Here is a 288,358-nt window from a genome sequence, read left to right as displayed (position 1 = left end):
TAATTGGCTATTCATGAGGCAATGCTCATGCAAATATGCATTCGCTTTCGCATGCCAACTTATGTAGGGCCAAAAACCAATGCCGCAAAGCGATCGCCCTGCGGGAATTAGTTCATGCTGTAATAATAGCACTATTCAGGAGCGCCACGGGGAGGCTTCCCAATGCCCCCATACAACCGGGGGAACGCGGGGTCCCAGGCGCTCTCACTGCCTGGGAACCACAGCAGCACCCCGGAGGGGGAGGCTGGGTGGCGCAGGCACCCCCCCCCCCCCCCCCAAGCGTGGCCAGCGCTGGAGAGAGCCGCCCGCACCCACCTCCCAATATTTAAAAACAGGCACTTACCTTAACGTCCATTGCGTTCTGCTACTGAGCATAGCTTGGGTGCAACACATTTGAAAAGGGAAGGAATGAAGCATGGGTCGCACCGAGCTTTGGAGCTCAGGGCTAGCTCACACACAGCACTCCAAGGGGGGGGGGGAGGACAGGCACAGATAGCCCACTCCAGGGCTCACACCACCTGGAATGAGCCATCCTCCACCCGCCTCCAAAGGGGGGATACAAAATGAACCACTACACAAAGAATTGAATGTGTGCATTAACCTCCCTGGCGGTAAGCCCGAGCTGAGCTCGGGCTATGCCACGCAGGAGGATTTCTTAGGCTCTGTTGGGGCGATTCGCCCCATTCAAAGTGCTGTGCGTGCAGCCAGCACTTTGCTAGCCGCGCGCACAGCTCGATCGCCGCCGCTCTGCGGCGATCGCCCGCACGCAGCGGCGGAAGAGGGCCCCCCCCCGCCAGAGCCCTGCGCTGCCTGGACCAATGAGTTCCGGGTAGCGCTATGGGCTGGATCGAGTGTGCCTGACGTCAGGACGTCGGCTGACGTCCATGATGTCATGCCGATCGTCGCCATGGCGGCAGGAGAAGCCAAACAGGGGAACGCGTTATATACGCACTCCCCTGTTTGCTATTGATGCCGGCGGCGATTGCACTAGAGGGCCACATGCGCCCTCTAGTGGTGTTTCATGTAGCTACCAATCTGGTAGCTTTACATGAGACAAAAAAAAAAAAAAAGGATTTTTACCCATTTGTCAAAATAAATTAACCGCCAGGGAGGTTAAACACCAAGTGAACACCTGACATATATGGCTAAGCAAATTTGGCCTAATTGGCTATCCATGAGGCAATGCTCATGCAAATATGCATTCGCTTTCGCATGCCAACTTATGTAGGGTCAAAAACCAATGCCGCAAAGGGGTCGCTCTGCGGGAATTAGTTCATGCTGCAATAGCACTATCCAGGAGCGCCACGGGGAGGCTTCCCAATGCCCCCATACAACCAGGGGGCCGCGGGGTCCCAGGCGCACTCACTGCCTGGGAACCACAGCAGCACCCCGAAAGGGGGAGGCTGGGTGGCGCAGGCGGCCCCCCCAAGCGTGGACAGCACCTGGGAGAGCCGCCCGCACCCACCTCCCAATATTTAAAAACAGGCACTTACCTTAACGTCCATTGCGTTCTGCTACTGAGCATAGCTTGGGTGCAACACATTTGAAAAGGAAAGGAATGAAGCATGGGTCGCATGAAGCATGGGCATTGGGAAGCCTCCTCGTGGCGCTCCTGGATAGTGCTATTGTAGCATGAACTAATTCCCGCAGGGCAACCGCTTTGCGGCATTGGTTTTGGACCCTGCATAATTTGGCATGCGAAAGCGAATGCATATTTGCATGAGCATTGCCTCATGAATAGCCAATTAGGCAAAATTTGCTTAGCCAGTTTTGTCAGGTGTTCACTTGGTGTTTAATGCACACATTCAATTCTCTGTGTAGTGATGAGAGTTCAACTTCAGCGAGGCAGCGAAGCAGCGATCCCACGAGGAGGAGAGAACAGCCAGATACCAGGTCAGATAATAATCTCTTCAGAGGCTCAGTCTCGCTACCTACTGCATGTGTATACTGCTCTGGTTGTGCTTTGTTCCTGAGCCTTTCACTGTAAATGGGAAGGAGTTACACTTTCCGATCTCCCTGTCAGTGCTGTTTAACTTAAAGAGGAACTCCAGTGAAAATAATGTAATAAAAAAGTGCTTCATTTTTACAATAATTATGTATAAATGATTTAGTCAGTGTTTGCCCATTGTAAAATATTTTAAATCCCTTATTTACATTCTGACATTTATCACATGGTGACATTTTTACTGTTGGCAGGTGATGTAGCTGCTGCATGCTTTTTTGGCAGTTGGAAACAGCTGTAAACAGCTATTTCCCACAATGCAACAAGGTTCACAGACAGGAAACTTCCAGGAGTACCACGGTCCTCAGAGTTTCTTGTGGGAGGGGTTTCACCACAATATCAGTCATACAGCACCCCCTGATGGTCTGTTTGTGAAAAGGAATAGATTTCCCATTTAAAAGGGGGGTATCAGCTACTGATTGGGATAAAGTTCAGTTCTTGGTCTGAGTTTCTCTTTAACCACTTAAGGACTGCAGTCATAAAACCCCTTAAGGACCAGAGCCTTTTTTTTCCATTCAGACCACTGCAGCTTTAACGGTTTATTGCTCGGTCATACAACCGACTATCTAAATGAATTTTACCTCCTTTTCTTGTCCCTAATACAGCTTTCTTTTGGTGCTATTTGATTGCTGCTGCGATTCTTAGTTTTTATTATGTAGAGAAACCGAGAGCCCAATATAGTGTAGTATGTTAAGCATAAATAAAGTAAAGGTTATCGTGAGAAAATTATACTCACAAACGTGGGTTACCACAGAGGCAACCACTGTATAGGCAGGTGAGGATATTAGACCTGTCCTCATTCAGGGATAAGAAGGCGCTACACCTGCTATAACTGAAATTCTGTCTTGTCCCCATGTTTATTGCCTGATGAAGCGGGCTGGGCCTGCGAAACGCGTTGCACTGTTTTGGGGTACTAATTAATAAATGTGACTACTATTCAGACAGTCTTTCGTGTCTGCTTTATGGAGGTAAGTCCACCGCTTCCTCCCAGCAAATTTTAAAGTTTTTATCCACTTTTATCCTGCTGGCGCCTCTGTTCTCCTACTGCTTAGTTTTTATTATATTCATCAAAAAAGACATGAATTTTGTCAAAAAAATGATTTTTTTTTAACTTTCTGTGATAAATTTTGTCAAATAAAGTAAAATTTCTTATACATTTTTGTCCAAATTTTTTGTGCTACATGTCTTTGATAAAAAAAAAAACCATTCAGTGTATATTTATTGGTTTGGGTAAAAGTTATAGCGTTTACAAACTATGGTGCAAAAAGTGAATTTTCCCATTTTTAAGCATCTCTGACTTTTCTGAGCACCTGTCAGGTTTCATGAGGTGCTAAATTTCCAGGATAGTATAAATACCCCCCCAAATGACCCCATTTTAGAAAGAAGACATCCCAAAGTATTCACTAAGAGGCATGGTAAGTTCATAGAAGATTTTATTTTTTGTCACAAGTTAGCGGAAAATGACACTTTGTGACAAATAAAAAAATAAAAAAAGGTTTCCATTTCTGCTAACTTGTGACAAAAAAAATGAAATCTGCCACGGACTCACCATGCCCCTCTCTGAATACTTTGGGATGTCTACTTTCCAAAATGGGGTCATTTGTGGGGTGTTTGCTGTCCTGGCATTTTGGGGGGTGCTAAATTGTAAGCACCCCTGTAAAGCCTAAAGGTAGTCATAGGACTTTGGGCCCCTTAGCGTACCTAGGCTGCAAAAAAGTGTCACACATGTGGTATCGCTGTACTCAGGAGAAATAGTATAATGTGTTTTGGGGTGTATTTTTACACATACCCATGCTGGGTGGGAGAAATATCTCTGTAAATGAGATTTTTTTGATTTTTTTTACACACAATTGTCCATTTACAGAGAAATTTCTCCCACCCAGCATGGGTATGTGTAAAAATTCACCCCAAAACACATTATACTACTTCTCCTGAGTATGGCGGTACCACATGTGTGGCACTTTTTTGCACCCTAACGGCGCTAAGGGGCCCAAAGTTCAATGAGTACCTTTAGGATTTCACAGGTCATTTTGAGAAATTTGGTTTCAAGACTACTCCTCACGGTTTAGGGCCCCTAAAATGCCAGGGCAGTATAGGAACCCCACAAATGACCCCATTTTAGAAAGAAGATACCCCAAGGTATTCAGTTAGGAGTATGGTGAGTTCATAGAAGATTTTATTTTTTGTCACAAGTTAGCGGAAAATGACACTTTGTGAAAAAAAAACAATAAAAATCAATTTCCGCTAACTTGTGACAAAAAATAAAATCTTCTATGAACTCACCATACTCCTAACGGAATACCTTGGGGTGTCTTCTGTCTATAATGGGGTCATTTGTGGGGTTCCTATACTGCCCTGGCATTTTAGGGGCCCTAAACCGGGAGGAGTAGTCTTGAAACCAAATGTCGCGAAATGACCTGTGAAATCCTAAAGGTACTCATTGGACTTTGGGCCCCTTAGCGCAGTTAGGGTGCAAAAAAGTGTCACACGTGGTACCGCCGTACTCAGGAGACGTAGTATAATGTGTTTTGGGGTGTATTTTTACATATACCCATGTTGGGTGGGAGAAATATCTCTGTAAATGACAATTTTTTGATTTTTTTACACACAATTGTCCATTTACAGAGATATTTCTCCCACCCAGCATAGGTATGTGTAAAAATTCACCCCAAAACACATTATACTACTTCTCCTGAGTATGGCGATACCACATGTGTGTCACTTTTTTGCACCCTAACTGCGCTAAGGGGCCCAAAGTCCAATGAGTACCTTTATGATTTCACAGGTCATTTTGAGAAATTTGGTTTCAAGACTATTTCTCACGGTTTAGGGCCCCTAAAATGCCAGGGCAGTATAGAAACCCCACAAATGACCCCATTTTAGAAAGAAGATACCCCAGGGTATTCAGTTAGGAGTATGGTGAGTTCATAGAAGATTTTATTTTTTGTCACAAGTTAGCGGAAAATGACACATTGTGAAAAAAAACAATAAAAATCAATTTCCGCTAACTTGTGACAAAAAAATTAAATCTTCTATGAACTTACCATACTCCTAACAGAATACCTTGGGGTGTCTTCTTTCTTAAATGGGGTCATTTGTGGGGTTCCTATACTGCCCTGGCATTTTAGGAGCCCTAAACCGTGAGGAGTAGTCTTGAAACCAAATGTCTCAAAATGACCTGTGAAATCCTAAAGGTATACATTGGACGTTGGGCCCCTTAGCGCAGTTAGGCTGCAAAAAAGTGTCACACATGTGGTATCGCCGTACTCAGGAGAAATAGTATAATGTGTTTTGGGGTGTATTTTTACACATTCCCATGCTGGGTGGGAGAAATATCTCTGTAAATAAACAATTGTGTGTAAAAGAAATAAATAAAAAAAATCTCATTTACAGAGATATTTCTCCCACCCAACATGGGTATGTGTAAAAATACACCCCAAAACACATTATACTACTTCTCCTGAGTACGGCAATACCACATGTGTGACACTTTTTTTGCAGCCTAGGTGCGCTAAGGGGCCCAACGTCCTATTCACAGGTCATTTTCAGGCATTTGGTTTCTACACTACTCCTTAGTTACATAGTTATTTTGGTTGAAAAAAGACATACGTCCATCGAGTTCAACCAGTATAAAGTACAACACCAGCCTGCTCCCTCACATATCCCTGTTGATCCAGAGGAAGGCGAAAAAACCCTTACAAGGCATGGTCCAATTAGCCCCTTGTAACGATCGGTGGGCGCAGAGAGTATCTGATTACCGGTGATCTGCAGTATCGCCGGAAATACAGATATATACCAGATTATAAGTGATCTGCAGTCTCACCGATAATCCGATATACAAACTAACCTCTGTTCGCCTGAGTAGAGTGTAGTGTTTTGGTGTAACAGTAACACTAGGAGGCCTAGGCCTCAGTGCAGCAAGGAGGACTGCACGTATTCCTTCCGCAGACCTGAGCTCTCCAAGACGGGAGGAGTCAGACTGACAGTAGGAAGGAAAGTCCGAGAGTGACACTCAGGAAGAAGTGTCACTAACAGGACTGGGAACCGCCTCCAATCGTGAGGTCGGTTCTCGAGGTCAGACAAGCCAGGTCGTACACACACGGACAGATAAAGTACAAATACAGTAGGCAAAGGCGGAGTCAAAGTACAGGCAGGGTTCGGCAACGGGGTATCAGATATATCGGGGTACAAAATCAGGAGGCAGAAACAGAGTCTTGGAACGAGCCGAGGTTCGGCAACAGAGTATCAGAAATATCGAGGTACAAGGTCAGAGTTCAGGAGGATAGTCGAGGCAGGCAAAAGTCATAACATATAATCACAATCAAACTAGTACTTTAGCTATCAAATATCTAGCTAAGTGTAGGATTACAGCTCCAGCTGGTCCCGGCACACTTCAGGATCTGACTACGGATCTGGGTGCTCCCACGTATGTGATCGCACGCCAGACAAAGAGCAAGTGAACAACCAGCAGTATATATACTCTAGGACCTTTCCAGGACCTCCCTAATTGCTGGTCCAATGAGAGCAGTGGAATTTGTCAGCTGACCCAGCTGGTCAGCCGACACCCTTCTAACTGCTATTTAAACTCTGCCTTTCTGCTCGCGCGCGTGTAAGTCTGAATCTTGGTGGACTATCAGTCCCAGCCACACCAGTACTGTCATGCAATGTATCTAGTGCGGGGGCCGCCTCTGATGCGGATTCCGCCGTTCCCAATGCGGATTCCGCCGCACTGCCTATGCGGCATGCAGCGTTTTTTCCGCGTTGTGACGCCATGCTGGACGCGGAAACAGCCGCCTCACCTTGAGAGACGGCGGCATTTCCGCGTTTCCTTACAGTACCCCCTCCCCGAGGAGTGGACTCCGGACAACTCCTACCAGGTTTCTCGGGATGTAAGGCATGAAACTCCCTCCTTAACTCGTCTGCATGCATGCGTGAACCCGGTACCCACTGTCTCTCCTCAATGCCGTACCCTTTCCAATGTACGAGGTACTGTACCGAATTCTGTACCATGCGTGAATCCAATATCTTTTCTACCTCGTACTCAGGTTGGTCGTCCACCACCACAGGAGGAGGAGGAGTGGGACCCACATGGACTGCTGGTTTAAGCAGGGATACGTGGAAGGACTTTACCCCACGCATGCTGGCGGGAAGATCAACGGAATACGTAACGTTGTTGATCTTCTTGGCCACTGAAAATGGACCCACAAACCTGGGGCCCAGTTTATCTGAGGGCTGTCTCAGGGTTAAGTGACGTGTGGACACCCAGACCAAGTCTCCTGGCTGGAACTTCCACTCCAATGAGCGTCTTTTGTCAGCCTGACCCTTTTGACTCTGGAATGCCCTTTCCAGATTACTCTTCACCTTCCCCCAGATGACTTTAAATGCCCTGTGCCAGGCTTCCAGGGTTGGAAACGGAGAGGAGGCAACTGGCAAGGGGGAAAACTTGGGCGATCTCCCCGTTACCACCTGAAAAGGCGAAAATCCGGAGGAGGAATTTCTCAAGTTATTTTGAGCAAATTCTGCGAAGGGCAAAAATCTGACCCAGTCGTCTTGTGCCTCCGCAACATAACATCTCAAAAATTGTTCTAGAGACTGATTTATCCTTTCAGTCTGGCCATTAGTCTGTGGGTGGTAGCCGGACGAGAAAGACAGCTTCATGCCCATTTGGTGGCAAAATGCCCTCCAGAATCTAGAAATGAATTGGACTCCCCTATCCGACACTATGTTTTCCGGAATGCCATGCAGCCGGAAAATGTGGATGATGAACAGGTCGGCCAATTCCTGAGCCGAGGGGAGTCCTTTCAAGGGCACGAAATGGGCCATCTTGCTGAAGCGGTCGACTACCACCCAAATAACCGACATGCCTTCAGACCTGGGGAGCTCACCCACGAAATCCATGGACAAGTGGGTCCATGGCTCACTCGGGGCGGGCAAAGGCTGTAAGGTACCGACAGGTGCCAGCCGGGAGGGTTTACTCTTAGCACATACTGCGCATTCCCTAACAAATTCCCTGCAATCAACAGACAGGGAAGGCCACCAGGCACACCTGGCTACAAGATCCTGTGTTCTGGCAACTCCAGGATGTCCAGCATTTTTATGTGCGTGGAACATTTCAAGGATCTGAAGACGAAAGGGCAAGGGAATAAACATGACCCCTTCAGGCTTCCCTTCCGGGATGTCCTGCTGGAAGGGGCTCAATGTCTCCTTCCAGTCTTCCCAAGTATCAATTGCAGCCAGCACCAATTTTCGCGGAACAATCGTCTCAGGGACGGAGGCCTGTGCTGTTTCTGGCTCAAAGCACCTGGATAGCGCATCTGCCTTAGTATTCTTACTGCCCGGGGTGTACGTAATCACGAATGTGAACCTTGAAAAAAACAGGGACCATCGAGCCTGACGAGGGCTTAACCTCTTAGCCCCCTCGATGTATTCCAGATTCTTGTGGTCGGTAAAAACCGTGATAGTATGCTCCGCTCCTTCTAACCAATGACGCCATTCTTCAAAGGCTAGTTTAATGGCTAAGAGTTCCCTGTTGCCTATATCGTAGTTTCTCTCTGCTGGAGAGAATCTCCGAGAAAAATAGGCACATGGGTGCAATCTACCCTGTAAGCCTGAACGTTGAGACAGCACAGCCCCCACCCCGACTTCTGAGGCGTCTACCTCAACAATAAAAGGGAAGGAAGTGTCTACGTGTCTTAGTATGGGTGCTGTGCAGAACAGCTCCTTCAAGGTCGAAAATGCCTGTAGGGCCTCAGGCGACCAGTGAGTAGTATCCGCCCCTTTCCTAGTGAGACTGGTGAGAGGTGCAATAACGGTGGAGTACCCCTTTATGAACCTCCTATAATAGTTTGCAAAACCCAGAAAACGTTGCAACGACTTTAACCCCACCGGCTGAGGCCACTCCAGAACAGCGGATACCTTGGCAGGGTCCATAGACAGGCCCGAGGTGGAGATTATGTACCCCAGAAAGGCGACAGATGTAACTTCAAAAATACATTTTTCCAACTTGGCGTACAGCAGATTTTGTCTCAACTTGTTTAGCACAAATCTGACATGGACCCTGTGCTCGGAGAGGTTGTTGGAGTAAATTAGTATATCGTCAAGGTATACAAGCACAAACCTACCCAACACCTCCCTGAATACCTCGTTAATCAATTCCTGGAAGACGGCTGGCGCATTGCACAACCCGAAGGGCATCACTAAGTACTCGTAATGCCCATCGGGTGTGTTGAAGGCCGTCTTCCATTCATCGCCCTCTCTAATGCGGATCAGGTTGTATGCACCCCTCAGATCCAATTTTGAAAAGATCTTAGCGTCTGTGACCTGCGTAAATAAATCGTCTATTAATGGCAACGGATAACGATTCTTCACCGTGATTTTATTTAGGCCCCGATAATCGATGCAAGGTCGAAGACCTCCGTCTTTTTTCTTAACAAAAAAGAAACCGGCCCCTGCAGGCGAGCGGGAGGGGCGAATGAACCCCTTGGCCAGATTGTCACGGATGTACTCCTGCATAGCCACCTTCTCTGGTCCAGACAAATTATACAGGTGACCCCTAGGGGGCATACAACCAGCACGGAGATCGATGGGGCAATCGAAAGGGCGATGAGGAGGTAACCTATCAGCAGCCCTGGGACAGAATACATCCGAGAACTCGGAGTATTGCTCGGGAACACCCTCCACATGTACCTTGGTCTGACCTAATACCACTTTTCCTAGGCACTGTTGGGAACAGAAGTCTGACCAACTGGTTAATTGTCCTGTCGCCCAATTGATCTGTGGCGAATGAAGCTGCAGCCAAGGCATACCTAGGACAATGGTGGAGGTGGTCATATGTAACACAAAAAAACGTAAACTCTCCCTATGCAGTACCCCAGTAATGACTTCCACCTCTGGTGTCTGGGACAGCGGACGGTCCCTTTGTAACGGGGAGTCGTCCACGGCAGTAACCTGGATAGGTGGTTTTACTGGGGTGAGAGGAATGTCCAACTTCTCTGCAAATTCGGAACTCATGAAGTTAGCCGCGGAGCCTGAATCAATAAAGGCCTCTGTGGCTTCAGATTTGTCCCCCCATGTAATCGTACAGGGGAGGAGCAATCGTCTTTCTTTCAGGGGTGCGAGCTGGGCGCCTAGGGTGTCACCCCTTATCACTCCTAGGCGGTAGCGTTTCCCGGCTTATCCTTATTAGGCTTAATGAGACAGTCTCGTACCTTATGCCCCCCTTCACCACAGTATAAACATAGTTGTTCCGACAATCTCCGTCTTCTCTCCACTTGGGTCAATTTAGACCGACCGATCTGCATCGGCTCAGGTGGAGGCAAGACCGGAGATGATGAGACAGAAGGAGACGGAGTTACTAGGGGTGCAGCGGGAGGCACTGTGTAAGAGGTCGGCCTAAGCCGATGACTGCCCCTAGTCTGTCTCTGATGGCGTAGCCTACGGTCGATTCGAATGGCCGATGAGATGGCCTCGTCGACTGTTTTGGGTTCGGGTTGGCTTAACATTAGGTCGGAGACCTCATCTGACAACCCAGACAGGAAGTAATCTAACAGGGCATAAGTGCCAAACCTGGCCGTAACTGACCACCTACGAAATTCGGCCGCATAATCCTCGACTGGACCCCTGCCTTGCCGTAAAAGTTTGAGCTTCCGCTCAGAGGATGCAGCAAGGTCAGGGTCGTCGTAGATTACGGCCATGGCCTTAAAAAATTCCTCTACCGAGGTCAGAGCAGTATCGGTAGAAGGCAGGTTGTATGCCCATGACTGGGAGTCACCAGACAGCAAAGTTTTAATAAAGGTGACCCGTTGGGTCTCAGTCCCCGAGGATCGGGGTCTCAACTCGAAATACGATAACACTCTACTCCTGAAATTCCGGAAGTCAGACTTGTGGCCGGAAAATTTATCAGGTACAGGCATACGTATGTCAGTACTAGGAGAGGATCGCACTGAATCAACTGACGTCTGGAGGGTTTGCACAGAGCCTGACAGGACATCAATCATAGTCTTGTGGCTACCCAGCACTTGGTTGATGTTTTCCACCGAAGTGGCAAGTGCGCCCAGACGGTCAGTATGTGCGTCCATTTGCATTTTTTGGGTCTGGCGTTCTGTAACGATCGGTGGGCGCAGAGAGTATCTGATTACCGGTGATCTGCAGTATCGCCGGAAATACAGATATATACCAGATTATAAGTGATCTGCAGTCTCACCGATAATCCGATATACAAACTAACCTCTGTTCGCCTGAGTAGAGTGTAGTGTTTTGGTGTAACAGTAACACTAGGAGGCCTAGGCCTCAGTGCAGCAAGGAGGACTGCACGTATTCCTTCCGCAGACCTGAGCTCTCCAAGACGGGAGGAGTCAGACTGACAGTAGGAAGGAAAGTCCGAGAGTGACACTCAGGAAGAAGTGTCACTAACAGGACTGGGAACCGCCTCCAATCGTGAGGTCGGTTCTCGAGGTCAGACAAGCCAGGTCGTACACACACGGACAGATAAAGTACAAATACAGTAGGCAAAGGCGGAGTCAAAGTACAGGCAGGGTTCGGCAACGGGGTATCAGATATATCGGGGTACAAAATCAGGAGGCAGAAACAGAGTCTTGGAACGAGCCGAGGTTCGGCAACAGAGTATCAGAAATATCGAGGTACAAGGTCAGAGTTCAGGAGGATAGTCGAGGCAGGCAAAAGTCATAACATATAATCACAATCAAACTAGTACTTTAGCTATCAAATATCTAGCTAAGTGTAGGATTACAGCTCCAGCTGGTCCCGGCACACTTCAGGATCTGACTACGGATCTGGGTGCTCCCACGTATGTGATCGCACGCCAGACAAAGAGCAAGTGAACAACCAGCAGTATATATACTCTAGGACCTTTCCAGGACCTCCCTAATTGCTGGTCCAATGAGAGCAGTGGAATTTGTCAGCTGACCCAGCTGGTCAGCCGACACCCTTCTAACTGCTATTTAAACTCTGCCTTTCTGCTCGCGCGCGTGTAAGTCTGAATCTTGGTGGACTATCAGTCCCAGCCACACCAGTACTGTCATGCAATGTATCTAGTGCGGGGGCCGCCTCTGATGCGGATTCCGCCGTTCCCAATGCGGATTCCGCCGCACTGCCTATGCGGCATGCAGCGTTTTTTCCGCGTTGTGACGCCATGCTGGACGCGGAAACAGCCGCCTCACCTTGAGAGACGGCGGCATTTCCGCGTTTCCTTACACCCCTAAAGGGAAAAATTCCTTCCCGACTCCAGATGGCAATCAGATAAAATCCCTGGATCAACATCATTAGGCATTACCTAGTAATTGTAGCCATGGATGTCTTTCAACGCAAGGAAAGCATCTAAGCCCCCTTTAAATGCAGGTATAGAGTTTGCCATAACGACTTCCTGTGGCAATGCATTCCACATCTTAATCACTCTAACTGTAAAGAACCCTTTCCTAAATAAATGGCTAAAACGTTTTTCCTCCATGCGCAGATCATGTCCTCTAGTCCTTTGAGAAGTCCTAGGGACAAAAAGCTCATCCGCCAAGGTATTATATTGCCCTCTGATGTATTTATACATGTTAATTAGATCCCCTCTAAGGCGTCTTTTCTCTAGACTAAATAAACCCAGTTTATCTAACCTTTCTCGATAAGTGAAACCAGGGCCGGATTTACCATAAGGCACACTAGGCACGTGCCTACAGGCGCCTGATTGGCCAAGGGGCGGGTTTAAATCATGTCCCTTTAAGAAGGGAAGCCACACTAATGCCAGCGCCGCCCGCCTCCTTCTCTTTGTATCACGCGGCAGCAACTACAGTGAGGGGCGGGCGGCTAGTGACACACACACAGGCTCATTCCTTACACGCTGCTCTCCCCGCCCACCGGCCGCCGTATTTACGCCTGCACGCAGCACTGCAACTTGACAGCAGCTGCTGCGTCTATAGGCGGCGGGGGGCGGCGCGATTGTGCTGCCCGCTGGAGTCCTCTCTGAGGCTCTGCTGCTCTGCTCTGATAAACCATGTGGCGAGGCGGGTTATAACTAATCCGGCGAAATTAGCCTGCCTGCGCCGGTCTGATGGAAGGGGACAGAGAGGAGGACCCGTGCAGCACAGGTAGGAAGAAGCTCCGCCCCGCCGTCTCCTCTCCTGTCCATTAAAGTAGTGGCAGCCGATCAGTATGTGTTTTGAAGTGACAGGCGGGGAGGGGGCGGAGGAAACAACCCTGGCTGTAGGTAGGACTCAGGAGATAGCCCTGCACTGTCTGTATAGTTACAACTCCGCCCCGCCCCACCCCCTGTGTATACTATTGGGGTCTTGAAGCTGTCTGCACACGTGTGTGTGACAGACAGAGACAGCGGTTTGTGTGTGACACAGTGCCCTGCCCCTGGTGGTCCCTGGAGTGGAGAGTGAGACCAACTTGCTGTAATACTCAGGCGAAGACACAGACCAGAGAGACAGAGAGAGGTAGAAATCCACAAAGTCAAGCTACATACACACGTCAGATTTTTGCGAACGACCCGTCGTTTGGATGTCAAATCGGGCGTGTGTACAGTCTGTCGTTCAGCTAATAAGACTGGACTTCAGCAATCCGCTTGGCGGCTCGCTCAAGTCCAGTCTTATCAGCTGAACGACAGACTGTACACACGCACGATTTGACGTACAAACGACGGGTCGTTTGCAAAAATAAAATCCAACATGTGTACGAGCCTTAAGTGACACTGTTCTTTAGCATGCATGCCATGCCATAATTGGTAAGACTGTTTCACACTAGAGCCCTTTTTAGGCGTTTCAACGCAAAGTTGAAACTTTGCGTTGACCAAGGTAAAATGAAAGTCCATAGACTTTCATTTTACCTTTCTCACCCGACGCTGCGTTTTGATTAGTTGCGGTATGACACACCAGGGAGCAGTTTTCCCGTCGGGTTAATTAATTACTATCGCCGCTACTCAGCGTCGCACCGCAGATACCCGACGACACGCTGCAGCGTATTCAACGCGTGCAGGAACCGGCTCCTGCACACGCATTGTCTAATATGAAAGAGCGCGTAGTCTCCTCAGATATGATTGCTCATAATGGCTGTACCATGATGGCCTGGCCATCAAATTACATGCGCGCTGCCTACAGACAGTACAGACAGCCATTATGAGCCATTAAATTAAAAAACAAAGAGCTTCACTTACCTGGGGACAGCCATCCGGTCCTGCGCTGGTCCTCCACGGTCCACCATTCTCCCGCCGCCAGCTAATTTCGGTTCAGTCGACTTGTAAGTTGATGGACTACTGCGACTGCGCGCCCCTGCCACGCGTAGCCTTGTTCGCCTCCCCGTCCGCAATAGCAGCCTGAGCCTTTGCAGGACACTATTGCAGACAGGAACGCGAGCAAAGATATGCGTGGCCAGAGCTGCGCAGGTGCAGTGGCCTGTTGGGGACACTGAAACTAGCTGGCAGTGGGGGAACGGAGGATTGTTGAGGGGCTGGCAGGAGCCCCAGGCAAGTGGGGCTTTTTTATCTTCAGTTCTGCTTTAAATCTGGAGACACTATCAGTACCAAAATGGTCAGTGAGATGCCTACGGTCCCACCACAATTCTGTAATATTGTACAATATTACAATGATTTCCAATATGCCTACACACCATGTATAGCCAGATGAGCTATCAAATCTTGCTGACCATCTGATAGCGTCCCCAGACGTGATGGCTCATGGCTACTACTGCTGCACTGTCTGCAGGCATGCAATTTGATTGTAAGCTCTTCAACAGGCATAAGGAAAAATGGGCGGGAGTTGTGGGTGTGGCCTTGGTTGAGGGGCGGAGCTTAGGGCGCCAGAACCCCTGTGCCTACAGGCTCCTGAGTTGTAAATCCGGCCCTGAGTGAAACCTTCCATCCCACGCATCAATTTTGTTGCTCGTCTCTGCACCTGCTCTAAAACTGCAATATCTTTTTTGTAATGTGGTGCCCAGAACTGAATTCCATATTCCAGATGTGGCCTTACTAGAGAGTTAAACAGGGGCAATATTATGCTAGCATCTCGAGTTTTTATTTCCCTTTTAATGCATCCCAAAATTTTGTTAGCTTTAGCTGCAGCTGCTTGGCATTGAGTACGATTATTTAACTTGTTGTCAATGAGTACTCCTAAGTCCTTCTCCAAGTTTGATGTCCCCAACTGTATCCCATTTATTTTGTATGGTGCTAGACCATTAGTACGTCCAAAATGCATGACCTTACATTTGTCAACATTGAATTTCATCTGCCATGTATGTGCCCATATAGCCATCCTATCCAGATCCTGTTGCAATATGACACTATCTTCCTGAGAGTTGATGATTCTGCATAATTTTGTATCATCTGCAAAAATAGCAACATTGCTCACTACTGCATCTACTAGGTCATTAATAAATAAATTGAAGAGCACTGGACCCAGAACAGACCCCTGTGGGACCCCACTGCTAACAGTCTCCCATTTTAAATACGATCCATTGACCACAACTCTTTGTTTTCTGTCCATTAGCCAGTTCCCTATCCATGAACACAGACTCTTCCCCAGTCCTTGCATCCTCAACTTTTGCACCAGACGGTTTAGGGCCCCTAAAATGCCAGGGTAGTATAGGAACCCCACAAGTGACCCAATTTTAGAAAGAAGACACCCCAAGGTATTCCGTTAGGTGTATGGTGAGTTCATAGAAGATTTTATTTTTTGTCACAAGTTTGTGAAAAAAAATAATAAAAATCAAAGTGTCATTTTCCACTAAGTGTCATTTACCACTAACTTGTGAGAAAAATAAAATCTTCTATGAACGCACCATACACCTAACGGAATACCTTGGGAAGTCTTCTTTCTAAAATGGGGTCACCTGTGGGGTTCCTATACGGCCCTGGCATTTTAGGGGCCCAAAACAGTGAGGAGTAGTCTAGAAACCAAATGCCTCAAAATGACTGTTCAGGGGTATAAGCATCTTCAAATTTTGATGACAGGTGGTCTATGAGGGGCCGAATTTTGTAGAACCAGTCATAAGCAGGGTGGCCTCTTAGATGACAGGTTGTATTGGCACTGAAGTGCAGGAGGCACAGGATGTTCTCAAATCGTGACCTGAACATGGCAGCAGAGAACATGTGGTGTATTGGGTGCGTAGACCAATAAGACCGAAATACATTCTTTTTGACTAGACCCACGTTAAGGAGAAGGCCCAAAAAAATGTTGTGTTCGGAATCTTGGAGTAGCTTCCACCGAAAAGGCTGGGCATAGTAGCTTCTTGGATTGGCGGTTGCGTATTGTGTGGCATAACGGTTGGTCTCGCCACAATTAAGTCGTACCAGCAGTGATCAGAAAAAAAAATTCTGTCACTGCGGTGGGCGGGTGAGGGTTTGTTCGGGTGATCAGAAGTCCGCAGGGGGGCAGATTCGGGCCTGATCTGATGGATAGGAGTGCTAGGGGGTGACAGGTGGTGACAGAAGGTGATTGATGGGTGTCTCAGTGGGTGATCAGAGGGGAGAATAGATGCAATCAATGCACTGGGGAGGTGATCGGAAGGGGGTCTGAGGGGGATCTGAGGGTTTGGCCGAGTGATCAGGAGCCCACACGGGGCAAATTAGGGCCTGATTTGATGGGTAGGTGTGCTAGGCGGTGACAGGAGGTGATTGATGGGTGTCTCAGGGTGTGAATAGAGGTGGGAATAGATGCAAGCAATGCACTGGGGAGGGGATCGGGGGTATCTAAGGGCGATCTGATGGTGTGGGCCGGTCATTGGGTGCCCGCAAGGGGCAGATTAGAGTCTAATCTGATGGGTAGCAGTGACAGGTGGTGAAAGGGGGTGATTGATGGGTGATTAGAGGGGAGAACAGATGTAAATAATGCACTGGGGAGGTGATCAGAGGGGTCTGGGGGGTATCTCAGGGTGTGGGCGGGTGATTGGGTGCCCACAAGGGGCAGATTAGGGTCTGTTCTGATGGGTAGCAGTGACAGGGGGTGACGGGGTGATTGATAGGTGATCAGTTGGTGATTACAAGGGAGAATATATGAAAGCAATGCACTGGCGAGTTGATCAGAGGGAGTCTGGGGGGCTATCTGAGGGTGTGGGCGGTTGATTGGGTACCCACAAGGGGCAGATTAGGGTCTAATCTGATGGGTAGCAGTGACGGGTGGTGACGGGGTGATTGATAGGTGATCAGTTGGTGAATACAAGGGAGAATATATGAAAGCAATGCACTGGCGAGTTGATCAGAGCGGGTCTGGGGGGCTATCTGAGGGTGTGGGCGGGTGATTGGTTGCCCGCAAGGGGCAGATTAGGGTCTGATCTGATGGGTAGCAGTGACAGAGGGTGACGGGGTGATTGATAGGTGATCAGTTGGTGAATACAAGGGAGAATATATGAAAGCAATGCACTGGCAAGTTGATCAGAGCGGGTCTGGGGGACAATCTGAGGGTGTGGGCGGGTGATTGGTTGCCCGCAAGGGGCAGATTAGGGTCTGATCTGATGGGTAGCAGAGACAGGGGGTGACGGGGTGTGATTGATGGGTAATTAGTGGGTGTTTAGAGGAGAGAACAGATGTAAACAATGCACTTGGGAGGTGATCTGACGGCGGTTCTGCGGGCGATCTGAGGGTGTGGGTGGGTGATCAGACGCCCGCAAGGGGCAGGTTAGGGTCTGATCTGATGTGTAGCTGTGACAGGGGGTGATTGACAGGTGATTATAGAGGAGGATAGATGTATACAGTACACAGGGGGGGGGGGGGGTCTGGGGAGGATCTGAGGGTGTGGGGTGATCAGGAGCCCCCAGGGGGCAGTTAAGGGCTTAATCTAAAAAATAGCGTTGACAGATAGTGACAGGGAGTGATTGATGGGGGATTAAGGGGGTGATTGGGTGCAAACAGGTGTCTAAAGGGGGTGGGCAGGGGGGGGGGGGGGTCTGAGGAGTGCTGTGGGCGATCAGAGGGCAGGGGGGGGGGGGGCAGATCAGTGTGTTTGGGTGCAGACTAGGGTGGCTGCAGCCTGCCCTGGTGGTCCCTCTGACACTGGGACCACCAGGGCAGGAGGCAGCCTGTATAATACGCTTTGTATACATTACAAAGCGTATAATACGCTTTCATTGCGGCAGATCGGGAGTTGACGTCGCAGGTGGGCGGAGCCTATTGCCGGCGGATGCGCGCGCATCACTGCATGCGATCCCCGGCCCGGAAGAGACCCAGGACCCGACGCCAATGTGCGTTACGTGGTCCTGGGCATGCCACTTTGCCGCTGCCAATATACAGTGGGCGGTCGGCAAGTGGTTAAATTGGCATGGGGAGTGGGGTACAATGAGTTGTGAGTGTGTGGGGAGAGGACTGTCTGCCAGGAACTGTCCTTACTTTTAAGTCTTTCTCCTCCTGGATTTGTTTCCCTACATTCACTGTCCAGTCTGTGAGACTCTGTGTCTGGTCTGCCAAGAGAATCCGCTAAATACAGACAGAAATAATTGGGGAAGGGAGCCTTCTTATGGGCAGAGATACTCTATCTGACCAACCATGATGGGGTTGGGGGGTAGGGTCAGCTTAGTTAGGCATCTCCCCTCCTGCCACTTGTCTTTCTCTTCTTCATTTCTATTAACCCTAAAGGAATGTACCTGCGGTAAGATGGATCAGGGAACGCTCATTCGTCGGGTCGGATCGCTGTGGGTTCCCTGATCTATCTTCCGTAGAGTATGTAGCTTTAGGTTTCCCTTAACTAGTGCCTGCTGAGACGACACACATGCAAGCATATATACTTACCTGGGGCTTTCTCCAGCCCCCTGTAAGCCTCCTCCTGTGTTCTTCTGAGCCGCTACGTTCTACAGCTGTCAGCTCCAGTAGTCGGGTACTACAGCACATGCATGGCCCTGGCCATGCGCCTCCTTGGTCACATTCTTGTGTCCAGTTGCGTTTTCATTTCATTTTTGTAAATATTGTAATACATATTTGCACGCTTTAGTGAATGAAGCCCTATGTGTCTTATGTTCAGTGTTGGTAAAGTGTTAGCACGCCATTGAAAAGCCACTATGCACGTACTAACATGCTTTGCATGTGCTAACTAGGATGCTAACATGCTTTGCACATGCAAACTACTTAGTATCCTAGTTTGCATGTGCAAAGCTTTTAGGCGTGATAACTGAGTTATGATGCTTTTGTGAATCAAGCCCATTGATACAATGTAAAATAGTCACTGGCAGGTTTGCAAAATTAGTTAGGGAGTTATTTACAATGCTACACAAGCTGTACACGGACTATTTCACTCATGTCTACATGCAGGGCATGTTCTACATTATAGAACTCCCACCTCCATGTAGCTAGGCAGAGAGCCCCCCTGTAGGTAGCCCAAGAGCCCTTGTTTAGGTAGCCAGACAACCCTTCGTGTAGGTAGCCAGGCAGAGAGTCTCCCTGTAAGTAGCCAGAAAGCCCCCTGTTTAGGTAGCTAGTGAGAAGTGGAGCTGGCCTATACAGAACGCATCTCAGGAGTGGTTAAGCTAATTCACCTCTGTGGGATCTTCGTGCGCAACATCTCCTTCCTGGTCCTAGGCCTGGTAACACTGGTAACAGTGCCCCCTGTGACATATTCTCAGGGGGTGCTGTTGCCACTATGACTGGATGCCTAGGACCAGTAAGAAGATGCAGTGCATGAGGAACCCTGAGAGTTTAGTTATCTTAATCATTCCCACTGCGCAGTCTGCATGCACCCTCCTTCTGCTGCACCCTCCTGTTGGGTTATCAACCTCTTTATCATATAAGACTAGCACCTCCTTATCAGACCAAGCCTCACCATAAGTGCCAGGATGTGGTGCTGTCCTAGACCTAGCAGCCACGGCACACAGGAACTCCCGACAGTTGTCTGTCTGATGTCCTCTAGCTAGTTTTTCTCTTCGTTTTTCTTAGTTTTTCTAGTGTTTCTAGTGTTTTTAGTTGTTTAGTTTGTAGTTGTTTAGTTATTAGTATTAATCATTAGTGTAGCATTTTAGTGCACAGTTCAAGTGCCGGCTCCTACCCCTTTGAGTCGCCGCATACGTCCTCTGCAGGCACCCGAGACTGCCAGGATCCAGGCCTCATCAGCAGTGCATCTCTGGATATCCACTGCCACACCTCTCGCAGCGGCTCCCGCCGCCTGGGTTCTGTCAGTGGCCACCGTACCACCGCCGCAGCCAAGTCCCGCCACCGTACCACCACCGCAGCCAAGTCCCGCTGTCTCCGGGCAGGTCTCTCTCGCCGCTGTCGCAAAGGGCCACCTGCCCGGCTGGCTTTTTCTGTGCAAGACCACTGCTGCAGCCGGCAGACGGAGGTTCTCCTGGGGCCATCACTGGCGGGCAACCCTTACCGCTACGTCGGCCGCAGCCCACATGGTCCCCACGTGCTCCCTCCACCGCCGCTGGGCCCTCCACGGACATCCGTACAAGACATCGCCCCCATCATCGCTTCAGCCTGCAGCTCTCCTCCGCTGCAGCCCTCCTGGTCCCCACGTGCTTCCTCCGTCGCCGCTGTGCCCTCCAAGGACATCTGCATGGGACATTGACCACACCACCGCTCAGCCCACCATTGCCGCGGTCCCCACGTGCTCCCTCTGCCGCTGCTGTGCCCTCCACAGTCTTTCGCATGGACATCGCCCCCACCACCGCCTCAGCCTGCTGCTCTCCACCGCCAGGGGACCCAACACACTGCTGCAGGGGTTCCAACACAGGCCACATGGCCCACTCATGCTGCTGCAACCTCCTCGAACGGTCTGCCCTCACCACCAGCACACAGAGCCCCAGGTACAGCCCCACCAGGTGAGCACTACTGCTGATCCCCCCCTTTCCCACTGCCTCCCTGCTCCAAACTTGAAGGACTGTGTTGCATTGCTCAGGTGATGGACTGTTTGCCCATGTGATGGACTGTGTAGCATTGCTCGGGCGATGGTCTGTGTTGCCTAGCTCATGTGATGGACTGTGTTGTATAGCTCATGTGACGGACTGTGTTGCATTGCCCAGATGATGGACTGTGTTGCATTACAGAGCCACTACCTATGTAGATGAAATGGGTACTCCTATACTATTACCCCCAGCTCCTGCACATTCCACATCACCTAACACCCCTGTCATCACATTCAGCAAGTCTCAGCTTATCGCCTGGGAAGCACATTCTGCCTTAGACCCCAAGGACTGGCACCTGTAAAACTCTGTGTGGAGCCATGCTCTAATGATCGCAGGCTCTACCCACAGCCCTGGAGTAAGACAGCTAGTGTTGGGCGAACAGTGTTCGCCACTGTTCGGGTTCTGCAGAACATCACCCTGTTCGGGTGATGTTCGAGTTCGGCCGAACACCTAATGGTGTTCGGCCTTTTAAGTTCGGGTTCGCCCCGAACTACTAATTGGCCGCCGAACAGGGCCCTGTTCGGCCGAATACTGCCCCCCTATGGGGTCGCAGGCATAAGGATGGAGCATGCCCCGATCGCGGGGGGGGGGGGGGTCAGAAATTCCCCCCACCCCCTCCACTAGCGCTCCCCCCTCTGCCCGCTTCCCCATACAAAAGTTTCAGGAAGTACCGGTCCGGTGGTAGTGGGTGGCTGGCAGTGGGCGGCACTGTGAAGTGAGTGACTGAGGAGGAGGAGTCCGGAGAGTGACGCGTTGAGGGAGGCCGGGCAGCGGGCGGTTCAGCAGTAGTACGGTACTACTGCTGAACCGCCCGCTGCCCGGCCTCCCTCAACGCGTCACTCTCCGGACTCCTCCTCCTCAGTCACTCACTTCACAGTGCCGCCCACTGCCAGCCACCCACTACCACCGGACCGGTACTTCCTGAAACTTTTGTATGGGGAAGCGGGCAGAGGGGGGAGCGCTAGCGGAGGGGGTGGGGGGAATTTCCGACCCCCCCTGCGATCGGGGCATGCTCCCCCCTTATGCCTGCGACCCCATAGGGCCCCCAAAAGCGGGATGTTCGGGGAGTTCGGCCCGAACATGCCGAACATTGCGGCCATGTTCGGCGAACTTTCCCGAACCCGAACATCCAGGTGTTCGCCCAACACTAAAGACAGCGCAGGAGAGGCTGTCGAGCAGGAGCTCGAGTCAGACTTCAAAGGAAAGGTCTGAGGTCATCCATCCCCTCAGTCCTCCTCACGAATGTCCACTCTCTCCCAAACAAGCTAGACGAACTCAGTCTTCTCAGCGACAAAAGGGGGCTCAGCAGTCACACACTAATCCTCTGCTTCACGGAAACGTGTCTGCACGACAGCATCCCGGACAATGCCCTCCAACTTCCAGGCTTCAATCTTATCCGGGCTGACCGCGACACCGCCCTCTCTGGAAAAAAGAAGGGAGGTGGCATCTGCTTTTACATCAGCTCACTATGGTGTCCCTCCAGTTCTGTGCTCGCCAGGATATGCTCGCCAAATATCGAACTTCGGTTGGTCAACTGTAGACCCTCATACTCACCTAGGGAGTTCTCCTCCCTCGTCCTTGCAGGGGCATATATACCACCAGACGCTGACATCAAACAAGCTCTGAGCGACCTCAGCGACACCATCACACAATGGGAAGTGCCCTTCCCAGATGCGCTGTTCATTGTCATGGGGGATTTCAACAAGGCCAACCTCCGCCAAGAGCTCCCGTGCTATCATCAGCATGTTGACTGCCCTACTAGGAATCTGAACACCCTGGACCACTGCTACACAGTCCTGAAAAACGCATACAAAGCAGTTCCGCTCGCAGCACTTGGCTCCTCGGACCACAGCCTCATCCTCCTGATTCCAACCTACAAACGGAAACTAGAGACAGCGAAACCAGTCCGGAGATCAACTAAAGTGTGGTCAAGCGAGGCGAAGCTCCAACTTCAGGCCTGCTTCGACAGCACCGACTGGAGGGCTCTGGAAGCACCAGACCTGGATGAGTGGGCCGACAACGTCGCCTCATATATTGCATTCTGTGAGGACTCCTGCATTCCATCCAAGAATTTCAAGGCCTACCCGAACAATAAACCATGGTTCTCAAACAAACTGCGGCAACTGTGGAGACGCAAAGAAACAGCGCACAAGTCAGGCAACCTGGGCGAGCATACAGCAGCGAGGAACAACCTTAACAGGAAACTCAGGGCAGCCAAGAAAGAATACTCGTAGAAGCTGAGGCACAATCTTAGCTCAAATGATCCACGAGCCGTTTGGAAGGGGCTCAAGTCTGCCACCAATTATAAGTCCCCCCCCCCTCAGCACGCCACACCCAGCATCAAGCTAGCCGAAGAGCTCAGTGCCTTCTACTGCAGGTTCGAGAACCAACCAGAACCAGCAGGGTCCCCAACACCTTACGCCCCCCGCAGATGCTGAGTCAGAATCGAGCCCACCTCTGCCGAGGGCAAGTGAGGCCGAGGTCAGGCGTCTTCTGGCCTCACTCAACCCTAGAAAAGCCCCTGGCCCGGATGGTGTGTCACCAGCATGCCTAAAATCTTGCTCACAGAAGTTAGCCCCGTCCTCTCCTCCATCTATGCCAAGTCCCTACAGGGGGGCAGAGTCCCCAATTGCTTCAAAAGGTCCACAATCATCCCTGTCCCCAAAAAGCAGGGCATATCTGACCTAAATAACTACAGGCCTGTGGACCACACCTCGGTCATCATGAAGACCTTAGAAAAGGCAGTCCTGTCCGAACTCAAGAACTCCACGCTACCCCGACTAGACCCGTTCCAGTTCGCGTACAGAGCAAACAGGTCCACAGACAATGCCATCAACATCTGCCTAGAGCTCATCAGTGATCACCTGGATAAACCTGACTCATACGCCAGAATTCTCCTACTCGACTTCAGCTCGGCATTTAATACAATTTGCCCTCGCATTTTACAAGTTTTTGAAGAAGTGGCCCTTTATCACAAAGCCTAGAGGCAGAGACTGGCAGGATGACAGGCTGGAACAAGACAGGGTCAGCCTGGATGCCAGACAAGGTCTTGGCAGGGTCAAACTGGATGATGGCAGGCAATAACTCATTAGGGGTAAACAGGATGGCAGAGAGGTTTCAGTAGACACAGAGTAAAGAGGAACTTTAAAGTGAATGGGAATTGAAATTGTAATAAAAAAGTCAGATACTCACCAAAGGAGAGGGAGGCTCTGGGTCCCATAGAGCATTCCCTCTCCTCTCCCGGTCCCCGCTGTTGTGCTGGCTCCCCATAGCGGTATTCGACCGTTTCGGTCAAATACCGCTGTTTCCCCGCCGAAGGGAGGCTTAAGAAATGCTGTGGGAGCCCGAGTGCTCCCAAAGATGGCCCGCTCTACACTGCACACGGGCGAGCGCCCTCTATGACGCACTCGCACGTGCGCAGTATGGAGCCGCCAGTCTTCGGGAGGACTTGGCTCCCGAAGACTTCCAAAGTCCCCGCGGCAGGGGGATTTGAACAGGGGAGCCAGCGCAGCACCGAAGGCACCGGGAGAGGAGAGAGAAGGCTCATTAGGACCCGAGCCTTTACTCTACTTAGGTGAGTATCTGACTTTTTTATTTAGTTATGGATTCCCATTAGCTTTAACCCAGGATTGAACTTCATCCCAAATTCCCAATCAGTAGCTGATATCACCTGCCCTATGAGAAATCTTTACCGTTTTTCGAATAGATCATCAGGGGAGTCTGTGTGGCCGACATTGTGGTGAAATCCGTCCCACAGTGTGATGTCAGGGCCATGGTCTCTTGTTTCTGTACCCCATTGCATTGTGGGAAATAATGGCTGTTTCCAACTGCCAACAAACAATATCTCCCTCTCTGCATATATACATATATATATATATATATATATATATATATATATATATATATATATATATATATATATATATATATATATTGTAACGATTGGTGTCAGCACACAGAGAGAATCTGATTATTGATGATCTGCAGAATCATCAATAATACAGATGTATACTTGATTATGGATGATCTGCAGAATCACCAATAATACAAGTATGTCTAACCTCTGGACACCTAATGAAGTGTGAAGTTTTAAATCAGGATGATACCATTTATTGGCTACTCAAACAGCAAGCGCACCATCACGCTGGCACTGCTGATTGAAGTACTGGACGCACTGGAGGTATATTGCCGCAGTGAACACGAAAGTCGTCTGTTTCAACGGGCTTTTGCATTAGCCTGCCATGGAGCTCTAAGGTTGGGGGAGCGGGTAGGCCCCAATAGAAGTAGAGGGGGGGTTACAGCGGGAGGATATCTCGCTGTCTCTTTTATATGGCCTGAGAGAGGCTCTCGAGGCAGCGCTCTGCGTGTGGGCGGGCATTCGTCCTTGAGAGGGCAAGGACGAATGCTGTGGTGGGTCCTTGACAATGCCGTATCTTTGGACATCGAGAAAGTATTCCCCACCGAGCTGGCATAACCAATTAATGCGCCGAATGAGGATCCCATAATGGAATAGATATGATAATGATAATGGATAATGGCAATAATGGATAATGCAATAATGTATAATGTGATAATGTAAGCCGAAGGCTGGTGGCCGGCACGGGAGGACATTGTCAAAGGACCTGCAGAGCGCTCAAGCGCCCCGCCATCTGTTAATAGAAATATGTTTGTGATTGTAATATGTTTTTGTTTCCCCCCCCCCTTTTTTATTTCAGTGTTTCTTGTCACAGCTCATTTAATGTTTAATGTCAATACTGTAATAAAGCTGTGGCCTTATAACTCCAATTGGGTGTCAGCTGTTATTACGGTAATTAATAAGGTCGGCTCAAATAGGGCCCTACCCTGGTCAAGTAACCTGAGAGCTGGGCGAAGCTAGGGCGAGAAGGGGCGTGACCGGGTGGGCTCTGAGCTGGACTGTCCAAGAACAATAGGGTCGCCAGGTGTGAAAGAAAGGTGGAGTGTCCTGGCCAGGGCCAGGATACTATAAGACCAGGGGGCTGGCCAGGCAGCCTTCCTTTTGGGATCGTGTGGATACAGCAAACTTCTTCCACCCACCCTCCCGCTGCCGCTTGCTCGTTGGTAGCAAGCGACAAAATGGGTGTTGGAAGCACCCCATAACAATGCAAACTTGTTGTATCCCTACAGACTTCGTCACAGCTGAAGGCGGGTCCTTGACAATGCCGTATCTTTGGACATCGAGAAAGTATTCCCCACCGAGCTGGCATAACTAATGAAGTGTAAGTGTTTGGTGTAACTGTAGGCTATCTCCCGTGAGGCGGGAGACACAGGCAGCTCGGCCAGGAACCACCTGAGGGGCAGGTGGCCCTCGGCTGTGCAGGGACTATCTCCTAGAGAGAAGGAATAGAGAGAACCTGGCAACCAGTGATACTTGGTGATCAGATAATAGACTGTACTGCAGCCAGGGGACTCCAAAGGAGTAGAGGCTGCTAGCAGGCCGGACTCTCTGAGGAGCAGGAGTCCTAACAGCTAACTGACACTTGGAGGAATAGTGTCACAGCTAGTACAGATAGACTGAGCACTCAAGGGATGAGTGACAGCCTGGAGGGTCAGGCAGGCCAGGTCGGCAACACACGAGCAGATAAGGTACAGAGACAGAAGGCTGATTCGGTAACTGGGTACAGGCAGGGTTTGGCAACAGGTAGGCAGATATGCAGAGGTTCCAAATCAGAAAGCAAGAGAGAGGTCGACAGAGCAAATAGTCATAACAGATATAAAGCACAGTCCTAGTCTGAGGTGTGAGGTCCTTGGTCTCGACACCCAGGAACTAGTCTAGAGAATAACTCAGCAATGACACAGCAATCCTAAGCTTGGGTGTGAGGTCCTTGGTCTCAACACCCCGGAACTGGTCTAAAGTATAACACAGCAATGACACAGTGATCCTAAGCTTGGGTGTGAGGTCCTTGGTCTCAACACCCCGGCACTGGTCTAAAGTATAACTCAGCAGTAATCTGGCTAAGTGTGAATTCCCAGGTCCACCTGGTTCTAACACACTGTGGGATCTGACTGAGGTCTGACTGCTCACACGTAAGTATTCGCAACGGCAGACAACCAGAGACTGACCAGCAAGATCTATATATACTGCAGCGCTCCTCCGCGCCACTGGCATAAAGGGCTTGCCTTCTAGCGCGCGTGCGCGTAGCTCTCCATCTGTGTGCACTAGAAGGCCCAGGCAAACCAGACGCATGCTGCCATGCGGAAACCGCCGGTCTGAACGCGGAGACAGCCGCCCCGCTGCCAGACCACGTGGCGGCATCTCCGCAATCCACTACATATATATATATATATATATATATATATATATATATATATATATATATATACATATACATTTTTTTTCATGTCTGCTGGTAGTAAAGATGATGATGTGCAAGGTCAGGGTGGAGCTCATGTTGCCCCCTCTACCACGCTGTGTTTCTACTATTTAAACTGTAGGCTGATTCTGCTGTTTGGCATGTTTCAGAGCCTCACACTGTAGCTACTCATTATATATTCCAGTAAATTTGATGTATTTTCATATGCACTTTGATGTTGCATTAAGGATTCTCTGTATACAAGTTAAATCTCAGGATTGCATGTGTTACATTATGTATGAGCACTGCTATTGCTATATTGTGAAACATTACATGACCATTTGCATAATTTTGTATCAGTATGATCAGTTTGTCAACCATCTTTGGTATAATGCACTACTTTTTTGCATCCAATGGATGCTCAAGACCCCACAGTGAGCACTCTGGGTATAATTCCCCTGTCCCACACATCATCATGCCTACTCACCAAGCATGGGCAGGGAGGGTTAAGAAAACACATGCAAGTACAGGAGGCAGTGATTCTAATTTAAAGCTGAGTATTGAGAAGTCCTCGTTCATACCAATAGGAGCCTTGACCACCAAATTGTATCCAATGACCTTCATTTCTGAGTAAGGTGGTGGTAATGTCGCCACCATGTAGTGAGAGCGAGGTGTACCTTAACAACACCAAACATTTTCCAATCCGATACTTTGGAGTCTTGTGCAAATAGGGTATAGGCTGCAATGAGTGGTAATAGGATAATGGGGAAAGAGGCCCCCAGGAGTGATAAAATACATTAAAAACAAATAAAATGAAAAAAGTGAGGTGGCTTACCTTAGTGAAGACAAATTCACGTATGAATAGAATTTTATTGCACTGGCAATGCGTTTTGTGGGTGCATACCCACTTCCTCAGGCCAAATAGCAGTGCCTAATAGTACTTGTAGCCCCAAATGAGGTGCCTTATTTGTGGCTACAAGCACTATTAGGCACTGCTATTTGGCCTGAGGAAGTGGGTATGCACCCACCAAACGCATTGCCAGTGCAATAAAATTCTATCAATACGTGAATTTGTCTTCATTGAGGTAAGCCACTTCACTTTTTTTTTCATTTTCTTTGTTATTAACACATTTTATCACTCCTGGGCACCTCTTTCCCCTTTATCCTGTGCCTTCACCCTCCTTTTGGAGGGGGATCATCCCTCTTTGACCAATTTAGGTCATTTGAGGTTTGCTTTTTATCAAGCATGCAACCATTACCAGCTCCATCTGGTCACCCAAGTGGAGTCGGGGTTATATATCTCCCCCTGCTTCTAGTGGTCGGTTGCCCTTCTGCAACCCACCTTTGTGAGTATAATCCATTTGCATATTTTATATACTTCTGGTACTGTGACATACTGCACCATTTGGGCTCCTGTTGTCTCTCTGTTTTCTTTTTGCAGGGTGCAATTTTTATTATCCCTACTTTTTGTCCATAAGGAGTGGTAATGTTTTTCCAGCCAGATAATCCCTTTGGGCCAGTTTAATTGTTGACAGATTTTTATGTATCTTCACTCTAAGTTCATTACGTGTCTCTCCAGGGTACTGTTTTTCATATAGGCATTCAGTCAAATAAATTACTGTGCTAGTTCTGCCAGTTTATAAAGTCAGTAATCTGGTATTCCCTGGTTTTGCTGGAGTTTTGGATTGAAGTTGTGGGTTTCATAAGTAGACATATGCTACATCTCCCAAAGGGGAAACTCCTAGAGTTGAGCCGAAATTTTCGTAATTTCGCATTACTATAATTACGCATGCGAAATTTGCGATTACGATGCAAAATTACGGTAGCGTAAGTGCCATTAAAATCGTAATTGAAAATACCGTAAGCGTAATTTTCAACGCGTAATTTCGCGTTTCGTTCATGCCGTAATTTCGCATTAAACACTACCGTAATTTCGCGTTAAACCGTAACGCTCCGTATAATGTAAAAAACCCGCCGACTTTAAGGGTTAATAGCAAAGCCCCCTTAAATGCCAAGAGCCTCAAATTTGGAGAATATATTAAGGAGATCAGGAGGAATAAGAGGAAAATTTTTTTTTTCAAAAAGACCTTATAGTTTTTGAGAAAATCGATGTTAAAGTTTCAAAGTAAAAATGTATACATTTAAAAACCCGCCGACTTTAACGGTTAATAGCAAAGCCTGCTTAAAGTTTAGGAACACCAAATTCCCAGGGTATATTAAGGGGATCAGTGGGAATAAGAGAAAACATTTTTTTTTCAAAAAGACCTTATAGTTTTTGAGAAAATCGATTTTTAAGTTTAAAGGGCAAAAATGTCTTTTAAATGCGGAAAATGTCAGTTTTTTTTGCACAGGTAACAATAGTGTATTATTTTCATAGATTCCCCCAAGTGGGAAGAGTTTTACTTACTTCGTTCTGAGTGTGGGAAATATAAAAAAAAACGACGTGGGGTCCCCCCTCCCGGACCTCTTTAACCCCTTGTCCCCCATGCAGGCTGGGATAGCCAGAATGCGGAGCACCGGCCGCGTGGGGCTCCGCAGACTGACTATACCAGCCCACATGGTCCATGGATTGGGGGGTCTCGGAAGGGGAGGGGCAGCCAAGCTTTCCCCTCCCCCTCCGAGCCCTTGTCCAATCCAAGGACAAGGGGCTCTTCTCCACCTCCGATGGGCGGTGGAGGTGGAGGCCGTGATTTCCTGGGGGGGGGTTCATGGTGGAATCTGGGAGTCCCCTTTAAAGGGGTCCCCCAGATGCCCACCCCCCCTCCCAGGAGAAATGAGTATAGAGGTACTTGTACCCCTTACCCATTTCCTTTAAGAGTTAAAAGTAAATAAACACACAAACACTTAGAAAAAGTATTTTAATTGAACAAAAAACATAACCACGAAAAAAGTCCTCTAATATTCTTAATTAACCATTAATACTTACCTGTCCCTTTAAATAAATGATCCCTCGAAATAGCCTCGGAAATGTTCTATCAGTTACAATGTAACAAAGTTATTACAATGTAACAACTTTGTTACATTGTAACTACGCCGCACCCGACGTCACTCGCCGCTCAGCCGCCGCATACGCGTCTGCGCTGCACAGACCCGACAGAGCTCTGAGCTATATAGCTCAGAGCTCTCTAAGCATCTTTGAATTTGGGCTCCAAGGAGCCCCATTGGTCCTTAGCAGACCAATGGGGTTCCTTCAAATCAGAAGGAACCCCATTGGTCTGCTAAGGACCAATGGGGCTCTTTGGAGCCCAAATTCAAAGATGCTTAGAGAGCTCTGAGCTATATAGCTCAGAGCTCTGTCGGGTCTGTGCAGCGCAGACGCGTATGCGGCGGCTGAGCGGCGAGTGACGTCGGGTGCGGCATAGTTACAATGTAACAAAGTTGTTACATTGTAATAACTTTATTACATTGTAACTGATAGAACATTTCCGAGGCTATTTCGAGGGATCATTTATTTAAAGGGACAGGTAAGTATTAATGGTTAATTAAGAATATTAAAGGACTTTTTTTGTGGTTATGTTTTTTGTTCAATTAAAATACTTTTTCTAAGTGTTTGTGTGTTTATTTACTTTTAACTCTTAAAGGAAATGGGTAAGGGGTACAAGTACCTCTATACTCATTTCTCCTGGGAGGGGGGGTGGGCATCTGGGGGACCCCTTTTTAAAGGGGACTCCCAGATTCCACCATGAACCCCCCCCAGGAAATCGCGGCCTCCACCTCCACCGCCCATCGGAGGTGGAGAAGAGCCCCTTGTCCTTGGATTGGACAAGGGCTTGGAGGGGGAGGGGAAAGCTTGGCTGCCCCTCCCCTTCCGAGACCCCCCAATCCATGGACCATGCGGGCTGGTATAGTCAGGGTGCGGAGCCCCACGCGGCCGGTGCTCCGCATTCTGGCTATCCCAGCCTGCATGGGGGACAAGGTGTTAAAGAGGTCTGGGAGGGGGGACCCCACGTCGTTTTTTTTATATTTCCCACACTCAGAACGAAGTAAGTAAAACTCTTCCCACTTGGGGGAATCTATGAAAATAATACACTATTGTTACCTGTGCAAAAAAAACCTGACATTTTCCGCACTTAAAAGACATTTTTGCCCTTTAAACTTAAAAATCGATTTTCTCAAAAACTATAAGGTATTTTTGAAAAAATTTTTTTCCTCTTATTCCCACTGATCCCCTTAATATACCCTAGGAATTTGGTGTTCCTAAACTTTAAGCAGGCTTTGCTATTAACCGTTAAAGTCGGCAGGTTTTTAAATGTATACATTTTTACTTTGAAACTTTAACATCGATTTTCTCAAAAACTATAAGGTCTTTTTGAAAAAAATTTTTTCCTCTTATTCCTTCTGATCTCCTTAATATATTCTCCAAATTTGAGGCTCTTAGCATTTAAGGGGGCTTTGCTATTAACCCTTAAAGTCGGCAGCTTTTTTATATTATACGGAGCGTTACGGTTTAACGCGAAATTACGGTAGTGTTTAATGCGAAATTACGGCACGAACAAATACCCATTGTAATGCGAAAATTACTCGAAAATTATGCTTACGCGAAAATTCGCGAAATCCTTCTTTGCGATTATGTACTTACGGCCATAATCGTAATTACACTAATTACGCGAAATTTCGCGAAATCGTAATTACGTCATTACGCTCATATCTAGAAACTCCCCTTATATGTATTATTACTTTGGCCTAGATACGAAAAGTGGCTGGAACCAACCCTGATGTGGATTGTTGAAGCTCTTCTGGCCTTTTTGCCCATATTCAAAAGAAAATACAGTATTTTTTAACTATTTAGAGCATAACCCTTTATTGTAAATATCCAAAGTAAAAGAGTATTTTCTCCCTTTTGAAACATCCAAGGTAAAAGAGTAGCCATCACACCAAAGTCAAAGTATCGATAAGAAAAAAGAACAATAATAAATATAAATGTAAACTAACCACAGATTATAGTGAAGCAACAGAACAACAGAGCACATCAATATGCAATACCTCAGCCAATCAGAAAATGAAAATAATGTCGTAATTACAACATTTCATGACCAAAAAGCACAGTTGTAGTTGTGAAATATCACCAATAATGCTGTCAAACAGTAAAATAAAAAAATATATACTGTACAATAAAAACTGTGTACCTCTAAACAGATACTGCCATTGTGCGAAGCCATGGGGAACTCAAACTAGTGACTGAGCAGTGAGTAGTGGTAATGTCCACGAGTATGCAAAAACCAACCAATGCCCAGCTGGATGTAACCTAATTAGAATTAAATACAAGTTTCACTTTGCTGTGCTGGCTGCAATATAACTTTGACTACAAGGGGGGGAAGGTTCCATTATCCTTAAAGGACTTACGAGGCCAAAATCTGCCCCCAAAACGTAAAAAAAGTTAACTACCTGCATGACTTTGTAAGGCACGGAGGACGCCGTCCGCGCCCTCTGTGCCGTTCCGCCTGGTCCCCTCTGCTCAATAGCCCCCCGAAAGGCTGCGACCCCACGGTCCGGGTCGGTATCTGCAGCCTGCATAAAGATGGCCACTGGAGCTGGCCACGGCTGCGCAGTCCGCATAGCCGCTACTGTGGCTGCGCAGCTCTAGGCCCAACCCTCCGATCCACGCTGCCTGTTACGTGGATCGGGGGGTTGGCCCTAGAGCTACGCAGCCGCAGTAGCGGCTATCCGGACTGCGCAGCCGTGGCCAGCTCCGGCGGCCATCTTTATGCAGGCTGAAGATACCGACCCGGACCGTGAGGTTGCAGCCTTTTGGGGGGCTATTGAGCAGAGGGGACCAGGCGGAACGGCACGGAGGGCACGGACGGCGTCCTCCGTGCCTTACAAAGTCATGCAGGTAGTTAACTTTTTTTACATTTTGGGGCAGATTTTGGCCTCGTAAGTCCTTTAAGCTGCATACCCAAATACTCTAGAAGGCATGCAATGTCACAACCCCTTATTTCATACTTTATTGTAAATAGGTAAAAAAAAGTACATCTTTTAGCTATTTACCTGGAAGATGCTTTATTGTGGGGTAGTTATCTTCACCTCCTTTAGGGTAGCAGAAGTGGAGGTATGCACATTGTCCATGCTATTGGTATTGCTCTACAAAGGAAGAGAGGCTATGTGGCACTCCTTTCTAATAGCACCTCCTAAAGTTATAGATCATTTGGGCTTTATTTATTTTTAATTTTTATGTTTACAGTTATGTTCACCTTTCCTGTGTCACAAAATGCATCTGCTGGCGAATTTCCTGAACTATTGATGAACTTCCTCCATTTCGCCAGCAGATGTCATCTGTGTCCTCAGAGTTTGAAACTGCTGGAAGTATCCTCTGCCACCAGCAGAGGTCTCACTCACAAGAACTGTTATTGCAGATTTAATGAGGGCAGCTCTGTGATCACCTGGACTCTGTCATCTGACTTTTTTGGACACTATTTAAGCTGCCTTTACAGACCACTCTGTGCTAGCTCATCAAAGTCAGTTCCTGATCCTGAGTCCTAGCCTTCCTTTCTTGCTCAGCTTTGTATCTGTAATTATCGTGTTTGACCTGTTTTCTGTATTTGACTAACCCTTTGCCTAGCGATTTTATCTTGTTTGTATCTCTGGTTTGACCCTGCATGTATGACGTTCCGTTGCCTGCCGATTATAATTCTGATGCTCTGCCTTTGTATATAATGTATATGATTCTCATGTGTATATAGTAGTCAGGTCTGGGGTTCAGTGTGCACACTATTGTTATGCTTGGATACCTTTGCATATTATCCTATATGCAGGGGGTCCATAGCATTAGTGATGGGCGAACACCTGGATGTTCGGGTTCGGGAAAGTTCGCCGAACATGGCCGAGATGTTCGGCATGTTCGGGCCGAACCCCGAACTTTCCGAACATCCAGCTTTTGGGGGCCATATGGGGTCGCAGGCATAAGGGGGGAGCATGCCCCGATCGCGGGGGGGGTCGGAAATTCCCCCCACCCCCTCCGCTAGCGCTCCCCCCTCTGCCCGCTTCCCCATACAAAAGTTTAAGCAAAGTACCTGTAGTGGATGGCCTGGCAGTGGGCGGCACTGTGGAGTGAGGAGGAGGAGTCCGGAGAGTGACGAGTTGAGGGAGGCCAGGCAGCGGGCGGTTCAGCGGAAGTACCCTTGTGGTACTTCCGCCCTCTCTCTGACCTCACGCCCGCTGCCCGGCCTCCCTCAACTCGTCACTCTCCGGACTCCTCCTCCTCACTCCACAGTGCCGCCCACTGCCAGGCCATCCACTACAGGTACTTTGCTTAAACTTTTGTATGGGGAAGCGGGCAGAGGGGGGAGCGCTAGCGGAGGGGGTGGGGGGAATTTCCGACCCCCCCCCCCGCGATCGGGGCATGCTCCCCCCTTATGCCTGCGACCCCATAGGGGGGCAGTATTCGGCCGAACAGGGCCCTGTTCGGCCGAACAGGGGCCCTGTTCGGCCCTGTTCGGCGGCCATTAGAAGTTCGGGGTGAACCCGAACTTAAAAGGCCGAACACCATCAGGTGTTCGGCCGAACGCGAACATCACCCGAACAGGGTGATGTTCTGCAGAACCCGAACAGTGGCGAACACTGTTCGCCCAACACTACATAGCATCTGCAATACCTGATAGATTCTGCTTATGTGTTAGATTCCAGTTGCACCATTGCTTATATTACTTGCCTGACGTCTGCATGATTCTCTGCATAAACTGAATACTAATTGTTTATGCATCCTGATAGAGTAATTCTCTGCATAAACTCAATGCTAATTGTGCACGCATTCTGATGGTCAGATTCTCTGCATAAACTTATCTTGTTTATGCGTCCTGTTTGTTTGATTCTCTGCATGATCTTAATGCTGATTGTTTGTTTGTAAGCTGTGTAACTGTTTTGTTGCATAACTCTGTGCATGAACTTAATGTGCAACATTTATGCTGATTACAATAAATCTTTATGTTTATTTCTTTAATTCCAGTCTCAGTGTTTCTTGCATACTGACAGAGCAATCTTCCTTGTGATTCCCTTGCATTGCACACCAATGCAACAGAATCATGACATCCTGCCTGTCAGTCTAGTGCACATAAAGAGGAGCTGTCAGCCATACTATCTCAGAAAAAAAACACATATATAAGTAGATAAATACTTGCTCTACTTACATAATATATGTATTGCACTGTCCACATTTTGATTTTAGTGATTTTTCTACAGTAAAAAAAGAAAAAATACTTCTTAGCATTCCCCATTTTAAGTGTGGCTATTTTGAAGCCAATTCTGAGGTCATTTCCTGCCCTACTCTCCTGCCTGATTTGCCCGCCCTTCACTATGGAAAGTGCATTGTCTCAGCATTAGAAATTTTGGCCAATCAGAGAGGAACAGAGGTGTGGGAGGGGAAAACAGGAGGGAAAGAGGCTTCAGCCAATCAGGCTGCATTAGTTAAGTCTCAGGGGAAATAGAGAAGCAAAAAAGGACAACCCAGCATGCCCTGCAACTTCCTTTTTGTGTACCAAATTTTGTGTGTACCAAATACGAGTCAGGTAAACCGTGGAATGATCATTTATCAACAAGAAAATTAATAGTGATTTTTAACTTTTGGATTGCCCATTTATCATCCTTATTACTTGTTTACCAGATAGAAATAAAGAATTGATTTTATGCCCGACAGTTACACTTTAAAGGCAGTCAAATAAAGGGTGTCCAGCTTGTTTTGTGCCATTGTAAAGCATACTTTTTTTAGCCCCTGCTTCATTTCCCCAAAACATCATTTGAGCATTTCTTGCACATAATTTTGTACATCACACAGGATGATGTCAATATGTGCACACTCTGGGTGGAATAGGCCTCATGTGTATTTAGTACTGGTGGGATAACTGTATATTATATGTATTGACAGAGTTTTGCACATTCTTGCCCACATGGAAATGTGCCATTCCTTTCTGGTGGAAGACGGCAAGCAAATAAAAAAAATAAAGACCAAGGGTTGTAGCACACTGGCTATGTTTTCTCTATGTTTCTGGACATATACTGTATTTTTTGGACCATAACTTTAAGACGCTCCTGATCATAAGACACACCTAAGTTTAGAGGACAAAAACTAGGTAAAAATATATTTACTAAACATGGTGCATTCTTGGTGCAGCGGCATCTTGTGCAGCTTTTCCCCTCAAGCTATCTCCATCTAAGCTACTCTGCCCGTGCCCAATTGAAGCCACCCCTGTTGCTTTCCCAGCTACAGTAATCATTATTGCTCTCCAGCTATACTAATTGCCCCTGCCCCCAGCTACAGTAACCCCCACTTACACTGATCCCCACTGCTCCTAAGCTACAGTAGTGCCCACCTACACTAATCCCTACTGCCCCACAGCTACACTAATCCGCACTGCCCTCAGCTACACTAGCCCCCACTGCACCCCCAGCACTTTATATTGCTGGGCTGCACAGATCTCTCTTCCTACCATAGATGGGAAGTTGAGTATAGACACCATAGTTAGGATGGCAGAGGGGATACTTATGGCCTAGTAAAGGCTGTAGGGATTTGCCTGCATGTGCCCTGCCTGAATCCAGGCTCCAGGACTCAGTTTTAGTAGCAATTTTCAGATCTTAAAGCCTTGTAAGCCCAGCTAAACTATGGCCTAAATTGGCAGCCAGGGCCCATGGATGGAGCATGGGCAGCATGGTGCTCCAGCTGAACGGGCAAACTTGGCTGCAAAGGGGCCCAGGGAGTTCCACTGGGTCCGGAAAAGCTACAGCAGGTGGGGGTGGGGTTGGCAAACATGCGAGAGTGGCACAAAATGCTTTCTTCGATCCTACCTTATCCCCCAATTGACAGGAGAGGGGCAAAACGTCCAGTGCAGTTCACAGACCTTGGAGCGTCAGATGGGTCTTCACTCTTCAGCTGGTGAGCAGTAACAGTGTGTAGTAGCAGGGTCAACAGAAGGGGTGTTTTGCAGGTGCTCGTCCATGGGGAGTGAGGAGCTATGTCATCACGTGTCCATAGTTAGCTCTACCCCCATTTGTGTTATTCAAACCATAGGATGCACTGAATTTTCTTCCCTACTTTTGAGGGAAAAAAAGGTTCATCCTATGGTCTGAAAAATACGGTACATAAGTGAGACACAAGACAAAATGTTTTATAAATTAAATTTATGGATTGAGTTTTTGGTTAGATTTATGGCTTAATCTCTGCACAGGAAAATAAATTCACTTGGGCATTTCAAAGCAAATTCTCCAAACCCCGGCAAGAGAGTATTTGCTAAACCTAAAAATGGCCATGTTTCTTGCATGCACATGGCTCATAATGTCTGGTGGATTCACTAACAAATCAAAAAACAAAACTCAGTACATGCACTTACAGTACATAAAAGATGCTTGTGAGCAGATAAAATAACCTTCCAGTGCCGACCATGCAACCACATCTTTGTCAGGTTTAACCACTTCAGCCGCGGGTGTTTTTAGCTCTAGGACAGAAGTAATTTTACCTGGTCAGCCGCGTGCTTGCGGCTATTAGCGCACAACCGCAGCAACACTGCTGGGCGGATATATTCATCCAGATTGCCTTTGAGAGGTGAATTTTGGACAAATATATCTGTCCAGATTGGCTTAAGTAGTTAATGAGGACGTGATGTCGAATGCAATGTGAATGCATCAGCACATGTATTGGGTATGGGGTGTGCATGCATGAAAAAAGGCGCCTAGAAAAAAGGGCAAGGGGATTGCCGGTAGTAGAATATTGCTACAATTAGAGATATTTTACTGCTGAATTCCGATAGTGAAATATCAGTAATGATTACCAATATTTTACTATGGCTAAACCTAATCCAACTCTCATGCAGAACCCTCCTCTGGTGGTGCCTAACCCACAGCACCCCCCTGGTGATGCCTAGCCCCAAGACCCCCTGGTAGCGCCTAACCCTAAGACCCCCCTAGTGATGCCTAACCCTAAAACTTCCCCTGGTGGTGCTAAACCCTAAGACACCCCTGGTAGTACCTAACCACCACCCATGTTGGTGTCTAACCCTAAGAATCTCCCTGGTGGTGCCTATCCCAAGGGACCCCCCCCACTGCCTAACTCTCACCCCGTGAACCCCTAAACCTTTCCCCACCCCCCTAAACCCAACTCACCCTCTGCTGCAAAATTGCGATACGTGGCTGGTAGGTAAATCTCAGTGACAGAGGTCACTGATTACCGGAAGACATACTAAAGGAGTTTGCAAAAATGCGAAATGCTCCATGTGTAGGGGCGTGTACCCAGTACATGTGCTGGTGGGTTAATAAAGCCTTGCTTCTCTCAGCCAGATAATTCAGCTAGAGACTCCCTGTGCCACTGGCCAGGAATCTGAAGAGATTGCATGATCGTCAGCACACCTCCTTCTTAGGTGATTATGGAAGCACTAAGTGGGAGGGTTTGAAATGTGCTATCTGTAGGTTCAGGAATACTCTCTCTCAATGCTCTCTCTCAATACTCTTTTTGGTTGAAGGAGTTGCTTTAGAAAATTCTTTATGTCCTTGTTGCGAAAACTGTAGACTAAAAGGCTTAACAGTGGTGTCAAAAAAGAATGATGGATCGCAGTAGCAAAGTCATATTCAGGAGAGTAGCTTCTTTGGAGCTGTATGTACATCAATGCAGCACTTCCATAGAAAACAACAGATATAATGAGACTGGATGCACAAGTAGACAAGGCCTTTTTCCGGTCCTCCGATATCTTCATTTTTAGTATTCTTACCAAAATACTGGCGTATGTTGCAGTGATGGAAACAGAGGTAAGTATAATTGTGAAGGAACTAATGATTAAATCTATGAGGACAGTTACATCATTTGTAGTACAAGCCAGATCCAAAAGTGGAGATGAGTCACAAAATAAATGTTGAATTTCATTTGGCCCACAAAAAGGTAAATTATAACCTAAAATTACCCAGGTTAATGGAGTAATAAAACCAATAATCCAGCATAAATAAATGAGAGTCTTACTTAAATGTAATGTCATTATACTGTGATAATGTAGCGCTTTGCATATAGCTATATAACGATCATAAGCCATTATATTCAGAAGATAATTCTCAGTTATGATAAGAGAGTGGAAAATATACATTTGTAAAAAACAACAGTTAAAAGAAACATGTGCTTTTCCATTTAAAACAATCGGAAATATTGTTGGATAGACTGTTATGACAATACCCATTTCAGATATACAAAGTGCACAGATAAAAAAGTACATAGGAATATGAAAACGGGAGTTGAAAAGGATCACAAGCACTATAATTATATTACCAGCAATGATGATAAAATAGAGTAAAAACAAAAGAGTGAAAAATAGATATTGTTGTTTGGTCATGATCCTAAATCCAACTATTATAAATTCACTGACAGTCTGATTATAATGTATCATCTCTACTTTCTGTGCCAACAATAATTACAGTTAATATTAGTTCTAACAAAGCTTTTAAAGCTCTACATAAGTCTTAGTTAGACTAAATGCAAATTAATTACAATAGAACAACAATTGTTCTAAATGCAAAAGAAAAAAAATGTAAAATAGAATATGAATTCATCCTGTTTAAAAGCATGATAGGTCCATCTTGTTACAGAATAGCTTAAAGTCAGAATTTTTAAGGGTTGGCGCATAATGTAAGACCATAAAACTTTAGTTGAAAACAGTAATACATTTCTTTTACATTAATGTCCTATAATAAATGAATAAAATAAAATGTATTACATAACATTAACATAAAGTGTATGTACAGCTGCCCAAGGTTTTTCCACCTCCCCAGTCCTCAAAACAAAATAAAAATAGCATATATAAGAAAAAATAACCGAAAGCAGTATTTTATTAGTATTTTATTTAAACCATAAATCATATATGTGACCTCAACAGGGCCTTGCAAACCTTCTGTCTAGAGTGGTCTTCCAGTTGTTCCAGACTGCCACCCCCTCCCCTTTTGGCATGGAGCGGTCTATAAGAGGTTACAAAAAAAAACCACAGAAAGAACAGGAGCCCAAATAGTGCAATACATCACAAGTTCAATGGCAAATGTACAAAAAGGTTGTGCAGGTTGCAACCAACCACTGAAGGCAGGTGTAGATTTAAAAACCCGACTCCACTTGGGTGACTAGCTGGAACTGGAACTGGTCGCACTCTTGGCAAAACAACAAAGGACCTATCAGTGGCAGAGCCACTGGGTACCAGAGTACTCACCTCCAAAGGAGAGTGAAAAGCACAAAAGGAGGGAAGAGGCACCCTGTGTTCAAAACAGATAAAATAATAAAGGGATTACCTTACTTGGCTTACCTCAATAATTACACATTTATACACATATGAAGTTTAATCATGCACAGGTAATGTGTTTTGTGGGTCTAACGCCCACTTTCTTAGGCCATTAAATATATAGTGCCTAAAGCATCAATTTATAAGGAGCTCAATCAGGGCCGGCCCTAGAATTTTTGCCTAACAGGGGGAGTAGGGAAAGGAGGAGGACAGACACTCTATATTAATCCCAATTTCCACTTAGGTTTTTTAACCCAACCGCTACAATTGTAAACCAATTAGGAAGTCAAGACCTGGTTGTTGTGAAAAAAGTGACAAATAATTTATTGTTTGTGACTCATCAAGCTTAAAATGGTGTACAGGACACAATTAAAAACCAACAGCGCTGTTGTACACACCTGCATCGGGGCGCCCACCAGACTCACCACATAGTATGACACCACACACACTAACCACCTCCGGGCATACAGAAGGGGTCATCAGCATTTAAATTCTCCTAGGTAGAATTACATTGAACTCAGCGTGCCAAAATAATGTCAGCAGTATGCATTGCATCAGGTTTCATAACTTGCAGAAAGGCTTTAAGATAGCACAGCGATGATATAGGCAAGCACATGCAAAGCAGTCCCACCTCTAAGCTGCAGTCAAAAAATCTTGTTGCATACTCACGACTCCACAATAAGCATCAAGTTCCTGGAGATAGTGATGTCCCGTCCTTGTATATGCACACAACAGGGGCCCCTGTGTAGTCCACACACTTAGTCTCCTCTCTTCATAGACAAACCTCCCAGCATTTTGGATTCCTATCCATGCGGCACCTCACACTACCGGCTGTTATGATTATCCAGATTTGTCCGGGCTTCCCGGGCACAGGAGTATCACCGCACCTGTACATCCACCACCTATGCAGGTTTACAGCCTCGCTACAGGCTTGTAGATTGGACAGGCAGGAGGACTTGTTCACTTCCGGAACACGGGACGGCATGTGTCTTAGATGTCCAGCTGGTATCCAGCTCTTTCTCGGTCCAGACACTGGGAGACACGGAGAGGGACTCGTGGCAGGTCCGATGAGCGGCAGGACGCAGCAAGGCCGACTAGTTTCGACCGGTACTTCCGGTCTTCATCGGGGCGTGGCTTACTTGCGGGGGGCTGGAGATAAATATCCCTCTAGCTCCTCCCGCTGCACGCTTGTTGGTTAAGGTGTTGCTGACAAGTTTGTCCGTGCTGGAAACCTCGGACACACTTTCTGTTCCGCCGCAGCAATATTGTCAGAAGGCATAGCTGGCTCACCAATACAGACAGGCACTAGAACGGGGCAGACATCAGCGGAGAACACCAGTCCGCCACTACACGTGTCCCCTCCAGGGGCAGAAGACAAACAAAGGTATGCACCAGTTCTGTTACTTCATTGAGGGGCATGAAGAATGTGAGAGAGGGGAGGGGGGGGGAAAGCGGGCGGGGGACTGGGAGGGGGGGAGATGAAGGAGAAGGGAAAGAGGGGGGGAGGGGGGGGGGAAGAGAGAAGAAGGAGAATAAGAGGGAGGGAGGGGGGGGGGAAGGGGAACAATTTTTATAACAGGGAATGGGGGTATATTATACATCTTTTAGTTTTTGAGTAGTACATTTAGATTACAATCATATCACTACTGGACTCATCACCATAGCACTACCGCATTCATTACTCCAAAGGATGCACATCCTCACTTGCAGGCATCACTTTCATTGAGAGACCACATAGGTAGAGGGCCATGAGGATAAAGCCCCCCCCCCTCTTTCCACAGGAGTCTATAAATAGCTCCTAAGCGAGAAGTCCACATTCAGGCCTTGTGGATGTCTCAATCTCAGTTGGTACATCCACATTGCCTCCCGCTGCAAAAGCATTGCTTCTGTTCGCTCTTTCCGTGTTGAGACTTCCAGAGTATCTATGCACATTGCTCTTATTCCAGCAATTGAGCCATTATGTACTTCCTGGAAATGTTCAGCAATTGGTGACTTTTTCTCCCCACTAGTGATGTTGCCGAGGTGCTCAAGAAGTCTAGCCTTGAATGCTCGTGTTGTCATTCCCACGTAATACTTGTTACATGGACAAATGATTAGGTATATAATCCAAGTTGAGTTACAATTAAGAAATTTCTTCAATTTATATTCTTTTAGTTGGTCTTGAGATCTGAACGTATTAGTTCTCATAACAAAGGGGCAGGCCCTACATGACCCACACCTGAACATCCCAACAGGAGGAGGGACTCGATTGAGCCAAGTCCCCACTTCTTTCCTTGGTAGTTCTGATTGAACCAGAATATCCCGTAGATTTCTGGCCCGCCGTGCAGTAATCAAAGGTCTTGGACCCACAATCTCCCTTATCTTAGGGTCTAGCTGTAACACCCTCCAGCAACCCTTGAGGGCTTCGTTCAAATTACCCCAGTGTGAATTGAACTGAGTGACCACTCTAGTATACCCTTTACTAACACCACCAGGTGTGGAACGAGCACGGGGGCGGAGCAGGGACTCTCGGTCCGTATGGAGCACGCGGTTGTGACTCCGTCGCAGAGTTCTCTCTGAGTATCCCCTTTCGCGGAATCGTTTGTGCATTTCCTTTGCCTCACGCTTAAACTCTTCTATATCCGAGCAATTACGCCGAATTCTTAAGAACTGTCCCGTGGGGATCCCCCTGATCACAGACACTGGATGATGGCTCGCCGCGTGGAGTAATGTATTACCTGCCGTCGGTTTCCGGAATGTTTTCGTTGTCAGCCTATTTCCCACTCGTATTATTTCAAGATACAAAAAAGTGATTCTCTCTGGATCTGTTACAAAAGTCAGGCGTATATTTCGCCTATTGCGGTTTAAGGCTGACACGAAATTTACAAATTCGTCCGCGGTACCCTTCCACACGACGAGCATATCATCAATGTACCGCAACCTAGAATTTTTGCCGCCTGAGGCAAATTTAGAAAAGGAGGGGTAGCGGGCAGGACGGGGGTATTGGGCCTAGCGGTGGGGAGGGGGGTCGGACCCCCCCTCCCTCGCCTGGGTCCCCCGATCTGCGCTCCCCTCCAGCTTTAAATAGTTAATAAGCAGCCGATAGTAAGAGGCACGGGTGGGGATCATTCACCTCTTCCACGTTCCAGCGTGCGCTCCACTGACGTCACTTCCTGCAATGCCGCCCACTGTATTGTAAGTGGGCAGCGTTGCAGGAAGTGACGTCAGTGGAGCGCATGCTGGAACACGGAAGAGGTGAGTCCTCCCTGCCCGTGCCTCTTACTATCGGCTGCTTCTTAACTATTTAAAGCTGGAGGGAAGCGCAGATCGGGGGACCCAGGCGAGGGAGGGGGGGACCCTGGCAAGGGAGGGGGGGTCCGACCCCCCCTCCCCACCGCTAGGCCCAATATCCCCGTCCTGCCCGCTACCCCTCCAGCTCGGCGGTCACCCCCCCCACCCACGGACGGGCGGGTGCCGCCCCTAAAAGTGTGCCGCCTGAGGCAAAAGTTTCACCCCGCCTCATGAGCGGGGGTTGGCCCCGAGCTCAGTACTTGAGTACATAGGTACATATACATCCATTAATACATATAAGTATATAAAAATACATAAAAAAGGCAAATATGATTAAAATGCTAGCATATGTGTACATATTTATTTATATTTAGCTTCTAGCATTTTTGTCATATTTGTATTCTGTATGTATTTTTTATATACTTATATGTATTTATGGATGTATATGTATACAAAAGGGAGGAAGTGGGCGTTAGACCCACGAAACGCATTGCCTGTGCCACCTCTAACTTTATTAGTTTAGCTGGTTTTAACACCGTTTTATCTATCATTGGGCGCCTCTTCCCCCTTTGAGCAGCAAGAGGTATAGGACATTCCCTGCACTGGTGCCTAACCCTTTCTTTCCTTTGGGGAAGAAAAGTAGGAGTACCTTGCAGGGATAAACAGCAGTGTGCGTCAGTTAGAGCAGTCAGCCCCCTACAGGCCATATCTCAAGAATGGGATCAAGGAAGACTGGTGTTATATAATCATGCTTACTTTGATATAGATCATGGTCATAAGGAAGAGGAAATGAGGTGGGAGTTCATTACTCAGCATGGGATAAAGAAAATAACAAGGACCAGCAGACTGATGGGCTGAGGAAGAATTAAGAAAATGTTGCATAGTTAAACTACATAGAGCAGGGTGCTCCAAAACTTTGGGGTCCCAATCCTTATGCAGTGGCCTTTATTTAAAGAGGAATTGTAACCAATGATTGAACTCCATCCCAATCAGTAGCTGATACCCCCTTTCCCACGAGAAATATTTTCCTTTTCTCAAATGGATCATCAGGGGCATCTGTATGGCTGATGTTGTGGTGAAACCCTCCCATGGTGTGATGCCAGCAACTAGGTACTGACATCACACTGAGGGAGCCCTGTTGCATTGTGGGAAAAAAACAGCTATTTCCAAATGCCACAAATGCAGCATCTCCTTACTCAGACATCACCTGCCAGCAGTAAAGATGTCACCATGTGATAAATGTCAGAATGTAAATCAGGAAGAGGAAAGATTTTACAATGGGCAAACACTGACTAAATCATTTATAAATAATTATTCTGAAAATAAATCATTTTTTTCATTATGTTATTTTCACTGTTCCTCTTTAAGATTGGCATTAGGTAATTACCATGTGTTAGAAGAAGGGTAAGTAGTTTCCAGCAAGCACTCCAACCACATCTTTGATCAATCCACAGATTTGCAGTTGCATGATAAAAATAGATCGAATATTTTGGGACCACAAAGGATGCCTTTATCAAAGCAATTTTATAATACATATATCAGCCCTGCGGAGGGCAGAAAAAATAGAACATACATAAGACAATTGGCAGAAAAAAGTATTGCAATGTGACTAAAACTGTTATGTTGCATAATTTAGAAATACATTGACACAATGAACCCAACAGAAAAAAAAGCAAAACAGCGGTCCAGCACAAGTCAGATACAAGATTTCATTACTTAAATTATATGCCTTGTTCAAAAGTAAAGGATTAATTGTTCCAAAACCACAAAAACTAAGTTTAATAAAGTGTAGTCTTTCATTTACTTTCTGTTCACAAAAAAACAACAACAAAACAAAAACAAACAAAAAAGGACAAGTATACTTTAGTGGCTAAAAGTATGGAATGCCAATTTGGAACTGAAAATCAGCACCCTTGGAAAATGACAAGAGAGTTTAGCCAAAAATAGGATTTTTCACTCCCCCTTTCGATGTACTTAAAGAGACACTAAAGCGAAAAAAAATTATGATATAATGATTTGTATGTGTACCACAGCTAAGAAATAAAACATTAGGAGCAGAGACATAAGTCTACTATTGTTTCCAGTGCAGGAAGAGTTAAGAAACTCCAGCTGTTATCTATGCAAAAAAGCCATTGAGCTCTACAACTTTGCAGGTCGCAGAGAGCTCATCTTCTGAAGTTTGTTATCTCAACTGTCAGTCACTCTAGTTGCTTTTTCTCTGACCGAGGACAGGTCAAAAGTTTGCTTGGCTGCTCTTTAAAATAATTTAGAATGCTGAGTAGTGTATAAACTGCAAATATTACAGAATGATGCAATGTTATAAAAAGCACTATATAATTGAAATATCCGTACTACACAACCAATTCATTATATCATAATTTTTTTCCCTTCTTATTCTTATCAGTGAAGGTCACACTGTAGTCACTTCCTGTCTGAGTCAGGACTGAGTCAGCCACTTACATACCTGATATTTACCTCTTTCAGGCAGAGAAAGAAAAAAAGGAACACAGCATAGTTATTTGTGTGCTAGGCACTGTACATACCCATGTCTATCTCATTATGCCACATGTCAGTTGTGGTATCCTTTAAACAATTTGAGTTTGAAAGACTTTTGCTTAAACTTTGCCAATGGCCTCTCTGCAATTTTGTTTTGTTTTTTATGTGTCAAGTGAAGACATGACTGTAAGGGCTGGTTCAGACGGACGTTCGGAGGCGTTGCGTTCGTTGGCGTCGCAGTGGTGATGCGTTTGGGCTTTCAGCAGCGTTCGCATTGCGTTCGGATACGGTCACATTTTTTCTTCCCCTAGGGGGACATTACCCGTCGCGGTTAACCGCCCCTGGAAGCTACATGTAGCTTCCAGGGGCTCCTTGAACGCCAGGGAAAATCGTAAACGCGTGTGAAAGCTTGGTACAAACGCTCCCATTCACATGAATGGGAGCGTTTTAACGCCAAGCCTCGAACGCTCACGGTAAATGCTGCACAAGCGTCCGTCTGAACCAGCCCTAAAAAGCAAAATACAACTTGACCACGCCTTCTTGTAATATTATCTGAACTAAATATATGTTGACCCAAATAAATAAAATAAATAAATGAATACATAAATCTACGTTTGGCCGACGTAGTGTTATAGCTTTGAGAAAGGTTCTATATTTAAACTTTAAAGATTTTGTGAAGGCGTTGACAAAAAGCAATTAAACACATTAGTTTATTTGAAATTACTGTTTGCTATATGGGTTAATGCAGGAAGATAGTTGTTTACCTGGAATATGGTTTACCTTTACTGCCTTCGATGGACTGTTATAATTACTGGATCTAAATGCTACATAATGATGTCCTCTGTCTCTCTTTGTGAAAGGAGTCAATAGGTTTCACATGTCCTTATGATCAATTATATATAGTAAGTTCAGTATCCTCTGGGAAAAGCTAAGAAAACAAATATTCATGTCAGTTCTCTAGGGGGGTTGTCAGGTGTCAACTAGAGAACATATTTAATATATGTAATGAGTGCAGTAACATAATAAATACATTTAATACATATTACATTGCTTTTTGATATCAGTTACAAAATAAAAGATCAATTACAGAGGTTTTTTTTTTTAGTTAAAAGTTATTAAAAACTGAGTTATCAAAATGAATGATCAATATATGCAGTAACTGTCAGAGGATTTCTGCAGAAAATCACTTAAACAATTAATAATATTGTATCCTTTATGCCATGTGTTTGAATTTGAAGTAAATAAACTTTTTCAGTAAATACAAATGAGAGAATTGTGTATAGGGATGCTCATTCGGATATTGCGACACTGAAATTTCCGCATTTCCTATTGGAACTTGGAAATCAGAAATTGGAATCGGATTTCCGGGGAAATACCACGTTCCCACAACTCGGTAATTTTAGTCCATTCACAGAACTCAGAAGCATTGGACCAATCAGAGAACGCAGAGTCAGATTTAAAGAATTTGGCCAATCAGGGGGTGCAAAAAAATAACAAAAAAAGACTCCTTGGAAATCAATTACCGCAACTCGGTAATTTTAGCCCAATCGCCAGTTTTGGACTGGGAGGTGGAAAAACTAAAGAAATCCACCTGCTGGCCAAGCAGCAGTAACCCTGTGTTATCACTCCCAATAGAAACCTGCAGCAAGTTTTCACTGTGAGCAGCAACACCTTATTACTGCTGCTTGTCCAACAAGGGGATTTCCTCAGCTTTTCCAGCTCCTAGTCCAACGCTGCCAATCACAGAACTTGGAAGCATTGTGCCAATTAGAGAATGTAAAGTCATCTTTGGAGTAATTGTCCGGAAATCGAAAATCTGTGAAATGGGTAATCTGCATTGGTGGAAATATGCATTTTCAGCTATCCCTAATTATGTTTAGTTCATTTGCAATAAAAATGGAGCTCATGTCTAGTCACTAGTGATGGGCCGAATACAGCTATAAGCTATAAGCTGAGAGCGCGTCCTATGCGGACACTTTGCTGCCAGCTCCCGCTGTCCTCCCCGCCCCCAACGCCAGTCACCCCCACCCATGCTAACACCTAGTGCACCCATGGGTGCACTAGGTGCCGGCCTGGGTGAGGGGGATAAATGTGGGCAGGTTGAGAGGAGCTGGCGGTAAAGCATCCGCATAGGATGCGCTTTCAGCTACACTCATAGCTTAGAGCAAAAGCATCTTGAAATTTCCCTCCAAGGCTCCCCATTGGTTCCTTAACCAACCAATGGGAATCCTCCTGATCCCCATTGGTCTGTTAAGAAACCAATGGTGAGCCTTGGAGGGAAATTTAAAGGACAATGACCCAAAGCATAGAAGTAAATCAACAACAGAATGGCCTAACCTCTTGAGGACCGTGGTGTTAAACCCCCCTAGTGACCAGGCCATTTTTTAAAAAATAGGCCACTGCAGCTTTAAGTCCAAGCTGTAGGGCCGCACAACACAGCACACACAGAGCTCTCTGTTGGTGGGGTCTGATCGCTCCCCCTGTGTTTATTTTTTTTTTGTCAATATTTTTTTTATAATAAATATTACTATTTTTTGTTTTATTTTTCCTCCCTCCCCGCAGCTGGCCAATCATGGCGATCGGCTGTCATTGGCTCCTGCCTATGAGAGCCTATTGCTCTGTAGTGTCCCAGGTGGACAGCCGTGTCACACGGCTGTCCCCAGTACAGCGCTGCTGCAGATTTCAGCACTGTACAATGTAGTTAGACTGCAGTTTCACCATCTAACAGTCTCCCGAGCGGTGATTGTGTTTGGCAAGCAGTTAAACAGAAGAAAATATGCCTTCTGGAGTGGCTCAGTCAGAGTCCTGACCTCAACCCGATTTGAGATGTTGTGGCATGACCTCAAGAAAGCAATTTACACCAGACATCCCAACAGTTCTGTGAAGAGGGATGGTCAAAAATTACTCCTGACCATTGTGCACATCTGATCTGCAAATACAGCAAAACATTTGGTTGAAGTTATGGCTGCCAAAGAAGGTCCAACCAGTCATTAAATCCATCTGCACTGTGAATGTTTGCATGGTGTGTTCAATAAAACATGGAAACATTTAATTATTTGTGTGATGCGCGGCGCATTTCCGCATGAATGACAGAGCTCCACTCCGCCATCAGTCTCCCAGTAGCGATCGCCGCTAGTAAACTTTTAGAGGGCAAATCCCCCATCTATTTACTCTGTACAACGCTGCATTTTATGCCAGTGCTGTACTTGGGACAGCCATGTGACACGACTGTCCCCCTGAGAGGCACAGGAAGTGATCGGCTCTCATAGGCTGATGTCTACCTATCGCTAGTCTAACGATAAAAACACAATTTTTTCCTAGTGCTGCTAGTCATAAAATGGTATACACATTTCTCTCAAACAGACATCAAACAAATGACAGCGCTCATAGGCTGCAACTGAATTGTAGACCAAGGCATGTATTTAGCCCTGTGGGGCTCTGCATGCCTCTGTTGGTCTACAATTCAGTTGCAGCCTATGAGCGCTGTCATTTGTTTGATGTCTGTTTGAGAGAAATGTGTATACCATTTTATGACTAGCAGCACTAGGAAAAAAATCGTGTTTTTATTGTTAGACTAGCGGTAGGTAGGTCTTCCCCGAGAGGACCCGTCACCGGCGCCGTGGGGAAGTCTAGTAGGGAATAATTTGTGCACATATTATTTATACTAAAGCTAACGTCCTCCTTTGCTGTACCTGTTTTGAATGCATGTTGTGTATTTTAGTCCACAATTGTGGAGCTCTGCACATCTATTGCAGGTAGTCAATTTGTGTGCAGCCTCTGTTTGGAAGCGCTGCCAATGTCTCCTGCTGTACAAAATTGTGTTGAACTAAAGTAGACAGTGGGTCAAAAATAAAACCAAGTCTTAGACCAAGTCGAGGGCCATCATTGATACTGATTGAAAAAATGGTTTAGATTGCAGATTTTTTTTTACCTTACTAACATTCAAGCATAGCTTGCAAAGCAATACGATGTTAGTAGACCATGTACCCTTGCCCTAAATAAGAAAACTGGAAACTGTGCAACAGCTGGTCTAATTCACAATTAGAATATTAAAATTACTTTCTAGTTCAAGCTTTTATAGAGAGTTAACTTTCTCCCCTACAATCCCATGGTTGCTCTCCCCAGCTCCACACACTTCTAGTTCAGATCCCAGGCTACCTTCAGTTTCAGTTTGTGTGGGAGGGTGGGAGTAGCTGGGCAGGCAGCCTGTTGTAAGTTGAGGTCCCTCTGCTTGCAGGAGACTGTATATGATGAGGGGGCAGGATAAACTCTGTGGTGAAGGCTGCAAGAGGTGGCAGATTAAGGCTGTGTTTCCCTGCTGGTGCAGGTGAAGGAGGTCTGTACAGTGGTTATAAAGTCTGGGGAGGTACAGTCTAGGCTCTTTAAGGCGCAGAGGGTTCCCAGGCCGTGTGGAATACGTGGCACTTGGGAGTTGGCCCATGCACCAGAGTTTGGCATGTATGGTTTAAGGGTATGACATTTTTCAAGAAGGGGAAGTTTAAAAAAAAAAAAATCAGTTTTACTTTAAATGTCATCTTGCTCCACCTCCTGTCTGTTGAAGCTATATATCTTTCCTTCAAGCCTGGTGTGACAGACCCAACTCCAACTATAAATGCCTGCTTACGTGAACTACAGAAATGGATGAATGACAACTGGCTGAAACTAAATGCAGACAAAACTGAAGTCTTTCTGATTGGAGGGCAGCGCATGACAACAAAACAACTTAACTTGCAGTCTTCACCACTGGGAATAGGAGGCACGGATCTACGTGGCTCTAATCATGTGCGTAGCCTGGGAGTTCTAGTTGATGGGGATTTAAACTTCAGAACTCACATCTCTGCTGTGGTGAAATCATCCTATTTTCACCTTAGGAACATCGCAAAAATCAAGCACCTCATACCCCCAGAAGATCTACCAACCTTAGTTCATGCCTTCATTACCTCCCGACTGGACTACTGCAATGCTCTCTACACTAGCCTTCCAAAAAACCTGCACTCAATTTGAAACCGATTCCTGCTGCATCCATCTGCTGTGTATGTTTCATCTCTAATCTGACCTGCACTCAATTTGAAACCGATTCCTGCTGCATCCATCTGCTGTGTATGTTTCATCTGTAATATATTACATGTGGCTCATTTCTGCTGTCCTGCTCTGCTTTTCATATTAGTAGCGCCTAAGTAACATATTTACATTGTAATTTACTACTTGCTATTGAAATTCTGGCTTTTGTTTCACACTGCTGGCCTATCTGTAATTTCAAACAAAGTTGTAACACCTACAAGCTTGTTTGATTTGAAGGAGACTATAGTGGCCCTCCCCCCTGCTTAATTGCAAATCGTCTGCCAGACCATCCTGATTACTCATTTGCTCTGATGCTGTGTGTATATCAGGAGGTCTGGTAGTCGGGCCGGCCGACTTCGGGTCGTCTTCTAAGGGTGGAAATTAACCAGAATTTACCAGAATTCAACAGCAATTCAGCAGAAATCAGCATTACACCAAGGTAACTTCCTCAATCTTTTAGCCTCACCTGCATTCCTGATCACTATCCAAACCTCACTCACATTGCTTCCTCTCTCCTACTCCATGCATCCATCTACCTCTGTCCAAACCACTGCCAGCCTCCTCTCCACACAACGTAATGCACCCCTTCCCCCCATTCCTTTCTCTGGCTCACCCACACTTCACCCACCATATTCCTACCAACCCTTTGCCACCCCTCCACCACTACCACATGCTATTCCTCCACCTGCTTCTCCAGCTGGTCCCAGTGCTTTCTCCCTCCATCCTCAACCCACCCATTCCTAGACCCCCACTGGTCCCCAAACTCTCAGCCAACTACCTTCCAGCCCCTCCACACTCCTCTTGCATCCGCAGACCACACCATAATAATCTCATTCCCATCCATACAACCCCCAGGCACTCTCTCCCTCTGTTTTGTGGTCTATGGAATGCCAGATCTGTCCGCAACAAGCTCACATCCATCCATGAGCTCTTCCTCTCCAAATCCCTCACCTTCCTCGCCCTCACAGAGACATGGCTCACCCCATCTGACTGTACCGCAGCCGCTGCTCTCTCCTATGGGGGACTGCATCTCAGTCACACCCCCAGACCTGACAACAGGTCTGGAGGAGGAGTGGGTCTGCTTCTCTCCGCACCCTGCACCTTCCGGGTCCTATCACCGCCCCCTTCCCTGCACTTCTCATCCTTCGAGGCCCATGTAATCCGCCTGTACCAACCTCTCCCAGCCATCATTGCGGTCCTATATCACCCCCCATCTGCTCCAACTTCACTCTTCCTGGACAACCTGGCCTCCTGGCTCCCCCACATCCTGTCATCTGACCTCCCCACCATCATACTCGGGGATTTCAACTTACCTATCGATGAGCCTATCTCCACTGCTGCCAAGCAGCTATTCTCCCTCACCAAATCCCTTGGTCTCTCTCAGCACACAAATTCCACCACCCACCGCGCTGGTCATACTCTTGACCTCATATTCTCAAAGTCCACCTCCCTCAGCAACCTGGACATCGCACCTTTCCCTATCTCTGACCATCACCTCCTCACCTTCACTATCTCCCCACCAACAACTTCTCTCCCCACCCCTCAGCCTGGTCGATGGCAGAGAGACCTACGTAATCTCAGCCCAAATGTCCTAGCAAGTCCCCTTCTCTCCCTCTCCTCCCACCTACCCACCCTAACATGCCCCAATGAAGCGGCTGCACAATATAACCTTGCCCTCTCATCTGCTTTAGATCAAGCTTCCCCCTCAATCTTCCGCCCTATCAAGCCCCCCAACCCCCAACCCTGGCACAACACCCACACACGTAACCTCAGGAAAGAAACTCGAGCAGCCGAACGGAAATGGAGGAAATCACATCTCAATGCTGACTTCCTAGATTACAAGGCCAAACTGTTACTCTTCCACACTGCCCTCTTTGAGGCTAAACAAAGGTACTTTGCAGCACTGATTGTAACCCAAGCTTCCAACCCTCGACAGCTTTTTGCTACCTTCAATTCCCTCCTCAACCCCACTCCTCCCCCTCCCAGCTCCTCCCTCTCAGCCAATGACCTTGCCAACCACTTCACCACTAAAATTGCAACAATACGCAATGAAATTTCCCTCCTCCATCCCTCCCTTACCAATGCGTCTCAGGTTGTCCCCTTGCCTTCCCTCCCAGCGGCTCCCTTGTCTCATCCACCCCTCGCCTCTTTTGCTCCTGCCACCATTGATGAAGTCAGCCTGCTGCTAGTGGCTTCCCCCCCCCACATCCTCTCCCTGTGATCCGGTACCCGCGAATACTCTTCGTCCCCACTTCCCTGACCTGGCCCCAGTCCTCACCTCCTTGTTCAATCTCTCCCTTTCCACAGGCATCTTCCCCAAAGCATTCAAACAGGCCACTGTGCTTCCCCTGCTGAAAAAACCCTCACTCGACCCATCCCTACCCTCAAATTACCGCCCAATCTTCCTCCTTCCCTATGCTTCTAAACTCCTCGAACGCCTAGTCCACCAGCGCATTACCCAATACATCAACACCAATACCCTACTTGACCCCCTACAGTCTGGATTCCGACCTGCGCACTCAACTGAAACAGCCCTCGCCAAGGTGGTCAACGACCTTACCCTTGCCAAGGCCAAAGGCAGTTATTCCATCCTGCTCCTCCTTGACCTCTCTGCAGCATTTGACACTGTTGACCACTCCCTCCTCCTCCAATCACTACAGTCCATGGGCATCCATGGGCTTGCCTTGGCCTGGATCTCCTCCTACCTATCCAATCGCTCCTTCACCACTTCCTTCAATGGCTCCTCCTCAACTCCTGCCCCCCTTTCAGTTGGGGTCCCCCAGGGCTCTGTTCTAGGCCCCCTTCTTTTCTCCATATACACTTCCTCAATTGGCAAGCTTATCTCCTCCCTGGGCTTCAATTACCACCTTTATGCAGATGACACTCAGATTTACCTCCATACCCCCGATCTCTCAGCCACCACCATAAACAAGGTCTCCTCGTGTCTCTCAGCAATTTCCTCCTGGATGTCAGCTAGGTTCCTAAAGCTTAACCTAGACAAAACTGAGCTCCTGATCTTTCCACCCCATGCTGCTGCACCCATCCCAGGTTTCCACCTCACAATCGACAACACAACCATTCTCCCTACCTCCCAGGCCCGCTGCCTGGGTGTCACCTTGGACTCTGACCTCTCCTTCATCCCACACATCCAAAACATCACAAGAGCCTGCAATTTCCACCTCCGTAATATCTCCAAGATCGGCCCATTCTTAACCCCGGACACGACCAAACTGCTCATCCATGCCCTCATCATCTCCCGCCTTGATTACTGTAACTCACTCCTTTCTGGCCTCCCCCTGAAACGCACTGCCCCCCTTCAATCAGTGATGAACGCGGCTGCAAGACTCATCCATTCTTCGCACCGCTCTGCATCCACATCTCCCCTTTGTGAATCCCTGCACTGGCTCCCTATCCGTCTCAGGATAAGTTTCAAGATTCTATGCCTGGCGTATAAATCTGTGCACAAAACATGCCCTACCTACATCTCGGAGCTTGTTCACAAGTATACACCAGGTCGCCCACTCCGTTCCTCCAACGACCTTCGCCTCACCACCCCGCGCATTTCACACTCCCATGCCCGCCTGCAGGATTTCTCAAGAGCTGCCCCCACCCTCTGGAATGCCCTTCCACCACCCATCAGACTTGCTCCCTCTTTCAACACATTCAAGCAAGCCCTCAAAACCCACCTCTTTATGATGGCCTACCCACCTCCTACCACACAGTAACTCTCTAAGGAATATTTAACAGCCCCCCCTAGTGTTTCCACCCCTCCCTTTAGATTGTAAGCCTCTGGCAGGGTCCTCCACTCCCTAGTGTAATCTACAGGATCATGTGCTCCTGTCCTATGACAGCCTGTACTTGTATTACTGGGCCTACCTAACCAGCCCATATTGCATGATCATGTATTTTGTACAATTTGTATGTATAACTTTGTTCTATGTGTATAACCCTATGTATGTCATCCTTGTATCATTGTATATATTGTTCAGCGCTGCGTAATATGTTGGCACTTTATAAATACAATAAATAATAATAATAATAATAAAAAAGGACCTGTACCGCCTACAGCTGAAACAGAACACTGCTGCCAGACTGCTAACCAACCAACCCCGTCACTGCCACATAAAGCCAGTCCTGCACTCCCTTCACTGGCTACCTATAGAATGGAGGGTTCTATTCAAGATCGGCCAACTGACATTTAAATCACTGAATAATCTGGGCCCTGGATACATGAAAGAAATGTTGCAGCTGCGTAGCAATCCCCGCATTCTCAGATCCACAGGCTCTAATAATCTAGTCATACCCAGAGTCCACTTGTAAACTGTTGGTCCCAGAGCCTTCTGTCATGCTGCCCCTACGTTTTGGAACTCCTTTCCTCAACAGATCAGGACAGCTCCATCTCTAGAGGTGTTTAAATCTAGACTGAAAACCCACCTGTTCAGTTTGGCATTTGCAGAAATATAACTTTTGTTGTGTGAATACTTCGGGCGCTTTGAGTCCTATTGGAGAAAAGCGCTATAGAAATGTTATTGTATTGTATTATTGTATTATATAGCAATCCCCTCGATTCTTTAGGAATCAAGAATGTGTACTATTCTGAACGATGGAACAGGGTCATTATGGCCTCGTAATTACGAACTGGTCGTAATTTTGACAGAAATTTGCATTTTCAGCCTCGCAATCATTTGTGATTGGCTGCAATCACAAAAGGTTGATTTCGGTTGCACTCGTAATTGTATTCGGATCCGTCTAATAATTTCAAATTACGAGTTGTGATTTCGATTGCACTCATAACCAAGAAAATTATGTTTTGTATATGTTACAGGCAAAGTACGAAATTCAGGCATTCTATAGAATGCCTGACCATTTTAGGCAAAGTACTAAATGTCTGTTTCTGTTACGTACTTTGCCTAGGCATTCTGTGGAATGCCTAGGCATCCTATAGAATGCCTAAGACAGGTTCGGCAAAGTGCGAAATGTCTGTTTTATGTTACGTACTTTGTCTCTCTCCTCTCCTGTTTTGTCTGCAGCTCTCTCTTTCTCTTCCTTACTTTAGTTTTTTTCAGTAGTGCTCTCTTGTCTGTGCCTCTGCTTTGCTTTGCCAGTCTCACCAATGGCTATTCTCTTCTTTAGTCTCTGCCTCTATTTTCTCACAAAAAAAATCATGCTCATTCCTTGCTGCAAGTAGAGGATTGTATCATAACTTTTGCTGCATCATGGCTTTTCAGGCTCCTCCCCCTCACTAGCCTTCAACTGCCAAAACCCAATGGCCATTCCCCCCCCCCCCTGCACATAATGTCCAGCTTTTCTCTCCTCTTTCCTGCTCATGGGCTCCCCCCTGGCAATACCTGAAGGCTCCTCCACAAACGGTAAATATCAGCATGCATGCAACCATCATCATCACTAGCCTCCTCACTGACAGCATAGGTATTCCAGCTGTTACAGTCAAAGGGCCTGATTCACAAAGCGGTGCTAACAGTTAGCACCCTGGTGAAAAGCCTTTTATCATGCCTAAACTCAGTTTAGGCATGATAAGTTTAGGTGTGATAAGTTTAGGTGTGATAAGTTTAGGCATGATAAGTTTAGGTGTGATAAGTTTAGGCATGATAAGTTTAAGCGCCAACTGCGTTAGCACCGCAGTGCACAGCTGATCAAAAGTTTTGCGCTAGCAAAGATTGGTGCACTTCGTATAAAGTTTAATGGCGCTGCTTCGCGTGCGGGACTTTGCAAGCGATCTAAACTTATCTAAACTTAGCATGCCTAAACTTATCACACCTAAACTTATCATGCCTAAACTTATCACACCTAAACTGGCTTTTCACCAGAGTGGTGCAATGGTTATCATGCCTAAAGTCTCTAACTGGGTTAGCACCGCTTTGTGAATCGAGCCCTAAGTGTGAAAAAAAGCAGGCATTCTATAGAGAAAACCAGGTATTCTACACTTTGCCTGAACAACTTCAGGTATTCTATAGAATGTCTAGGCAAAGTACGTAATGAAACAGACATTTCGTACTTTGCCTAATCGCTTCAGGCATTCTATATAATGCCTGATTCCGTACTTTGTCTGTAACATATATAAATGCATTTGTTTTTTTATGTTCAGAGTGTGGTAAATAAACAGTCCCCCTCCCGAGCCTCTTGTCCCCATGCAGGCTGGGATAGCCAGAATGTGGAGCCACTGCCTCGTGAGGCTTTAGTTTTCACCCTGAGCTTTACCAGCCTGCATGCAGGGCCGGTTCAAGTAACAATTAGGCCCTAGAGCAAAATTAGCCTGGGGGCCCCCAAACAGACACCCCCGACCAAAAAGCGTCATTAGAGGCCCTTTGTTGCAGCCAAAATTCCCTCCTGGGCCCCTGAGCTGGCTGCTCTCCCTCCCCCAATCACCTCCCAACTGAACAGACTCTGTAGAGTCCCTGGGGAGAAACAGCTAATATAGGGAGGGACACCTCGGGGGCCCCTACAGGCTCTGGGGCCCTGGGGCAATTGCCCATTTTTTCCTATGGTAGCTCTGGCCCTGCCTGCATGGTCCATGGTATGGGGGGCTCTGGAGGAGAGGTGCGGACAATCATCTGTCTCTCCCCCAGAGCCCTTGTCCAATCGATGGTGGGAGGTTCATGGTGGCATCTGGGAGTCCCCAGGAGAAAAGAGTATCGGGTTAAATGAAATAAAAACACAAAAAATGAGAAAAATATTTTATAATTCACCATGAATACTTATCTTAAAAAAAACCTTTCCCACGCTAATATCCTCAGAAATGCTTTCACGTCAATCTTTAAACCTTGTTTGACGATATCGTCTGGTCGCCGCCACACACCATCACCTCCCCGCGCAGCTCTAGCTATACTAAGTATAGCTAGAACTTAAGCATATTTAAATTTGGATCCAAAACTCCCTATTGGTCTATTAGCCTCCCTGGTGGTAAGGATGAGGCTGACTCCTTATTAAAAAAAAACTTGCTACAAATGGTATAGACGAGTTAGCTTCGTCCAAGCTGAAAATTGGCCTGGAAAGCGTTATAATGGTGTTTGTGCACCACCTACTGGCAGTAGGCACCTATTACAGCATTACAGAAATTCAAGTTCTGGAATCTAATACCATACTGTATATTGTACAGAGAATGACACTTATTGCCACACTGTTCTGAACTCAGCCGTGACGGACTATAATGACCACTATGGCTAAGAGTTGTGCAGCAGACCAGAGTGTGTGCAGCAGCCCAATGATGATCCCTAAAGATCTGGCATGTCGGACCTTTTGCTATGCCTAAGCATGACCCAACGACATTGTTCTTTGCACCTCCCCAACCGCTGGAAGCCGCTAAGTCAGATGTGCTTGTTGTCCCTTCGCCCCCTGCACATTGCAACAGAGGCATCATCAGCCAAAAGCGGCAGTGCACTAACAACACTGTACAGAAGAGTCATCAGCCTTTGCACACTTTTTTTTTAGTCTTTTGATATGCAGGGGGGAGCGAGAAATGATGAGCGTGTGTAATGGAGAAGTTTCTGATGGTGGGAGCAGCGAGAACAATGCTATTGTGCTGTGCTCGGGCATTGCTAAAAATCTAACATGCCGGATCTTCATGCAATCGTTGTGCGCCTGATGTAGTCACGCTGATCTGACCATAATTACCACCCCCGCCATGGCAGTCGTTATGGTGCACCACTCAGGCTAGATTCACAGTGGGACGTTGCGTTTTGATGCCACGTTAAAGTCGCACCGCAAGCTTACAACGCAACGCGCCCAAAAAGTGGCAACGCAGCGTTACCGTCGCATACAGCAGATACAGTAAAAAATACAGGAAATGAAAAGTATGCTTCCAAGTCATTACTGAGCATGTGCAAACAGTCCAACGCAGCTAATAACGTGTATAACACACTGCATGCAGTACTTTTACTTAACGTGCAGCGTTAGGCACCAACGCAACGTGTGCACTGTGAACAGGGCATTGATTTTTAATTGCAGTGAGTTATTCTGCGTTAAATGCTGTTTTAACGCGCACTTTAACGTCCCACTGTGAACTTAGCCTCAGAGCTCAGACCAGCATGTGTATGGACCTTTAGGGCTGGTTCAGGCAGATGTCTCAATCACCTACCCAGAGTCTCTTTTCTGTAAAAGCAGGGGACACAGGAGTGCGGCGCTAATGAACAACCAAACCCTGCTGCTTACAGACAAAAATAAAGAACAAAATGCTTCTTTTGCATAAACTTTTGCATCTGTACATGTATTTCATCCATACTTGAGGAGGACTTTTCTATTTGTGATTAAAAAGTTTATTTTAGAGATTTAGTTTTTTGACGTGATTTTGTTTTGAAACTTTTAGTATACTCAAAATGGATACTAGACCCTTGCTTGAGGTATTTTAGTAAGTTGCAAATAAAAATTTCACAAAAATTAATTGAATCACTTTTTGCACAGAAATCCTGCAGAAATTGAATGCTAGGGAGGTTAATAGACCAATGGAAATAAATGCGGTGGGCACCTATTCCCATTGGTGCAGGAGAGCGGCGGTGTGTGGCGGTGGCCAGCGGAGATCTTCAATCAAGGTCGCTGCGGCCTAGTGTTGGGCAAACAGTGTTCGCCACTGTTCGGGTTCTGCAGAACATCACCCTGTTCGGGTGATGTTCGAGTTCGGCCGAACACCTGATGGTGTTCGGCCAAACCGTTCGGCCACATGGCCGAACTAAGAGCGCATGGCCGAACGTTCGCCGAACGTTCGGCTAGCGCTGTGATTGGCCGAACGGGTCACGTGGTTCGGACCCGAACGCGCTCTGATTGGCCGAACTGTCACGTGGTTCGGGTAAATAAATACCCGAACCACGTCATATCTCCGCCATTTGTCTGTGGGTTTAGCTTTGGGTAGGCAGGCAGGGTAGTTCGCGCTCCAGCCACGCTAGCCAGGGTCCCCCCAGTCATTGTGTCGCTGCTGGGAATAGTAGTACACCGCTCGCTCAGCCACACTATATAGCATTCTGTTTACTGCCACTCTGTGTACCTCGCTCAGCCACACTATATAGCATTCTGTTTACTGCCACTCTGTGTCTGCTGGGAATAGTAGTATACCGCTCGCTCAGCCACACTATATAGCATTCTGTTTACTGCCACTCTGTGTACCTCGCTCAGCCACACTATATAGCATTCTGTTTACTGCCACTCTGTGTCTGCTGGGAATAGTAGTACACCGCTCACCCGCCACTGTATAGCATTGTGCTCTGTGTCGCTGCTGGGAATAGTGGTACACCGCTTACCTGCCACTGTATAGCATTGTGCTCTGTGTCGCTGCTGGGAATAGTGGTACACCGCTCAGCCACACTATATAGCATTCTGTTTACTGTTCTGTGTCTGCTGGGAATAGTAGTACACCGCTCGCTCAGCCACACTATATAGCATTCTGTTTACTGCCACTCTGTGTCTGCTGGGAATAGTAGTACACCGCTCGCTCAGCCACACTATATAGCATTGTGTTTACTGTCACTCTGTGTACCTCGCTCAGCCACACTATATAGCATTGTGTTTACTGCCACTCTGTGTCTGCTGGGAACAGTACTACACCGCTCGCTCAGCCACACTATATAGCATTGTGTTTACTGCCACTCTGTGTACCTCGCTCAGCCACACTATATAGCATTGTGTTTACTGCCACTCTGTGTCTGCTGGGAACAGTAGTACACCGCTCGCTCAGCCACACTATATAGCATTGTGTTAACTGCCACTCTGAGTGAGCGGCAGTGTACTACTGTTCCCAGCAGACACAGAGTGGCAGTAAACACAATGCTATATAGTGTGGCTGAGCGAGCGGTGTACTACTGTTCCCAGCAGACACAGTCACCCCATTACTATATAGCATTGCTGGGATCTGTAGTACTCTGCTCACCCAACCATACCATTGTACTGCCAGTCACTGTGTATATTGCTGGGATCTGTAGTACTTCACTCACCGTCAACCACTATATAGCATTGCGTACTCTGCCAGTCAGTGTGTATATTGCTGGGATCAGTAATACTCCACTCAACGTCAACCACTATATGAGCTCACCATGAGTTCCTCAGAGACCTCCGCTGTGAGCAGCACTCCCAACAACAGCAACAGCCAACGCCCCATGCAAGCTATAACATCCACCCCAGCAGCCAGTGGTCAGCAGCAGCCCTCCCCGGAGGAGAACGTTGTGTCCATCGGTCCGGCGCCAGAGCGATTATTGAGGGCTGCCATTGAGGAGATGATGGGGCCTGATGTGGAGGAGGAGGTCGGGCTCAGGCCAGCATCCCAAGTTAATGTTGAGGACGATGAGGGGTCTGTGTCTGGGGATGTTGGGGTGGCAGAGGTGGTGGGTGGGTCAGACTCAGGAGAAGAGTTGTATGATGAGGATGATGATCGGGACCATCTGTATGTGCCTCAGAGTCCGACCCCGGAAAACATGTTGTATCGTGTGTTTAGGTACTAAAATCTGCGTTCCCACTTCCCAGTACTGCCCGGGTCCACGGATCCATATAATTTTTTGGGCAGCACTATCAAACTGTGGTACTATGAGTGAGTTGCCATGGTCCTTCTGTGCTGTCACACTCACCGTCTGTCTGCAGATGGATTGTTCAACACAGCTACGCCATCTGACATGTAGTCCTTGACCATCTTCTCCAGGCGATTGGTGTTGGAGGACGTGGAACTGCCCGATTGCTGTTCTGTGGGCTGCTGCATGGGTGTCAGAAAATGTTCCCACTCCAAGGACACTGCCAATACCATTCCCTTTTGGGCACTAGCAGCAGCTTGTGTTCTTTGCTGCCCTCCTGGTCCTCCTGGGTTTGCTGAAGTCAGTCTGTCGGCGTACAACTGGCTAGAGAAGGAGGAGGATGTCAATCTCCTCTCTAAAGTCTCCATCCTCAAGGGCCTGCTGGAATTGTTCCATTTTTGACCTGTCTGACACTTTCTTCAATCAGTTTTTTAACATTGTGTTTGTATAAACTGGGTATAAACCCAGTAATTGGTGTTGTCCAGAATAATGAATAATAATCAATAGTGAATAATGCGCGGGCCGCGTTCAATGCAGTCTAGCATGAATTGAGCCATGTGTGCCAGAGAATCCTGCCAGACTCCTCTGTCTTCATGTTCTTGTGAGCGTTGTGATTGTTGTGATGCACCATATTCGTCACCAGCATCACTTTCTTCCTCTTCTGCTGTCCATTCCCACTAAATTGTGGAAGTCCAACGTGCACCGCTCTGTCCCTCGGCAGTGGGGGCATCCAATTCCTGCTCCAACTCCAGCTGTTCCTCGTCCTGTTCTTTGTCATAGCTGGGACCAGCGTTTCCTGAGGCAGGTTGCCTGATGTTGGTATCATCACGCTGATCGTTTTCATCTTCAGATTCCCCCACTTGCATCATGCCAGCGGTTTCCATCTTCAACATTGATTTCTTCAGTAAACACAGCAGTGGTATTGTAATGCTGACTGTAGAATTGTCACTGCTCAGTCACAAGCAACGTGGATTGCTCAAAATTTTGGAGGACTTGGCAGAGATCCAACATGGTGGCCCAATCAGATCCACAGAAGCTTGGTAGCTAGCTGCTGGAATGCGCCTCGGCACTGCGCAAAAGCGTGCTAGCATGTGCAGCGTAGAATTCCAGCGTGTAGGGAGTGACATCACCCAGCGAGCGATGGTGCGCTAGATTGAAGCGCTCCTGCATCTCTTGGTGAGTCCTTCAGAAGCGGTACTGGACTTTAAAAAAATTTTTTTTTTTCCTTCAACAGAAGATCTGCCACGTTGGAGTGAGGAGGACGCCACCGACCCCGACACCAAGCTGAACCCCGGCGAACTCCAAGCAGAGGATCTTCAGGAACCCTCAAGGCTTTGAGCAAGCTGAGGAGGATCAGCAGTCCCGACGAGACCTCTCCTCATATGTGACTGTGTGCAGTGGAGTAGAGCTCCCCAGAACAACCTCTCACTTGTCACTTTGTCACTGGTCACTTTGTCACTTTGTCATTTTGTCATTTTGTCACTTTGTCACTTGTCACTTTGTCACTTGTCACTTTGTCATTTTGTCACTTTGTCATTTTGTCACTTTGTCAGTCACTTTGTCACTTTGTCACTTTGTCACTGGTCACTGTCACTTTTCACTTTGTCACTTGTCACTTGGTCACTTGTCACTTGGTCACTTGTCCAGATGATCTCGGTACACCTCCTGCGATTCAAATTCCTGCACACATTGCTCTGGGATTTGGGTGTGATGAATGATGCATCTAACTGGCCACCGGAGGCAATTAAGGCCTTCAAAACATTGAAAGCAGCTTTCTGTTCCGCCCCCATTTTGCGTCATGTTAATTGTTGACGTCATGTTCATCCTCGGCCTCGCCTTGCATTTCAGTGCGAGGTGCATTTTCCACAGAAAAAGGTTGTGAATCCGGGCACAACATTTGTGGCTGTTCCATTGACCTTTCACAGGTAGAAGATTGTGGGGCTGGGAATAGCTCCTCCGAATAGCCCATTGTGTCCTGAAAACTACTCATTGCATTGCTTTGCGCACGCATTTTTTTGTCCTCATGCAAGGCCTGAGTTGCGCCTGAAAGCGTGGCCTTCTCCTCCTGCGCCTCCTCCTGTTCCATCACGTCTGCTGCTGCTGGGTTAGCGTTGCCGCCCGGTCCCTGTTTATTGAACCTCTTATCTTTATTACATTTATGACTGCATGGCGGTACAAAGCATGCTATCCGCACGCTTCTTGTCCTCATTCAAGGCCTGGGTTGTTGTGTCTCAAAGAGTGGCCTTCTCCTCCTGCGCCTCCTCCTGTTCCATCACGTGTGCTGCTGCTGGGTTAGCGTTGCCGATCCCTGTTTATGGAACCTCTCATCTTTATTACATTTATGACTGCATGGCGGTAAAAAGCATGCTATCCGCACGCTTCTTGTCCTCATGCAAGGCCTGGGTTGTTGTGTCTCAAAAAGCGTGGCCTTCTCCTCCTGCGCCTCCTCCTCCTGTTCCATCACGTGTGCTGCTGCTGGTGCTGGGTTAGCGTTACCGGTCCCTTTTCCTGGAACCTCTTCTCTGTATTACATTTATGACTGCATGGCGACAAAAAGCATGTTACCTGTGCAAAGAAACATGACATTTTCCACATTTAAAAGACAGTTTTTCCTTTGAAACTTTACAATCAATTTTCTCATAAACTATAAGCTCTTTTTCAAATATTTTTCCTCTTGTACCCACTCCCAAGGTGCACATACCCTGCAAATTTGGGGTATGTAGCATGTAAGGAAGCTTTACAAAGCACGAAAGTTCGGGTCCCCATTGACTTCCATTATGTTCGGAGTTCGGCGATGTTCGGCGAACGTTCGCGAACCCGAACATCTAGGTGTTCGCCCAACACTACTGCGGCCCTGCATTCTGGCTATCTTAGCCTGCATGGGGGACAAGGGGTTAAAGAGACTGCCGTAGGCCACATCCCCCACGTCATTTTTTTTTTAAATTTCCCACACTCATACATAAAAAAAATACATTTATATACATGTTGATACATTATCTGTCATTTTACTGCATTTAAATACACTTTTTTTCCACCAACTTTATCAAGTTTAACATCAATCTTCTCAAAAACATTGAGATCTTTTTGAAAATACAATTTTCCTCTTGTTTCCCCGACCTCCTTAACATACCCTGCAAATGTGGTGTTTGCAATTAATCGCTAAATATATATATATATATATATATATATATATATATATATATACTAGTAGACCTAAGCCCATTTAAAATCTGGCTCTAGATCTGTCTAGGTCTGTCTCCCGCCGCCGCCACCGCCGCTCCTGTCCGCCGCGCACACGCCCGCCCAGCTCCCTGGCCCAGTCCTCCTGTCCCAATGGCTGTCCGTGCTGTGCATATAGGTAGCCAGGTAGACAGGAAAGTGATTCTCCTGGTAATGGCACTTATACAGGAAGTAAGTACTTCCTGTATAAACACTGCTATAGGAGCCACTCTCCTGCTGCCTCATCACAGCGGAACTACGGGTCACCCAGATCTGAGGTATATCTAAGGACCGGTACCTCTCTAGAGGAGGCAGCCACCAACTCAGTCACAAGGTAATGGGTAGAGGTGGTGGGGAGGGAGGGGGGTAGCAGGCTGGCTACCTTCTAAGGGCACCTACCTGGCTAACCTACCTATACTGGGCAGGCTTGCTCTCCAGGACTCCCGAATGCGAATTTACCCGAATTATTCGGTCAATTTCAGCGTTCCGGTCGAAGCCGAAGCCGAATGCGCCAGACCCGAAGCCGAAGGCGGGCGAATGTACGCATTTGAATTCGGCTGAATGACGCATTGGGTTCGGCTTCGGGATTCGGGAATGACGCGGGCCAATCAGAATTCCTCCAGCCGAGTCCCTGGCAACGCTAGCAACCAATCAGAGGAGGGGAGTCTGGCCCTCCCCTCCTCTATATAAGGCGGTGGCCATTTTGCGGAGCTACGCACTTGTGTGACTGAGCTGGTACTGAGAGCATCTCCAGTGCTGTGCTGCGTGTCTGCTCAAGTGTATTCTGTGCTAAACCTAGTGTTTTGCTTCCTAAACACCTCCTAAACACATTCATTGTACTGTTATATAGATAGATAGTAATTTGATTGTTTGTAGTCAGCTAGTGTGTACTGTATACTGTGCTAGGCTAGTGTTAGTCTGTGTGCAGGCTAGGCCTGCTAGCCTAGGGCAGCCTTAGCCTACTACTAGCTTAGGTAGGTTAGGGATTCTAGTTAGTTGTGTACTATAGTAGTTTAGTTAAATTGTACTGCTGCTGTTTGCTGTAGTCTGTTAGTTTATAGCTTCAGTACTGTTAGTTAACACTAGTTAGTTACTGATTGACTGTGTACAGGCCAGCATCCCTTGTTGTCACCTGCACACAGACTGTCATCTGCCGGCGCACCCTATTGATTGCGTCTGACCGTGTGTGACCGACCGACTGCAATTTGTCACCCACTGTCTGGCAGTTAGTTATATTGTTTACTGTTTAGTACAGCAGCAGGAGTTTAATAGTTACTACCTGCGTGTACAACCGTACTACTACTAGGTAGGTGGTAGTCTCTCTTCCACTACTACTACTACCCACCCACCCCTTCATTTAATTTTTTTCATTTGTTACTGTGTGATTTATTACCTTTCTGTAGTAAATTGTTACATTCGCAGGCCTGCATCCCTTGTTGTCTCCTGCTGTGACTGTCATTTGCCGGCGCACCGTAATTGTCACCCACTGTCATACGAGTTAGTACTGTAGAGACTCACTGTTAGTAGTAGTACTACTACTACTACTACTACTACTACTACTACTACTACTACTACTACTACTACTACTACTTCTTCTACTACTACTACTACTACTACTACTACTAAAAAAATAATAATAATTTTTTGTTGACACTTACCACCAGTCAGTCACCACCACCACCACCAACCCAGACTTTATTAAAGTTTACACCCTTTCCCGCCGTTTTCTACACATTTGGTTTTTTTTTACTGTATTCGTATATAAGTGCAAAATGACTGGCAGAGGTAAAGGACGAGGCACCACCAGGAGAGGCTGCGCCATTGCAGCAGCCACTGCCAGCAGCAGCAGGTCTGGGACTGGTCCGCCGCCAGCCACTGACCGCAGGGAGGAGGGAGCAGAGGCGCAACAGCAGCGTGTTGCGCCCATCTTTGAGACGGGTCATCGCCCACGGCCGGGATTAGGATGGCGGGGCAGGAAGCCACCGTTTCCAGCCAGGCCTCCAGCACCAGCGAGACCAGTGCCACCACCACCAGCACTCCGGTCCACAGCAGGCCTCCACCACTGCTTGAGGTCATGGTGACCCCATTGACTAGCCTGCCCTCACTGAGCTCGGTCTTCAACCTAGTGACTGCAGCCGTGTACAGGGATATTGTGGAGAAGTTTGAGCAGGAGATAATGGGGACATCATCATGCAAGGAGGAGGAGGAGGAGTTTGAGGAGGAGCAGTTTGTTGTTGGCGCTGATGAGGAGGGGCGTGATGCAGGGGATTTTGGGCTACTGGATGTAGTTGAGGCGGGCTCAGAGGACATTTTTGGGGATGATGATGACATGCTGGATCCTTCCTATGTGCCACCACCAGAACCACCAGCACACTTGCTTGAAGGCAGCTCGTCATCGGAGGAGGAGGTGTCTCTGGAGCAGAGGCATGGCAGCAGCAAGGCGGCAAGCACAGGGCGTGGAAGGCAGGAGCCACAGCCTGCTGCTTCAGCCACTCCCACCACCCGCAGCAAACCTCCAACCAAACCAAAAAAGGCACAAGCCTCCAAGGGCACCAAAAAACCCCAGCCCTCAAGCTCAAAGAGCAGGTTGAAGTCCCCAGTCTGGCGGTTCTTCACTAAGTGCACAGAGGACCCGACCCGTGCAATTTGCAACAGTTGCAAGGTCAGTCTCAGCAGAGGTCGAGATCTCCTCAAGCTGAGTACCTCGTGCCTGTCGACCCACTTAGAGACCAGGCATTTTGAGGATTTTTGTGAGTATGAGAAGCTGATGCAAAGTGGCACAGGCCAGGCATTTTGAGGATTTTTGTGAGTATGAGAAGCTGATGCAAAGTGGCACAGGCAGTGGTCAGAGCCAGAGAGCCACTGCACAGATTTCAGCAGCAGCAGCATCCCACCCAGCAGCAGGAGCACAGCAGCAGCAACTCACTCCTCCCCCCCCGGGCAGCCAGTCCTCAGTTGCCTCATCAGCTCCCTCCACAGTGGCCTCCTCATCCTCCCGCACAGGCAAACGCCACCAGACCCTGCTCAGCGAGTCCTTTTCCGGTGTGACCAAGGTGTTGCCTCCCGCTCACAGGCGCATCCGGGTTCTGAACGGGTTGCTTGCCTGGGCCATGTTCACCCAGCTCCTGCCATATTCCTTCGTGCAGGAGGGGAGTGACATGAGAGCGCTGCTGCATTTTGAGATCCCGGAGTGGCAAGTCCCCAGCCGCAACTACTTCTCCCGCACGGCGATCCCAGCACTGCACCGGTTTGCCATGGTGAACGTGGGCCGCACACTCGATCACGCTGTGAGTGCACGGATCCACATAACCATGGATTCATGGAGCTGCCGTTTTGGGACAGAATGCTATTTGTCCTTTACAGCACACTGAGTCAGCCTGGTGGAAAGCCCGGGCGAGGAAGCAGCAGCAGGTCCACCCTCGGGCACATCAGCAGCAGCAGCGGCACCAGTCGCCCACTATGTGGTGCCACCACGCGGGGTCAGGGGAGAAGCAGCAGCTCCCGCCGCCAAGCGACAACGCAACAGCAGCGTGAAGGCCCGCCACTGCCAAGCTCTGCTGGAGATGATGAGCCTGGGGAAGAACAGTCTGACAGCAGCCAACGTGCTCTGCTACCTGAGGGAGCAGGAGAAGTCGTGGCTGACCCCCAGAGGCCTTCGAGTCGGATTGGTGGTGTCCAACAATGCTGCCAACCTGCTGGCTGCCATCAGCAGGGGACACTTATCCCACATCCCCTGCTTGGCCCACATCCTGAACCTGGTGGTGCAGAAGTTCCTGCACACCTACCAGGGGATGGAGGAGCAGTTGGAAGCGGGGCGGAAAATTGTGCGCACTTTCCGCCGCTCAGCTGCTGCTGCATCAAAGCTGGCAGAGATCCAGCAGCATGAGGGCCTGCCACCACGATGTGCCGACTCGCTGGAACTTTACCCTGGCGATGTTGGAGCGGCTGGTTGAGCAGAGGAGGGATGTCAACCGGTACATTGTGGATGGCACTCTCGGAGGCACCACCAAACTCCAGCTCCTCACCAACGCACAGTGGGGGCAGATGCAGCAGGTCTGCTTGGTGTTGGCTCCCTTCCTGCAGGGAACCAACCTGGTGAGCCAGGAGCGGGCATCCCTCTGCCAATGGGTGCCCTTTGTTTGTCTGCTGGACAGGGCACTTGGCGATTTGGCGGATTTAAGGGAGGAGGCCCTGAAGCAGCTGGAACAGCAGCCGCCTGCGCAGTCCACTGCTGTGCAGGAATTTTAATCCCTGGAGGAGGATGAGGAGGAGTTGGAGGTGCTGGACGTCGCTGCTGAGGGGGAACAGCGGAGCGCAGCAGCAGTGGTGCGAGGGTGGAGAGAGGAGGAAGAGGCTCAGGAGCAAGAGGGGGACGCTGACCCTGATGTCTCTGTGTCACGGACCACCCTGTTCCCCATGGCAGCGCACATGCTGCGTTGCCTGCGCACAGACCCCAGGGTGAAGCAGATGCAAGTGAGGGAGGACACCTGCATCAGCATGATCCTGGATCCACGGCTGAGGGGGAAGTGGGCTCAGTTTCTTCCTGTTAGAGGACGTGATCAGCGCACAAGCGAGTTGCAGCAGCTCCTTGTTCGGCGGCTGGAGGAAGCCTTCCCCCAGGCTTCCACCTCCTCTGTCCCTGTCCAGCCAGCACAGCAGCCGGTGCCTGCAGCCAGCAGCAGCGTCAGGCGCCCAGGAGACCTGCTGTCATTGACGCAGGCGCTCTACATGACGGTAGAGCAGCCGAGAGAGGAGGTGCGTGCAGCAGCCACCTCCTCTGAAAGCCTCAGCCAGCGCATGACCCAGATGGTGGCAGAGTACATGGGGTCCTTCAGTGGGCTTGACACCGGCAGCGTGGACCCCATGGAATACTGGGTGGAGCTGTTGCACATCTGGAGTGAGCTGGCGCAGTACGCCCTGGAAGTCCTGTCTTGCCCCCCTTCCAGCGTGCTGTCCGAGAGGTGCTTCAGTGCGGCCAGTGGCGTGGTCACAGAGAAGCGCTCTCGTCTGTCCACAGAGGGAGTAGACAGACTGACATTTTTGAAGATCAACCAGGCCTGATTGAAGGCACGTTCCTGGCACCTACTGTCGGCGAGAGGAGGACATGAGGTGCATGGGAATCATTCTTTGACAACATTAACCTTCATTCCCGGGGTCCTGATAATTTGGCCTGGTAGTAGCGCTAGCTACCATGGCCCATGACATGCCTGCTGCTGCCACACGTCACTCCTCTTCCTGCTGCTGTTGCTGATGTATTTATATATTTATGAATTTATTGATTTATTTATGAATTTATTTATTTGTGTATTTATTTATTTATTGTATTTATACAGCGCCAACATATTACAAAGCGCTGATTTTCATCCTCCTGCTGTTCACCACACAATGCATGCCTGCTGCTGCCACACGTCACTCCTCTTCCTGCTGCTGTAGTTATCCTGCTGTCTGTGCTCCCACCGCCAGGGTCCACAGAATACATTGCCTGCTGCCATTCGCCACTCCTCCTCCTGCTGATTTTATCCTCCTGCCTGTCTGTGTTCCCACCGCCAGGGTCCACAGAATTATGCGCTGCTGCCATGCGCCACTAGCTATTACGCCACTACAATAGGTATACTGTTGTAAAAAAAAAAATTCTGAGGTGTCTGGGTTGAAAACTGTGCTTTCCCAGTTGTGCATTGGGCACAATGTGGGCTGCACGACTGCTGTCCGGAACCTCCTCCTGCTCCTTGGTGTTTATTTTCAGGCATGGTACCAACGCTAGGTACCATTGGCCTGTGACATTGCCTGCTGCCATTCGCCACTCCTCCTCCTGCTGAGTTTATCCTCCTGCCTGTCTGTGTTCCCACTGCCAGGGTCCACAGAATTATGCGCTGCTGCCATGCGCCACTAGCTATTACGCCACTACAATAGCTATGTTGGTGTTGAAGATAATATTTTACAACAGTAGAGTTCTGTAAGGGAAAAACAAAGAATGTTGGTGGTGGACGGTGAAGAAGAAGAAGAATAACCATGTGAAGAAGAAGAGCAAGAAGAACCAGGTGAAGAAGAAGAACCAGATGATGAAGAAGAAGTAGAACCAGGTGAAGAAGAAAAAAAAGAAGAACCAGGTGAAGAAGAAGAAGAAGAAGAACCAGGTGAAGAAGAAGAAGAAGAACCAGTTGAAGAAGAAGAAGAACCAGGTGAAGAAGAAGAAGAGAAGAACCAGGTGAAGAAGAAGAAGAAGAGAAGAACCAGGTGAAGATGAAGAAGAGAAGAACCAGGTGAAGATTAGGAAGAGAAGAACCAGGTGATGAAGAAGAAGAGAAGAACCAGGTGAAGAAGAAGAGAAGAAGAACCAGGTGAAGAAGAACCAGATGATGATTAAGAATGAGAATAAGAAGACGAAGAAGAACCAGGTGAATAAGAAGATGAAAAAACTGTAAAGATCGGTGTCAGCACACAGAGAGAATCTGAATATTGGTGACCTGCAGAATCACCAAGAATACAGATGTATACCTGATTATTTATGACCTGCAGAATCACCAATAATACAGATATGACTAACCTTTGGACACCTATATAGTGTGAGTGTTTGGTGCAACAGTAATGACTTTGAGTAGGACCACCCGAGGAGCAGGCGGCCCTTGGCAGTATGAGGAATACCTCCCTCTGGGAAGTATGAAGACCTTCCAGCAGCCTGAGACTTCCAAGGGGATGGAGCCCTAGGCTGAATAGCAGGGAGGCCTTATGGCTAACTGACCCCTGGAAGGTGGGTGTCACAGGTAGCAGTGAAGGCTAATCTCTCTAGAGAGAGTGATAGCTTGCAAGGTCGGGCAGGCTAGGTCGGTAACACACGGGCAGATAAAGTACAGAGACAGTAGACTGATTCAGTAACCGGGGACAGGCAGAGCTTGGCAATAGGAAGGCACATATGCTGAGGTACCGAATCAGAAAGCAAGACCAAGGTCAACAGAGCAAATGGTCATAACAGGTAACAAATAAGGCCTAGTCTTGGGTGTGAGGTCCGTGGTCTCGACACCCTGGAACTAGTCTGAAGTATAACACAATAGTAACACAGTGTCCCTAGTCTTGGGTGTGAGGTCCGTGGTCTCAACATCCTGTAACTAGTCTGAAGTATAACACAATAGTAACACAGTAGTAATCTGGCTCAGTGTGAATTCCCAGGTCCTCCTTGTTCTAACACACTGTGGGATCTGACTATGGTCTGAGTGCTTTCACGTAATTGTTCACAACGGCAGACAACTTGAGACTGACCAGCAATAACTATATATAGAGCGGCGCTTCCTGGCGCCACCCAGTGCTGATCAACCAATAGCCGCCCGCTCTGAGATCAGCTGACCAAACTGGTCAGCTGATCCCTCTCCGTTTGTCATAAAGGTTCCGCCTCTCCGCGCGCGCGTATTCCTCAATCTGTGTGCACTAGAAGGCCCAGCCACATCAGACGCATGCCGCCACGTGTCAACCGCTGAGCTGAATGCGGAACCAGCCGCCTCGCTGCCAGTCCACGCGGCGGCTTTTCAGCAATCTATTACAAAAACAATTGAAGATGAACCAGGTGAAGAAGAAGAAGAACTTAAAGAACCAGGTGCCAGTGAAGAAGAAGATGATGAAGATGATAGTAATGAATGATTGATGACGAGAAACAAAAAGAGGGCAAAACAGAAAAAAGAAGATGGTGAAGAAAAAGATGGAGAGAAAAAAAAAAGAAGACGGTGACGATGAATAAACAAGAAATGCTGAAAAAAAGTTTTTCATCACTTTTTTTTTAAATTTTTTTTATATTAGTCCTATTTACATGTGATTTCCCTTTAACCACTTGAGGCCCACAGTCTTTCTACCCCTTAAGGACCAGAGCCTTTTTCTCCATTCAGACCACTGCAGCTTTCACGGTTTATTGCTCGGTCATACAACCTACCACCTAAATGAATTTTACCTCCTTTCTTGTCACTAATTCAGCTTTCTTTTGGTGCTATTTGATTGGTGCTGCGAGTTTTAGTTTTGATTATATTCATCAAAAAAGACTTGAATTTTGTAAAAAAATGACTTTTTTAACTTTCTGTGCTGACATTTTTCAAATAAAGTAAAATTTCCTATACATTTGAGCGCAAAAGTTATTCAGCTACATGTCTTTGATAAAAAAAAAAACATTCAGTGTATATTTATTGGATTGGGTAAAAGTTATAGCGTTTACAAACTATGGTGCCAAAAGTGAATTTTCCCATTTTGAAGTATCTCTGACTTTTCTGACCACCTGTCATGTTTCATAAGGTGCTAAAATTCCAGGATAGTATAAATACCCCCCAAATGACCCCATTTTGGAAAGAAGACATCCCAAAGTATTCACTTGTGACAAAAAATAAACTTTGTGAAAAAACAATAAAAATCAATTTCCGCTAACTTTTGACAAAAAATTAAATTTTATATGAACTCGTCATACACCTAACAGAACACCTTGGGGTGTCTTTTTTCTAAAAAGGGGTCACTTGTGGGGTTCCTATACTGCCCTGGCATTTTACGGGCCCAAAACCGTGAGTAGTCTGGAAACCAAATGTCTCAAAATGGGTGGGGTTTATATATTCCCCCACCAAGTTTTAACAGTTTTTAATGTTTGTAATTTCAATAAAGGATGATATTCTATATTTTGATAATTGCTGTTCTGGTGCGGTTATTTTGAGGTCATTGCTTTTGTTTTTGGTATGACAGGTTGTATTGGGCCTGATCTGATGGATAGGAGTGCTAGGGGGGGTGACAGGAGGTGATTGACGGGTGTCTCAGGGGGTGGTTAGAGGGGAAAATAGATGCAATCAATGCACTAGGGAGGTGATCGGAAGGGGGTCTGAGGGGGATCTGAGGGTTTGGCCGAGTGATCAGGAGCCCACACGGGGCAAATTAGGGCCTGATCTGATGGGTAGGTGGTGACAGGACGTGATTAATGGGTGTCTCAAGGTGTGATTAGTGGGGGGAATAGATGCAAGCCATGCACTGGCGAGGTGATCAGGGCTGGGGTCTGAGGGTGTGGGCGGGTGATTGGGTGCCCTAGGGGCAGATTGGGGTCTAATCTGATGGGTAGCAGTGACAGGTGGTGTCAGGGGGTGATTGATGGGTAATTAGTGGGTGTTTAGAGGAGAGATGTAAATGGGTGTTTAGAGAACAGATGTAAACCATACACTTGGGAGGTTATCTGACGGCGGGTTTGCGGGTGATCTAATGGTGTGGGTGGGTGATCAGATTGCCCGCAAGGGGCAGGTTAGGGGCTGATTGATGGGTGGCAGTGACAGGGGGTGACAGGGGGTGATTGATGGGTGATTGGCAGGTGATTGACAGGTGATCAGTGGATTATTACAGGGAAGAACAGATGTAATTAATGCACTGGCGAATTGATAAGGGGGGGGGGTCTGAGGGCAATCTGAGCGTGTGGGCGGGTGATTGGGTGCCCGCAAGGGGCAGATTAGGGTCTGATCTGATAGGTAACAGTGACAGGTGGTGATAGGGGGTGATTGATGGGTGATTGATGGGTAATTAGTTGGTGTTTAGAGAAGAGAACAGATGTAAACAATACACTTGGGAGGTGATCTGACGGCGGGTTTGCGGGCGATCTAATGGTGTGGGTGGGTGATCAGATTGCCCGCAAGGGGCAGGTTAGGGGCTGATTGATGGGTGGCAGTGACGGGGTGACAGGGGGTGATTGATGGGTGATAGGTGATTGGCAGGTGATTGACAGGTGATCAGTGGGTTATTACAGGGAAGAACAGATGTAATGAATGCACTGGTGAATTGATAAGGGGGGGTCTGAGGGCAATCTGAGCGTGTGGGCCGGTGATTGGGTGCCCGCAAGGGGCAGATTAGGGTCTGATCTGATAGGTAACAGTGACAGGTGGTGATAGGGGGTGATTGATGGGTGATTGATGGGTAATTAGTGGGTGTTTAGAGAAGAGAACAGATGTAAACAATACACTTGGGAGGTGATCTGACGGCGGGTTTGTGGGCGATCTAATGGTATGGGTGGGTGATCAGATTACCCGCAAGGGGCAGGTTAGGGGCTAATTGTTGGGTGGCAGTGACAGGGGGTGATTGATGGGTGATTGACAGGTGATTGACAGGTGATCAGGGGGGATAAATGCATACAGTACACGGGGGGGGGGGGGTCAGATCAGTGTGTTTGGGTGCAGACTAGGGTGGCTGCAGCCTGCCCTGGTGGTCCCTTGGACACTGGGACCACCAGGGCAGAAGGAAGCCTGTATAATACACTTTGTATACATTACAAAGTGTATTATACACTTTGTAGCGGCGATCGCGGGGTTAACAACCCGCCGGCGCTTCCGAACGGCTGGCGGGTTGTCGCCGCTGGTGGGCGGAGCCAGTTGCCGGGGAAGCGCGCGTCATCAATGATGCGATCGCTCCCCCGGCATGCTGAAAGGACGCAACGCCCTTGGGCGTGTTGCGGTCCTTTCGGCGTCCACTTTGGTTAAAAAAAAAAAACATCCGAATTCACGAACACTAATTGAATTTTTTTACACAACCCGAACTGAATTCGAATCCGAACCGAATTCGGTGATCGCATCCGAATCCAATTTTTCCACGGGCCAGAAATTGAATGTACCCGAATCGAATTTTGGTACATTCGAGCAACCCTGATACTGGGGGCACCTACCTGGCTAACCTACCTATACTGGGGCAACCATACTGGCTAATCTATACTGGAGGCAACTATACTGGCTACCTACTGGGGCTGGGGGCACATACCTAGCTAACCAATACTACTGAGTACCTATACTGTGGGCAACTATATTGGATACCTATACTGGAGGCAATTATACTGGCTGCCTATACTGAGGCAACTATACTGGTTGCCTATATGGGAGGATCGTATACTGAATGCCTATACTGGGGGAAACTATACTGGCTAATAACTAATACCCATCTCTGCTGCCTGATGCCCACATTAACCCAGCATTACTGCTAAAAGGGCACCTACATTGAGAACAATACTTACCAGAAGCCATTTCCAGAGACCTGAGAGACCGTTGAATATCAATGGAAGTTTTCCATGCAGCAGTTGTTCGATTTGTCGATACATGACTCCAATGAAAGAAGTGGTAAGCACTGCTAATCGAAGAAAATATGTGATCTATGACTTTATCAACTGCAAAACGGCAGCAGTTATTTATATGTTGCAGTGTCCCTGCCAAAAACAGTACATTGGTCAGACAAAAAATCTTTTAAAAATTAGGTTGCAAAAACATGTCTCCACGATCAAACTTGCAAAGAGAGACTTTGAGGACGGGAAACGGTTAACACCAGTGGCAGCACATGCCCTACATAGTCATAATGCCTCTTTGAGTGGCTGGAGGTTCATAGGCTTCCAGCAAGTCAGACTAGGAATAAGGGGAGAAGATCTGGTCACGAGATTGTTGAGATGTGAATTGAGATGGATACATGACATGGGGACTTTAAGTCCCCATGGTTTAAATGAGGAATTTTCCTTTGGCTGTTTTTTTAGGACAATAGGTGTGGAGAGTGGACCCCAAGTCATTTGATCTGGTAGTATTGGGGTTTTGTTTTAGAACAGATCTATAATAGTTTGATTCTTCAATTTCCAGATTGGTTTTTCCCTTTCGATACTTCTCTGTTTGTGTACTTCTTATCATCAATTGGTTTACACTACCTGGGTTATCTTACTATGATATGATACATATTTATGAAGATTATTTGTTTTATGTTTATATTTCCTATTTCAAATAAAGTAAAATTTCCTATACATTTGAGCGCAAAAGTTATTCTGCTACATGTCTTTGATAAAAAAAAAACATTCAGTGTATATTTATTGGATTGGGTAAAAGTTATAGCGTTTACAAACTATGGTGCCAAAAGTGAATTTTCCCATTTTGAAGTATCTCTGACTTTTCTGACCACCTGTCATGTTTCATGAGGTGCTAAAATTCCAGGATAGTATAAATACCCCCCAAATGACCCCATTTTGGAAAGAAGACATCCCAAAGTATTCACTTGTGACAAAAAATAAACTTTGTGAAAAAACAATAAAAATCAATTTCCGCTAACTTTTGACAAAAAATTAAACCTTATATGAACTCGTCATACACCTAACAGAACACCTTGGGGTGTCTTTTTTCTAAAAAGGGGTCACTTGTGGGGTTCCTATACTGCCCTGGCATTTTACGGGCCCAAAACCGTGAGTAGTCTGGAAACCAAATGTCTCAAAATGGGTGGGGTTTATATATTCCCCCACCAAGTTTTAACAGTTTTTAATGTTTGTAATTTCAATAAAGGATGATATTCTATATTTTGATAATTGCTGTTCTGGTGCGGTTATTTTGAGGTCATTGCTTTTGTTTTTGGTATGACAGGTTGTATTGGGCCTGATCTGATGGATAGGAGTGCTAGGGGGGGTGACAGGAGGTGATTGACGGGTGTCTCAGGGGGTGGTTAGAGGGGAAAATAGATGCAATCAATGCACTAGGGAGGTGATCGGAAGGGGGTCTGAGGGGGATCTGAGGGTTTGGCCGAGTGATCAGGAGCCCACACGGGGCAAATTAGGGCCTGATCTGATGGGTAGGTGGTGACAGGACGTGATTAATGGGTGTCTCAAGGTGTGATTAGTGGGGGGAATAGATGCAAGCCATGCACTGGCGAGGTGATCAGGGCTGGGGTCTGAGGGTGTGGGCGGGTGATTGGGTGCCCTAGGGGCAGATTGGGGTCTAATCTGATGGGTAGCAGTGACAGGTGGTGTCAGGGGGTGATTGATGGGTAATTAGTGGGTGTTTAGAGGAGAGATGTAAATGGGTGTTTAGAGAACAGATGTAAACCATACACTTGGGAGGTTATCTGACGGCGGGTTTGCGGGTGATCTAATGGTGTGGGTGGGTGATCAGATTGCCCGCAAGGGGCAGGTTAGGGGCTGATTGATGGGTGGCAGTGACAGGGGGTGACAGGGGGTGATTGATGGGTGATTGGCAGGTGATTGACAGGTGATCAGTGGATTATTACAGGGAAGAACAGATGTAATTAATGCACTGGCGAATTGATAAGGGGGGGGGGGGGGTGTCTGAGGGCAATCTGAGCGTGTGGGCGGGTGATTGGGTGCCCGCAAGGGGCAGATTAGGGTCTGATCTGATAGGTAACAGTGACAGGTGGTGATAGGGGGTGATTGATGGGTGATTGATGGGTAATTAGTTGGTGTTTAGAGAAGAGAACAGATGTAAACAATACACTTGGGAGGTGATCTGACGGCGGGTTTGCGGGCGATCTAATGGTGTGGGTGGGTGATCAGATTGCCCGCAAGGGGCAGGTTAGGGGCTGATTGATGGGTGGCAGTGACGGGGTGACAGGGGGTGATTGATGGGTGATAGGTGATTGGCAGGTGATTGACAGGTGATCAGTGGGTTATTACAGGGAAGAACAGATGTAATGAATGCACTGGCGAATTGATAAGGGGGGGTCTGAGGGCAATCTGAGCGTGTGGGCCGGTGATTGGGTGCCCGCAAGGGGCAGATTAGGGTCTGATCTGATAGGTAACAGTGACAGGTGGTGATAGGGGGTGATTGATGGGTGATTGATGGGTAATTAGTGGGTGTTTAGAGAAGAGAACAGATGTAAACAATACACTTGGGAGGTGATCTGACGGCGGGTTTGTGGGCGATCTAATGGTATGGGTGGGTGATCAGATTACCCGCAAGGGGCAGGTTAGGGGCTAATTGTTGGGTGGCAGTGACAGGGGGTGATTGATGGGTGATTGACAGGTGATTGACAGGTGATCAGGGGGGATAAATGCATACAGTACACGGGGGGGGGGTCAGATCAGTGTGTTTGGGTGCAGACTAGGGTGGCTGCAGCCTGCCCTGGTGGTCCCTTGGACACTGGGACCACCAGGGCAGAAGGAAGCCTGTATAATACACTTTGTATACATTACAAAGTGTATTATACACTTTGTAGCGGCGATCACGGGGTTAACAACCCGCCGGCGCTTCCGAACGGCTGGCGGGTTGTCGCCGCTGGTGGGCGGAGCCAGTTGCCGGGGAAGCGCGCGTCATCAATGATGCGATCGCTCCCCCGGCATGCTGAAAGGACGCAACGCCCTTGGGCGTGTTGCGGTCCTTTCGGCGTCCACTTTGGTTAAAAAAAAAAAACATCCGAATTCACGAACACTAATTGAATTTTTTTACACAACCCGAACTGAATTCGAATCCGAACCGAATTCGGTGATCGCATCCGAATCCAATTTTTCCACGGGCCAGAAATTGAATGTACCCGAATCGAATTTTGGTACATTCGAGCAACCCTGATACTGGGGGCACCTACCTGGCTAACCTACCTATACTGGGGCAACCATACTGGCTAATCTATACTGGAGGCAACTATACTGGCTACCTACTGGGGCTGGGGGCACATACCTAGCTAACCAATACTACTGAGTACCTATACTGTGGGCAACTATATTGGATACCTATACTGGAGGCAATTATACTGGCTGCCTATACTGAGGCAACTATACTGGTTGCCTATATGGGAGGATCGTATACTGAATGCCTATACTGGGGGAAACTATACTGGCTAATAACTAATACCCATCTCTGCTGCCTGATGCCCACATTAACCCAGCATTACTGCTAAAAGGGCACCTACATTGAGAACAATACTTACCAGAAGCCATTTCCAGAGACCTGAGAGACCGTTGAATATCAAAGGAAGTTTTCCATGCAGCAGTTGTTCGATTTGTCGATACATGACTCCAATGAAAGAAGTGGTAAGCACTGCTAATCGAAGAAAATATGTGATCTATGACTTTATCAACTGCAAAACGGCAGCAGTTATTTATATGTTGCAGTGTCCCTACCAAAAACAGTACATTGGTCAGACAAAAAATCTTTTAAAAATTAGGTTGCAAAAACATGTCTCCACGATCAAACTTGCAAAGAGAGACTTTGAGGACGGGAAACGGTTAACACCAGTGGCAGCACATGCCCTACATAGTCATAATGCCTCTTTGAGTGGCTGGAGGTTCATAGGCTTCCAGCAAGTCAGACTAGGAATAAGGGGAGAAGATCTGGTCACGAGATTGTTGAGATGTGAATTGAGATGGATACATGACATGGGGACTTTAAGTCCCCATGGTTTAAATGAGGAATTTTCCTTTGGCTGGTTTTTTAGGACAATAGGTGTGGAGAGTGGACCCCAAGTCATTTGATCTGGTAGTATTGGGGTTTTGTTTTAGAACAGATCTATAATAGTTTGATTCTTCAATTTCCAGATTGGTTTTTCCCTTTCGATACTTCTCTGTTTGTGTACTTCTTATCATCAATTGGTTTACACTACCTGGGTTATCTTACTATGATATGATACATATTTATGAAGATTATTTGTTTTATGTTTATATTTCCTATTTCAAATAAAGTAAAATTTCCTATACATTTGAGCGCAAAAGTTATTCTGCTACATGTCTTTGATAAAAAAAAAAACATTCAGTGTATATTTATTGGATTGGGTAAAAGTTATAGCGTTTACAAACTATGGTGCCAAAAGTGAATTTTCCCATTTTGAAGTATCTCTGACTTTTCTGACCACCTGTCATGTTTCATGAGGTGCTAAAATTCCAGGATAGTATAAATACCCCCCAAATGACCCCATTTTGGAAAGAAGACATCCCAAAGTATTCACTTGTGACAAAAAATAAACTTTGTGAAAAAACAATAAAAATCAATTTCCGCTAACTTTTGACAAAAAATTAAACCTTATATGAACTCGTCATACACCTAACAGAACACCTTGGGGTGTCTTTTTTCTAAAAAGGGGTCACTTGTGGGGTTCCTATACTGCCCTGGCATTTTACGGGCCCAAAACCGTGAGTAGTCTGGAAACCAAATGTCTCAAAATGGGTGGGGTTTTTATATTCCCCCACCAAGTTTTAACAGTTTTTAATGTTTGTAATTTCAATAAAGGATGATATTCTATATTTGGATAATTGCTGTTCTGGTGCGGTTATTTTGAGGTCATTGCTTTTGTTTTTGGTATGACAGGTTGTATTGGGCCTGATCTGATGGATAGGAGTGCTAGGGGGGGTGACAGGAGGTGATTGACGGGTGTCTCAGGGGGTGGTTAGAGGGGAAAATAGATGCAATCAATGCACTAGGGAGGTGATCGGAAGGGGGTCTGAGGGGGATCTGAGGGTTTGGCCGAGTGATCAGGAGCCCACATGGGGCAAATTAGGGCCTGATCTGATGGGTAGGTGGTGACAGGACGTGATTAATGGGTGTCTCAAGGTGTGATTAGTGGGGGGAATAGATGCAAGCCATGCACTGGCGAGGTGATCAGGGCTGGGGTCTGAGGGTGTGGGCGGGTGATTGGGTGCCCTAGGGGCAGATTGGGGTCTAATCTGATGGGTAGCAGTGACAGGTGGTGTCAGGGGGTGATTGATGGGTAATTAGTGGGTGTTTAGAGGAGAGATGTAAATGGGTGTTTAGAGAACAGATGTAAACCATACACTTGGGAGGTTATCTGACGGCGGGTTTGCGGGTGATCTAATGGTGTGGGTGGGTGATCAGATTGCCCGCAAGGGGCAGGTTAGGGGCTGATTGATGGGTGGCAGTGACAGGGGGTGACAGGGGGTGATTGATGGGTGATTGGCAGGTGATTGACAGGTGATCAGTGGATTATTACAGGGAAGAACAGATGTAATTAATGCACTGGCGAATTGATAAGGGGGGGGGGGGGGTCTGAGGGCAATCTGAGCGTGTGGGCGGGTGATTGGGTGCCCGCAAGGGGCAGATTAGGGTCTGATCTGATAGGTAACAGTGACAGGTGGTGATAGGGGGTGATTGATGGGTGATTGATGGGTAATTAGTTGGTGTTTAGAGAAGAGAACAGATGTAAACAATACACTTGGGAGGTGATCTGACGGCGGGTTTGCGGGCGATCTAATGGTGTGGGTGGGTGATCAGATTGCCCGCAAGGGGCAGGTTAGGGGCTGATTGATGGGTGGCAGTGACGGGGTGACAGGGGGTGATTGATGGGTGATAGGTGATTGGCAGGTGATTGACAGGTGATCAGTGGGTTATTACAGGGAAGAACAGATGTAATGAATGCACTGGCGAATTGATAAGGGGGGGTCTGAGGGCAATCTGAGCGTGTGGGCCGGTGATTGGGTGCCCGCAAGGGGCAGATTAGGGTCTGATCTGATAGGTAACAGTGACAGGTGGTGATAGGGGGTGATTGATGGGTGATTGATGGGTAATTAGTGGGTGTTTAGAGAAGAGAACAGATGTAAACAATACACTTGGGAGGTGATCTGACGGCGGGTTTGTGGGCGATCTAATGGTATGGGTGGGTGATCAGATTACCCGCAAGGGGCAGGTTAGGGGCTAATTGTTGGGTGGCAGTGACAGGGGGTGATTGATGGGTGATTGACAGGTGATTGACAGGTGATCAGGGGGGATAAATGCATACAGTACACGGGGGGGGGGGTCAGATCAGTGTGTTTGGGTGCAGACTAGGGTGGCTGCAGCCTGCCCTGGTGGTCCCTTGGACACTGGGACCACCAGGGCAGAAGGAAGCCTGTATAATACACTTTGTATACATTACAAAGTGTATTATACACTTTGTAGCGGCGATCACGGGGTTAACAACCCGCCGGCGCTTCCGAACGGCTGGCGGGTTGTCGCCGCTGGTGGGCGGAGCCAGTTGCCGGGGAAGCGCGCGTCATCAATGATGCGATCGCTCCCCCGGCATGCTGAAAGGACGCAACGCCCTTGGGCGTGTTGCGGTCCTTTCGGCGTCCACTTTGGTTAAAAAAAAAAAACATCCGAATTCACGAACACTAATTGAATTTTTTTACACAACCCGAACTGAATTCGAATCCGAACCGAATTCGGTGATCGCATCCGAATCCAATTTTTCCACGGGCCAGAAATTGAATGTACCCGAATCGAATTTTGGTACATTCGAGCAACCCTGATACTGGGGGCACCTACCTGGCTAACCTACCTATACTGGGGCAACCATACTGGCTAATCTATACTGGAGGCAACTATACTGGCTACCTACTGGGGCTGGGGGCACATACCTAGCTAACCAATACTACTGAGTACCTATACTGTGGGCAACTATATTGGATACCTATACTGGAGGCAATTATACTGGCTGCCTATACTGAGGCAACTATACTGGTTGCCTATATGGGAGGATCGTATACTGAATGCCTATACTGGGGGAAACTATACTGGCTAATAACTAATACCCATCTCTGCTGCCTGATGCCCACATTAACCCAGCATTACTGCTAAAAGGGCACCTACATTGAGAACAATACTTACCAGAAGCCATTTCCAGAGACCTGAGAGACCGTTGAATATCAAAGGAAGTTTTCCATGCAGCAGTTGTTCGATTTGTCGATACATGACTCCAATGAAAGAAGTGGTAAGCACTGCTAATCGAAGAAAATATGTGATCTATGACTTTATCAACTGCAAAACGGCAGCAGTTATTTATATGTTGCAGTGTCCCTGCCAAAAACAGTACATTGGTCAGACAAAAAATCTTTTAAAAATTAGGTTGCAAAAACATGTCTCCACGATCAAACTTGCAAAGAGAGACTTTGAGGACGGGAAACGGTTAACACCAGTGGCAGCACATGCCCTACATAGTCATAATGCCTCTTTGAGTGGCTGGAGGTTCATAGGCTTCCAGCAAGTCAGACTAGGAATAAGGGGAGAAGATCTGGTCACGAGATTGTTGAGATGTGAATTGAGATGGATACATGACATGGGGACTTTAAGTCCCCATGGTTTAAATGAGGAATTTTCCTTTGGCTGTTTTTTTAGGACAATAGGTGTGGAGAGTGGACCCCAAGTCATTTGATCTGGTAGTATTGGGGTTTTGTTTTAGAACAGATCTATAATAGTTTGATTCTTCAATTTCCAGATTGGTTTTTCCCTTTCGATACTTCTCTGTTTGTGTACTTCTTATCATCAATTGGTTTACACTACCTGGGTTATCTTACTATGATATGATACATATTTATGAAGATTATTTGTTTTATGTTTATATTTCCTATTTCAAATAAAGTAAAATTTCCTATACATTTGAGCGCAAAAGTTATTCTGCTACATGTCTTTGATAAAAAAAAAAACATTCAGTGTATATTTATTGGATTGGGTAAAAGTTATAGCGTTTACAAACTATGGTGCCAAAAGTGAATTTTCCCATTTTGAAGTATCTCTGACTTTTCTGACCACCTGTCATGTTTCATGAGGTGCTAAAATTCCAGGATAGTATAAATACCCCCCAAATGACCCCATTTTGGAAAGAAGACATCCCAAAGTATTCACTTGTGACAAAAAATAAACTTTGTGAAAAAACAATAAAAATCAATTTCCGCTAACTTTTGACAAAAAATTAAACCTTATATGAACTCGTCATACACCTAACAGAACACCTTGGGGTGTCTTTTTTCTAAAAAGGGGTCACTTGTGGGGTTCCTATACTGCCCTGGCATTTTACGGGCCCAAAACCGTGAGTAGTCTGGAAACCAAATGTCTCAAAATGGGTGGGGTTTTTATATTCCCCCACCAAGTTTTAACAGTTTTTAATGTTTGTAATTTCAATAAAGGATGATATTCTATATTTGGATAATTGCTGTTCTGGTGCGGTTATTTTGAGGTCATTGCTTTTGTTTTTGGTATGACAGGTTGTATTGGGCCTGATCTGATGGATAGGAGTGCTAGGGGGGGTGACAGGAGGTGATTGACGGGTGTCTCAGGGGGTGGTTAGAGGGGAAAATAGATGCAATCAATGCACTAGGGAGGTGATCGGAAGGGGGTCTGAGGGGGATCTGAGGGTTTGGCCGAGTGATCAGGAGCCCACATGGGGCAAATTAGGGCCTGATCTGATGGGTAGGTGGTGACAGGACGTGATTAATGGGTGTCTCAAGGTGTGATTAGTGGGGGGAATAGATGCAAGCCATGCACTGGCGAGGTGATCAGGGCTGGGGTCTGAGGGTGTGGGCGGGTGATTGGGTGCCCTAGGGGCAGATTGGGGTCTAATCTGATGGGTAGCAGTGACAGGTGGTGTCAGGGGGTGATTGATGGGTAATTAGTGGGTGTTTAGAGGAGAGATGTAAATGGGTGTTTAGAGAACAGATGTAAACCATACACTTGGGAGGTTATCTGACGGCGGGTTTGCGGGTGATCTAATGGTGTGGGTGGGTGATCAGATTGCCCGCAAGGGGCAGGTTAGGGGCTGATTGATGGGTGGCAGTGACAGGGGGTGACAGGGGGTGATTGATGGGTGATTGGCAGGTGATTGACAGGTGATCAGTGGATTATTACAGGGAAGAACAGATGTAATTAATGCACTGGCGAATTGATAAGGGGGGGGGGGGGTCTGAGGGCAATCTGAGCGTGTGGGCGGGTGATTGGGTGCCCGCAAGGGGCAGATTAGGGTCTGATCTGATAGGTAACAGTGACAGGTGGTGATAGGGGGTGATTGATGGGTGATTGATGGGTAATTAGTTGGTGTTTAGAGAAGAGAACAGATGTAAACAATACACTTGGGAGGTGATCTGACGGCGGGTTTGCGGGCGATCTAATGGTGTGGGTGGGTGATCAGATTGCCCGCAAGGGGCAGGTTAGGGGCTGATTGATGGGTGGCAGTGACGGGGTGACAGGGGGTGATTGATGGGTGATAGGTGATTGGCAGGTGATTGACAGGTGATCAGTGGGTTATTACAGGGAAGAACAGATGTAATGAATGCACTGGCGAATTGATAAGGGGGGGTCTGAGGGCAATCTGAGCGTGTGGGCCGGTGATTGGGTGCCCGCAAGGGGCAGATTAGGGTCTGATCTGATAGGTAACAGTGACAGGTGGTGATAGGGGGTGATTGATGGGTGATTGATGGGTAATTAGTGGGTGTTTAGAGAAGAGAACAGATGTAAACAATACACTTGGGAGGTGATCTGACGGCGGGTTTGTGGGCGATCTAATGGTATGGGTGGGTGATCAGATTACCCGCAAGGGGCAGGTTAGGGGCTAATTGTTGGGTGGCAGTGACAGGGGGTGATTGATGGGTGATTGACAGGTGATTGACAGGTGATCAGGGGGGATAAATGCATACAGTACACGGGGGGGGGTCAGATCAGTGTTTTTGGGTGCAGACTAGGGTGGCTGCAGCCTGCCCTGGTGGTCCCTTGGACACTGGGACCACCAGGGCAGAAGGAAGCCTGTATAATACACTTTGTATACATTACAAAGTGTATTATACACTTTGTAGCGGCGATCACGGGGTTAACAACCCGCCGGCGCTTCCGAACGGCTGGCGGGTTGTCGCCGCTGGTGGGCGGAGCCAGTTGCCGGGGAAGCGCGCGTCATCAATGATGCGATCGCTCCCCCGGCATGCTGAAAGGACGCAACGCCCTTGGGCGTGTTGCGGTCCTTTCGGCGTCCACTTTGGTTAAAAAAAAAAAACATCCGAATTCACGAACACTAATTGAATTTTTTTACACAACCCGAACTGAATTCGAATCCGAACCGAATTCGGTGATCGCATCCGAATCCAATTTTTCCACGGGCCAGAAATTGAATGTACCCGAATCGAATTTTGGTACATTCGAGCAACCCTGATACTGGGGGCACCTACCTGGCTAACCTACCTATACTGGGGCAACCATACTGGCTAATCTATACTGGAGGCAACTATACTGGCTACCTACTGGGGCTGGGGGCACATACCTAGCTAACCAATACTACTGAGTACCTATACTGTGGGCAACTATATTGGATACCTATACTGGAGGCAATTATACTGGCTGCCTATACTGAGGCAACTATACTGGTTGCCTATATGGGAGGATCGTATACTGAATGCCTATACTGGGGGAAACTATACTGGCTAATAACTAATACCCATCTCTGCTGCCTGATGCCCACATTAACCCAGCATTACTGCTAAAAGGGCACCTACATTGAGAACAATACTTACCAGAAGCCATTTCCAGAGACCTGAGAGACCGTTGAATATCAAAGGAAGTTTTCCATGCAGCAGTTGTTCGATTTGTCGATACATGACTCCAATGAAAGAAGTGGTAAGCACTGCTAATCGAAGAAAATATGTGATCTATGACTTTATCAACTGCAAAACGGCAGCAGTTATTTATATGTTGCAGTGTCCCTACCAAAAACAGTACATTGGTCAGACAAAAAATCTTTTAAAAATTAGGTTGCAAAAACATGTCTCCACGATCAAACTTGCAAAGAGAGACTTTGAGGACGGGAAACGGTTAACACCAGTGGCAGCACATGCCCTACATAGTCATAATGCCTCTTTGAGTGGCTGGAGGTTCATAGGCTTCCAGCAAGTCAGACTAGGAATAAGGGGAGAAGATCTGGTCACGAGATTGTTGAGATGTGAATTGAGATGGATACATGACATGGGGACTTTAAGTCCCCATGGTTTAAATGAGGAATTTTCCTTTGGCTGTTTTTTTAGGACAATAGGTGTGGAGAGTGGACCCCAAGTCATTTGATCTGGTAGTATTGGGGTTTTGTTTTAGAACAGATCTATAATAGTTTGATTCTTCAATTTCCAGATTGGTTTTTCCCTTTCGATACTTCTCTGTTTGTGTACTTCTTATCATCAATTGGTTTACACTACCTGGGTTATCTTACTATGATATGATACATATTTATGAAGATTATTTGTTTTATGTTTATATTTCCTATTTAGATCACAAAGGCCTTTACAGGGTTAGAATTATGTCATGTAGTCACTCCATTGCTATATGGTGAGTATGATACACATTACTGTGTTGCACTTTATCACTTTTAATATGCACTATGCACTTTGCATGTTTATTTGAATGTGATGGGTCCATGGTGAGTGGGCTCACACATTCGGTACAGATGCGTGTTTGCACAGTTTTTCACTTGCTTTTTTGCACCAAGCACTTTGGTATTGTCACTTTGCTGTTTTTGGTCTCATGTGAGGAGACCAATTTGCAGTATACTTATATATACACTAGGTGATTTTCACGTGCCAATTATGTGAACTGAGTGAGTACAGTTCCATAGTAGGGTAGCTTGTGTATTCGGGTGTGTTTCACACTATTTATTAATTTATGTTTTTTAGTACATTTTGCATTCTAAATGTTATGATTCATTGGGAGTTCACCACCATTTTCATTATTCATTTTATTTTATCTAGCGTTCTCATGGATTTTTCTTAGGCACCTTAAGCACAAGCACTTTGTTCACGCAAGAATTGGAAGAAATTCCTCATATTAATTATTTGTGACATATAAAATATTTTTTCTATAACAATTTTTTTTTTTTTATATTTATACGTAGATTTGTATATATATATATATATATATATATATATATATATATATATATATATATATATATATATATATATATGTGTGTGTGTGTGTGTGTGTGTGCATAGTATATTTATTATCACGATATTCAGTTTGTTCCAAGATGTTTGATTCGTTTCAAATCACTCACATGAGATGCACTGTGTATTATAATGCAGCATTATTGTATTTTATACATCAACCACTAGATGGAGTGTTTATGTTTACATGTGGTTCGTTATTCAAAAAACTTTAATCTATGTTCAAGATATATCCCTTTTGTACTGTATTCAATTATTTATTATTAATTGTATGGAATTATATGTTTTAATATGGTTATTGGTCAATACCATCAGCGCTTCTGTGCTGCACCACCTCTACTTTCCGTTTTGGGTTTAGTTATATATGCGCAGGCGTGCCGCTCGCTCTGACAGAGACGAGCGACGTCACGGTGCACATGCGTGGCCACGTATGAGGCATAGGAAGCAATTGCAGAGGGTGACGTACGGCGGCACTACTTAGATGCGCACTTTGCACCTCACATGCACCTCTTGAAAAAGCGGCAGGAGCCGCGATACACGTGGAGGGGACCCTGGGGATTGCGTCTATTACTACATCACGGGCAGGTATTGATTTTCTTCACTTCCATTCACTGTCTTACTGGAAGCGCTGACTGGCTGTTGCTTTATGTATCATGTTTTATCATCCATGTTGTGCGAGGGGTCAGAACTTTTGTGCATAGTGCTAGTCACCATTGGTGTGCTGACCAGTGAGTTTTTCAGCCATTTATGCTGTTGAGTTTGTTTATATATACAGACCGAGGTTCAGTGATATGGAGCAAATGTGATTATTTTTATTTTTATTACTGCCTTATATCACGATTTTTGTGATTTATATTTTCTTTCATTGCAATCCATTACAGTACATGGTTTGTATCTTATGTGCTGATTCCCCAGGGTCCATGACCCATATTTTAAGTGTTTTTATTGTTAAGTGTCTGGTCTTAGTGTTTAAATAAAGATATTGTTTTGAAGCTATAATTGGTATTGTGGACATTTATTTGTTCTTCATGCAGATGATCTTTTCATTTTGGTTGTGCCCGCCATTCGCCTGGTGTCATGGGCGGACCGCCCCTGGTCCTATCCATGCAGAAGTACAGCCACATTGAGTAGGTGCACTTAAGGCCTGTGTGCATGCACAGTAGCTCTGAGCCAGTGGTTCATGGAGGAAAAAAATGTGCACAAGGGACTCTATGTTACTGCTCAGGCATAGGCCCTCTTGCGGATGCAAAGTGTGACTGTGCCCATACAAGGATGGGAGCATGGCTGTGCAATAATATTCAGCAAGCCTAAGTCAAATATGTTTAGAGGGCCCAGCCCTGGGCAAGCTCGAGGGGAATTATCCGGAGACTTCCCTCTACTGTGATGTCAAACGCACACCACATGCTATATGCAGCAGCCTCGTGGGATGCAAATGCAGAAGAAGAAGAAGCAGCTGGACACTACCGGCAGCCAGATCAACCCAGATATTGTAACTGATAGAGACGGGGTTAGCGGCAACATCACAGGACAGATTCCTAAAAATGTCCCTCTCTAATCAAGCATGCTCACCTTTACCCCTCTATGACAATGCCCTCAATTCTGGTAACTATGTGCAGTAAAAAAAAATTTGTCTGTAAAATACCTCACGTGGTATTTTCATAATTTTTTTTAACAATTGTGAAAGATTTTTCTGTATTTCCGAACATGCGGTAAAACGTGCGGAAAATGCATAAAGTGCAGTATTTCAGCGGTAAGCATGTGGTAAATAAATCATAGTAGTTTTTAATTGACTTCCATATGTTAGGATAGTCTTTGGAGGATGTTTTTCTTTGGGGGGGGGGGGGGGGGGGTGAAGGTGTATTTGATTATGTAGCAACTTATGAAAAGTAACTTTATTTGCATCCCCTATACAAAAAGTCAGTAAATATTTGGAGTTTGATTTCTACTATTCTTTTCTATTACACAGACCAGGGCCATGTAGAGGGTCCTAAAGTGGGGGGGTGCTCAAATGTAAAAAAGGGGCCTCACAACGCTCCCCCCTACTCATTTCTGGCTAGGGGGGGGGGGGCGTTGGTTGTCATGTGGGTGTAAAATGCAGATTCTGGGTGTCATGTGGGGTCTGGGAGTGAGTACAGAGTGCCATGTGGGTTCTGGCTATGGGTGGGTATCGAGTGTCATGCAGGTGTTGATTGCAAGTACTTATTGCCGTGTGAGATCTGGGTGCATGTACTAGATGTCATGTGGGCTGGTTGCAGGTACTGGGTGTGACATGGGTGTGAATACTTGGCACCATGCTTGTACTGGGTGCTGGCTATGGGTGGGCTTTGGGCATCACATGGGTTTTGAATGCAGATATCTTGGGTGCGGATACTGGTTAAGTGGGTGCTTGGTGCAAATAGTGTTGGCCATGTGGAGGCTGTGTGCAGGTGTAAGTACTGGGTGCAATGTCAGGCCTGGGTGCAGGTACTTGAGGTCATGTGAGTGTGAGTACTGGCTGCTAGCTATGGGGGAAGGGGTGGATGGTGGATTTTGGGAGAAGTAGAGGTGAATATGATTGCTGCAGGAAGGGGAAGTCATTGGGGGTGCTGGGGGAGGGAGAGGTCAGTTTAGGTGCTGGAGGAGGTCAGGAAGTGTGCTGCTGGGGACAGGAAGTGTACTGCTGGGGTAGGGAAAAGTCAATGTAGGTGCTGGGGAGGAAGGGGTCAGTGTGGGTGCTGGAGGAAACAGGATCACTGCAGTGCTAATGCTGGAGAGGGAGAGGTCAGTATGGGTCCTAGGTGAAAGAAGAGGTCCCTGTGGGTGCAAGGTTGAGGGAGAGGTCACTGCTGTCAGAGAGACACTATCATACCTGCTCCCACACAGCTGTGGGGATGGTTACACTAGGATCCCTGTAAAGCACCTCTTTACACCATAGTGTCCCAGATGGGGAGGAGCTTCCTGTGGGTGTGGGTGGGAAGGGGGCAGAGGTTATCACATCCAGAGGTGGAGCTTCATTTTTAAAGCCAAAGGGCTTTTTTGGGGGGAATTTAAAGGGGCAGGGCTTCCTGGGCACCCAGAACCCCCGCATAAGCCTGACACAGACTGAATAGGAACTCCACTAAAACAGCAATAGAAACTCCACTAAAAACTGCAAAATGCGTACAAATTGACTTTATTACCGCCAGCTGCAGGCAGGTCTTAAACTGATCAGTAAATCATGTTCTAACATGTCCCCTACTTTTCAAGAGAATAGCGATTTTCTGGTCAAATTAATGCAAATTACCGCACAAATTACTGCATGTGGTAATTCATGACTAAAATTTACCGTATGCAGTAAAACATGACTAAAAACTACCAGAATTGATAAATGTCATTGCCGCATGCAACCCTAAAAGAATTGAGGCCAATAAGTCCACAAGTATGCCCTATCCCAAAAAGTGAGCCGCTCTGCAAATTGGTTTGGCAACCGTGCTCTGTCTACAGAAAATAAATGCCCTAAAGTTATCTCATTATCAATAATGTGAATAACATTACATTTCTGTTGCATCAAAGAAGTGCTTTATCCTTTTGCTTGACAGATAAAAAGAAAACAAATATTTATATACAGTATGTTTGTATATTCTTTACCGACATACACTGGGTATGCTGGAAATAGAGAATTGAGCACCCAATTCACAATACAGCTTGGGAAAATAACAGCTTATAAGGACAGACTGGTAAGCATGCATTTCTACAGCAGTGGGATAGCTTGCCTCGGAACATAACCCTGCATATTTCAATCAGAACAGCGACTTCATGAAATCACGTGTACTATGATAGATGACATCATGAAAACATCACGTACATTTGTCATCATTTCATTCTTAAATGCTCTAACTGCAATTATTTGCTCCAGACAGGAACATACATGTGACCTTGAGACCATAGACAGTAATTTACCTGTCAGCTACTCAAGAGAAGGAGACTTCAGTATAGGTGGCATTCTACAAATTCTAATAGCAAATGGACAACATTCAACAGACTTTTCAGAGCGTCCTGAAGTTGATCCTTGTTTTGGGTAAGAATGACTATTATGAAATCCGAATACATGACCAGGTGATAGAAGCAGTTTTTAATTTGTCTATCTCATCTGTCTCAATATATTATCCTGTTTAAATTCTAATGATGCAGCTGTACAGAGGTTACATTGCCATACATCTATCGATTTTGTGGCCCGATTGACCATCCAATTAGATAATCGGTGCCGCAACAACAAGCATGCCCGATCAAAGATTTTACCCATTTTGGGCTAAAATCAGACAAATAGTATCAATTAAGCATGCTAGAAAATATCGAGCCGACATGATTGATGTTATCGCTATGGGAGGGTGACAGTAACGGCGTTCGATATTGGGATGGCGACAAATGCGATAGACCTCAAATGTGCCCCCCCCCCTCCCCCGGTGCCTGTGCATTTAAATCTCACCTGCTCCAGTTGCCGTGACTGTCCAGCTGCTCCCAGTCTTATTCATTGCTTCTAAGGTGTCACACATATGCCATATGCTATACACGGCAACCACATGGGGGCGCTAATAGGGGTAGAAGTGGATGATACCGGGAGCAGCTGGACAGTCACAGCAGCTGTAACCGGGGGCTTTTTAACAGTTACATAGTTTTTATTTTGGTTGAATGAGTCGATTAATACATTATTTGGCATTAGAACAAGTAAAAGGCTGCTTTGTGTCTGGGAACAACCTTATACTCCTTTGTAAGCAGCATGAGTCTTACATCACATTTCAGCAACTAGCTATAAAGCATAAAGGGCAAGGCTTGAGCACCCCCGTTTGTAAAAATTACAAGGAGATAAAAATGTAGCTTGCAGACTTCCCCGATGCTAGAGAAATAAATTAGGCTCATGTCAGCCAGCAGCTGCTGACCGGTTAGCTGGCCAATAAAAAACTTTGATTGGCTCAGAGAAAGTCCATCCCTGTGTCAGCTGAGATTTTCATTCTATCAGGATATTTTTTGCACTTCACTAGTTAGTATGTTCACATGGATGTGTCAGTAGTGCAGTAGTCAGTAGTGAGTAATGCAATGCATATAGTGTGACGTGTAATGTGCACATTAACAAATGCAGTACTCTATATATGTACTATTATTCTTCACTTTATGTGTTGCACTGCACACATAATGGGTGATGTGACTTTTCCTGTGTTGCGTTTGCAGGATGTGCAGCATAATGCCTCAGTGTAAGCCTCAGCTTCAGTGTTGCCATAGATATGCATTGATGTGAATATTTTGAAAAAAAAATGCTGTCCGTACATGTTGCTGCAGTCATTGGTTTTCTTTCTTTCTTTCTTTCTTTCTTTCTTTCTTTCTTTCTTTCTTTCTTTCTTTCTTTCTTTCTTTCTTTCTTTCTTTCTTTCTTTCTTTCCTCCCTCCTCATCTTTCCTTTGTTGTTCCTTCCTTCCTTCCTTCCTTCCTTCCTTCCTTCCTTCCTTCCGTCCTTCCTTCCTTCCTTCCTTCCCTGCAGTGCAGCTCTACACTGTGGCATGCTGGGGCACGCCCCGCTGGGAATCACTGTGCTCCCCTGAGTGGCACAGTGAGAGGGGGGCCTCTTAGTAACACACATTTAACTGTTTCCAGGCTCCATAAGTGTGCACTGAACCGAATAGTGTCTGTAAAAAACTCTCCATGTCAGTAGGGGTTTACTAAACAAAAGTTCTTATCTATCTGACTGCCACAAATACCTCAGAAACAGCTAGCCAGTTCCCTTTTAATTAATTGATCTGGATGACACTTATATTTGCAAAAAATCACTCTGCCTCCTTCTGTGTATTCAATGGGCTTGATTCACAAAGCGGTGCTAACCCAGTTAGAGACTTTAGGCATGATAACCATTGCACCACGCTGGTGAAAAGCCAGTTTAGGCGTGATAAGTTTAGGTGTGATAAGTTTAGGTGTGATAAGTTTAGGCGTGATAAGTTTAGATAAGTGTAGATAGCGTGCAAAGTCCCGCACGCAAAGCAGCGTCATTAAACTCTATGCGAAGTGCACCAGACTTTGCTAGCGCAAAACTTTTGATCAGCTGTGCACTGCGGTGCTAACGCAGTTGGTGCTTAAACTTATCATGCCTAAACTTATCACACCTAAACTTATCATGCCTAAACTTATCACACCTAAACTTATCATGCCTAAACTTATCACACCTAAACTTATCATGCCTAAACTGAGTTTAGGCGTCATAAAGGGCTTTTCACCAGGGTGCTAACTGTTAGCACCGCTTTGTGAATCAGGCCCAATGTATGTAAACGGTGTGGTCTGGCATTATACGTCTACAGGAATAGACTTATTAGACAAAAGCTTACTGTTTTTATTTTAAGTCAGGCAATAAATTGCATCATCCTGATTCAAAACTTCCTGGCCCATACGTAATTACTTTGTTCTCCTGAGTTTTCTCCTAGGACATCATTTTTCATCTTGTATTTAAAATAACTTTTCAGTATTTGACAACAAAAAAAGGTAGTTGATAAACTACTACCAAAATTATTTTGAGTACTTTCTTGCTTGTTGGGAATTTAAAAGGCATTATATTTACACGTTGTGAAAATATCACCTAGGAATAAACTCAGGAGAAAAAGTTAATCGCATATGGGCCCATATGCCCATAAGCTTTCTGTCTCCCTGAAGCTGTGGACACTGTATACAACCCCCCCCCCCCTGTAAAAGTGTGCCCCACCAGCCAACCATTGTGCCCCCCCCCCCCCGTGCCCCCTCCCCTCAAAGATTTAAAGCTGGAGTCGCTACTGCTTTCTTCCTTCCTTTCGTTACTTCTTTCTTTCTTTCCACACTATATACATTGCTGTGCTTTGTGTTGCTGGATGTAAACGCAATGACCATACAATCAGATGAGCATGATGACATGGTCTGTAAAGTATCACGTTATAACATAACAAAGAGTGCATGCTGCTGCCCATATTATAGTGTAGGCATTAACTATACACATAGCGTGAACTTAGCCTGTTTTTCTGTCTTTTGTTATTTATTTTTTTATTCTTCATTCACTTGATAAAGGGAGAATACACAGAATCCAGGCTCATCTTCCAGATGAGGACATTGAAAGAGGAACTCCACTCCAGCCTAAACAAACATACTGTCATTAACCACTTTACCCCCGTGCGTACGTATTTCTCCGCCCCTTTTTCCATCCTTTAACAACCAGGGACGGAGAAATACGTACTTTCCGCGTTCCCGACGCTGTCCGCGCTCCCGCTCGTAAACACGCCGCCCGCCGCTAGTAAACACGCCGCCGCCCGCTCGCCCAGAGATCAATGAACGGGAAAATCCATTCCCGTTCGTTGATCTAAGCCCCGCAATGATCCGCTGCTCTCCTATGGGCAGCGCGATCATTGTGAGAAAAAACTCACGTGTCCAGCCTCCTTATACTTCCTCCAAGCTTCCGGAAGGAAGCTTGGAGGTCGCATTAAAACAAAAAGTTACTGTGGCCATCTTGTGGCCAAATAGCAAACTACACCCTACACATTTTTCACATACAAATAAATGACTTTTACACATAAAATTAACTCATTACCTCCCACACTCCCCATTTTTTTTTTTTTTGTAATTAAAAAAAAATTAAAAAAATTACAATTAAAAAAAATACATAAATAGTTACCTTAGGGACTGAACTTTTTAAATATTTATGTCAAGAGGGTAGAACACTGTTACTTTATAAACTATGGGCTTGTAATTAGGGATGGATGCAAAAATGAAAAAAATGCACCTTTATTTCCAAATAAAATATTGGCGCCAAACATTGTGATAGGGACATAATTTAAATGGTTTTATAACCGGGACAAAAGGGCAAATACATTTCATGGGTTTTAATTACAGTAGCATGCATTATTTAAAAACTATAATGGCCGAAAACTGAAAAATAATTATTTTTTCCCCACATTTTTCCTATTTTCCCATTAAAACACATTTAGAAAAAAATAATTCTTGACATAATGTCCCACCTAAAGAAAGCCTAATTGGTGGCGGAAAAAACAAGATATAGTTCATTTCATTGCGATAAGTAATGATAAAGTTATAGACGAATGAATGGAAGGAGCGCTGAAAGGTGAAAATTGCTCTGGTGCTCAGGGGGTAAAACCCCTCAGTGGTGAAGTGGTTAAGTTACATTAGTTATGTTAATTAAAATAGATAGGTAATATAATCTCTTACCCACACTATTTTAAAAGAACAGGCAAATGTTTGATTTCATGATGGCAGCCATATTTTTGGTTAAAAGGAGGTGACAGGGAGCATGAGACACAGTTCCAACTGTCCTGTGTCCTGATCACCCCTCCCAGTTGCTAGGCAACGTGAATAACAACATAGGAAATCCCATCATGCTCTGCACAGCATCAGGGAAAAAAAGCCCGGGCTTTTTTTCTTTGATGGGTGGAGCTTAGGTAAAAATGCAGCTAAAAATTATGCTTTGGTAAGAAATACAAAGTTCTGATGCTGCGAAACTGTTAAAGAAACACCAAGCTTTTTCGGTTCTGCTGAGTAGATTTTTAGTCCAGAGGTTCACTTTAAGTTATATAAATTAGCGGTGCTAAAGTGAGTGTGTGAACCATGTGCACACTCTCATGCGAATACTCATTACAGACCAGCCACACTATCCCTGTAGCTGATTAAAAGGCGGGAGTTTTCATTTGCAAAAAAAAAAAAATATATATATATATATATATATATATATATATATATATATATACTACATTATTTTGCAAATTTCACTTGCACCATGTAGAGGTCAGTATGTGTACTCTTCTGGCCCTATAATATACATAATGCAGCATGCAAAGCATACAGTGCACCTACTTAATAAAGGATTAGGAGCACATATCCAAATGTTCCTCTCCTGGGGCAGATAGTGCATTAGAATGAACCTCCCAAAGGCACTACAGTATACTTCCACTCACCCCATATGCACAACAGCAAGAGCTGTGTAAATGTTCAGTGGTTGCAGGACTGAGACAGCAAGAGAACTTACTGTAATTTAACCCTGTCCACAAGTAAAAGAAAGTCTCTGAATAGGGTACATTCAAAAGAGGCGCTGCAAAAAATGGCACAGGGTGATGACGGTAATTGCATTTTGATACTAAAGTTATTTAACGTTTCAGAAATGTCCTACAACGTTAAATAACAAAAGTTTGCTTTCCTAAAACAGAAAGAATTTGCGATAATTCAGGTTGGAGTGAGCTCGAGATGTCTCCCAGAGCAACACTGCTGAATATATGCAAATTAACCATTGTACCCTTAGAAGCTAAACACACCTCCAGAACCGCTGGAATGCAATGATGTGTCAGCTTGTTAATTTGTACAGAGCCATAATAATCCAACATGCATACAGACTGTTTCGGATTGTTTGATCCTCATCAGTGCATGGCATGGATTAATTTGGCTCTATGGAGTAGGGCTTGTGAATCCGAGAGGCACAGACTAACCAGCAAGCTCATGGTGACCCAGAACTCATTGGAGTGTGTAAGGGACTACAATGGTCCTAAAAGTCCCCTTACTAAGATGTTAAGAAAAACAAAAGTTTGCTTTCCTTAAACAGAAAGAATTTGCGATAATTCAGGTTGGAGTGAGCTTGAGAGGTCTCCCAGAGCAACACTGCTAAATATATGCAAATTAACCAACGTTAAATAACATTAGTAATAAGATGTCATTAGCGGCATCTGTCATACATTACCTGGTCTTGGGTGAGCATGTCTCCTTCACTTCCTGTTAGTTTGCAGGAGTCCTACAGCCAGCAAATCACCATGTGGGGACTGAAGCCGCATTGGTGATTGGTTGGCTGTCGGACTGCTGCAAACTAATAAGGAGGAGATGCAATCGTCTGGGCCCAGGTAATGTATACTAAAGCTCCTCCCTACTCTAACACTGAACCCTCCCTCTACCTCTGCTAAACCTAACAGCTCCACCCCCGCTGCCAAACCCTGGACTACTCCACCCCCGCTGCATAACACTAACCCCCCGGCCTCTACCTACTCTCTGCTGCCATAGGCGACAATAGTACAATCCACGATTAGCTGCAAGGAGATTAAATTATAGTTCCCGATAAATAGTTGGCGCTAAATGCCCGCTATTTATCAAGCGCCATCATTTAACCTTCTTGCTGCTAATCATGGCTTGGACTATTGACGCTATTGGTGCCATTTTTATAGGCACTTTTTTATCTGCTCCCCTCTGAATAAGCAGGGGAATGGCCTATTATGATGATTTATTTTTCTTTATTGCCCTAAATTTCTTAGCATATACTGATGTCTTTCTCTGGTCTGTCCATCGTTATCGCTTATGTACTGTAGAATGCTTTTGATGCAAGTTGAATAAGTATTATTATTATTTTCTGTCCAAGAAATTCTTTCTAATCTGTATCACCTATGTTTCATAAGTCATCAGTGCAGTTAGGGTTTTTATATACACTTACAAAAATTTAGATACTATTACCAGAGCAGCCAGTAGGCACTGTACAAGTCACATGATCAGATCACTGCAAGCAGGAGAGACACAGATACTGTTCTGGGTGTGTTCTCGCCTCAGTAATTTGCAGTATGAAGCAAATACGCACTGTTGGCAAAAAAGGTGTGCCTGGGGCCTCTTGCACACTACATGCGATTCTGAATTTTCAAACGATATGATTTTTCATTCCCCCCCAAAAAAGTACTGCATGCTGCTAAGTTTTTAAACTGGAATAAAAAATTGGATCAGCCTCAAGGGCAGCAGAGTGGTGCTAGTGCTGGTCTGAGATTTCATGGTGGGGCAGGCACCAGCAGCACAGCATCTCCTGGACTTAGCACCAGTGCTTCCTTATACCCTGGTGAAGTGGCGAGCACCAGTATGGAAGTTGAAACTGGTTCGGTGGCACGTGCAGTAAGATCCCGGTCGCAGCCACCAAGAAGACAGGCGCATACTACCCCTAGTTTACCAGAGGTGCTGGCAAATCCCAATTGGCAATCCCCTGATTCTGCCGCACCCGTACTGCCCCCTTTCACCGCCCAGTCTGGAGTCCAGGTGGAGACAGAAAAAGTCTAGGGCCGATCCTAGATTATCTATCTGTTCATCACCCAGGATCTCTTCGACTTAGTCATGGCAGAGACCAACCGTAAGGCCACACAATTTATAACCGCCAATCCGAATAACTTCCTTGCCCAGCCTTTTCGGTAGAAACCAGTCCAAGTTTCCAAAATTAATTTTTTTTGGGGCCTTCTCCTTCACATGGGACTAGTTAAACTGAATGTGTTGCGGTCTTATTGGTCTACGGACCCAGCATATCACGTTCCCTTGTACTCTGCTGCCATGTCCAGGACACGATTTGAGAACATCCTGCGCTTCCTGCACTTCAATAACAACGAAACCTGTCATCAAAGTGACCACCCTGCTTATGACCGGCTCCACAAAATTCGGCCCCTCATAGACCACCTGTCATCCAGATTTGCAGAAGCTTATACCCCTGAACAGGACATCTGCGTAGACGAGTCCATCGTACGTTTTACTGGGCGCCTTTGCATCAAACAGTACATCCCAAGCAAGCGCGCCTGGTATGGGGTGAAACTGTATAAGCTATGTGAAAGGGCCACAGGCTATACATCTTATTTTAGGGTCTATGAGGGGAAAGACTCAAAATTGGAGCCGGTCAGATGCCCTGACTACCTGGGGAGCAGTGGAAAGGTTGTGTGGGACTTGGTGTCACCCTTGTTCCAGAAGGGGTACCATCTTTTTGTGGACAATTATTACACAAGTGTGGCCCTCTTTCGGCACTTAAAAATATAAGGAATCTGATGCTGTGGCACCGCGCGGCCTAGTTGCTGGGGCTCCCCCCAACGGCTCATTACCACCAGACTTTAAAGGTGGCAGAGGGCCACCTTGTGTGCTGACGACCTGCTCCCGGTGAAATGGAAGGACAAGAGGGACGTTTACTTTCTGTCCACCATTAACACAGACACGACAGTCGAAATTCAACGGCGAACTGAGGTCATTGAAAAAACCCTTGTCGTCCACGACTATAATACTAACATGGGAGGGGTGGACTTCAATGACCAGAGGTTTGCGCTCTATTTAATTTCCCGTAAAACAAGACGCTGGTATAAAAAAGTGTCTTTTTACCTTATTCAATTGGCAATTTACAACAGCTTTGTTCTCTACAGTAAGGCTGGGAGAACTGGATCTTTTATTCAATTTCAAAAAGAGATCGTTATGGAACTCTTGTATCCAGGAGGTGCCGTGGCCCAACCCCCAGATGCAACTAGCCGACTGCATGGAAGGCATTACGCCTATCCAATTCCGAGTACCCCAGATCACCGCATCCGGAGAAAACGTTGTCGTGTCTGCAGCAGGGCTGGAATAAGGCGTGACACCACTGTTTACTGTCCCACCTGTCCTGACCAGCCTAGCCTATGCCTAGGGGTGTGTTTTGAGAGGTACCACGAGCAGGTACACTATTAGAGAGTAGGGAACTCCAGAAACAGCAGTAGGCACACAAGGGTCTCTCAGTGCTATTTCACACTGCTGTGATGCGTTAGGGCAAATTGCCTAGCGAAAGTCACACTTTGCGGTCCCCCCCTACCCCGGAAGTGCTTGACTTAACGCTAGTGCATGCCTACGTTACTGCATGGCTTCTGCGGCAATTTAGGTCTATGGCGACGCAGTTCATTACTAGGCCGAATGCTACTCTTGTGGTATTCCCTTAAGGTCTGTTTTGGGCGCTACAGTGCGGTGGGCTCGGACTACCGGATATGCCAATATGCAGTGTGAAACCAAACATCTGGTTTCGAGAGACCCTAATACACAGGGCTGCCAGAAACCTCTCCTTTCACTTGGGACAAAATGTGTAATGTACTTCGCCACTACTTCACACATTGTCCCATGGGGGAGGAGAGGTTTGTCCTCAGAAGGTAAGTAAGAAAAAAAAACAAAAAACAGGTAAGCAAAAAAGTGAATGTTTGGTTCACAATGTTAAGGTTTTGTTTGAAAAAGTTTATAAATGTTAATGAAGTTATTGCTTTGCTGCTTGCTTGTTGTTTTTTTTTCCATCCATTACCCTTCCAGGTGGACCGAGCGACCAACCAACCAGCTGCAGCACTGATGGTGCTCACTGACAGAAGCATTGCACGTCTGTCAGGTTACACAAAATTGGTGCATGCAGCGCTGCAGGACGAGATTTCTCCTCTGCAGTGAAAAACATACGTTTGCCGAGGCATATGAGCTGAGGGGCGGTGGTGGAGTTCCTATGCTTTGGCAAGCACTTTGTATCAAAAAAGAACTCTGGCAATGATTTGTTCATCCACATCGATCGGTGTGAATGGATAAATCGGGTTTGCCAGGGCATACAAACTGAGTGGGTGGACGTTTTTGGGCTGCAGCTCCTATGTCCTGGCAGACACCTTCCCCTCTTTTTTACACATTTTTTTGGCAGATATTTTTCATCCACATTGATTAATTGATTGTTTGACTGTCATTTTTCCTTTCAGCACAGAAAAAAATGTTTTTTAATTTTTTTTTTTACACACATTTTTCTCCCACCCAGCATGAGTATATGTAAAAATACACCCCAAAACACATTATACTACTTCTCCCGAGTAGAGCAATACCACATGTGTGACACTTTTTTGCAGCCTAACTGCGCTAAGGGGCCCAAAGTTCAATGAGTACCTTTAGGATTTCACAGGTCATTTTGAGACATTTGGTTTCAAGACTACTCCTCACGGTTTAGGGCCCCTAAAATGGGGAGTCTTCTTTCGATAATGGGGTCATTTGTGGTGTTCCTATACTGCCCTGGCATTTTAGGGGCCCAAAACCGTGAGGAGTAGTCTTGAAACCAAATGTCTCAAAATGACCTGTGAAATCCTAAAGGTACTCATTGGACTTTGGGCCCCTTAGCGCAGTTAGGGTGCAAAAAAGTGCCACACATGTGGTATCGCCGTACTCAGGAGAAGTAGTATAATGTGTTTTGTGGTGTATTTTTACACATACCCATGCTGAGTAGGAGAAATATCTCTGTAAATGGACAATTGTGTGTAAAAAAAAATCAAAAAATTGTCATTACAGAGATATTTCTCCCACCCAGCATGGGTATGTGTAAAAATACACCGCAAAACACATTATACTACTTCTCCTGAATACCACATGTGTGGCACTTTTTTGCAGCCTAACTGTGCTAAGGGGCCCAAAGTCCAATGAGCACCGTTAGACTTTACAGGGGTGCTTACAATTAGGCACCCCCCAAAATGCCAGGACAGTAAAAACACCCCACAAATGACCACATTTTGGAAAGAAGACACTTCAAGGTATTCAGAGAGGAGCATGGTGAGTCCGTGGCAGATTTCATTTTTTTTTGTCGCAAGTTAGCAGAAATAGAAGATTTTATTTTTTTGTCACAAGTTAGTGGAAAATGACACTTTGTGACAAAAAAAAAAGTTTCCATGAACTCACCATGCCTCTCAGTGAATACTTTGGGATATCTTCTTTCCAAAATGGGGTCATTCGGGGGGTATTTATACTATCCTGGAATTCTAGCACCTCATGAAACCTGACAGGTGCTCAGAAAAGTCAGAGTTGCTTCAAAATGGGAAAATTCACTTTTGCCACCATAGTTTGTAAACGCTATAACTTTTACCCACACCAATAAACATACACTGAATGTTTTTTTTAATCAAAGACATGTAGCACAATAAATTTGGACAAAAATGTATACAGAAATTTTACTTTAGTTGACAAATTTTATCACAGAAAGTTAAAAAAATCATTTTTTTGACAAAATGCATGTCTTTTTTGATGAATATAATAATAACTAAAAATCACAACAGCAATTAAATAGCACCAAAAGAAAGCTGTATTAGTGACAAGAAAAGGAGGTAAAATTCATTTAGGTGGTATGTTGTATGACCGAGCCATAAACCGTGAAAGCTGCAGTGGTCTGAATGGAAAAAAAGGCTCTGGTCCTTAAAGAGAATCTGTACTCTGAAATTCTTACAATAAAAAGCATACCATTCTATTCATTATGTGCTCCTGGTCCCCTCTGTGCTGTTTCTGCCATTCTCTGCTGCAAACCTGGCTTGTAATTGCCAGTTTTAGGCAGTGTTTACAAACAAACTAACCAGCTTCTAATAGGCTCAGCTAAGCAGAGTGTGTTAGTCACACAGAGCCTGCAGGGGGTGTGTACAGCTTCTAGCTAATCACAAGCAGCCCTGCACATTCCAGTCTGACTGCCTCAGCCTGACTGTGCCGACTATAGAGAGAAGATTAGATCATATAACAGAGATAACACAGCTACTGTGCAATTAGGAAAAGCTGCAGTAAGCCAGACCACATTAGAAAAGGCATAGGAATTTATAGCATAGAAGAAATAAAGATAAACAATTTGTTACAGAGTCTCTTTAAAGAGACTCCGTAACAAAAATTGCATCCTGTTTCTTATCATCCTACAAGTTCCAAAAGCTATTCTAATCTGTTCTGGCTTACTGCAGCACTTTCTACTATCACAGTCTCTGTAATAAATCAATTTATCTTTTCCCTGTCAGACTTGTTTTTGTTCAGTCAAGATATTTAATTCAAAGTAAACCTCTTACAGGGCGTCATATCGGTATTTGCAGCATTTTTTGGCATTTATGTATGCTATTGAGGAAATAAACAACAGGACGGATATTGTTCCTAATGTTACACTAGGATTTCACATATACGATATTTGTACCAGTGAAAACTTGGCAATAAGGAGCATTCTAAACCTAATTTCAGAGACCCATGAACCAGCTCCAAACTACATTTGTCAGAAGAAACAAAAGACAGTTGCTGTAGTTGGCCATTTACTATCGTCTGCTACATATAGTATTGCAGGCTTATCTCAACTATATGGTTACCCTCAGGTAATGAATTGCTTTTGTTATCATTAGAATTAAGTAAGGTTTTTGTGTGGATTTCTGTTTTTTTCTGAAAACCTTTTTTTTTTTTTTTTGTATTTGTGATGCATAATTAACATCCTTAAAACTTAGGAACTTCAACAGTGGTCTTTAAGACGTGTACATCAAATAAAGGCACCTAGAAATTTTGGTGCCCAGTAATGCTGATAGTAAAATATTGGTATTAAATACCAATATTTCACTGGAAAGTGTAAAATATCGGTATTCAATACCTAAATTTTACTATAGCTAAACCTAACCCTACTCTCACACAAACCCCATACACAAACTACCTACCTAATGCCTAAATGCCTAGCCCTTCACCCTCCTGCACAAACTACCCTAACCCTTAAACCCCTGCACAAACTACCTACCTAATGCCTAACCCTTAAACCCCTCCCTGCAAAAATGACCTACCTAACCTTTAACCCCTCCCAACTACCTACCACCCACCCCCTCACCCCATTGCTGCGTCCGAACCCCAAATTCTCGGCCGCCGCCATAGACGCCTTGAGCCATAATTTGGGTACCTGATAAATAGCAGGCACTGTACCAGCACCCTCTATTTATCAGGCACTCAAATTTCCGCTCCGGCATAAAAATACTGCTTTACTTTAAAGTGAACCTTAAGCCTGTTAAAAAAAATGAGATTAACTCACCTGGGGCTTCCCTCAGCCCCCTGCAGCCGATCGGTGCCCTCGCAGCTCCGGTCCGATGCCTCTGGACCCGCCGGCGAACACTTTCGGTTTTCGCCCCCTATGCTGCTGTTGCGGCCAGTAGGTTGCAATAGCAGCATAGGGGGTGATATACAGGCTGGGAACGCGAACAATCACTCGCGTTCCCATGCCTGTCGGACGGTGACGGCCAAACCGGAAGTGTTCGCCGGCGGCTCCAGAGGCATCGGACCGGAGCTACGAGGGCACCGATCGGCTGCAGGGGGCTGAGGGAAGCCCCAGGTGAGTTAATCTCATTTTTTTTAACAGGCTTAAGGTTCACTTTAAGACCCCCACTGAAGTTCATAATGCTATCAAAGCCTGAAATCCTTTTCCAGCTTGTATAAATATAAACTCACAATGAAGAACAATTTTATTTTTTGAATCATCCTAAGTAATGCAATCCCCATATACCCCACAGTTATGGAATTTTTTTTATGGCTGTGCCTAGCAGCAGAACAAATTATAATAAATTGCAGGAAAAACAGAGATGGAAACCATGTGAATAAAGAAAATATTTATTGTCAATTAGTGCAAATATATACAAATAATCAATGGCAAATCAATTCCTCTCAATGAAATCAACATAAGACTGCACTCCTAGCTAATTAACTATACAAAATATACAGCTATACAGTGCTGCTCATAATTATTCACACCCCTGGTAAATGTTGACTTAAAGTTACTTTTATTCAACCAGCAAGTCATTTTTTGACAGGAAATGACAGAGGTGTCTCCTAAAAGATGATAAAAGGATGTACAAAAGGCATTATTGTGGAAAAAAAATCTCAGCTTTTTTATTTACATTTGAGCAAAAAGTGTCCAGTCCAAAATTATTCATACCCTTCACAAACTGTCACAGTCTGTGGGAAAATCCAAAGTCCTATACCATTCCAAATAGTCCAAGCTGTTCTAAAGCATCATAATTACCCCGATTAATTACGAACAGCTGTTTTAAACAACTCAACAGGTGACAAACAGAACCTCTCTGCAGTTGGTTTGTGAACAGTGATGGCTAAAACAAAGGAGCTTAGTAAAGACCAGCGGCTGCACATTGTGGTTGCTCACAAGTCAGGAAAAGGCTACAAGGCAATTTCTAAATGTTTTCAAGTTCCAATGGCTACAGCGTTGCCCATAATTATTCATACCCCTGTCAAATTTTGACTTAATGTTACTTTTATTCAACCAGCAAGTAATTTTTTGACAGGATAAGGACATAGGTGTCTCCTAAAAGATAATAAGATGATGTACAAGAGGCATCATTGTAGGGAAGAAAAACATTTCTTAGCTTTTATTTGCATTTGAGCAAAAAGTGTCCAGTCCAAAATTATTCATACCCTCCTCAATAATCAATATAACGGCCTTTGTTGGCTATTACAGCAATAAAACCCTTCCTATAATTGCAGACCAGCTTTTTGCATGTCTCCACAGGTATTTTTGCCAATTCATCTTTAGCAGTGAGTTCCAAATCCATCAGGTTGGAGGGTCTTCTTGCCATCACCCTGATCTTTAGATCCCTCCACAGTTTCTTAATTGGATGCAAGGCAGGACTCTGGCTGGGGCACTCCAAAACGTTAATGTTGTTGTCTGTTAACCATTTCTTCAACACTTTTGCTGTGTGTTTTGGGTCATTATCATGCTGAAATGTCCACTGGTGCCCAAGGCCAAGTTTCTCTGCAGACTGCCTGATGTTGTCATTGAGAATCCTCATGTATTAATCTTTTTTCATGGTGCTGTTTACTAGAGATGTAGCGAATGGTTCGCCGGCGAACGGTTCCAGGCGAACTTTGGGGGTTTGCGTTCGCCTGGACCAAGCGAACTTTTGCGGAAGTTCGATTTGCCCCATAATGCACTATGAGGGTCAACTTTGACCCTCTGCATCACAGTCAGCAGGCACATTGTAGCCATTCAGGCTACACTAAGTCCTGGAGCCCCACCCCCCCCTTATATAAGGCAGGCTTGCCGGCCATTACACTCACTCGTGTGCCTGCTAGAGACAAACTAGGGACAGCTGCTGCAGACTTGTTCTCCTAGGGAAAGATTAGTTAGGCTCTTGGTCATGGCTTGCTCCTGGCTGATTGTTATTGCTAAAATAGCACCCCTCAACAGCTCTTTTGAGAGCTAATGTTTTCCAGATGTGTTTTTTTTTGTGTGTGTTGCTCACTGACATTATACAGCCCTATCTGTTGCAGCTGGACTTTGGTAATTATTATTACTGTACCTGCCAGGCCCTGCCTAACTATCTATACTGGGACACCTACCTATGCCTACCTAAATACTGGGGCACCTACTTACCTATACGGGGACACCTACCTATACTAGGAGCCCTACCTATGCCTACCTACCTATACTGGGTTTCCTACCTATGCCTAGCTAACTACTGGGTCTCATACCTATGTCTAGCTCACTACTGATGCACCTACCTATGCCTACTTACCTATACTGGGTCTCCTACCTATGCCTACCTACCTATACTGGGATTCCTACCTATGCCTAGCTAACTACTGAGGCACATACCTATGCCTACCTACCTACCTATACTGGGACACCTACCTATGCCTACCTACCTACCTATACTGGGACACCTACCTATGCCTACCTACCTATACTGGGACTCCTACCTACGCCTAGCTAACTACTGAGGCACCTACCTATGCCTACCTACCTATACTGGGACACCTACCTATGCCTACCTATCCATACTGGGTCTCCTACCTATGCCTAGCTAACTACTGAGGCACCTACCTATGCCTACCTACCTATACTGGGACACCTACCTATGCCTACCTACCTATACTGGGTCTCCTACCTATGCCTAGCTAACTACTGGGTCTCCTACCTATGCCTAGCTAACTACTGAGGCACCTACCGATGCCTACCTACCTATACTGGGACACCTACCTATGCCTACCTACCTATACTGGGACTCCTACCTATGCCTACCTACATACAAGAAAATAATAAGGTTGTTGCTTCATTGTGGACAGACCAAATTTGATCAGCTGGACAGTCACTGTTGTTCTATCATTGAGCTACCACAGCCCGGCGACCATATGGGCTGGAAAAATGCCACGGACTGCACTCTGGCCATGTTGCGCATCAGTCCAGCACGGCCGTCGTTACGCAAACAGCTGTTTGTGGTGCGTTACACAGTGAGTTTGGTGTGTCAGTGTGAAGCAGAACTCTAATTACACTCCCTGATTGATGTATACACATGCAAGATGTTTTAAAGCACTTTAGGCCTGCAATTTAGCATTCAATGTGATTTCTGCCCTTAAAACGCTGCTTTGCGTCAAATCCAGATTTTTTCCGGGACTTTTGGCATGTATCCCACTCCGCCATGCCCCCCTCCAGGTGTTAGACCCCTTGAAACATCTTTTCCATCACTTTTGTGGCCAGCATAATTTTTCTATTTTTCAAAGTTCGCCTCCCCATTGAAGTCTATTGCGGTTCGCGAACTTTTCGGCGAACCGAACCTTCCGCGAAGGTTCGCGAACGGGGTTCGCGAACCGAAAATCGGAGGTTCGCGACATCTCTACTGTTTACTGTGATTAGGTTCCCTGGTCCATTGACACCCCCAAAACATTAGGTTCCCACCACCATGTTTGACAGTGGGGATGATGTTCTTTGGGTTGAAGACTTCTTTTTTGACGCCAAATGAAGGAAACATTATTGTGACCAAACAATTACATTTTTGTTTCATCTGACCATAACACAGAAGACCAGAAGTCTTCTTCCTTGTCGAGATAAGCATTTGCAAAGGCCAAGCAAGCATTTGTGTGCTTTATCTGGAGAAGTGGCGTCCTCCTTGGTCTGCATCCGTGAAACCCAGCAGTGTACAGTGTCCGTTGGATTGTCTGCCTTGAGACAGTGCCACCAGCAGAGCCCAGATTCACCAGGATAGTGATTCTTTTTTACCTCTCTCACTATCCTCCTGGTCAGCACAGGTGTCACTTTTGGCCTCCGACCACGTCCTCTGAGATTTTCCACAGTGCGGAACATCTTGTATTTTTTTAATACTTTGCACTGGAACTTTCAAACATTTCAAACATTTAAAAATGGCCTTGTGACCCTTTCTTGACTTGTGAGCAGCCACAATGTGCAGCCCTAGGTCCTCACTGGGCTCCTTTGTCTTAGCCATGACTGTCCACAAACCAACTGCAGAGAGCTGCTGTTTTTCACCTGTTGAGTTGATTAAGACAGCTGTTCCCAAATAATCAGGGTAATTTGGATGCTTTAGAACAGCTTGGACTATTTGGAAGGGTATAGGACTTTGGATTTTCCCACAGACTGTGACAGTTTGTGAAGTGTATGAATAATTTTGGACTGCACACTTTTTGCTCAATTGTAAATAAAAGCTGTGTAATGTTTTTCTTCCACAACAATGCCTCTTGTACATCGACTTATTAGCTTTTGGGAGATACCTATGTCATTTCCCGTCAAAGAATGACTTGCTGGTTCAATGAAAGTGACTTTAAGTCAAAATTTGCCAAGGGTTTGAATAATTATAGGCAGCACTGTTCAGTGCAAAATATTATTAAAAAATACAAGCTGTTCCGCACTGTGAAAAATTTCAGAGGACGTGGTCAGAAGCTAAAGGTGACACCTGTGCTGGCCAGGAGGATAGTGAGAGAGGAGAAAAAGATTCCATGGATTACCACCAAGGCCATCCTGGTGAATCTGGGCTCTGCTGGTGCCAATGTCTCAAGGCAGACAATCCAGCAGACACTGCACAGTGCTGGGTTCCATGGATGCAGACCAAGGAGGATGCCACTTCTGCAGATAAGGCACACAAAAGCTCGCTTGACATTGGCAAATGCTCATTTGGACAAAAACAAAGACTTCTGGTCTTCTGTGTAATGGTCAGAAGAAACAAAAATTGAATCGTTTGGTCACAATGATGTTTCCTTCATTTGGTGTAAAAAAAGGAGAAGCCTTTAACCCAAACAACACCAACCCCACTGGTTAACATGGTGGTGGGAACCTAATGCTTTGGGGGTGTTTTCCAGCCAATGGACCAGGGAACTTAATCACAGTAAATGGCACCTTGAAAAAAAAGAGCAAGACATGAGGATTTTCAATGAAAACATCAGGCAGTCTACAGAGAATATTGGCCTTGGGCACCAGTGGACAATTCAGCATGACACTCACACAAAACACACAGAAAAAGTGGTGAAGAAATGGTTAGCAGACAACAACATTAACGTTTTGGAGTGGCCCAGTCAGAGTCCTGACTAATTGAAAATCTGTGGAGGGAGCTAAAGATCAGGGTGATGGCAAGAAGACCCTCCAAGACCCTCCAACCTGAAAAGATGAATGGGCACAAATACCTGTGGAGACATGCAAAAAGTTGGTCTGCAATTACAGGAAACATTTGATTGCTTTAATAGTCAGTAAAGGTTTTTTTTTATTGATTATTGAGAAGGGTACGAATAATTTGGGAGTTCATACTTTTTGCTCAAATGTAAATCATAGCTGAGAAATATTTTTTCTTTTTTTCCCGCCCCACAATAATGCCTCTTGTACATAATCTTATTATCTTTTGGGAGACACCTATGCCATTTCTCATCAAAAAATTACTTGCTGGTTGAATAAAAGTAACTTTAAGGCAAAATTTGCCAGGGGTATGAATAATTGTGGGCGGCACTGTATATAAAGACAAGGCAGAACCACAGACCAAGCAGCAAACAACAGCCATGAGATCAGATCAGAACAGAGTTTTTCAGAGCAAGGAGCACAGAACACAGCGATCAGGACATCGAAGTTGAATTGAGGTACTTGCAAGGTTCTGAGGTGGGTAGAGTCCCTAAATGCAAATACAACAGGTGAAGTCTAGAGATGGCCCAAACTGTTCACCGGCGGACAGTTCCTGGCGAATTTCTGGCATGTTCGACTCGCCCCCTATACATCATCATTAAGCGAAACTTTGACCCCATTACCTCACAGTCAGCAGACACATGGCAGCCAATAAGCTAGTACTCCCTCCTGGACCCCCCAACCCCCTATTAAAAAGCAGTTGTAGTGGCAATATTGGATTCATTCTCTGGCTGCAGTGATAGTGAGAGCAGGGTCAGACTTGCTGCTATAGCATAAGCTAGGCCTGTGTTCTTGTTCCTCACTGACTACTTGCTGAAAGTACCCCACATAGCCCTTGTGAGGGCTAGCACATCGGTCTCCTGTGTTTTTTTGTGTGTGACACTCCACAGCCCACCGACATCCAGAGCGGTGTGCACACTACTGCTGTTGCTACATTAAATTGCACACACAGTACCACTCCAGTGCATTATTTGTAGGAATGTACTGTGATCTCTGCCCTTTACTGTGATCTCTGCCCTCTGTAATCCTCCTCCAGCATGCCACAGTCCAGGTGTTAGACCCCATGAAACAAGTTTTCCATCACTTTTGTGGCCAGAAACAGTCTTTGTAGGTTTTAAAATTTGCATGCCCATTGAAGTCTATGGTGGTTTGCCGGGTTTGCATGTTTGCAAACATTTATGGAAGTTAGCGTTCGCTGTTTGTGAACCTAAAATTTGATGTTTGGGCCATCTCTAGTGAAGTCATAATGACTTCCTGACTTTCTGGGGAAGAGACCCTTGTCCATGGATTGGACAAGGGCTGTAGAGGAGAGGGGGAGGCTCTGGTGGGCTGGTAAAGCTCAGGGTGCGAAACACCAAGCGGCCAGGGCTCTGCGTTCTGGCTATCCCAGCCTGAATGGGGGACAAGGGGTTGAAGAGCACGGGGCACTAAACTGACAATTAAACATAGTTACAACCTGGGGCTGTTGGCCCATAAATGGTCTACACATTTTTTTTCTAAAGACTAACAGGAAATAGGATGCACTCCTAGTCAGGCAGCAAATTAAATGAAACCAACAGAGGTATCCAGCGCCCCCCAGGGGCTGATACACATCTTGAATGCAATTCAGATGCACTAATCCCTAATATAAATAAATTGAATGCAAACTGATACACACGAATTCAGCTAGCCATAAGTAGATTTACATTTTTGTACAACAGGAGGAAATGGGAGTGCTTCCAGATATAGGCTGCACCCGAATAGACGAGCTGCATAGATGTGCAGAGCCCATTCATGGGCAGACTACACAACTTGCATTCAAAACAGATGCTGCCTATTTCCTGTTCTTCTTTAGAAAAATATGTGTAGGCCATTTATGGGTGGGCAGCCCCAGGTTTTAACTATGTTTAATTGTCAGTTTAGTGGTTAGATCTCTTCCGAAAGGGAACATCATCATCGTGGAAGAGTCTAGTATTGAATCTTCCGTGCACAGGCACAGGTAAAGCCAACGTCCTCCTTTGCTGCATCTGTTTTGAATGCAAGTTGTGTAATCTGCTCATGTTTGGGCTCTGCACATCTATGCAACTCGTCAATTTAGGTGCAGCCTATATTTGAAATTGCTGCCATTTCCTCCTGTGTACAAAAAAGTAAGTCTACTTATAGCTAGCTGCGTTCATGTTTATCAGTTTGCATTCAATTTATTTAGATTAGGGATTAGTGCATAGTTTGCATCTGATTTGCATCCAATGTGTGTATAAGCCCCTGGGGGCGCTGCACACCTCTGTTGGTTCCATTTCATTTGCAGCCTGACTAGGAGTGCTGCCTATTTCCTGTTGGTCTTTAGAATAAAAGTGAACTCATTTGTCTGGCCAGCACGCTCCCTCCAGTCTTTGTCCTTTCATCTTTATTCTCTCTAGTGCTTATTCTCTGTGATGTGGCAGCATGTTACATGAGTACTTAAATGCCACTTGGCAACAGACAATAGGGTCCCTAAATTTAGGGAGCATACTGGCTGGACAAATGAGTTTGCTCCGCTGCCACAAGTACTCTGCAGGGGTCCATCTGGGGGTATGCCAGTTGGCTCTGGGGCCCTGGGTGACAGTACTGCCTGGAGAGGAACATGCTGAAAGCTGTTAATTATCCCTGTCTGTGAGGTGTGGGGCAGCAGGAAACAATCCCTCTCTGTTCAGATTCTTATCTGAGTGGGTTCTATCTTTTGGCCGCAACGGGAGTCTCTCTATAAGTAGTGATGAGCATACATTTTGAATAATCATAATTTTGCATAATAATTCACAATTACGATGCAAAATTGTAATTGAAAATGTTGGGGAAAATCATAATTAATTTAGTTTTTTAAAAAGAACCAGGAACTGTAATTTCACAATATTCCATGATTTTCCTGTAATTTCAAACTAACTATACCAAAACTTCCATACAAGCCATTGTCATCAAAATTGCATGTTAAGGAGACATAAACAAAAAAAAGGCCTCGTAGTTTTTGTGAAAATCAATTTTAAAAATGAAGACAGGGTTTTTAAACCTGGAAAAATGACAATTTAAAAAGCATGTTTCCTGGGGGCGTGGCCTGACGGCAATGTGAGAGGCTGTGTCTCGCTGAAGCTCCCACTTTGATCCTGGCTAAGTAGCTCAGATATCCTGAGGAGACGCCGTCTGAAGCCCTAAAGGAGCTCAATACATCCACTGTACCTTTTAGCAAGGCAGCTGAGACCTCCCAAGATGCGGGGAAAGAAGGAGGAGGTCGGAGCAGATGAGGTCGGGAAGAAGCAAGATGGCGCAGGAGCGATGCCATTACCACCACGCTATCCTACCAGAGCTACGCAGGAGGGAGATAAGGCAAGGGAGGTGGCGGCCAGACTGGAAAAGTTCGCCAGGAATCCTCCAAAGGGTGAGCCACACACTATATCAACCCCTGAAGCTGATTCTGAGGAGGGGGAGGATGGATGGCAGGCAGGGGAAGCTAACCGTGACAAAGCACAGGGTGGAGATTGGAATGTAGAGGGAGAAATGAACGCAGACATACAGGCTCCTACTCCCACAGACTCACATGTCTCCACTCCTGCAATTGTACAAACACCAGCTTTAACAGATTTGCAGGCTACCACCCCTGCGTGTACACAAGCTCCTGTTTCTTCACAAGATAACAAGGTCACAGATAAAGAGCCCACTCTTGCTGATATTCTGAGGGCTGTAACTGTTTGTAATGACTCTATCACTACTCTCACCCAGCAAACTGGGGGACTTAAAGAAGAAATATGTTTACTCCGTCAAGATATGGCTAATATGCGACAAAGAACAACTGATGTTGAAAAGAGAGTCAGTGACATTGAAGACAAAATAGAGCCTGCATTAAGAGATCTTCAAAGAGTGATTTCCCATGCATATGCAAACACTGATAAGACAGATGACCTAGAGAACAGGCTACGCCGTAACAATATACGTATAGTGGGGGTTCCCGAGAAGCTGGAAAAGCATACCCCAACAGAATTTGTGGAAAATTGGTTTGCTGAAACATTTGGTCTGGACTCACTTTCTAAGTTATTTGCAGTTGAAAGAGCTCATAGAGTGCCTGGCCGCCCGCCTCCCCCAGGAGCTAGACCTCGCCCAATACTTGCGAAACTTCTGCACTATAAGGACAGAGAAATTATCTTGAGAAAAGCAAGAGATATGGGTAACCTCCTATGTGAAGGTCACAAAGTCTCCTTGTATCCTGATTTTTCTAATGAGGTACAGCGCCAAAGAGCCAAATTTTGGGATGTTAAAAAACGGCTGCAAGGATTAAAATTGCAATATGCAATGTTGTATCCTGCGAAGCTTAAAGTTATCCACAATAATGAAACTCACTTCTTTCTCTCTGCCAAGGAGGCCTTACAGTGGCTGGATCGTAATGAACAGCATATTAAGAAAAATCCTGAGCAAGATCAACAAGACTGATTTGTTTGCCTACGCATTATACTAACTGATCTGTCTTTATTAGTTATGTATGTACGTAAAGGGCATTTAGACGGCTCTCGAGGTTTTTTCCCCTTTAAAAAATGATTTTGCTTATTCTTTTATGAGCTACTTTATGATCTTTTACACAGATATCCTTTTTCTTGCCACAAGAGGGAGACATAGCGTCATTTATCTGAAATAAGTTGTGCTTTATGTACACCAGATTGATACTGCTAGCTTTTCTGATGCTAATTCTCCTGATTGTAGTTTGGTTTACAATTATAGATGTGTGTATGCTTCCGACTGAGTGCTGGAAGATACAGAAACTGTTTAATTTTGAGGTTTATAGTTTAAAAGTTGCACGTTTTAGGGTTAAATGTTTGATAAATGCTAATATTCCTTTCAATGAAGGCACAATGGGTGTCGGATCCTTATACTATGATAACATGTGTGAAACGTTTATGGGGCTTACTGTACATGTATATTCGGAAGATGATGGTTCTGAGGGTTTACTAATGGGCAAAGTAAAATGGCGGTAGTCATAAAATGTCTGAGTTGGAATGTTAGGGGGATGTCTGATCCAACTAAACGTCAAGCTATTTTTACTTATATCAATCACTATGCTCCGGCCATTTACTGTCTTCAAGAAACACATTTAACTTGTGAAACAGTTAAATGGATGAAGCGTAAATGGGCATCCTATGCGGCTCACTCTACACATTCAGTATATGCAAGGGGAGTATCTCTTCTTGTTCACTCTAAAATAGAATTTGAATTAATTACAGAGATTTGTGATCCTGAGGGAAGATTTATAATAGTGCACTGTCTCCTTTATAGAAAAGAATACATTCTTGTGGGCCTATATATCCCTCCTCCATATTCATCCACTCCTTTAAAACCAGTGCTGGATTTCCTGCGAGATAAGCCCTCTACTCCTACTTTCATCCTGGGTGATTTTAATTGCTATTTAAATCCCTTATTAGACAAACTTAATGCAGATCCCCTCTTAACTAAACCAACTAGACTAGCCAGAATATTGCAAGAAGTTAATCTATTCGATTTGTGGAGGTATAAACACCCGCAGCAGCAAGAATTTTCATGCTTTAGTAAAACTCATATGTCACTTTCTCGCATTGATCTTGCCATAGGTAACTCAATCCTTCTGAATCAAGTGTGAGAAATTGAGTATATGGCCAGGGGGCTTTCAGACCATTCTCCCTTATTAGTTAAATTTGCCACTGACTGTCTTACCCCAAATACTAGGAAGATAAGTGAACTAAATGCCCACTGGCTAGATTTAATTCAATCGCATGACTATATCGCTAAAGAAATAGAATTCTTCTTCCATACCAATGATACTCCTGAATCTAAAACATGGTTATGGGATACATTTAAGGCCTTTGTAAGGGGGCTGTTCTCTAGGGAAATCAATAAAATTAAATCTAACAATAAAAAGTGGGAGGAGTCGCTTAGGATGAAAGTGCTGGAAGCTGAAGCTTGTTTTGTTACGCTACCGGTAGACCAAAATAGGGAGTTGTGGATGCAAGCCCAGGAAGAATATCAGGAGACACAACTACAAAAAGCAACGAAAAAACGATTTTTCTTGAAGCAGGCCTTTTTTGAGCAGGGCGATCAGACAGGACATCTATTAGCAACAATAATCAAAGCCCAACAAAATAATAATTTTATTTCAGGTTTACAAACCTCAAACAACCAGCTGTTAACTCATAACCCTGAAATCTTAGCAGAACTAAAATCCTTTTACACTGAATTATATACCTCCAAAGTACAATATATGCAATCTGATTTAGATGCTTATTTAGAAGAGATAACCCTACCAGTTTTAGACCGTGAGGATTGCAAATTTTTGGACAGTCCAATATCTGAAGCTGAATTGGTGATTGCTATAGCGTCCTTTGATAATCATAAAGCACCGGGGTTAGATGGGCTCCCTATGGAGATTTATAAACAATACTCTGAAACTCTGGTTCCCAGATTAATGGATATGCTCCAAACTGCGTTTAATGAGAATGCATTTCCACCTTCGCTAATGGAAGCACTTATCATTTTAATCTTGAAGCCAGACAAGAACCCTCTGCAAGCTGGTTCATATAGACCCATCTCCCTTCTCACGTCAGACATTAAAATTATTGCGAAAGTCTTGGCTATTAGGCTATCGCAAGTAATAACGAAATTGATACATACCGATCAAACAGGATTTATTCCTCTAAAATCTACAGCAGTTAATATTAGGAGTGTCTATTTAAATATGCAAGTACCTTCCAAGGATGCGGGTAATAGAGCAGTTCTGTCATTGGACGTTGCTAAAGCATTTGACAGTGTGGAATGGGGTTACTTATTTACTATACTAAAGAAAATGGGATTTGGGCCTAATTTTATTAAATGGGTCAAAATGCTTTATCAACATCCTATAGCATGTGTTGCGGCCAATGGACTGACATCAGATAAAATACCTCTCTCTAGGGGAACGAGGCAGGGGTGTCCTCTCTCCCCCTATTATTTGCAATTGCAATAGAACCGTTAGCGGAACATATAAGGGCCTCTACTGGGATTAAAGGGTTTAAATTTGGGGATTTAGAGGAGAAAGTGTCATTATATGCGGATGACACGTTAATATTTTTAAATGACGCACATGAGTCGTTGCTGTGCTGTATACAGGTTTTAGAAAAATTTGGCTTTTATTCTGGCCTAACGGTAAACTGGGATAAGTCCTGTCTGATGCCCCTGGACCCCTGGGCAATGCCCCAATATGTATCACAACTTAAATTAAATATTGTATCATCCTTTCGGTATTTGGGTATTATAATATCCGCAGACCCTACCCAGTTTGAAAAATTAAATGTAGGCCCATTGATTGAACATTGTAGGAGTAAAATATCTGCTTGGGCCAAACTACCATTATCAGTAATAATAAAACATATACACCGGCGCCTTCAATAGTAATTACTTTGATACTTTAATAAAATCGTAATAGATTAAAACCAGTATGATGACACTTCATGCACACACACATACAAGTCAAATTGCCATTCACTCGCCAACACTCCTTTCTATAGATCTTTTTATAATGGCAATCTACCTGTCAGTCAATAGTGCACTATTGAGTCATCCCACTAAAACTTCCATTCTAGGTAATAATAAGAATTAGCAGCAATAAAACCTCAGTGGCGTTTCAAGAGCGTTCTGAGAGCGTTATGAAGGTCCTTTGCGGGCGTTTTGAAACCGTTAGCAGCAATGAGATCTCCGGAATCAGTCTATCATAATGACATGCCAATAAGATATTACATGTATATCGGCAGTACAGCGGCTGTAATTACTTCAGTAGCAAAGGATTTCCTATACCAGCAAGTCCCAAGAAGCAGAACAAACAGTCCCAGAGGGTTACCCCGTAACAGCGGGTATTTGACGTTACAGCAGTTCTCTACTTCAATATGTTTAAATATCAGTTCACTCACATAACTTCGGAGCTGTAGAGGATGGCAGTAGTGTTCACAAGTCCACCGATCTTTTCACAAGGTAATGAGTCCCGGCCGGCGACTCTCTTCACAGCTCTGAAGAAGGTAGGCGGACCTACCGAAACTAGTAAGCAGATTGGCTACATACTTGCGGTGACGTCACCCGCACTTCCGGCAAACACTGCCGAAGTTCGTGATATGCTCTTGGGTCCACCTGGTAACCAAATTACTACATCCTTTGGAGAGTCGCCGGCCAGGACTCATTACCTTGTGAAAAGATCGGTGGACTTGTGAACACTACTGCCATCCTCTACAGCTCCGAAGTTATGTGAGTGAACTGATATTTAAACATATTGAAGTAGAGAACTGCTGTAACGTCAAATACCCGCTGTTACGGGGTAACCCTCTGGGACTGTTTTTTCTGCTTCTTGGGACTTGCTGGTATAGGAAATCCTTTGCTACAGAAGTAATTACAGCCGCTGTACTGCCGATATACATGTAATATCTTATTGGCATGTCATTATGATAGACTGATTCCGGAGATCTCATTGCTGCTAACGGTTTCAAAACGCCCGCAAAGGACCTTCATAACGCTCTCAGAACGCTCTTGAAACGCCACTGAGGTTTTATTGCTGCTAATTCTTATTATTACCAAGAATGGAAGTTTTAGTGGGATGACTCAATAGTTCCCTATTGACTGACAGGTAGATTGCCATTGAAAAAAGATCTATAGAAAGGAGTGTTGGCGAGTGAATGGCAATTTGACTTGTATGTGTGTGTGCATGAAGTGTCATCATACTGGTTTTAATCTATTACGATTTTATTAAAGTATCAAAGTAATTACTATTGAAGGCGCCGCTGTATATGTTTTATTGTTTTTGTATTTTAGGTTGTGAGTTAACCTTTTTATACCGCTGCAGCCCGTTAGGAAAGTTGATCAGTTCAGCGCCACAACATATATATTGTCATTTCTATAAATTATTACCGTTATCAGTAGTTGCCAGGGTTAACCTGGTTAAAATGGTCCTAATGCCCAAAATATTATATATCATCCACAACTCTCCTATTTGGCTTCCGTCAAGGATTTTTAAAGTAATTGACAAATTATTTAGGGAAGTGGTCTGGAACAAAAAAAAGCTCTAAGATTAAACTGGAATACCTACAATATTCAAAAGATGAAGGTGGGTTGGCTCTTCCTAACCCTTGGATCTATTTTCTGGCCGCTCAATTACAACAAATTGCAGGGGGGAATACCCCGGATCTAATGGATTCCTCGAGGAAACTTTTGACATGGCTTACTGGTCATAATACAATTTATGAGGCCCTGGAGACTTCAGAAGTTGAGCGCTATAACAGCTACCCCACTTTTAAACTACTATGTAAAGTTTGGGACAAGGTTAAACTGTTACAGGGAATAAAGGGGTTTATAGCATGTACGCCCCTGTGGGGTAATAAAAAATTACTTGAATTTGAAAAGCTTTTATTTGGACCAACTTGGGCAGTGAATGGTATTCGATATTTGAGGCAAATCCTTCATAATCAGTCACTAGTCTCTTTCTCTGTACTAGTTCAACAGAATCTACCGCCTACAGGTATGAATCAATATCGCTATGTCCAACTACAACATGCATTTATTAAACAAAAGCAAACAAAAACCCTAATCATTGATCCTTCCCCAATATGTGGTATGATTGAAAATGTTTCCTCCAAAAAAGGGCTTATTTCATCAGTCTATGCATTTCTCCTTAGTCCCTATTTGAATAAATATCCTATTAAAAGTAAAACTGGCTGGCAAAATGAAATTCCAGAATTAACAGATGAGCTCTGGAGTGATGCTTTACAAGCTATTCCTTATTTATCTGTAAATGCTTCACAAAAATTTTCCCAAACTAAAATTATTCATAGAGCCTTTTTTACTCCTAAACGACTTTACAGAACGGGTCTAAGAGACGATCCTTTATGTCCTCGATGTCAAAGGGATCATGGAGATTTGGTACATATGTTGTGGAGATGTCCCAAACTGCACAGGTATTGGGGAATGATTATTAATACTTTATCAGGGATTTTTCAAACCGAAATAGTGAATGATGTCAATACATGTATTCTTAGTGCGACTGATCTTTCTGACCCCAAACAAGTATCCCTTATTGCAATTCATAGAAGTCTCTTTCAGGCGAGGCTATTAATTCTTAAGCATTGGATAGATGAAACTCACCCTACTTACACGCAATGGGTTAAACAACTCTATGAGTATCTTAAGCTGGAAAAAATATTACATATGCATAGAGGTAATGGGGCTCGGTTTGAGAATATTTGGGATAAATGGTTGGATACCCCTGAGGTGGTTGACTTTGACTTGATTAGGGATAGATTATTTCGATAAGAATCTGGTGGAATGTAACATTTTCTATCTGTAAAATATATACACATCTCTTTAGTAATATGTTCTATGATGATGATCTAGAAGCTCCAAATCGTTCACACAAAAAGTACTCTTTATTTCTATTGCAACTAGATATAAGTCTGAACTATGGTTTTCTCTGTTGTGCCTTGAATACGTTAATAAACTTGGTTTGATAAAAAAAAAAACAAAAACATGTTTCCTTTGCATTTTTAAAATCGATTTTCTCAAAAACTACAAGGTATTTTGAATTTTTTTTTCACCATTCTTTCGCAGTTCTCCTAAGGAGTGCTACCAATACAGTTCCCACATACACCACTATTGAAGTTCTTTAGAGTCACGTTCTCCTGGTCCTCCTCTCACGGAAAACGGTGCCTGGTTACCCGCCCGGTATCTTCACCACTAATGGCCAAGCATCATCCACAGGCTCAGGAAACAAAAGACATAAAAAGAGGAAATAATCATAGTATAGTCTGCTAAGCTTTTCCAAAGGGGAGACCTCCACCTTGTGGGGGCCCAGTGATGGAAACAACAGCTACGGGGTCACCACTGTCACCTCATGCAATGACCAACAAATGGCACGCTCACCTGGCTGCAAGGCTGCCCCGCCTCACAGACAGCAACTTCACTTAGTGGTGAACACTTAATTCTCTTCAAGTCACCCTCCTCTCATATATTCATCATCTCAAAAAACAAGGGAATTGGAATATCATAGTGCAGATCAGTCTCAAAAGAGCTAGGGCTACCACAATAACCACACACGTCACTGCTCACCCTTTATAGCCACTGCCCACTCTCACAGACAGCTGTCCCAGCTTAACATGTGTGTTCTGGTAGCATCACTCTCTTAATATTCCATATCCAATGACAAGCTCAGGCAACATCTAAGGACTAAAAACCTTAAATAGTGTAAAACCATGGGTTTATTTGATAAAAGGAAGAAATATACTCACAAGCATGTGATAAAAAGCGCTTATAGTATTAAAAGGACCAGAGGACGTCTCCTACAACTACTGTGCTGGTCACTTCCTGCCCATAGCTCCACCCAACATGTTTTGTCATTCGACTCATCACGGCCCCTGATGAGTCGAATGACGAAACAATGAGTCGAATGACGAAACGCGTTGTCCAAACCGTAATTACGTATAGCCATAATTTTGAAAATGTATGAAAAATTTAGCAAAATCGTAATTAGCACATTATGATCAGCACTATCTACAAGTACGTGGACACCTTTATTCTTATTAAATTTAGGCCTTGATTCACTAACCGGCACTAAGCCGGTTAGCGTGCCTTATCACTTAGTGGGCACAAACTACAGCGCTAACCTTATCTGAGGTTAGTGTGCCTTATCTGAGGTTAGTGTGCCTTATCTGAACTTAGTGCCCCTTAAGTAGCTTTGTGCACACTAAAAGATGTAGCTTTGTGCATATTTTTCTGTGCACAAAGCTACTTAAGGGGCACTAAGTTCAGATACGGCACATTAAAGAGAACCCGAGGTGGGTTTGAAGAATATTATCTGCATACAGAGGCTGGATCTTCCTATACAGCCCAGCCTCTGTTGCTATCCCAAACCCCCCTAAGCTCCCCCTGCACTCTGCAATCCCTCATAAATCACAGCCACGCTGCTGACAAACAGCTTGTCAGAGCTGGCTGTGTTTATCTCTATAGTGTCAGTCTGCTGCTCTCCCCGCCTCCTGCAGAACTCCAGTCCCCGCCTGCATCCCTTCCCTTCCTGCTGATTGGAGGGAAGGGACGGGGGCAGGGACTGGAGCTATGCAGGAGGCGGGGGAGCAGCTGAGACTGACACTACAGATGTAAACACAGCCTCACAGCACGGCTGTGATTTATGAGGGATTGCAGAGTGCAGAGGGACCTTAGTGGGGTTTGGGATAGCAACAGAGGCTGGGCTGTATAGGCAGATCCAGCCTCTGTATGCAGATAACATTCTTTAAACACACCTCGGGTTCTCTTTAACTCAGATAAGGCACACTAACTCAGATAAGGCACACTAACCTCAGATAAGGCACACTAACCGGCTTAGCGCCGGAAAACTCTTTTTTACTCTGGCGCTAACACTTAGTGCCGGTTAGTGAATCAAGCCCTTAATGTATTATTGTCTTTAAAGCTGTGAATTAGGTGACACAATTTAAGGATGTGTGTATCTTTCAGATAAGCTATGGCGCACTTCACTCCATCGTAAATGGGCATTCTACCTTTCCGTCTCTTTATCATACAGTTCCAGGTGAGTTTTCTCAGTTTCATGCCATCATTCAGATGGTGACCCATTTTGGGTGGACTTGGCTGGGAATCATTACATCAGACGATGCCAGCTATGAAAAGGCGAGCTTAGAACTAAAAAAAGAGATGGAGAAACATGGAATTTGTGTAGAATTCTTAACATACCTTTTGCAAGACCAACGACTTATAGAAATTTCTCATAAAAGAATACAAAGGATACTACAAGAGTCTACTGCCAAAGTTATTGTATTATACTGTATACTATTCTTATTTATTGGCTTTTTGGAATCACATAATACAGCAGGGAAAGTTTGGATATGTTCTTTAGGAACCGATGGTCTGCCTCTTCACAGTTTGCCATATTTCACCAATAAATTCAATGGTTCACTAGAAATAACATTTCAAGGTGGAGAGTTTCCAGGCTTTATGAATTTCCTAGACAGAGCAACCTGGATTAATATGCCGGACAATTTCTTTCTAAAATATTTTTGGCTTTTTGGCCTTGAATGCTGTGATGCAGAAAGGGTTGATCCTTCAAGCCCACTATGTAAAAATCAAACTACATGGAAAAATCTTATTTCTCAAGATGGGATTAACATTTATAGCTCTTCTTATAGCATTTACAATGCTGTTTATTTCATTTCTAATGCACTGCACCAGTTGCTCTATAATGATTCATTTTCATCAGTGACATACAAAATGAAATTTAAAGTTAGAAACTTAATATTTCTTTAAAATGTAGCAAAAGTAGAGATGATTGTGCCATGTTGGATTTGCCTCTATATACTGTACATGTCCACAGAGGCGTAGCTATGGTGGGGCAAGAGGGGAAATGTGTCCCCGAGCACAGCACTGTGAGGGCACTTAGTGTGTCTGCTGCACCCCCACATGCATGATAGATGGCCATCCTAAGTGGGATCAGTTAAAAATGGCGCCAGAGCCTACAGTGTAAAAATGGCGTCGCATTAATTTGCATTATAAAACGATATTTAACGTTTTATGACTACCATAAAACTATAAATATCGTTTTGAAATGTGTTGAATATGGGTTTTGGTGTGTGTGTGTGTGTGTGTGTGTTTTGTGTGTTGTGTGTGTGTGTGTGTGTTTTGTGTGTTGTGTGTGTGTGTGTGTGTGTGTGTACATACATACATACATACATACATACAAAATAAATAATTGAAATGGGTATATATTTGTTTTTTGTTAAGTTGCCTAATAATTATGCACAGTAATAGTCACCTGCACACACAGACATCCCCCTAAAATAGCTAAAACTAAAAACAAACTAAAAACTACTTTCAAAAATGTTCTGCTTTGATATTAATGAGTTTTTTGGGTTCATTGAGAACATGGTTGTTGTTCAATAATACAATTATTCCTCAAAAATACAGCTTGCTTAATAATTCTGCACTCCCTGTATATATATATATATATATACAGGATCTTCTCAAAAAATTAGCATACTGTGATAAAGTTCATTATTCCAGTAATGTAGTGATAAACGTTAGACTTTCATATATTTTAGATTCATTACACACAACTGAAGTAGTTCAAGCCTTTTATTGTTTTTCGTATTGATGATTTTGGCATACAGCTCATGAAAACCCAAATTTCCTATCTCAAAAAATTAGCATATTTCATCCGACCAATAAAAGAAAAGTGTTTTTAAAACAAAAAAAGTCAACCTTCAAATAATTATGTTCAGTTATGCACTCAATACTTGGTCGGGAATTCTTTTGCAGAAATGACTGCTTCAATGCGGCGTGGTATGGAGGCAATCAGGCTGTGGCACTGCTCAGGTGTTATGGAGGCCCAGGATGCTTCGCGGCCTTAAGCTTAGCGGCCTTAAGCTCATCCAGAGTGTTGGGTCTTGCGTCTCTCAACTTTCTCTTCACAATATCCCACAGATTCTCTATGGGCTTCAGGTCAGGAAAGTTGGCAGTCCAATTGAGCACTGTAATACCATGGTTAGTAAACCATGTACCAGTGGTTTTGGCACTGTGAGCAGGTGCCAGGTTGTGCTGAAAAATGAAATCTTCATCTCCATAAAGCTTTTCAGCAGATGGAAGCATGAACCCACTTTTGAACCAGAAACAGCGGCAGAATGCCTGACCTGGGCTACAGAGAAGCAGCACTGGACTGTTGCTCAGTGGTCCAAAGTACTTTTTTCGGATGAAAGCAACTTTTACATGTCATTCAGAAATCGAGGTGCCAGAGTCTGGAGGAAGACTGGGGAGAGGGAAATGCCAAAATGCCTGAAGTCCAGTGTCAAGTACACACAATCAGTGATGGTCTGGGGTGCCATGTCAGCTGCTGGTGTTGGTCCACTGTGTTTTATCAAGGGCAGGGTCAATGCAGCTAGCTATCAGGAGATTTTGGAGCACTTCATGCTTCCATCTGCTGAAAAGCTTTATGGAGATGAAGATTTCATTTTTCAGCACGACCTGGCACCTGCTCACAGTGCCAAAACCACTGTTAAATGGTTTACTGACCATGGTATTACTGTGCTCAATTGGACTGCCAACTCTCCTGACCTGAACCCCATAGAGAATCTGTGGGATATTGTGAAGAGAAAGTTGAGAGACGCAAGACCCAACACTCTGGATGAGCTTAAGGCCGCTATCGAAGCATCCTGGGCCTCCATAACACCTGAGCAGTGCCACAGGCTGATTGCCTCCATACCACGCCACATTGAAGCAGTCATTTCTGCAAAAGGATTCCCGACCAAGTATTGAGTGCATAACTGAACATAATTATTTGAAGGTTGACTTTTTTTGTTTTAAAAACACTTTTCTTTTATTGGTCGGATGAAATATGCTAATTTTTTGAGATAGGAAATTTGGGTTTTCATGAGCTGTATGCCAAAATCATCAATAAGAAAAACAATAAAAGGCTTGAACTACTTCAGTTGTGTGTAATGAATCTAAAATATATGAAAGTCTAACGTTTATCAGTACATTACAGAAAATAATGAACTTTATCACAGTATGCTAATTTTTTGAGAACATCCTGTATATATATATATATATATACAGGGAGTGCAGAATTATTAAGCAAGCTGTATTTTTGAGGAATAATTGTATTATTGAACAACAATATATATATATATATTACTGTGCATAATTATTAGGCAACTTAACAAAAAACAAATATACCGTATATACTCGGATACAAGTCGACCCCGTGTATAAGTCGACCCTCAAAATTTGACCCTCACAAGGTGGATTTTTCCAATTATTCAAGTATAAGTCTATAGGTAAGTCTACAGAGTCTATAGGTAAGCCAGCCAGGTATCTGCCTCCAGTATAGGTAGCCAGCATAGGTAAGCAGCCAGGTATAGTTGCCCCCAGTATAGGTAGGTAGCCAGTATAGTTGCCAGTAGCATAGGTAGGTAGCCAGTATAGTTGCCATTAGCATAGGTAGGTAGCCAGTATAGTTGCCAGTAGCATAGGTAGGTAGCCAGTATAGTTGCCAGTAGCATAGGTAGGTAGCCAGTATAGTTGCCATTAGCATAGGTAGGTAGCCAGTATAGTTGCCAGTAGAATAGGTAGGTAGCCAGTATAGTTGCCAGTAGCATAGGTAGGTAGCCAGTATAGTTGCCAGTAGCATAGGTAGGTAGCCAGTATAGTTGCCATTAGTATAGGTAGGTAGCCAGTATAGTTGCCAGTAGCATAGGTAGGTAGCCAGTATAGTTGCCAGTAGCATAGGTAGGTAGCCAGTATAGTTGCCATTAGTATAGGTAGGTAGCCAGTATAGTTGCCAGTAGCATAGGTAGGTAGCCAGTATAGTTGCCAGTAGCATAGGTAGGTAGCCAGTATAGTTGCCAGTAGTATAGGTAGGTAGCCAGTATAGTTGCCAGTAACATAGGTAGGTAGCCAGTACAGTTGCCCCCATGTATAGGCTGCAGCGGTGGGGAGAGCGGGCATGGAGGCAAACATCTCACCTTCTATCCTCCATCTACTTCCTCTCCCAGGCATCCCATGTGTTGATACCAGCGTTTCCTGTGATGACATCATCACAGGAGACGCTGGTATCAGCACAAGGGGATGCGTGGGAGAGGAAGTAGATGGAGGATAGAGGCTGTGAAAAGGTGGGATGTTTGCCTCCATGCCCGCTCTCCCCGCCATTGCAGCAGTCTCCTCTCACCATCCACCGCTGGGCGCAGTCTCCTCTCTTCTGCTCGCTTCTCCTCCACTCGCGCGGTAACTTCCGGTCCCGATGTCATGTGACATCGGGAGCCGGACCATCTCTCTTAAGGGGGCAGACGTGCGAGTGAGGGAGAAGAGAGGAAAAGAGGACACTGCGCCCAGCGATGGATGGTGAGTAACCCCTCCACACACACACACCCCACATCCATAACACACACACCCTCACCCCACTCAGGCTGTAAGTCGCAAAATTTAGGACTATGCGACTATAAGTCGACCCCCCCACTTTTTTACTTTGAATCAGTCCTAAATTTTGCGACTTATACCCGAGTATATACGGTATACCCATTTCAATTATTTATTTTTACCAGTGAAACCAATATAACATCTCAAATATACATTTCTGACATTCAAAAACAAAACAAAAACAAATCAGTGACCAATAAAGCCACCTTTCTTTGCAAGGACACTCAAAAGCCTGCCATCCATGGATTCTGTCAGTGTTTTGATCTGTTCACCATCAACATTGCGTGCAGCAGCAAACACAGCCTCCCAGACACTGTTCAGAGAGGTGTACTGTTTTCCCTCCTTGTAAATCTCACATTTTATGATGGACCACAGGTTCTCAATGGGGTTCAGATCAGGTGAACAAGGAGGCCATGTCATTAGTTTTTCTTCTTGTATACCCTTTCTTGCCAGCCATGCTGTGGAGTACTTGGACGCGTGTGATGGAGCATTGTCCTGCATGAAAATCATGTTTTTCTTGAAGGATGCAGACTTCTTCCTGTACCACTGCTTGAAGAAGGTGTCTTCCAGAAATTGGCAGTAGGACTGGGAGTTACGCTTGAATCCATCCTCAACCCGAAAAGGCCCCACAAGCTCATCTTTGATGATACCAGCCCAAACCAGTACTCCACCTCCACCTTGCTGGCGTCTGAGTCGGACTGGAGCTCTCTGCCCTTTACCAATCCAGCCATGGCCCATCCATCTGGCCCATCAAGACTCACTCTCATTTCATCAGTCCATAAAACCTTAGAAAAATCAGTCTTGAGATATTTCTTGGCCCAGTCTTGACGTTTCAGCTTGTGTGTCTTGTTCAGTGGTGGTCGTCTTTCACCCTTTCTTACCTTGGCCATGTCTCTGAGTATTGCACACCTTGTGCTTTTGGGCACTCCAGTGATGTTGCAGCTCTGAAATATAGCCAAACTGGTGGCAAGTGGCATCTTGGCAGCTGCACGCTTGACTTTTCTCAGTTCATGGGTAGTTATTTTGCGCCTTGGTTTTTCCACACACTTCTTGCGACCCTGTTGACTATTTTGAATGAAACGCTTGATTGTTCGATGATCACGCATCAGAAGCTTTGCCATTTTAAGAGTGCTGCATCCCTCTGCAAGATATCTCACTATTTTTGACTTTTCTGAGCCTGTCAAGTCCTTGTATGTATATATATATGTATATATATATATATATATATATATATATATATATATATGTATATATATATATATATATGTATATATATATATATATGTATATATATATATATATGTATATATATATATATATGTATATATATATATATATATGTATATATATATATATATATGTATATATATATGTATGTATATATATATATATATATATATATATATATATATATATATATATATATATATATATATGAATTTATACATATATACACACACACACACACACACACACACATACCTACATAAATACACATACACATATATACATATATATATGTATATATATATGTATGTATATATATATATATATATATATATATATATATATATATATATATATATGAATTTATACATATATACACACACACACACACACACACACACACACACACACACACACATACCTACATAAATACACATACACATATACACACATATATATATACACACACACAAACACACACATATATACACACACAAGCATACACACACACACACACACACACAACACACACACACACACACACACACACACACAACACACACAACACACACACACACACACAACACACACACACACACACACACACACACACACACACACACACACACACACACACACACACATATATACACACACACACACACACATATATATATATACACACACACACACACACACACACACACACACATCCAGGAAAGGAACATTAAACTCTCAAAAACGAAAAATATTGGTTTCCGTAAAAACAATAAATATTGTTTTTCGTAAAAACGATAAATACCGTTTTTCGAAGACTCACCGGCTCTGATGTTCCATCGATGATGTGATCTCTCCTCTGCAGCACGCCCAGTATCCTGTCCTTGGTTACAGTGGTGTCATGTGACAAGAGATGCCACTGTTACCAAGGAGAGGATGCTGGGTGCACGGCAAAGAGATGACATCATCGCTGGAATGTTGGAGCCGGGGAGTCTTCTGCTGTTACATCTGGCTATGTAAGGGTGGGCGCAAATGGCTATCTAAACAGGGGTGAGGGGGGATCTGGCTATCTGAACATAGGTAAGGTGGGGCAAATCTAAAGAAGGGCACATCGGGCTATCTATAGGGGGCACACTGACTATTTGAATTGGGAAGGGGGCACATTTGGCTATCTAAATTGGGGAAGTGGGGGACCTCTGGCTATCTATAGCGGGGAAGGGGGCACATCTAGCTACCTGAACAGCATTTGTACATTTGGCTCCACCCATGACCACACCCACATTCTGAAGCATGGCCATGCCGGGGTGTGTGAGTGATTGTAAGTGTGCAAAAACTGTCTTTGTCCCTGGGCACTTGAAACCCTAGCTACGTCTCTGCATGTCCATTATTAGATGTATATTCAATTAACTGGATTGAATTGCAAATCATTAAGGTTACTGAAAATTCGCTTTGCACCACATGTGTGAGGTGAAGCATACAGTTAAGTATATACAATGCATAATTCACTGTAACTGTTAATGTGTATATTAAGCAGTACTGCACTGAAAGAATCCCATTATGCCAAAGGACCTTCTAACCTATTAATGTGAACTTACCATTACAATATAATTGCATTGCATTAGCAATGCGATTATATTCTGACAATATTATAATTTCAATAGCTTCATTTTTAATTTAATATAATATAAAGACAATGTGGAGTGATTCCACAGGCTTCCTTGTTGCCGTTCACACTTGTGTTATCGCTTTTTAAAGGATTTTTGTTTTTTGTCTTAATTCTATCTCCAAGGCAGTCGCACAGACACAGCATCACAGCATTTGACAGACTCCTTCTCATTCTCTTTCACTAGTGGTGCAGGCTGGACTTTTCTTACCACAAACACTGAATGGAGTGATGTTTGATATAGCAGAGACATTAGGCATGTCATGTGACATAAGTGCCAACCCACTGAGCCAAAAGGAGCGAGGGAGGAGGAAAGAGCATTAACTGTGCGAGTTTCATGTGGCTGAACGTGTATTTGTGGGATTACTTTTTTAGTGCTATGGAGCGCCTACGCTTTGCTCCAGGGCTGGAAAGTCCCCCCCCCCCTGGTGCCGTCCCAGCAGGTAACATTGTATAGGGGAGGAGGATCACTAGAAACCAGATATTGTCACCACTAAACACCAGGTATGCTCTATGAGGGAGGAGGGCCAATACAAACCAGTTACTCTGTATGAGGGAATTAGGGCACTAGGCACCAGGTATGTCATAGAAGAGGGAGAGGGAGGACCATTAGACACCAGGTAATGCGGTATGGGGGAGGTATGGAAGGCCACTAGTCCCCAGAAAAAGCTGTATGGGGGAGGGAGGGGGAACATTAGACACCAGTAAATGTTATAGGTGGAGGAAAGGTCAGTAGATCACCAGAGAAGCAATCTGTGGATGTTAAAAGTAGCGGCCAGGGGGGGTGGGGGGGGGGCGCATGTGCCGCATGTTATGAGTGTGCGCTAAGCCCAGCGACTTCAAAGTGTACACTGTAGGAAAAAAGATGGCTGTATGAACTTTCCTCACCTCCCCCGTAAAGGCTATCAGAGAATTCAAAACGGAAATCGGATTTCCGAGTCTCGTTTTCTAATTTTCATTTTCTGAAGTGCGATCGGAAGTGACGATTTCTGATCAGAAATGCGGAAATTTAAATTCCGTGGAATCCGAATGAGCATCCCTACTGTTCTCACCTGTTAGGTGGCCATTGTAGTTTGGTCTAAGTTTTATTTATGAATGTAAAGTTTATATAAGCCTGCTGAAAAGACTCTCTACAAATTATCTTCTAGATCCCAAGATCCTTTAATTTTACAAATATCTTGAGCTGAATCCTCTGCTATAATATTTTTTTTCCACCTGACCGCCCTGTGCCTTTGTTACCCTACACTATACTCCTCTGCCAGAGGCGTAGCTAGGATTTTCAGCGCCCAGGGACAAAGACTATTAATGCGCCCCCCCCCAAAGTCAAGGCTGCGCCAAAAAGGGGCGTGTCACATACTAAATGTGGGCGTGGTTATGGGTGGAGCCAAATGTATATGTAGGTTAGCAGGCTCACGCTCACCCACCCTCCCTCAGTATGTACCTTCTAGCATGTTCCAAGACAAATTCAGCAATCATGAACCCCCCCCATCAAGACAAATTCAGCAATCATGAGGCCCCCAACATAACCAACTCAGCAATCATGAGGCCCCCAACAAGAAAAATTTAGCAATCATGAGGCCCCCAACAAGACAAATTCAGCAATCATGAGGCCCCCAACAAGACAAATTCAGCGATCTTGAGGCCTCCAACAAATCATGAGGCCCCCAACAAGACAAATTCAGTAACCATGAGGCCCCCAAAAAGACAAAATTCAGCAGTCATGAGTCACATAAATAGACAGCATTTCACATAAATAGGTAGAATGCCCCCATTAATATGGTAGACACCTCTCACCTGGCAGCAGTTCTCCAAAATACACTCAATCTGACGTGGTTCCCCAAAAATAGGTAGCCCCAGGTCTATAGTTGTCCCCAGAATAGGTGGCCAGCAGTATAGATGTCCCCAGAATAGGTGGCCAGCGGTATAGATGTCCCCAGAACAGGTAGCCAGGGGTAGAGATGTCCACAGAACAGGTAGCCAGGGGTATATGTGCCCAGTATATGTAGGCAGGGGTATGTGTGCCCAGTATATGTAGCCAGTGGTATATATGCCCAGTATATGTAGCCAGGAGAATAATATGTGCCCAGTATATATAGTCAGGCGTATATGTGCCCAGTATATGTAGCCAGGGGTATATATGCCCAGTATATGTAGCCAGGAGAATAATATGTGCCCAGTATATATAGTCAGGCGTATATGTGCCCAGTATATGTAGCCAGGGGGTATATATGCCCAGTCCACGTAGCCAGGGGGTATATATGCCCAGTATATGTAGCCAGGGGTATATATGTCCAATATATGTAGGCAGGGGGTATATATGCCCAGTATATATAGGCAGGGGTATATATGCCCAGTATATGTAGCCAGGGGTATATATGCCAAGTATATGTAGCCAGGGGGTATATATGCCCAGTATATGTAGCCAGGGGTATATATGCCCAGTATATGTAGCCAGGGGTATATATGCCCAGTATATGTAGCCAGGGGGTATATATGCCCAGTCCACGTAGCCAGGGGGTATATATGCCCAGTATATGTAGCCAGGGGTATATATGCCCAATATATGTAGGCAGGGGGTATATATGCCCAGTATATGTAGCCAGGGGTATATGTGCCCAGAGTAGGTAGCCAGGGGTATATGTGCCCAGAGTAGGTAGCCAGGGGTATATGTGCCCAGAGTAGGTAGCCAGGGGTATATGTGCCCAGAGTAGGTAGCCAGGGGTATATGTGCCCAGAGTAGGTAGCCAGGGGTATAGGTGCCCAGAGTAGGTAGCCAGGGGTATAGGTGCCCAGAGTAGGTAGCCAGGGGTATAGGTGCCCAGAGTAGGTAGCCAGGGGTATAGGTGCCCAGAGTAGGTAGCCAGGGGTATATGCCCAGTATATGTAGTTAGGGGTATATGTGCCCAATATATGTAGGCAGGGGTATATGTGCCCAGAGTAGGTAGCCAGGGGTATATGCCCAGTATATGTAGTTAGGGGTATATGTGCCCATTATATGTAGGCAGGGGTATATGTGCCCAGAGTAGGTAGCCAGGGTTATATGTGGCCAGAGTAGGTAGCCAGGGGTATATGCCCAGTATATGTAGTTACGGGTATATGTGCCCAATATATGTAGGCAGGGGTATATGTGCCCAGAGTAGGTAGCCAGGGGTATATGTGCCCAGAGTAGGTAGCCAGGGGTATATGTGCCCAGAGTAGGTAGCCAGGTGTCCCCCCCCAGCAGGAAGGGAGCAGCGCAGAGAAGAGCTGCTCTCTCTCCCTCGCTCTCCCCTCCAATGTCCGGGTGGCTGGCAGCGGCGGGCGGAACTTACCTCCGTCTTGTCGCAGCGCCAGATGGATCTGCCGCTACTCTGGTCTGGTCCAGACCAGAGCAGCGGCTGCGCACCCGAACTTCCGGCCGCCGGCCGGCGCTGGAGCGAGACGGAGGTGAGTTCCGCCCGCCGCTGCCAGCCCAGCCACCCGGACATTGGAGGGGACAGCGAGGGAGAGAGAGAGCACCTAAGGTGAGGGAAGGAGGGGGGAGATGGCCCCCCTTCCCCACCGTCCGCACAGCTCTCTCTCGTCTCTGCGCTGCTCCCCTCCCCTCAGCCCCGCAAAAAAAAAAAAATAATACCGAAGCTCAGCTGGGCGCCCTTGGGGACCCGGCGCCCCGGGGCACTTGTCCTACCCCGACCCCCCCTAGCTCCGCGCCTGTCCTCTGCAGCAATTGCGTACCTAGGGAATCTGATGCCCAGTGATGCTTATTTACAGACACCCTCCCCCCCCCCCCCCAACAACAACATTTTTTTGATGGGAGGGTTGACAGGTTGGGGCGCCGAGTGTGTCACTGCAAATTTTGGGGGATCTTTGGGGAAATGGAGTCATCAGGATGTGGACGGAGCTAACCGTTATGAAACTCTGTACTCTACACAGTGCTGCAGAAGATGTCAGTGCTATATAAATACACGATAATAATGGTAGGTATATATGGTATAATGGTATAATATGGTAGGACTATGACTACAGTACAATTAGATTGTGTGCTCCTCTGAGAACAGTCAGAAAAGGGGGACATGCGAAAGAGGGGGATGCATAGGAGGAGGGGGAGTAAAAAGGTAGAGGCAAAAGACTGAAGAGAGCCTGGTGGGAGAGGAGAAATGGCAGGAAAACCTCTTACCAGGACTGCCGGCATCACCAGTGCTGTTTGGCAGGGACCCGCTGTTAAAAGAAGCTACTACAATCTAAAAAGAGAAAGGGTCATCGGGAAGACAACAGGGTGGGAGGGGGAGCTCGAAAAAGAGAAACAATTACCTGCAATCAAGATAATTTATATTCCCTGGAGCTTGCTACTTTGCTCACTACAGCTTCCACCTGACTGTCAGCACCTGTATCGCCTGTATCACTCCATTATTGATTAATTACTCTGATCAGGATAAATGATTAATAGTCTAGGGTACTCTGATATTACAGCTGCCAGTGCACATGGCTACTAATTATAGGAAACTTCTTAAACACTAAACACATCCTGCCACCTTTCCCTGCTAATGTCCCAGCTGCAGCACAGCAATCATTCTCTCTGCTCACCCTGCTTCTCTGCACATTCACTCACTGCCGCCTGTGTGTAGAGAGCAAGAAGACACATTGCCCACCGGGCAGGAAGGGGGGAGGGATGCTACATCTAGTCCAGGAAGTAGTACAGTCCCCTGCACTGTCTGTTGCTGTTTCCCCGAATGTTGCTTAAACTGTAAAAAAAAGTCCCAGGTGGAAGAACACATTGACTGAACACCGCAGTGGCACCCCTAACCATGTCTACCTGTAAGCACCTGCAGCCTTATGGTAGGTATGCCACTGCCCTGCAGAATACTGTTCATTACTATCAGAAAGCTTGGAGCTTCTCCCCAATTGTTCTTCGTTATACGAAAAACAGTTCAAATCTTAAGACAGGGATCCTCTCCCATAGACACTATCAGGGATACGTACAGAGATCTCACTTAGTTGCAGAAAACCCCAGTAGAGTACTGATAACTAACCTTACCTAATATGACAATATTAACACATAATGCACAAGGGTTTAATAAGCTTTTCAAGAGGTCAAAGTATTTTATTGTCTACAAATCCCAGGCCCTGAACACCCTGATGCATCAGGAGACCGTTTTTTCTTTAAAATTCTCAACCTAAATGTCTCCATAAGGATTATAATAATTTATTTTGTGCTAGCAATTCCCTCTGTAAAAGAAATGGTGTAGCCATACTACTCCATAAGAATGTCCCATTCTCTGTTAAATTCACATATGATGACCAGCAGGTAGAATACTGATTGTAACTGGAGATTTAGAAGGAGAAAAAAAATCACTCTAGTTAATTGGTTTGGGTCTTCTATAAAATTAAGTTAATTTTACTCTAAGACTTTGGAACTTATAAGAGCTTATAGGTATGGCTATATCATTCTTGGAGGGGACCTGAACTTAGCCATAGACCGGAAAAGGGACACTGCTAAAATCCTCTCCTCCCCTCCCTGCCCCCCTCCCCAAACGTTTTTTTTCAAGCTCTTAAAATAACTAGGCTTATTTAAGACATCATTGCTCCTTTTCCCTTAGCATAACATACTACACCATGGTGGTGCTCTTGGTTTCTCTCCCTTGATTTCTGTCTTAAAATAACTTGGCTTAGTTCATTCCTGTAAAAAATTATATGCTGAGAAAATGGATTACACTTTCTTTTTCATCACCTACCTAAGTTCATTAACAGTAGACTACATATTGTTCTGTAAGGACATAATCCAATGATCAATGAACTCCACAGTCTCTTATTGTGCCTCATCTGACCATTCTATGGTCATCTTCACTATTACCCCATTTTCTCATACTCAGACTAGATGCCTCCTGAATGAATATTTTCAGTTTATTTCCCCTGAAGAGACTTTAGTCTCATTGCGGTGGGATGCCCACAAGGCATTCATTATGGGTAATCTGATCTCTTTGACTAAGACCAACAAAAGAGATAAAAATGCAGCTACTGCTAGACTAAATCAACTCTGGTCCTCCCATGCAAATAATATGACCATTTCTATCCTCAGAAAGATCAAACCAATCAAGGGAAGTTATTGGATTACATTTTTTGACACAGTGGGAATGTTAGGCCTCAATGAGAGAAATGATATATCAGTTTTCATTTATTTTGAGGAATAGTGAATTGATATTTGGCGCTACAGTTATTGCATTTATTAACCTTCTCAAAGTAGTTGGCAAGTGCAATAGGGTCTAATGATGTTTTTTTAAGTAGTTGTGTGTGTCAAAACAGCATTTTTGAGTTAGCACAGAAAGATGCCAGGGGAGAGGGACAGGTTAATTAGCAATGTTAGTACAGGTATGATGAAGGATGAGGATAGCTGTGGAATGAGATGGGACAAAATAGGATCCAAAGAAAAGGGTTTTTTGGGGATTTGGAGATTAAAGAGTAGAGAGAATGTTTAGAGAGTGGAGAGAAGGCAGAGAGCAATCGATTAGAGGGGTGGAGACGGATTTGAGGTCTGCATGGAAAAACGACTTGGGATTTTGTCAATTTTATCAGTGAAGTACATTGCAAATTCTTCAGCTGATAAGCAGGAAGACGAAGGAGGAGATGGAGGACAGAGAAGGGAGTTTGAGGTGCTGAACAAGATCTGGTTTGCTGCAGAAAGTGCATTTTTAAAGTTATTTAAGGCTATTTTGTATGAAATTAAGTCCTTTCTTGTGTTACTGTTTCTCCAATGACATTCAACTACTCTAGAACACCTTTGCAACTGTTTAGTAGCTTTGGTCAGCCAGTGTTGGTGACTGACACGATGAGGGTGGACATTGGTAAGAGGGGAGAAGGCACCTATGACTTTTGTAATTGAATTGTGGTAAAAAGATCCATAAATGGAACACCTGTTTTGATGTGTCCATTGCATAGAACATGTCATAATCGCATAGCTAGTAGGACAACTCTACTCTGTCTGTTGCCCATAATTATTATGTATGCAATAATTTTCTATTCTCTCACTGCTGTAGTCAAAAGCTGACACTGTACAGAATGGGCAAATAGGCACATGTCTGAATGGATCCTATGTTTAACCCCCCTGGCGGTATAATTCCCGCGGCTGCGCAGCCGCGGGAGGGTTTTTTTCGCCATTTTTTTTTTAGCATGTAGCTAGCCTAGCGCTAGCTACATGCTTCCCCCCTCCCCGCGGCGTCCGCCCGTCCCCTCCGATCGCCGCCGTCGCCGCTTGCCCATAAGGAAATCCCGTTCTGAACGGGATTTCCTTGAGGGCTTCCCCCGTCGCCATGGCGACGAATGGACGTCATGACGTCACAGGGAGTCCCGATCCACCCCATGGCGCAGCCTGGCGGCGATTGGCCAGGCTGCGCAAGGGGTATGCGGGGGGGGGGGGGGCCTGTTTCCGCGGCGGGTAGCGGCGCATCGGCGGCAGGCGGCAGCGATCAGAGCAAACACACAGCTAGCAATGTGCTAGCTGCGTGTTTGAAAAAAAAAATTATGTAAATCGGCACAGCAGGGCCTGAGCGGCACCCTCCGGCGGCTTACCCCGTGTCACACACGGGGTTACCGCCAAGGAGGTTAAAGGAGTACTGTAAGGAAGGCAAAAAAAGAGTTGATCGTTTTGTTGTCCTGGCGCAGGCACAGGACATCTGTGTGTGTGTGTGTGTGTGGGGGGGGGGGGGGGGCGTTAGAAGCTCCAGGTAAGATCAACTGTTACAGTACTCCTTTAAAAGACATCTGAGATAAGAACAATATGGAGGTTGCCAACTTGCCATATTTATTTCCTTTAAAACAGTACTAGTTGCCAGGCATCCTGCTTATCTTTCAAACATCAGTATGTCTGGAACAAGCATGCGGAAAATCCAGTCAAACTTGAGTCAAATATCTGCTTTATATGCTTGTTTAGGGTCTATGGCTAAAAGTATTAGCAGGGCAGCCAGGAAATATGCATCACTTAAAAGGAAATAAATATGTCAGCTTCCAAATCCACCTCTCTTCATTTGTCCTTTAACAGTTTTCCAGCAAACATTGTATTGCTGGTCCTTATTTAGAAAACCGTATTTTATAAGGTCCATAGAATTATTATCGTCAAAGTAGCTTAATGCCCAATGTTTCTTCAACATTCATACAAACATATTTAAACTCAAGGGACATCAATTCACCTAGCAATACGTATTTGAGGTAACCCATAAAACCAGAACAAGAACACCAGTGGAAATGAAAGTCATAAATGATTTTTCAGTGTCAAAATGATTTGTGTACATAGATCTCTTTTCTTCATGGCATGACTTCATTTTAGCATGTAGAGTTGTGCTCTGTTGGAATTTTTTCCACTTGCTTTACTATTTGCATCTGTCATTTCTGCTATCTCTTTCCGTAGGTACCTTTCTGTTTTTCCACACTCTCTACTTTACCAAGACAAATGGTGCAGCTTGGCTAAGTCAAGCATGTGTGGCAGCTATGGGGGTCAGACCAATCTTTGGCCCCAGAGCCGGGACAAGGTCCTCCAGCACCCAAGGCTGAGACACCAAAGTGCGCCCCTCCATCCCTCCCACCCCAGCCGTCACACACTGATTGCGATTAGACTAAGAGGTGCCACAGGGCCCACAACCTCCCCAACACCTTAATATCTAGTTATCTGGCTTGCAGTCACTGCTATGTATCCCCTTTTCTTATTTATTTCTGCTTCATACACAATTAGGAATGACAGCTGAATGAATTGTGCGCCCCCTCCTACACTGCGCCCTGAGGCTGGAGCCTCTCCAGCCTATGCCTCGGCCTGGCCCTGTTTGGCCCATACAGTTGCTGAAAGCTTGTAGTCTGCTGTAGTCTGTTGTTATAAAACATTGCTAATCACATTTCTCCTCAGGAATTATGGCAGTCTTTAAATAAAGAAAACCGAACTGAAAATAAAAAGTCACAATAAACATACACAGGTCATACTTACCCCTCATGTAGTCTGCTCATCAATCTCTTTCTCCTTGCCTGCATCCTGTTTGTTCACTGTGATCGATGGAATTCTCTGTCCTCCATTTTGAAAATGGCCATTACCCCATAATCCCATTATCTGCACACTGTTAAACTGTTATAGCGCCCACTTGAGCCATAGGGAAACATGGACATTACCTTGCACATTCAGTTGTAACTGACAACAGCTGATATATTACTGACAGCAACTGGTATATTTCAGTTCTGACAGATATTGTCAGAACTGGAAGGGATCACTGTAAGAAGAAAATGGTGAGCTTCTGAGAGGAACTGATGGCGAGGTAAGTATGTAATATTCATTTTCAGCTACATCATGTCTTTATTTTAAATATTTTTTTCTCAGTTCAGGTTCCCTTTATGTGAGAGGCATATGGAGGCTCACATATTTATTTACATTTAAACAATGCACATTTCCTGATCTGTCCTTCTCACCATCTGCCTCTAATACTTTTAGCCATAGACCCTGAACAAGCATACTGCTCAGGTGATCTGACTGAAATCGGACTAGATTAGCCACATGCTTGATTCAGGTGCGCCATTCAAACACTACTGATACCAAAGAGATCAGCAGGACTTCAAGAAAACTGGTATTGTTTAAAAGGGAATAAATATGGAAGCCTCTCATTTCATGTGTTCTTTAAAGAGACTCTGTAACGTCAAAAAGATCCCCTGGGGGGTACTCACCTCGGGTGGGGGAAGCCTCCGGATCCTAATGAGGCTTCCCACGCCGTCCTCTGTCCCTCGGGGGTCTCGCTGCAGCCCTCCGAACAGCCGGCGACAGAGCCGACTGTCAGTTTAATATTTACCTTTGCTGGCTCCAGCGGGGGCGCTGTGGCTGCTATCCGCTCCGAACTACACGGAAATACCCGATCTTAGTCGGGTCCGCTCTACTGCGCAGGCCCCGGAAACTTGCGCCTGCGCAGTAGAGCAGACCCGACGGCGATCGGGTATTTCCGTGTAGTTCGGAGCCGACAGTCGTCAGAGCACCTGCGCAGGAGCCGGGAAGGTAAATAATGACGTCATCTTGTACGGAGGGCTGCAGCGAGACTCCCGTGGGACAGAGGACGGCGTGGGAAGCCTCATTAGGATCCGGAGGCTTCCCCCACCCGAGGTGAGTACCCCCCGGGGGATCTTTTGATGTTACAGATCCTCTTTAAGGTCTGAAGGTAGCAAACTTGCCAAACAATATAGTGCACCAATACTTTTTAAAATCATTGTGCGAAAAGAACAACAGAACAAAACCACCAAATAGATGTGGCAGCCAAGTACAAAAAATAGTATATTCAAAGTAGAAAAACATTCTATATGGAATCCATTTTGGAAAGGGAGGGGAATATACAAATTGGATGAGAGTGGAAAATTAGAAAATATTGGGGTGTATCGCTAAGATAAGAGCCAAATATTAGGCGCATGTTGCCATCCATGTATGCATAAATGCACAAATGTATTTTATTATCAAACTAAGTTTGTAACATTTATTTTAAAGCTGAATCATTATTTGAAAAATGTACATATAAAAACATACTCCGGTGAAGAGATTTTATTTAATGAAAGGAGATATGTTGAAGGAAATTTTGATATTATAAACTGGGTTGTAGATTTAAATAGGAAAATTAAACGTACACTTGTCGGCAAAGTCTTATCATTTCAGTCTCCTAAGTTTTATATAAATAGTAGTATGATTATATGGAATCCATGGTTTAATCAGGTAAAATCCTTTTATGTTTTTTTTTCTTGAATAAAGCTTAGTTGTTAATTACAGAGAAAGTTTTTTTTTCTTTAAATACAAGAATCAATAGTAGAGATTTTTTTTTTTATGTCCAAGCCAATGGATTGTAATGTAGAGGATCAAGAGTCCAACACACCTAAATATTATTTTACACTGTATATTTTACCTTTGTTGAGTCCTATTTGAAACCAGTGCATTGCCAATATTTTGGTGGTTTGGATATTCAACTTATTTTTCCTTAGTATTTGTAAGCTTTACATAGTTAAAATCCGGTTGCTAACATCTAACCTACCCAAAATGTAACTCCTTACTGATACATAATTCAACCACACTCCAGATTTTAGACTGTTCCTGACACCTAGCCATAACCTCTCCCGATCTTGACCCCTACCTAATGCAACCTCTTATATAAGGCTATGTTCACAGTGAAAAACATATGGGATACAGCAACAAAAATGTTGTAGCGCGTGGTACCTCCTCATCAACTGCCATTTATAAAGTGAACACAACATGCAGGGAATCAGTGCCACACTGCTCAGTGTGCATTGCTACGATGAAATGCAAGGCACTGCGAAAGCTGTGACAATGTAATCTCTCCAATTGAAGAATCTTTGCAGCATGTTCCTGCCGTTAAACATTCAGCTATACTGCTACTCTCATAAGGTGAACGTAGTCTTAAAGCAAATCTGAACTGAAAAATAAAAGTCAAAATAAACATACACAGGCCATACTTACCTCCTGCATAGTCTACTCATCAATCTCTTTACCCTGTCATGCGTCCTGTTTGTCCACTGTGATCGATGGAATTCTCCATCCTTTATTTTACAGGTCAGCACTCCGCTAACCTGTATTATCACCCACATGAGCCAAAGAGAAACAGAGAAACTGATCTAGTGGAAAAGGGCCCTAAGTCTTCCAGTTCTAACTAGATCTTGGATTTTACAAACTAAGTCAAAGACTCACATATACACCCACTTCTTGCCATGTTTGTCCATGTGTTTCTGGTTGTACAAGTTGAAATACCCATTTGTGCATGTGCGGCACCAATCTGTAACTGGGCATACCCTAAGGCCCACAAATGTACAAAAACTCCTTTCACATGGTGCTGAGAGTCCTGAACAGATGGTTCATACTCGACATGCTGATGTATCTCTGTGCTTCTTTTATTTCCAAACCTTTTGCCAAATTTATATGGTCTCCTGCCCTCCTTTGGTGGCCTAATATGACATTGAATTTAAAATCTTGTTCAGTCTGTGCTAGAACTCCCTCAAAAAAACAAGGGGTTTGCTAGAACTTATAGCTCCGACTTCCAACCTCTCATCTCAAAAGCTTGTTGTCCTTGGACTTCAATGTAGAATTGCATACTACCAATGGGTACAACTCAATCCTTGTGGAAGGTAACACACTAACAAATGACTATGAAACACCCTCTGTCAGCCACAGACACAACCGAGGAATTTATTAGAAAAATTGGAGGTTGGTTCACTAACTTACAGTGAAACTGCCATGTATAGACAGATTTTATTTGTCCTTAATAACCAATAAAGTAGAATGTGTTACACAATAACAGCAACCCATTACTGTTACCATAGCAACATAAGCATTGCCCATGTAACACTGTCTGCATTAATTTGACAACTTGCACTTTTCTTTTGCCATAAGTACCAGTAAAATTTCTGTGTACTTTCTGCTCACAGCAGTTTTATCACAGGTTAGTAGGTCAACCTCAAGATCAATTTTTTGTGGTCTTCCTGGTGACCCAGGAGTTGATGCACAAAGCTGCAGTAATATTGCTGTACTCAGACAGCTCACGGCAATACCATTACTATTGGCAGCAGGTTACCTTACCACAAATTACACCGTTAGCATTAGTATAGCAACGTGTGTGGTGCTTGAGTACCGTGGGTTGCACATAACTCACAGTAACCTGCTTCTGGTAGTAACGGTAATATTGCCATGTGCTGTGTGCAATATTACCGCAGCTTTATGCATCAACCACCTAATGTGAAAAAGGGTGCTCAGTTGTTTTTGATTTTTTGCCAATTATGATTAACCTCCATCAGGTATAACTAGAATCCCATGTTCCAGCTTTGAAAGCTCATGTGACAGATGTCAAATTTCATAACCATAGAAGAAAAAGGGAACAAAAAAATGAGGTTGACACAGTTCTAGATACTACGGTAAGACTATTTTATCTGACCAAATGAAAAGCTTGTTGGATTGAAAGAAGAAAATTCCTGGGCTCTAGTCACAGGCACACATGTTTCTAGACAGGTAAGGGCTTTTCACTGCTACCATCACCTAGAGAAAGAGAAATCATCTCCAGAGGCTGCACTTAAAGGGCAACTGAAGTAAGAGGGATATTGGGGTTGCCATACTTATTTCCTTTTAAGCAATACCAGTTGCCTAGCTATCCTGCTGATCCTCTACCTCTAATACTTTTAGCCATAAACCCTGAACAAGCATGCAGCAGATCGGGTGTTTCTGACATTATTGTCAGATCTGAAAGATTAGCTTCATGCTTGTTTCTGGCATTATTCAGACAATACTGCTTGCTAATAGACCGGCATGACAGCCAGGCAACTGGTATTGTATAAAAGGAAATAAATATGGCAGCCTCCATATATTTCTCACTTCAGTTGTCCTTTAAAGGAGGGATGATGTTATGCAAGTAGTAAGAATAATAGAAAAAATGGGACCTTAAACCCAAACCACGGACAAATGTGACAATATGCAAAAATACAAAATTGTACATTTATTAATATTGTAAGAATTGCAAACATGAAAAGTGCAATTGCACATCACTATGAACATTTGTAAGATAAAACTGGCAAGGTTGACTCTTTATTATGCGGTAGGCTCAAAAAGAGCTCTGAAATGATATTGTAATATATAATGCATAGCTGCAACTGCTGATGAGTGCAACAGAAATCAACAGCAAAAGTGTTGATCAGTACAAATAGGAAACAGTTCCAGTCAGCTTATCAGAAGCTAGAAAAGAGATAGTTTCCACAGGGGATAAAAAGAGTACTTGTTAAAGCACAGGCAATCCATGAATGTTAATGGTACAGTTCCCATATTTCCAACCACTGGGTGTAGTATACCATATTGGTTATAAATTGAATTGAATGATTGTGATGACTCAGTCCAGAGCAGTAATGCACCCAATCACAGTGCAGAAGCTCAACATGTGTAATAAACAGTCCAATATGGATCGTGTGCATACAATCTAATGTGGATTATAAGACAAGGATATGATCTTGCCCACATTAAATAGACATTGAGGATCTGATGTCTAAAGGTGATAGTTGAGCTGAATTAGATCCACGTGGTGGAAAAGACAGTGGAGCAGTATAAGTCCATATGAAAAGGAGCACTGGCGGTCTACAGGTCAACCACAGATAGGAGAAGTAAGCATGTGATCAACATGTTTTGCTGCATAACATAGCGTTATCAAGATCTGTGCAGCAGTAATGGTGTCTGCTCTAACAATCATGCCAAACATCAAGATATGTACCATTTTTGTGTTGTTATTTCAAATGTGTTATACAACCTTTGCTTCTGAGTGTCCTGGCCATGTCTGTGCTCCTATATGAAGTACATATGTTCTGGCCGCATGCATTTTGGGTGTAGGGAGAAGCGCTAGGTAATCTCAAATATAAAAAATATTTTCCCCCTTTTCCCACATTACCTAATTTCCTCCCTTATGTACATAATTCAGAGTTCGGCTATTGCCAGTAGTGTTGGGCGAACAGTGTTCGCCACTGTTCGGGTTCTGCAGAACATCACCCTGTTCGGGTGATGTTCGAGTTCGGCCGAACACCTGGTGGTGTTCAGCCAAACTGTTCGGGTCCGCCCGAACGGCTCAATGCCTGGCCGAACAGGGCCCCTGTTCGGCCGAACAGCGCCCTGTTCGGCCGAATACGGCCCCCCTATGGGGTCGCAGGCATAAGGGGGGAGGATGCCCCGATCGCGGGGGGGGTCGAAAATTCCCCCCATCCCCTCCGCTAGCGCTCCCCCCTCTGCCCGCTTCCCCATACAAAAGTTTAAGGAAAGTAAAATAGTACCGGTGGTAGTGGCTGGCAGTGGCACTGTGAAGTGAGTGAGGAGGAGGAGTCCGGAGAGTGACGCGTTGAGGGAGGCCGGGCAGCGGGCGGTTCAGCGGTAGTACCCTTGTGGTACTTCCGCCCTTTCTCTGACCTCACGTCCTCTGCGTGATGATGCATACGAGCGTACGCGTGACGCGTACCCTCATATGCAGAGGACGTGAGGTCAGAGAAAGGGCGGAAGTACCACAAGGGTACTACCGCTGAACCGCCCGCTGCCCGGCCTCCCTCAATGCGTCACTCTTCAGACTCCTCCTCCTTACTCACTTCACAGTGCCACTGCCAGCCACTACCACCGGTACTATTTTACTTTCCTTAAACTTTTGTATGGGGAAGCGGGCAGAGGGGGGAACGCTAGCGGAGGGGGTGGGGGGAATTTCCGACCCCCCCCGCGATCGGGGCATGCTCCCCCCTTATGCCTGCAACCCCATAGGGCCCCCAAAAGCGGGATGTTCGGGGGGTTCGGCCCGAACATACCGAACATCGCGGCCATGTTCGGCGAACGTTCCCGAACCCGAACATCCAGGTGTTCGCCCAACACTAATTGCCAGCACCCAAATTATGCTGATTTTGCCAAAATGACCTGTCTCGCCTATATGTGCATGCCTGCTCCAACCTTTGTGACCTTTGCTTCAATCTGTCCTGGGTGTTCCTTAATGCTGGGCATACATGGAGTTTATTTCTCTTATCAATCGAGCCGCTGATGGCTCGATTGATAATATCCGACAGGTCCGATGACCTGCCGGATAGATTCCCCGCTCGATCCCCGCCGGCGGACAATTATAGCAGGGAATCGAGCGGCTGATAAGGAGCGCTGGCGGGGACAAGCGGGAATCGATCTGTGCGGACGAGCGGGGACGCGGCAGGAGTCGATCCGCCGGCTAATCGGCCGCCGGATTGACCCGTGTATGCCCAGCATAAGGCCTTGATAGATATTAAACTCCCTTCAGATGATATCAGGTGCTGAGAATTCTAAACAGTTCATGCTTAACCCCCTCCATTATCTCCATGCTAATGCCATGTCCAACCTAGCCTGATTACTTTTCTAGTCTTCTGTACTTTTTTCTGACCTCTGTTTGATTGTTAACCATGTCATTTGTCACCTGCCCTGTCCTTTGCCTGATTACTGACTTTGTCTTGTCTGCCATGTGTCTCAAACCTGACCCGTATTATTGACTTAAATTACTCCAACATGAATTATAAGACTCCAACCTGGATGCATAAAATGTGAGGGTTGGAGTCACTGGGTTGGTTGCTGAAAATGCCTTTTAGTCATCTTCTCACTCCAACTTGTTCAAAGTCTGGGGGTGATGAGTGTGGTTTCATTTGTTTGCAAAAAAACAGGTTAAGGACAAACTGACTCCTCTATTCCACTGAGTGCTAAAATAGCCACAATGGCAATAGTTATGTTATGAATTGAGCAGTTTCTATCTTGTAAACTAATAAATCTGTTTGCTGTTGTTTTAGACTCCATCCTCTTTGTGTAGCATCCCATGTTCACCTGGTTACAGGAAATGCCTTCAAAAAAGTAAATTGCCCTGCTGCTTTGACTGTGTATCATGTAATGAAGGGGAGATAACAAATGGTTCAGGTATATTCTATAAAATGTGTAAACTGAAATCGCACACTAGATTTGAATAACATTTATTTCATTTGAGATTTATACACATTTAAAGGTTAAAGAAGAACTCCATTGACATACAGAAGAATGTAGTAAATTATTCAGAATACCCACTTTCCTGTTAATTGTCTTGGTTTCAGCATCAGAAACATTTCTTATATCTATGTAGTGCTGTATATTGGTATATAGCCCCAACCTCCCAGTGATGTTTAGCCTAGGTTATTTATTATACAGAATTCTCCTCCCAGAGAATTCTGGGAGATCATGGGCTATGTGCAATTCACTTTTTCTCCTGAGTTTTCTCCTAGGAGATAATTTTCATATTTGATTCAAAATAACTTTTTAGCACTTTGCAATTGAAAAAGTACCAAAAAAAGTAGGTAAAACAATAATGTAAAAAATATTTTGAGTATTCGTTTGCTTGCTGGCAGTTTAGAAGGCATTTTATTTACAAATTGTTAAAATATCACTTAGGAGAAAACTCAGGTGAAAAAGTGAATTACATATGGTCCCAGGTGTTATTTCTGATGAGCGCACAGTAAACAAACATTTCGCAGTGATCTTCCCAACACTAAAGATGTCGCCACCTGTGGTAAATTACAGAGTGTGAATGAAAGAAAGGAAAGATTTGACTACAGGCAAACAATGACTAAACAATTTATAATTTAAAATGGAAAAATAGTTACTTGTAGAGCTTCTTATTTCTACGTGCTTTGTTTAGCCTGCTGAACTTGTAAGGGGCACACTTATCCTAGCTTTTCCTAAATGCACATTTGAGTTTGCAATTTTTTGGGAGCCATTCAGGTATTTTTTGAATCAACATTTGTGTGTTTTTGCAGGTTTTTTTGTGTGTTTTGGTGCAATTTTCAGATTGTGTTTTCCCATGTAATTAATTTACATGAAAATGTATCTAATTAACTTCAATATAACATGCAGTCCCCCCCCCCCCCCCCCAAACAAACTTTTTACTAGCTCTTATAATGGTTGGGTAATCTGTAACCCAGATACTATTCGTACCATTTTGCTGGTTAATATTCTTCATTGCTCCAAATACATTCAGGCTCCTGTTTTCACTTACCCGTATTTTTCGCCGTATAAGACGCTCCGGCATATAAGACGCACCCAGATTTAGAGGGCAAAAATCAGGAAAAAAAGAAAAAACTAAACCTAGGTGTGTCTATGATGCAGGGGTGTCTTAAGGACTTTTTACCTCCCCCTTTCCAGTTACATTACATACTATTACACCACACATGGGGACAGTGTTATGTGCTGTGTCTCCCTGTGCCTGCTGTGTCCCCCTGTGCTGTGTCTCCCTGTGCCTGCTGTGTCCCCCTGTGCCTGCTGTGTCCCCCTGTGCCTGCTGTGTCCCCCTGTTCTGCCTGCCGTGTCCCCCTGTTCTGTCTGCAGCCCCCTGTGCCAGTGTCCCCCGTCCCCCTGTTGTGGCATTGTCCCCCTGTTGTGGCAGTGTCCCCCTGTTGTGGCAGTGTCCCCCTGTTGTGGCAGTGTCCCCCTGTTGTGGCAGTGTCCCCCTGTTGTAGCAGTGTCCCCTGTGGTAGCGTCCCCTGTGCCTGTGGCCCCGTTATCCGTGTGTCCTCCAGTGCCGGTGTCCCCCTGTGCAGGTACACATACATTACCTGCTCCTGCCGCCGCGCTCCTGGCTCCCCGATCCTCTTCTTCCATCTACCGCTGCCCGCTGCTGCCCCCGCCGAACATCGCTGGCCGGTCTTAGCCGCATGGATACGCTATCAGCACACCACGTGCCGGGGTCACGCATGCCGCCTTACAACGCTGGCCGGTCCTAATTATCCGCGCAGGGATACGCTATCAGCGTGCGCCGGGTCACACATGCGTATGCGTGACCCCGGCGCACGTGGTGTGCGGATAGTGTATCCCTGCGCGGCTAATTAGGACCGGCCAGCATTCGGCGGCATGCGTGACCCCGGCACGTGGTGTGCTGATAGCGTATCCATGCGGCTAAGACCGGCCAGCGATGTTCGGCGGGGGCAGCAGCGGGCAGCGGTAGATGGAAGAAGAGGATCGGGGAGCCAGGAGCGCGGCGGCAGGAGCAGGTAATGTATATAGTGCTTCCCTGCGCACCTCTGCATCCCGAAATCCGTACCTTCGCCGCATAAGACGCACCCACTTTTCCCCCAACATTTTGGGGAAGAAAAAGTGCGTCTTATACGGCGAAAAATACGGTATCTCTGTGTTCTATTCTACTGTTCTACCGTTCAGTAAGGCCTCACACCTTTAAGAGCAATTTGGAAATCCTTTGCTATTTCCGAATCACAGAACACCACAATTTTCTTAGTGGTTCCTGACCTACAGTATTTCAAATCCTTTCCTGACTGTTTTGAATTCTAATTTGGAAGCTAAAAGTAAGACAAAAGTTAATTAAAATACTATACAAATGTTCTATAAGGCTGCTTACACACAGGGACGTTACAGGCGCACGTTAGTGCGCCTGTAACGCTCCCCCAACGCACAGCAATGTAACTCAAGTGGGCTGTTCACACAGCCCACGTTGCGTTACATGTAACGCTGTACGTTGCCCGGAAAGTGCAGCATGCTACGGCGTTAGAGCGGCTATAGCCGCGTTAGACTGTTTACACATGCGCAGTAGGGGGCGGAGAGGAGGCGGGGAGAGCCAGCTACAGTAGCCGCGCACATGGCTACTTAATATTCACTGCACTGGCGGCCGCTGATTGGCCGGCGGGACCACGTGATGCGGAGTGTCTCGCTCTGCGTCACGTGGTCCCGCCGGCCAATCAGCGCCACTCTGGGAGACTTTATCGGAATAGAGCCGCCTAACGCGGCTCACTCTACCGTCGGCTCTTGCAGCACCATACGTTGTGTTAGGTGCACGTTATGCGACCTTAACGTGGCACCTAACGCAACGTCATGGTGTGCAAGTAGCCTAAATGTAAATTGCATGCTTATTCAACTACAAATTTCAAACTGAAATTAAATGCTAGGGGGCAAGGTGCACTTACTTTTAAATACATACAACTCGGCAGCCACAAAGATCAACACAAGTGTTTATTTTCCCTTCTTTTTAGGAATGGAAAACTGTGAAAGCTGTCCAGATAATCAATGGCCTAACCATAGCAGAGACCTCTGTAATCAACGCCCACTACATTTCCTATCATATGAAGACCCCTTAGGAATAATATTAGCATTTGCGGCCACAGCCTTATCTGCAATAACTGCTTCAGTGTTGTGGCTCTATGTTAAACAACGGAAAACCCCCTTGGTGAGAGCAAATAACTGCAATCTCAGCTATGTCCTTCTCTTATCTCTTTTATGGGGTTTCCTCCTCTCTTTCCTCTTCATTGGACATCCTGAAGACTTATCTTGCCTTATGAGGCAAGCAGCAATTTTAATTATATTTTCTGTGGCAATATCAGCTGTTCTTGGAAAATCAGTTACAGTTATTGTTGCTTTCAATGCTTCAAAACCAAGAAGCAGATTTAAAAGGTTTTTGGGACCCAAAATATCAATTTTAATAGTTATGCTTTGCTCTGTGAGTGAACTGGTTATCTGCCTGACTTGGCTTAGCTGCTCTCCACCATTTGTTGAATCTGATACCAAATCAATGCCTGGATTCATTATTTTGCAGTGTAATGAAGGGTCTGTTGTTGCATTCTACTTTGCAATTTGTTATGTTGGTGTCTTAGCAGTTTTTAGCTTTATCACTGCGTTTTTATCTAGGCAGCTTCCAGACACATTCAATGAAGCCCAACACATTACGTTTAGCATGCTGGTCTTCTGCAGTGTCTGGATCTCTTTCATTCCTACTTATTTATGCAGTAAAGGAAAACACATGGTGGCTGTTGAATTGTTTGCTATTCTGGCTTCTAACGGGGCTTTGTTGGGTTTTATATTTGTGCCAAAATGTCACATTATACTACTAAAACCTGAGCTTAATAGTAGAGGCAACATTAAGAAAAAATAAACCATTTAGGATGTAATATACAGTATGGCAATTTGTTATATGGCTTAGCAGTATAGTATTATACCCTGTTAGTCATCCGTAAAAAATGTTTTTTTTTTTTTTTTAAACAAAATTTAGTTTCAGCATGATACCATTTATTGGCTAACTTAAAATAAAAAATAGGAAGCTTTTAGATAATAAGCCTTCTCCAGCTTGTATTCCTGTATGCTGACAACATGTTAGAACACACAACTTATACAGTATATATTTATCATCAGAAGCAATATTAACATTTTAATATTTAACATTATATACATTTAACATCCTTCTGATGTTAAGGGTATATACAGGGAGTGCATAATTATTAGGCAAGTTGTATTTTTGAGGAATAATTCTATTATTGAACAACAACCATTCTCAATGAACCCAAAAAACTCATTAATATTAAAGCTGAATATTTTTGAAAGTAGTTTTTAGTTTGTTTTTAGTTTTAGCTATTTTTGGGGGATATCTGTGTGTGCAGGTGACTATTACTGTGCATAAATATTAGGCAACTTAACAAAAAACAAATATATACCCATTTCAATTATTTATTTTTACCAGTGAAACCAATATAACATCTCAACATTCACAAATATACATTTCTGACATTCAAAAACAAAACAGAAATAAATCAGTGACCAATATAGGCACCTTTCTTTGCAAGGACACTCAAAAGCCTGCCATCCATGGATTCTGTCAGTGTTTTGATCTGTTCACCATCAACATTGCGTGCAGCAGCAACCACAGCCTCCCAGACACTGTTCAGAGAGGTGTACTGTTTTTCCTCCTTGTAAATCTCACATTTTATGATGGACCACGGATGCTCAATGGGGTTCAGATCAGGTGAACAAGGAGGCCATGTCATCAGTTTTTCTTCTTTTATACCCTTTCTTGCCAGCCACGCTGTGAAGTACTTGGACGCGTGTGATGGAGCATTGTCCTGCATGAAAATCATGTTTTTCTTGAAGGATGCAGACTTCTTCCTGTACCACTGCTTGAAGAAGGTGTCTTCCAGAAACTGGCAGTAGGACTGGGAGTTGAGCTTGACTCCATCCTCAACCCGAAAAAGCCCCACAAGCTCATCTTTCCAGCTCATCAGCACTCCACCTCCACCTTGCTGGCGTCTGAGTCGGACTGGAGCTCTCTGCCCTTTACCAATCCAGCCACGGGCCCATCCATCTGGCCCATCAAGACTCACTCTCATTTCATCAGTCCATAAAACCTTAGAAAAATCAGTCTTGAGATATTTCTTGGCCCAGTCTTGACGTTTCAGCTTGTGTGTCTTGTTCAGTGGTGGTTGTGTTTCAGCCTTTCTTACCTTGGCCATGTCTCTGATTATTGCACACCTTGTGCTTTTGGGCACTCCAGTGATGTTGCAGCTCTGAAATATGGCCAAACTAGTGGCAAGTGGCATCTTGGCAGCTGCACGCTTGACTTTTCTCAGTTCATGGGCAGTTATTTTGCGCCTTGGTTTTTCCACACGCTTCTTGCGACCCTGTTGACTATTTTGAATGAAACGCTTGATTTTTTGATGATCACGCTTCAGAAGCTTTGCAATTTTAAGAGTGCTGCATCCCTCTGCAAGATATCTCACTATTTTTGACTTTTCTGAGCCTGTCAAGTCCTTCTTTTGACCCATTTTGCCAAAGCAAAGGAAGTTGCCTAATAATTATGCACACCTGATATAGGGTGTTGATGTCATTAGACCACACCCCTTCTCATTACAGAGATGCACATCACCTAATATGCTTAATTGGTAGTAGGCTTTCGAGCCTATACAGCTTGGAGTAAGACAACATGCATAAAGAGGATGATGTGGTCAAAATACTCATTTGCCTAATAATTCTGCACTCCCTGTAAGCTGTATTTTTTAACATCTTGTCAGCATGCAGGGACAGAGAAGGCTTCTTAAGCAAAAGCTTACACTTTTTCCTCCAAGTTAGCCATAAATGGCATTATCGTGATTCAAAACTTTCAGCTTTCTACTGATTACAATTTGGATCTGATTTATCTCCAGAAATCTCCAAGTTTTTACAATGGAGAAATCTTAAAGTGTACTTTAAAGGGACACTTAAGCCAGGAAAAAAAATGAGTTTTACTCACCTGGGGCTTCTACCAGCCCCCTGCAGCAGTCCTGTGCCCTCGCAGCCACTCACTAATACTCTGGTCCCCCGCTGCCAGCTAGTTTCGTTTTTGCCGACAGGCCCGTCAGGGCTGGCCACGCATAGTTTTCTCCACATTCCCGACTGTAATTAGCGATATTGCGCAACGCGTACAAAAAATATGCGTTGCCGCATTACGAACGCATTGATATGCGGCAACGCGTATTTTTGCAGTCAGGAATGCGGAAAAAGCTACGCGTGGCCAGTCCTGTTGGCAAAAATGAAACTAGCTGGCAGCGGGGAACCAGAGGATTAGTGAGAGCTGTGAGAGCACAGGACTGCTGCAGAGGGCTGGTAGAAGCCCCAGGTGAGTAAAACTCGTTTTTTTTTCTGACTTAAGGTTCACTTTAAGATATTTCTGTCCTCCTCGGCCAGCCCAATCCTGGGCTGGGACCTCCAGCCGGAAAAAAAACAATAACAAACCATTTGCCGCTGCATGCAGGCATACTAGCCGCTTCTCGCTTGGCCTCCGGTGGAAATAGCTAAGCCAAATCTGGTCCACTCTACTGTGCAGGCCCAATGCATTTTCACCTGTGCAGTAGAGCGGACCTGAACAAGCTTAACTATTTTCCCTGGAGCTCCAGTGGAGTGCTGCTAGTGCCACGCAAGCACACCAACAAGCACCTGACAAGGAGATCTTTGGGGGTCCCAGTGCTGAATCCGCTTTGCTGCGGAGGACAGGGAAAGCCTCTTTAGAATCCAGAGACTTCCCCTTCCCAAAGTAAGTACCCCAAGGGGCACTTTTTTCTTACATGTACACTTTAAGTGATATAGTAAACATGGAATAGTTTTTACAAAGGTAATGTAGTAATTAAGATTTACCACACTAACCTCAGGTTTATGAGATCACAGTTATGCTTTCTTAGAGGATTGTAAATTAGAGGTTATGTGATTGCATGATGGCCTGTGTTTATTGTAGAAAAAAATGAACAGTTGGCACCTGTATTGGTCAACAATTGCTAATTTATATATTATTTTTTTTTATTAATTTGTAAAAAAAACTAGGTTTTCTGGATTCCTTATAATCTCTCCACTGGGGTTGCTTGAAGGTATCTGTCAATACCTTAGTAAATTAGACTCTTTTATTATGGTTAACGTACTGGAACAACACAAATTAAATCTTCTTACGCGTGCTAGTGAAGTAGCGGGACTTAATTATCCCGCAGACATGCTGTTTCAGCGCATAAACCATTATGAATCTGCCCCTAAGGTCCATATGCAATTCACTTTTTCTCCTGAGTTATCTCATAGGTGACATTTTCACAGCTTGTAAATAAAATGTTTTTTAAACCACCATCAAGAGAGGAAATACTCAAAAGAAATCTGTAGTGTTTAAGGTACTACCAATTTGCACTTATGCAACCACATACACTATGCATTCACTCACACACAGGCCACCCAGTGTGTCCAGTGAGGGGGGAGAAAAAAAAGTGTGTATATAGAACTAAATATGTCCAATAACTATATCTTGCAAAATTCGACATTACCAGGAGGTTATGCTAGAAATCACAGGCTTTTTCTAGTTGTTGCCAAGTACATTCCAAAAGTAGGTCAATCAGATGCATGGGTCCCGACAGTGCATCAAGAATCCTATTAGGCAGATATATGTTCCCAATATAGTCTCTGTAGGGAAGCCAGTAGTATTTCTGATATATATTGTGGATAAGTTTGTAGTGTACAATAAAACAATGTGTAACACTTCAATCACAGTTATACCGTATTTGGTAGTTGGTGTATTGTTTCCAAGGTGTGATTGGTTTACTCACGCTACCCCTCGGTACTCTGCGCAGTGTCCTATCACTTAGTTCTGAGTCGGAGCCCCGGCCGGTGGCTCTGTGACTTGGCCATTTCCAGCAGTACATATTTGCCGCTATGCGTATCAGCGTTGTCGGCTACTACTCCTGGGTCACGGCGGTTCACTTCTGGTGACATCACCGCCTGATCGCATCTCTGGTCCTTCGTTATGCAGTTTGGTGACTGCAGTTCCAATAGGCAGCAGGCATTAAGGGCTTAGTAAAGCAGACGCGTTTCAGCGGACACAGCCGCCTTTGTCAAAGCTAGCATAGAAGTAGGCCGCCATCTTAGCCAGTTATATATAGAGAATGAAGTCAGGCTCCTCCTGGTGTTCCTGCTGGTTTAACTGGGTCCTAGTGGGTATTACTCATTATTGCATGTATGCTCCACTGTATCTATTGTATGCCACGGTAATGCAGCATTAATGTGCGTTACCACCTTTTTTTTGTGTTGCGTTGTAATGCTGCATTGCGCTTTAACGTTGCATTACAATGCAACGTCCCACTGTGAATATGCCCTGAAAGAAAATTATCTCCTAGGAGATAATTCAGGAGTAAAAGTTACTTGCATGTGGGCCTTGGTGTTCTATCTTTTTCTTTATACAGCAAAAAACAAAAATGTTTCCAGTTAAACTGTAAGCTGTCTCACAGAAAAATCTATGTATCTTTCTATCTGAATAAAATATTACGAAATCCAAGAAAATTGCAGCTTTGTTTTTATTTCACACAAAACATAAGGATTTTTTTATACTGGTTCTAGTTTCTTCCTATTGTTTTGAGCCCACTTTCACAGTGGCGCAGTGTGGTGTAATGGCCTGTTTGCAATAAGGCTTGTTGCACTGCAATGCACCACCTACCACATCAGTTCGCAGTGCAGTGGGTGCGTTGCAGTATAACCAGTGGCATGCAGTGTGTCACCGCTAAAGGTGCACGTTAATAGTAAAAGCGAAGCATACTTATATTGACTGTATGCTTCACTGTATAACTTGTGGCTTTGCTGTCCCAAACCATTGTGTTGCGTTCCTGCTGTCACAGGGAACACAAAGCAACAACCACTGTGAATGTGCCCTAATTCAGTAATCAGCAAATCCTGTGATCTAATTGCCTTGGCCATCACTCATAGCTCAGAATAAGGTAGATTAGGTTCCCAACAATTCCTAGATTGAACACGTCTGTAGTGAAAAAAATGTATTTTTCATAAACCTTGCAGACAGATAAAAATGATCTGATCAATTCAAAATATTGTAAAAAAACCTTGAAACACACATCCAATTTAGATTGGCCAATGACTGACCATTTTTACTATTCCCATGTAGTATGAGAGCTTACCTATGCAATCTGTGCATAGCATTTACAATCTCTTGGCCCTCATACTACATGAAAGTGGTAAAATTATCCAATCATTAACCAATCAAATAAACTGGATGCGTGAATGCACTCTTGATTGGTTGGTTGGTTTACCCTTTTATAACCCTTTCATATACACAGGCACTGAATTTAAAATGTAGTTGACCCTTCTAAGGTGGGAAGAACACAGAATCCAGCATATATTATGTGTACACTGAGTATAAGACTAAGCTGGTTCCCTCTAGGCAGCTAGTCTTTTGCCCTAATCAGTTAGGTAAATAATGTTTCCTGTGGCAGCAAATTTGTAGCCTACCTACTGGAGTGCCTTTGTGGCCTCCAGTATGTGGGTAGAACAACCAGGTCTTTCAAGAGACAGATGTATGAATATATATATATATATATATATATATATATATATATTATATATGTATGTTTATATGTATGTATGTGTATGTATATATATATATATATATATATATATATATATATATATATATATGTATGTATGTATATATATATGTATGTATATATATGAATATATATATATATATATATGTATATATAATATATATATATATATATATAATATATATATATATATATATATATATATATATATATATATATATATATATATATATATATATATGTGTGTGTAATAATTGCAAAGGGTTTGCAGGACATTCTGCTTTGCTAAAGAACAAATGACAGATCCAACTGCCCTTCTGTTTTGCATGATAGATTTTATACCTAGAAACTGGAGGATCCCATTACAGAATGAAATCCCGTGAATCAACAAATTAAAAAAATTGGAATTGTGCAAAACAATTTTATTACAATTTTTAAAACATTTATGTTGCATAATTGGAATTTTGTATAGTATTTTTATTGGTGTATGGAGGAGGGATCACGGATTGAAACTAAACAACACTGGCTAAAATGTACGTCAGCGTTTGTGCTAAGACCGTGCAATCCCCTGCACCTGATTAATTTTGTTGAAATAAAATTTGAAAACAGATCTTCACCATGTGAAGTTTTTTTTTCACTTCCTGCATCCTGGAACTATTTGCATGCATGGAGTTCCCAGCTGAGTGGAGAGAGTCAATCAGCTGTACCTGCACAGCAGTCTGATCGTGGAGGGGAGAGCAGTGTCTCTGATCCTGGTCAGCAGCTTGATCGAGGAGGATGAACTAGCGTTTTTTTTACCCCAATACTATGCACACTGTGGGCTGTGGTTCGGTCCCCAACATCTGGTGAGTGCATTTTTAAATAGTTTGGTGGCAGCATGCAGAAGATTTGTGCAATACTACTGAAGCTTGTGGCATTTTTGCTGGAGTCTGTGTGAGCTGAAGCGCTTGTATTGTGGATAGAATATCTACAACACCGCAGTACCAGTCTTTGGCAAGGAAAATACACTAAAAAGCAACAGAGCTGCTGAAGAAGAAGATCAGAATAAATGGGAATAAGTCCAAAAGGAAATTACATAGAGAAAGCAGGATTTAATAACAAAGAACATAAGCATATCCTGAAGTGTGTAATATGGTAGAAGGATAATTGTATTATTAATCCTTCTAATACTGTTAAGACAAAGAGCGCCATATGCACAAAAGTATGGTAAAGTTGCCATGCATAGGTAACGTACAGCAGTTTTACTATTACTTACGATGACAAGGCCATGCTCATTATGCAATTAGCATAACTCACATTACCTAGGTAATGCAAGCGTTACTAGAGTAATGTGTGCTACACAAGCAGCATGACTCTAACAACAGTAGGTCTAACATTACCTAGGTAATGGGGGTTACGTTAGTTACGCAATGGGCACTACCTTGTCACTTAAGGAATGGTAAATTACTTTGTGCTCCCTGCACATGGCAACTTTCCTGCAAATTTATTCATATGCCTCAAAATATAAAACATTTTCCTGACAGACGGAAAAACGACATGTTAGGATAAAAACATTAATGCAAACATAACAAACATTTATCACTTGCACTATCCATAATTGGTGTCAGGTGACAGTTGCTACCTATTTCACTCCAAGGAAAAGTAGCTTTGCAATGAGGTATACAAATAACTGAAAACTAATCTTAAAGAGGAACTCCAGCCGAAACAAACATACTGTCATTAAGTTACATTAGTTATGTTAATTAAAATAGATAGGTAATATAATCTCTTACCCACACTGTTTTAAAAGAACAGGCAAATGTTTGATTTCATGAAGACAGCCATCTTTTTGGTTGAAAGGAGGTGACAGGGAGCATGAGACACAGTTCCAACTGCCCTGTGTCCTGAGCACCTCTCCCAGTTGCTAGGCAACGTGAATAAAAACATAGGAAATCCCATCATGCTCTGCACAGCATCAGGGTGATGGGTGGAGCTTCGCTAAAAATGCAGCTAAAAATGATGCTTTGGTAAGAACAACAAAGTTCTGATGCTGTGAAACTGTTAGTCCGGAGGTTCACTTTAACTTTATTTTTACTAAAACTGTCAGTTACAATAACAGTGACCCAAATATAGAGTAGAGGGTGCTGTTTGAAGGTTTCACATTGGCAAGCTTTCAGAGAAACACAAAGCCGTTCTTAAAGTAGTATGAAAGCCAAAATAACATTTTGCTCTAAAACATTAAACACATCATAAAGCCAACAGAGAATATTTAAAGACTCATCGAATGTCCCTGGAAGACATATACTAAACTGTGTAAACAATGCAGATGATATCTCAACACAATGCGATCATTTTTGGTCAACAATGGTAATCTTATCAATTAGCTTCTGAGTGAAGTGGAAGTTTAAATAATTAATCCTTCCAGTAACTCGAAAACCAATAAAACCTTTTTTTCCTATCAGTTTTATGCTGTGTTTGAAGTTTTAGCCCATAGATAAAATGTGAGTCTCGTACCATTTTTAAGATCTCTTGCATGTTCTTTTAGGAGGAATTTTGTCTCTAAGGTTATTTTCATTTTAATGGAATGTAAGCTGTAAAAAGTTTTTGTACCATGTTAGCCAAACAAATTATGTAGGTAGAAAAAAACTAAGTCTTGTAAAAGTAATACATTTTAATGGGTAACTGCATAATTTAACTTTACCAATTAGTCATTAAAAGGTATTACTTTTACAAGACTTTGCTTTTTTCTACCTACATATAGTGGAATGTAAAAAAAATCTTCTTAAATTGAGACAAAGTGGCAGTGAGCATTTCTGACTATGCCTTATACAAACGTGTTTACTATTTCACATTTAATTCATAATGTTATTCTGCTCATTTTCCTCCCTGTGATATGCATTTTGTTATTCATTTCTGGATGTAATAAAATGATATAGCATTTAGGAAAGAATATAAAGACAAGGAGACCTGCACTGGAGGATATAATGGCAAATATTTCTGCTGCCACCATATATTTTCCTTTGGTGCTCAGATAAGCAGGTATAAAAGTGATCCAAACACTAGCAAACACCAGCATACTGAATGTTATAAATTTAGCTTCATTAAAGGTATCAGGAAGCTTCCTTGCCAGAAAGGCTACAATGAAACTCACAGAAGCTAAGAGACCCATGTAGCCCAAAACACATGCAAACAATACTTTGGACCCTTCATTGCATTCAATGACTATAGTTCCAATCTCTGCAACCATATTGAATTCTTCATAAGGGGCAGAACTACTTAACCACACTAAGCAAATGATAATCTGGATCAAAGTACATGCAGGGACAATATACATTGGAATTTTCAGTCCAACAAGCTTCCTCATTTTACTTTCTGGATTTGTTGCCTTGAACACCATGATAACAGTAATAGTCTTGGCCAGTATTACAGAGAGACAAACGGAGAAAATAATACCAAACACAACCTGGCGTAGCATGCAGGTCATTGTGTTGGGGCGTCCGATAAATACTAATGAGCACAAGAAACAAAACATGAGTGATATAAGAAGAAGATAACTGAGCCCTCGATTGTTAGCCTTGACTATGGGAGTTTTGTGCTTAATAAGGAACAAGCAAAGTATGCTGAAGCAAAGAAGACACCAAAATATTGAGATGAAGGCTAGAGAAGAGCCCATTATCTCCTCATAAGCAAGGAACTGGATGGGTTTTGGCACACATTTCTCTTTGGATGTAGATGGCCACTGGTCTTCTGGACACTTGAGGCATTCAGTAGTACCTGCAAAACAAGTATAATAGTATAAAATAACTGATTTATTAAAACTTGCAGAAGGAATTTAATCTTGTGGTAGAGAGTAAAGTTTTTGTATTAAAGAAAACAAACACACACTCAAAACACAAATACTATTTCCATCCCAACATAGACCTCCAATCTATAAAAAAAGCCTCTGAGTCAGTACTTAAATACTCCGCTCATAACTCTCATTGGGAATCTCTCCAAAAAATTATTCTGCGGTGGCACTTAACTCCATCTAAATTGGCGAGATTCTCTCATTCCCATAGTCCTCTTTGTTGGAGATACCACCAAAATATAGGTACACTGGAACATCTGTTATGGGAGTGCCCCCTAATCTCTCCAATTTGGACCATTATTAATCAATTTATATCTAACACTATCCAATCCCCCTGTCACGTTCTGTAGCAATCGGTGAGGACAGAGAGTGTCTGATTACCGGTGATCTGCAGTATCGCCGGAAATACAGATATATACCCGATTATAAGTGATCTGCAGTCTCACCGATAATCCGATATACTAACTAACCTCTATCCACCCAAATAATGTGTAGTGATTGGTGCAAACAGTAATAGCGTATTGCTCTGTGACGAGGGCCCACAGAGCACGGACTTCCGTCCAGCGGCATGGGCCCGCTGACGGGGATGGTCGACAAGCAAGGTTCGGCAACAGAGATCAGAGGTACGAGGTACAGAGACAATAGGCAAGAGAATAAACGAGGGCACAGCAAGGTTGGCAACGGTAAATCAGATAGGCAGCGGTACAAAAGGATCAAGAGAAAATTCGAGGTCAAGAACAGGCAAAAGGTCAAAGGCACAGGTAAATACAATGGTATATTTCTTCCAGTACTTATATATTGGCGTAACCAATATATAAGTATACTGTGGATCCGAGAGCTAACACAGGAGTGTGATCGCTACAGCGGACAAGAAGCACTGGCAGTCTGCTGCTTAAATGCAGGCTGTCAACCCAGCAACCCCCACCCCCCAGATGATGTCAGAAAGGGGGCGGGAGTGACTCAGCAAGGCTGATTAGGAAAGCCTCCTCCTTAGAGCATAAAGGGCATGACGCTCCGTGCGTGAGCGTGTTGCCCTGCTCTGCTGTGACGACATGCGGCTGGAACGCTGGCCGGCGGCGCTGGCAGCCGAGGCGGACCGGAAGTTCGGAGTCCCGATGACGTCCGCCCCGAGAGCGGCGTTCATGCTGCTAGCCGCAGTGGGGGTAAGTCCATGCCTGACACCCCCTTTATCCTCTCTCCTCATCTAGCTTTATTACATATAGGACTGGAAGAGATCCCCTTGAAACACCGTAAACACATAACGCATACGCATAACGCATACGCTCTGTGCAACCAGACAACAAAGTTTACAAAATTGGGGAACACCATCAATTTCTACGCCTACACTTATCCAAGCCACAATGGAAAGCAACCTTAAGATGGAACTTATTTATAAGAACAAACTTTCCTAACATTTACTTAAACCATGCATTACCAAGGCGGTGCAGTTTACTCGACTTTTTAGTATAAATGTAATACCTCATGCTAAAGAAACTATGTTTTTTCAGTTTGAAACCTTAATAAGGAAGAGTGGGTTTCCTTCTCCTGTTCTCTTTCTTTGCCTTTCTTTCTTTTTTTCCCTTTCTTCCTGATTACCTTACTTTCCTTTTCCTTTGCTTTTACTTCTTTATTGGGAGAAACTCCTCCCTTTCTCTTAATTATGAGGGCCTGGTGGACTGGACCATCTCCAGTAGACCCCCTACCTAAGTCACTTTTCCTATAAATCAGATCATTATGTTGGGATCCATCCCCTGTTTTGGGATCCCAATATTATAGTTTTGCTCCTCTCACCTTGTTCCCCATAGGTAGTTGGTCTTTTGCCCCTATGGGGATATACGTACTTTCTCCTCCACTTAACATCTATCATAGGTGAGAATAAGTTTAATAACAAAGTTTAATAACTAAGATTTAACCTCAACTTTCATAAACAACTAGTGTATCATGGGGATGCCCTATCCGCCAGAACCTAAAACCAATATCTAGAGTCAACACAGTCTCATGTGACATTTCAATCAAGCATGTGTATTGTGATGGTCGCTCAATAACTCAATTGTAAAAGTTGCGTTGCAATGTTTATTGCCTCACTTTCATCTGCTGTATTGTTTATTTTGAAAAAAAAAAACAATAAAAACTATTTGGAAAAAACAAAATAAAAACACAAATACTATTGCTAATTTTAATAATTCTGATATTAATCATCATCCATCTTCAGCTATCCATCACATTAGCCTTCCTTTCCTGTTCATACCATTGAGAATCTCTCCTTCAGAACAAGGTATACAATCAAAGCAGCAAATCTTTTGTTCTTCACGACTGGCTTGTCTACATCCTTTTGGGCAAGGACTGCTGCAGACTGAAATGGGAGGCTAAAGAGGAAAAAAATAATATATGTTCTAATGTGTATATGTTCTAATTATCAATCAAAATAAAGAAAATTAAAATTATTAACCAAACATAAACTGTAGTTAAATAAAACTTAAACAGAGAATGTTTAAGTTCATTAAAAAGTTGCTTCTTCAAAATAATACACTTTGAAAACTTATTATTAGCTATAATAAAATCCTAATAATGGAATTTTGAACCGTGGCCTCAATTCACGGGGCATTATCAAACGTTTATCAAACACTTTATCAAACACTTTATCAAACGTTTGATAATTTACCTCATGGGCAAAATCTCACTAAGGTGTTATATATTTGTTAAACCAAAGAAAGCACTGCACTCAAAAACCCTTTTGTGTGTGCTAGAGCACCAAGAAACATGGACTAGAGGAAAAATATGCTCATAAACACAGCACCACACAACTATATATATATATAGTAGAAAAATGTCACAATTTATTAATTAATTATATAACTTCCAAAAGGATGTATAAAAACACTAAAAACAAGCCACCACAGTCAATTGGCATATAACAATATCAAGTTATGCTCATAACAATAACTGGCCATCATATAAATTTAATGTAGTATAAGGTAGAAAATAATGGTGTAGCTATGCTCAACCAGAGCATGCCCCCATTTGAACCCGGGTTCAGTACCTCTCAAAGAGCAATGTGTAATAAAGTGCATATATTAGTGCATATAGTGCATACAATACAAACAGTGACCAAATACAATATAAAAATATCAATGGTGCAACGTAATAACCAGTGACCTGGAAGAAAAAAATTACCAGGAGGAACATTTGAGAGAGTCAGAAAGTAGGTAAGATACAGTGGAGTAAAGCAGAGGGATACTTATCCGGTATGGGTGGCCAGGAGAGGAGCTCGTGGTGGCTGAGAAGAGGCCCTCGGTGGACTACTCCACCGGTTCCGCGGCCGTCACGCCGCTTTATCAAGAGTGCGAGGGGTTCTCCGTAAAAGTACAGCGTGTAACGCTGTTTAAATACAGGAAGCTGAATACGTCGCGTGTGCGCACATCAAGGACGTCACACGCGACGTAAATGGGCGTGGCTAATGGATAGAGGCAATGGAGGTTCCGGAGAGACCAGACTGGAGCGCACCAGGAGGAAGTGAGATGACGCAGAACGAGGAAGTGTCCACGCTGGAGCGCATGCAGAAAACGTGAGTATGAAGAAACCACCAGATAGAGGAAATACCCACGCTGGAGCGCATTAGAGGAAGTAAGTATGGAGGCAAAGGGTAATGCATAAAAAAAACTATAATATATATCAAAAAAAAAAGGAAGATGCCAATAATTGACTATACATATAATCATCCCTAAACATATATATCGATTTATATCAGAGCAGACAATAATCTATCAATTCATTATAACCTCAAACCACATCAAAATTATTGAAACTACCTTGATTCTATCATGAGAGGTAATATTGTATGGATACTCCCCGTCAAGGAGCACCCACATGGGGGGTACCCCAAGAAGAGGGGGGACCCAAAGAACAATGAATAACAGGTTGACACCCTGTAAGAATAGAAATACACAGATATATCAACAGTTACATGAGAATGCTAAATCCATGTACAGTTCAAAGTCCATATTGTCCTAATGAGATCAATTCCGTTCATATAGTTCCAAAGGGATAAACAGCGACGCAAAATATCAAAAAACGCGACGTGCAAAGATTCTTTGACGAAGGTCCAATGAGTCCAGTAGGAAAATTAAGAGTCCACAAGGGTCCAATATATGCATAAACAAGGATACAATATGCTGTAGAGAACACGAGGTCACAATATATGAACAATCTGTAACAAAGGAAACACAAGGTGAGTACACAATCAAATGAACCCAGAATAGTCTATCTCCTCATTTAAGCCCTTGGGAGACATGGATTCCAACATGAAAATCCATCTCGCCTCCCTCTGCAAGAGTCTAGAGACGATGTCTCCACGTCTATTGGTGGTCTTGATGTGCTCAAGGCCAAAGACCTGTAAACAATTATATGAACCTGCATGGAAATCCAGAAAATGGGATGCCACTGATGTAAGGCTATGGCCCTCCCTCCGATCACGTTCGGCCAGTCTTATTTTGGACATGTGCTGTTGGATTCTGACCTTTAATGCATTTTTAGTTTGCCCCACATAAAGTTTAGGGCAGCTACACCTAAGAGCATATATGACCCCTTGTGTCCGACAGTTGATATACTGATTCAATTTAAAATTATGAGACTGTAAAGAATTACTTATCTCAGACCGGCCACTCATATATGGACAGACATTACAGGCCCCACATGGGTAACTCCCACGTATGCCTGCTCCAATCGTACGGCCTGTACAAGAGGAAAAATGACTAGTGCAGAGTTTATCCTTTAAAGTGGGACTTCTCTTAGCAGTGATAGATGGATAAGGTGCAATACAGCCCTTCAAATCAGGGTCTGATTGTAAGATTGGCCATGTATTTTTCAAAGCCCCATGGATTTCTCTCCAGCTATTGTTGTAAACAGTGCTGAGTCTCACCAATTTATCATCCACGCGTGGCCTCTGGTTGACAAGTTCAGTTCTCCTCTTGTTTTTGGCAGAAAAGAAGGCTTGTTTGACCACTTTTTTAGGATATCCACGCTCCAGAAATCTCTGCTGTAGCTGTGTTGCTTGTCTATGGAAATCAGAAGACTACTAGACTACTAGACTACTATTTAGACAATATAAGGATTTACACAAGGACCACATTAGGTTGTGGTGGAATATTAATAGTTTGGAACAATATAAAAAAGAACAAATCTATCCAAGAGGACTTAGAGTCCAAATTTTTCCCACTTGGGAACTCCAGGGTGATTTAAAGCATATCTGGGAGGAGGGACTCGCTAAATGTTCCATTATTATCATTGACATGCTTATTGACCATGATAAAAAACTTTTGGAGAAAGTGAAATCGGGCCTCTCTGATCTGGAGTCTAAAATGTCAGTTTTGGATAAGGATAACATGGTTCAACCCTTTATCAGAATACTCAAAAAAGATATGGACAAAATGGAGCTTTCCATTATTGAAGGGAAAAGGAGGAAGTTTGAGCGTGACAGACATGACTTTGATATGGGTAATGCATACAGATGGACACATAGAGGGAATACTAGACGGTTTAGACCCAGGCCTAGACATCCACCTAGAGGTGGTAACCCTAAACCCCAATATGATCCAAGCAATCCTAGACCAAATAAACCATTACCCAGGAACCCTAGTGGACAAAATAATATTGATCATTCTGATACACCCAGTGAGGATTTTTTATCCAGCGACACCGAAGGAGAACTAGACGGGGGGGCCGCAGGCGTAAACAGACTAAGGGATCTTTTGCGCACACCTCAACATCTGAAACGCAGGAAGGTGTGGGACCACTCGAGACCAATGTATTGAGTATCATTAATCTGTCCGAGTACGTACCATCAACACCTGAGATGACAGTGTTACAAAAAGGACTGACTTTCTCCCCTACCAAATCACTTGACAAATTTGAATTAACTAAGGATCTGTATCTGTTTTGCAGAAAACTTGCTTTTAGGAAATACTTTCATTCTTCAACTGAGTGTGAACCAAACTTAAGTGATGTGGATCGACAAGCCCTCAGAGATTTGATGGACTTGCTTGCTGAGTCTGAGAACGAGTCCACACTGGTGAGTCAGCGAGCAAAACTTTTTAGAAATCCTTCTAGATATATGCTGTCTTTTCAGAACTATCCCGCTATTAAAATATTTTTTGAGGTAATGCTCCAAGAGGTGTCATCTATGAGACCAACAACGCATAGGTATGACAACCTGTCAAGGGAGGAGCTAATAGCTATCCAGTCCCTAAAAAATAATACTAATTTAATCATTAAAGAGGCGGATAAGGGTGGCAACATCGTTATCTGGCCCAAAGATGCATATCTTAAAGAGGCATATAGACAGTTGAACAATACCATTAATTATCAAGTGTTACCAGGAGATCCTACGGACTATTATCATGTGCAATTAGAGATGTTACTCAATGAAGCGAAACACAGAGGGACTATTACACCTAAGGAGTTTGAATTTCTTTTTCCAAAAACGCCTACTGTTGCCACGTTTTATATGCTACCAAAGGTTCACAAAACCCTTATTGATCCCCCTGGTAGACCAATCGTGGCTGGAATCAATAGCCTTACGGCACCGGCATGTTCCTTCATTGACTTTTTCTTGCAATCTCATGTTACAGCTCTCGATTCTTATCTCAGGGATAGTATGGATCTTCTTAGGATTCTGGAGGACCTACGAGTACCGTCAGGAACGCTTTTACTCACCTGTGATGTGGAATCATTGTACACCTGTATCTCACATGAACTGGCTCTTTCTACAGTGAAATATTTCTTAGAGATGGAGGATCATACACACTCAGATCTGCATATTTTTCTGTTACAACTACTCAGGTTTGTCTTGGATCATAATTATTTTCTGTTCAATGGAAAGTATTACAAACAGATATGTGGGGTTGCCATGGGTGCAAAATGTGCACCGGCAGTCGCCAATCTTTTTTTAGGTTTTTGGGAAAGGGAGATCGTCTTTGGGGATCGCTATGCTGCATACCATCCATATATACTAGGATGGTATCGCTACATAGACGATTTGTTGGTGCTATGGACAGGTCCCCCTGAACTGTGCAGCCAATTTGTGACAGATTTAAATCATAATAATATGAACATCTTTCTAACCATGCAGATGTCTCCCTCACGAGCTGAATTCTTGGACCTGTCGATCCAGATACATGAGGATGGTACTTTAGCCACTGATTTGTATAGGAAACCCACTGCGGTAAATAGTTTGCTTCATTACAAAAGTGCTCATAATAATGCCCTCAAGAATAATATACCGACCAGCCAGTTTTTGAGACTTAGGCGGATTTGTACTAATGATTCTGATTTCCATAGACAAGCAACACAGCTACAGCAGAGATTTCTGGAGCGTGGATATCCTAAAAAAGTGGTCAAACAAGCCTTCTTTTCTGCCAAAAACAAGAGGAGAACTGAACTTGTCAACCAGAGGCCACGCGTGGATGATAAATTGGTGAGACTCAGCACTGTTTACAACAATAGCTGGAGAGAAATCCATGGGGCTTTGAAAAATACATGGCCAATCTTACAATCAGACCCTGATTTGAAGGGCTGTATTGCACCTTATCCATCTATCACTGCTAAGAGAAGTCCCACTTTAAAGGATAAACTCTGCACTAGTCATTTTTCCTCTTGTACAGGCCGTACGATTGGAGCAGGCATACGTGGGAGTTACCCATGTGGGGCCTGTAATGTCTGTCCATATATGAGTGGCCGGTCTGAGATAAGTAATTCTTTACAGTCTCATAATTTTAAATTGAATCAGTATATCAACTGTCGGACACAAGGGGTCATATATGCTCTTAGGTGTAGCTGCCCTAAACTTTATGTGGGGCAAACTAAAAATGCATTAAAGGTCAGAATCCAACAGCACATGTCCAAAATAAGACTGGCCGAACGTGATCGGAGGGAGGGCCATAGCCTTACATCAGTGGCATCCCATTTTCTGGATTTCCATGCAGGTTCATATAATTGTTTACAGGTCTTTGGCCTTGAGCACATCAAGACCACCAATAGACGTGGAGACATCGTCTCTAGACTCTTGCAGAGGGAGGCGAGATGGATTTTCATGTTGGAATCCATGTCTCCCAAGGGCTTAAATGAGGAGATAGACTATTCTGGGTTCATTTGATTGTGTACTCACCTTGTGTTTCCTTTGTTACAGATTGTTCATATATTGTGACCTCGTGTTCTCTACAGCATATTGTATCCTTGTTTATGCATATATTGGACCCTTGTGGACTCTTAATTTTCCTACTGGACTCATTGGACCTTCGTCAAAGAATCTTTGCACGTCGCGTTTTTTGATATTTTGCGTCGCTGTTTATCCCTTTGGAACTATATGAACGGAATTGATCTCATTAGGACAATATGGACTTTGAACTGTACATGGATTTAGCATTCTCATGTAACTGTTGATATATCTGTGTATTTCTATTCTTACAGGGTGTCAACCTGTTATTCATTGTTCTTTGGGTCCCCCCTCTTCTTGGGGTACCCCCCATGTGGGTGCTCCTTGACGGGGAGTATCCATACAATATTACCTCTCATGATAGAATCAAGGTAGTTTCAATAATTTTGATGTGGTTTGAGGTTATAATGAATTGATAGATTATTGTCTGCTCTGATATAAATCGATATATATGTTTAGGGATGATTATATGTATAGTCAATTATTGGCATCTTCCTTTTTTTTTTGATATATATTATAGTTTTTTTTATGCATTACCCTTTGCCTCCATACTTACTTCCTCTAATGCGCTCCAGCGTGGGTATTTCCTCTATCTGGTGGTTTCTTCATACTCACGTTTTCTGCATGCGCTCCAGCGTGGACACTTCCTCGTTCTGCGTCATCTCACTTCCTCCTGGTGCGCTCCAGTCTGGTCTCTCCGGAACCTCCATTGCCTCTATCCATTAGCCACGCCCATTTACGTCGCGTGTGACGTCCTTGATGTGCGCACACGCGACGTATTCAGCTTCCTGTATTTAAACAGCGTTACACGCTGTACTTTTACGGAGAACCCCTCGCACTCTTGATAAAGCGGCGTGACGGCCGCGGAACCGGTGGAGTAGTCCACCGAGGGCCTCTTCTCAGCCACCACGAGCTCCTCTCCTGGCCACCCATACCGGATAAGTATCCCTCTGCTTTACTCCACTGTATCTTACCTACTTTCTGACTCTCTCAAATGTTCCTCCTGGTAATTTTTTTCTTCCAGGTCACTGGTTATTACGTTGCACCATTGATATTTTTATATTGTATTTGGTCACTGTTTGTATTGTATGCACTATATGCACTAATATATGCACTTTATTACACATTGCTCTTTGAGAGGTACTGAACCCGGGTTCAAATGGGGGCATGCTCTGGTTGAGCATAGCTACACCATTATTTTCTACCTTATACTACATTAAATTTATATGATGGCCAGTTATTGTTATGAGCATAACTTGATATTGTTATATGCCAATTGACTGTGGTGGCTTGTTTTTAGTGTTTTTATACATCCTTTTGGAAGTTATATAATTAATTAATAAATTGTGACATTTTTCTACTATATATATATATAGTTGTGTGGTGCTGTGTTTATGAGCATATTTTTCCTCTAGTCCATGTTTCTTGGTGCTCTAGCACACACAAAAGGGTTTTTGAGTGCAGTGCTTTCTTTGGTTATATGTACATTTAAGGATTTTTCCTTTCTTTCTCTTGCACCAACCCGTTATTACATTTTAAATATCTGTAATCATTAGACATGGAGGGGCTGTGGGAATCTATGGAGGCCAGTTGGAGTACCAAATTGGGGAAGGCCTTTCCTATACGCAATGACCCAGATCAGCAGTTGCCAGATGACACTAGACTACTATTTAGACAATATAAGGATTTACACAAGGACCACATTAGGTTGTGGTGGAATATTAATAGTTTGGAACAATATAAAAAAGAACAAATCTATCCAAGAGGACTTAGAGTCCAAATTTTTCCCACTTGGGAACTCCAGGGTGATTTAAAGCATATCTGGGAGGAGGGACTCGCTAAATGTTCCATTATTATCATTGACATGCTTATTGACCATGATAAAAAACTTTTGGAGAAAGTGAAATCGGGCCTCTCTGATCTGGAGTCTAAAATGTCAGTTTTGGATAAGGATAACATGGTTCAACCCTTTATCAGAATACTCAAAAAAGATATGGACAAAATGGAGCTTTCCATTATTGAAGGGAAAAGGAGGAAGTTTGAGCGTGACAGACATGACTTTGATATGGGTAATGCATACAGATGGACACATAGAGGGAATACTAGACGGTTTAGACCCAGGCCTAGACATCCACCTAGAGGTGGTAACCCTAAACCCCAATATGATCCAAGCAATCCTAGACCAAATAAACCATTACCCAGGAACCCTAGTGGACAAAATAATATTGATCATTCTGATACACCCAGTGAGGATTTTTTATCCAGCGACACCGAAGGAGAACTAGACGGGGGGGCCGCAGGCGTAAACAGACTAAGGGATCTTTTGCGCACACCTCAACATCTGAAACGCAGGAAGGTGTGGGACCACTCGAGACCAATGTATTGAGTATCATTAATCTGTCCGAGTACGTACCATCAACACCTGAGATGACAGTGTTACAAAAAGGACTGACTTTCTCCCCTACCAAATCACTTGACAAATTTGAATTAACTAAGGATCTGTATCTGTTTTGCAGAAAACTTGCTTTTAGGAAATACTTTCATTCTTCAACTGAGTGTGAACCAAACTTAAGTGATGTGGATCGACAAGCCCTCAGAGATTTGATGGACTTGCTTGCTGAGTCTGAGAACGAGTCCACACTGGTGAGTCAGCGAGCAAAACTTTTTAGAAATCCTTCTAGATATATGCCGTCTTTTCAGAACTATCCCGCTATTAAAATATTTTTTGAGGTAATGCTCCAAGAGGTGTCATCTATGAGACCAACAACGCATAGGTATGACAACCTGTCAAGGGAGGAGCTAATAGCTATCCAGTCCCTAAAAAATAATACTAATTTAATCATTAAAGAGGCGGATAAGGGTGGCAACATCGTTATCTGGCCCAAAGATGCATATCTTAAAGAGGCATATAGACAGTTGAACAATACCATTAATTATCAAGTGTTACCAGGAGATCCTACGGACTATTATCATGTGCAATTAGAGATGTTACTCAATGAAGCGAAACACAGAGGGACTATTACACCTAAGGAGTTTGAATTTCTTTTTCCAAAAACGCCTACTGTTGCCACGTTTTATATGCTACCAAAGGTTCACAAAACCCTTATTGATCCCCCTGGTAGACCAATCGTGGCTGGAATCAATAGCCTTACGGCACCGGCATGTTCCTTCATTGACTTTTTCTTGCAATCTCATGTTACAGCTCTCGATTCTTATCTCAGGGATAGTATGGATCTTCTTAGGATTCTGGAGGACCTACGAGTACCGTCAGGAACGCTTTTACTCACCTGTGATGTGGAATCATTGTACACCTGTATCTCACATGAACTGGCTCTTTCTACAGTGAAATATTTCTTAGAGATGGAGGATCATACACACTCAGATCTGCATATTTTTCTGTTACAACTACTCAGGTTTGTCTTGGATCATAATTATTTTCTGTTCAATGGAAAGTATTACAAACAGATATGTGGGGTTGCCATGGGTGCAAAATGTGCACCGGCAGTCGCCAATCTTTTTTTAGGTTTTTGGGAAAGGGAGATCGTCTTTGGGGATCGCTATGCTGCATACCATCCATATATACTAGGATGGTATCGCTACATAGACGATTTGTTGGTGCTATGGACAGGTCCCCCTGAACTGTGTAGCCAATTTGTGACAGATTTAAATCATAATAATATGAACATCTTTCTAACCATGCAGATGTCTCCCTCACGAGCTGAATTCTTGGACCTGTCGATCCAGATACATGAGGATGGTACTTTAGCCACTGATTTGTATAGGAAACCCACTGCGGTAAATAGTTTGCTTCATTACAAAAGTGCTCATAATAATGCCCTCAAGAATAATATACCGACCAGCCAGTTTTTGAGACTTAGGCGGATTTGTACTAATGATTCTGATTTCCATAGACAAGCAACACAGCTACAGCAGAGATTTCTGGAGCGTGGATATCCTAAAAAAGTGGTCAAACAAGCCTTCTTTTCTGCCAAAAACAAGAGGAGAACTGAACTTGTCAACCAGAGGCCACGCGTGGATGATAAATTGGTGAGACTCAGCACTGTTTACAACAATAGCTGGAGAGAAATCCATGGGGCTTTGAAAAATACATGGCCAATCTTACAATCAGACCCTGATTTGAAGGGCTGTATTGCACCTTATCCATCTATCACTGCTAAGAGAAGTCCCACTTTAAAGGATAAACTCTGCACTAGTCATTTTTCCTCTTGTACAGGCCGTACGATTGGAGCAGGCATACGTGGGAGTTACCCATGTGGGGCCTGTAATGTCTGTCCATATATGAGTGGCCGGTCTGAGATAAGTAATTCTTTACAGTCTCATAATTTTAAATTGAATCAGTATATCAACTGTCGGACACAAGGGGTCATATATGCTCTTAGGTGTAGCTGCCCTAAACTTTATGTGGGGCAAACTAAAAATGCATTAAAGGTCAGAATCCAACAGCACATGTCCAAAATAAGACTGGCCGAACGTGATCGGAGGGAGGGCCATAGCCTTACATCAGTGGCATCCCATTTTCTGGATTTCCATGCAGGTTCATATAATTGTTTACAGGTCTTTGGCCTTGAGCACATCAAGACCACCAATAGACGTGGAGACATCGTCTCTAGACTCTTGCAGAGGGAGGCGAGATGGATTTTCATGTTGGAATCCATGTCTCCCAAGGGCTTAAATGAGGAGATAGACTATTCTGGGTTCATTTGATTGTGTACTCACCTTGTGTTTCCTTTGTTACAGATTGTTCATATATTGTGACCTCGTGTTCTCTACAGCATATTGTATCCTTGTTTATGCATATATTGGACCCTTGTGGACTCTTAATTTTCCTACTGGACTCATTGGACCTTCGTCAAAGAATCTTTGCACGTCGCGTTTTTTGATATTTTGCGTCGCTGTTTATCCCTTTGGAACTATATGAACGGAATTGATCTCATTAGGACAATATGGACTTTGAACTGTACATGGATTTAGCATTCTCATGTAACTGTTGATATATCTGTGTATTTCTATTCTTACAGGGTGTCAACCTGTTATTCATTGTTCTTTGGGTCCCCCCTCTTCTTGGGGTACCCCCCATGTGGGTGCTCCTTGACGGGGAGTATCCATACAATATTACCTCTCATGATAGAATCAAGGTAGTTTCAATAATTTTGATGTGGTTTGAGGTTATAATGAATTGATAGATTATTGTCTGCTCTGATATAAATCGATATATATGTTTAGGGATGATTATATGTATAGTCAATTATTGGCATCTTCCTTTTTTTTTTATATATATTATAGTTTTTTTTATGCATTACCCTTTGCCTCCATACTTACTTCCTCTAATGCGCTCCAGCGTGGGTATTTCCTCTATCTGGTGGTTTCTTCATACTCACGTTTTCTGCATGCGCTCCAGCGTGGACACTTCCTCGTTCTGCGTCATCTCACTTCCTCCTGGTGCGCTCCAGTCTGGTCTCTCCGGAACCTCCATTGCCTCTATCCATTAGCCACGCCCATTTACGTCGCGTGTGACGTCCTTGATGTGCGCACACGCGACGTATTCAGCTTCCTGTATTTAAACAGCGTTACACGCTGTACTTTTACGGAGAACCCCTCGCACTCTTGATAAAGCGGCGTGACGGCCGCGGAACCGGTGGAGTAGTCCACCGAGGGCCTCTTCTCAGCCACCACGAGCTCCTCTCCTGGCCACCCATACCGGATAAGTATCCCTCTGCTTTACTCCACTGTATCTTACCTACTTTCTGACTCTCTCAAATGTTCCTCCTGGTAATTTTTTTCTTCCAGGTCACTGGTTATTACGTTGCACCATTGATATTTTTATATTGTATTTGGTCACTGTTTGTATTGTATGCACTATATGCACTAATATATGCACTTTATTACACATTGCTCTTTGAGAGGTACTGAACCCGGGTTCAAATGGGGGCATGCTCTGGTTGAGCATAGCTACACCATTATTTTCTACCTTATACTACATTAAATTTATATGATGGCCAGTTATTGTTATGAGCATAACTTGATATTGTTATATGCCAATTGACTGTGGTGGCTTGTTTTTAGTGTTTTTATACATCCTTTTGGAAGTTATATAATTAATTAATAAATTGTGACATTTTTCTACTATATATATATATAGTTGTGTGGTGCTGTGTTTATGAGCATATTTTTCCTCTAGTCCATATATTTGTTAAACGTTTTATCGGTAAAACATTAGACAAATATATAACACCTTTGTGAATTTAAAATGAGATTTTACCCATGAGGTAAATTATCAAACGTTTGATAAAGTGTTTGATAAACGTTTGATAATGCTCCGTGAATTGAGGCCACATATCTTTCCCTTCTTTAAGGATGCTTGAAGTGAACTTCTGTATGTAAATTGAAGATATGCCTTACCGAACTCTATAATCACTCTCAAGAGGTTTTGTTTGTAAATTGCTCCAGTAGCAGTCAGCAGCTTTATTCAGATCCAACATCTGTGATTGTGTTTGCTCACTGATATGGCAGGAGTAGGGCGAGCACAGTCACAGAAGATGGATCTGACATACTGCACATGTGCAGAGTGAGTACCTCCATGAAGCAATTCACAGAGAAATGGCGCCTTTTGGAAGTAATAAGAGAAAAAAAATTATAAAGTTGTTTAGTTTGTTAAAGGATCAGTATTGCGAAAAATTGAAAAATGTGTAACATATGTATGAGAAGTTCATTTGTTCCTAAGTAAAATGCACTATGAGCTACTTTTCTCCTATGTTGCTGTCACTTAAAGTAAGCATTTATAGTCTGACATCTTTCAGATTTTGGACTAGTCCATCCCCTCATGTAGGATTCTCCGTATTTCCTGTATTCTTTACAAAAGCACTTCCTAGAAAGGATCTATATACAGATCCCAGCCAGGCTCCCTTCTCATTTGCACACTATTTTGACTGCTGTTCAAAAAGTTATTTTGAAAATAAAGAAAAACCTGAGAATCTCCTATAAGGAAAAGGACTAGTCCAAAACTTGTCAGTTCTACCAGATTTCTACAATCTATTGTAAGTGACAGCAACATAGGGAAAAAAATAAATGTATAGTGCATTTTACTACGTAATAAATGTACATTTTATACCTATACATAGATATGAATTTTATGCAGTGTTCTTTGTAAACCAAAACCAATGCTACTACTTAGCTCCATAATCTTTCCTGTTTGTATGGGAAGTATTTGCCAATGTTAGGTTTCCTTGAAACATGTTGCTTCACTTTAAACTTCAACCTGTGTTCCTTCATTTCCTGTTGCTTCCAAACCAATATGATTGTCAGTTGAGGTATTTTAAGTGGTTTACATTGATTAGGAAGAGTTGAATTAGGTCTTTAAAGGACAGGTCCGGCTAAGGGAGCGAGTATGCAAGCGGCGGGGTGCGTGCTCATGCAGACAAAGTAGATGCCTATCTTGCGAGGTCACCATCAGCAATGGAGGGGATCAGGGGACACAGGAACTGTGTTGAGGGAGAGATAGGCTGCCCGGGGCTGGAGGAAGTCCCAGGTAAGTACTGTATATACTCGCATATAAGCCGAAAGATGGCGCCGGACTCGGACGCCGCGGCCACAGGGCTCCGGTCTTTTTCGCTTCCTTCACCTCTTTGAAACGCAATCTTGACTCTCTGCCCCCCTCTGGGCTCCCCTTCACGCTGAGGGAGGACGTGGGCATGCTGGCTCGGCACCAGCCATCGGGTCGCGGTCCGCAAGAGCAGCTGTTCGGGACCCACGTGCGGGTCCCTGGGAGCGCCGCAGCAGACATCGGGAAGCAGGACGGAGTCTGCTGATCCACTCCGCTGCGGCCAGACCACCGGCTTTGCCACACGCATCGGTCAAGCCACAGCCCTGCAGCTCGTCACCCGTAACGGCGCCCTGCAAAGAGGCCCCGTCCACCACACATCCCAGCCGCAGGGCCAATGCAGGTCTCCACTGGCCGCACTGCCGCCCCTATCAGCTGTTTGGGCCGTGTGCCGCCCTTGGCTGCGGACCATGGGTTCAGCTGATCGGCATGCTCCCCTGGTCAGGGGAGTCCAGACGTGGACCCACCGCTGCCGCTGCCCACGGGATCATCTTTGGAGGCCAGGAGACTTCGGAGTCAGATCGCCGGATAGGTGTAGACTCAGTCACCGGCGAGGGAGCTCCACCGCCGGGTACCCTCCGCCCTCCACATTGCCACCTGCCGCCGGGTCCCCCCGCTCACAGTGCCACTGGGGTGATTGCCAGCGGCTGCGTTCTGAGGCTCCAGCTCCTTTCGCCTCACCGAGCAGCCAGGAGTCCTGGGCCTGGCCTGTCCACGGGGCCTGCAGCTGTTTCGCCGCCATGTGACTGTCCAGTGCTGCTGCCCTGGAATGGCAATTCTTCCTGCTGTGGGCAGGCTGCCACTCAGCCACAGAGGAGATGGTGCTTCTCCCCTCACAGTGGAGCTGGCTGCCGCATCTGGGCATCGGTGCCCTGCCACCACCAAAGGTAGACCTCCCTGGCCTGTCCACCACCACTGCTGCCCAGCCGGGGTGCCCCCGGGCCCCACATCCACCACCCAGGGGTGCCCTCGGGTGCACCCTGGCCCCACGGGGCCCCCACTGTATCTGCGCCCTCATTGCCCGGCCGGGCGGACTCAAAATCGGGAGTGCTACTCCTCGGGCAACCTGGTCTGAGTGAACACTGCTGTCCGCCTCCATCATGATGCCCCTCAGCTTTCTCAGTTGCTTTCTCAGTTTCTTTCTCTCTACTTTCGTGGACAAATCGGAGCACCTGTCTTGTTGGGAGCGTGTCGCTGTGTAGCGTCCAGTGCCGAAAATGGCAGCGCTCATATCAGCTCTCAGGCTACTCCTCCAGTCCCACTCTTTTCTGTTCCTGCTATCAATGTATGCTTTGCTATGTTTGTATTACGTTAATTGTACGTGTATGCTGTAATGCTCTGTACTGCTTTTTATTTTTGCTTTTATTGTTTATACGTATGACCCATGCTTGACTGCATATGATGCTGCACTCTGCTTATTTGTACGCACAAGCTGTAATGTTGTCCTATGTATGCTTGTCTCACGTCTATGTATGTGCCATGCTTAACTGTATGCTATTTCTTGTCTCTTCACCAACGACCCTGTATGTGCCAAAACCAATTCCGGGTACAATCCACCCTTGTACTTGGCGATAATAAATTCTGATTCTGATTCTGATTCTGAAAGCCGACCCGTGTATAAGAGGAGGTACCTACTTTTCCCCCAGAAACCAGGAAAAAGTGATTGACTTGCATATACAGTAAGCCCCCTCCCCAATATAGCCCCCTCCACAGTAGCCAGATGTACCCCCAGTACAAGTCAGTCCCCCACCCTATAGACAGATGTGTGCCAGGATCATACGGCTGTGTCTCAAGAAGCCATTAGATGGCGTCATAGATATGAGACACAGTGATTGCTACACAGGCCGTAACGCCAATCATTGCACTGCTGACACATTGCTTGTACACTCCGCTCCACAAGCTAGAGGACACACGTAGTCTTGAGCAGCACACTTTGCACACCATGTTGCAGGGGATGGAGGGCAACGGACACAGCAGGGCACGAGCTAGTAAGAGCAGGATCACTAGTGCACAATCCTTATGTTCCTCTGCCATTAACAACACCTGCTCCACCATCTGATTTGCTTCATTGACTCGCATATAAGCCAAAGGGGGTAACTTTTCAGCACATTTTTTTATGCTGAAACATTAGGCTTATACGCGAGTATATACAGTGTTTTTTTGTGTGTTTTTTGCTTGGATGTTAATTAAAGATGCTCAGGAGGCCTTCAGAAAACGTTCTTGCTTTTGTCTCCAGTGCCAATGCACCCAACTTCTTCTCAGCTTCTTGTCGTAGGGATAGATTGCTTTGAAACTGAATTTGAAATCACTTTGTCCCAGAGGTCTGGTACAATATATTTGTTACCAGAAAAAAATAAAGCTATGATGTCAGAGATCAATACTTTTAGCCAGCAAAAAACACTTACAAGTATGGTAATACCCATTAGAAGCAGCCAAATATCCCACTTTCATCTTTACAGACCAAAAGGGCATGCCCACTAAATCAGAATACTAGGACCCAAAAAGCAAGGTATTTTCTTATGATTTGACTTCTCTATTACATTCTGGTCTGTATCCACGAGTGCCAAGAATGCTCCTTTACCTGTGTTGTTTACTTGATCTAGTCTGAATTTTTTATAAGAAATTTGTGTTGATCAAATTTTAGCAAGGACTAAAATTATATGTCTCAGTCCTTTTATTTCCCACTCGTGTCCACTTACTCATGTATATTTGTGAGTTTGTGCAGTTAGTTCCTGGACAGCGAGAGCTTGAATAGCTCTGTGAATGCACAAGCTTGTGTCTGTGTTGCAGTTGGCACCTGTGTGCATCCCAGATGGCTGTCTTAGTTAAGCAAGAGTGTGTGCTGGAGGAAAGTGGCAGATGGAATGAAAGAATTATCATTCATCTGCTGCTCTCGAATTGATGATTTTGACCACTGCCCTGGGGACTGCCGATTCAGCCTGCCAGTGGTAACCACACTTATTTTTTACTGTGGCCAGCATCCACGCCGTTATTTCTTGCTTCAAATATGTTGGGGTCCTAGCAATTCCCCTGTCAAACTTTTAGAGGCTGGCACTTGTATCAGATACACTATTTTATTGCTGTACTATTGTTTCATTTTATGGAAATTTAGGTTAGGATTAAATAAATCATTAACCAGCATAAGATATGTACTTACTCTGCAGTATGATGTGTGTTGACACTGATCAGATGTCTGCATATGGTGCCCATACACGGTACAATTAAAACATTCGATTGTCCTGCTTATTTAACCAAAAGGATCGAATGGAGTGGAAATCGAACACAATCTTTTTTTTTGATCAAGAAAAAAATGAAAGATTATTCTTTTTTTTGTAAAAATCTGATCAGACATGTTGGAAAAATCTGGGTAAATGTTTGTGAAATTGTATAGTGTATGGTATAATGTATAAGAAAATAGTATTAGCTAAAACCAAATTTCTTAAAAAAAATAATAAAAAAATTGTACCATGTATGGGCACCATAGAATTTTTTTTCACCACTTCACACCAAAGCGGTTTTTACCCTAACGGACAAGAACAATTTTCACCTTTCAGTGCTCATCCCTTTCATTTGCCAATAGCTTAATCACTACTAATCACAATGAAATGATCTATATCTTGTTTTTTTCACCACCAATTAGGCTTTTTGGGGTTGATATTTGTTTTCAGTAATTACTTTATTGTCTATGCATTTGAAAGGGAAAAACAATGAAAAAATACACTAATTCTCCAATTTCATCCCCTATAGTTTTAACACTGCTACTGTACATAAAACCCACACATTTTATCTGCCTATTTGTCCTGGTTATCACAAGATTTTAATTATGTCTCTAGTACAAAGTATGGTGACAATTTGTTAATTGGAAATAAAGGTGTATTTTTTCTATGTTTTTTTTTCCACTAATCTCACGTGCACGCTCGCGGGAACGCACGTGCACGCAGCAACATCACTGTTTGACTTATAAAAACATCCTGCTAGAGCCTCTTAATGGCTCCAGGACGTTTTTATAAGTCTGCTTGTCATTAAGTGGTTAATACAAGTTCTTATGAATACAAATTATGAAAACATAATTGTAGTTTATGTTTGAATAGTTGAAAATGCACTTTTTCATATATTAACCAATGATACATATACTGTTAATTTTTTTTCAATTTTACATCATATGTTCACTCAGAACAAAACCTAAATGCTCACATGAGAGTGCCCATTCCATACAATTTTGCTTTCGTCAATCTGTAGCCCATAGCCTTCTGGTGCTCGTCCATCAAATCTACCAATATTGACATAATTATTGCTGCCGTTAGGATAAAGTCGCCAGTTAAGGATATCGAGGTAAAGAGGTATGTCGCCATTCTTATCAAAGAAAACTTGTTCTCCAGCTGTATTTTTGAAATTTACTTTTTTAACATAATAAAGCAGCTGTAAGGAAATAAAGATTGTTTTTTGAAATAGCGAAGTAGAGGCAAGTTGAAATAGAACATTTATGTCTCTGTAGTAACAAGGGTCCAGATTTACTAAACATTACATTTTACCCGCACACACAGTTTTAAAGAAATAGTAGAGATGGGACGAATCACAAATTTCCTGGAATCCAAATCCAAAAAGATTCTAAAATCTTTTGAATCTCAAATCTACTGAACCCTGTACATAAGCATTGTGTGATCAGTGTAAGAATAGTAGTTAGACTTAGAATAGTATATTTTAAGTCTAACTACTAATTTTACATCATACAATTCTTACGTACAGTATTAATTAGCTTTGAGGTTAGAAAGATTCAAGAAAATTGAGAATCTTGTAGGATTTGGATTTGAGGAAATTTGAAATAACGGCAGGAGGGAGGGAGGGAGGGAGGAAGTAAAAAATATGTGAATAAAATAGCAATATTTATTTAAAAAATAAACAAAAAAATTACAAATAAACAAACATTGGGGGAGCAATCATAGCCCACCAACAGAAAGCTCTGTTGGTGGGCAGAAAAGGGGAGGGGGGGGGGAAATCACTTGTGTGCTGAGTTGTACAGCCCTGCAGTGAGGCCTTAAAGCTGCAGTGGCCTAATTTGGAAAAAATAGCCTGGTCAATAGGGGGATGTAAGCCTACGGTCTTCAAGTGGTTAAGCCCTATGGGAATAAAACATTTTATAAATTTTATTCTATTAATCTTGAATTGTGTTAAACCATTTTCTCTTTACCCAGAAATAAAAAAAAATAACCCATATAAATAAAAATCGTTTCTACCTGTTACAAGATGTACTGTACCTGCCAAGGTTTATGTGAAAAAATATCTGCACAGGATCCATTAGCAAAAGGTCCTTGTCCTTTGACACAGGAATGCATTTCATGCAATGCTTGGCCAATGGCAAACACCGCATTATGAGTTCTGTATGTGTACCTAAAATTATAAACATCATATATATTGGGATCAAGCGTTTCTAATTTCTCTTCTCCAGTGCACCAAACATTACTGTCTTCAGATGTGTTTAAAAATGTTTTATTATAGTAAGGATACTGGGGTAGCCAAACACAACCAAAAGCCTTCTCCCAAAATGTTTTAATAAATATATCATCAGGATATTTCGTTGGGTTGATACTATAAAGAAATTCTTTAAAACCTGGAATTTTTCCATTTGCTGGTGCCACTCCCAGACTGCCATTTAAAGTTATTAGAATTTCTCGTCGAGGAAAGTCTGATGTGATTGACCAACTTCCACAACCCAGCCACACTTTATCTGTAATATTATGAAAAGACGCTTCCTCCATTAATGGAATAAGGTTTTCCATAGTTGAGTACACAATAATTGCTGTGGCTTTTGACTTCTTTAGAACATTTATAATTTGAAAAACTGACTCCATTGAGTTGTAGGTAGGAAGAATTTCTAAGAATGCAACACATGCTCCATTACTCTCGATTTCCTTGGTCAGCAGTTGGGAGCCTGATCTTCCTAATTCATTATCTGTTGTTATGATTCCCACCCAAGTCCAGTTAAAATAGTTGACCAATTTAGCAATGACATAGACCTCATAATCATCATTGGAGATAGTTCTTAGGAAAGATGGGAATTGAAACTTATCACTCAGGCTTGGGTGTGCAGAGGCATAACTTATCTAGTTTGAAGGAAAAAAGATAGATACTATAGTTAATATATAGTTAATATATATTATTTCCATTTGAAGAATGATTTTGTGCATCTCCTTGATGTAACATACACTCAAGTGTTTACATATGGCAAAAGGGTAAAACAGAAACAAGAGGTGGGTCTCAAATTATATTCAGCACCATGAAAAAGTAGAGAGTTAGACACTGTAGAACAAATATTCTTGAATCTTATATGGACTTCAAAATAATGAGCTCACAACTTGGTTATGAACTAGTCATCAGTTTGAGCTTCAAGTTGTAGAACCTTTTCAAACTGTTTTGTTGAAATGTTATTTTCTGACACTTTATACAATGGAATCACTGCCACTGTATACATGAAGTGACAAAAAATGAAGTTTCAACAAAACAGTTTGAAATACTGAAATATCTGTCATTGTCTCTTTTTAAGGTACTGAGGCAAGAGCAGCAGTAAAATCCTAGTCAAGTCAATGTCAAGAGCCGAGGCTGCCATACTACGGTGCCACCTGTCGCACTTGGCAATCATCTGTCATCCCTAAGGACACATGGGAGTGGGGGCAGAGGGAGGTGAAGGTTAGGCAGTGATGACCCAGTTCTTCATAGAAACCTGCATTGATGGCTGACGCTGCTGAGGATCATGATTGCTGACATCTGGCAGTGGTGGCCAAGGTGTTACAGTTCAAAAGGTGCAGTAGTGTTAATTTCTGTGGTGGGTCCTGACTCCTGGGCAGCATTTAGCAGGACTGGTCAAGATGACCTGGCTGTTGCGGAAGCATCCAGCTGTTGTGGCCCTTACTTCCAGATCAGTGGCTGGCATCATAGAGGGGCTGAACCAGAGGTGTCCCTGCTGTGGTGGAGCAGCAGCAGCAGCCTATGGATGGATGAATGGATGAAGCCGGTTTTCAGCGAAACCAAAGGTTTCCCGATCAGCGCAGTGTCTTTCTATCTCAGTGGAGCCTGATTTCCTGGGTAGCAGCAGTTGACTCCAAAAGGCCTGTACCTGCACAGACAACGAACGCAGGCAGTGGCAAGGTGGAAAAAACTCCAGATCCCGAACTCCCCACGACCCTCACCAGCGTCCTAAGCTACACCGGACCACACTGCACACCTTCAGTGGGAAAAAAAGGTGAATTGGTAGGGAAAAGAGAAGAAAAACAAGAAAAAGCCAGAATCCTGTGGCCATGGCTGCCAATTAAGGCACCATCTATCTATATATTCATATATGCCTTACTTACCAGTGTCTTTGGTTGCCTCCATCTCCAACAGTTTCCCCAAATTAGATCCAGGGTTCCAGGGCTGTTATGTATCTTGGGGATTTATCTTCCCTGGCTTGGGGTGGGAATAGAAAAATTGGAAAGCATTGCAAAAAAAAGCAACAGACGATCAGACTTTGTATTTAAAACAATGGGCCTGACCCATTCACTGTTGGACTCTTCTATTCATCCCACTTTACTTAACCTCTGAATTTCCTCAGTTACTGCCTGTCTGTATGCTTCTAGGATCTGGAAGGGTTTAACATCTTTTTTTAAGCTTACATGATAGACCTGAATTGGGTTTCATTTACCTGGCTCTGTCATTTGTCCCATTCTGCTTGTTAAGGATCATGTAAGGGTCTTGTCACTTAGCTAAACATTTACTTTCTACCATCTGTACTGACATCGGGACCACAACAAGGTAGGCCACATTGCTTTAAGTCAATTACTCACATACAAATGAAACTATATTGTTCCAGAGACCTTAGATCAGCAAGAACAGGTGCTAATGGGATGTAGAAAGATCAAACAACATATGCTAAAATTAACCCTTTGTAAAAATGTACACACACTTCAACTTATAAAGCAGCAACTAGTAGGAAGAATATGTAAGGTGGGTAAACCGGCTGCTATTGTTTTTTTAAAACCAACTAATGTTCTCCAACAATATTTGTGGTTTTTATTTCTGCTTGTGTTAGAGGTGGCAATGTCAATAAATGTTGGTTTGCATATACTGTTACTAATTTTGGTATGATTTGTTTGCTTTAGCCACACCAACTTAGCACCTACTCTTGTCTATCTCAGGTCTGTGAAAAATTAGCACAGTAATATTTGTGTGCTAGTTAAAGGGTAACTGAAGTAAGAGGTTTTTCACGGACAGAAAACGTCTCTATCATTAGGAAGGAGTGGGAGGATTTTTTGGGCCAATAATAAATGTCAGGCTATCCGTTTTCTTATCACTTTTTGTTGCTATTTTGCCTGTGGAGCTGGAGATGCGTTTTCTCATTGCTTTTCACTACCCATCCGTGTATCCGTGGTCCGTGAAAATGCAGCAGATCCGGACCTTCCGTTCAGGTTTTGAGAACGGGTCCCCGCAAACACAGACGGATCCGTTTTTTTCTTGGGTGAGGATTGCTGCTATTTTTAACATTAGTATCTGGGACTCCGTTTTTCATCAGGGCTGAAAAACGCAGCCACGGATACGTTTCCGGATCTAGTGTGGACTAGGCCTAACACAGGATTGATTAATTACCATTCAGCTGTGTTGGAATTTGCATGTCTGCTCTCATTGGTGGATGTCCACATAAAAGCCTCTTCCTGCTTAATCACTTTGCCTGTGATAGTGATAAGCTTACATCATAGGTGTATTGCTGGATCTTGTACAGGGATGGTCGTAGTCAGCCAACTGCGCTACGCTGGAACTACGCGTAGTTTTATGCAATTACGCTTCACTAAACTACGGCTTCGAAATCAAATATTCGCTTCATATACATTTTGTAGACTACGCGTTAAAATATGCAATTACGCGTAGTGCGAAGCGTAGTGTATGTGGATGCTTATGCCTGTATGCAGAAAATGTTATGCTTTAATTCCTCTTTAAATGCTTATACCGGTAACTATGTGTACATTCCCCTTTCCAATGTGTAAATTTGTAAATATACAATCGCACACGGAAAATTAGACGCCAGTAACGCATTCGTAGTTCACCACGCAATACACATGTTAACTACGCATAATCTGTAACCTTTAAGGGTGTGACTACAGAGAAAGGAGCTCCTGCTACTGCAATAGGGACCACGATTGTTGAGAACCCCACAACAATTTTCCAGATCAGGTGCTATTGTAGCCACACTTGTCATGGGGTGGGGAGATCATAATAGCGGGCCCAGGTTGTACAGTTCTCGAAAAAGAGTGGGAATGTTGGGAAGCCCCATCCAAGTTTTGTTTATGGACCCAATAATTTGTAGTTAGGTCCCCGGTGGTGACCAGCTTCAGTACCAGCTTCAATTACAAATGGTCTTTGGTACAAATAACAGCACAGCAAACTTTGTAAGGCCTTGTTCACATTATAAATCGCCAGCTCTTATAAAATTAAAATTTTTGGGCGCCTTTCCACCGTGTGTTGTCATTACTCATGTGAGAACACATAGACTCACATAGAGCAATATTGCACAAGCACTTTTAAGGCGATTTGTAAAATCGCCAGTGCTTTAAAAAAAAAGTGAAAACGCTCTTTTAGTGTGAACAAGCCCTAATGGATTCTTTGATCAGATAAAAATTAATTGACGTTTCTATTAAAAAAAACTGCAGCATGCAGAAAAATTGGAAAGTAATTAAGCTAACATCCAGCTTCATAAATCAGCTCTTATGGCTCATTTACACTAGTAAGGCCCTATTCACACTTGAAAGCGCAAAACTCCAGCGTTTTCTTCCGGCGTTTTGTGTGAGTGATTTTTCAGTGGAAAAATCACTGAACAATGCAGTGATTTTTTCCGTGTTCGCATTTAGCGCTTCTATAGCACTGAAACGCGATCGCGGGGAAATCGCCAGACAATAGTGCAGGCGACGCGTTTGCGTTTTGCGATTTTGGCCAATTTGCGGCGAATGGCGCAAATCGCCAAAGTAAGAATGGGCCCATAGGGTTTAATTACACTAGTACTTTCAAAAGTGCTAGCATTTGAGCATTTTGCTGAAATCGCCGGCACTCCCAACAAGTTTGAATGCACTGCACAGCAACTCACTGCTGTAGTGTGAATGTTTAAATGAACGTCTATGAACTTCCATGTTACCAAGTTTAACAAAAGCTATTTGCAGTGCGCCAAAACTCACTGCAACTTACATAGTGGGAATGAGCCCTTATGCATGCCTTCCACTGCCTGTCACTAGTGAATAGCAAAGCTCATGTAGAATCTGTGACCTGAAAAAGGGATATGTCAATGTGATAAAAATAGACTTGAGGGAAACTTTTTGGTCATTTTAAGTTGCAGCCCATTTTCAAGTTGCATACATTCACATAAATCGGCATAAAACACAGAGTTGTTTGCATATCATGGATCACCTCTAATTCTGAATACTACCAATGCATTGTAAGGGCTGGTTCACACTCAGTGCTTTGCTGATAGCTGATAGCAGAAAAAGCAACTGTTACTAATGTATCATTCTCACTACAGCAGCATTTGCAATTTGGATAAATCACAAACCTGTTGCATGCAGCATTTTGGGGGTGATTGCGTTGTGATTCTTGTTTTATTGTGGCTGGATAGTGTTAAGGGCTCTGCCTCTGACACAGGCGACCAGGGTTCAAATCTCGGCTCTGCCTGTTCAGTAAGCCAGCACTTATTCAGTAGGAGACCTTGGGCATGTCTCCCTAACACTGCTACTGCCTATAAAGCGCGTCCTAGTGGCTGAAGCTCTGGCACTTTGAGTCTGCCAGGAGAAAAGCGCAATATAAAGGTTATTTGTCTTGTCTTGTCTTGTCTTGTCTATCGAATTGGAATCACAAATGCAAATTGTGGCAAAATCGTGACAAAAAAATCACCATCCCGGTTGTAATCGCAATTCATGATTTGCATTACAAATGTGAACCAACCCTAACACAAGTTATGTTGTAAATATCATGGAAATAAATTAGTCTAGTTTAGTAAGTTTTAGACATTCATTTTTACCTGTGGATATCTGTACAACCCAAGTATCCTGGCTATCGGTATTGAGGCTTTCGAAGGCATGTCACCCACAAGTGCAGATGGAAGGTTTTCTGCATGACAGTTAAAGTTTGGTACTGGGGTCTTTTTTCCTGATAATATCCATGATGTGCCCATAAGGGATCGCACTTGATTGTAGCAGGAATCATACAAGCGAAAACCTAGTGTGATGTTTGGCAGAATATCTGATGATCTGTTGAGCTCCCATATGGCGTATACCATAGCAAGGAGGTAACGGTAATACCTGATATGAAATCTAAATTGTGAAGAATGTTTCCATCAATAAAGTTGGATTATATATGCATATTTTAATGTCATAAACCATTCATAATGTTAAACTAATACCCAACTATGTATTATGTTTGTATTATAGGAATTTGTTTTGTTGGTTATGCATGAATTATGCATTTGTGAATAGGCCGCATGACAGCAAATCAGAGATTACTCAGGAAAAGTTTACCACCTATCAGCTGCGCCACTGTGGCAGATTAGCATTCAATGGAGAAATCGAGGGATACATAGGCAAAAAATGAAATAAATAGTTTACATTAAAGTGGATCCGAGATAAACTTTTACTCATTGCATAATTGTGTTCCTTTCATATAGTTTATAGGGCTTTCCTCAAACCAAATACTTTTTTGTTTTGTTTTAATACTCGAATGCCCTATAAACTAAACAAGCCTCACCCACAACTCCTTTTGTGCCTTAGCACTGTAGCAAGGGCTTATGGGAGCTCAGTCTGGGCAGGAGGAGGAGGAGGTTACTAGCAATTCATTTCAGAGGCAGAGGGTAGTGTTGGGCGAACATCTAGATGTTCGGGTTCGGGCCGAACAGGCCGAACATGGCCGCGATGTTCGGGTGTTCGAGCCGAACTCCGAACATAATGGAAGTCAATGGGGACCCGAACTTTCGTGCTTTGTAAAGCCTCCTTACATGCTACATACCCCAAATTTACAGGGTATGTGCACCTTGGGAGTGGGTACAAGAGGAAAAAAAATTTAGCAAAAAGAGCTTATAGTTTTTGAGAAAATCGATTTTAAAGTTTCAAAGGGAAAACTGTCTTTTAAATGCGGGAAATGTCTGTTTTCTTTGCACAGGTAACATGCTTTTTGTCGGCATGCAGTCATAAATGTAATACAGATAAGAGGTTCCAGGAAAAGGGACCGGTAATGCTAACCCAGCAGCAGCACACGGGATGGAACAGGAGGAGGGCGGCGCAGGAGGAGAAGGCCACGCTTTGAGACACAACAACCCAGGCCTTGCATGAGGACAAGAAGCGTGCGGATAGCAATTTGCATTTTGTCGCCATGCAGTCATAAATGTAATACAGATGAGAGGTTCAATAAACAATAAACAGTAATTGGTGTTGTCCAGAATGCGCACAATGCGTGGGTCGCGTTCAATGCAGTCCTAGGCCGAAGAGGTCATAGCCTAGGGTCACAAAAACCTGTTTATTTGGGCAATTTCAATGGTGGCGAGTCTGACGTACATAAATCACAGCAATGGCCGTTAGCAACGTCTGAATCTCAAGAAATGTCTCATGCAGGTAGAAGACATATTGTTAGACTTGGGCTCCAAAGATGGGTTCCCTACATCTCTGCAAACCAGAGTTACAGGGCTCCAAATTTGGTAAAATCCCACATAGGCTTCCATTGCCTCCCTATTTCACTTTCCAAAATCTCACATCTTTTCAAAGGGCAATTGCTCAGCAGTGGCAAATTTTCTAGCATTGTAGGGACCCTTAGGGGGAACATGACTGGTGAGTTTCGGGCCCCTAGGCCAAAGAGGTCATAGCCTAGGGTCACAAAAACCTGTTTATTTGGGCTATTTCAATGGTAGTGATGGTGACGTACATAAATCTCAGCTATGGCCGTTAGCAACGTCTGAATTTCACGAAATGTCTCATGCAGGTAGAAGACATATTGTTAGACTTGGATTCCAAAGATGGGGTCCCTACATCTCTGCAAACCAGAGTTACAGGGCTCCAAAATTGGTAAAATCCCCCATAGACTTTCATTGCCTCCCTATTTCACTTTCCAAAATCTCACATCTTTTCAAAGGGCAATGGCTCAGCAGTACCAAATTTTCTAGCATTGTAGGGACCCTTAGGGGGAACATGACTGGTGAGTTTCGGGCCCCTAGGCCAAAGAGGTCATAGCCTAGGGTCACAAAAACCTGTTTATTTGGGCTATTTCAATGGTAGTGATGGTGACGTACATAAATCTCAGCCATGGCCGTTAGCAACGTCTGAATTTCACGAAATGTCTCATGCAGGCAGGGCCGGATTTCTACTTTTTACCGCCCAAGGCCCACTGTAAACAGCCGCCCCCTGACCAAACAGCATCTCAACCAATCCCCCCACACACACACACATTTACACACTTCTCCACCCTAACATATAATCTTAAAGTGAACCTGAAGCAAATTATCATAGTAGAGCCTCCTGGGGCCCACTGTTCCAGTGCTGGGACCGTCTGAGTATAATCAAACCCCACCACTGCTGTTCGGGACCCTCTTTTTCCTTGAGGCTGCACTTCCCTCTATGTACAAGACCAAATGTACCTGGCATGCTTGAGTATGGTCTGCACATGCCCAGTAACACAAAGCTACTTGCCTATGGCTTTTTTCCGCTTTGCACAAGCAGTTTTTGTGCTACTGGGCATTGCTGACTGTACTTGCTGATGCCCAGTACGCTTGTGCTTGTATAAAGACAAGAGCACAACCACAAACAAGAGGAGCGTTTTGGACAGCAGTATTGGTATCCAGATGACTGCCTCCGCCAGATGACCCCCTCTCCCACCCCTGCATTAGGGGGACAGCAGCACCAGATCTGGGGGCCACAGTATGGGTAAGGGACCACTTGAGGAGGGCGCGTGAATGGGACTGTGCATGCGCAGTTGGAGTGCCTGGAGTCCCAGTCACCAAACCTATAGAGCCGCGAGTGGGAGAATGGAGGGGGACCAGAGATTGCTGTGTGACCTCACAGACTATGGGGGGGCTGGAAGAAGCCCCAGGTAAGTAAAAGTGCATAGTTTTAAGCACAGCTTAGGTGTGCTTCAAAGAACAAAAAAAAAATTCCAGAAAAACAGAACTAGGCAGAAACAAAACCAGATTTACACATACCTGGTGCTACAGGAATACTGCTTCTGGCCCCTCAGTTCCTTTACATTCCTCTCAGTCTGCTGCAGTCACACTTAAAAAGCTGCATCTGGCCTCAGTCGCAGCTATGGTACATGCATTCTCTGTGCCCAGTGTGGCAGCATTTTAAGAGGGGTGACAGCTATATGATAGGAGTCCTAAGGAGCTGAGGGGCAAGAACGCTATGGGGGTGAGGGGTTGGAAGAAACTAGGAATGTGTAAATCCTGTTTATGGCTTTTTTTGTTTGTTTTTTTAGGCTTTAGGTCTCATTCAAAACACATCCAGTACATCTTTATAAACTTACACTGTCCCAGGTCCCCTCCTCCACTGGATCATAATGTGCCCTCTCACTCTTACAGCTGAATGTGAGGCCAGGACTCGGTCACTCGGAGCACCGGCAGCTATTCAATTCCTGCAGGTTCAGCCATGTGGAAAAGAGGGAGAGGAGTCGAGCCTCCTGTCACTTTCATGTCGGCTGAACTGAGAGCTTCTTTTGCGTGCTTGAAATTGCCGGGCACACAAGCAAAGGGGAGGAAGTGGGGGCGGGGCAGCCTTACCATTTGACTACTAATCTAAGAGAATGACAGCGAGCAGGGCTTCAGCGATACAGCCGCTGCTCCTGTCACACAGACACACACTCAAGTAAGCTGCCCGCTCTGTCCCTGTCAATATTCTCTGCTGCTGCTGCACACACAGACAGGCTACTGTGTGCAGAGCTAAGCGGGGCGGCTGTGCAGTGCACAAACATGGCACTAGCAATACATCATTGTGGAGAATGGAGTCGGCAGCTTTGAGGACTCGTTTGGAAGGTTCACTGCTTGTTTGTCAACCCGCCCCTTCCTTGGCTCCGCCCTAGGCATGGGCCTATTTAGGCCTTCCCACAAATCCGGCCCTGCATGCAGGTAGAAGACATATTGTTAGACTTGGATTCCAAAGATGGGGTCCCTACATCTCTGCAAACCAGAGTTACAGGGGTCCAAAATTGGTAAAATCCCTCATAGGCTTTTATTGGGCCTACTATTTACCGTTCCAAAATCTCACACCATTTCAAAGGGCAATGGCTCAGCAGTGGCAAAACTCACCAGTCATGATCCCCCTAAGGGTCCCTACAATGATAGAAAATTTGGTACTGCTGAGCCATTGCCCTTTGAAAAGATGTGAGATTTTGGAAAGTGAAATAGGGAGGCAATGAAAGTCTATGGGGGATTTTACCAATTTTGGAGCCCTGTAACTCTGGTTTGCAGAGATGTAGGGACCCCATCTTTGGAATCCAAGTCTAACAATATGTCTTCTACCTGCATGAGACATTTCGTGAAATTCAGACGTTGCTAACGGCCATAGCTGAGATTTATGTACGTCACCATCACTACCATTGAAATAGCCCAAATAAACAGGTTTTTGTGACCCTAGGCTATGACCTCTTTGGCCTAGGGGCCCGAAACTCACCAGTCATGTTCCCCCTAAGGGTCCCTACAATGCTAGAAAATTTGCCACTGCTGAGCAATTGCCCTTTGAAAAGATGTGAGATTTTGGAACTGTAAATAGGAGGCCCAATGAAAGCCTATGGGAGATTTTACCAAATTTGGAGCCCTGTAACTCTGGTTTGCAGAGATGTAGGGAACCCATCTTTGGAGCCTAAGTCTAACAATATGTCTTCTACCTGCATGAGACATTTCTTGAGATTCAGACGTTGCTAACGGCCATTGCTGCGATTTATGTACGTCAGACTCGCCACCATTGAAATTGCCCAAATAAACAGGTTTTTGTGACCCTAGGCTATGACCTCTTTGGCCTAGGACTGCATTGAACGCGACCCACGCATTGTGCGCATTCTGGACAACACCAATTACTGTTTATTGTTTATTGAACCTCTCATCTGTATTACATTTATGACTGCATGGCGACAAAATGCAAATTGCTATCCGCACGCTTCTTGTCCTCATGCAAGGCCTGGGTTGTTGTGTCTCAAAGCGTGGCCTTCTCCTCCTGCGCCGCCATCCTCCTGTTCCATCCCGTGTGCTGCTGCTGGGTTAGCGTTACCGGTCCCTTTTCCTGGAACCTCTTATCTGTATTACATTTATGACTGCATGCCGACAAAAAGCATGTTACCTGTGCAAAGAAAACAGACATTTACCGCATTTAAAAGACAGTTTTCCCTTTGAAACTTTAAAATCGATTTTCTCAAAAACTATAAGCTCTTTTTGCTAAATTTTTTTCCCCTCTTGTACCCACTCCCAAGGTGCACATACCCTGTAAATTTGGGGTATGTAGCATGTAAGGAGGCTTTACAAAGCACGAAAGTTCGGGTCCCCATTGACTTCCATTATGTTCGGAGTTCGGCTCGAACACCTGAACATCGCGACCATGTTCGGCCCGAACCCGAACATCTAGATGTTCGCCCAACACTACACGTGACCCGTTCGGCCAATCACAGCGCTAGCCGAACGTTCGGGGAACGCTCGGCCATGCGCTCTTAGTTCGGCCATATGGCCGAACAGTTTGGCCGAACACCATCAGATGTTCGGCCGAACTCGAACATCACCCGAACAGGGTGATGTTCTGCAGAACCCGAACAGTGGCGAACACTGTTCGCCCAACACTAGCAGAGGGGAGGAGGGAAGATGAGAGGGGACTGAATTTACACACAGGCAAGCTGATAGCATCTCCAGCCCTGAGCCTGTGACAATGTGACAAACAAAACATGGCTGCCCTCATTGTATCACAGGAATAAATAATCATACACTTTTGAAGCTGCTTGCAGCTAGATATGCTGTGTAAACTATCTAAACTTTAGATAAGATATATAGACAAGTTCCTTGTTATAGTTTGTTTTTCATCTCAGATCCGCTTTAAGCAGCCTTCATCCAACATCCAACCAAATATCCAAAATACCTAGAAATATTAAATCAGTGAAATACTACCCTGATGAATTGTGAGCAGTTAGAAAAAAGTTACAAGCATACAACGGTGTAAATGGCATTGACACAAATTCATCAAATATGCTGTGTGTCACTAAGGGTAACCGAGGATATTTATCAAAATCTAGAATAAACACTACAGCCAATAAAATCAGTATCCTATTTATTTAGTACACCTCCCAGGTCAAGAGTACATAGTACCCAGGTTGTCACTTTGGCAAATATAATACAGGATCTTCTCAAAAAAATGTGCATATTGTGATAAAGTTCATTATTTTCTGTAATGTACTGATAAACATTAGACTTTCATATATTTTAGATTCAATTACACACAACTGAGGTAGTTCAAGCCTTTTATTGTTTTAATATTGATAATTTTGGCATACAGCTCATGAAAACCCAAATTTCCTATCTCAAAAAATTAGCATATTTCATCCGACCAATAAAAGAAAAGTGTATTTAAAACAAAAAAAGTCAACCTTCAAATAATTATGTTCAGTTATGCACTCAATACTTGGTCGGGAATCCTTTTGCAGAAATGACTGCTTCAATGCGGCGTGGCATGGAGGCAATCAGCCTGTGGCACTGCTCAGGTGTTATGGAGGCCCAGGATGCTTCGATAGCGGCCTTAAGCTCATCCAGAGTGCTGGGTCTAGCATCTCTCAACTTTCTCTTCACAATATCCCACAGATTCTCTATGGGGTTCAGGTCAGGAGAGTTGGCAGGCCAATTCAGCACAGTAATACCATGGTCAGTAAACCATTTACCAGTGGTTTTGGCACTGTGAGCAGGTGCCAGGTCGTGCTAAAAAATGAAATCTTCATCTCCATAAAGCTTTTCAGCAGATGGAAGCATGAAGTGTTCCAAAATCTCCTGATAGCTAGCTGCCTTGACCCTGACCTTGATAAAACACAGTGGACCAACACCAGCAGCTGACATGGCACCCCAGACCATCACTGACTGTGGGTACTTGACACTGGACTTTAGGCATTTTGGCATTTTCCTCTCCCCAGTCTTCCTCCAGACTCTGGCACCTTGATTTCCGAATGACATGTAAAAGTTGCTTTCATACGAAAAAAGTACTTTGGACCACTGAGCAACAGTTCAGTGCTGCTTCTCTGTAGCCCAGGTCAGGCGGTTCTGCCGCGGTTTCTGGTTCAAAAGTGGGTTCATGCTTTCATCTGCTTAAAAGCTTTATGGAGATGAAGATTTCATTTTTAAGCTCACAGTGCCAAAACCACTGGTAAATGGTCTACTGACCATGGTATTACTGTGCTCAATTGGCCTGCCAACTCTCCTGACCTGAACCCCATAGAGAATCTGTGGGATATTGTGAAGAGAAAGTTGAGAGACGCAAGACCCAACACTCTGGATGAGCTTAAAGTGGATCCGAGGTGAACTTTTACACATTGCATAATTGTGTTCCTTTCCTATTGTTTATAGGGCATTACTTAAGCCAAATACTTTTTTGTTTTTGTTTTAATACTCTAAATCCCTATAAACTAAAAAAGCCACGCCCACAGGTTTTCAGAGAGCCTTGGCAGTAGCAAGGGCTCATGGGAGCTCAGTCTGGGCAGGAGGAGGGGAGGTGTTACTAGCCATTGATTTCAGAGGCAGAGGGGAGGAGGGAGGAGGAGAGGGGATTAGGCTGATGGCTCAAGATACAGATAAGCCTGCCTCTGTGTAATGTTTACAAACAACATGGCTGCTGTCATTGTATCACAGGAATAAATAATCATATTCTATTAAAACTGTTTGCTGCTAGATTTGCTGTGTAAACCATCTAAACTTTAGATAAGATATATAAACAAGTTACTTGTTATAGTTAGTTTTTCATCTCGGATCCGCTTTAAGGCCGCTATCGAAGCATCCTGGGCCTTCCATAACACCTGAGCAGTGCCACAGGCTGATTGCCTCCATGCCACGCCGCATTGAAGCAGTCATTTCTGCAAAAGGATTCCTGACCAAGTATTGAGTGCATAACTGAACATAATTATTTGAAGGTTGACTTTTTTGTTTTAAAAACACTTTTCTTTTATTGGTCGGATGAAATATGCTAATTTTTTTAGATAGGAAATTTGGGTTTTCATGAGCTGTATGCCAAAATCATCAATATTAAAACAATAAAAGGCTTGAACTACCTCAGTTGTGTGTATTTGAATCTAAAATATATGAAAGTCTAATGTTTATCAGTACATTACAGAAAATAATGAACTTTATCACAATATGCTAATTTTTTGAGAAGATCCTGTATATAGAAAAAGCAACTGTGAAAATAAGGACCCAATGCAATTCACTTTTTTTCCTGAGTATTCTCCTAGGAAATACATTTTCATTTTCTGTTTAAAATAACTTTTCATAATTTTTGAAAATGAAAACGTACCAAAAAGTAGTTGAAAAAAGGACTATGAGGCTAAGTTCACAATGAGACGTTAATGTCGCACATAAAAAAAATTAACGGATAATAACGCACTGCAATGAAAAAACAATGCCCCATTCACAGAGCACACATTGCGTTGATGTCTAACGCTGCACATTAAGTGAAAGTACTGCATGCAGTGCGTTATACATGTTATTAGCTGTGTTAGCCTGTTTGCACATGCTCAGTACTGACTTGGAAGCATACTTTTTATTGCCTGTATTTTCTACTGTATCTGCTGTTGGTAACGCTGCGTTGCAACTTATTGGGCGTGTTGCGTTGTAAGTTTGCGTTGCGACTTTAACGTCGCATCAAAGCGTAACGTCCCACTGTGAACTTAGCCTCAAAACTATTTTGAGCATTTTTTTGCTTGCTGGTCTCTTGCTTGTTTTAAAACATCACCTAGGAGAAAACTGAGGAGAAAAAGTTAATTGCATATGGGCCAAATAGTTTTAGTTTTGTTGCATATACAGTGGCTTGCAAAAGTATTCGGCCCCCTTGAAGTTTTCCACATTTTGTCATATTACTGCCACAAACATGAATCAATTTGATCGGAATTCTACATGAAAGACCAATACAAAGTGGTGTACACATGAGAAGTGGTGGTTGCCACTAACATAGTCATCATGCTAAGTCCAAATAACTACCTATAGTCAAATGAGAATCCATCTGCGTGCTTAACTACATATGCACTCCCTTGCTCCACCTGTCTTAAAGAGACACTGAAGCGGAAAAAAATGATGATATTATGATTTGTATGTGTAGCACAGCTAAGAAATAAAACATTAAGATCAGATACATCAGTGTAATTGTTTCCAGTACAGGAAGAGTTGAGAAACTCCAGTTGTTATCTCTATGCAAACAAGCCATTAAGCTCTACGACTAAATTAGTCGTGGAGAGGGCTGTTATCTGACTTTTATTATCTCAACTGTTCCTGGACTATTTACTTTTCCTCTGCCAGAGGAGAGGTCATTACTTCACAGACTGCTCTGAAAGACTCATTTTGAATGCTGAGTGTTGTGTAATCTGCACATATTATAGAATGATGCAATGTTAGAAAAAACACTATATACCTGAAAATAAAAGTATGAGAATATTTTCTTTGCTGCTAATCTTCTAGTAATTATTCATAGTACACAACCAATTCACTATATCATATTTTTTTTTCGCTTCAGTGTCTCTTTAAGCTCTGGCCCTGTGCTTTGGCTACAGCATTGCCATAGTGAGAAGGGATGTGTCTGCCATGTATCAGCTTGTTTTGGGCTGGATCAGCAGCAGATTTTGGTTCAGCATAACTTGATACTGATAAATATCCCTACGTATTTAAGGTCTTGTACTAGCAATCAAAAACTAACGTCAATTCAAGCCCTAAATTCGCAACTGCAATGTCCCATTCCCTTACTGTTGTTAATGTTTAAAGTTTTTGAGTATAAAAAGATAAAGTATTTACATGGTGCACTGAATAGGTAATGGCTTTTCTTGGAATGTTACTTTTGGATATTCTACATCTAAATGAATTGCAAACAATCCTCCGAGCATGATGTCCCCTCTTAGTGAGTAGCCAATAGCATCTTCATAGGCAAGTCTGCATCCCGTAGGTGGTGCACAAGAATCATGACAATTCTCCAGCAATACAACACAGGTATACGTGCCATAAAAACAGGCAATGAAGAGCCACAGCTTCATTCTGATTCTGAATAAAAAAGAAAGAACATTTAGTTAGTCATAGAAATATACACTGCACAAAAAATGGAAACACATCAAATCTCAATGGAAAAAAATTGTGCTGGATAATTATATTGATACAGATTGGGCAATGTTAGGAATGAAAATATGCTACATAGATGGAAATGAATATGATTCGTTAAAGCAATAATGAGCAATACATTTAAAGACCTCGTCAAAATCATACGCAGGGCTTACTAGAGCACATTGGGTCCTCAGGCCACCATTATGATGTTTCGGATTGTTTGGTCACAGACATTTACACCAGTGGCCTGCTGGAGGTAATTTTGTAAAGCTCTGGTAGTGATCATCCATTTCCTTCTTCCATGGAGGACCAGGATTACTTGTGCAACCTCCGTAGGGTCCAGGTATCACCTCTAATGGAGCAGAGTATTCTGTACATGCAGATAGGCATCCAGTATAACAAGTTATAACTCTTTACTGAAGAAAAACATGCAGAGATATAATCATACACCACCATCAGGAAATGCAGCTTACTTCAAACTGAGAAGAACATAGAGGAAATACAGGAAATTCCAATCCCATAAAGATCATAATCACATTTTACACACAGTGACATCTTGTGGTTGTTTTACTATACTGCAGTTTAAGGCAATAATGTAATTTCATGCTACCAGAAGTTACATTGACTGACTGTATCCAAATGTAATACTAGTGAAAAAGCAGGCAGAAAAGATGAGAAGGCACAAATGTCATTGACCTCCACGTGTTAAACCATCCCTGTTTTGGTGATCATTTCATTTTTCTCCTCTAGTACACCTGTTGTTAATTTAAATAACAACTCTGAAGATAAGTACTTCTAGTGTAAAATAGAGAGCAAGCAATATAAGGCTCTCTATTATTGCTGCAAGGATTGGTGGTTGGTAGGGTAAATCACTTGAACCACTGAAACTAGAGCAGCTGATATCCATCTTCATTCTGGGTCAGTGAAGAGGACAGTATTGTAAATTAAATAGAGGCACAGTAGATTAACCCCTTCCCAACCGCCTAATGCCGATAGGCGTCAGCAAGGTGGTTCCCCCAGGACCGCTTAATGCAGAAAGGCATCAAGTCCTGGGGGAGGAGATTTGCGTGGATATCACACGGCCGTCTCTTTTTTTGTACTGTGCTGCAATTTACTGCAGCCCTGTATTGAGGACAGCCTTGTCAGTTGGCTGTCCCCTGGATGGGCTCAACATGATCACCTCTCAAAGGCATCAGCCTACAGGAGGGATCCCATAGGCTGATGCCTTTGAGAGGTGATAACCCTGATTGGTTCTTGGGGGGAGGGAATACAAAAAAAAGGATGTTATTTATAAAAAAAAAAAAGACAATAAAATAAATAAAAAAAATAATGTCTGCTGCAGCTATCAAAGCCTACCAACAGAAAGTTCTGTTGATGGGCAGAAAAAGAGCCATGATTCATTAGTGTGCTAAGTTGTATGGCTCTGCAGCAATCTGTTAAAGCACTATTGTCACCATAAAAATCAAATTTCAACAGCAACTGGTCTGAATGTATTAAGTGATAAAGATGCTAATCCTGCATTCAAAACTTGCAAAAAACGTTTTTCTGCTGTTATGATTTGGAGTTATCACATACTTAAGGAGCACCGGCCCTATAGTAGTTAGTGCCAAACAGTGCCAAACAGTTGAATGCTGGGGGTTCTTTTTATCTATAATATATTCCTCCTCTTCCATTTATTTCCCTGCCTAGCTGCTTATCCTCTGCTTACTTGTGTTTACAAGCAAGGCTGAGGTGACTCAGCGATTGGAGGAGAAAAGTGCAGTTTCTAGTATTCACCTCAGTGGGAGTGTCTGAAGACTCTGGGAGGAGGGCAGCTAATGAATACACAATGAGCAAGAGAAGGGAGGGGTGAAAACAAGAGTCAGGGAGCATATGATGTCAGTATTGGCTTAGCCAAGATGGCCACTGCCTAGAATAGGATTGTCTGCTTTTCCTTTATAAATTCACAGGAATCATTACGTGGATAGCACAATACATCTGTTATGTAATTAGAACTAGTTTTTATCTACTTACATATGTGTTTTTTATTTCTAGGTTAGCATGGGTGTCGCTTGTTCATTAAAGCTGCAGAGCACTGAATTGTAAAAAATAGCCTGGTCACTAGGGGGCATCCATTTAAAAATGGCACAGGGAGAAAAATGGCGCACCGTTCTGCCGATAAATGTATCATAAAACGCTATTTACCGGTTTAATGTGTTTACATTTAAACGATAAATGGCATTTTATGATACATTTATTGCTGAACAGTGCACCATTAAAAAATGCAGGGGGCTAGTATAGGCAGCAGGGGCTGGGGGAGAGAGGCAGCGGGACACTAGAGGTAATAGGCATCAGTAGAGGATGTGTGTAATATGCATACATTACCTTGTCCTGACCACCGATCGCTCCTTCCCTCCGCTTCTTCACTTCCTAGTTTGTTTGCTGTAGTCCTGCAGCGGGCCATTCACCACGCGGGGACTGAAACCACATAGTGATTGGCCGGCTGCAGGACTACAGCAAACTAACGGAAGAAGTGAAGGAGCGGAGGGAAGGAGAGATCGGCAGCCCAGGACAAGGTAATGTATGCATATTACATGCATGCTCCACCGATGCCTATTCCCTCCAGTGTCCACTGCCTCTATCCCCCCTGACCCCCACTGCCCTCTGCATTTTTTTAAGATTTATAACGCTATTTAGCGTTATAAGTGTAAGGCACACTGCCTGCGCCATTTTTTAACACTTATAAAGCTAAATAGCCTTATATAATGTAAGTCTATGCGCCGCCGGTTTCATTCCCCTGGCGCTGTGCGCCATTTTTAACTGGCACAACTACAGGGGTGTAAGCCTGTGGTCCTTAAGTGGTTAACAGCAATGTAATACTTTTTAAAAGGGATTCGGCATAGGCCTCAATTCACTAAGATCATGCTGGAGATAATAAGGCAAGAGAAAACTTACCTCCACACAGTAAGAGAGTTATCTTATCTCTTCATTCCTTACGTTACCTTCTCTGTAGTTATTTTCACACGCAGTTAATAAACAGCCTGTCTTTAATTGTGGAGCTATTTTAAGGATTGAAGAGTTAACTTAAAGACAGAAGAGTTACCTTTAGGTTTGCCTGAGGTAAAATGTTTCCTGAATAGTACATGCCTCATCACCATGGTGGCTGCGCTATGGGGCTGGATCGGACACTCCATGACGCTATGACGTGAATGACGTCAATGACGTCATCCCGATCGTCGCCATGGCGACGAGGGAAGCCAAGCAGAAAATCCCATTTACAACGGGATTTTCTGCTTGCTGTAAAAGCCGGCAGAAATCGGACTAGATGGGCAGATGTGCCCTCTAGTGGTGAATCATGTAGCTAACTGAAAGTTAGCTACAATGATTCAGGAATGAAAAAATTGAAAGAAAAAACAGTTTGCACGCCAACTTGGAGATTTTAATTTAACGCCAGGGTGGTTAAAGACTGGAGATAAGCTTAGTGAATTGAGGCCAAAGTCTCTTTCCTTAAAGGGAACCTAAACTGAGGAAAATGATTTTTTCTTTTTTTTTTAAATAATACTAATTGCCTGACTCTCCTGCTGATCCTGTGTCTCCAATACTTTTTGCCACAGCCCCTGAACAAGCATGCAGATCATGTGCTCTGACTGAAGTCAAACTGGATTAGCTGCATGCTTGTTTCAGATGTGTGATGCAACCACTACTGCAGCCATAGAGATCAGCAGGACTGCCAGGCAACTGGTATTGTTTGAAAGGAAATATCCATATCCCTCTCAGTTTAGGTTCCCTTTAACCATCTCAGTTTTTCCCTTTAAGTGCAATGAAGAAAAAAATCATATCAGATAAGTTGAAACCAATAGAGGTTTCAGCTTTACTTTGTACTTTTAAAACAAAATTACACTCTGGCATAAAATACAGAAAATACCTGTCTCCCTATTTATTGATGCCCATGTACCGTATTTTTCAGAGTATAAGGCGCAATGTTGGGGACTCCCTGTATTGTCCCCGTGTCCTCTTCCGCTCCCCCATGTAAGCAACACGTCTCTCACCTCATCCATCAGAGACCACTGTGATCAGAGACCTCTCCCCTCCCTCACTGTTTCGCTAGTGCTGGCTTCTGCTGATTGCTTCATTACTAGAGGAAGCGGGACACAGAGGACATCATGGAAGACACAGGACACCATAGGGGGCACAGAGGACTAGAGATGGCCCAAACTTGTTCTATAGCGAACAGCTATGGGGAATGACCTCAGGATCATTTCCGCATACGTTTTCCTGGCAGCCACGCATCCTTGATTATGCACCTGCAGCTGGTGACGTCATGCACATGTGCAGAGCGCTCTTGGCTGTGGACACGTGATCAAGGACGCGCAGCACAGCTTAATGTGGAAGAGCGGGCGATATGCACGCCTTACATAGCAGCCCACGTTGCTATGTAAGGAGCGTGCCTTCCTTAGTTATGTGCATTGTTTACACAGCAACGCATGTAACTCTAAATGCGGGCGGTCCTGTGAAGTATTGCAACCATGATACTTGACTAGCAGCCGCTACTATGTCAATTAACATAGTTACTATGTTAACTAATATAGTAGCAGCTACACTAGTGAAGTTTTAAGGTCCAGATACTTCACATCAGCGGTCTGTGTTTAAAGGAGTGCGCGTTGCTATGGAAGCAACACACGTAACTAAGTAAGGCATGCTACGTTGGAAGGAGCGAGCTTAGCAAGCACAGCGGCCGCTAATTGTTTATTAACTAACGCAGCTAAAGCAGTGCTCGTTTTTGAATCAACCCTGTAAAATGAAAGTTTTTATAGTGATGAAATGAATGCATGCTTGTTATAGTTTCCAGTATTTCTTATACTCTGACTAGAGCAGAGAACCACACATTAGATTATAGTAATGGACAGCATATAGATCAATGAGATGCAAATAACTTTTCCTAACATTCAAACTTCATGTATATTAAGTGCAGCTTAACCACTTTACCCCCGCGCGTACGGATTTCTCCGCCCCTTTTTCCATCCTTTCACCCCCAGGGACGGAGAAATCCGTACTCTGCGCACTCCCGCCGCTGTCCGCGCTCCCGCTCGTAAACACGCCGCCCGCCGCTAGTAAACACGCCGCCGCCCGCTCGCCCAGAGATCAACGAACGGGAAAATCCATTCCCGTTCGTTGATCTAAGCCCCGCAATGATCTGCTGCCGCTCGGCTGAGCAGCGCGATCATTGTGAAAAAATAACAAAGTCCCAGCCTCTTTCTACTTCCTGCAAGCGTCCGGAAGGAAACAAATTGGTAATGTTGCCATCTTGTGGCCAAATAGTAAAACTACACCCTAACCATTTTTTACACACAAATAAACTTGTTTTACACAAAAAATTAACTCCTTACCTCCCACACTCCCCAATTTTTTTTTTTTTTGTAATTAAAAAAAAAATAAAACATTTACAAGTTAAAAAAAATACATAAATAGTTACCTTAGGGACTGAACTTTTTAAATATTTATGTCAAGAGGGTATAACACTGTTACTTTATAAACTATGGGCTTGTAATTAGGGATGAACGCAAAACTGAAAAAAATGCACCTTTATTTCCAACTAAAATATTGGCGGCAAACATTGTGATAGGGACATAATTTAATCGGTTTTATAACCGGGATAAATAGGCATATACATTTAATGGGTTTTAATTACAGTAGCATGCATTATTTAAAAACTATAAAGGCCGAAAACTGAAAAATAATACATTTTTTCCCACATTTTTTCCTATTTTCCCATTAAAACACATTTAGAATCAAATTATTCTTGGCATAATGTCCCACCTAAAGAAAGCCTAATTGGTGGCGAAAAAAACAAGATATAGTTCATTTCATTGCGATAAGTAATGATAAAATTATAGACGAGTGAATGGAAGGAGCGCTGAAAGGTGAAAACTGCTCTGGTGGTCAGGGGGTAAAACCCCTCAGTTGGGAAGTGGTTAAAATTGGGCAAATCAGAATAACTTCCTGTCAATTTTTATCGGTGCAAGTTAAAACTGCATATAATTTGCATGAGAATTGAATGTCAGGAGAAATTATTTTAATATCTTTGATCATCCCTAGACAGCAACACTTAAAGGGGCACTACAGCGAAAAACTGTAAAATTTAAAATAGTGTAAACATATACAAATAAGAAGTACATTTTTTCCAGAGTAAAATGAGCCATACATTACTTTTCTCTTATGTTGCTGTCACTTACAGTAGGCAGTAGAAATCTGACAGAAGTGACAGGTTTTGGACTAGTCCATCTCTTCATAGGGGATTCTCAGCAGGACTTTTATTCTTTCTAAAGATATTCCCTAAAAAGGATTTAACCACTTGACGACTGCAGGGCTAAACCCCCCTAGTGACCAGGCCATTTTTAGCTAAATTGGCCACTGCAGCTTTAAGGCCAAGCTGCAGGGCCGCACAACTCAGCACACAAGTGATCCCCCCCCCCCTTTTCTCCCCACCAACAGAGCTCTCTGTTGGTGAGGTCTGATCGCTCCCCCCATGTTTATTTTTTTTTAAATAAATATTATTGTTGTGGGATTTTAGGAAAAAAACCTGTTTCTTTAAATTCCCTCCCTCCCCACAGCCGGCCAATTATGGCGATCGGCTGTCATAGGCTTCTGCCTATGAGAGCCGATCGCTCTCTTGTCCCCCATGGGGACAGCCGTGTCACACGGCTGTCCCCAGTGCAGCGCTGCTGCTCATCGCAGCGCTGCACAGTGTAAATAGACGGCGTAATCGCCGTCTAACAGTCTCCCGAGCGGCAATAGCCGCTCGGAGACTGAAGGCGGGGCGGAGCTCCGCCCTCCGAGCATGAGATGCGCGCGCACCATGCGCGCGATCTCATGCTAAACAGAGCCCCAGGACTTTACGCCAATTGGCGTTAGGCGGTCCTGGGGCTGCCGCCGCGGCCACGCCTACTGGCGTGACGCGGGCGGCAGGAGGTTAAACAATGAGGCTTGACAGCTTCCCTGCTCCATACAGTTTTTTTGGCAGTTGGACAGAGCAACTGCCATTCACTAAGTGCTTCTGAAACTAAATATATCCCTGAGAATCCCCTATAAAGAGATAGACTAGTCCAAACCCTGTCACTTGTGTCAGATTTCTACTACTTACTGTAAGTGACAGCGACATAGGAGAAAAGTAATTTATGGCTCATTTTACTCTGGAAAAAAATGTGCTTCTTATTTGTATATGTTTGCACATATTTTAAATGTAACAGTTTTTCACTGTAGTGCCCCTTTAAGTCCTGCAACTGCCACAGGTAACTCTGTAGTATGTAAAATAATGGTATAGTCTTGGGTAACACTGTAGAAAATTGAGAGCGAGAGGGAGAAAGAGATAGATAGATAGATAGATAGATAGATAGATAGATAGATAGATAGATAGAAGAGAGACGAGAGAGAGAGTAAGTGAGGCAGCAGTAGAGAAGTCAGATATGCATAACGTTGTATCTTCATTCATGCTATAACATAAAAATCCCTTACCTTTTAGTGGAATTTAAAAAAAAAATATAAAAACGTATCCATGATTTAGAGCCAATGGTAAAAAAACACAATGTATTGCTGTAAAACCTTATTTCCTACTGCATTGTTAATAGATTGCTACATGTTTGCACGTGGAAGTACTGCGTGTGTTGTAGGTAATTCAAAATATACAAGCCTGCTGTGCAATGTGATATGTTAGTTCAATGTGACCTAAAATAAAATATAAGACATACTATTTATGCCTGAATATATATAAAGCAGTGCATGAAAAAGGGAAATGCTTAAAAATATCCTTGCAGCTCTTATATAAGCTGAGTGGTTCCAAGGCAAGGGAAATTGCTTTATGATGAGTTTGGCAGAAATAATAGCTATGCCATGTTATTAGGCCAAGCCATGATTGCTGTCACTACAATAACCTGTCATTTCAGATTCTTTAGGGAATGCATGTACTGATGATGATGTGTCCCAATGTGCCATAATTGAATAAATTGACTATGCAAAATGTTTATGGATAATAGGATATTTGCAGGTGGATTTCCTAACTATACAGCAGTAATGTCAGACTGAATTCCCAAACGCCAGTGATAATGCTGACTTCATAGAAAAAGAACATCAGTCTAATTAAACGTTGATATAACATAAATTATAATTACTACATACACCACTGAATTTTGTAGTGTTATCAAAAGCTATATAATATAAATCTGGTTTCCAAAAGCTATGAGCGATATTGAACACTCCTATTAAGGATTGCAAAAAGAAAGATATATTACGTGTTAAATATTCAACAAATGCATTTCAGTCAAAGGAGGGGAATTTAGATTTTTTAGTGTTTTTTGTTCAGAGTGAAATTACTTTAATTTGACTTGATGGTTGGTGTTCCTTAAAACTCTGTTGGATCTGTTCTTGTTCCAAAATAGGAAATCAGTGTATGACATGAAGCAGTCATCACTGTCAAATTTAGGACTGGTTTTCTGTTTAGGCCATATAGGCTACGGCCCAAAGGATCTTCTTTACATGGGGTAGCTGCATTCACATAAGGTAGGTTACAAAAGAAATAAAAGGCTCACCATGCTCTGAGTATAGAAACGGTTTTGGAGAGGAAAGGGCTCCTTATGTACCAAGAAAGTCACATTAGTGAATGTCTTTGACCCTGTTCAGACTGTGTGAAAGATTTTACTCATATATTATTATTATTATTATTTAGTATTTATATAGCACCGTCATCTTCTGCAGCACTTTACAGAGTATATTGTTTTGTCACTTAACTGTCCTTCATAGGGGCTCACAATGTAATGTCTACCATGGTTATATGTCTATTTAGTGTAGTGCATGACGTAACGCGTAGGGCGGAGCCAGGAAGGGAAGTGACCAGCAGCAGGAGGAGACGTCCCCTGATCGTTTTAACTTATATGCGCTTTTTACTTTGATGTTTGTGAGTATAACTCTTGCTTTTATACAATAAACCACGGGTTTTATACTATTGGAAGCCTTTCAGTTTTAGATATATGCCTGATATCCTGCCATTAGACTGTGGAGGTGGATTACATCTGAAAATACTGTGTTTGAGACTGCACACCTATAAAGCGTGGACAGCTGTCTGTGAGTGTGGGCAGCAGCAGCAAAGGGTGAGCAGGAGATAAATAGGTGTGTATTACTATGAGAACCCAGTTGCTTTGTAAGCTTGCTTGCACTATGATATCATCTTGTTGTTTTGTTTGAGATTGGATACATCAATACCACTGAAAGGAAGTCGGGTAACTCTCTAAGCGTGGTTGCTGTCTGTAGGGCTCTGCAGCCTTGCAGCAAGGTGAGCGTGCCATTTGTTGGCTAATATTCATGGACATAGTGGTGATCCCACAGTAGAAGTTGCACAACCAGGCCCTATAGGATGATGGTCCCCGCATGGCATTGATATAGACTGATTGCACTATGATTTTTTTCTTTGTTTCTTTTTCTCTTCTTTTCTTTATATATGTGAATTTTGCCCCTAACGGGTGAACCTTCTGGAGCATCTGGACATTGGACTCTGAACAGTGGAGGACGTGCCAATAAGGATTTTTCTAGTATTAATTATTGAACATTGGGAAGGGGTAGCACACTCTATTAGTATTGTCTATTTTGTTGAGATGTACATGTAGCATCTGTGTTTCAGTTGCAGCAGGCCTTGGTGCAGACGGGAGAGGGGAGAGGAGGCGAGCGCAATTGACAAATTAACATATAGTGTAGTGCATGTTTAGTAGTCTGGGGACAATTTTTAGGGGGAAACCAATTAACTTATCTGTATGTTTTTGGGGTGTGGGAAACCTGTGCCTGGAGGAAATCCATGCAGACACGGGGAGAACATATAAGCCATAGTGTCATATAAACCCCACAGTGCCCTGGCTGGGATTCGATCTGAGGACCCTGCACTGCAACGCAAGATAAGCAAGATCGCTAACCACTACACCACCATACTGCCCTCATATATGAAACTTTCATGTTCCCCAGAGAATTCAGACTTATATTCAGGAATCAGGAATGATGTAGGAAATATTTTTTTTTTTACTCATCAGAAAAAATATATATGGGCAAACATCTAACATCATAAACAGGATGCAGGAAATATTCTACTCAGAAAAGTCACGTGGTCAGGCACTGAAGCATCCTTTCCTATCCATGTCTAGACAGTGAGGGGCATTTTATTGATACAGAATCTCTTCATGGACACTATGGAATTTACTCTGATAAGTTAATTATGACTGAAAGAAGAGTAGTAGTAGTAGTAGTAGTAGTAGTAGTAGTAGTAGTAGTAGTAGTAGTAGTAGCAGTAGCAGTAGTCGTAGCAGTAGCAGTAGCAGTAGTAGTAGTAGTAGTAGTAGTAGCCGAGTTACTGTTCTGTAATGAAATTTGGTGATTGGTCCATTTAACACCTTGAGGAACCAAATCTGTACAGACATGCTGCTTGGTAACATCATGCTCAGTTCTATGGAAAGATGCCAAGCAACAATAGGTAAGCAAATAGTGTCCCATGATGCAGAGAACAATAAAATGTTTGACCAACTAGTGGTGCAAAATTTGTCACACTAAAATACTGGGATACACTATTGAGAGCACTGGAGAGCTGTGACATAAATCATAGTAGTAGCACTAAAAAGTTGGCATACTCCCATAGGGACACTGAAACTTGACATATACTGCTGATGGCACAATATATTTGTCATACGTGCCATGTCTTCTGGCCATCTCTCTCCCCCCTTGTTCTTTGCTTATCAGGATTAGAGTTGCCTTTTTCCAGGTATGCTGATCAGCCAGCCCTGCTAGCGAATCAAAGCATGGCCCTGGGCAATGTTTTAACTTACCAATAACACTAGCCAACCATTACCTTTAATTATGTTGGCAGCGGCCAATCAAAGGGTTTGTGCAAATTCCGGTTATAAAATTGACTTGGTAATGGTGAGAATAAATACTGAAATTATTCTGCAGCCCAGCATTATCTGTATCAGTGCATGTTTTTATTTATGCAACATTTTTACAACAAATCTATTTTGTGTGCACAGTTTACAAATAAGAAAATACTCCTTTACTAGTGTCATTAATTTTATAGGACTCTGGTGTTATGTTGGGAATACACAATGAGATTTTTCAGCAGATTTACTGTCCGATCGATTTAATGTCTATGAGAAATCGATCAGAAAAGCGATCGAAAGTCAGATCAGACCTGTCAGAAATTATCTATCGAACCATCTACCTGCCAAAAAATCTAAAATTAAAAGTCTGTTGTTAGTCAAAGGAACTTTATAAACTGCTTGTAATAATGAATTACAGAAAGAGGAGAGTGGTTGTAGAAAATGTTTATCTTTCCAGTTTAATAAAAATATAATTGATCACAGGCTATCTTCTCATCTGCAGTGCCTACTATTGACCTGTGCATTACTCTAACTTGTTTTTTTCACTGGAGTGGCTAATTGGTGGGTCCTATTCAGTCATCACTCTGATTATAGCTATCATTGTAATTACAGTTCATGCTCTATATGTTGCTTAGCATCTCCCCTGCATAGGGACTATGTTCAGTTTTCAAGCCAAAGGCAGAGCAAATTACAGTGTTAATGGAGCACCTGCTGCTTGAATGCAGAGATTAACATTAACTAAGGCATTTTTATTTTTGCTAATGTAATGAATCAGGAGAAAAACTTAGCAAACACAAAAAAATAAACATAACCACACAGAGAAACCTGTGTTAAAATTTGGTAAAATTGCAAATACCTTGCAGTGTGCTTGAGATTTTCAGTCCCTAATCTATAGTAGTAGATAGTACAGGCTTTCACGAGAGGTCCAAAATTTCCAAAAATGTCTATAAACCAAAATACCTTTCCTCGAAAACTGAATAAACCTTTGTAGTTGCTGAAATGTTTTCTTTCTTTTTTTTTTTCCTAAAAAATATTTTCATCTCTTAATAAATGGGACAAAATATCAAACAGTAAGAAAAGTTTTAAGAATAGTGGAAAGAATATATTATTCCTGCATTGTTTCCAAAACTTTCATCAACATGACAGAATATTTTCATAAAAATAACAAAAAATAACTGTGGATTTATATTTTTTTCATGTTTAAATACTGTCAATCAGGAGACCTTTTTATGAATGTTAATACAAATATTTTATGTTGTTTTATTTTGCTGCAGTTAACAATAATTTGTTTTTTAAATCAAATTTGAGTGCAAATAAGAAACAAACATTTAAAATTCCTGTGTGCAAACTCCTTAACATCCACATCTTAGATCTCTTGCTGAATAAGGCCCAGTACACACCAAAACCGCTAGCAGATCCACAAAACACTAGCGGTTTTTGGTGCGGATTACAAAATTTGGCCCAGTGCACACCGAGCGGATTTGGATGCTATCCGCCGGCCGCATCCGCATGAAAATCCATTTGGCTAATGTATTTGAATGGGCTGTTGCACACCGGCGGTTTGAGGTTTTTAGCAAACCGCAAACGTGTAGCAGGAGACACATTTGCGGTTTGCTAAAAACCTCAAACCGCCGGTGTGCACCAGCCCATTCAAATAAATTAGCCAAGCGGATTTTCACGCGGATGCGGCCGGCGGATCCGCTCGGTGTGCACTGGGCCTAAGCCCTGGTTACAGGAGGTAGATCATAGGGCCATCATTTCCACTTCATATTTGCATAATTTATTTCAATCAATACCACTTCTGCTTAACATAAATGGAAAGGGGAGAGAGGGGTGTTGTATCATGTAGAACAATTATACAGCCAGAGGCGCTACTAGAGACCAGCGGACCAGCTAATTGCCTAGAGCGCCAGATTTATGGCAGGCGCTTTGAGGGAAAAAAAGTTTATTTTTCCTGTCCTTAGAGACTGAAAACTTATCGAACGGGGATAAAAAGTTCTAATGAAAGCCTTTGCTGCTCAGCCTCAAATAAGGAATCTACAAAACGTTTGTCTACAACACTTTGTATGGCATTTCCTAATGTTAGTATTATCTCAAGATCTAGAGTGTCTGTGTGACTCCTGTCCTGCCCGCCCCTCCTTATCAGGGCCGTTTTTATGGCCTTGCAGGGCTGCTATTGCCCGGGGCTCTGGGAGGGGGAGGGCGAAGAAGAGCCAGGCAGATGTAAGTAGCACAAGGACACTTTTTTTCCTGCATTTGCAGAAGAAGAGGTTTTTTTTCAGTTACACTTCCAGGCTTCTTCCCAGAAGCCTGCTAGTGCTAGCAGCCAGTGACTCATTCACCCAGCCCCCGCCCCCCCTGAACAACACTGGAGAGTGGAGACGAGAGAGGATCAGCTTGTAATTAGCTGCTTGTAACTAGCAGCGCTGTCCCTGTCAGACTCACAGCTGAAAGAGGATTAGCCGGGAGTTTTAAATGCTGCATTCTCTAGCCAGCATGGACTACGGATAGAAGGCTGCCAGGTACTACACACTATAACATCCTCCAAACAGCTGTGATCTACGGAGTCAGTGTGCTATCTCCCATCTGCTCACACATGCTGTGCCTGCTGCCCCATCTCCCTGCATAAACACACAGCCTAGTCACAAATACCCTCCACCCAGCTCCTTCACTTAGCTTTAACCACCCTCCAGCATTCACTTTACACCAGGTAGCATACAGTTTGCCCTTTCTCTCTCTGCACCACCAGTTATTTGCTTACTCACTCCCCAGCCTATCAGCGCCCTCAATTATAAGCTCCCTACATCCCTCCCCCCTACACACACACAGTGCCTGGCATTTTTTCCCAGAACGCAGATTGCCGGCTTGCGCAAACCTCATTGTGCTCCATTCCCGACGCTAATATGGCGCGAATGCGGCAAGTGGAAAAGGCAGCTTGTGCGATCGCAATGCAGTGTGTTTGTGCTTGCTGGTGGAAATGGGCCCTAATTAATTTTCCTGATCCTTAGCACCCTGAGGGCTGGAACCCACTAGAGTGATTTTCGGAGCGTTTAGGGAGCGATTCAAACCGCTAGCGATTTCCCTAAATGCTCATCTAATGTTAGTGGATGGGCCAAATTCCATTGGAGCGACTGCGATTACCAAATCGCAAAACTCAGGACATGCAGCATTTTTTAGCGGTTAGCGTTTTTGCAATGTAAAGTATATAAACGCTGGCATAATCGCTCATCAAATCCTACACAGAGAGGTTTTACTAGCGTTTTGAAGTTAATCGCTACACAACCGCTGGCATATTGATTACACTTTTTAAAATCGCTACCGAAAACGCTCATGAAATCGCTTACAAACCGCTCATACAAAACGCTAGTGATTGCGATTAGCCATAGCGTTTTGTCGTGAGTTCCAGGCCTCAATCATGTATTCACTCCCTCCCAGCACATCACTTCCCCCCAGCACCTACAATTATGTGCTTACTCCCTGTTCAGCCCACCACCACAGCACCTAAAATCATGTGCACAATATATAAGGCAATGTGAAGCACTAGGCTGGCTGAGGGAAATAAACGTACAATTTGATGGCAAGCTGGTAAATGTACACAGCATGATGCAGAAGAGAGGCTTGCCTCCTACAGTGTCCTTAGAAAAAAACTCTGTCTGCTTTCTCAACATTGTAAAGACTGCATGTGGTCAGCTAGATAAGGTATTACACAGGTTGAAAAGTTTTCGACAGTCCCTAGACTCCATGTGGCTGCTGCAGCTTGTGTGAGAGACAGGCAGGACAGGAGTCACATTACAGGCAAGTCGCCTCTGTGTTATGTGGCTGCAATACAGATAAGCTCTCTGCTCCATGTCAGGCTATTCTCACTCTCTCTCCACTCCTCCTCTCTCCCTCATTCACCTTTGTTTCCCCCCTTCCCCTAGTGCTGGCTCTCTTTTCCTCCTCTCAAATCAAATCAAAGATAGCTTTATTGGCATGACCAAGATTATATACAGGTATTGCCAAAGCAAGGAGAAAAGGGGGACATGGAAGGGGGGTGGGGTAGGGGGACAATAGCTAAGCAGTATGTGGACATTTTTTAGGTTTACAGTTCCGTTATGCTCCTCTCAGTATGTGACATGCTGTGACATAGTGTGCAGTGATTGTCACTGTGGATTCCTCCTCTCAGTCTGTGGCATGCTGTGACATAGTGTGCAGCAGTTGTCACTGTGGATTCCTCCTCTCAGTCTGTGGCATGCTGTGACATAGTGTGCAGCAGTTGTCACTGTGGATTCCTCCTCTCAGTCTGTGGCATGCTGTGACATAGTGTGCAGCGGTTGTCACTGTGGGTTCCTCCTCTCAGTCTGTGGCATGCTGTGATGTAGTGTGCAGCAGTTGTCACTGTGGATTCCTCCTCTCAGTCTGTGGCATGCTGTGACATAGTGTGCAGCAGTTGTCACTGTGGATTCCTCCTCTCAGTCTGTGGCATGCTGTGACATAGTGTGCAGTGATTGTCACTGTGGATTCCTCATCTCAGTATGTGGCATGCTGTGATGTAGTGTGCAGCGGTTGTCACTGTGGGTTCCTCCTCTCAGTCTGTTGCATGCTGTGACATAGTGTGCAGCGGTTGTCACTGTGGATTCATCTCCCAGTAGGATATATGTTTTTCTCTCATCTTCTAATGTGAGAAAGTCTGGGAATAGTTCCAACAATTTCTTAAAGTAAGTGTCCCTGGTTGCAGTATATTTGGGGCAGTGCAGCAGGAAGTGGCTTTCATCCTCAAGGGTTTTCTGCTCACAGTGTTGGCATAGTCTCTCCTCCCTGGGTTTGTACATCTGTCTGTGTCTCCCAGACTCTATTTAGAGGTTGTGAGCACTCAATGTGTAGACACTAAGGATTTTCCTCTCTTGAGAGTTTTGCAGCTTTTCCAGGTATGGGGCCATTTTATATTCTCTTTGTAAAGACTGGTATATGGCTAGCTTTTGTGACTGTTTTATTTCACTCCTCCATTTTTCCACATAGTCTTCTTTGCTCTTGGCTGTGGTGTGTTTCATCTGCCTCTCTCTGGATAGTGTAATTGTTAAGGGCTCTGCCTCTGACACAGGCAACCTGGGTTTAAATCTCTGCTTCTTTCTACTCAGTAAGCCAGCACCTATTCAGTAGGAGACCTTGGGCAAGACTCCCTAACACTGCTACTGCCTACTGAGCAAGTCAGCACTGAGTCTGCCAGGAGAAAAGTAATTATAAATATTCCTTGTTACTCTCTACTTTTCCCCCCAATCTTACCCTTACAATTGAATCACCCTATCTTATTATTAGTAACCCTAGCCTATAGCTGTCAATACATGCATTCATTTTTACAGACAGAATCTTTCAAAATGATCGAATATGGTGATTATCAACCACCACATCGATCAGAATTTCAATCAATCCATGGCAAAAATGTACCTAAAGTACAATCAAGCAGTACATTTTTACAATTGGACACAGCGGTATAGAGGCGGTAGATCGGCGGCTCGTAGTATTGCGAGTATTGCCGCATTGCGAATATTTTCATGGAGAGGGGGGGGGGGCGCCACATGTTTCCTTGCCTGGAGTGACAAAATGGCCAGAGGCGCCCCTGTATACAGCCAATAGTTATCCCTGTTCATTCTCCTGAGTAAGAGATGAACGCAGGGGCTTAGCAATAGGAGGTGCAGAGGTTGCGACCACATCGGGGCCCTTGGGCCAGAGGGGCCCTGAAGGGTCCTCACTGAACTTCAGTATTAGCTCTCTATTAGTCCTGTGCTTATAATAATCACTTCTATAAATACTTTGAATAGTGGTTATCATTAACAAACTAATCCCCATTCTCTTCTTGCATCTCTGACACTGTTGTTGCCATTGGCAGGTTTTGGTGTGCCGTATCAATTGTTATGTACAGAGTGTTTGGGGGGGGGGGGGGGCAATGTAAACCTTGCTTCGGGGCCCACAGCTCCTAAGCTATGCCACTGGATGAACCTGATAGTTTATTTCCTTACAAATGTGCCAATCAAACAGTACCAAGCGCTAGGCAAAGGTGATAGATTGAAAAACCCTTTGATAGGGGAGCCTCACAGTGATAAACAACGTCCACAATACCAAATGAGTCACTGAAGTCTCATAATAACAATCATAATTTATGGAAAACTGCATACAAATCCCCCCATAATCCCCACTAAAAAGAGCAGCCTATGATGTAGGTTACACCACATACACAGCCGGCATGTGTCACACAGAGCGCACACGCATCACACATCCACACAAACAAACCGCCCTTGTAACTCCCGGGAGTGATGAAATAACATCAATATCAATCCTTTGAACAAGGGGTCTGGTGGGAAGTGTGGTTCTAAACAGCTCTTCATAGGGTGCTGGAAAGCCTTTTAGCAAGTTCAATATCATGCATCACAGTGCTCGCAATGAAGCCTCATGATCCAGTTCATAACAGCAACTCAAGCGGCCAAGGAGCTTAAGGCATAAGCAATGCAAGCAGGCAGACACACCGCAGCATAAACAGGGAGGTTCTCACAGCCTACTGTCAGTGATTCACGGTACCCCGGAGGGCTCTCACCACCTCTACAGGGCCTCCACCGCGCTGATGTTCACTTGGATGGCATCCACTCTGCCGTTCATGCGCTCAAATGGCTATGTCCCTTCACCACTCGACGGGATCAGTCCCTTCACTCCCGACGGGATCAGAGCAGCGTGGTGACGTCACGGCTGCACACGTGTGTTCACAGCGTGGAACTGGATGCTTGGAACAGCGGCGGGAGCGAGTGGTGAAGGGACATAGCCATTTCAGCGCATGAACGGCAGAGTGGATGCCATCCAAGTGAACATCAGCACGGTGGAGGCCCTGTAGAGGTGGTGAGAGCCCTCCGGGGTACCGTGAATCACTGACAGGAGGCTGTGAGAACCTCCCTGTTTACGCTGCGGTGTGTCTGCCTGCTTGCATTGCTTATGCTTTAAGCTCCTTGGCCGCTTGAGTTGCTGTTATGAACTGGATCATGAGGCTTCATTGCGAGCACTGTGATGCATGATATTGAACTTGCTAAAAGGCTTTCCAGCACCCTATGAAGAGCTGTTTAGAACCACACTTCCCACCAGACCCCTTGTTCAAAGGATTGATATTGATGTTATTTCATCACTCCCGGGAGTTACAAGGACGGTTTGTTTGTGTGGATGTGTGATGTGTGTGCGCTCTGTGTGACACATGCCGACTGTGTATGTGGTGTAACCTACATCATAGGCTGCTCTTTTTAGTGGGGATTATGGGGGGATTTGTATGCAGTTATCAATAAATTATGATTGTTATTATGAGACTTCAGTGACTCATTTGGGTATTACAAATGTGCAAAGAATGCACTCTTGCAGTAAATTGCAGTAAATAATATCCCAGCGATATAACTACCTCTTGTGATTAATGACATGCTATACTGCTACAAAGCAGTAGCAAAGTCGGCCACCACCTCACCCTTAGAAGTGGACACTCAACCTTTAACAATGAAGCTCCCCTGGGATACTTAACAGGCAATCCCTAGCCTATCTCAATTCCACTTGCCAGGTCACAAAAACCAAGTTTCTTCACAGGTCTCACCTCAAACAAAAAAACACATAATTCTCTCCATAGCATAAAACCATTCAGAATGTTTATTAAAATTAGGATTATACACTCACATGTAAAACAGATATTTCCAGCATAGAGTTTTTAAGGACTCTATCCATTTGCATTGGCTGCCTGGCCAGCTTGCAGTTTCGCCATTACACTTCTTTCACCGGTCTCTCCATGCACCACGCCAGTTCACTTCCATGTCCGTGTCCCTGCCCTACAAGTTTCGGCACTACTATGACTCATCAGGGGTTACATGGATGCTGGTGTGTATGATTGTATAAGACCACATACTTAATCTAATTCCTACAATACTATTGCTTCTTAGACTCACATGGACTAAATTGTTTTCTTGGGCCCATATGCAATTTTTTTCTTTTTTTCTCCCAAGTTATCTCCTAGGAGATCGTTTTCATCTTCTTTTTAAAATAACTTTTAATCATTTTACAATTGGAAAAGTACCTAAAAGTTGGGGAAAAAGTACTATAAAAAATTTTTTGAGTACTTCCTTACTTGTTAATGGCTTAAAAAGCATTTTATCGCAAGTTTAGAAAATATGACCTAGGAGAAAACTCAGGTGAAAAGTTAATTGCATATGGACTCTTGAACCATAATTAACTGGCATATATGTAAAAAGGGCGCCGGAAAATTTGGGTGCAGGGTGAAACCAAAAAACTCCGCCCAAATGTCCTCGGCCTCGTGCTGCCCTTTCCCCCTGACTCAAATTAACTGAGCTATCCTATTTACCTCTTTTTATTTCCTTCTGTGCTGCTTGTCTACAATTCCTTTCCTTTTTCCCAGTCCTTTGCTTTCAAAATCCTGACCCTCTTTGTCCCGCCAAATAGAGATTTCCCTTTGTCAATTATGTACACAGTATAAAAGACATGGCAGTGCTTTTTAAACCAAGCTGCACCTGACTGAAACTTCCCACTTGTCAGTTACGTTGGCTTAATTTTTTTTTCCTATTTCTCATTACTTGGTTTAAATTTCCTACTGAGAAATGATGTAAGACTATTACTCCAAAATAGAGGTGATCAGAGTCCCCTTGGCAGCTCAAAGAGATTCTAAACTCTTCTGAGCAAAATATTAACACTTTGTGCACAATTTTGACATTCTTCACTTAGGGATGTACTCACTTTTGTTGCTGAAAGTTTAAACATGAAAGGGAACTGAGCAACATATAAATAGAAATATTTAAAATGATACTGGTTTTCTGCCCCTGTCTCCACTATGGTGTCCATCTTGATGCTGTCACTGCCACACGGCCACATTTCAAAATGGCTGCACGTCCAGCGCGTTTCCAGCCACTGTTGCATGCTGGGAGATGTAGTCTTTAATGTCTTTACAGCTCCCAGCCAGGAGATGTAATGACTACAACTACCGGCATGCACTAGCAGCCAGGCATGCTACAGCTCCCAGCATGCAACAGCAGCTGGAAACACCACATCTTCTGGCATACAAATCAGGTTGCAAGGGCAGGGCTCTCTCCCCCTTTTGTGTCTTGGAATTTGTTACACATCTGTTCATATTAATTTTGTCACTGTAATTACCAATTCTGCATTTTGTACTGTTTCTGTATTTTGTACCATCTCTGTATTTCGTATATTGGTGTATATCATTGTCTGTATTTTGTATCCCATGTTTTTTTTCTTACTTTGTACAGCCCTATGGAATATGTGGGTGCTTTATAAATCAATAATAATACAGTAGCAGCTGGGCATGTGCAGGACTTGCAGCTAATTTGAGATGCAGCCATACACCAGTGATAGGCTGATAGCTGCAAAATGGACGCCTTCATGGGGATGGGGCTGCAAAGCAGGCCTGTAGGTAAGTTAATTTAACTGTACTCCTCCAAAGCCTGCACCATTTATGAACATTTACATTGTAAAGCATTATAACTTCAGTATTGTTCCACGTAAAGACATAAAACATTTACAAAAAAAGTTGTTGTGTACTTGTGTACTCACTTTTTTGAGATTCTGTAAGTATACTAGGGTTGCTCACCGCGTTCCAGGGAATACATTTTTCCGCGATTCCGGCCGGAATTTGGTGGTTCTGTTCCATTGCATTGGAACGGAATTGCCATAGCGCTATAGCGGAAAATCCGCAGAACGATGCGTAATTCCGACGGAATGCGGATTTTTGTACGCCAATCACAAGGAAGCCCCTAGAAGAAGCTTAAAGTGAGAACAACAGGATTTCTTTATGAAAATAGGAATTTATGCACCAATCAAAGGCTTACAAAAAACCACCCAAACGGATTTCTGCATGAAAATCAGAATTATTTCAGCACCAATTACAGTCTTGACAAAAAACAATCAATCCTATGTTAGCAATCAGCTCCCTTGCTATCTCACCTATCCCAACCATTTTGTATAGGTCCCATAGCCTACGCGACACCTCCTACGGCGCCAAAACCACCTCTATGGGACCACTGCCAGGTTCCAAAGCTTACGCGACAACTCCTGCGGTGCCAAAACCACCACCATGGAGTCACCGCCAGGTCTCAAAGCTTACGCGACACCTCCTGCGACGCAAAACCACCGCCATGGGACCACCGTCAGGTCCCAAAGCTTACGCGACACCTCCTGCAGCGCCAAAACCACCGCCATGGGACCACCGCCAGGTCCCAAAGCTTAAGCGACACCTCCTGCGGTGCAAAAACCACCGCCATGGAACCACCGCCAGGTCCCAAAGCTTATGCGACACCTCCTGCATTGCCAAAACAATCGCATCCGCCGGAATGCGGAAATCCGCAAAATTCTGTGGAAATGTAATGGCGACGGAATTTAGCACTGGCGGAATTCCGCAATTCCGGCGGAATGGAATTTGCTTTTTCCGATCATCCCTAAAGTATACTGTACTTTTCTATTACATATTTTTGATGTTCAACATTTCAGTATTGTATAAACTATTGAAAGTAGTTTAACCACTTGACGACCACAGTGCTAACCCCCTCTAACGACCAGGCTGATTTTTGTTATGCTGGGCTGTGCAGGCTTTTCAGCCTTCTGCACAGCCCAGCTATGGAGCCCAGTGATCGGACTCGCCTCCTTTTTTTGTCCCTAAGGGGACATGCCACCGGAGGAGTCCGATCGCTGTGGCCGTGGTTTTTTTCCCCCCCAAGACTCTATGAGGCTCTCTCTCCCTCCCTCCCTCCTCCCTCCCCTTCACTCCTCCCCTCCCTCCCCTTCCCTCCTCTCCTCCGTAATCGTTATGGAACAGGACAGCGATCGGTCCTGTTCCGCCTCTCATAGGCATCAGCCTATGAGAGGACGCTCGCTCCCCGGCCAATCAGAGGCCGGGGATCGCCGATCTCGTACAGCACTGCCGGGGATCGCAGCGCTGTACAGTTGTAAACAAAGGGGATTTCTTTCCCCTTTCGTTTATAAACAGCCTGCTAGCTGCGATCGGATTTTTTTCATTGCAAAGTGCTAAAAAGTGTTTTTAAATTGAAGATGAAAACGTATCTCCTAGGAGAAAATTCATGAGAAAAAAAGTGAATTGCATTTGGGCCCGGAGTGTTGAAGCCGGTTATGTTTGCTGGGCTGCATCAGTTGCTTTGATTATCTGAGAGTCTCAACAAATGAACCAAGGAGCAATAGAAGAAGCTGGCTTGATCAGATAAAAATGTTGTCTTTTGTTTCTTGTAAGTTGCTGTACTTTTTGTTTATCACAATATAATGGTCACTGGGATATTTATTTTGCCTACCAACTCCAATATTTACCAATTTGTGTATTTTTATACATCAATGTTTGTTTCTTTCATTGTACAGATATATAGAAGGTGATGAAACTACCGGTAGCTACATTATTATTATTATTATTTATTATTATTATTATTATTGTTGTTACTTTAACAGGTACCCATACCAAAAGATTATTGTAGACTAGGGATGGTCAATGAGATACAAGTCTCGAAAACAGATCAGTTAAATTCCAGCAAGGTGGCATATAACTAGTTTTTTTTTTGTATTTGCAAACAAAATTTGCATAATCCTGAATTAACTCAGAATGATTTGAATCTCATTGACCATCCCTATTGTAGACCATGTTCTACTCTGTGCAGTATTTCCAGATAGATTAGGACTTCCTACAAATGTATTGGTGCTAAATAGAATAAGATACTTTCAGATACTTAAAAAACAAAAAGGAACAATCTAGAGCCCCTAATAGTGTAGTATATAATTAGCACAAATATCGTTTTTGGTATAGACAGAAGAAAGAGGATACTGAACTCAGAAAAGTGGATTACCACTAAGGGACCACTGTATCAGCAGGTGGAGAGATTAGACCTGACCCCACGGGGGTTAACGAGTTGCTCTCTGTAGGAGGAAACGAATAGGGGTAACATCCCTTCACCAAGCATGGATTCAAAGACTTGGTTATACATTGAACAGAGATGCCAAAATACAAAATAGAGTAAAATAGATTAAAAGGAATTTAAAATGGGAAGTAGTGGTGGACTTACCTCCTCAGTTAGACTAAAACAGCCTAATCCTGTGGAGGCACTTTTGCTAGCTGAGGAACCAAAGACAGTTACTCCTTTTTATTGCCTGATGAAGCAGGTGAGTATTGGTAAAACGCGTTGCATTGTGTCGAGTTTACGAATAAATAATTTTTCAACTGAATTATGGACTGTTTTAGTCTAACTGAGGAGGTAAGTCTACCTATTTAAGTCCTCCCATTTTAAACTGCTTTTAATCTATTTTACTCTATTTTCATGCCTCTGTTTAACGTATAACCAAGATACTTTCAGACGTCTTTTGGACTGGAAACCACGCCTTGACAGGTAAAAGCGGAAATGGGAAAAAAGGGCGCAGGCAGCTAGTGGACAAAAAGGGCGCTGCCATTCACTCCCATAATAAATAGCGTTTAATGGGCGCCGAGCAGGAAAAAAGGGCGCCGGAAATAAATAACGTTTATAAAAATACTAAACATATTTATCCTATTTAACTAACTAAAATATTATTTAAAGTTTTATCCCTAACTGTTTGTAAAACATTATTATTCACAAAATAAAGCTAAATAACGTTTATAAAAATACTAAACATATTTATCCTATTTAACTAACTAAAACATTATTTAAAGTTTTATCCCTAACTGTTTGTAAAACATTATTATTCACAAAATAAAGCGATCAGTACGTAACATAAATTGCAATATATTTTTTGCAGTCACAATTTGTAAAACATTATTATCCACATAATAAAGCGATCACTAAGGGGGGTGGTTAGGGTTAGGCACCACCAGGTGGGTCTTAGGTTTAGGCACCACCAGGGGGGTCTTAGGTTTAGGCACCATCAGGGGGTCTTAGGTTTAGGCATCCCCAGGGGTCTTAGGTTTAGGCACCACCAGGGGGGTCTTAGGTTTAGGCACCACCAGGGGGGTCTTAGGTTTAGGCACCACCAGGGGGGTCTTAGGTTTAGGCACCACCAGGGGGGTCTTAGGTTTAGGCACCACCAGGGGGGTCTTAGGTTTAGGTATCACCAGGGGGTCTAGGGGTTAGGGATAGGTACAGGGAGGGTTCTGTGTGAGAGTAGGCTTAGGTATAGTTTTAGTAAAATTTTAGTAATACTTACTAATGTTTTACAACACTTATTACGAACGTAGTTATATTTATATCATCGTTATAAACAATATTTTCACATTTTATTATAAGAACAAACAATAAATGAAGGTTATTCACAATAATATATTATTATAACAATTAAACATATATTATCTTTTTTTATAAACGTAATTGTAAGTTTCACTTTTGCAACAGGGAAGATTAACGTTTTTACAATTGCCGATTTCATAAACATTATTTAATGATTTATAAATTTGTAAAACATTATTTGTAAACGAAATATAGCATAATATTTTTATAAACGCTATTAATGATTAATTATTATTTCTCGTTTACACCCCGCGCCCTTTTTTCCCGACGCCCTTTTTGTACGTACGCGGTAAAAGCCTTTCTAGTGATACAAAAGAGATCTACACAATATTAGATGGTTTTAATATTTTGTCGGATTAGTTTTAAACTAGTTGTTGACATACAGTTTTGTAATGTGAAAGTATCAGTCCAGTCCAGTATCATGAGCAGTGACAACATCTAAAGCTTCTTTAAAAGCCACCTGACATATTTTTTGAAAGCCTGTTTAACATCTCTATTTCGAAAAGTGTAAATGAATGGGTTAATGAGAGGAGTGATTGCTGTATACATGAGGGCAAGGAATTTATCATACTGATTGCCCAGTGGTTTGACATACACAATCGTGGCAGTGCCATAGAAAAAGCTGGCCACTATCAGGTGAGATGAACAAGTAGTGAAGGCTTTACTTCTACCTTCATTATTCTTAATTTTTAAAACAGTATTGATAATATTGATGTATAATCCTAATATGATTAGGAATGGAACTACAATATCAATGAACGCTATGGAACTGGTCATCACAATGACAAAAAATGGAATAAAGCATGCCATACTCTGTAGTTGAGCAAAGTCGCAAAAGAAATGATTGATCTCATTTGAACCACAAATCTTCAAATATGCTGTGATGATTGTTGGTGCAATAACAATGGTGAAGCCGACTACCCAAGGAAATATTGCCAACTTGGTGCAGAGCTTCATGTTCATAATTGCTGAATAATGCAAAGGATAGGTAATAGCCAGGTGTCGATCAAAGACCATAACTGTCAGCAGATAACATTCGGTAACACCGAGAGAGTTAAAGACGTACAGCTGTGTGAAACAACTTCTGAAAGAAATCATTTTACTATTCGATACAAGGCTAACCAGAAGTTTTGGGATGGTGGTGGACACAAACATGATTTCCAAAGCTGAAAATACACAGATGTATAAGTACATGGGTGTGTGCAGGGAGGGCTCTTTCTGAACAAGTAGAATGATTGCACTGTTTCCAGTAACACATATCATATAGGTCAGCAGCACAAAAATGAAGATCAAAATTTTATATTGGTGAAAGGAGGAAAAAGACAAGAGCACAAATTCCTTTATTAGAGTGTTGTTAAAGTCTTCCATTTTTCATGTAAATGGTGCCTGTTAAAAAAAAAGAAATGCATACGATAAGGTGTAGCTCTCATTTATAGATCAATGTGGGCTCTCAGTTATACATCAATCAAAAAAAAAATACACTGTTATTCATTTTTATATGTTGCCCTCTCCACCCCCCATTTTTAACCTCCTTGCCGGTCTAAAAAATCCGGCAAGGAGGCAGCGCTGCACTTTTTTTCAATTTTTTTTTTAAATCATGTAGCGAGCCCAGGGCTCGCTACATGATAGCCGCTGAGCGACGGCATCCCCCCACCCACTCCGATCGCCTTCGGCGATCAGAGTATGCAGGGAATCCCGTTGAGAACGGGATTTCCTGCAGGGCTTCCCCGGTCGCCATGGCGACCGGGCGGGATGACGTAACCGACGTCATGGACGTCGTGACGTCAGAGGGAATCCCGATCCGCCCCTTAGCGCTGCCTGGCACTGATTGGCCAGGCTGCGCAGGGGTCTGGGGCGGGGGAGGGGGGGGGGCGGCTCGGCGCGGCGGGTAGCGGCGAATCGGCGGCGAGCGGCGGCGATCGCGTACTACACGCAGCTAGCAAAGTGCTAGCTGCGTGTAGGAAAAAAAAATTATGCAAATCGGCCCAGCGGGGCCTGAGAAATCCTCCTGCGCAGGTTACCCCGAACTGTGTTCGGGATAACCGGCAAGAAGGTTAAGGTGCAAAAGAAATTTGGCAAACTGGTGTAATCACAAATATAATTATCTTTTTTTTAGTACAGAATATTCTTTGCTGTCAATGACATTAAATGCTGTGTTTTAACATCAAAGGGGAATTTTACTGCATATAACTTAATACTGAGCCAAAAAGCCTCATTAATAACAGAGGCCATCCATAGGTCCCAGCACCTTAGCAATCACTTACCACTATCAGCTGGTAATTTGGCTTAGTAAAGGCCGCAACCTGAGGAAAGTGAGTGACCTTTGAACTGGATCTAGTTAGCCACGCATGCCAGCATAAATCTCAGTTGGTGTCAGTTCAGCAATGACATATGATGCCAGTGTTTAAAGATACAACCTTTGTGTTCTTTCAAACCAATCACTCCACATTTGTTAGTAGTGCTAATATGTTTTCAGCACCCCACCTTCAACATAGCAGTCTCTCCTATTCTACTCCCATGTTGTCTTTCCCAGGAACAAAACAATGATGGTTATTAATTCACTTTTAATTGTGTTATCCTGTCCTTCTCCATTCCATAGGCTATAATCGTGAAGTTCTGTAATGAAGGTGAAGAAGGAGGCTATTCAGGAATCAAGTTCACATCAGCTGGTATTATTTTTGTAAGAAAACAAATGAAAAAAGTAAATTCGGTATTTCCACCTTAATTTTGGCAGAACATCTGGAATATAAAGCATATTATAAAGCATAGCTTTACATGTGTAGAGGTTGGTTTTGCTGCAGCATTTGTAAAAAGAACTCAGCACTTTAAAACACTAAAATGTTCTCATTTTCTCAGTTATATAAGGAAAGGCATGGTGCCACAGAGGCAGATCTCTGCTTTAATGATTATCTTTTTTTTTTTAACTCTGGGGAATATTTAGAAAGAATAACAAGCATAACTAGCAATACCATTAAATGCTGTAATGTAAACATTGCAATATTAGACTAATCAAAAATCTATGTAGTAGTAGTTGTGTTATACATGTAAAGAGCAAAAATTAAATGTCGTTAATTGTAAACCGTGATAAGACAAATATCACACCTTATCAAAGATATCACACGTTATCAAAACTTTTCACACATTATCAAAGTTATCACATGAAGGGCTCGATTTACCAAAGCATGATAACTGCTATCACAGCAGTTATCACGCCATCTGCCGCGCGCAAAGATGAAACATGCACGTGATTGCTTGCAAACCTTCGCTTATCACGTGAAGTAACGATGTGCATGGGAAAACCTTTGCGCACGGCAGATTGCGTGATAACTGCTGTGATAGCAGTTATCACGCTTCAGTGAATCGAGCCTGTTATCAAAAGTTATCACATGTTATCCAAAGTTATCGCACATTATCCAAAGTTATCCCGTTATCAACGTTAACACACCTTATCAGAGTAGCAGAGCGAGCGCTACAAACCCGCAGGGGTTAAGGGCAGGATAAGTGCCATTGCCAATTAGCAGGCATAAGTTTGTAGTGCTCGCTATGCTACTCTTATAAGGTGTGTTAACTTTGATAATAATGTGTGATAACTTTTAATAACGTGTTCTTCAAACTCAGCTTCCCCCACCAGGTTATATCCTGATCGTCTTAAAGGGAAGGTCCAAGCAAAATAAAAAAATGAGTTTCACTTACCTGGGGCTTCTACCAGCCCCATGCAGCCATCCTGTGCCCTCGTAGTCACTCACTGCTGCTCCAGTCCCCCGCTGGCAGCTTGCCGACCTCGGAGGTCGGCGGGCCGCATTGCGTACATTTTTACGCATTCCCGCTAGTGCAGGAACATTAACATATACATTTTTACGCATTACTGGTTCAATGCGTACAAATTTACGCATTGAACCAGTAATGCGTAAAAATGTATGTGTTAATGTTCCTGCTGCACTAGCGGGAATGCGTAAAAATGTACGCAATGCAGCCCGCCGACCTCCGAGGTCGGCAAGCTGCCAGTGGGGGACTGGTGCAGCAGTGAGTGACTACGAGGGCACAGGATGGCTGCATGGGGCTGGTAGAAGCCCCAGGTAAGTGAAACTCATTTTTTTGCTTGGACCTTACCTTTAAGGTATAAGCCTTATATCAGGTACTGTTTGCATCATTGTTTGAAAAAAAGATATAATGCAGTACCAATGAGAGTTAGTAAATGACTAGCTCGCACCTCCCCTTACTCCATCACCCCCTTCCCCATACAACCCCATACAGCCAACATACATAACCCAACCATACTCCACATTCATCAGAGTCCCTGTACAGCTTTTTCCCATCCCCTATTACTTATCCCCACTAGCCCAAAAGACCTTGGGATACATTAAAAAATTTGTAATAGGTTCTCCAGTTGTCATCTTCTATTTCCAATCCTCTATCTTTTAGATGTGTATAGATATCTGGGAGGTTCCCCCATTATTATGTCCGTTCAGGTCACCTTCTGTCGTCTATAGTCCATTTAGTTGCCAGTCTCCCTCGTCCCTAGCCCGGATTTGATAACCCTGCCTATATGACTGTAAGAGGGGAATTACTCCAGATTTGTCTTATAATTTCACATTGGTTTGGTGTGATTTCTGATATAGGGGCATTTGATCTATTGCATAAATTATAGATAGATTGAAGTTAGTGTCTACGCCTTGTTTACCAAATTCTATAAATTCATTCCACAGGGGAGTAACAGATGGGCAGCTCTACCCCATATGAATTTCTGATCCCCCAGTCAACTCGCATCTCCAGCATGTGGTCCCCATCCTGGGATTAAATTTATTGGCCCGTTTGAGCGTTAGATACCATCTAGATACCACTTTATACTGTATCCACTGTAAGTCTGAGCCTGGGCTGTTCCATATAGCAGACCAGATTGCCGGCCATTTCTCACCCAGGGGGATATTTATGATAGTTTCACATTTTTTACAGTAAGGAGGGAGATCACATTGGTCAGTGATTTTTAAGAAATCGTATAGTAGTGACTGCGGAAAGCAATTTACATCTGTGTCTGAAACTAGTACAGATTTTTTGGACACAGAAAGCGAGGCAGAAGGGGCGGCCCTGCTTTCAAGAGAAAGAGGGATAAACAGCCCCGGCGATTACACCAACAAGAGGAGGAAACTGCAGGTGAGCCCAGAATAATGGAGGAGTCAAATAAGCTACAGATCATCAATTTAACAGAATATCAACTGACCCCTGCTCAAGAGAGTGTGTTACAAAAAGGCCTCAATTTATTACCTACTAGAAATTTGGATATTTTTGAAGTGGTCAAGGATCTTTATCTTTTCTGCCGGAGATTGGCACTTAAACGGATGTACCATCGTGAAGGTGGGGATCTGGATTTGAGAACACAACAGGCTATTGATTTACTGGATACCAATGATAGACAGGTCCTAACAGACTTGATGGACCTCCTGAATGAAAATGAGAGTGATACAGCATCCGATGAGAATCCTTCTGCGTTGAGAGGTAGGTTTAGACCCCGGTCCACATTTTTGCCTAACTTGTCACTGTTTCCTCCAATTAAGATTTTCTTTGATATGGTAGTACAAGATATCGAACGGATAAATGTACAGAAACCTCACGGGTTCAATCTAAGTAAGGGGGAAAGCCAAGCTATTAAAGAATTAACTGAGAAAGATGAGTTTGTTATCAGAGAAGCAGATAAGGGAGGCAATGTTGTTCTGTGGCCAATACAGGATTATATCGAAGAAGTGAGGAGACAACTTGGCAATAAAAAATACTATAAGCGTTTACCGGGAAATCCCACAGCCCAATTCAAAAATATTTTAAACCATCTTCTGGATGGGGCAAAGGAAAAGGGAATAATCTCCCAAAAAGAGAGATTGTACCTCTTAACGCTGGAACCTGTCATTCCCACTTTATATTTGTTACCCAAAGTACATAAAAATCTGAGTCGACCTCCGGGCCGTCCGATAGTTTAAGGTATTGGGAGCCTCATTGAGAAGAGTTGTAGTTTTTTGGATTTTTTTCTTCAAGAACACATAGTAACACTGGACTCATATGTACATGATTCATTGGACCTAATAACAAAACTTAATCATGTCTCTATTCCTTCAGGTACAATGTTCATCTCTTTGGACGTGGAGTCACTCTACACAAACATACATCATGAGGACGCTTGTGGGGCTGTACGTTATTTTCTTTCCATGACCACCACAGGTAGGGGGGAGTTTAATCTCTTTTTGATGGCCAATTTTACTTGCAGACACACGGTGTGTCTATGGGTGCCAAGTGCGCTCCCGCCATAGCCAATTTATTTTTGGGGTGGTGGGAGAGAGAAGTGGTGTGGGGCCCTTTGATGGAACAGTACCACCCTAACATTTTGGGGTAGTACCGTTTCATAGATGACATTTTGATTTTGTGGGAGGGTCCTGAAGACCTAGCCAGAGAATTTATTTCTAGGCTGGGAGACAATGACAAAAACATTGTCCTGACCTCAAATTTTTCTAAAGATTCAGTGGATTTTTTAGATTTACATCTTTATTTTACAGAGACAGGTCAAATTGGAAGTACCCTGTTTTGGAAAGTTACAGCAGTGAATGGTTTACTACACTATGGCTCCTTCCATACTACACAATTGAAAAACAATATTCCAACAGGCCAATTTTTGTGGCTTCAAAGAAATTGTTCGGATGACCAGGAATTTAAGCGGCAGGCGGTTGACCTTGAGAGAAGATTCCTGCAGAGAGGATATCCTAAAGGTATTATAAAGAAGGCTTATCAGAGAGCACTGTATTCCAAAAGAGAGGCTTTGCTCTATGGCAAAAAAAGAAAAATTAACAATGTGGTGAGGATGTGCACACCATTCAACACATGCTGGAATGAGTTGAGGGAGGTGATGTCTAGACACTGGCCAATTTTGCACACTGACCCAGTGTTGAAGAATTACATTACAGATAGACCGTCCCTAACAACTAAGAGGGCTCCAAATCTTAAAGATCAATTGTGTAGGAGCCATTTTCAGAGATCTTTGAGTAGAGGTCATGGAGTAAAGGGGAGTTTTCCATGTGGCCGCTGTAACATCTGCCCACTCATGATACCCACAAAGGAGGTTCGCATTCCTAGGACCAATAGAGTGCACCGTATTAATGAATTTATTAATTGCCAAACCGAAGCAGTGGTATATCTACTGAGGTGCCCCTGCAATCTATATTATGTAGGACAAACAAAAAACAAACTTAAAACTAGAATACAAAAGCACCTCTCCACCATTCGTTTGGCGGAGAGGGATGCTGCAGATGGGAAAATACTTACCCCGGTTGCGGACCATGCATTGAAAGCCCATGCAGGCAATGTTGTCGGTTGGACTGTATGTGGCCTTAAACATGTTGTTTTGTCTTTCAGGGGCGGCAATGTGGTAGCATCACTTTTAAGACAAGAAACCAAGTGGATTTATGACTTGGGGTCCAGATCACCGGTAGGTCTGAATGAGGACTTCTCCTTTTTGGGGTTTTTGCATTGAATGTCACTTTTTGGGTGGATTGGTGGCCATTGGTAAGTGGCTTGCTTTCCCATTATCTTTCCACCATACCTCACACTTCCTGTTGTGTTTATGTGGTGATTTTCCATCTTTATCACTTTGCATCTCGGTTTGTAGGCTATTATGGTTATGTCTCATTAACTCTCAAGATACGTGGAGGTTTAGTGAGTAGCCCTCCCGTTTAAAACTATCTCTCTTGTTGGTTTTACCGCTATGCATAGTAATTGGACATGCCTGAGAGACTTAAGGGTATGTATAGGCTTGTTGATAGGAGCCGTGATTGTGAATTTAATTTCCTTTTTGTTCTTTTGTTTCTGATTTATAGTACTCCTATTGAACATTATCGCAATTCGTTATCTGGAATAGAGAAGATGAATATTCCTTCATTTATGGGATCCACGGCTTCCCTCTGAAGAGTTGTTTAATTGAAAAACATTTTCTTAAAATTGTTCTGATGTATTATAGCTTTTAATATTGTGTTAATAATTGTTGTTGTTCTTATGTGTTTTGGCCACATGATGGCGACATTGGCAGCCTCTATGTATATTTCATGTATTTTTATTTTTATTTTCAATAATTATATTTTTCTTGATTTATTTTGGTGTTTATTTATACACCATGTGATTATGCATTTTGTGAGATAATTGCCTTATTATTATTTCTATGATTCTTGGCTTTTATTGCCATATTCATTAGCTTTCATTCACTTCCTTTTACTTTTTCCTCGGTGACTACATTACCCACAGTTCTTAGTGTTAGGATCGGGAAGTGATGTAGAGCTACTCAGCGCTACAGAGTCTTCCCGGTGTGTGCGCGGCCGCGCACAACTTGATGTCATAGGTGCATTTATGGGCCCACCCACTTAGGTCCTTCTCCTTAAATTACCGAGGACACTTTCAGATTTTTATGCCCAGTAGAAGCCGCTATATTGCGGAAAGCGGCGAATCGCCACGGCAGGTTTGGCACGCCATGTCAATTCATCTCCACATACAGATTCTCCGGTAAGCGTCAGCTCCTTTTTCAGCGCTAGTCGCTGCTTTTTCTTTTTTGCACTCAGCACTTTTCATGGCTAACTGCACCTTATTTACAGCGTTGTTACGCTGATATTCTATGCACTGTATCACTTTCACCTTATCTAGTTGTTACTGGTCTCCCTTCTCTAGCACTATTGTCACTTTTTAGCATGGTTTTCACACCCTCGTGATGCTGTTTCGCTTCCTTGCTTAGCAGTGTAGATGTTTACACATATATAATATTCATATAGGTGCATCATTAATGTTGATTTATTATATGTGGAGATTTATTTATTCATTCATTATGGATTGTAATCCCAGTATTATTACATGGCTGCTCATATTGGTTTTAAGTGTTTTTATATCTGTTGAATAAAGTTGATGATTTGATTATAACCTTGGAGTGGTGTGGTATTTAAAGGGAACTACTGTTCTTTGCTAGCCTTGATCATTAATGATGTAGTGGTGGAGTTAGATCTGCCTAAGGAATTTAGGGTTCATCCTGTATTTCATGTGTCTTGTCTAAAAAACCATGTGCAAGATGTTTTTTCTGGTCGTCAGTCTCCTCCCCCTCCTCCAAGTTATCACTTGCTATTGTGATCCTCCAGTACCTGACCTCGGCTTGTTCTTGTTTACTCTCTGTCTGCCGCCTGCCTCGACCTGTGCCTGATTACCGTTTACGCCTGTCTGCCGCCTGCCTTGACCTGTGCCTGATTACCATTTACGCCTGTCTGCCGCCTGCCTCGACTTGTGCCTGTCTCCTCGGATACACTTCCAGCCTCTCACATCAGACTCAGTTGTTCTCTCTGCCTCCGGTGGGGCAATCCTGGGGGTCGCGACCTGGTGGCTACTAGGCAGCTGAAAGTAGTCCGTTGCCCACTAGGGGTAGCGGCCCATCATCCCTTGCGGGGTGCTCTGGTGAAGACCCGTAGCCACTTAGATTCCGCGCCCTGGGAGAGCCCACGCCTACCACTGGTGTCAGGGTCAACAGCGTGCCCGTTATCATAACATTCATAAACTCCACGTCTGATTGGTATTCCACAGCTTCACTGTAAATACGGAATCCTCTGGCCGCTTTACCTTTATCGTCATATCTTTTCATAGTTGCCACAGTCCATAAGAGTTTGACCTCATGTTCAGACAGTTGATTAAGTTTTTGTTCCACAACTTTTACCCCCAAGGCTTTGCTAGCTTCTGTACCTTGTGCTGTATCCGTTAGGAAAGTAAGCCAGTCGGCTTTTCTTGCAAGGACAGCGGTGGGACCCGGATTCGCTCCAATCGCAGGCGACTCCGGTACTGCTCCCACACTGGTAACTGCATGCTGCATCGGTGCTCAAGCCGGAATACTGATTCAATAGCAATACAAAAGAGAAAAAGGTTTCAGCTGGCACTCGATGCCGGCCAGCCTCCAGCAATCTGCCCCCTGGAAAGAGAGTTAAGCCAAGGAGGTAATAGGTCTAACAGCGGTTTCACGGTAAATCCGCTTCCTCAGAGACCAAAGGACCCAGTAAACATGCTTAGTTCCCCTTAAATATATAAATCTATAAGATAGATACACTCACCCACCGTTAGAATTGAAGAGAAGCCGCCCACTGTCTCGCCGCGTGCGCCGGCAGATTAGGCCACACCCCTTCCGGTTGCGTCATGCCTCTCCGTTCAGCCAATCGGCTGCCAGGGCTTTTGCCCAATCAGTGCGCAGACCAGCTGGTCACATGGGCGTCCTTGTTGTGTAAAGGGGTAGAGAGAGGATGGCTTTCTAAAAATCTGGGGGATGGTTTGTTTCCCCCCCCTTTCCTACCAAACCAGTATGGTACTTCCTGCCAAAGGTCCATAAGAACTTAGAGAGGCCACCGGGGTGTCCATTTGTGTCCGCCAGAGGTTCATTGACGGAACCATTGTCAAAATACTTGGACTATGTACTACGTCCATTCTTGGAGGCGATCCCCTCCTACCTGGCAGACACTTTGGACGTCCTAAAGAAAGTGTCTCTCTTGGAATGGCAGGAAGGCTATGCTTTGGTTTCAATCGATGTAGAAAGTCTTTACACCCATATACCTCAAGACCTGGGTATGCAGATAATTAAAAGGTTACTGACTGATCGTAGCAAGGATGAGGAATGGGCAGACTTTATTGCTGAATGCCTACACTTTATCCTGTCACATAATGCCTTTATTTTTTATGATAAATGGTATAGACAGACCTCCGGCGTGGCGATGGGAACGTCGGTAGCCCCGACTTTTGCAAATATTTTCTTGGCAGTTTGGGAGCATGAATTAATTTATAAGATTGGCAATCCTCATCGCCACGCCATAGGTTCACGGTTTCGTTACATGGACGATGTTCTAGTAATCTGGAAGGACACAAAGGAACAGAAAACTTTTTGAAGTACATTAACGTGAATATGTTAAACATGAAATTTACAGGAGTCAGGGGAGGAGCAAGCATTGATTTCCTAGATGATTTCCTAACCCTCACACTATTCTCAGAGAATGGACAACTGCTAAGAAAAGGGTTCCGAAAGGAAACGGCAACCAATAACGTTACTGTACTCCAGTTTCCATCCGAAACATGTAATTGATTCAATCCCCTACAGTCAATTTGTCCGGTTTAAACGCAACAACAGGAGAGATGAGGATTTTCTGAGTCAAAGTTATGATCTAGGTTTGAGATTTTTAGCCAGGGGTTATCCACTTCCACTAATGGTCCAGGCCTTTAAGAAAGCCAACCTGAGATCAGAATTGATTGAGAGTGGGGGGGGAGAAAGAGAAGGAGGGAGGTGAAGGTAAAACAGGTGGATAGTCAGAAAGCGAATGTCCCGTTTGTGTTTGACTTCTCCCCCATGTCAAAAAGTATCTGTAATTCAGTTCAAAAAAATTGGGGCGACCTAAGAGAGTCCATTGAACTGGGACAGATACTTCAGGAAAAACCTTTGGTAGCATTTTGCAGAGCACGCACGATTGGGAGCATACTGGTTAGAAGTGAGTTCAGGGAGCAAAAACAGAAGGATTGGCTGACCGGAGCAAGACCAGTGGGTAATTATAATTTTGGGAATTGTAACCACTGTGCCGAATTTGTACCAGGAAAAGAGGCAATCCTGTGGCGGGTGAAAAACTTGTGATTAAAGATTTTATCCACTGTAGGTCAACCTTTGTTGTCTATGCCATCTTATGCCCCTGTAACCGTTACTATATAGGTATGACTACCCAACAGCTGTCCACTAGGTTTCAGCAGCATGTAAATTCCCTCCGGACAAAGAAAGGTGCAGGAAGTTTAATAGCACATGTGAATGAGGATCATGCTGCTGCACCTAGACCCCTGCGATTCTTAGGTTTAAAAACAGTTGTATTCCCAACAGAGGAGGGGATCGTGAAAAATTGCTGAGACAAGAGGAGGCAAAATTGATATCTCGCTTCAAGGCATGTGGGAGACTGGGGATAAATGAAAGAAATAAATTATACTGTTTTTTAGAGCGTTATTGAAAGATTTTAAGAAAATAATCCAATCCCCATCTACTGCGTAGGGGGATAAAGAAACCATTTTTTTGGTGTAGACGGTTATCTATGTAAGGGGATGAATCTTTAATATATATGTAAGCTGCGTTTGTCCTAATTTTGTATATAGATCCTATAATCCACAGATTAAATGCTGGCTGTATAATATTGCTTTTATCGTATGTTTTTTATGCCACTGCCAACCTGTTTTTGACAATGTGAGTTTTGTGTTTCATATTTTCCAGGCTCAGTTCCTCCGCTTATCAGATGAAGATGTCCAGGAAGGAGGATGGGAAGCGCTATTATGAGATCTGTGACCGCAGGAATGCCTGTACTGTAGAGGCAGCGGTAACTAGGCAACCTTCCCCCTGGCGTCTTCTCTGTAACTCACCACCTACGTAAGCGCCCATGTGACCGGCTGGTCTGCACACTGATTGGGCGAAAGCCCTGGCAACTGATTGGCTGAACGGAGAGGCATGACGCACCTGGAAGGGGCGTGGTCTAATCTGCCGGAGCACACGGCGAGACAGTGGGCAGCTTCACTGCATTTCTAATGGTGGGTGAGTGTATTTATCTTATAGATTTATCTATTTAAGGGGAACTTACTGGGTCCTTTGGTCTCTGAGGAAGCGGGTTTACCATGAAACGGCTGTTAGACCTATTACCCCTTGGCTTAACTCTGTATATGTATTCTGTCAATAAATTTCACTGGAAGCAGATGCAGCTGGTGCCCAGCGCTGTTTCATTCTACTATCCCTGATAAATAAGATGAATCCCTCATTGATTTAAGGGGGACTCAAATTTGAATCTTGAAAATAACTAACAATAAGGAACCATTTGGGTTTTTCAAACTAAAGTGAGGCAAATTTCATCAGGACTACTTGTTAATAAATTCTCTCCTGTCATCAGTGATGCTCATCCGAGCTAGGATATCCGAGATACTCAGGTCAGACGTCACCTCGAGTCCTCACAAGCGATTCAGAGGGCTCCCAGCCCTCTGACTGCAGCCAATCACAGAGGGGGAGCCTGGCCAAGCCCCCCTCTATAAATAGCGGGCGCCATGTTGCCTCACTTGTCCTGCTTGCGACTTACTGACTGATTGTACTGGGAGACTGCTCCAGTGCTTTTTGTCTGTGCAAGTGCATGTATTGTTCAAAACACCAAGCGTTTTTACACTCCAACACTTGATATTCACCTGTATTGCTTTGTATTGTAAATAGATTGTATTTTAGGCAGTTTAGTTTGTGTGATTAGGGACTAGGGAGGGAGACTGTCACTGGTGCTGCTGCAGCTGCAGCAGCTAGGCCCTGTGCCTAGCCAAGGCAACCTGCCCTGCTCTGTGCTCTAGTCTCTAGTTACCTGTGCTCTCACCTGTCAGGAGGTGGACGTGCATGAGAGAGCTCCTGGTCTTCCAGGGGAGGCCTTGTTGCTTGGAGGCTTGATCCAACTTCTGGACACTTTTTCTGGGAATATTTCCACCTGTGGTCCCTGCTCCGGGCCTGTGCCGGGCAGGGACTTTTCCTGTACTAACTGGCCGCTCCAGGCATGGAGCGGCCAGCTCATTCCCCCCCTACCGCTTCCACTACTTACCTGGGGGAGGAGGAGGATTCCTCGTCGGAGGAAAATATCGCTTTGAATGCCGTGGCTTGGGTGAAGGCTGCGAAGAAATGTGAAGAGACACTTTCACAACTAAGGTACAGTTTCGCCAAGGCCAAGTTTAGGTACGGGCTCAAGTGGAAGCCAGAGTACCTATGGCAAGACGACGAACTGTTAGACCTAAGACAGCAGATTATAGCTCAGAAGGCAAGACTCACCGAGTTGGAAGCCATTGGAGGATCTTTCGCTGAGCAATTAGGCTATAGAAAACGCTTCAAGTCTATGCTGAAACCTGAAACAGATATAGATGACAGCGATACGGAGGAAGACTGTATAGTGGTAGAAGATGAGTGCACCCCTCCGGAGAGACCACCATGGATCAAAACTGAGCTTTCCCAGTCACAGATCCCACCTGGACAAGGTGATCCCATGGAGGAGGAAGAGGTGCCGGAATCTGAGGAAGAAGTGGTGGTGAGTGATGCAGAGCAATTACCTGGTCCTGTGGCGGTTGTCCGTGGGAGTGCCAGCGGTGCTTGTGCTGCTGCCCCCGCTGCCGGGGGTCTTGGTGGCATGGAAAATGCTGCTGAGGCCTGTGGTGTGGCAGGGGGTGGTGGTGCGAGTGCTGTGGTCGCGGCTACCACGCTCCCCTCTGTAATACCTGGAGGGGATAGTGTGGCTGGAGCTGCGGCAGCCTCCTCGGGCGCCCACATGGCTTCCCCTCCTGCTGTGGCCTTGGGTCCTGTGTTGGGGTCACTTACTGTGCCTGACGTGGGGTCCTGGGTAAGGCAGGGGGGGGGCGTGTGCCAGGGGCTACAGGGAACGCTCTCCGCATCGCAGCGGGGCTTCCCAAGATGGTGCCAGCTCTAGGAGTGGTGTCCTGACCACGCCGACCAAACTTCCTGTCTGTAAAACGGAAGTGACGCAAGCGGCAAAAAGTCCGCATCAATCCGGAATTTCCATTGACGGTAATGACGTCGAACGCGTACTTCATGGCGGTTTTGAAGCGGCTGAAAGTCCGCATACATCTGGGAACCCCATTGAAGATAATGAGCCTGAACGCGGACTTTCCGGTAACGCTAATCCAACCCAGTCTCCGCATACAGACGGAAACTCTATGGAAGTCAAGGCAGATGAATGCGGAAACAAGACTGAACAGGCGGAGAGTCTATCAGGAGGAGGAATTCCGCCCCTGGAAGTGAAAAGAGATGCAGGGGAAGCGGAGGAATTGCCTGTCTTACCAAGAGAGGTGGATCCCAAGGAGGGGAATGCAGATGAGGAGGAAGTGACTATTTCTGTGCAAAGGAATCCATCCGGGCATGGGAATAGCCAGGCAACGACAGCAAAGGAACCCGCAGGGATGCAGGGGATGCCAGAAGATTCTGGGTCTATTAGCCATGGACTTTTGGTCTCTGTTTCTGACGGAGATTTGAACAAGGATCTTGTGCAAATGGCCGGGCAACCCTGTCTCAAGATGGACTTGTCAGTGGAGGAATTCACTGAGGAAGATTTTGCCCAAAATCAAAGTTTGGAGTTTCCTGAATTATCCATGAACATTGCAGAGACCGGGTCTGAACAACTAGCCCAAGAGTTATGCCCCGAGGATTCGGGCGAGGCGGAGGGCAGCAGTGGTTCTGAGGAGCAGAGTGGAACCGAGGAAGATGGTGAGACAAAAACTCTAATATCTTCAAAACAAAAGACGAAAAAAGGGAAAAAAAGGAAAAATAAGATTAGTAAGGTTAAAAAACTTGATATTGATATTGGTAGGGGTGGTAGGAGACACAAGGGGATCTCTGCTTCAATGTGTGTGGATGAAACTGATGTGTCCTCTGCAGAGGCCCAGGGTGGTGGGGGGGAGAGTGGTCAGGGTGGGCGGGGGTCCCCTACCTTTGTACAAGAGGTGGAGGGTGGGGAAATTCTGCTAACCCAAGGAGATCAAGGAACGTCCAAGGGGGAAGGTTATAGAGATCTTGATGTGTTATTCGAAAGGAATCTTTTTTCTGATTTTTATCCAGATGATGAGAATAAAGGAAAAGAAGGGGGGAAGAAAAAAGTGAAGAAAAAATATCCGGAGCCCCCACCAGTTGTATTGGAGGATTTGGTGACGGAATTCAAGTCCGCCAATACTACATACAGGTTGGAAAAGACCAGGCTGGTTATAATCAATGAGCACACTGGTGAGGCCGTTACCCACTCGGTGGAACCAGGGGGACACTACGAGGGTCTATACCTGGTGGGCATGGGTGACCCTGACTGCGGGCGACAGCTAGAATTCAGGGCCGATGGAAAAAAAGTCGTAGTGGAGAATGAGATCTTCAAAAGATTTGATTTCAGTGGTAAAATTGAATGGATGGAAACTATCTTTGGTCTAGGGCCCAATTCCCCCAGGTATGGGCCTCCTCCTCCCCCTGTTTCCACTGAGGTTAGGCCTGACCAAGGTATCCTTGAAGGGGCAGATACGTCCAATGATAATGTAATTATACCTAGCGTTACTGACAGTGCGATGGTTGAGGCTGTTGGGGGTGCCACAGCGGGGCCGGAGCTGCCAGAGCTCGAGAGTGTAGCAAGGATTGGATTTCCAGCCCTTGGTCCAGCACACAATCCAGGGGCCCTTGCTCCTCTGGCAGCTTCGGCTCGGGGTGCGTCCACAGCTAGACCAGCATCCTACTCAAGAGCAGTTAGGGGTTCTGCTTCTGGGAGGAGGGTTGTGGCTCCTCTGGAGACAGAATTGGGGGCCCATGCCCCAGGTCGAAGAAACGTTGTCCGTCTTAAGTGGGAGCATGGCTCTGCCATCCCCACTAAGCGTGAATTTGTAAGGTATCTCTTCGACCTGGGGTTTAGGCCCGCAGATCTTTATGCTATTCTGGCTCCAGGGGACCCTCCGTTGTACTACGATGTGTCCTTCCTCTCCCAACAGGGCATGGAGTCTTTTCTAGAAGAGCAATTAAAAGAGTCTGTTGGAAATGAATGGCACGGTTTTCAGGTGATTCCATTGTCTAGGCAATCATTGGAGAGGAAGGCACACATTGTGGTGCAGAACGAGAGCATCCCGGTCCGGGACCTGATGACTTGGGTCCAACATTACGCGGACATAATGTCCCCGCCGCATAAGGTCCTGGATGAGCTCGGGATATGGTGGGGGGAGTATGAGGTGGCGATCAAGCTCCATGTAAAGGAGGGGGTCGTCACCCATATTCCCCGTTCCGCCCTCATAGGGCGGGACAAGATTATCACATATTACCCGGGCCAGCCCAGGACCTGCAACAGGTGCGGGAAGCGGGGACATTTGGCCAGCGGCTGCCCGGATCCGAGGTGCAGTCGTTGCCAGGAATTTGGGCACTCCACGTCCTCGTGTAAGAGGATAAAATGCAATTTCTGTTTTGAATTCGGCCATCCTTACACGGAGTGCCCGACTTCCTGGACGACAATGCCCTCGGATCTGAAGAGAGCCTTGTTGGCTAATATGGAAGAGAGCCAGGAAGTCTCAGTGTCTACCCCCAGTGTGTCTGTTCAGTCTGCCTCAGCCCTAAATGTGTCTACGTCTGTTGTTACCTCGTCACTTGTTGCCCCTTCCTCTGGTTCTCTTTCAGCCGGCAGGGCCTCAAATAGGCAGCGTGGACCTGAGTCATCGGCTTCCGCCCGGGGTGCTGCTCAGGGTGACAGCAACCCTCCTCCCAAGGAGCAACGACTCAAACCTTCAAGGAGTAGGGGAGGAGGAGGTCTTAGACCTCTCTCTACTGCTCCTGCGGAGGAACCCTTGAAGGTTCCTCAACCCACTCCTAGGAGGACGAAGGTCCCTCCTACCACCGGTTCTCCACCGGGTGGGTCTAATTTGCCCCCTCCCATCCCTGCCCCCTCAGCCCCTGCTGTGTCCCCCTCCCCTCCTGAGGGCCAGGCCCCTGCTGCCCCTCCCCCCTCCTCTGGTCCCCCAGCCCCTGTTGTGTCCCTTCCTCCCCCTGGTCCCCCAGCCCCTGATGTATCCCTCCCCCTCCCTGAGTCCCCAGCCCCGGTAGCTCCTCCCTCTCTCCCTGACCCCCCTGACCCTGTCCTACCTCCTTCCCCTCCCCATGTCCAATCCACCTCTGAAGGTGCCTTTGTTTCAACTTGTCCTATCCCGACCGCATACGCATTTTCAAGTCCCATGCCGACTAATGCGGCCTTTTCTCCCTCGAGCCGAAAGTTCCTATCCCAGGATGAGCTAGATTACCTGGAACAACGGCTCAAAATAAAGAAAAAGAAGGGAGTAAAGCCCATAACTAAACCCCTCCCTGAAGAAAAAAGGGAGGCCAATAGGGCAGCTGCCTCTCAGAGAAGGCAGAAGAGTAAAGCTTTGAGTTTGGCAAATCGTTTTGAGGTGCTGGCCACCTCTCCCTTTGCCTCGGAAGAGGAAGGGATGGTCACTGAAAGTTCAGTTCCCGGTGAGGGGGCATTGTAGTTGTGTTAGTGTTTCTTTCTTTTAGTAAACATTGTCTTTCTTATTTTCTTCATTGTCTGTGTCTAAAGAAGTATAAAGGAAAACCTTAAATTATTCTGATGGCAGTTCCCCCACCACTCATGTTGGCAACGATCAACGTTGCCAGCATTAAAATGACCAGAGCTCGAAAATTGGCTTTCTCGATTTTGGCTGCCCATGAGGCTGACGTGTTTTTCCTGCAGGAGACCAGGCTCACCTCTGCGGCTGACCTCTGGTTAGCTGAGAGGGACTGGGTGTCTGGTCCGAGTTTTTGGTCTCTTGCGGGAGAGCCTGGTAGTGGTGTGGCGGTCCTTTTTAGGGCCGACATGGTAACGTGCCGGCGAGTAATTGAGGTAGAGATGGGTAGGTGTCTGGTCTTAGACGTCTGCATGAAGGGGCAGGATCTCAGGCTGATCAACATCTATGCCGACCCCAAATGTTTGGGGGCGAGAAAGCGCCTCTTTATGCAGATCAGGCCATTCCTTTTTTCAGCCTATCCTGTGATCCTGGGTGGTGATTTCAACACCATCACTAGGGCCAAGGACAGGGCAAGGGCCCAGGTCCGGATAGGTACAGATAGTACGTATTTAGTTAAGCTAGTTAGTGAGGCTGATCTGGTGGATGTGCACGTTCGTCACTCCCCGGATCTCACGGGTTTCACCTTTTATAGAGGTAGCTGTAGGTCTAGGTTAGATAGGTTTTTTGTTTCGGAGAGCCTCATCACTTCAACTCCTAAGTTGTTGGCGGTGGAGTTCTCCGATCACGTTATTCTGTCGGTGGGCTTGAATGCTTCAGATGCTCCTCCCAGAGAACGGGGTATTTGGAGGATGAATTCGACCCTGCTACTGGAAGATGAGGTGAGACGATCCTTTGAGGAGTTTTTTCAAGCACAGGTTTTCATCCTGGACTGTTTTGACAATAGGTCTGAGTGGTGGGAAGAGGTCAAAAGACGTAGTGTTGGACTCTTCAAGGGTCTAGCATCTCGTAGAAGTATTGATAGAAATCTCGCTTACCGGCGGCTAAGGGAGAGGTTGACTGTCCTCGTCTCTGAGGGCGGAGATCCGGGGGAGATCTCCGAGGTCAAACTTCAACTCAAGCAGCAGCAATACGACCGGCTGGCTTCTTTGGCTCTGGAAAGGGATCATGGTAAATACCGCTCGCCGGACCCTTATCAGAGTTTTAAACAAAGTGCGGCGCTTAAGACGGTCATTGGTCTCAGGGATGCCTCGGGGTCTCTAGCGAAGTCCAGGTCGGGGATCCTAGGCATCGCTAGAGAGTTTTATGCTGACTTGCTTGGGGAGAAGTCACTTGATCAGACGAGGATGGAGGACTTCTTGGTCTCCACACCAGGTCTGGGAGATGTTGACATTTCTGCCCTAGATTTGACCTCAGAGATCCCCGCAGATGAAGTAGCAAGGGCCATTGGTGGCCTTGCGCCTAAAAAGACTCCGGGTCCGGATGGACTGACGGCTGAGTTTTACAAGGCCTTCGTGTCCATCTTGGCCCCTCAATTGGCCGGTGCTTTCAATGATTGCCTTGCTGAGGGCTAGTTACCACCCTCCATGAGGCAATATGCGGTGATTCTGTTGTCAAAAGGTCGTGACCCTGAGATGATTGAGAATTGGCGTCCCATCAGCCTTCTCAACGTCGACAGGAAGATCTTGGCAAAAGTTTTGTTCTGGCGATTGTCCCAGGTGACAGATGTGCTTTCCCGCCATCAGCACTGCTCTGTTGTGGGTAGGAGTACGCTCTCAGCATTGTTGGCTGTCCGGGAGGGCCTGGAGCGGTGCAGGGCTGAAGGTTGGGGAAAATACTTGCTGACGTTGGACCAGTCTAAGGCTTTTGATCGAGTCAATCACCAGTACCTATGGCGGCTACTTACTGTGTACGGTTTGCAGGGGAGGTTTGTTGATTGGCTGCAGACTTTGTACAGAGAGGCAGAAAGTTTCATGTTGATCAATGGATGGGTCGGCCGGCCTTTCGAGGTGAGCTCGGGGGTCCGCCAGGGGTGTCCATTTAGTTCCTTGCTGTACGTGTTTGCCATCGACCCTTTCGTGAGGAGGCTAGATGGCAGCGTGCTTAGTGGGGTTCCGGCTGGCATCTCTGGGAGCTCATCTCTGAAGGTGGTAGCCTACGCTGACGATGTTACTGTGGTGATCTCTGATGCAGAGGAGGCGTCGGTGGTTGCTGATGAGATCGCCAGGTATTCGTTGGCGTCTGGTTCAAAGATCAATCCAGATAAATGTGAGACGTTTTGGATGGGAAAAATTGGAGAGTCCTTTCGACTTCCCGGATCCTTTCCCATGCCTCAAGAAGAAATTAAAATCCTCGGCATCAAATTCGGCCCAGGCGATTATGGCCTGCGAAATTGGGAGAGCAAGCTGTCTGATGTCGACAGAAAAGTGGTACGCTGGAAAGGTTGGAGTTTGACCTTCAGGGAAAGAGTTGACTTGATCAAAAGCTACATGGTGCCAATATTGTTATATGTCAGCTATGTCGCGATTTTGCCAGCATCTCTGTACACCAGGGTCAATAGTTTGTTTTTCCTAATGTTGTGGGGAAACAGGCTGAACCTGGTGCGTAGAAATGTCACCTACAAAACTAGGCGGGAGGGTGGCTTAGGCATGGTCAACCCGATTGTGTTTTTCTCTCTAATTTTTATTAAACACAATATTGGTAGCATACTGTTAGAGAGCCCGCCTAGTTGGGTAGAGATCTTCCAGACTTGGTGTGAGCCTTACCTTAGAGAATGGAAGAGCGGTGGCCCAGTGAAGAGTCTGAGAATACGTCGTGGCTATCTTCCGGCCTATGTCTTACCGTGCATTAAGAAACTGCTGCAGTGGGGATTGACGGTGGAGGACATCAGATCGGTCGACAGGAAAGCCCTGTTGGCTAGGGTGATGGACTCACACTTTCATGACTCACTGGCCTTGAGGGATTGCCCAGGCACAATTTTGGAGGACGGTTTGCGTTTGTTGAATTCATCGCGGGTTCCGAACAAATTGTGGGACATCGCCTGGCTCACCTTCCAGGGTAAGCTCTATGTTGGGGGGAACGTGAAGTGTCGGGATGCGGCAAACCGTGCGTGTCCTCGGCAGGAGTGCCCTGTTGAGGAGACCATGGACCATTTCCTGATGTCATGTCCTTTCAACATAGAGGTGTATGAACAAGTGGGGAGGGCCCTGAATATCCCGTTCCTGGCGCATCTCAGTTATGCCGAGTGGGCCTATGGGGCTTTCAATCAGCGCCAGGGATATGATTTGTGCACATTATATGTAGTTAGTTTAGTGGTTAGGAGACACTTATGGTTGGCACGGTGTGATTTAGCTATCAGGAAGCAACTCTTGCCTGTCCAGGTGGTGGTGAGCAACATTCTAGGTGAGGTGGGGAGCATTCGGTACTTGGAGAGGAACAAACTGGGGAGAGGGGCTTGGGTTCTTGCGTGGCAGAACATCAAGCCTCCTTGAACTGGTGGAAGTCTCTCCTGGGTGCAGAGCTATTCTTTTTCTTTTCTTTTTCACCGTAGTTTCTTGATTTTTTCTAGTATTTTTGAAGTCTGGCCGCAGGCACAAGGGGAGTGTCCCTTTGTGCTTCTTTTTACCTGTTGGTGAGGTCTTGTCTTGTCGGGGGATTTATTTTTGGTTTTTGTCCCGTATTATGTAGGTCCTCAGTCTTATGTCGTTTTCATTATGCGAGCGTAAAAGTCTCGCGGTATGCATGTGGAATGTATGGCGTGATGTAGGTTGTTGTCTTCACCTTTTTGGGTGGTGGTATATGTTATATGTCTTTTATTTTTTCCTTTATATTTTTTGTCTCGTTGTTTGCATGGCGTAGTGTAGGTGTTGACATGTGTTCTTTTTTGGGTGGTGGTTAATGTTATGTGTTTTTTTTTTTTTTTTGTCTGGTTGTCCTGTTGTTTTGAATGTGAATGCGTGATGTCCTCTCACCAGTTGATTTTGGGTACACTGGTTATTTCTATATGGAGTGGCTTGTCCTAGATTTTTTGTGTAATTATGGAGTACGAATTATGCTGAATTAGTTTGCACTTATTATTTTGTTCAAACTGTGGCAGTTTGTTGGGATAGATTATCCTATGACTCTCTTGTTTATATAAGATGTGTTGCATACTTTTATTTTCTTACTATATTGTATGCTATGCGTTGTCATGCTTGGATTTAATGGCATATTTTTATCCTACTTATTTATTGTATGCCACTTGAGTTTTTCTTTAATAAAAAAGTTCACCTGTCCTACTCCTGTACTACTTCTGTGTTAGATAGATTATTGTACTATTTTGTAGTTAGCAAGGCCCAGCTTTACTGCTATACCTGTCCTGTATCTGCTCTCTGTAATCTAGTCACATCTGTTCTATTGTTTAGCTAGATTCTTCTATTGTTTAGTTAGTACTGTAGTGTACTCTAGTCTGTGTATAGGGACCGTCCGTCACCGCGCTACCTAGGGTCTTTGTGTGCGCAGTGCAGGTCTGCGCTGTCCGCACCCTCTCATTAGTGCTACACCCGTCCTATTGTTTATATTACTTGTATTGTGTATTTGCTGAATTGTACTGTACTCTAGTCTGTGTATAGGGACACCTTCAGTCAGCGTCAGCTAGGGTCTTTGTGTGCGCACTGCGCACTCTCTCGTTAGCGCTACACCGATCTCTGCTGTAGAGTACACCTGTCCGTCACCTCACACACCCACCACCACCAGTCCCACCCCATTAAAGTACCCCACTTGTCCCACCCGCCTTTGCATACATAACTTTTTTTTCATTTGTATAATATTAAAAATATACGATGTCTGGCACTGACAGCTGTGGTTTGGGCAGGGGCAGCAAGGGCAGCAAGGGCATCGGCAAGAGAGGAGGTCATGGCAGCCGCGCCACCACCACCATGCGCAGTTCTGCGTCTGCACCAGTGGCTATTCCGCCATTAGTCACTGGCCGTGGAGGCCTTGGCCGCCCAACTGCTGGGAGTCACGCTGCAGAGACGCAGCAGCATGTGGCGCAGATGTTCCTCCCACCGCCAGGTCGTAGCCATCCTATTGAGGAGAAGGACGCAGACTCTGTCGTGGAACTGATTGTGGATGAGCAGGCCACCATTAGCTCTGGGACCGAGTCCTCCACCCCCGCCACCACTCCTGTTCGCAAGAGCAGCAGCAGCTGCCCAGCACTGCCTGAGGAGGAGTGCAGTTCTCCAGCCCCAGCGGGCAACACCAGCACCCTGTCACTCAGCACCTTCTTTACCCCAAACACAGCAAGGTTATTGAGTGCTGTTGCGGCAGAATTTGAGGAGGAAGAAATGCTGATGGGCACTTTGAGGGATGATGCTTTGGACAGTCAGACAGTGGTGAGTGTCCATTAGTGTTGGGCGAACACCTGGATGTTCGGGTTCGCGAACGTTCGCCGAACATGGCCGCGATGTTCGGGTGTTCGCGCCGAACTCCGAACATAATGGAAGTCAATGGGGACCCGAACTTTCGTGCTTTGTAAAGCTTCCTTACATGCTACATACCCCAAATTTGCAGGGTATGTGCACCTTGGGAGTGGGTACAAGAGGAAAAAAAATATTTGAAAAAGAGCTTATAGTTTTTGAGAAAACTGATTGTAAAGTTTCAAAGGAAAACCTGTCTTTTAAATGCGGAAAATGTCATTTTTCTTTGCACAGGTAACATGCTTTTTGTCGCCATGCAGTCATAAATGTAATACAGAGAAGAGGTTCCAGGAAAAGGGACCGGTAACGCTAACCCAGCAGCAGCACACGTGATGGAACAGGAGGAGGGCGGTGCAGGAGGAGAAGGCCACGCTTTGTGACACAACAACCCAGGCCTTGCATGAGGACAAGAAGCGTGCGGATAGCAATGCCTTTTGTCGCCATGCAGCCATAAATGTAATACAGATAAGAGGTTCCAGAAAAAGGGACCGGTAACGCTAACCCAGCAGCAGCACACATGATGGAACAGGAGGAGGGCGGCGCAGGAGGAGAAGGCCACGCTTTGAGACACAACAACCCAGGCCTTGCATGAGGACAAGAAGCGTGCGGATAGCAATGCCTTTTGCCGCCATGCAGTCATAAATGTAATACAGATAAGAGGTTCAATAAACAGGGACCAGAAACGCTAACCCAGCAGCAGCACACGTGATGGAACAGGAGGAGGCGCAGGAGGAGAAGGCCACGCTTTGAGACACAACAACCCAGGCCTTGCATGAGGACAAGAAGAGTGCGGATAGCAATGCCTTTTGCCGCCATGCAGTCATAAATGTAATACAGATAAGAGGTTCCGTAAAAAGGGACCGGCAGCGCTAACCCAGCAGCAGCACACATGATGGAACAGGAGGAGGCGCAGGAGGAGAAGGCCACACTTTGAGACACAACAACCCAGGCCTTGCATGAGGACAAGAAGCGTGCGGATAGCAATGCCTTTTGCCACCATGCAGTCATAAATGTAATACAGATAAGAGGTTCAATAAACAGGGACCGGAAACGCTAACCCATCACAGATGTTCACTGTTCATGTTACTTGGTTGGGGTCCGGGAGTGTTGCGTAGTCGTTTCCAATCCAGGATTGATTCATTTTAATTTGAGTCAGACGGTCTGCATTTTCTGTGGAGAGGCGGATACGCCGATCTGTGACGATGCCTCCGGCAGCACTGAAACAGCGTTCCGACATAACGCTGGCTGCCGGGCAAGCCAGCACCTCTATTGCGTACATTGCCAGTTCGTGCCAGGTGTGTAGCTTAGAGACCCAATAGTTGAAGGGTGCAGATGGATTGTTCAACACGGCTACGCCATCTGACATGTAGTCCTTGACCATCTTCTGCAGGCGAGCGGTGTTGTAGGTGGAACTGTGCGATTGCTGTTCTGTGGGCTGCTGCATGGGTGTCAGAAAATGTTGCCACTCCAAGGACACTGCCGATACCATTCCCTTGTGGGCACTAGCTGCAGCTTGCGTTCTTTGTTCCCCTCCTCGTCCTGGGTTTGCGGAAGTCAGTCTGTCGGCGTGGAACTGGCTAGAGGAGGAGGATGTCAATCTCCTCTCTAATGTCTCCACAAGGGCCTGCTGGTATTCTTCTATTTTGACCTGTCTGACAGTTTCTCCAATGAGTTTGGGAACATTGTCTTTGTACCGTGGATCCAGAAGGGTATAAACCCAGTAATCCACTCGTCCAGAATTCGAACGACTCGCGGGTCGCGTTCGATGCAGTCTAGCATGAATTGAGCCATGCCTGCCACAGTCCTAACAGAATCCTCACCATGTTCTTCTGAGCTTGACGCACCCTCATCATCATCACCAGCATCACGCCGTCGCCCACCTTCTTCCTCGTCTTCTTCTGCTGTCCATTCCCGCTGAATCATGGAAGTCCAACGTGCACCGCTCTGTCCCTCGGCAGTGGGGGCGTCCAAGTCCTGCTCCAACTCCAGCTGTTCCTCGTCCTCTTCTTCAGCATAGCTGCCAGGAGGACCAGCGTTTCCTGAGGCAGATTGCCTGATGTTGGTATTATCATCACGCTGATCGTTGTCCTCTTGACATTCCCCCACTTGCATCCTGACTGCGGCTTCCTTGATCTGCAGCATTGATTTTTTCAACAAACACAGCAGTGGTATCGTAATGCTGAGTGAAGAGTTGTCACCGCTCACAAGCAACGTGGATTGCTCAAAATTTTGAAGGACTTGGCAGAGGTCCAACATGGTAGCCCAATCAGATCCACAGAAGCTTGGTAGCTGTCCGGATGCGCCTCGGTACTGCGCCGTCATGTACTGGACCACTGCACTCTTCTGCTCGCAAAAGCGTGCTAGCATGTGCAGCGTCGAATTCCAGCGCGTGGGTACGTCACACACCAAGCGATGGTTCGGTAGATTGAACCACTCCTACATCTTGGTGAGTCCCTCCGAAGCGGTACTGGACTTTCGGAAATATTTGGCCACTCGTCGCACCTTCAGCAGAAGATCTGCCACGCCTGGGTATGTCCTCAGGAACCACTGAACAACTAGGTTCATAACGTGTGCCAGGCAAGGGATGTGTCTCAGCTTATCCAACTTTAAAGCGCGAATGAGATTGCTCCCATTGTTACACACAACCATGCCTGGTTTCAGGTCCAGCGGTGCCAGCCACAAATTGGTCTGTTCCTTGATTCCCTTCCAAATTTCTTCACCTGTGTGCTGCTTATCTCCAAGGCAGATCAGCTTCAGTAAGGCTTGCTGACGCATGGCAACAGCTGTGCTGCACTGCTTCCACGACCCTATTGCTGGGTTAACGATGCCGGATGAGGTACCGCTTTGAGAGACGTTGGAGGAGAAGGAGTCAGAGTCGAGGTAGGTGCTGCTGTTATCTCTGAGGGACGCCGGTCCAGCAGTTTGCAGCGTGGGCAACACCCACGCCGTAGCCGGTGAGGAGTCGCTGCCAGGCTCCACAAGGTTCACCCAGTGCGCCGTCAGGGAGATGTATCGACCCTGGCCAAGGGCACTCGTCCAGGTGTCTGTGGTGAGGTGAACCTTGCAGGCAACGGCATTTTCAAGCTTCTTGTTATTTTGCTAACCACGTGCTCATGTAACGCTGGCACTGCAGACCGCGCAAAATAGTATCGGCTGGGAACCACGTAACGTGGGATGGCCAGCGCCATCATGCGCTTGAAGCTGTTTGTCTCCACCATGCGATATGGCAGCATTTTTCGCAGGCCACAAACTTGGCTATACTGGCTGTTAGTGCCACGGCCCGGGGGTCATTTGCTGGCAATTTTCTCTTGCGCTCTAACATCTCCAGGACAGACAACTGAACCGTAGGATCGCACACCGAAGGACAGTTGGTTGTTGTTGTCGTGGTCGTTGAAGACTGGGAAACGTCAAGAGGACTGTTGCGGAAACTGACATCGTCGTCTACTAAGGATGTTTGTGTACCACGTAATGGCTGGGCTGCTGCTGAGGAGGGTCTGGTGACAACGGAGGCAGTGTTGCTGGGGGCTGGAAGCGAGCCGCTACCCTGGCCTTGCGTGTTTGACCACAGAGTGCTATGTTTGGCTACCATGTGGCGGCCCATGCTGATGGTGGAGAGGTTGTTGATATTTTTCCCCCTGCTCAGTCGGGTCCTGCACACCTTGCAAATCACCATGGTAACATCCTCCCTGCAGTCGGCGAAGAAAGCCCATACTTTTGAGCTCCTGCTTTGCTGGCGAGTTTCTTTCGTGCCTCTTTGGCGTCTCACTTCTACGGCTATGCCTGTTGTGTCCGAAATACCCCGCCCCCGCCTACTTTGTGGCACACGGCGAACTCTTGCAGCAGTGGGTTCTGCAGCAGACTCATCTGTACTGCTGCTATCCTGACAGCGAGGTTGTACTCGATAATCCGGGTCTGTGTCCACATTGTCCAAAACCTCCTCTTCCATCTCCTCATCTGTGACTGTGTGTGTGTGCAGTGGACTAGAGCTCCCCAGAACATCCTCTGCGCACCTCACTCCCATGTCTTCAAGATGTTCTTGGTGGACCTCCTGCAATTCAAATTCCTGCGCACATTGCTCAGGGATTTGGGTGTCTTCGTCCTCGCCTTGCATTTCAGTGCGTGGTGCATTTACCTCGCACAATGGTTGTGAATCCGGGCACAACATTTCTGGCTGTTCCATTGTTTGTGGGGGTAGGAGTGGGAATAGCTCCTTTGAAGAGGCCATTGTGTCCGGAAATAATTGTTCGGACTGGTTATTCGGCCATTGTGTGCATGGTGTAGCTGCTGGTTGTGTCACCGTTGTGCCCACTGGCTCCTTGTAACTGGCAGAGGACCTCGTGCGTGACAACAAGGATGTGCTGGTGCTGCTGCTGCTTAACCCGCTGCTGGACGCTTGAGAGGTCATCCAATTCATTATCCGTTCCTGCTCTTGTGGATCAGTGAGGGTTGTTTGTCTGGCACACATGGGTGGTATTGAGTGGGTTTTCTTAGGTGCTCCACTGCGGCCTCTATGTGAACCGTCAGGGGAAAAACCTCTTCCCTTGCCCCTCCCTCTTTCACTGGATTTCTTCATTATGGTTGTACTGATCCCAGCAGTACACGCACACTGACTGGCAGTACAGTGGCAATAGACAATGCTATATAGTATGTTATAAACTGGGGATGGACGGAAGTACTACTGATCCCAGCAGTACAATGGCAATAGAAGACAATGCTATATACTATGTTATACACTGGTGAGGGACGGAAGTACTACTGATCCCAGCAGTACAAGCTGACTGGCAGTACAGTGGCAATAGAAGACAATGCTATATACTATGTTATACACTGGTGATGGACGGATGTACTACTGATCCCAGCAGTACAAGCTGACTGGCAGTACAGTGGCAATAGAAGACAATGCTATATACTATGTTATACACTGGTGATGGACGGAAGTACTACTGATCCCAGCAGTACAAGCTGACTGGCAGTACAGTGGCAATAGAAGACAATGCTATATACTATGTTATACACTGGTGATGGACGGAAGTAGTACTACTGATCCCAGCAGTACAAGCTGACTGGCAGTACAGTGGCAATAGAAGACAATGCTATCTACTATGTTATACACTGGTGATGGACGGAAGTACTACTAATCCCAGCAGTACAGTGGCAATAGAAGACAATGCTATATACTATATTATACACTGGTAATGGATGGAAGTACTACTGATCCCAGCAGTACAAGCTGACTGGCAGTACAGTGGCAATAGAAGACAATGCTATATACTATGTTATACACTGGTGATGGACGGAAGTACTACTGATCCCAGCAGTACAGTGGCAATAGAAGACAGTGCTATTTACTATATTATACACTGGTGATGGACGGATGTACTACTGATCCCAGCAGTACACGCTGACCGGCAGTACAGTGGCAATAGAAGACAATGCTATATACTATGCTATATACTGGTGATGGACGGAAGTACTACTGATCCCAGCAGTAAACGCACGCTGAGCTGACTGGCACTACAGTGCAGTGGCAAATATAGTATAGGAGGCTGGGGGGCCCTGGCTAGCCTAGCTGGTGAGAGAGAGTCTAACCTGCCTGCCTACCCAAAGCTAAACCCAAACGCAAGTGGCGGAGAAATGACGCGGTTCGGGTATTTATTTACCCGAACCACGTGACCCGCTCGGCCAATCGCAGCGCGAGCCGCGTGTTCGTGCCCGAACCACGTGACCCGCTCGGCCAATCACAGCGCGAACCAAACGTTCGGGGAACGTTCGGCCATGCGCTGTCAGGCCGAACATACGTTCGACCGCATGGCCGAACACATGGCCGAACACCACGAGGTGTCCGGCGAAGCCCGAATCGAACTCGAACAGCCCAAAATCCGGGCGAACCCGAACAGTGGCGAACACTGTTCGCCCAACACTAGTGTCCATCAGCCAATGCATGCAGAAGGGGAGTTTATGGGGTCATCCCAGCAGGACATGTTTGCGGAGGGGGAAAGGGATGATGATGAGGTGAAGGACAGAGACTGGGTGGCAGATCCTGGGGATGTCATCAGCTCTGAGGAGGAGGAGGAGGATGCGTCTGCGAGCCTGGCTAGAAGGATCAGCATCGCAGACATAGGCAGGATCAGAAGTGGGTGTGGTATGCAGGCCACACAGTGTGCTGATCTGGAGAGTTCTGCCAGTGCCACCAGCCGCACCAAGAACCCCCCCCCCCCCCCACCACCACCACAGGGAGACCAGCGGCAGCAGCACCTTCGAGCCGAAGGGGAAACTTCACCTCCCCAATTTGGAATTTTTTCACCCTGCCATATGTGGATTGCAAGTATGCCACCTGCAACCAGTGCCGCCAGCAGCTCAGCAGAGGGAAGAAGCCCTCTGCGTACGGCACCACCTCTCTGGTGAACCATCTGGCAGGGAAACACTTTCATGAGCATGAGGAGTTCATGAAGTTGAAGGAAGCTTTCAGTGGCAGTGGTAGACCCGCCACCACTGCGAAGCCGTCGGCAGCAGCCACCCGCCCTTCTCCACCTCCTCCAGCAGCACCAGCAGGAGTGCGTCAGAAACGCACTGCTCCTCCTCCCTCTGCAACTCCTGCCGCCGACACTGAGGCCTGTTCTGGCAGCCAGTCCTCAGTGGCCTCCTCTGCTCCCTCCAGTGATTCCCGTGTCAGCAAAAGGCGTCGCCAGACCCTGCTCAGCGACACCTTCCAGGGGGTGCGCAGGGTTCTGCCTCCAAAGCAGCCGTCGCATGCGTAAGCTGAACGGCTTGCTGGCACGGGCCATGTGCTCCCAACTCCTGCCTTATTCCCTTGTGCAGGAGGGGAGCGACATGCGTGCGCTCCTGATGTGTGCAGCCCCCGATTGGCCAATCCCCAGCCGACATTTTTTCGCACGCACGGCCATCCCTGCACTTCACCGCTCTGTGATGGCCAATGTCGGGAAAGGGCTGGATCAAGCAGTGGGCCAATGGGTCCACGTCACCATGGACTCGTGGAGCAGCCGATTTGGGACAGGCTGTTATCTGTCCTTCACCGTGCATTGGGTCAGCTTGGTGGAAGGGGGTGAGGAGGGGGGAGCAGCATCGGGCACTGTCAGAGCAGCAGCAGCAGCAACAACGCAGTGGGTGGTGCCACCATGCAGGGTCAGCGGAATTGCAGCAGGTTCCTCTGATCCGCTTCCATCCTCCGGCACACCAGCCCAAACCCCCCGCCTCAGCAGCATCTTGAAGCCCCGCCATTGCCAAGCGCTGCTGGAATTGGTCAGCCTGGGGAAGACCAAACTAACGGCGAACCATGTCCTGGCCAAACTCCGAGAGCAGGAGAGGAATTTGCTGACCCCCAGAGGCCTCAGAGTCGGAGAGGTGGTGTCCGACAATGGGGCAAACCTGGTTGCTGCAATTAGCAGGGGAGACCTGACCCACATCCCCTGCCTGGCGCACGTCCTGAACCTGGTAGTCCAAAAGTTCCTGCGGACCTACCAGGGGATGGACTGACTCCTTGAGGCGGCTATGAAGGTTGTGCGTCATTTCCGGCACTCGGCTGCAGCCGTAGCGACCCTGGAAGAGGTGCAGAAGGAGCTGCACCTGCCACAGCACCGGCTCATGATCGATGTTCCAAATCGCTGGAACTCCACCCTGGCGATGTTGGAGTGTCTGGTTGAACAGAGGCAGGCTGTCAGCCAGTACATTGCATGAGCAACAGTTGCCGCCATCACTGCAACTGGGCGTGCCGCCACCAACCTCCCGTCTATCATCTCCACGGAGGACTGGGGGCACATGCAGCAGGTGTGCTCAGTGCTGGCACCCTTCCTGCAGGCCACCAACATGGTAAGCAGGGACCATGCAATGGTGTGCGAGTGGGTCCCCATTGTGTGTGTGCTGGACAGGGCCCTGTATGCACTGCTGGAAGAGGGAGCGGCAGCCTTGGACCAGCAGGAGCTGCAGGCAGCTTCACAAGCCACCTCTGAGGATCAGGGCTTGGAGTTGGTGGAGGTCCCTGACCTTGCTGCTGATGAGGGGGAGCAGCAGAGCGCAGCTGGAGTGGTGCGGGGGTGTAGAGAGGATGAGGTGGAGAAGGCAGAGGATGAGGAGGACAGCACTGTCGGCTCTGGGGCTGCCGATGATGTGCCAGCAGACGTGGCCAGACTCTTCCCAATGGCAGCGCACATGGTGAGGTGCCTGTGCAAGGACCCAAGGGTCATCCAGATGAAGCAGAGGGTCAACATCTGGATATGCATGATGCTGGACCCACGTCTGAAGGGGAAGCTCAGCTAGTTCCTGCCTGCAGGAGGAGACCCCGCCGTAACAAATGAGGGATTTGCAGCTGTCCCTTGTTGAGCGCTTGGAAGAAGCCTTCCCTCAGCCATCCACCCCCACTGTCCAGCCAGCACAGAGGCAGCAGCAGGTGCCTGCATCCACCAGCAGCAAGCGCACGCACACCACAGACCTGCTGTCTCTGACCAACGAGCTCTACATGAGTGTAGAGCTGCCAGGGACTAGAGAGGAGTTGCCTGCAGCTGCATCCTTCTCCAGTCACAGACAGCGCTTGACCCGCATGGTGGCTGACTACATGGGGTCCTTCAGCGGGCTTGACAGCGTTGCCCCTGTTGATCCCATGGAGTATTGGGTCAAGCACCTGCCGATCTGAAGCGAGCTTGCGCAGTACGCCCTGAAAGTGCTCTCCTGCCCCCCTTCCAGCGTACTGTCAGAGCATTGCTTCAGTGCAGCCGGTGGAGTCGTCACTGAGAAGCGATCTCGTCTGTCTCACAAGTCTGTGGACAGACTGATGTTTCTCAAAATGAACCAGGCTTGGGTGGAAGGCGAATTCCTGGCCCCTGTTGTCGGCGAGAGGGGGACATGAAGTGGCACACAGCCACACACACATTACACCTGCTGCTGCTGCTGCTGTATTTCTTCCCGCTGTCTGTGTCTCCACTGCCAGGGAACACATTACAAGGTGCTGCTGCCCATGCGCCACCAGCTATTTACGCTCAAAAATAGCTGCATTATTTTGAGAAAAAAAAATTACATTATTTTACAGGTGTCCGGGTTGAAAACTGTGCTGTCCCAATTGTGTATTGGACACAATGTGGGCTTCACGACTGCTGTCTGGAACCTCATGGTGTTTATTTACGGCCCTGGTACCACCGCTAGGACCCAGGGCCTATTATGTCTCGCTGCCTGCTGCCAGTCTGCCACACACTCAACCTCTTCATGCTGCCTGCTGCTGTATTTCCTCCTGCTGTCTGTATGTTTCCACTCCCAGGGAACACATTACAAGGTGCTGCTGCCCATGCGCCACCAGCTATTTACGCTCAAAAATAGCTGCATTATTTTGAAAAAAAAAATTAAATTATTTTAGAGGTGTCCGGGTTGAAAACTGTGCTGTCCCAATTGTGTATTGGACACAATGTGGGCTTCACGACTGCTGTCTGGAACCTCATGATGTTCATTTACGGCTCTGGTACCACCGCTAGGAACCAGGGCCTATTATGTCAGTCACATCACACTGCCTGACACACACTACTCCTCCTCCTGTAGCTGCATTGAGCTTCTGCTGTCTGTGTGCTGCTACCACTGCCAGGGAGAACAGAAGAAGAACTATTTTCTGCTGCCACCCACTCTCCTATCAGCTATTACCACGCTACAATAGCTGCAACTACTTCCTCCTCCTGCTGATGTCTGTGTTTTACCACCGCCAGGGTACACAGAAAAAGGCACTGTGGCTTGCAATGTGCCACTAGTACCTATTATGCCATCAACACAAATATAACTATGGTGTTATTAAAATAAAATATTTCCACAAATGAAGTAAAAAAAAAATATTACAAAAGAAAGGAAAACCAAGACACATAATATGATGAAGAAGAAGAAGAAGAAGAAGAAGAAGAAGAAGACTTCCAACTTAACCATTTTGGACACACCTTCTCATGCAAACACTTTTCATGAAGTTAATTTACTATTTTTGATACCTTTTTTATAACTACTACATCACCACATAATCACTTGATGTTTTTCTTCATAAAAAAGGTGGTTTCATGCTTCATTGACCTCCATTACAAGTTTTAAAAGCTATTTAAGGCCAGCTCGAATATTTTCCTCGAATACAGACACGGATAGTGACGTCGGATATCTGAGTTCGAATCGGATATTCGATTAACTCGAATATCGAACTTCGAGTGAATTCAGATAGTTTACTATCCGAATTTGACCAAATTCGAATAGGATAATGAGGTATCCGATCAACACTGCCTGTCATTATCTTAGAACCCATAAACCACTGTGAAATGAATGTTCAACTACTCTAGTCATATTTTTATAGTTTTGCCTGCTTTGTTACACAATACTATAGCCCACAAAAAGGAAGATAATATATTTATGGCTGTTAATATATATTTAATTCTGTCATTTTTTTTTCTTAAAACATCTATCAAGAACAAATGATTGACATCTTCATTTGAAACAACTATTTTGATTCTTTTGAAAGCTTTTTTTTTTTTTTCTTTTTTTACTGAGTTATGCTGTGTTTATGTATGCTCATCATGCAACCAATATCTCACTGATTATTTGGTTCAGGAGCGTAACTATAAATCACTGGGCCCTCCTGGAAAACTATGGATGTCCCGCTCCCCACCCTCTGTTTTCTGCACAGGAAAACTGAAACACATTTTTATTCAATTGGCTAGAGCACACTTGAATGTGTTTTCCCCATGCAGATAAAAACACGTTTTAGACTTTGCCGCCTGAAGCAAACTTGTAAGGATCCGCCCCTCCCCCCAATCCAACTTGAAAATCACTGCCTTTCTCATACAAAGTGCTAGCTGGGTGCTGATAGTGTGCTGCTGTGGAGTGCTGGTTGATGACTGCCAGCTAGGGCAGCATGCACACACACTCTACACACCCACACACAAATAGTGCGCATACTACACATACATACACTGTACATACATTGACTGCACACACTGTACATAAATATTCACATAGCCATATGATTTTACTACATGGGAGCAAATGCTATATGGAGGGACAACAATGATATGCTGTAGTGTTAGATATAGTATTTACTGTAACTTAGGCAAAAAAGTCAGAATGTCACTGATTGATACTGTTATTATAGGATCTTGAACTCAACAAGCTCTCAATGAGGCAGCGACAGTCACACATCAATGTGATGGATATCAATCTTACTCTCTCCACTGTGTCGTAATCAGACACCATAAGGTCATGAGCCTGTGTGTGGTAATATTCTTAGGAAAGTCGTCCGAGGGCTGGATGAATAAGGGCCAATCTACAACTTTTTCAACTGGTGACTCCTTTGCTTGTAACATGTACATGAAGTAATTATAATTAATTCCTTATCTGTGTGGTGAGCAGATGAAGTCATTAGAAAAATGGTACAGAGAGCAGATATATTTTTCTCTCCATGCCCTTAGTTGTCAGTCTCTCAAACTTCTCCCCCCACAGGCCCCCCTGTGACTTCTGCCCCCCCCCCCTGTGGCTGCATCCCTTGCCGTGGCTATTGTTATGCCACTGATTTGGTTATATGATATGATTTGATTTGATTAAATTATTTATTATTTGGTTATATTATTTATTTTAATAGCACTGCTATTAATAGGTTTTCCACATCCAAAGGAAACCTTTCCCTTTGGAGATAAAATACAGAGTTCTCAGGAATCCAGACAGACTGGAACCATGGTATTTGGTACATGGATGTATCAAGGAGCAGTGCACATCAGTTGATAGATGAAGCATGATTTTGACCTCAAAATTTAGAACACAATTTGTAAGTTTGAGAATAGGTTTTCTGGTGCATTTTCCTTTATTTTGAGTGGTGGACATGAGTGTGGGGATAAAAATAATGGAATAAGGCTTTAAAGTGTACCTGAGAGTAGGAATAAAAAAGGTTTTATAATTGCCCGGAGCGTCCTCCAGCATGACTCCGTTCGACTGCAGTCAGTCCCAGTAACTGGCTCAGTCACGTCAGTCAGGCTCTTCTGTGCATACGCAGACAGCTTTGCATGTGCAGAAAAGCCAGACTGACACAACTGAGTCAGATTACCTAGGCTGATTGCGGCTGGTTTACTTTAACTATTGACATTGATAGATTATCTAAATTAGAACAACCTGTAAATATTGTAAATAAATTTAAAAAAAACACAACTTTTTATGTAATACATATTCTATAAGAGGAGTTTCATTGCTTTACAGTGTAATTCTCTGTTACAAACTGGTTTAATAATCTTCTGAAGGCTTTCTTGACATCTTGATTTCGGAAGGTGTAAATAAATGGATTAACCATAGGTGTAAAAGCTGTGTACATAAAGGCCAGGTATTTATCATGATTAGTGCCACCTGGATTTACATACACAATAATAACTGTGCCATAAAACAGACTTGCTACGATGAGATGGGATGTGCAGGTGGAAAATGCTTTTTGCTTGCCTTCATCAGTCTTGATCTTGGTAATAGTTGTGATGATATGGATGTATAACCCCATGATTACTAGAAATGGTAAAACACTATCAAAGGCACCGGTAACACTTGTCGACACACGACTGACGAAAGTATCAGCGCTCGACAACCTTTGAAGTGGAGCAAAGTCACAGAAAAAGTGATCAATTGTGTTAGGACCACAAAATTCCAATTGTGCCGTGAAGATGACGGGGATTAAAACAGTTCCAAAGCCAATGAGCCATGGTAAAATGGCTAACTCAGTACGAAAAGTGTGGGTCATAATCGATGAATACTGTAATGGATTGCTTATAGCCAGATGTCGGTCGAAGACCATGACTGCAAGAAGATAACATTCAGTCACGCCCATGGAGTCGAATACATACATTTGAATAATGCAACCATTGAAAGAGATCACATTGTTTGCTGCGACTAGGTTAGCTAGTAGTTTTGGAACAGTGACAGAGGCAAACATCATTTCTAAAGCAGATAATATGCTAATAAAGAAATACATAGGGCTGGAAAGTGAGGAATCTGTTCTAACAAGCATAATAATGAACACATTGCCCACAATAGATGTAACATAGGTTATGAAAAAAACAAAGGATAATAAGTTTTGAAACTCGTGTAAGTCAGCAAATGCCAACAGAATAAAATGTGTTACAGCTGTCCCATTCATTGTTACCATGTGTATGAACATTCACTTGAAGAAAATGTTTTCTGTAATATTGCACAGCATTCACATTTTAATTGAAATAATGCATATAATAAGGGGAATTCTGTCATTTATCACATTCTGAACATTTCATTTAATGTCTTTTCTTATGTTTTTAGGGGTTTAAAGGGACCTACAAGGCTGCTGAAAAGAACATAGTAAACATTTTCATCATTAAATAAAAAGTCAAAAAGCAGCACCTATTTCTCATCACTTATACAAATTGGCAGAGTTATTTCCAGCAAAGCTCACACTATGTGCATTGCATGATGCCTGGGCTACAAAGGGGCAAAATGCAATGCACACTCTAAATTGTTGAGTGATGCGCACGTTTTTGCACTCTATCCAGAAACGCACTGCAGAATGTATATTAGCATAAAGCAGTCTGTTACAATGCAGAAAAGTGAACTTACCCATACAATTTTGTGGGCAGTGCTTCCCCATGGAGTGCAACACTATGTGTATAGTGTGAACTCACCCTAGTTCAAACCATAACTTGCAATTATGGTGGGGAAAAAAGGCCTGAAACTGCTGTTCACTAGTAAATACTTATGTAAAATTACAATTTAACATTAAGGTATTAGGTATTCCTTTACCACGTTACCTCCCCTGGATCAGTTTCTACATTCCTGCAAAACACCACATTCTTGACCCTTGTTGCTGCTTACTCCTGCTTGATCCCGTGCACGGTCCCACATTTGTTCTCACCGCCGATCATTAGAGGAGGGATGAATGAATAGGAATGTAGTGCCCATTCATTAATCTAAGTCCCCATGTCAATGATCGCAGGCATCAATGAGAAGCTGCTGTCATTGTATCAAAACGAAGTAACACGTCCACGCATTACTTCCTGTTTGCATACTTATAGTATGCTAGTAGGAAGTAATGCGCAAGGACATCTTGTGGCCAAATAGTAAAATTAAATCTACATAGATTTATTGTAATAAAAAGACCCACAAGTACATTTAAAATGAACTCCTTCCCTCCCACAAGGTCCCATAGTACACAAATACATTTTTTGCATTAAAAAATACTTAAATATTTACCTCATGGACTAAACTTTTTTTATTATGTACGTCAAAAGGGTTATTACTGTTATTTTTTAAAATGATGGGCTTTTAACTAGAAATGGACGCAAAACTGAAAAAAAATGCACCTTTATTTCCAAATAAAATATTGGCCCCATACATTGTACTAGGAAAATATTTTAAATCTTGCAAAAGGCGGGACAAATGGGCAAATAAAATGTGCAAGTTTTATCCACAGTAGAATGTTTTATTTTAAAACTATAATGGCCAAAAACTCAAAAATAATTTTTTTCTTATTATTTCCATTAAAATGCAGTTAGAATAAAATTATTCTTAGCAAAAAGGTACCATCCTAAGAAAGCCTAATTGCTGGTGAACAAATCAAGGTATAGATTATTTCAGTGTGATAAGTACTGATAAAGTTATTGGCAGATGAATGAACGCAGCACTGAAACGTGAAAATTGCTCTGGTTTTTAAGGGGAAAAACCCTTGGAGGTGAAGTGGTTAAAATTAGCTTACAAAGTGCACATATCAAAGGATTATTCTCAACAAGAACTCAGGCAGCATAACATCCTTAGCATAAAGGCTGGTACACATGATGCAATTTTTCCATTATTGGTCGATAAATAATTTCCAACATGTCTGATTTGTTCCCAGTTGAAAATGGGGATGTTTTGTGCAGTACTGATCTAAAAGAAACCTTTCCATTTTTGATCGGGAGGAGATTGGACATGCCAGAAATTATAAAATGACTCAGTGACCTTATGAGAATATTGCATTGTGTGTACCAGCCTTTAGTCCTAATGCTCCTTAGGCTGGGAGCACACACAACATAGCACATGAAAGGCTGTGTTTTATGTCATGTTTTATGTTAATGTTGTGTGCATTTTTTTTCTGCATTTTTGGTGCGTTTGCGATCCGTTTTTCATGCGGTTTGCGTGCGTTTAAATGCGTTACCAGTCCGCATATAAGTATGCATTTTCCATAAATGTTTATATTTACATTTATGCAAATCACTAGGAAGACAACAGTAAGTGGAAATACAGCAAAAATATATATATTTTTGGGGAAAAACGCATAGGAAACGCATGGAAAACACATGAAAAACGCATACCATTGCGTTCCCATTGACTTTCATTATGTGCATTTTTTCATGTGTCTAAAACACAGGTTTGAAAACGCAAAAAAACGCATATGCATTTTTTGTATGCGTTTTTTTTTTCTGCGGCCCATAGACTTTCATTAGCGGCAAAAATGCAGCGTTTTACACAACGCTAGCATTTCTGCTATGTGTGCACCCAGCCTCAGACTTCTAAAAATATTTTTTTTCTATATGCATCCATATTAGGGCCAGTGCACACCAAAAACCGCTAGCGGATCCGCAAACGCCAGCGGTTTTTGAAGCTGTTTAAAGCGATTCTACGCATGTTTAGAGAGATTTTCTAAACATGCCTAGCGTTTTTTGGAGCGTTTTTGTGTAGCAGATGTAATTCATGTAACTGAATAGCTTCTGTAACAAAAACGCTTGGAAAACCGCTCTGATCTAAAATTTTTCAGAGCAGTTTTCCACTTTCCTATACTTTAAATTGAGGCAGAAACGCACCAGAAATCTCAAAAATGCTGCAGGACCCGAGTTTGCGTTTGGGGGAAAAAACGAGCCGCTCTGGTATGCACCAGCTCATTGAAATACATTAGCCAAGCAGTTTCCCCCCTGAAAGCCTTTTAAAAAAAAGCTCAGAACCGCTCTAGGAGCTTGATTCACTAAACCGTGATAACTCAAATATCACATCTTATCAAAGATCACACCTTATCAAATATCACACCTTATGAAAAGATATCACACCTTATAAAATATCACACCTTATGAAAAGATATCACACCTTATCAAAGATATCACACCTTATCAAAGTTAACACACCTTATCAGAGTAGCATAGCAAGCGCTACGAACTTATGCCTGCTTATTGGCAATGGCACTTGTCCTGCCTTGAGCCCCTGTGGGTTTGTAGCGCTTGCAATGCTACTCTGATAAGGCGTGTTAACTTTGATAAGGAGTGATATCTTTTCATAAGGTGTGATATCTTTGATAAGGTGTGATATTTGAGGTTATCACAGTTAGTGAATCAAGCCCTTGGTGTGCACCGGCCCTTAGAAAGATTTCTGTAATGTCCTGCCATCTGTGTTTTCTTTTCACCAATCAAGGAAGTGAAAGGCTTTCTTTCCAAAGGGGTTCCAAGCAGCAACAGAGGTGCTAACTTTCTTTAGCTTATCTAAAATATATAGGGCTTGATTCACTAACCGGCGCTAAGCCAGTTAGTGAGCCTTAACACTTTGTGGGCACAAACCAGGGTGCTAGGGGCTTGATTCACTGAGACAAATTCACTAAGACAAATAGCATGCCTTATCAGAGATAAGGGGCCTTATTAGAGTTAGCGCGCCTTATCAGAATAACATAGTAAGCGCTACAAACTTTTGCCTGAGTGATAATTGACAATGAGTAGAGCTCTCGGCATTGTCAATTATCAGGCATAAGCTTGTAGCGCTTGCTATGCTATTCTGATAAGGCACGCTAACTCTGATAAGCCCCCTTAACTCTGATAAGGCACCATTAAGGCCCCTTAACTCTGATAAGGCACGCTATTTGTCTTAGTGAATCAAGCCGAGAGTGTTAAGGCTCACTAACCAGCTTAGCGCCGGTTAGTGAATCAAACCCATAATTGTATAAATATAATTCTAGGAGTTAAGCAGCAGCAGCATGGCAAGGTGAAATAGAAACAAGGACACAAAAACTACTGACAATACTACCAAAGGAACAACATGATGCAATAAATTACATGCAGAAAATCTCGCAGTCAAATTAACCACTCACACAGTGTCACACATGCCACAGGCATCATTAAAATCATAAGGTAATGCTGCTGTCCTTCCCAGGATGTGGTGTACTGGTGGTCATCATTATTATTATCCAGAGCATATTGCTGAAGAATTTGATTGCTCAAATTCTGAAAGTTAGAAAAAAAAATATCTGCTCTAAAAGATACACAATAGCATAATAACCTTTAAAGAAAAATATTTATTTGTTACAGCTGATGCAAATCCTAAAATAAATATCCAGTGTTTCCACTTCCTGCTTTCATGGCAGCAGACATATTGTAACATCCTGTGCTTTCACGTGAGCTTATCTGCTGTGGCAGTCAGCTGACACATGAGAGAGATCAATTTACAACTTGTGATTAGACACAGATGAGGGGGAATTAAACAGGCTAAACTGTTTAAATACATACAGGGTGCATTTCTCGCGTACGTTAAAAAGGGGCGCTGGGAAAAAAGGGCGCCGGGTTTTTAACGATAAGCATGGATAACGTTTAAAAATGTATTGTACTGTATTTCGTTTAAAATTAATGTTTTATAAAGTTATAAATCATTAAATATTGTACATTAAATCGGCAATTGTAAAAACGTTAATCTTTCGTTTAAATAGTGAAACGTATAATAACGTTTAAAAAAAAAAATTACTAAGTAACCCTCCCTGTACCTACCCCTAACCCCTAGACCCCCCTGTTGATGCCTAAACCTAAGACCCCCCCTGTTGGTGCCTAAGTAACCCTCCCTGTACCTACCCCTAACCCCTAGACCCCCCTGTTAGTGCCTAAACCTAAGACCCCCCTGTTGGTGCCTAAACCTAAGACCCCCCTGTTAGTGCCTAAACCTAAGACCCCCCTGTTGGTGCCTAAACCTAAGACCCCCTGTTGGTGCCTAAACCTAAGACCCCCCTGTTGGTGCCTAAACCTAAGACCCCCCTTTTGGTGCCTAAACCTAAGACCCCCTGTTGGTGCCTAAACCTAAGACCCCCCTGTTGGTGCCTAAACCTAAGACCCCCCTGTTGGTGCCTAAACCTAAGACCCCCCTGTTGGTTTTTTCGTTTAAAAATAATGTAAAAAAAAAAAAAAAATGTACTGTTTTTCGTTTAAAAATAATGTTTGAAAAAAAATATTGTACTGTTTTTCGTTTAAAAATAATATTTAAAAATGTATAAATCATTAAATAATGTGTAATCATGAGAAGCAGTAATAAAACATTAAGTCTCCGGGCGCCGCTTTTAAAACGTTATTTTTCTCCGGCGCCCTTTTTTCCTATCGGGCGCCCATTAAACGATATTTATTATAGGAGTGAATGGCGGCGCCCGATTTGTCCACTAGCCTCAGGCGCCCGAATTTACTGTTTCCGCATTTCTCTACTGTATGTTTTCCTTCTGTCCTGTGCGAGAGTTCTGGTCCACTTTAAGCAATATGCCCAAATACAGGAGCAAAGGACAAATCCACTGAATAAATAAATATAGATGAACTTTATTATCAATCTCAAAATATATTGTATATATAATCACAATTTATAAATAAAAACACTTACAAAACCATCATTAGGTCCCCATATTGCCTAACATAAATAATTAGTAGCAACAGACAGTCATGATTATGATAAAAGTATTGCACAGTGTACAATAAATGTGGTGGCATTGTTATATCTTAGCAGGTTCCTGATAAGACACCAACTGAATGAAACCTGGGTTTCAGAAGTGTGCTTACATACAATCAGTGCAAAATCCTGTAATGCAGCTCATAAGCTGCCTGACCAGCAGGTATAAGTAAGTATAAGTAAATAAAGTGCTATAGTGCTAATCTATACTTATTTAATCAGTGGTGCTTTCCTTTGACCTGATTTGTGGGAGTAATTTGCTTAAAGGACAACTGATATGGACAAGTGATATGGAGGCTGACACATTTATTTCCTTTTAAACACCACCAGTTGACTGGCAGCCCTGGTGGTCTATTTGGCTGCAGTAGTATCTGAATCACACCTGAATTAAGCATGCAGCTAATCTGGTCAGAACTGACAATAGTGTCAGAAACACCTGATCTGCTGCATGCTTGTTCAGGGTCTATAGCTAAAAGTATTAGAGGCAGAGAATCAGCAGGACAGCCAGGAAACTGGTAATACAGTATTTAAAAATAAATATGGCAGCCTCCATATCCCTCTTGCTTCAGCTGTCCTTTAATACGTTTTCTATTTCTGCAGGACTGGAAAACCAGAATTGTAAACATTTTTATCTTATCAATGTCACTTCTCTTCATCAAAATTCCCATTCCCCCGAAATGCTTTATGTTTCAAGCTGCTATCTGTTTAGTAGTATCTGTATTTTGCGTTTCGTATATGCATTTTGCACCCCTCCCACTTACATCCTTGTAAACAGAATGATTGTTTTATGTATAAATGTGGAATCTGAGGGCTGGAACCCACAACAGCGGTTTTGTGAGCATTTCTGGAGCGATTCAAAACACTAGAGTTTTGCCAAAACGCTCAGCTAATGTTAATGGATGGGGCAACTTCCACTGGAGCGATTGCGCTTCCTGAAATCGCAAGCGCAGGACATGCAGCATTTTGGGAGCGTTATCGCTTCAATGTTAAGTATATTATCGCTGGCGTAATCGCTCATCAAAACCTGCAGGGAGAGATTTTGCTAGCGTTTTAAAGTTACTGCACACTGTAACAAAATTCAAATTAATTGAACGGACCAATCAGACTTTAATACGGTAATCGCTAATCGCTACACAACCGCTGGCAAATTGATACACTTTATAAAATCACTTCCTAAAACGCTCATGAAATCACTTACAAACTGCTCATACAAAACGCTAGCGCTTGCGATTAGCGATAACGTTTTGCAGTGGGTTCCAGGCCTAAGTCAGCTCAGTCTGCTCAGGATTCGAAGGAGTGAATTGCTTCCAAAAGCTAATCCTTTTAGAAGCGACCACAGCTGCAAATACAAACACAAAAGGGTATCCCATTCAGACCTCAGTCTCTATGATAATATACTGTATATGCGGTAACATGGATAGAAATTGCAAACTTACAATGTGGAATGTAAGATTTAAGCTCATTACTTAATAATAAGGGATCAAGCAAATTCCATCTAGTCTGCTACTGTGAATAAACTTTATATACCCTTCATACATTGTGCACCGTTAAATTATGTGACTAAGGGGAATGATGTTATTATTGTCACTTTCTCATATTTTACAGTCCTAACAAAGCCCTCAGGGATTACGTGTTTTTTTTTTCTAAAGTCTCTTGAGAAATGACTGCTGTAGCCTCTTCATTAAAATATTTACACAAGAGCAAATGTTAAAGAGATCCCCTGACTTTCTTACACACAAGCCTTGATTCAATTCATTTTTCTTCTACATTTTCTCCCAGGTGATATTCTCACACCTTATCAGTAAAATGCCTTTTAAAGGGACCCTAAGCAGACCCGTAAAATGAAAATCGGCACTTGCCTGGGGCTTCTTCCAGCCCCCTGTAGACCATGAGGACCCTTGGTGTCCTGTGGGTCCCCGCTGTGGTCCTTCGGGTGGCCCTGGTGACTTTGGGCGAAGTCTTGCACAACTGTGCATGCCTGGCCATCGGCGCACCCGGGTCTATCATGCACCGGTCACCATAAGTGTCCTGCACATGTGCGTTTCACGAAAGACTGAACCGCATATGCGCAGAATGCTTACGGAGATGGGCACGTGATTGAGTTGGGAGCACAGACGGGCCACGCATGCGCAATTGCGCATGGTAAGTGCAGATTATCATTTTGAGAGTCTGCTCAGGGTCCCTTTATGTCACCAGCAAACAAGAAAATACTTTGTCACCTACTGTTTGGTTTTTTTCCAATTACAGAGTGCTGAAAAATTATTTAAACTAAAGATGAACAATTATCTCCTAGGAGAAAACTTTGGAAAAGTAATTTGAATAAGGGCCACAATTAGGTAAGGTGAAATCTGTGGATCAATACGGGTGCTTACATTTTCTGCATGTTTCAAAGCATGAAGTCAAGAGATTTTATTTTGTGTTGAAAATAACACAGCCAAATAGTGGCCCAGTGATATAGCAGACAGATATTATTTCAGTGTGATTGCTTTGTTTTTCTGTTCATATAAAAGGCAGCTATGCCACAGTGTTTCTATCAGAGTGAAGGTTGGGTCAAAAGTATAAAAGGTGTTGATGATTAGCAAAACTTGTCGCATGAAATACAGCATGTCTCCTTATCTATTCATCATATTGTTTATAAAATAACTTTTCAGCACTTTCCAAGCAAGAAACAAGGTCATTAAAAATGTGCTTTTTGCTGATTAATTTAAACTAGCCGACCCGCGGCTTTGCATACACCGCATAAGAGGGTAGAGGGCAGGAAGGGGGTATTGGGCACAGCGGCGGGGAGGGGGTTGGACCCCCCCTCAACTGGGTCCCCCATGTGTGCTCTACCTCCAGCTTAAGCTCAGCAGGAACCTCCAGCTTAAGCTCAGCAGGAACCCCCCACCCCACCTGGGTCCTGTGCACTCCCCCTCCAGCTTAAGCACAGTAGCAGCCACCACTATTAGTAAGAGGCAGCGGGCGGGGATGAGTCACCTTTTCCGTGTTCCATTGTGCGTTCCACTGTCGTCACTTCCTGCAATGCCGCACACTGTATTGGTGTAACTTGTCTTTTTGAAACAGAAGGAAATCTGCAATAATTCAGCTATAAGTGAACATTTGTGGTTACCCACAATGCACTGCTACTAAATATGCAAATTACCCCTTTCCCCCCTTGATAAGCCAAGCAAGCATCCAAAGCCACTGGTGTATAGCAAGCATATAGCTTTAAATTTTACACAGTCATAGCAAACCCACATGTAGACAGCCTGTTTCAGACTTTTGGTCCTCATCAGTACATGGCAGGGATTGATATAGCTGTATGAGATAGGGCTTGGACCAGTACAACAGAGTAATTAAGCAGCTCACGGTGACCCAAACCACTCGGAATGTATAGGGAGATAAAAGGGACCAAAAAGACCTCCTACTAAAAAAAGCAAAGCTTGGTGTAATTTGCCTTCCTAAAACAGAAGGAAATATGCAATAATTCAGCTATAAGTGAACATTTGTGGTTACCCACAATGCACTGCTACTAAATATGCAAATAATTCCTTTTCACCCTTAGTAAGCCAAGCAAGCATGCAGAACCACTGGTGTATAGCAAGCCTATAGCTTTAAATTTTACACAGCCTTATCAAACCCACATGTGAAAGACTGTTTCAGACTTTTGGTCCTCATCTGTACATGGCAAGGATTGATAAGGCTGTATGAGATAGGGCTTGGACCAGTACAACAGAGTAACCAAGCAGTTCAAGGTGATCCAAACCACTCGGAATGTATAGGTGGATAAAAGGGACCAAAAATACCTTCTACTAAAAAAATCAAAGCTTGGTATAATTTGCCTTCCTAAAACAGAAGAAAATTTGCAATAATTCAGCTATAAGTGAACATTTGTGATTACCCACAATACACCGCTACTAATTATGCAAATGTTTCCTTTTCACCCTTGGTAAGTCAAGCAAGCCTATAGCTTCAAGTTTTACACAGTCATATCAAACCCACATGTGACAGCCTGTTTCAGACTTTTGGTACTCATCAGTACATGGCAGGGATTGATAAGGCTGTATGAGATAGGACTTGGACCAGTACAACAGAGTAACCAAGCAGATCAGGGTGACCCAAACTACTAAGAATGTATAGGTGCATAAAAGAGACCAAAAAGCCCTCCTACTAAAAAAAGCAAAGCTTGGTGTAATTTTCCTTCTTAAAACAGAAGCAAATTTGCAATAATTCAGCTATAAGTGAACATTTGTGGTTACCCACAATGCACTGCTACTGAATATGCAAATTATCCCTCTTTGCCCTTGGTTTGATATGACACTACTTCTTGTTCTTGCTTGGACCAGCCCCTTCTTTTTGCTTGGACCGGCCCTGGGGGCAGGGCGCTACTTCTTCTTCTTGCTTGAAGGTTGAGGCACTTACTCTATTATATATATAGATGTTACATTTGCTTTATTTTCACTTATTTATTGCTTGTGGGTTTTTGAAAACATTTAAACAGATAAGGATAAAATACTTAAGGAAAGATAGTTCATGATAACGATTTTCAACCCATAAAGTATACGTTAAGCTACCTAAGATAAGCCCAGAGATATGTTCATGCTGAATATGTTAATGCTGGATACACATACCGCATGTTGTCTGTTTCTCAACTCGTTTCCCTTGTCCCTGTAATTGCTCCTTGAAATTTTTTTTGCCAAAATCAGATTTATAGACAGAAAGATGCAGGATTTTGTGGCAATGTTCCCTTCTATCACCCAACCATTACCACATTTCCCATGCCCTATGTGGGTGGGGCTTTTGGGGATTACAAGGTGCCATGTGGATAGGATAGGACTAAGGGGGGTTAATGGGTTCCCCAATCAGTGTTTCCTACTTTAAATACCCTGATGCCAGTGGATGGTAGTTCCTGGTGTTTGTGTGGCTTAGCGTGGGACCATGCTACTCTTTAATTAGAATGGTGCTTCAGGCAGGGGCCTGAGATGTATGTCTGTAAAATGGACCTGAACGCTATCCCGTTTCTCTTTTTCTGGATGAATCTGTTTCAAACCAGTCAAGGTCTTTATTAAACTGGATCAGTGAGGAGCTTACAGCCTGGTCTCAATTGGAGAGGGTGATGGATAGAACAGTGTTTTAGTCATTTTGTATATAAACTCATGGCATTCAGCCTATGCAATGCTGTAGCAATTTTTTAACATTTGGTAAATGACATCATCCAAAACTATTGGTGACCTCATGGTTGTTTGTCTAGATGATAGCTTCATCTTCTCACCTTGTCGACATGGGGCCTGCATGAAATAGGTTTTTACTAAGCTCAGACACAGCTGAAAAAGTAAGATCTGACAGATCTACTGCCTTCTCTTCGGTACCTATGCCCCACTCTCCACTGCAGTCTTTTTCCTAAGTGACATACCCCTGCTCAGCCCTAGGAGACATTATGCACCATCCTAACACTGTTGCCCCCAGGCCTTAAAGAGTAACCTTAGCAAAAAGGGGAACAAATAAATCAATACATTGCAAAGTGAGAAGTTAAAAAAAAAAAAAATAGAAGAGAGATGAAGAAATGATTGATATTTGCCATGTAATTTGTTCATATTGTTTGGTCCACAATCAGCCTGCATATATTCATCTTTACTACTACAGACATGAAAAAAAACAGACAGCATCAACTGCCATTATCCATAACCACCCACCCCGACAATGCGGTAGGCTAAAAGTTTTTTTTATAGATATACATATGCACAGAGGGAGATACAGGTTGCTTGGTAGAGATGGCCCGAACCTCCGATTTTCCATTCATGAACCGGATTCGCGAAATTCCGCGAAAGGTTCGGTTCGCGCGAACTTTCGTGAACCGCAATAGACTTCAATGGGGAGGCGAACTTGGAAAACGAGAAACACTTATGCTGGCCAGAAAAGTGATGGAAAATATGTTTCAAGGGGTCTAACACCTGGAGGGGAGCATTGCGGAGTGGGATACATGCCAAAAGTCCTGGGGGAAATCTGGATTTGATGCAAAGCAGCGTTTAAGGGCAGAAATCACATTGAATGCTAAATTGTAGGCCTAAAGTGCTTTCAAACACTCGGCCGCAATCAGCCCCAGTAACTAGCTCAGTCGCATCAGTCAGGCTCTTCTGCGCATACGCGGATGGCTGCACATGTGCAGAAGAGCCTGACTGACGCGACTAAGCCAGATTAACGGGACTGACTGCGGCTGAATGGCGGCATGCAGGAGGACAGCGAGGGACACAGAGGTGCTCATGGGGCTGGAGGAAGCCCCAGGTAAGTATAAAATCTTTCTTATTCCTGCTCTCAGGTACACTTTACCTATTGACATCGATAGATTATCTAAATTAGAACAACCTGTAAATAAAAAAAATAAATTATGTAATATATGTTCTGTAACAGGAGTTACATTGCTTTACAGTGTAATTCTATGTTACAACTGGTTTAATAGTCTTCTGAAGGCTAACTTCACATCAATCACCAGTCTCATTGGTGTGGCATGCAACTCTGTGTTAGAAATTGGTTTAATAATCTTCTGAAGGCTTTCTTGACATCTTGATTTCGGAAGGTGTAAATAAATGGATTAACCATAGGTGTAAAAGCTGTGTACATAAAGGCCAGGTATTTATCATGATTAGTGCCCCCTGGATTTACATACACGATAATAGCAGTACCATAAAACAGACTTGCTACGATGAGATGGGATGTGCAGGTGGAAAATGCTTTTTGCTTGCCTTCAACAGTCTTGATCTTGGTAACAGTTGCGATGATATGGATGTATAGTCCCATGATTACTAGAAATGGTAAAACAATGTCAAAGGCACCGGTAACACTTGTCGACACACGACTGACAAAAGTATCAGCGCTTGACAACCTTTGAAGCGGAGCAAATTCACAGAAAAAGTGATCAATTGTGTTAGGACCACAGAATTCCAATTGTGCTGTGAAGATGACAGGGATTAAAATAGTTCCAAAGCCAACGAGCCATGGTAAAATGGCTAACTCAGTACGAAAAGTGTGGGTCATAATCGATGAGTACCGTAATGGATTGCTTATAGCCAGATGTCGGTCAAAGACCATGACTGCAAGAAGATAACATTCAGTCACGCCCATGGAGTCGAATACATACATTTGAATAATGCAACCATTAAAAGAGATCACATTGTTTGCTGCGACTAGGTTAGCTAGTAGTTTTGGAACAGTGACAGATGCAAACATCATTTCTAAAGCAGAGAATATGCTAATAAAGAAATACATAGGGCTGGAAAGTGAGGAATCTGTTCTAACAAGCATAATAATGAACACATTGCCGACAATAGATGTAACATAGGTTAGGAAAAAAATAAAGGATAATAAGTTTTGAAACTCGCGTAAGTCAGCAAATGCCAACAGAATAAAATGTGTTACAGCTGTCCCATTCATTGTTACCAGGTGTATGAACATTCACTTGAAGAAAATGTTTTCTGTAATATTGCACAGCATTCACATTTTAATTGAAATGATGTATTTAATAAGGGGAATACTTTCATTTATCACATTCTGAACATCCCATTTAATGTATTTTCTTATGTCTTTAGGGGTTTAAAGGGACCTACAAGGCTTCTGCTGAAAAGAACATAGTAAAATTCTTCATCATTAAATAAAAAGTCAAAAAGCAGCACCTATTTCTCATCACTTATACAAATTGGTAGAGTTATTTTCAGAGATGTGCATTGCATAATGCCTGGGCTACAACGGGCAGAATGCAATGCAATTGTTGTGTAATGCGAGCGTTTTTGCACGTTATCCAGAAACACACTGCAGAATGTATATTAGCATGATGCAGTCCGTTACAATGCAGAAATATGAACTTACCCCTACAATTCTGAGGACAGTGCTTCCCCATGGAGTGCAACACAATGTGTATAGTGTGAACTCACCCTAGTTCAAACCATAACTTGCAATTATGGTGGGAGAAAAAGTTCTGAAACAGCTGTTCCCAAGCTGAAGTAAATACTTATGTAAATTTAAAATTAAACATTAAAAGCCATAGGTATTCCTTTACCACTTTACCTCCCCTGGATGAGTATCTATGTCCCTGCAAAACACCTCACAGGGACTAGTGTTGGGCGAACAGTGTTCGCCACTGTTCGGGTTCTGCAGAACATCACCCTGTTCGGGTGATGTTCGAGTTCGGCCGAACACCTGACGGTGCTCGGCCAAACCGTTCGGCCATATGGCCGAACTAAGAGCGCATGGCCGAACGTTCCCCGAACGTTCGGCTAGCGCTGTGATTGGCCGAACGGGTCACGTGGTTCGGACCCGAACGCGCTCTGATTGGCCGAACTGTCACGTGGTTCGGGTAAATAAATACCCGAACCACGTCATATCTCCGCCATTTGTCTGTGGGTTTAGCTTTGGGTAGGCAGGCAGGGTAGTTCGCGCTCCAGCCACGCTAGCCAGGGTCCCCCCCAGTCATTGTGTGTCGCTGCTGGGAATAGTAGTACACCGCTCGCTCAGCATTCTGTTTACTGCCACTCTGTGTACCTCGCTCAGCCACACTATATAGCATTCTGTTTACTGCCACTCTGTGTCTGCTGGGAATAGTAGTACACCGCTTGCACAGCCACACTATATAGCATTCTGTTTACTGCCACTCTGTGTACCTCGCTCAGCCACACTATATAGCATTCTGTTTACTGCCACTCTGTGTCTGCTGGGAATAGTGGTACACCGCTCGCTCAGCCACACTATATAGCATTCTGTTCACTGTTCTGTGTCTGCTTGGAATAGTGGTACACCGCTCGTTCAGCCACACTATATAGCATTCTGTGTACTGTTCTGTGTCTGCTGGGAACAGTAGTACACCGCTCGTTCAGCCACACTATATAGCATTCTGTGTACTGTTCTGTGTCTGCTGGGAACAGTAGTACACCGCTCGCTCAGCCACACTATATAGCATTCTGTTCACTGTTCTGTGTCTGCTGGGAATAGTGGTACACCGCTCGCTCAGCCACACTATATAGCATTCTGTTCACTGTTCTGTGTCTGCTGGGAATAGTGGTACACCGCTCGCTCAGCCACACTATATAGCATTCTGTTTACTGTTCTGTGTCTGCTGGGAATAGTGGTACACCGCTCGCTCATCCACACTATATAGCATTCTGTTCACTGTTCTGTGTCTGCTGGGAATAGTGGTACACCGCTCGCTCAGCCACACTATATAGCATTCTGTTCACTGTTCTGTGTCTGCTGGGAATAGTGGTACACCGCTCGCTCAGCCACACTATATAGCATTCTGTTTACTGCCACTCTGTGTACCTCGCTCAGCCACACTATATAGCATTCTGTTTACTGCCACTCTGTGTCTGCTGGGAATAGTGGTACACCGCTCGCTCAGCCACACTATATAGCATTCTGTTCACTGTTCTGTGTCTGCTTGGAATAGTGGTACACCGCTCGCTCAGCCACACTATATAGCATTCTGTTTACTGTTCTGTGTCTGCTGGGAATAGTGGTACACCGCTCGCTCAGCCACACTATATAGCATTCTGTTCACTGTTCTGTGTCTGCTGGGAATAGTGGTACACCGCTCGCTCAGCCACACTATATAGCATTCTGTTTACTGTTCTGTGTCTGCTGGGAACAGTAGTACACCGCTCGCTCAGCCAGAGTATATAGCATTGTGTTTACTGCCACTCTGTGTACACCGCTCAGCCAGACTATATACCATTGTTTACTGACACTCTGTGTACACCACTCAGCCACACTATATACCATTGTTTACTGACACTCTGTGTACACCGCTCAGCCAGACTATATACCATTGTTTACTGCCACTCTGATTCTGCTGGGAACAGTAGTACACCGCTCGCTCAGCCAGACTATATACCATTGTTTACTGACACTCTATGTACACCGCTCAGCCAGACTATATACCATTGTTTACTGCCACTCTGATTCTGCTGGGAACAGTAGTACACCGCTCGCTCAGCCAGACTATATACCATTGTTTACTGACACTCTATGTACACCGCTCAGCCAGACTATATACCATTGTTTACTGCCACTCTGATTCTGCTGGGAACAGTAGTACACCGCTCGCTCAGCCAGACTATATAGCATTGTGTTTACTGCCACTCTGTGTACACCGCTCAGCCACACTATATAGCATTGCGTACTCTGCCAGTCAGTGTGTATATTGCTGGGATCAGTAATACTCCACTCACCGTCAACCACTATATGAGCTCAACATGAGTTCCCCAGAGACCTCCGCTGTGAGCAGCACTCCCAACAACAGCAACAGCCAACGCCCCATGCAAGCTATAACATCCACCCCAGCAGCCAGTGGTCAGCAGCAGCCCTCCCCGGAGGAGAACGTTGTGTCCATCAGTCCGTCGCCAGAGCGATTAATGAGGGCTGCCATTGAGGAGATGATGGGGCCTGATGTGGAGGAGGAGGTCTGGCTCAGGCCAGCATCCCAAGTTAATGTTGAGGACGATGAGGGGTCTGTGTCTGGGGATGTTGGGGTGGCAGAGGTGGTGGGTGGGTCAGACTCAGGAGAAGAGTTGTATGATGAGGATGATGATCGGGACCATCTGTATGTGCCTCAGAGTCCGACCCCGGAAAACATGTTGTATCGTGTGTTTAGGTACTAAAATCTGCGTTCCCTCCCAGTAGTGTTGGGCGAACAGTGTTTGCCACTGTTCGGGTTCTGCAGAACATCACCCTGTTCGGGGTGACTATATAGCAGACTATATAGCATTGTGTTTAATGCCACTCTGTGTACACGGCTCAGCCACACTATATAGCATTGTGTTTACTTCCACTCTGTGTCTGCTGGGAACAGTAGTACACCGCTCACCCGCCACTGTATAGCATTGTGCTCTGTGTCACTGCTGACAATAGTGGTACACCGCTCACCCACCACTGTATAGCATTTCTGTACTGCCACTGTACTGCTGCCAGTCAGCGTGTACTTTAAGGATAAGTGAAATGAGGAAGAAATCCGGTGAAAGAGGGAGGGGCAAGGGAAGAGGTGTTTCCCCTGACGGTTCACGTACAGGCCACAGGGGAGCACCCAAGAAAACCCACTCAATACTGCCCATGTTGTCCAGGACAACAACCCTCACAGATCCAAAAGAACAGGACCAGATAATTACTTGGATGACCTCTCAAGCGTCCAGCAGTGGGTTAAGCAGCACCAGCACATCACGCACGAGGTCCGAGTCCTCAGCCAGTTAAAGTCTGGGCTTTCTTTGAAGACTGCACTGAGGATGTTACCATGGCGATTTGCAAGGTGTGCAAGACCCGCCTGAGCAGGGGGAAAAGTATTAACAACCTCTCCACCACCAGCATGAGCCGCCACATTCTATCCAAACATCCCACTCTGTGGGCAAACGCGGCAGGACAGGGTACCACCAGCAACACTGCCTCCCTTGGGTTCACCAGACTCACCACCAGACCCGCCTCAGCAGCAGCAGTAGCCCAGCCATTGCGTGGTTCACAACATTCACAAACATCAGACGATGCTGACACTGTCACTTTCCGGACTAGTGCTCTTGAGGTCTCCCAGTGTTCATCAAACACAACAACCAACAGCCCTTCGGTGTGCAGCGCTACGGTTGAGTTGTCTGTTTCTGAGATGTTTGAGCACAAGAGGAAATTGCCAGCAAATGACCCCCGGGCCGTGGCAGTAACAGCCAGCCAGCATAGCCAAGCTTCTGGCCTGCGAAATGCTGCCATATCGAGTGGTGGAGACAAACAGCTTCAAGGGCATGATGTCAGTGGCCATCCCACGTTACGTGGTTCCCAGCCGCTACCACTTTGCGCGCTCTGCAGTGCCTGAGTTGCATGAGCACGTGGTCAGCTAAATAACCCGAAGCTTGAAGAATGCCGTTGCCTGCAAGGTTCACCTCACCACTGACACCTGGACGAGTGCGTTCGGCCAGGGTCGATACATCTCCCTTACCGCGCACTGGGTGAACCTTGTGGAGCCTGGCAGCGATTCCTCACCTGCTACGGCGCGGGTGTTGCCCACGCCGCAAACAGCTGGATAACAACAGCAGCACCTACCTCTCTGACTCCTTCTCCTCCAACGCATCTCAAAGCTGTACCTCATCCGGAAATGCTAACCCAGCACCAGCAGCAGTAGGATCGTGGAAGCAGTGCAGCACAGCTGTTGGCATGCGTCAGCAAGCGTTGCTGAAGCTGATCTGCCTTGGGGATAAGCAGCACACAGGGGAGGAAATTTGGAGGGGAATAAAGGAACAGACGGATTTGTGGCTGGCACCGCTGGACCTGAAACCGGGCATGAAGCTAGACACCTGGCACGAACTGGCAATGTACGCAATAGAGGTGCTGGCTTGCCCGGCAGCCAGCGTTATGTCGGAACGCTGTTTCAGTGCTGCCGGAGGCATCATCACAGATCGGCGTATCCGCCTCTCCACAGAAAATGCAGACCGTCTGACTCAAATTAAAATGAATCAATCCTGGATTGGAAACGACTACGCAACACTCCTGGACCCCAACCAAGTAACATGACCGATGAACATCTGGGATGGTTTAGCGTTTCCGGTCCCTGTTTATTGAACCTCTCATCTGTATTACATTTATGACTGCATGGCGGCAAAAAGCATTGCTGCTATATCCGCACGCTTTTTGTCCTCATGCAAGGCCTGGGTTGTTGTGTCTCACAAAGCGTGGCCTTCTCCTCCTGCGCCTCCTCCTGTTCCATCACGTGTGCTGCTGCTGCTGCTGGGTTACCGTTGCCGCGTGGTCCCTGTTTATTGAACCTCTTATCTTTATTACATTTATGACTACATGGCGGTACAAAGCATGCTATCCGCACGCTTTTTGTCCTCATGCAAGGCCTGGGTTGTTGTGTCTCACAAAGCGTGGCCTTCTCCTCCTGCGCCTCCTCCTGTTCCATCACGTGTGCTGCTGCTGCTGCTGCTGCTGGGTTAGCGTTGCCGCGTGGTCCCTGTTTATTGAACCTCTTATCTTTATTACATTTATGACTACATGGCGGTACAAAGCATGCTATCCGCACGCTTTTTGTCCTCATGCAAGGCCTGGGTTGTTGTGTCTCACAAAGCGTGGCCTTCTCCTCCTGCGCCTCCTCCTGTTCCATCACGTGTGCTGCTGCTGGGTTAGCGTTGCCGCGTGGTCCCTGTTTATTGAACCACTTATCTTTATTACATTTATGACTGCATGGTGGTACAAAGCATGCTATCCGCACGCTTCTTGTCCTCATGCAAGGCCTGGGTTGTTGTGTCTCAAAGCGTGGCCTTCTCCTCCTGCGCCACCCTCCTCCTGTTCCATCACGTGTGCTGCTGCTGGGTTAGCATTACCGGTCCCTTTTCCTGGAACCTCTTATATGTATTACATTTATGACTGCATGCCGACAAAAAGCATGTTACCTGTGCAAAGAAAACAGACATTTCCCGCATTTAAAAGACAGTTTTCCCTTTGAAACTTTAAAATCGATTTTCTCAAAAACTATAAGCTCTTTTTGCTAAATTTTTTTTTCCTCTTGTACCCACTCCCAAGGTGCACATACCCTGTAAATTTGGGGTATGTAGCATATAAGGAGGCTTTACAAAGCACAAAAGTTCGGGTCCCCATTGACTTCCATTATGTTCGGAGTTCGGGTCGAACACCCGAACATCGCGGCCATGTTCGGCCTGTTCGGCCCGAACCCGAACATCTAGATGTTCGCCCAACACTAACAGGGACGTACATTCTCATCCCTTGCTGCTGCGTACTCCTGCTTGATCTCGTGCACGCTCCCATAATTGTTCTCTCCGCCGATCATTAGAGGAGGGATGAATAGAAATGCAGTTCCCATTCATTAATCTAAGTCCCGTGTTAATGATCGCAGACATCAATGAGATGCCGAAGTCATTATATCAAAACAAAGTAACACGTCCACGCATTACTTCCTCTTTGCGTACTTATTGTATGCTAATAGAAAGTAATGCTCAAGGACATCTTGTGGCCAAATAGTTAAACCTACATACATTTATTTTAATAAAAAGACCCACACTTACATTTAAAATGAACTCATTCCCTCCCACACTCTCCCTTAGTACACAAATAATTTTTTTGCATTAAAAAAATGACAAGTAAAAAAAAAAATACATAGTTACCTGATGGACTGAACTTTTTTTTATTACGTACGTCAAGAGGGTTATAGCTGTTATTTTTTTTTTTTAATGATGGGCTTGTAATTAGTGATAAACGCAAAACTGAAAAAAATGCACCTTTATTTCCCCCCCAAAAAGTTGGCTCCCAATATTGTACTAGGGAAATATTTTAAACATTGCAATAGCCAGGACAAATTAGCAAATACAATATGTGAGTTCTATCCACAGTAGAACATTTTATTTTAAAACTATAATGAGCGAAAACTCAAAAATAATTATTTTCTTATTATTATTCCCATTAAAATGCAGTTAGAATAAAATAATTCTTAGCAAAAAGGTACCACCTTAAGAAAGCCTAATCGGTGGCAAAAAAAAAACAACAATGTATAGATCATTTCAGTGTGATAAGTACTGATAAAGATATTGGCAGATGAATGGATGCAACGATGAAATGTGAAAATTGCTCTAGTTTTTAAGGGGAAAAGTCCTTGGAGGTGAAGTAGTTAAAGCTGTATGAAACCCAGCATTTCTACTTTGCTCTAATAGATTATTTACAGCATATTATATACAACCAGCATTTTACTAAAACAGCATTCAAAGGGTTAACACAGGCCTTAGAAGCTCCACTGCAGGGAAAGCTGGATGAATCTGAAGTGTAGATAATGTTATCTTGTGTTTAATTGTATCAAGTTAGGAATGTAAACAAACCCTTCTCTCACACTGCAGGGTCTCCTAAAAACAGTGAGACAATCAGAAACCATCAGAAAGCATTTATGCTTAAGTTAGACGATGAATAAAGCAGTTATGAATAAAATGCAAAGTAAGTTCTCAGAGGAAAAAAAAGTGTACTTTGGGAACGTTTAATTTCTAAATGAATAATAATACTTATGCACAAAAGCAAATATGCTAACCGTATTAGAAAAAAAAAAGATCTGCATCAACACCATTCAGTGTGCTATCAAGCTAAAACTCTATTAAAGCGAACCTGAACTCAGAACTTCCTCTCTGTTCTAAAAGACACGCAACAGCATAATAACCTTTAAAGAAAAATATTTCTTTGTTACAGCTGATGCAAATCCTTAAATAAATATCCAGTGTTTCTACGTCCTGCTTTCATGTTAACAAATTACACTTGTGATTAGACACAGATGAGGGGAATTAAACAGGCTAAACTCTCTAAATACATGCAGTGTGGATTTCTCTATGTTTTCCTTCTGCCCTGTGCAAGAGTTCAGGTCCACTTTAAGCAATATAAGACCAAATATAGGACCAAAGGACAACACCACTGAATAAATAAGTATAGATGATTTTTATTAACAATCACAAAATATATTGTGCATACAATCACAATTCATAATCAAAAACACTTAAAACACTTAAAAACCATTGTTAGGTTCCCATATAACATAACATAATTAATTAGTAGCAACAGTCATGATTATGATAAAAGTATTGCACAGTGTACAATAAATGTGGTAGCATTGTTATATCTTAGCAGGTTCCTGATTAGACCCCAACTGGATGAAACCTGGGTTTCAGAAGTGTGCTTAAAGAGACACTGAAGCGAAAAAAAAAATGATGATATTATGATTTGTATGTGTAGCACAGCTAAGAAATAAAACATTAAGATCAGATACATCAGTGTAATTGTTTCCAGTACAGGAAGAGTTGAGAGACTCCAGTTGTTATCGCTATGCAAACAAGCCATTAAGCTCTCCGACTAAGTTAGTCCTGGAGAGGGCTGTTATCTGACTTTTATTATCTCAACTGTTCCTGGACTATTTACTTTTCCTCTGCTAGAGGAGAGGTCATTACTTCACAGACTGCTCTGAAAGACTCATTTTGAATGCTGAGTGTTGTGTAATCTGCACATATTATAGAATGATGCAATGTTAGAAAAAACACTATGTACCTGAAAATAAAAGTATGAGAATATTTTCTTTGCTGCTAATCTTCTAGTAATTATTCATAGTACACAACCAATTCACTATATCATATTTTTTTTTCGCTTCAGTGTCTCTTTAAATACAATCAGTGCAAAATCCTGTAATGCAGCTCATAGTAATGTTAAACAAGGTTCTGGGCCTGACCAGCAGGTATAAGTAAAGAAAGTGCTATAGTGCTAATTTATACTTATTTAATCAGTGTTGCTTTCCTTTGACCTGATTTGTGGGAGTAATTTGCATAAAGGACAACTGATATGGACAAGTGATATGGAGGCTGACACATTTATTTCCTTTTAAACAATACCAGTTGCCTGGCAGCCCTGCTGGTCTATTTGGCTGCAGTAGTATCTGAATCACACTAGAATTAAAGTGGATCCGGGGTGAAAAGCTAACTATAACAAGTAACTTGTCTATGTATCTTATCTAAAGTTTAGATAGTTTACACAGCATATCTAGCTGCAAACAGCTTCAAAAGTTTATGATTATTTCTTCCTGTGATACAATGAGGGCAGCCATGTTCTGTTTGTCACATTGTCACAGGCTGAGGGCTGGAGATGCTATCAGCTTGCCTGTGTGTAAATTCAGTCACCTCTCCTCCTCCCTCCTCCCCTCTGCCTCTGAAATCAATGGCTAGTAACCTCCTCCTGTCCAGACTGAGCTCCCATAAGCCTTTGCTACAGTGCCAAGGCACAAAGGGAGCTGTGGGTGAGGCTTGTTTAGTTTAAAGGGAGTTAGAGTATTAAAACAAAGCAAAACGTATTTGGCTTGAGGAATGCCCTATAAACTATATGGAAGGAACACAATTATGCAATGAGTAAAAGTGTATCTCGGATCCACTTTAAAGGGACTCCGAGCTCAGCGAAAAAAGTAAAGTTGTACTCACCAGGGTCTTTCTCCAGCCCAGTGCTGGTCGGGAGGTCCCACGCCGGCGTCCTGGCTCCTCTCCTTCACCCCGCTCCGGTATGGCTGACAGGCCGCAGCCCGGGCGACACTCGGTGGAGTGTCGGGCTGCAGCTTCCGCGTATGACGCGGATTACGTCACACGCCGGCCGCCTCGCGTCATCACGGCGGCCGGCGTGAAAGTACTGCGCATGCGCGCTTTAATCGCGCATGCGCAGTACTTTCACGCCGGCCGCCGTGATGACGCGAGGCGGCCGGCGTGTGACGTAATCCGCGTCATACGCGGAAGCTGCAGCCCGACACTCCACCGAGTGTCGCCCGGGCTGCGGCCTGTCAGCCATACCGGAGCGGGGTGAAGGAGAGGAGCCAGGACGCCGGCGTGGGACCTCCCGACCAGCACTGGGCTGGAGAAAGACCCTGGTGAGTACAACTTTACTTTTTTCGCTGAGCTCGGAGTCCCTTTAAGCAATGGAGCTAATCTGGTCAGATCTGACAATAGTGTCAGAAACACCTGATCTGCTGCATGCTTGTTCAGGGTCTATGGCTAAAAGTATTAGAGGCAGAGGATCAGCAGGACAGCCAGAAAACTGGCGATACAGTATTTGAAATTAAACATGGCAGCCTCCATATCCCTCTTGCTTCAGCTGTCCTTTAATACGTTTTCTATTTCTGCAGAACTGAAAAAACAGAATTGGAAACATTTTTTTTTAATCAATGTCACTTCGCTTCCTACATCCTCCCATCCCCCCAAAATGCTTTATGTGTCATGCTGTTATCTGCTTAGTAGTATCTGTATTTTGCGTTTGGTATATGTATTTTGCACCTCGCCCACATCCGGGTAAGCAGAATGATTTTTTTATGTATAAATGTGGAATCTAAGTCAGCTCAGTGTACTCAGGATTCGAAGGAGAGAATTGCTTCCAAAAGCTAATCCTTATAGAAACCACCACAGCTGCAAATACAAACACAAAAGGGTATCCCATTCAGACCTCAGTCGCTATGATAATAATATACTGTATATGTGGTAACATGGATAGAAATTGCTAACTTACAATGTGGAATGTATGATTTTTTTTTTTAGATCAAGCTTGTTTCTTAATGAAATATTAAATAAGGAATCAGGCAAATCACATCTAGTCTGCTACTGTGAATAAACTTTATATACCATTCATATAATGTGCACAAGTAAATTATGTGACTACGGGGGAATGAATCTTATTATTGTCTCCTTCTCATATTTTACAGTCCTAACAAAGCCCTCAGGAGTTACTTGTTTTTTTTTTTCTAAAGTCTCTTGAGAAATGACTGCTGCAGTCACTTCATTAAAATATTTACACAAGAGTAAATGTTTAACCTGCCTGGCGTTCTATTAAGATCGCCAGGCAGGCTGCGGGAAGGTTTTTTTTTAATAAAAAAAAAAAACTATTTCATGCAGCCAACTGAAAGTTGGCTGCATGAAAGCCCACTAGAGGGCGCTCCGGAGGCGTTCTTCCGATCGCCTCCGGTGCCCAGAATAAACAAGGAAGGCCGCAATGAGCAGCCTTCCTTGTTTTGCTTACATCGTCGCCATAGCGACGAGCGGAGTGACGTCATCGACGTCAGCCGACGTCCTGACGTCAGCCGCCTCCGATCCAGCCCTTAGCGCTGGCCGGAACTTTTTGTTCCGGCTATGCTGGGCTCAGGCGGCTGGGGGGACCCTCTTTCGCCGCTGCTCGCGGCGGATCGCCGCAGAGCGGTGGCGATCAGGCAGCACACGCGGCTGGCAAAGTGCCGGCTGCGTGTGCTGCTTTTTATTTGAGCCAAATCGGCCCAGCAGGGCCTGAGCGGCAGGCTCCGGCGGTACTGGACGAGCTGAGCTCGTCCAGACCGCCCAGCAGGTTAAGAGATCCCCTGGCTTTCTTACACACAAGCCTTTATTCAATTCACTTTTTCTCCTGCATTTTCTCCTGGGTGATATTTTCAAACCTTAAAATGCCTTTTAAATGGACCCTAAGCAGACCCGTAAAATGTAAATCTGCACTTACCTGGGGCTTCCTCCAGCCTCCTGTAGCCCATGAGGACCCTCTGCGTCCCCTGGGTCCCCTCCGTGATCCTTATCGGGCAAAGTCTTGCACAACTGCATATGCATGACGCATCCGCGCACCCGGCTCTATAATGCACCCTTCTCCATAAGCATCCTGCACATGTGAGGTTCACAAAAGATTGAACCGCATATGCGCAGGACACTTACGGTGATGGGCACGTGATTGAGTTGGGTGCACAGACGGGCCACGCATGCGCAGTTGTGCATGGTAAGTGCAGATTTTAATTTTGAGGGTCTGCTCAGTGTCCCTTTATGTCACCAGCAAACAAGAAAAAACTTTGTCACATACTGTTTGGTATTTTTTCAATTGCAGAGTGCTAGAAAATTATTTTAAACCAAAGATGAACAATTATCTCCTAGGAGAAAACTTTGGATGAAAAGTAAATTGAATAAGGGCCACAATTAAGTAAGGTGAAATCTGTGGATCAATACAAGTTTTTACCTTTTCTGAATTTTTCATGTCAAAGCATGAAGTAAGGAGATTTCATTTTGTGTTGAAAATAATGCAGCCAAAAAGCAGCCCAGTGATATCCCGCGTGCATGAAAAAAGGGCGCAGCTCGATAACGAAATGGCACCGGTGGATAATGAAATCTGATAACCATAAACATTGTTGTCAAACTTGATTCATGATAAATACCTTTGTAAAAACAGATGGGGAATAATAACGAAAATAAATTAACCACTTCCGGATTCCGGGTGGTTTGGCTGATCTGTGCTGCGGGGGCTCTTCAGCCCGCAGCACAGATCAGAAATCAGGCAGGGCAATCAGACTTCCCCCCTTTTTTCCCCACTAGGGGGATGTCCTGCTGGGGGGGTCTGATCACCACCGCGCTGCTGTACCTAGCGGGGGGGGGGGGGGCTCCTCAAAGCCCCCCTCCGCAGCACTAGTCCTCCCTCTTCCTCCTTCCCTCCCTCTCCCGTCCCCTGTGTGCGGCGAAGGACGGAAAGCCGTCCTGCGCCGGATAGGATAGGCTTTAGCCTATCAGATGCTGGCGATCCCCGGCCAATCAGAGGCCGGGGATCGCCGATCTCCTCTACGGCGCTGCTGCGCAGCAGCGCCGTATATATGTAAACACCGGGGAAGATGTTCCCCGCGTGTTTACATTTACCCTGCGAGCCGCCGATTGCGAGCCGCGATCGGCGGCTCGCAGGGTGTTCACAGAGACACTCTCCGTGAACTGACATGGAATGGCCGCTCATACGAGCGGCCGTTTCCATGCAATCCACTTCAGGAGTCAGGGGCGTAGTTAAGTGTACGCAGAATCCTGAAGTGGTTAATGTTAAAAATCATTACGTAATTCAACAATACAGCTTAACCCAACCCCTGCTGGTGCCTAACCCTAACCACCCCCCCAGTGGTGCCTAACTCTAACCCCCCCTGGTGGTGCAAACCCTAACCTCCCATAGTGTCCAACCCTATCCACCCCCCTGGTGGTGCCAATGTGTTGCATAAAACTAACCACCGCCTGGGTGGTGCCTAACCCTAACCACTCCCCCTAGTGGTGCTTAACCCTAACCACTCAGAAACACCCTTTTACACATAGAAAGAATAATATCTTTGTAAATGTAAAATTTGTACATACAAACAAAATAATATGACAAAAACTATAGCTTTGCAGGCTTCTAAAACGATAACATACTTCAAAAACTTTAATGTTCTAATGTTGTCCACCCTCAGCCGTCGCCCTTTTTTCCTGCTAGCGATATACCAGACATATATTATTTCAGTTTGATTGCTTTGTTTTTCTGTTCATATAAAAGGCAGCTATGCCACAGTGTTTCTATCAGAGTAAAGGTTGGGTCAAAAGTATAAAAGGTGTTGATGATTAGCAAAACTTGTCGCATGAAATACAGCATGTCTCCTTATCCATTCATCACATTGTTTATAAAAAAAACTTTTCAGCACTTTCCAAGCAAGAAAGATGGTCATTAAAAATGTGCCTTTTGCTGATTACCTTAAATGTTACATTTAAGGTCTGTACACACGCCGGACTGGAGGCAACGACGGGTCCGTCGTCACCTCCCGCTGGGTGGGCGTTCCAGCGACAGTCCGGCGTGTGTACAGTCTGGCCGCCCGGCGGATCGCTCAGTAACAGCCGTATCAGTCCGCCGACAGTGCGTACACACGCCGGACTGTCGTTGGAACACCCAGCGTCGTTGCCTCCAGTCCGGCGTGTGTACGGACCTTATCTATTTAAATGTTTTCAAAAACCCACAAGTAATAGATAAGTGAAAAGAAAGTTAAGGATAAAAGACTTAAGGAAAGATAGTTCATGATAACGATTTTCAACCCATAAAGTATACGTTAAGCTACCTAAGATAAGCCCAGAGATATGTTCATGCTGACTATGTTAATGCTGGATCCACATACCACATGTTGTCTGTTTCTCAACATGTTCCCCCTTGTCCCTGTAATTGCTCCTTGAAAAATGTGACATTTGGCTAAAATCAAATGTGCAGACAGAAAAACACAGGCTTGTGGCAATGTTCCCTCCTATCATCCACCCATTATCTAATTTTCCATGTCTTATGTGGGTGGGGCTTAGGTGGTTACAAGGTGCCATGTGGATAGGACTAAGGGGGTTAATGGGTTGCCCAGTGGGTGTCTCCTACTTTAAATTCCCTGGTGCTAGTGGATGGTAGTTCCTGGTGTTTGTGGGGCTTAGAGCGGGACCATGCTGCTCTTTACTTAGAATGGTGGTTCAGGCAGAGGCCTGAAATGTTTGTCTGTAAAATGGACCTGAACGCTACCCCTTTTCTCTTTTTCTGGATGAATTGGTTCCAAACCAGCCAAGGTCTTCATTAATCTGGATCAGTGAGGTGCTTACAGTCTGGTCTCAATCAGAGAGGGTGATAGATAGAACAGTGTTTTTGGTCATTTTGAATATAAACTCATGGCATTCAGCCTATGCAATGCTGTAGCACTTTTTTAACATTTGGTGAATTACATCTTCCAAAACTATTGGTGACCTAATGGTTGTTTGTCTAGATAATAGCTTAGTCTTCTAAGTTTGTCCAAGTAGACAGGGCCCATGTGAAACAGGTTTTCACTAAGCTTAGACAAAATTGAAAAAAGTAAGATCTGACAGATCTACTGCCTTCTCTTCAGACCCTATGCCCCAATCTCCACTGCAGTCTTTCCCCTAATCCTTAGGAGACATTATGCATCTTCCTAACACTGTTGCCCCCAGGCCTTAAAGGGAACCTGAACTGAGAAGCCCTGATTGCTTTTGATAAACTTAAAGGACATCTGAAGTGAGGGGAAATGAAGGCTCGCATATTTACTTACTTTTAAACAATACCAGATCCCTGGCATCCTGCTGAGGATTGCCAATGACCCTTCTCACTCAGGCCACCGCTACTTCAGCCTGCTGCCATTGGGCTGGAGGCTTCGGGCCATCTCCACAAAGACCACGAGACACAGGAACTCTTTCTTCCCCTTGGCGGTCAGCCTCCTCAACTCCCTCCACATACTACCATCAATGCAAGCTCCGACGAGCTGCGGGGCGGTCTGTGCCATGGCGGATCGTTCAACTACACCGACCAGCCCACTAGACTAACCATCTCGGTGTCACACTAGGGACTGTGATGTAGAGGGCAATTGCAATACTACGTATAGTGAAATACTATTGTATAGAGCAATGCAATGTATAGTGGAATGCAATGAAATGTAATGCCAACTCACGCTAACAGATGCCTCTCGCTGCTATCTATCTATGTCTCTATCTATGTCTTCTCTCTCAGCCAGATGTATTGTGACAAAAACAATTCCAGGCATGACGCAGTCATGCTTGGCGAAATAAAGTTATTCTGATTCTGATCAGTCATGGGTCGCTAGTGTCTGAATTACACACCTGAAACAAACATGTAGCAAATGCAGTAAAACTTAAGTCAAACATCTGATCTGCATGCTAGTTCAGGGTCTATGACTAAAAGTATTAGGGAAAGAGTATAAGCAGCAGAGTAAAAAAAAAAGAAATAAAAACACGACAACGAAAAAGTCCTTTATTGTTCTAAATTAACAAGGTAATTTAAATTACCTTGCGAAAATCCCACGCCAGTATCCTTAGAAGTGGCCCAGTATCCTCTTAGGACATCTCACCACCCTCCCACACCGACGAACTCCCGCCACTGAATGGTCACAGTCAGTCTCTGCATCTGTATAGCAGAGGCTATGAACACGAAAATGATGCCTTTGAAACAAGAAATTTCGGCAAACAGTGATGCGACCAAAACGGCCACTGGGAAATCCCGGAACGCTGGAAGCCACACTAGAGTGGCGAAACCAGCCATTTTTCACATAGATGGTGGGTCCAGGTGACCAGAGCAGGAGGTGCCCTGGTCCCCTGGACCCACCTATTTATGTGAAATAACGCTCAATCTGACACTCTGAGGGGGCCTCCGGGGAACGGGAATTCCCCAGCAGCCATTTTTTTTATGACACTGTTTGCCGAAAATTCTTGTTTTAGCAAACAATTTTCGTGTTTCTAGCTTATGCAATACAGATTGCAGAGGCTGTCTATAGCCATTCAGCCCCGGGAGTTGGGCGGGTACCTGGGACCACTCCTGAGGATACTGGCGTGGGACCACTCCTGAGGATACTGGCATGGGATTATTGCAAGGTAAGTATCCCTGGTTAATCCAAAGCAATAAAGGACTTTTTTTTGTTGTCGTGTTTTTATTTCTTTTTTTAACTCTCTGCTGAAATGGGTAAGGAGTACCGTGTACCCCTATACTCATTTCTCCTGGGGAGGGGGCGGCTTCCGGAGTCTGCTTGTTAAAGGGGACCCCCGGATGGCACCATGAACCCCCCAGGACGTCGGCGGCCCCCACCTCCTCCTGGTGCACCGGAGGTGGGGAAGAGCCCCTTATCCATGGATTGGACAAGGGCTCTGGGGGAGAGAGGGAGGTTGGCCGCCCCTCTCCTCCAGAGCCCCCCCATACCATGGACCATGCGGGCTGGTATAGCTCAGGGTGCGAAGCCCCACGTGGCCGGGACTCCGCATTCTGGCTATCCCAGCCTGCATGGGGGACAAGGGGTTAAGGAGGCCTGGGAGGGGGACCCCACGCTGTCTGTTTTCATGAAATGTATACAATATGTATACAGAACTCGGAATGCAGTAACCTGTACTGCAGCAGTGTCATTTTACACAGTTTTAAAACCATTTTTCTTATGAAACTTTAAAATCGTTTATTTCAAAAACTATAAGGTCTTTTCACAATTTTTTTTTTACCATGTTCCTACTCATCTGCTTAATATACATGTCAAATTTGGTGATGATAGCATGTAAGGGGGCTTCACAATTAACCTACGGAATTTAGCACTATTGACTTCAATGTAAACGCGAATTCGGTACTCGGAATTGCTGAATTTTCGAGTTTCGAGTGCTTACTCGGAACTGCCAAATTCCGATGGCAAACTCAAAATTCGGAATCCAAGAGCTCAGCCCTACTGGCCTGTGCCAGCATCTGCATGGTGAATCCTTGGCCCAATTTTGCAGAAGTTTGGTTAGTAAAATCAGCCTGATTAGCCACAAAATTGAACATGATAATCTTGATCAGTCATACCTAATGTACATGAAGGTTAACAAACTATTCTGAAGCTCCATCACAAATTGTTGAACTCCAGTCCTCATGGGCTGAGGTCCTCGCACATTTTTGGCACAGTTTAAATTAGTTGATGGGACTGAATCAGGAATGGTGAGGTTCATCATCAAGTAGAACACATTTCTCCATTTCTCAGTCCATCCTAAACACTGGCATGAAGGCATGAGTAGCCCTCGAAGGCTGGAGTCAATATCTGTGGACTAGAGGGACATTTTTAAACCATCAAGAAACTTGATCTA

At 44.5% G+C, this 288,358-nt stretch overlaps 6 protein-coding genes across 6 annotated transcripts; 1 reads left to right on the top strand and 5 right to left on the bottom strand.

The window, feature by feature from the left end:
• Positions 1 to 38,525: 38,525 nt before the first annotated feature.
• LOC137533533 (olfactory receptor 6N1-like) lies at positions 38,526 to 39,278 on the bottom strand. Its single transcript, XM_068254906.1, has one exon. It carries the CDS (start codon positions 39,276 to 39,278, stop codon positions 38,526 to 38,528), a length of 753 nt encoding a protein of 250 aa, XP_068111007.1.
• A 17,204-nt stretch (positions 39,279 to 56,482) lies between these two features.
• Positions 56,483 to 150,468, top strand: LOC137531698 (vomeronasal type-2 receptor 26-like). Its single transcript, XM_068251657.1, has 6 exons — positions 56,483 to 56,557; positions 87,639 to 87,696; positions 92,185 to 92,346; positions 122,722 to 122,794; positions 146,360 to 146,483; positions 149,573 to 150,468. The coding sequence occupies exons 4-6, from the start codon at positions 122,753 to 122,755 to the stop codon at positions 150,466 to 150,468; spliced, it is 1,062 nt and encodes a 353-aa protein (XP_068107758.1). The 5' UTR covers positions 56,483 to 56,557; positions 87,639 to 87,696; positions 92,185 to 92,346; positions 122,722 to 122,752.
• Positions 150,469 to 159,035: 8,567 nt separating this feature from the next.
• LOC137533532 (extracellular calcium-sensing receptor-like) lies at positions 159,036 to 187,166 on the bottom strand. Its single transcript, XM_068254905.1, has 5 exons — positions 186,882 to 187,166; positions 181,108 to 181,953; positions 180,047 to 180,271; positions 162,274 to 162,391; positions 159,036 to 159,952 (listed from the first exon to the last, which is right to left on the bottom strand). Exons 1-5 carry the CDS (start codon positions 187,137 to 187,139, stop codon positions 159,036 to 159,038), a joined length of 2,364 nt encoding a protein of 787 aa, XP_068111006.1. The 5' UTR covers positions 187,140 to 187,166.
• A 34,564-nt stretch (positions 187,167 to 221,730) lies between these two features.
• LOC137533531 (olfactory receptor 6C75-like) lies at positions 221,731 to 222,660 on the bottom strand. Its single transcript, XM_068254904.1, has one exon. The coding sequence runs from the start codon at positions 222,658 to 222,660 to the stop codon at positions 221,731 to 221,733; it is 930 nt and encodes a 309-aa protein (XP_068111005.1).
• A 34,338-nt stretch (positions 222,661 to 256,998) lies between these two features.
• Positions 256,999 to 257,934, bottom strand: LOC137533530 (olfactory receptor 6N1-like). Its single transcript, XM_068254903.1, has one exon. It carries the CDS (start codon positions 257,932 to 257,934, stop codon positions 256,999 to 257,001), a length of 936 nt encoding a protein of 311 aa, XP_068111004.1.
• Positions 257,935 to 269,942: 12,008 nt separating this feature from the next.
• LOC137533528 (olfactory receptor 6N1-like) lies at positions 269,943 to 270,878 on the bottom strand. The gene has a single exon (XM_068254902.1). The coding sequence runs from the start codon at positions 270,876 to 270,878 to the stop codon at positions 269,943 to 269,945; it is 936 nt and encodes a 311-aa protein (XP_068111003.1).
• Between the last annotated feature and the right edge of the window lie 17,480 nt (positions 270,879 to 288,358).

The sequence above is a fragment of the Hyperolius riggenbachi genome, chromosome 9 (assembly GCF_040937935.1).
Source record: "Hyperolius riggenbachi isolate aHypRig1 chromosome 9, aHypRig1.pri, whole genome shotgun sequence".
Taxonomy (NCBI): domain Eukaryota; kingdom Metazoa; phylum Chordata; class Amphibia; order Anura; family Hyperoliidae; genus Hyperolius; species Hyperolius riggenbachi.
Note: the sequence above shows the minus strand (reverse complement) of the source record. Positions and strands in the feature narration are given on the sequence as shown.

Bases quoted from the DNA above. Each gene is read 5' to 3' on its own strand.
- LOC137533531 (XM_068254904.1), bottom strand. From the start codon at position 222,660: ATGGAAGACTTTAACAACACTCTAATAAAGGAATTTGTGCTCTTGTCT.
- LOC137531698 (XM_068251657.1), top strand. From the start codon at position 122,753: ATGGGCATTCTACCTTTCCGTCTCTTTATCATACAGTTCCAG. The intron at 122,795-146,359 runs GTGAGTTTTCTC...CTGTTGTTTTAG, and splicing joins TCTTTATCATACAGTTCCAG to ACTCCATCCTCTTTGTGTAG. The intron at 146,484-149,572 runs GTATATTCTATA...CCTTCTTTTTAG, and splicing joins GGAGATAACAAATGGTTCAG to GAATGGAAAACTGTGAAAGC.
- LOC137533530 (XM_068254903.1), bottom strand. From the start codon at position 257,934: ATGAATGGGACAGCTGTAACACATTTTATTCTGTTGGCATTTGCTGAC.
- LOC137533533 (XM_068254906.1), bottom strand. From the start codon at position 39,278: ATGGGTATTGTCATAACAGTCTATCCAACAATATTTCCGATTGTTTTA.
- LOC137533532 (XM_068254905.1), bottom strand. From the start codon at position 187,139: ATGGTATACGCCATATGGGAGCTCAACAGATCATCAGATATTCTGCCA. The intron at 180,272-181,107 runs GTACAGTACATC...ATTTCCTTACAG, and splicing joins TTTCACATAAACCTTGGCAG to CTGCTTTATTATGTTAAAAA. The intron at 162,392-180,046 runs GTGAGCATTTAG...TTTCCTCTTTAG, and splicing joins TATGGAATGGGCACTCTCAT to CCTCCCATTTCAGTCTGCAG.
- LOC137533528 (XM_068254902.1), bottom strand. From the start codon at position 270,878: ATGAATGGGACAGCTGTAACACATTTTATTCTGTTGGCATTTGCTGAC.